This window comes from Callithrix jacchus, chromosome 2, assembly GCF_049354715.1.
Source record: "Callithrix jacchus isolate 240 chromosome 2, calJac240_pri, whole genome shotgun sequence".
NCBI lineage: Eukaryota > Metazoa > Chordata > Mammalia > Primates > Cebidae > Callithrix > Callithrix jacchus.
Genome location: NC_133503.1, coordinates 32,846,361 through 33,056,709, shown reverse-complemented (window position 1 = coordinate 33,056,709; position 210,349 = coordinate 32,846,361). Strand labels below are relative to the sequence as shown.

Genomic DNA, 210,349 nt, shown 5'->3' with positions numbered 1-210,349 from the left:
TTTTTTTTTTTTTTTTTTTTTTTTTTGAGGCAGAGTCTCACTCTGTTGCCCAGGCTGGAGGGCAGTGGTGCATTCATGCAGCTCACTGCTGCCTCAACCTCCTTGGTTCAAGCAATCCTCCAGCCTCACCCTCCTGAGTAGCTGTGATGGTATGTGCCATTATGCCTGGTTAGTTTTTTTTTTGGGGAGGAGGGGGTGGTAAAGAGAAGGTCTCACGAGAGATCCTCCTGCCTCATTCTTCCAAAATGAGAATACAGGTTTGAGCAACCATGCCCAGTTAAAATCTTCTTTAAGATGAAGATGATGCTTTTGGTTAAATTGTTTCCAGTTAAGGGCCACTATAACAAAATCCCAAATTATAGATCCAAGAACACTTTAAAATTGCACAGACACAAGCCTCTCAATGTTTTGAAGAGGAATTAGAGCTCAGAGAGAAACGACCTTTCTGAGGTCAGACAAAATCAGGGTCACTCTTCAAAGAGGCAAATACCTGATCTCAAACATGCATTAACTCTCTTTTTATGCAACTCATTTGGAATGATCTCGATTTGTTTTGACACAGTGGTTTGATGTGCTTAAATCAAGCTTTCTTTGAACCTTGTGCTATTTAAGCAATATCTGTGTGTTCAGATTTTTTTTTGAGACGAGTCTTGCTCTGTCGCCAGGCTGGAGTGCAGTGGCCCAATCTTGGCTCACTGCAACCTCCACTTCCCAGGTTCAAGCAATTCTCCTGCCTTAGCCTCCCAAGTAGCTAGGACTACTGGCACCCGCCACCATGCCCAGCTAATTTTTGTATTTTTAGTAGAGACAGGGTTTTACCATGTTAACCAGGCTGGTCTTTTTTTTTTTTAACTGGCCTCCAGCCCTCTCCTCCCACTGGGACCTCCACGTGGAGAGAAGAGGCAGAGGCCCAGACTGATCAAACTCCTGACTTCAGGTGATCCACCCACCTCGGCCTCCCAAAGTGCTGGGATTACAGGCGTGAGCCACTGCACCCAGCCCCAGAGACTTTAAATGTAGTCTAGTTGTTTAAATCAGGTTAAATCAACATAAATAATTTAGTAAAAGTAAACAATGCTTTTCCTAAAATTTGTTCCACCTCTAAGTTGCTGTGTTACTATTTGTGTCCTCAAAACAATGATTATTTCTTTCTTTTTTTTATTTTTTCAGCCCCACCCCCTCCAACAATGATTATTTCAAATGTTTTTTACACTTTCAGTGTAATCAGCACTACAGTATTGAGAGCTGGGCATGGTAACTCATGCCTATAATCCCAGGACTTTGGCAGGCTGAGGCAAGTGGATCCCCTAAGCCCAGGAGTTGGAGAACCGTCTGAACAATATGGCAAAACCCCATCTCTACAAAAACATATTAAAGAATTAGCTGGGCATGGTGATGCATACCTGTAGTCCCAGCTACTCAGGAGACAGGTGGGAGGATCGCTTGCACCTGGGAGGTTGAGGCTGCAGTAAGCCGTGATTGTGCCACTGAACTCTAGCCTAGGCAAGACCCTGTCTCAGAATACATATACATATATATATAGAGAGAGGAGAAAAACAGCATTTGTCATCTGCCTAAACTTTGGGATAGTAGGAAGGTAAGTTTATGAAATTGAGATGGGACAACATATTTTAAAAGTTAAGTAGTTTTCATATTAAGTATTTTCCACACAATATCAAATCCTTTGATGACATCTTAAAGTGTGGCCACAGAAATATGAAAATATTGTTTATTTCTTTTTTTTTTTTTGAGATGGAGTGTCGCTCTTGTTACCCAGACTGGAGTGCAATGGCACGATCTCGGCTCACCGCAACCTCCGCCTCCTGGGTTCAAGCAATTCTCCTGCCTCAGCCTCCCGAGTAGCTGGGACTACATGCACGCACCACCATGCCCAGCTAATTTTTGTATCTTTAGTAGAGACGGGGTTTCACCTCGTTGACCAGGATGGTCTCGATCTCTTGACCTCATGATCCACCTGCCTCAGCCTCCCAAAGTGCTGGGATTATAGGCGTGAGCCACCGCGCCCGGCCTGTTTATTTCTTTTTTTTTTTTTTTTTTTTGTAAGATGGGGTTTCACAATGACGGCCAGGCTGGTCTTGAACTCCTGACCACTGGTGATCCACCCACCTTGGCCTCCCAAAGTGCTAGTATTACAGGCGTGAGCCACCACACCCGGCCTTTTTTTTTTTTTTTTAAAGACAGGGTTTCACCATGTTGGTCAGGCTGGTCTTGAACTCCCGACCTCAGGTGATCCACCCACCTTGGCCTCCAAACTGCTTGAATTAACAGGTGTGAGCCACCACTCCCAGCCTGAAAAAATTATTGGCAATAGCAATTATAACAATTGCTCTTGGCCAGGTACAGTGGCTCACACCTATATTCCCAGCACTTTGGGAGACCAAGGTGGGTGAATCACTTGAGGTCAGACATTGGAGAGCAGGCTGGCCAACATGATGAAACTCTGTCTCGACTAAAAACACAAAAATTAAGGCTGGGCACAGTGGCTCATGCCTGTAATCCTAGCACTTTGGGAGGCCGAGGTGGGTGGATCGCCTGAGGTCAGGAGTTCAAGACCAGCCTGGCCAGCATGGTGAAACCCCATCTCTAAAAAATAAAAATAAAAACACGAAAATTAGCGAGGTGTGGTGGTGGGTGCCTGCAATCCCAGCTACTCCAGAGGGTGAGACAGGAGAATCACTTGAACCTGGTAGGCAGCGGTCACAGTGATCTTGCCACTGCAATCCAGCCTGGGGCACAAAGCCAGACCCTGTCTCAAAAAAAAATTGCTCTTACCAATTGTTATGGATATTTCTTTGTTCAGATACCTGTATTTACTCTACACTGCCATACACTTTTCTAAACTGATGTCAGTAATATGTTCTACTTTTTTATCTATAGCCCGGACGTGGTGGCTTAGGCCTGTAATACCAGTGCTCTGGGAGGCCTAGGCAGGCAGATCACTAGGTCAATTCAAGACCAGCCTGGCAACATGGTGAAATCCGATCTCTACAAAAAATACAAAAAATTAGCTAGGCGTGGTGGCAGGCACCTGTAATCCCAGCTACTCAGGAGGCTGAGGCAGGAGAATCACTTGAACCTAGGAGGTGGAGGTTCCAGTGAGCTGAGACCATGCCACTATACTCCAACCTGCACAACAGAGCAAGACTCCGTCTCAAAAAAAAAAAAAAAAAAAATTGGCCGGGCGCGGTGGCTCACACCTATAATCCCAGCACTTTGGGAGGCCGAGGCAGGTGGATCATGAGGTCAACAGATTGAGACCATCCTGGTCAACATGGTGAAACCCCGTCTCTACTAAAAATACAAAAAATTAGCTGGGCATGGTGGCACGTGCCTGTAATCCCAGCTACTCAGGAGGCTGAGGCAGGAGAATTGCCTGAACCCAGGAGGCAGAGGTTGCAGTGAGCCAAGATCGCGCCATTGCACTCCAGCCTGGGTAACAAGAGCAAAACTCCGCCTCAAAAAAAAAAAAAAAAAAAACCACACACAAAAATTAGCTGGGCATGGTGGTGCGTGCCTGCAGTCCCAGCTACTCGGGAGGCTGAGGCAGGAGAATTGCTTGAACACAGAAGGTGGAGGTTGAGGTGAGCTGAGATGGTGCCATTGCACTCCAGTCTGGGTAACAACAGCGAAACTCCATCTCAAAAAAAAAAAAAAAAAATTGTAAACCAAAAAATTAGTGACAAGAAACTGTTTCGGTAAGGATATAAACACTATCCTAAGAATATTCCATTATATTTGATTATTTAGACTCAAAACTAGGAGACAAGCATTTCTAATAAAATTTGCTGATATGCAGACGTGGACTTGGGCTCACATGAGCTCCTTTGCCTGCGTGCTCATGACTGTTGCATTTTCAGGTGATAAGTAGGATCAATTTGGTTTACTTCTCAGGAAGGGGGAAATCATTTTGGGTCCTTTAATTATTAAAAATAAAGACTGTTTCACTTCTATTTCAAACAAAGAATAGTTTCAATTACAAAAGGTTTAGAAGAACAACTGTTGTGTTTACTGAAACTCTCTGTGGATCCGTTTCCTGAACAGTTCCTTTGGCTTCCTTTGCTTCTGGCAGGACATCTGTTTGTATCTGAAGTCAGCAGCTCTGAAGCTTTATTACAAGTACATTCATCCCACACCAAGCCTGAAAATCCCATTGCTTTCTTTGAAAATTTTTCATTTTTATGTAGCTCTTACCATTCTTGCTGCCCATTCTGGTTAGTTTTCATCATCTTGCACTTGAACTATTGGAATGAATAGCCTTCTGGATTGCCTCTCTCTAATCTATTCCACATGTTGAATTGAGTTTCTGAAATATTGATTTCATTTTTACTTTCCTGTACTCCCAGATCTGTGATTACTCCCTTTGCTTGCTTTATCAAGTTAACATTTTTGGCCGGGCGCGGTGGCTCACACCTATAATCCCAGCACTTTGGGAGGCCGAGGTGGGTGGATCACGAGGTCAAGAGATCGATACCATCCTGGTCAACATGGTGAAACCCCGTCTCTACTAAAAATGTGAAAATTAGCTGGGCATGGTGGCGCACGCCTGTAGTCCCAGCTACTTGGGACCCTGAGGCAGGAGAATTGCTTGAACCCAGGAGGCAGAGGTTGCGGTGAGCCGAGATCGCACCATTGCACTCCAGCCTGGGTAACAAGAGCGAAACTCCGTCTCAAAAAAAAAAAAAAAGTTAACATTTTTATGCATGACTTTTCTAACCTCAAGCTAAGTAAAGTCCAGAGTGCTACCCATACCCTTCGAGGCCCCACATGACCTGGCCTCGCTACCTCTTTGACTTCCACACTGTTTCCCACTCACTCCATTCCAGACACATTTGCTATTTCTCTAGCTATCCAACACAAGCCTGCCATTACACTTATTTCCGTTACTTGGGATGCTCTTCCCCAAGACATCCAGGGAGCTCAATCTCTCACTCCTTTAGGCCTTTGTTCAAATGTTACTTTAATTGAAAAGGGCATCTCTAAATATCCTATGTAACACAGCTCACTCTGTCCCTCTTACTCGGCTTATGTTTTTTCATTACACTTACTATTGTTATATATTTGTGTCTTTTTTTATTATTTTATAGAGATGAGGTCTCACCATGTTGCCCCAGGCTGGTCCCAAACTGCAGGCCTCACGTGATTCTCCTGCCTCAGCCTCCCAAAGTGCTGTGGTTATAGGCAGAAGTGACGCTCCCAGCCCTATTTGTGTCTATGTTTATCTTTTTTCCACTGGAATATAAGTCCATACATATCCTGTCAATTCCAAGGTTACCATGTCTGTTTCCCTGTTAGACCATCAGTGAATAGAGACCAAGGACTGTGTCTTGTTCACCTGGGTATTCTCAGCACTTGGCTTGGAGCCTCACACTTAACAGGTACAATATTCAGTAAACTTTTTTTTTTTTGAGACAGTTTCCCTCTTGTTACCCAGGCTGGAGTGCAATGGAGCGATCTCGGCTCACTACAACCTCCACCTTCTGGGTTCAGGTAATTTTCCTGCCTCAGCCTCCTGAGTAGCTGGGACTACAGGCACACGCCACCATGCCCAGCTAATTTTTTGTATTTTTGTAGAGACGGGGTTTCACCATGTTGACCAGGATGGTCTCGATCTCTTGACCTCGTGATCCACCCGCCTTGGCCTCCCAAAGTGCTGGGATTACAGGCTTGAGCCACTCAACCCAGCTCAGTAAACATTTTTGATGGAATAAATTTAAAGAGTCTTTTCTTCCAGGCTTCTGACTATTCTATTTTCTTCTTTTTTCTTTTTAGAAACTTTGACCATATGTAGAGAACCAAGAAAAAAAATAGAAACATGGTCTCACTATGTCACCCAGGCTAGAGTGCAGTGGTGTGGTCATAGCTCACTGCAGCCTTAAGGTCCCAGGCTCAGCCAGCATGGTGGCTCACACCTGTAATCCTAGCACTTTGGGAGACTGAGGCAGGTGCATCATGAGGTCAGGAGTTTGAGAACAGCCTGACCAACATTGTGAAACCCTGTCTCTACTAATAATACAAAAATTAGCTGGACATGGTGGCACATGCCTGTAGTCCCAGCTACTCAGGAGGCTGAGGCAGGAGAATCACTTGAACCCGGGAGGCAGAGGTTGCAGTGAGCTGAGATAGAGCCACTGCACTCCAGCTTGGGCAACAGAGCAAGACTCCATCTCAAAATAAGAACAAACAAACAAACAAAACAGAAAAACACATCTTCCAGGCTCAAGTGATCCTCCCACCTCAGCCTCCTGAGTAGCTGGTACTACAAGGCTCACATCACCACAACCACTAATTTTTGTATTTTTTGTAGAGACAGGGTTTTGCCTTGTTGCCCAGGCTGGTCTCAAACTCCTGGACTGAAGCCATCAGCCTGCCTCGGCCTCTCAAAGTGCTGGGATTATAGGCTTGAACCACTGCCCCAGGCCTATTCTATTTTGACCCTCATTAGTTCAGTACTGTAAGTTACTATTATACTTATAGCCTAAACCACATCACTAGCACTTGTTTCTAAACTATGTTGGTTTCAAGTTCTTTTTTTTTTTTTTTTTTTAACTTGAGTGCTTAGTAATGAGAGGTCTCAAGTTCTTTTAGGTTCTGGACTATTACGTTATATTGTGTTAAGGCCTAATACTGTAGTTGAAGGAGTACTAGCCTCTGCTCAGCCCAGCTCATCTGAGCAAGGCTAGAGGTACAGTATCAAATGCCAACTCTTTTTTCTTTTATTTTTTTGAGACTGAGTCTCACTCTGTTACCGAGGCTGGAGTGCAGTGGCACGATTTTTGCTCACTGCAATCTCAGTCTCCCAGGTTCAAGTGATTCTCCTGCCTCAGCCTCCCGAGTAGCTGGGATTACAGGCACCTGCCAATATGCCCAGCTAATTTTTTGTAGTTTTAGTAGAGATAGCATTTCACCATATTGGCCAGGTTGGTCTTGAACTCCTGACCACAGGTGATCCACCCACCTTGGCCTCCCAAAGTGTCTTTTTCCTCTTCTAATCCCAACTATTTGTCTACAGATACCCTGACACCACAGTATTAGAGATGTGTACCTTCCGCTCTAAACTTACCTTTTCCTCATGACACTTTCTCATAAATAACTTCACCAGCTCCTTCCTTCATTTATTCATAAATTTTTTTTTTTTGCAAGAGTCTCACTCTGTTACCCAGACTGGAGTGGAATGGTGTGATCATAGCTCACTGCATCCTCCACCTCCCGGGTTCAAGCTATTCTCCCATCACAGCCTCCTGAGTAAGCAGGACTACAGGCATGTGCCATCACACTTAGCTAATTTTTTTAATTTTGTGTACAGACAGGGTCTCACTACATTGCCCAAGTTGAAAAAAGTATTTATTTATTTATTTATTTATTTTTTGAGACAGAGTTTTTTACTCTTGTTGCCCAGGCTGGACTGCCATGTCACAGTCTCAGCTCACTGCAATGTCTGCCTCCAGGGTTCAGGTGATTCTCCTGCCTCAGTCTTTCAAGTAGCTGGGATTACAGGCACCTGCCACCACGCCTGGCTAATGTATGTATTTTTAGTAGAGATGGGGTTTCACCATGTTGGCCAAGCTGGTCTCCAGTTGCTGAACTCTGGTGATCCTCCTGCCTCAGCCTCCCAAAATGCTGGGATTACAGGCTTGAGCCACAGTGCCCGTCAGAAAATACATTTATTAAATACCTTTTATGTGCCAGGCACCAAGTAAAAAGGAACAGGACAGATAAGCTCTCTTCTTTCTGTGGAGTTTATAGTTGAAAGAAATGAAAATGTATATATATGTATATATATATATATATATATATATATTTTTTTTTTTTTTTAGACGAAGTTTCGCTCTTGTTACCCAGGCTGGAGTGCAATGGCGCGATCTCGGCTCACCGCAACATCTGCCTCCTGGGTTCAGGCAATTCTCCTATCTCAGCCTCCCGAGTAGCTGGGACTACAGGCACGCGCCACCATGCCCAGCTAATTTTTTGTATCTTTAGTAGAGACGGGGTTTCACCATTTTGACCAGGATGGTCTCGATCTCTTGACCTCGTGATCCACCCGCCTCGGCCTCCCAAAGTGTTGGGATTACAGGCTTGAGCCACCGCGCCCGACCAATACATATGTATTTTTAAGTTTTAAATTGGTAAGTGCTATTGAGGAATCAGTGCTAAGGCAGAAAATAGCAAGGAAGGACCTGGTTTAGATAGCATGGTTAGGATGAGAGATGACATTTGAGCTATGATCCAAAGGACAAGAAAGCTAACTAGCAAAAAGAGGAGATGGGTTGCAGGGCGAGGTAGCGCATGCCTGCGGTCCCAGTTACTCGGGAGGCTGAGGTGGGAGGATTGCTTGAGCCCAGGAATTCTGGGCTGCAGTGTGCTATGCTGATTGCGTGTCTGCACTAAGTTCGGCATCAATATGGTGACCTCCTGGGAGCAGAGAACCACCAGGTTGCCAAAGGTGGGGTGAAACCAGCCCAGGTCGAAAACGGAGCAGGTCAAAACTCCTGTGCTGATCAGTGGTGGGATCATGCCTGTAAATAGCCACTGCACTCCAGCCTGGGCAACATAGTGAGACCCGGTCTCTTAAAAAAAAAAAAAAAAAAAAAAGGAGATAGGTTAGTGAAAGGGCTCCAGTCAGGAAGAACATCTAGAAAAGCCCAGAGGCAGGAATCAGCTTGCTGCACTGGGCAAGGCAGAATGGGGTGAGATGAGATTGGAGTAGTAGAGGGGACAAAGCCATAAGAAACTTATAAGCCATTTTCAGGAGTTTAGAGGTTTGGGGAAGCAATTGAAGAATTCTAAATAGAAGAATAACTTGGTCCAATTCATGATTTAAGATGAATCCATTAACAAAAAATCAGGCCAGGCAAGGTGGCTCATGGCTGTAATCCCAGCACTTTGGGAGGCCAAGGCAGGAGGATAGCTTGAGCCCAGGACCTTGAGACCAGCCTGAGCAACATAGGGAGACTCCATCTCAACAAAAATTTTAACAAATTAGCTGGGCATGGTGGTGCTTGTCTGTAGTCCCAGCTGCTTGGGAGGCTAAAGTGGGAGGATCACTTGGGAGGTTGAGGCTGCAGTTAACCATGATCATACCACTGCACTCCAGCCTGGGCAACAAAGACTCCCATCTCAAAACAAAAACAAAAACAAAACCAGTGGGGCACGGTGGCTCACACCTGTAATCCCGGCATTTTGAGAGGCCTAGGTGGGCGGATCACGAGGTCAGGAGTTTGAAACCAGCCTGGCCAATATGGTGAAACCCGGTCTCTCCTAAAAATACAAAAATGAGCCGGGCATGGTGGTATGCACCTGTAGTTCCAACTACTCTGGAGGCTGAGGCAGACGAATCGCTTGAACCCAGGAGGCGGAGGTTGCAATGAGCTGAGATTGCACCACTGCACTCCAGCCTGGGTGACAGAGTGAGACTCCGTCTCAAAAAAAAAAAAAATCTTTAGCTGGGCATGGTGGCGCGTGCCTGTAATCCCAGCTACTCGGGAGGCTGAGGCAGGAGAATGGCTTGAACCCGGGAGGCGGAGGTTGCGGTGAGCGGAGATTGTGCCATTGCACTCCAGCCTGGGTAATGAGCGAAACTCCGTCTCAAAAAAAAAAAAAAAATCTATCCAACCACTGTGAGAATAATTTATTGGAGAGCAAATAATGGAGTTGTTGCTGTAACTGGGGTCAGAGCTGATGGTGGCCTGCCGGAAGGTGGTTGTACTCGAGATAGAGAGAAGTGGACTTACTAATTCAAGTAAAACTTTGGACTTTGCTACCTCTTTTGCTTTTGCTAGCCACATGCATTTTTTTTTTTTTTTTAGACAGAGTCTTGCTCTGTCACCCAGGTTAGAGTACAGTGGCACGATCTCAGCTCAGTGTAACCTCTGCCTCCCAAGTTCAAGGGATTCTCCTGCCTCAGCCTCCTGAGTAGCTAAGATTACAGGTGCACACCACCACACTCAGCTATGTTAGCCAGGGTTTTACCATCTTGGCCAGGTTTGTCTCAAACTCCTGACCTTGTGATCCACCCAGCTCGGCCTCCCAAAGTGCTTGGATTACAGCTGTGAGCCACTGTGCCCAACCATGAAATCTTATCGATTCCAACCTTTACAGTTTCTCATAGAATTCCCTCTTTCTCTGTTCTTACTGACTCACCCAGGCCCTTGTTACCTCTCACCTGCGTAATTGCAGCAGCCTCTTTACTTGTCTCAGCTTTCAGTCTTGACTTTTTCCAGTAAAACCCACATACTTCTGCCAGAGGAAACATTTAAAAACACAATTCTGACCATGTTCCTATTCTGCTCAAAACCCCCAAAAGTTTCTACAGTTTGGAAGTCAAGGCCTCCCCAGTAGTCTAGGCCAAATCAATTCAGTTAAACTATAATACTTGCCTGGTGCTTTTCCCCTATCTATTCCTTTATGTATGTTATTTTCCCATGATATCATTCCTTCTAGATATTAGTCCCCATTTTACAGATGCAGGAACTGAAACTTTGAGTGGCTAATGTCGGAATCAGTCTTTAACCTGTAGTCTGGGTCTGGGCGCGGTGGCTCACGCCTGTAATCCCAGCACTTTGGGAGGCCAATGCGGGTGGATCACGAGGTCAAGATATCAAGACCATCCTGGTCAACATGGTGAAACCCCATCTCTACTAAAAAAATACAAAAAAATTATCTGGGCATGGTGGCACGTGCCTGCAATCCCAGCTACTCAGGAGGCTGAGGCAGGAGAATTGTCTGAACCCAGGAGGTGGAGGTTGTGGTGAGCCGAGATTGTGCCATTGCACTCCAGCCTGGGTAACAAGAGTGAAACTCCGTCTCAAAAAAAAAATCCTGTAGTCTGCAGCTACATTAAGTTTTTCACTTTAAGTGTGTTACAAAAGTGTATAGCATGTTATAGTTATAATATATATATTTTTAAGATACAGGAGGGTCTCGCTCTGTCACCCAGGCTGGAGTGCACTGGAGCATTTTACTTCATCTTTGAACTCCTGGGCTCATGCAACCCTCCTGTCTCAGCTTCCCAAGTAGCTGGGACTTCACAGGCATACCACCACACCCAGCTAATAAAAACAATTTTTTTTTTCAGAGATAGGGTCTCATTTTGTTGTCCAGGCTGGTCTCCAACTCCTAGCCTCAAGCAGTCCTCGCACATCAGCTTTCCAAAGTGCTGGGATTATAGGTGTGAGTCAGGGAGCTAGCTCTACCTCAGATTTTTAAAAGGCTGACCAAAATGCCAGGGATATCAGGAAAGAAAACCTATCTGGGATAATAGCTATAACCTTGAGGAGCCTTGTGAATTGCCTCAGGCCACTTTAGTGTTTATTAAACCAAACTGAATTCAAGATTAGATGAGTACAGAGAGGGTAGAGGGGAACCCGGACTGGAACAACAACAGGCTCTTCCACCTCAGATTAATGAACTTCAAAGAAACCCTTTGGCCGGGTACATTGGCTTACTCCTCTTATCTCAGCACTTTGGGAGGCCAAGACAGGTGGATCACTTGAGGTCAGGCATTTGAGACCAGCCTGGCCAACATAGTGAAACCCCTTCTCTACTAAAAATACCAAAAAAAATTAGCCAGGCGTGGTGGTACATGCCTGTAGTCCTAGCTACTTGGGAAGCTGAGGCATGAGCATCGCTTGAATTGGGCGAGCAGAGGTTACAGTGAGGCAAGATCCAGTGAGGCAGGATCCACCACTGCACTCTAGCCTGGGTGACAGAATGAGATTGTCTCTCAAAAAAAAAAAAGCCAGGCTCGGTGGCTCACACCTGTAATCCCAGCACTTTGGGAGGCCAAGGCGGGTGGATCATGAGGTTAGGAGCTCAAGACCAGCCTGGCCAAGATAATGAAATCCTGTCTCTACTTAAAATACAAAAATTAGCTGGGCATGGTGGCTGTTGCCTGTAATCTCAGCTACTCAGGAGGCTGAGGCAGGAGAATCGCTTGAACCTGAGCGGCAGAGGTTGCAGTGAGTGGAGATCGAACCACTGCACTCCAGCCTGGGAAACAGGGATGCCAACTCAAAAAACAACAGGCCAGGTGCAATGGCTCACGCCTGTAATCCCAGCACTTTGGGAGGCTGAGATGGACAGATCGCAAGGTCAAGAGATTGAAACCATCCTGGCCAACATGGTGAAACCCTGTCTCTACTAAAAATACAAAAATTAGCCAGGTGTGGTGGTGTGCATCTGTAATCCCAGCTATTCGGAAGGCTGAGGCAGGAGAATCGCTTGAACCCAGGTGGTAGAGGTTGCAGTGAGCAGAGATCATGCCTCTGCACTCCAGCCTGGCAACAGAGCAAAAATAATTTTAAGTATTTATTTATTAGATATTTAGTACATATTTATTAAGTACCTATTTTGTGCCAGGCCCTGAAAATAGGTTCAGGAGGGAAAAAAGTATATAGGGGCATAATCTGAAGAAGCTTATATAATGTCTGTTGGTGGTGTGATTATTTAAACAAATAATTTTATATATACAGTTGTATAACTTCAGTGATTAAATTGTAGGCCAGGCACTGTGGCTCATGCCTATAATCCCAGCACTCTGGGAGGCCAAGGTGGACGGATCACCTGAGGTCAGGAATTTGAGACCAGTCTGGCCAACATTATGAAATCAACCTAGTCTCTACTAAAACCACAAAATTAGCAAGGACTGGTGGGGCACGCCTGTAATCTCAGCTACTTGGGAGGCTGAGGAAGGAGAATCGCTTGAACCCGGGAGGCAGGGATTGCAGGAGCCAAAATCTTGCCATTGTACTCCAGCCTGGGCAACAAGAGAAAACTCTGTCTAAAAAAATAAAAAAGTAAGTTGTAAAGTTGCTGAGGAAGCTTGTTACCCAACCAAACTGAAGTCTGCTTCCCAATGCAGTAAGGCCTGACATCCATATCCAGGCTTTACATGAGGGTATTTACTTACAGGGCACCAAACAAAAAGAATCTGGTAGCTCACACTTAAGACCTGACCTCCCCAATGGCTTACAAGCAAGAGTTTTTTGTTTGTTTGTTTTGACACAGAGTCTTGCCCTGTTGCCCAGCCTGGAGTGCAACGGCATGATCTGGGCTCACTGCAACCTCCGCCTCTTGGGTTTAAGTGATTCTCCTGCTTCAGCCTCCTGAGTAGCTGGGATTACAGACACACACCACCACATCCAGCTGATTTTTTGCATCTTTAGTAGAGATGGGGTTTCACTATGTTGGCCAGGCTGGTCTCAAACTCCTGACCTCGTGATCCACCCACCTCAGCCTCCCAAAGTGCTGGGATTACAGGTGTGAGCCACCATGCCTGGCTGTTTTTAATTTTTTTTAATTTTTTTTTTTTTTTGAGACGGAGTTTTGCCCTTGTTGCCCAGGCTGGAGTGCAATGGCGCATTCTCGGCTCACCACAACCTCCGCCTTCTGGGTTCAAACGATTCTCCTGTCTCAGCCTCCCAAGTAGCTGGGATTACAGGCATGTGCCACCATGCCTGGCTAATTTTTTGTATTTAGTAGAGACAGGGTTTCACCATGTTTGCCAGGATTTTTAAAAATTTTTATTTAGTCTTATTCTTTTACCCAGACTGGAGAGCGGTGGTGCTATCTTGGCTCACTGCAATCTCTGCCTCCCAGGATCAAGCATTTCTCCGCCTCAACCTCCCAAGTTGCTAGGATTACAGGCGTACACCACCATACCGGGCTAATTTTTTTATTTTAAAGGAGATGGAGTTTTACCATGTTGGCCAGGCTGATCTTGAACTCTGGACCGAAGGTGATCCACCCACCTGGGCTTCCCAAAGTACTGGAATTACGGATGTGAGCCACTGTGCCCAGCGCAGGCAATTTTTAAAGGCAGGGGTAAATTTTAGAAAAGTGGAAGTTACAGGAAAAATTGTGTATCAGTACATGAGGTTATACATTGGTTTGGCCTAAAAATATGGAATATCTTTTTTTGGGGGGTTGGGAAGACAAGGTTTCACTTTTGCAGTGGTAGGATCATAGCTCACTGCAGCCTGGATCTCCCAGACGTAAGCGATCCTGCCACTTCAGCCTCACAAGTAGCTGGGACTACAGGCACACCACCATGCCCAGCTAAATTAAAAAAAAATTTTTTTTTTTAAGATGGGGTTTCACCATGATGGCCAGGCTGGTCTTGAACTCCTGACCTCAGGTGATCCACCCACCTCAGCCTCCCAAAGTGCTAGGATTACAGGCATGAGCCACTGCACCCGGCCCAGATTTTTAAATTTTTTAATGGAGATGAGCTCTCACTATATCGCCTAGGCTGGTTTGAACTCCTGGGCTCAATGGATCCTCCTGCCTCAGTCTCCCAAAGTGTAAAGGCATGAGTCACCACACCAAGATCCAGTGTATTCATTTGATACTGGTCTGGGTTTCTGAAAAACTCAGGGACACATGTTAAGATGTTATTTTTAGGAGGTTTTGGGGGGGGGGGAAGATGTTATCTTTAATTTTTATTTTTCTCTTATTTATTTTATTATTTTTTTTGAGATGGAGTTTTGCTCTTGTTGCCCAGTCTGGAGTGCAATGGCGGGATCTTGGCTCACCGAAACCTCCCCCTCTCGGGTTCAAGCGACTCTCCTGCCTCAGCCTCCGGGAGTAGCTGGGACTAGAGGCGTGCGCCACCATGTCCAACTAATTTTTGTATTTTTGGAAGAGACAGGACTTCACCATGTTGCCCAGGATGTTCATCTCTTGACCTCGAGATCCAACCACCTGGGCCTTCCAAAGTGTTGGGATTACAACCGTGAGTCACAGCAGCTGGCATCGGTAGTTTTTATAAACAACCAAACATCTAAGGACTCAAACTTCTTAGGCTATTGTTTTGAGCTACTATTACCTTCTTGCTTATCAAGTTCCTCAAAGCTAGCTAGGTGTGGAGAATTTCCCCTGAAGGAACTCGAAATTTTCCTTTATTTCCATTCTTGGTGGGGAGGGCCAGGCAGGCCCCTGAGTGTAGACATGAGCTACCACACCCAGATCCATCTCAAAGTCTGTAACAGAGGACTTAACCAAATCTGGGAGGAAGGCCTTGATGAGTGGAAGACCTGAAGAGTTGAGACCTGAAGAGCGTGTAGGAGTTAGCTGGGTGAAATTGAGAGGTGGGTAGAAGCTTTTCTGGCGGGGGTTTCGTCAAGGGAAAGTGCATGGGGTGAATGAGGTGGGAGCAGAAAGAAGAGGAAATCCAGCAGAGCAAATGATAGGCTTTGCTGAGAGTCCCCAAACAGCTCTTGAAGCATTTAAAGAAGGCAACACTAATCCATTAGAAAAGAACATTGATGGCCGGGCGCGGTGGCTCAAGCCTGTAATCCCAGCACTTTGGGAGGCCGAGGCGGGTGGATCACGAGGTCAGCATATCGGGACCATCCTGGTCAACATGGTGAAACCCCGTCTCTACTAAAAATACAAAAAATTAGCTGGGCACGGTGGTGCGTGCCTGTAATCCCAGCTACTCGGGAGGCTGAGGCAGGAGAATTGCCTGAACCCAGGAGGCGGAGGTTGCGGTGAGCCGAGATCGCGCCATTGCACTCCAGCCTGGGTAACAAGAGCGAAACTCCGTCTCAAAAAAAAAAAAAAAAAAAAAAGAAAAGAACATTGATGCTGGACACAGTGGCTCACCCCTACAATCCCAGCACTTTGGGAGGCCGAGGTGGGCGGATTATGTGAGGTCAGGAGTGCGAGACTAGGCTAACCAACATGGTAAAACCCTGTCTCTACTCAAAAAACAAAACAAAACAACAAAATTAGCCAGACGTGGTGGCGGGCACCTGTAATCCCAGCTACGCGGGAGGCTGAGGCAGGAGAATCGCTTGAACCCAGGAGGCGGAGGTTGCAGTGAGCCGAGATAGCACCACTGCACTCAAGCCTGGGTGACAGAGGGAGACTCTGTCTCAAAAGAAAAAAAAAAAAATGAAAGAAAAAGGAAAGAAAAGAACATTGTTGTCAAAACAGTCTTGTTTAAAGCTGAATACCTGTGTGCTCACTTGGACAGCACATACACTAAAATTGGAACGATACAGAGATTAGCCAGGCTCCTGCACAAGGATGACATACAAATTCGTGAACGATTCCATAGTAAAACGAACATGCAGAAAAGGTTACTTCGGCTGAGCGCGGTGGCTCACACCGCAATCTTAGCACTTGAGAAGCCGAGGAGGGCGGATTGCCTGAGCTCTGGAGTTCGAGACCAGCCTGGGCAACACAGTGAAACTCCGTCTCTACTAAAATACAAACAAATTAGCCGGGCGTGGCAGCGTGTGTCTGTAGTCCCAGCTATTCCAAAGGCTGAGGCACGAGAATTGCTTGAACCCGGGAAGTGGAGGTTGCAGTGAGCCAAGCTCACGTCACTGCACTCCAGTCTGGGCCACAGAGGGAGACTCCATCTCCATAAAATAAATAAATAAATAAATTCCAGCCTGGACTGAAGTATTGGATGCGAGATTGAAATAATCAACCAAGACAAAAGTATGCCAAATTGCAGGGTCTTTATTGCTGGCAACCACGGAGGACGCACGTCTCTCCAACCCATGGCCCCGAACTCAGGGGGAGCAGGGTATTTAAGCTGAAAAACCACATATTGAGTGGACGCAGGGCAAACAACTTTACAGATGCTTATTTTGGTAACTACTGATAAGCAAAGGCCAGACAGTTCATTCTTTAGAGCAAGCTAGCAGTTTTGTTTACAGAAGCCAAGGTCAGCAGTTATTGCAAGGAGAATGGGACAGTACAACTTATTTTTGGAAAAAACAGCTTTGTCTTACAAAATGGCATTGCTCTGGTTTTAACTCTAGGCCTGCTATAGCACATTCCCCCGTTTTTTTAACATGTATTAAATCTTTAATAGTTTTCCTCTTTTTGGATCCCTTTTCAATTAAGGAATTAACATACCCTCCAGTGGATCTTTTAGTAAGGACCCACTGGTAATAGGTGGGAGTCAAGAGGGGGTCCTCTCTGAGGGTCTACACTAGGAAACAGGGGGGCAAGGAAGATTACTGAGAGGAGCGCGAAAGTCTCAGCTTTAGGTGGTCTGCTGAAGCTGAGGTCACTCTCCATTGTGCGTGGGGGTGGGGGGCAGTCTTAACATGTGAGTGGTGGATTCAGGCAGTCAGTCCATCCACCTTGATTGCCATGGGGGTGACCAGGATCATGGTGTAGGGTCCTTTCTAGCGAGGAGTTAGGCTAGAGGCGGTGAATCTCTTTACCAGGACTTTGTCCCCGGGCTGGAAGGGGTGTACCGGCTGGTCAGTGAGGTCCACTGGGGTAGGTCGAATTCTGCTGATGAGCCGGTGCACCTGGGACTGAACAGACTGGAGCGTCTGCAAGGACTTAAGGAGTGTATGGTTATGGACTTCAGCATGTATGGTGTCTGCAAGTTTGGGGAGTAAGGGAGGGGGCCTTCCAAACATAATTTCAAAAGGAGTGAAGCCTTTCTTATAGGGAGTACACTGGGTACAGAGGAGAGCAAAGGGAAGCAGGTTGACCCAGTTTTCACTGGTCTCTAGAATGAATTCTGTCAACGTTTCCTTTATGGTCCAGTTCATCCTTTCAACCTGTCCTGAACTCTGGGGGCGATAGGCACAATGTAGTTTCCAGGATATGCCCAGGGCCTTGGCCAGGCCCTGAGAAACCTGTGCAAGGCCATTATCTGATCCCAGTGTCAGGGGCAAGCCGAACCGAGGAACCAGGTCCTGTAACAGTCTTTTTGTTACTGCCAGTGCAGTTTCTGACCTAGCAGGAAAAGCCTCGACCCATCCAGAGAAAGTGTCTACAAACACAAGGAGGTATTTATAGCTGCATGCTGGGGGCTTTATTTCAGTAAAATCTACCTCCCAGTGTTCCACTGGGCTAGTACCCCTGAGTCTTATCCCTGCCTGACTAGACCTGCTGCCTCCTGGATTTACCCTGGCACTACATCACATCGAGTAGTAGTTTCCCTAACAATTTCATGTAAATGTGGAATGTAGTATCTGGCCCTCAGTAGCTCAGTGAGTTTCGTTTGTCCTAAGTGCGTGGCCTGGTGTGTGTCCTTAACTAGAGTCTGCTCTAGAGCCTCGGGGAGCACAATCCTCGTGTCCGGTAGGGTCCACCACCCTGTGGAATCTTGTCGTCCCCCCTGTTGTTTAGCAAAGTTTTCTTCATCAGGTGAGTACATAGGGGTAGGGGGCAGGGTTGGGGCCGGCAGAGTTACAAGAAGAGTCAGAGGTTTTACTGGCCCCAAGGCTGCCTGTCTGGCTTGCAGATCAGCTGCCCTATTTCCCCTTGCCTCTGGTGAATTTCCCTTCTGGTGTCCTTTGCAGTGTATCAATGCCACTGCCTTGGGTTTCCATATAGCTTTTAGTAGAGCTAGAATTTCTTCTTTGTTTTTGATGATTTTTCCCTCTGAGGTAAGCAACCCTCTTTTTAAATAAATGGCTCCATGTACACGAGCTGTAGCAAAGGCATATCGGCTATCAGTGTAGATGTTGACAGTTTTTCCCTCCACCCAGTCCAAGGCCTTTATTAGAGTGATGAGTTCTGCCTTTTGGGCTGAGGTTCCGTGTGGAAGAGCCTGGGCCCAGATAACCCGCTCTAGGATGACCACAGCTGCCCCAGCATACCTGACTCTGTCGACCATGAAACTGCTGCCATCTGAATACAGTACCTCTTCTGGGTTCTGCAGGGGGACGTCGGTGAGATCCAGTTGTGCAGCATGGAGGACATCTATTGTCTGTTGGCAGTCATGTACGGGCTCTTCTGGCTCACTGTCAGGCAGCAATGTGGCTGGGTTTAAAACTGTGGTTTTTGAAAATTTTATGCGGGGCTGGTCCAAAAGTAAGGCCTTGTATTGGACTATGCGGGCATTAGACATCCATTTTCCCAGTGCTCCATGGAGTATCGACTCCACTGAGTGGGGTGCCATTAAGTTTAACTCTTATCCAGCCAAACTAAGCTTCACAACTGAAGGAAAAATAAAATCTTTTATGAACAAGCAAGAACTCAGAGATTTTATTACCACCAGGCCTGCTTTACAAGAGTTTCTGAAAGAAGCATTACACACAGAAAGAAACAACCGGTATTAGCCTTTCTAAAAATACACCAAAAAGTAAAGAGCACCAACATAAAGAAGAATTTACACCAACAAATGGATAAAACAGCCAGTCAACATCAAATGGCAGTAACCCTAAATTTAAATTGACTGAATTCCCAATCAAAAGACACAGCCAAAACCCAACGGCATGTTACATCCAGACCTGTTTCACATGCAAGGATACACAAAGACTCAAAACAAAGGGATGGAGAAAGATTTACCAACCAAATGGAGAGCAAAAATAAATAATAAATAAATAAAAAGCAGGAGTTGCAATTCTTGTATTGGATAAAATAGATTTTAAAGCAACAAAGATATAGTGGTAAAAGGATCAATGCAACAAGAGCTAACGATCCTAACACCCAGATAGGAGACATAGATTCAATGAGACAGAAAATTAATAAGGATATCAAGGACTTGAACTAAGATCCGGAACAAGTAAACTTAATAAATATTTATAGAGCTCTCCACTTCAAATACACAAAATATACATTCTTGTCAATACCACATCACACCTACCCATTAGTTTAAATGAAACATTGATTGGCCATTATTAATACCCAATTTTTTTCAAAATAAAGCAATATTTCCATTTACTCTCCCTCTTTCTCTTCCTCTTTCTTCCTCTCCTTTACTTATTTTTTTTTTTCTTTCCTTCTCTCAAAAAAAAAGAAATCAACTTGTAAACCTCTAGATCCAGGTCGGCAATGTCTCTTTCATTGCTTGATTTTCTTTCTTCCCTTCCCTCCCTCCCCGCTTCCTCCCTTCCTTCCTTCCTTCATCCCTTCCTTAAAAAAAAAAAAAAAAAGTTTAACTCTTGCGCCAAGGTTAGTTTGTCCGCCTCCTTGACTAACAGGGCTGTAGCTGCCACTGACCTCAAACAAGCCGGCCGCCCAGAGGCTACGGGATCAAGTCTTTTTGAAAGGTAGGCAACTGGCCGGGACCATGGTCCCAATGTCTGGGTGAGCACCCCCTTAGCGACTCCCTGTTTTTCATGTACGATTGAAGGGCTTAGAGATGTCGGGCTTAGAGATGTCGGGCAAGGCCAAGGCCAGGGCCGTGGTCAAGGCTTCTTTTAGCCTGTCAAAAGCCTGCTGTTCCGTTACTGTCCAAGTCAACGGCTGGTCCCGGTGAGTTAACTCGGGGTTTCCTGGAGTGTTGTTATCACTGCCTTAGTAATTCTCTTACCTTGCTTGGCCTCTAAGGTGTCTCTATTGTTAAAGACTTTTTGGGCAATCTCCAACAACTGAGTTAAATTCATTTCCTGGAACCCCTCTAATTCTTGCAATTTTCTTTTTATGTCTGGAGCAGACTGGGAAACAAAAGCCAGATTTATGGCCTGCTGATTCTGCGGGGCCTCAGGGTCAATAGGGATGTAGGTGCGGTCGGCCTCCTGTAGGAGCTCAAGGAAAGCGACTGTGGACCCTGGGTCACGGTCCCTACCTTGGAGAGGTTGGTGGATTTTCGGGCTGCCCCCCAACCCCCTCTAACAAGTACTGGTGAAAATTGTTCAAAGCCTGCATGCCCCCTGGGGTGTTTGGGTCCCATTGGGGCCTGGTGGAAGGGAAAATTGCATTAATTTGTTCCTGGCGATCTTCTACTGATCCTCCCCCTGTCCCAAGTATTGCTTTATGGGCTTCTTGTCTAATTTTACTTTTCTCCTCTGTGGTGAACAACACCAGGAGTAGCTGCTGGCAATCGTCCCAGTTTGGACAGTGGGTTTGTAAAACCGACTCCAGGAGCCCTGTGAGTGCCTGGGGCTTTTGGGAAAACGGAGGATGTTGAGCCTTCCCGTTATACAAATCACTAGAGGAAAAAGGGATATGAACAAAAAAAAGGGCGCCCCGGCTGCCGCCATCTGCGGAAGGTGCCTCCCGGAGGGGCAGTAGCTTTGGCAGGTGTGGGGCCCCACTTCGAGTGTGGAGGGGAACAAGGGCTGATTATTACTATTGTCGGGAGAGGGGTGTCGGGACCCCGTTCCCAAGGGCCGAGAATACGGTGGGGGATACTCTTGGTCCTTGGCAGGGGCTGGAAGAACAGCCGGTACCGAGGGGCTTTTCTTTAAGCCTGCCAGCATAACCTGAAGTCCAGCCTGCTTTATGCATTTTTCCAGCCAAGGAGGAGGGTGCTGGATCAATTTCAGCCATTGATCAATGTATGGAAATTGATCGGCGTGGCCTGGGGACCCTGTCACCTTGCTCCAGACAGCCTCAGTGCCTGTAATACCAGCTACTCAGGATGCTGAGGCAGGAGAATAACTTGAACCCAGGAGGCAGAGGTTGCAGTGAGCCGAGATCGCGCCACTGCACTCCAGTCTGGGCGACAGAGTAAGACTCCTTCCCCCACCCCCCCCAAAAATGCCAAAAGTAATTTTCCCTAAGTAGGGGCCGTGTGTTCCTTTCTAGGGACGCAGGGCCCTAAAATCCCTTCGGGCGGGCGGGCGTGGGGAAACTAGGAGGCTCCGAGACACAGGCGGTGTCGCGGGGCGGGGCGGTGGTTGAGAGCAAGCTGGCTCAGCTGAGGAATTGGCCGTGGGACCGCAGAGAGGCGGAACTGAGAGCGCGCTGCGAAGCGGACCTGCGGACTGTAGCTAGTGAGGCACCCGCCGGCCCGGAAGGGGCTGATGAGAACTAGGGCCACGGCAGCCATCGCGCTTTGCAGTTCTCTCCGGGTGTACGGCCACCGCCAAGCAGGGGATTGCGTTCTCTCCGGTTGCAGGTAAGTGACAGCCCCTCCTTCTGGGAGGACCGGCGGGCAGCAGTTGTGGATACCCTAGAAGGCGCACTTTTAGGGCAAAGACCTGCTCAGGGCCCCTGCCTGTAGCATTGCGTGAAGGGGCACCTTGTTTTTCACCCCGGGATTAGGCAGCGCGAGGGAGGACAGGTCTCATCCATGCTCCGCGGGGCAGTCTGATAGCCCTCGGGGTAGAACACTGCTGCTGTCAGACGCTTGGTCATTTCAGGAAAGAACGAGATGGCCGCAGGCAAGCCCCTTCCTTCCCCTGGGCCTCAGTTTTCTTACCTGGTAAGGTGAAGGTGGCGGGTCTCATTGACAACCAAAGACGCTATGACGCGGCCTGGTGTTTTCAACCCTCCCAGTTAATGTAGAGGCAAACTGAGCTTCCTTGCTAGTGCTGGTTAACGTTTTTTGTAGCCCAAAGTCCCATTTAAGTGGGAAAAACGATACACTGTTGAGAAAACTGTACTGATTTTTATTTTTTATATTTTTGTTATTGTTTTGAAACGGAGTTTCGCTCTTGTAGCCCAGGCTGGTGTGTAGTGGTGCGATCTCGGCTCACTGCAGTCTCTGCCTCCTGGATTTAAGAGATTCTCCTGTCTCAGCTTCCTGAGGGATTACAGGCGCGTGCCACTACGCCTGTCTAATTTTTATATTTTTAGTAGAGGTGGGATTTCGGCATGTTGGCCAGTTTGGTCTCAAACTCCTGACCCCAGGTGATCTTCCCTGCATCAGCCTCCCAAAGGGGTTGGGATTAAAGGCGTGAGCCACCTCGTCCAGCCACTGTACTGATTTTTAAGGTGTCGAAGCTTTTCCAAGAAGATAAAAATTTGTTTTAAAACAGCTAAAACTTGTTAGCTGAAAGAACCAGATTCATCAGGAATTTAAGGTGTTTGATACATTGGACAAATGAAGTGAGGAAGTCCTTTTAACTTGAAAAATTAAACCTAGTATTGTTTAGGTTTAGTATTTGTTCTTATATGAGCCTCTATATTACCAAGTATCTTTGATGAAGTCAGTAAAATATCAGTGAGTAGTAAGTTGCATTGAAACAATGAAAAAAGGAAAGAAAAGGAACATTTATTGATTATCTACTATGTGTAAGGCACTAGCTGTCATTTTACAGATGACAAATAATTAGTGATGCCAGTATAGCAAAGCAACATGAATATCTACTATTGTACCTTTCAGTAGACTTGTGACTGTCACCAAAATGTTTTAAACCTAAAAAATTTTAAGATTGTTCATTGGCATTTTCTGAGTTTGTAGATAAGGAAGGTGTCTTCATTTTAGAAATGTCAGAGATGCATTGTCAGTAAGTATAAAGATTAGCAGTTTAAATGAGGTACATTTTAACCTTCCTTTGCCTTACATTATTGTGCTGGAATAGAAATTCAAACAATAATTAAGACAAAAGATGAGTCTAACAGAAATGAAAATCGGTCTGGGCAACATAGCAAGACTCAGTCTCTACATTTAGAGTAAAAAAATTAGTTGAGTGTAGGGCCCTGGCCGGTAGGCTGATAGTCCCAACTACTTGCCACTAAGGTGGGAGGATTGCTTGAGGTCAGGTCAAGACTACAGTGACCTGTGATCATGCCACAACACTCCAGCCTGGGTGACAGAAAAACATGCTCACTAAAAAGAAAGTAAAAAAGAAAGAAAGAGAAAAAGAAATGAAAATCATTTCCACATCATTTGAAGCTTGCAAGTTTGAATGCTAAAATGCCATAGTATTTTTTTTTTCTTTTTTTTTTGAGACGAGAGTCTCTCTTTATTGCCCAGGCTGTAGTGCAGTGGCACAATCTTGGCTCACTGCAACCTCTGTCTTGGGTTCAAGTGATTCTCCTGCCTCAGCCTCCCAAGCAGCTAGAATTACAGGTGTGCAGCACCACACATGGCTAATTTTTGTATTTTGAGTAGAGACAGGATTTCACGATGTTGGCCAGGCTGGTCTCAAACTCCTGACCTCAAGTGATCTGCCCGCCTCAGCCTCCCAAAGTGCTGGGATTACAGGTGTGAGCCACCATGCTCTGCTACAGTAGTATTTCTATGCTCACTTTTTTTCTTTTTGAGACAGAGTTTTGCTCTTGTTGCCCAGGCTGGAGTGCAATGGCATGATCTCAGCTCACCACAACCTCCGCCTCCCGGGTTCGAGTGCTGCTCCTGCCTTAGCCTCCCAAGTAGCTGGGATTACATGCATATACCACCATGCCTGGCTAATTTCATATTTTTAGTAAAGATGGGGTTTCTCCAAGTTGGTCAGGCTGGTGTTGAACTCCTGACCTCAGATGATCCGCTCACCTTGGGATCCATCCCAAAGTGCTAGAATTACAGGCGTGAGCTATCATGCCTGGCTTATCCTTCTTCTTCTTCTTCTTCTTCTTCTTTTTATTTTTTAAAAAAAGACAGGGCTCTCACTTTGTTGCCCAGGCTGGTGGAATGCAGTGGTGTTATTATAGCTCACTGCCTTGAATTCTTGGGCTCAAGCAATCCTATAGCTTCAGCCTCCTGAGTAGCTGGGACTGCAGTTGCGTGCTCATACCCAGGTAATTTTTAAAATTTTTTGTAGCCAGGCATGGTGGCTCTGCAGTCCCAGATCTTTGGGAGGCCAAGGCGGGTGGATCATGAGGTCAGGAGTTCAAGACCAACCTGGCCAAGATGGTGAAACCCTGTTTCTACTAAAAATACAAAAAAATTAGCCTGGCGTGGTGGCGGGTCCTATAATCCCAGCTATTTAGGAGGCTGAGGCAGAGAATTGCTTGAACCTGGGAGGTGGAGGTTGCAGTGAGCTGAGATTACACCACTGTGATCCATCCTGGGCAACAGAGCAAGACTCTGTCTCAAAAAATATATATATATATATTTTTTTGTAGAGATGTGGTCTTGCCATGTTGCTCAGACTGCTCTTGAACTCCTGGTCTCAAGTGATCCTCCTGCCTTGACCTCCCAAAGTACTAGCATTACAGACATGAGGCACTGTGTTCAGCCTGGATATTTGTATTCTACGACAGTTAACTACATCCATTTCACCACAGCATTACCATGCTTTGCATCTCAAAGTTATTAATGCATTGATTCTACAGTTATACTCTGATGTCATATTTGCCTCTTTAGATTATCATGTCTTTCATTTTCTCCCAACGGTATTTTTTGGGTATTTGTATTTTGTAATTTTATGTGTATTTTTTTTAAGGACCACTGAGAACTAATGTGTATTTTTTTTTTTTTAATTGGAGATGGGGTTTCACCATATTGGCCAGGCTGGTCTCGAACTCCTGACCTTAGATGATCCACCCACCTCAGCCTCCCAAAGTGCTGGGATTACAGGCATGAGCCACCGTACCCGGCTGTATTTTTAATTATTATTTTATTATTATTTTTTTTTTTTTTTCTTTTTTTTTTTTTTTGAGACGGAGTTTCGCTCTTGTTACCCAGGCTGGAGTGCAATGGCGCGATCTCGGCTCACCGCAACCTCCGCCTCCTGGGTTCAGGCAATTCTCCTGCCTCAGCCTCCTGAGTAGCTGGGACTACAGGTACGCGCCACCATGCCCGGCTAATTTTTTGTATTTTTAGTAGAGACGGGGTTTCACCATGTTGACCAGGATGGTCTCGATCTGTTGACCTTGTGATCCACCCGCCTCGGCCTCCCAAAGTGCTGGGATTACAGGCTTGAGCCACCACGCCCGGACTTTTTATTTTATTATTATTATTTTTCTGAGATAGGGTCTCACTGTCACCAAGTGCATGCTATCACGTCTGGCTAATTTTTGTAATTTTCGTAGAAATGGGGCTTTTCCATGTTGCCAAGCCTAGTCAAAAATTTTTAAATTATTTTTTGAGATGGAGTTTTGCTCTCTTTGTTGCCCAGGCTGGAGTGCAGTGGCGTGATCTCGGTTCACCTCAACCACTGCCTCCTTGGTTCAAGTGATTCTCCTGTCTTAGCCATGAGCCACCGTGCCTGGCCTTAATACATATTTTTAAAAAGTAAATGAGGCCAGGCGCGGTGGCTCATGCCTGTCATCCCAGCACTTTGGGAGGCTGAGGTGGGTGGATCTCAAGGTCAAGTGTTCAAGACCAGCCTGGCCAAAATGGTGAAACCCCATATCTACTAACAATACAAAATTTAGCCAGGCATGGTGGTAGGCACCTGTAGTCCCAGCTACTTAGGAGGCTTGAGGCAGCAGAATCGCTTGAACCCAGGATGTGGAGGTTGCAATGTGCAAAGATCATGCCACTGCACTCCAGTCTGGGCAACAGAGAGCGAAACTCTATCTCAGAAAAGGGAAAAAAAAAAAGGTAAATGAGCTGGACATGGTAGCCTGTGCCTGTAGTCCAGTTACTCAAGAGGCTGAGATGGGAGGATTGCTTGAATCCCAGAGATTGAGGCTGCAGTGGCCGAGATCACGCTCTTGCCCTCTAGCCTGGGTAAGAGTGAGAGACCCTGTGTCAAAAAAAATAAAATGCAAATGGTTCTGTGTAATTACTAACGTATATGAGTTTTAGATATTAAATGCCATACAAGCTTTCCAAAATTTGCTTTAAAAATTTTTCCATTATAGCTTTTTTGAGAAACAGTTGATATACCATAAAATTGACCTTTTAAAATTATACAATTAAGTGTTTTTAGTAGAGTCACAATGTTGTGTAAACATCACCACTAATTCCAGAACACGTGATCATCCCAAAAAACTCAGTACCCCTTAGCAATCACTCCCCGTTTTTCCTTTCCTCAGTCTGAAAACCACTAATATACTTACTCTATGCATTTATCTATCCAGGATATTTCATATAAATGAGCCATCCATATAAGTTTAATTGAATAAGGCTTTAAGAAGTTACTTGTAATCTGAGATTCTGTTCCATTACATCCTTTGCACTGATTTTCATGTTACTTGAGTAGATCACTTTTCTAATCTGCATAGGGACTTTTCCTGTTTGGTATTGGTGCAATAAATAAATCTGCTGATGGGTGTATGTTTCCTTGTTCTTGACCTTTGCTCTTCACATGTCTTAATAGTGTGTTCATGGTGTTGTGTAACCTGTTTTCTGGGCTCAGGTATCTGTTTGTAGCTAAGTAACTTTTATTCTTAGTTGGGCATTTTTACCTCTACTTAACAACAATAAAAAAATATAGTTAATTCTGTTTCTGATTACTCCTAGCTTGTTTTAAAGTTCCTAGAAACCACAATTTTTATTTTATTTATTTATTGTGAGACAGAGTCTTGCTCTGTCGCCCAGCCTGGAATGCAGTGGCATGATCTTGGCTCATTGCAACGTCTGCCTCCCGGGTTCAAGCAATTCTCCTGCCGCAGCTTCCTGGGTAGCTGGGATTACAGGTGCGCCCTACCACACCTGGCCTTTATTTTTGTATGTTTAGTAGAGATGGGGTTTTGCCATGTTGGCCAGGCTGGTCTTGAACTCCTGACCTCAGGTGATCCACCTGCCTCAGCCTCCCAAAATTCTGGGATTACAGATGTGAGCCACTGTGCCTGACTGAAATCACAATTTTAAAGAAATATATATATGATTACCTTTCAAAGCAGAGTTTCTCTGTGTCTTATTAGATTATCTCTCTTGGGACAAATTTTACAACAGCAAGTTGGTACCATCCTTATGCAAAAAGTCCTTTTTCTTTCAAGGGTTTTCACTATTCCTTAGCTCTCACCTCCCAACAGTCATCTTCAGTGAGGACTTTGCCACTTGATTCAGTCTTGCTTTCTATATCCAAACTTCCGGGTGACTACACTGCCTGTCAATGTGGACAATGTACCCTCTAGCCTGGCTTCCGGTATCTTTCACCTCCAGTTTTTTAATCTGTCTATGTCAGAGCCAGGCCTTGGAGTTTGCCACCACCCAACTCTGAGCTTCTCTTGAATTCTTATACCTCCTATATTCTCTTCTACTTTACTGTCACAATTCTGGCCCACTTTCACCTCTCTTATCCTTTTCTGTTTTTGGCTTACAGACTTTTTTCTACCTGATTTTCCCGGTTCTGTTCTGTGAGAAGCCTGCCTTTGATCACCGCTCCATCTCTATATACTACCTTTCTATATACTTCTTACTACCTTTGTCCACTCAACTTGAACTTATCAGATCCCTGCAGTCCCTCTCATTTGTACTCTCAAAATCTTGTTCCCCTTGTCCTTTTTTGTTTCTATCCTTGATGTTCCTAATCTCTGGTCACTCCATGTTGAGCATTGCTGGTGGGGGGTGGGAGGCTGGAAATCAGCACAGATTAGCACTACTGTGAATGTTTGAGTTTCAGTTCCAACTGAGTCCTTGGCTTTTTTCTGCACTCTTTTAACTTGATTCATTCCCCACAGTAGCTATTGTAATGCTTGCTCAGCTCCTCAAAAATTCTCTATACCCCTTCACTTTGGAAATTTTTTGGCTATTCTTCCTTCTAATCTTAGACAGAAAGATGTGCTCTCAGTCCAAGCTCCTCCTGGGACTTTGTCCCTTTTGGTTAATTCCTTCCTTCTCTTTCTTTTATATTTTTAACTTCTGTTCCACTAGCTCCTTTTCTTCAGTTTATCATCATACTCAAGCCTCACCCTTCTTTGAGAAGAAGAAAATCTCACTTCCAGGCCTGCCATAGTGGCTCACACCTGTAATCCCAGCACTTTTAGAGGCCACAGCAGGCAGATCACTTGAGGTCAGGGGTTCGAGACCAGCCTGGCCAATATGGTGAAACCCGGCCTCTACTGAAAATACAAAAATTAGCCAGGTGCGGTGGTGTACACCTGTGATTCTAGCTGCTCGGGAGGCTGAGGCAAGAGAATCCCTTGAACCTGGGAGGTGAAGGTTGCAGTGAGCGGAGATTGAGCCACTGCGCTCCAGCCTGGGCGACTAGAGTGAAATTCCATCTAAAAAAAAAAAAAAATCTCACTTCCCTTATCCCATTTCCAACTTTTCTTTTTTTTTAATGATTTTAGTTTTTTACCATTTCAATTTTTTTTTCAAACAGGAATCTCTCACTTGCCTTACCTATTAACCTCTTATCCCATTTACTGTCACCCTGGCTGGAGTACAGTGGTGCCATCTTGGTTCACTACAGTCTCCACCTCCCAAGCTCAAGCAGTTGTCCCACCTCAGCCTGCTGAGTAGGTAGAACTACAGGTGTGCACCACCATGCCTAGCTAAATTTTTTTCCTTTTCTTTCTTTTTTTTTTTTTTAGATACAGGCTTTCACCTTGTTGGTCAGGGTGGTTTTGGACTCCTGATCTCAGGTGATCCACCCACCTCGGCCTCCCAAAGTGTTGGGATTACAGGCGTGAGCCACCATGCCCAGCCATTCATTTTCTTTTTTTTTTTTTTGAGGTGGAATCTTACTTGGTCACCCAGGCTGGAGTGCAGTAGTGCAGTCTCCACTCACTGCAACCTCTGCCTCCTGAGTTTCAGCAATTCTCCCACCTCAGCCTCCCGAATAACTGGGATTACAGGTGCTCACCGCCACAACTGACTAATTATTATATTTTTAGCAAAGATGGGTTTGCACCACGTTGGCCAGGCTGGTGTTGAACTCCTGAGCTAAAGGATCCTCCCTCCTCAGCCTCCCAAAGTGCTGTCATTACAGGCATGAGCCACTGCACCTGGCGTTAGTTTTTTTTTTTTTTGAAACAGTGTTGCTCTGTCACCAGGCTGGATTCCAGTGGTGCGATCTTGGCTTACTGCCACCTCTGCCTCCTGGGTTTAAGTGATTCTCCTGCCTCAGCCTCCTGCATAGCTGGGATTACAGGCATGTGCTACTATGCCCAGCTAATTTTTGTATTTTTAGTAGAAACAAAGTTTCACCATGTTGGCCAGGCTGGTCTTGATCTCTTGACCTCCTGATTCACCCACCTTGGCCACCCAAAATGCTGGGATTACAGGTATGAGCCACCACACCTGGCTGCCTCACTTCCTAATAGTAACAACAACCAACCTTATTTTGTTCATTTTACCTCATTTGATCTTTATACACCCTAAGAGATTTTTCAGGAGAAATTTATAACTTGTCCAAGGTCACACAGTTTATGAATCCTGGAGCTAGGCTTTGCTCTGCCCTAGGCACCAAAGTGCTGGGATTATAGCCATAAGGGTAAAGGTTTTTGTTTGTATGTTTTTTTGAGACAGTCTTGCTCTGTCACCAGGATGGAGTGCAGTGGCCTGATCTCAGCTCACTTGTAATCTCTGCCTGCCTGGTTTGAGTGATTCCCCTGCTCTCAGCCTCCTGAGTAGCTGAAACCTTCGCCTCCTGGCTTCAAGTGATTTCTCCTGCCTCAGCCTCCCCAGTAGCTGGGACTATAGGCGCGTACCACCATGCCTGCCTAATTTTTTATTTTAGTAGAGATGGGGGTTTCATCATATTGGCCAGGATAGTCTTGATCTTCTGGCGACATGATTTGCCTACCTCAGTCTCCCAAGGTGCTGTGATTACAGGGTTGAGCCACTGTGCCCCACCGCAAAGGTTTTAAGATGACAAAGTATGGGTTACCCACAATTAATGGCAAGCAGTTTACTTTGACCTAGGGAAAGCTGCAAGTAAGAAAGTAATACGTGTTAAATTTGGAAAGGGAGCTACGGGGTAGATAATAGAAGTTCTGGGCTACTAAATGGACTAGGAGTTAATAGAATCATTTCTAGCTTAAAAACCTCTGGTGGTTCTCCATCCACATGTATAGGGTGGCCAAATAATCTGTCACTTAAACCAGGACCCTTTTCAGAGAAAGGAAGCACTATTAATTATGACACTGAGATAGGCAGAAGCTGAGAGTATCCCCAGCAAAATGAGAGTTACAGTCACCTTGACTGTAAGTCAAGTCCAAGATGATATTTTGGCAAAGCTGCTCTGGAGGCACTGTACAAGATAGGTAGAGGTGGGCCAGGTGCGGTGGCTCATGCCTGTAATCCCAGCATTTTGGGAGGCTGAGGCAGGTGGATCACGAGGTCAGGAGTTCAAAACCAGTCTGACCAACATGAAAAAACCCCATCTCTACTAAAAATACAAAAATTAGCTGGGCATGGTGTGGGTGCCTGTAGTCGCAGCTACCTGGGAGGCTGAGGCAGGCGAATCACTTAAAGCCAGGAGGCAGAGGTCAGTGAGCCGAGATCACACCACTGCACTCTAGCCTGGGCGACAGAGCAAGACTCTGTCTCGAAAAAACCAAGGTGGGTAGAGATAACTTTTGAGGTTAAGATGGTTGTTTAGGAATGTGACATAAGATTCTTCACTAGGTGGTTCCTGTGAGAACTAAAGAAAGGGTGAGTCTTCACTGCAAGAAATTAATAGGACTAGGGATGACTGGGTGTAGGTTATGAGGGAGGTAAAGGAATTACTTGAGTCATGAGCTGGAGTGATTTTATTTTTAGTTTTTGAGATGGGGTCTCACTCCATTGCCCAGAATGGAATGCAGTGGTACAATCTCGGCTTACCACAACCTCTGCCTCCCAGGAGATCCTCTTGCCTCAGCCTCCTGAGTAGCTGGGACTACAGGTGCATGCCAGTATGCCTGGCAGATTTTTTATTTTTTTTGTAAAGATGGTCTTGCTTTGTTGTCCAGGCTGGTCTTGAACTCCTGGCCTCAAGTGATCCTCTCACCTTGGCCTCCTGAGTAGCTAGGATAACTGGCATAAGCCACTATGCCCAGACCTGAAAGATTGTGTGTGTGTGTGTGTGTGTGTGTGTGTGTGTGTGTGTGTGTGTTTGAGACAGAGTCTCACTGTGTTGCCCAGGCTGGAGTGTAGTGGCTGGATTTCAGCTCACTACTGCAGCCTCTGCCTCCTGGGCTCAAGCAATTCTTGTGCCTTAGCCATCCGAGAAGCTAGGATTATACGCATGCACCACCACTCTTAGCTAATTTTTGTATTATTAGTATTAGGGTTCTGCCATGTTGGCCATGACTGGTCTTGAACTCCTGGCCTGAAGTGATCCACCTGCCTTGGCCTCCAGAAATCCTGCGATTACCGGCGTGAGCCACCACGCCTGGTTGAAAGTATCTTTCTTTCTTTCTTTTGAGATGGAATCTCATTCGATTCCCCAGGCTGGAGTACAGTGGCGCTATCTGGGCTCACTGCAACCTCCTCCCCCTGGGTTCAAGCAATTCTCCTGCCTCAGCCTCCCTAGTAGCTGGAATTACATGTGTACACTAGCATGCTTGGCTAATTTTTTATTTTTAGTAGAGATGGGGTTTTTACCATATTGGCCGGGCTGTGATGTGATCTTTCTTAAGAGGCTTTCTTCCCTCTTATTTTCCATATTACCCTATTGGTTTATCAAGGGATATATCAAGTAAATACTGAATTTTCTACTGTGATTTAAAAGATTTTTTGTACCATTCAGTAATGGCCAGACATGGTGGCTCATGCCTGTAATCCCCAGCACTTTGGGAGGCACAGGTGGGAGGATGGCTTGAGCCCAGGAGTTTGAGACCAACCTGGACAACATAGTGAGGCCCCTGTCTCTAAAAAACAAAAAAATTGATAATGTGATTACAATTTGAAATATACAGAAAGATAATACCCAGAAATTTACCACCTGGAACCAATTGCTAAAAAGACCAAAATAAAGAGAAAAAAGGTTTTTATTCTATACAGGTATAATTGGACTTGGAAACTTTATTAAAATAACCTTTCTTCTTTTCTTTCTTTTCTCTCTACTTTTCTTCCTCCCTCTCCCCAAACCCCCAGTAAGTTTTGATAAATACCTCATAGGCCATATATAATTTTGTTATTTTTGTGGTTTTTGACATAGAATGTTGCTCTGTTGCCCAGGCTGAAGTGTGGTGGTACAATCATGACTCACTGCAGTCTTGACTTCCCAGGCTCAAGGGACCCTCCCAACTCAGCATCCTGAATAGCTGGGACTACAAGGGTGTGCCACCATGCTAGGCTAATTTTTTTTTTCATTTTTTGTAGAGACAGGGTCTCACTATGTTGCGCAGGATGGTCTTGAACATCCTCCTGCCTGTGCCTCCCCAAGTGCTGGGATTACAGATGCTAGCCACCATTCCCAGCCTAAAATTTTTCTTAAGTGACACTTGTGATACACGTTTTTGTACATAAAACTTGAAACTTTTCTATATTTAGAATAATTTCCTTTTTTTTTTCAGACAGTTTCACTCTGTCACCCAGGCTGGAGTGCAGTGGTGCAATCTCGGCTCTCTGCAACCTCCTACTCCCTGGTTCGAGTGATTCTAATGCCTCAGTGTCCCTAGTAGCTATGAGTACAGGCACCAGGCACCACCAATGGCTAATTTTTGTTGTTGTTGTGGAAAGGAAGTTTAACTCTATCACCCAGGCTGGAGTGCAGTGGTTCAGGCTTAGCTGACTGCAACGTCCACCTCCTGGGTTCAAGTGATTCTGCCTTAGCCTACCGAGTAGCTGGGATTACAAGCACCCACTGCCACACTTGGCTAATTTTCATGTTTTTAGTAGAGACCAGGTTTCACCACATTGGCCAGGGTGGTCTTGACCTCCTGACTTCTGGTAATCAGCCTGCCTCTGTCTAAAAAGTTACTGGGATTACAGGCCTGAGCCACTGTGCCTGGCCTCTTTATTAAGGATAATTTCTTTTTTGTTTTTGTTTTTTGAGTTGAGTCTCGCTCTGTCACACAGGCAGTGGTGCGATCTCAGCTCAGTGCAACCTCCGCCACCCAGGCTCAAGCAATTCTCATGCTTCAACCTCAGGAGTAGCTGGAACTATAGTTGCGCACCACCACGCCCAGCTAATTTTGGTATTTTTAGTAGAGACAGGGTTTCACCATGTTGGCCAGGCTGGTTTCAAACTCCTGAACTCAAGTGATCCACCTGCTTCAGCCACCCAAATTGCTAGTATTACAGGTGTGAGCCACTGTGCCTGGCCTATATTTAAGATAATTTCTTTTTTTTTTTTGGTCTTCTTTTTTTTTTTAAAGACGGGGTTGCACCATGTTGGTAGGGCTGGTCTTGAACTCCCGACCTCAGGTGATCCACCTGCCTTGGCCTCCAAAGTGCTTGGATTACAGGCATGAGCCACCATGCCTGGCCTTTTTTTTTTTTTTTTGGTCTTCTTAAAGCTAAGCCTTTAAGTGTAAGATAATTTCTAAAAGTAGAATTCTTGGGTCTAATGATAGTAACAGATATATTTTTGCCTAATTGATTTTGTGCTAGTTTATACTGCCACCAAATGTGCCTCTTTTACCACATCCTTTTTGTTCCTGGCTGTTAAAATTCTTTTTCATTTTGCTACTTTAGTTGACAAAGAATGGTTTCTACTTGGTATTTTAATGTCTTTTTTTTTTTGAGATGGATTCTCACTATGTAGCCCAGGCTGGAGTTTAGTGGCGTGATCTTGGCTCACTGCAACCTCTACCTTCTGGTTTCAAGTGATTCTCCTGCCTCAGCTTCCAGAGTAGCTGGGATTAGAGGTGCCTGCCATCACACCTAGCTGATTTTTTTTTTTTTTAGTAAAGACAGGTTTTCACCATGTTGGCCAGGCTGGTCTCAAACTCCTGACCTTGTGATCTACCCGCCTCAGCCTCCTAAAATGCTGGGATTACAGGTGTGGGCTACCACGCCTGGCCTTGTTTTGTTGTTAAGACAGAGTTTCACTCTGGCACCCAGGCTGGGGTGCAGTGGTATGATCAGGGCTTACAGCAGCCTCAACCTCCTGGGCTCAAGTGATCCTCCCACCTCAGCCTCCTAAATTGCTGGGACCACAAGTGCATTCTACCATGCCTGGCTAATTTTTAAATTTTTTTAGAAATGGGGTTTTGCCATGTGCCCAGGCTGGTCTTAAACTCCTAAGCTCAAGTGATCCTCCTGTCTAGGCCTCCCAAAATGCTAGAATGTCAAGCATGAGCCACTACATCACTATAGATCATGTTAGACCAGCCTGGATAAGAGTGTGTAATTCTTTGCAGTAAGGTTGCTATAGGATTATCTACTCAGAGTTGGTGTTTAACAGTATTGGTGTTTAGTGTATATTGGTGTTTAATATTGACTACTAAATTCAAAACTCCTTTTTTCAGACCCTATCAGATTTGGATATGTCCTTCATATTTGATTGGATTTACAGTGGTTTCAGCAGTGTGCTACAGTTTCTAGGTATTGTTGGTTCTTTGTTCTTTATAGTTATCCTCTTTGGTCTTATTTGTTTAATAGTGCCTATCTGTGTCAAGTCTCTTTATATATAAGCCAGTAGTTAAGAATAGTTAAGAATATAGTCTTTGAAATCATATAAATATGTTCAATTATTTGTTATATCCCTTTTAAATTAAGTAATCTTTGGCAAATTACTTTTTTTCACCTTAACCTGCGTTTCCTTATCTGTAAAATGGTAATAATAATTCCTGGCTGTTAAGGTGTTAGGAATATTACGAACAGAAATATCTACCATTTATTAGCTAGTTTACCTATGTGCTTTAATGCTTTATGTCATTTAATCCTTAGAGGAATTCAGTATGTTATTTTTATTATTAAAATGCATGTTCCATAAAGTACCTTGTATACCATAAATAGCAGTTAATAATCTGCTAAATAAGATGTATTTACCCAGGAATTTTTTTTTAATTTTATAGGGATGGGGTCTTGCTATGTTGCCCAAGCTGTTTTTTTGTTTCTTTGTTTTTGAGGCAGAGTCTTGCTCTATCACCCAGGCTGGAGTTCAGTGGCGTGATCTCTCACTGTAATGTCCGCCTCCCAGGTTCAAGCCATTCTTCTGCCTCAATCTCTCGAGTAGCTGGGACTACAGGTGTGTGCCACCATACCAGCTAATTTTTGTATTTTTCGTAGAGATGGGGCTTCACCTTGTTGGCCAGGCTGGTCTTGAATCCACCTGCCTCAGCCTCCCAAAGTGCTAAGATTACAGGCGTGAGCCATTGTGCCCAGCCTTGCTACAGTTTTTTTTTTGTTGTTGTTGTTGGGGCAGAGGGTCACTGAGTCTCACTCTGTCACCCAGGCTGGAGTGCAGTAGCGCGATCTCAGCTCACTGTACCCTCCGCCTCCCAGGTTCAAGCAATTCTCCTGCCTCAGCCTCCCAAGTAACTGGGACTATAGGCGTGTACCACCCGGCCCGACTACTTTTTGTATTTTAGTAGAGATGGGGTTTCACCACGTTGGCCAGACTGGTCTTGAACTCCTGACCTCAAATGATCCACCTACCTCGGCCTCCCAAATTGCTGGGACTACAGGCATGAGCCACTGCACTCAGTCTCCTTGGTACAGTTTTTAGGTAACATGGGTCCTTTGCTCTCTTAGTTATCGTCTTTTATCTTATTTATATATTAGGGTTTATTTGTGTCGAGCCTCTTTCTATATGAGGCAATAGTTAAGAATATGGGCTTTGTAATGTTACAAATATGTTCAATTACTCATTGCATCTTTTCCTCTTTTTTTTGAGATGAAGTCTCGCTCTTGTCCCCCAGGCTGGAATGCAATGGCACTATCTCGGCTAACTCCAACTTCCGCTTCCTGGGTTCAAGTGATTCTCCTGCCTCAGCCTCCTGAGTAGCTGGGATTATAAGCGTCTGGCCAATGTTTGTATTTTTAGTAGAAACGAGGTTTCACCATGTTGGCCAGGCTGGTCTCGAACTCCTGACCTTGTGATTGGCCTGCCTGGGCCTCCCAAAATGCTGGGATTACAGGCATGAGCCACCACACCTGGCCATATTGCTTTTAAATTATGTAATCTTGGGCAAATTGCTTTTTCATGACACTCATAGAAGTAGTGACAGTCAAACAAGTAGATTCTTTAATGATAAAAAATATATATAGTTCTCCCCCCAAAAATAAAAAATTAGGACATCAAAGAGTATATTTCTTGGTCTTAAGCATGGATAAAGACTAAGTGTTATTTTAGTATGAATTTATTAGAAAACAAATGGCCTAAGTATAGTTGCCTAATGTCTTTAAATGTTTATTTCAAATACCAACTTGAACCAGAAAAAAGTTTATTTATTGATTAAATATTTTTTCAACTGCTACTAAAAGTTAAGACTAGTCTTCTCTCATGTAATTCTGTGGCGGTTAGACAATTAAACACGTAAAAAATGAAGTTTGGATGGCTGGGCATGGTGGCTCACGCCTGTAATCCCAGCACTTTGGAAGGCCAAGGCAGGCGGATCACAAGGTCAGGAGATTGAGACCATCCTGGCTAACAAACATGGTGAAACCCCATCTCTGCCGAAGATATAAAAAATTAGCCGGACGTGGTAGCATGCACCTGTAGTCTCAGCTACTCAGGAGACTGAGGCAGAATCACTTGAACCTGGGAGGCAGAGGGTGCAGTGAGCCAAGATTGTGCCATTGCACTTTAGCCTGGGCAACAGAGCGAGACTCTGTCTCAAAATAAATAAATAAATAAATAAAATAAAAAGGTTTGGCTGGGCATGTGGCTCACGATTGTAATCCCAGCACTTTGGGAGGCCAAGGTGGGCAGTTCACTTGAGGCCAAGAGTTCAAGACCAGACTGGCTAACATGGTAAAACCCCATCTCTACCAAAAAATACAAAATTTAGCTGGGTGTAGTGGTACACACCTGTGGTCTCAGCTACTCAGGAAGCTGGGGTGGGAGGATTGCTTGAGCCCAGGAAGTTGAGGCTGCAGCAAGCTGTAATAATGCTGTTGCACTTCAGCCTAGGCAAGAGTGAGAACCTGCCTCTAAATAAATTAAGTAAGTTCAATATGAAATTTAGCAGTTCAATTCCAGTCTAAATTGGTCAATGCTGCCTTTTTTCTATTTATCAATTTATCGATCAATTCCTGGTTGATACTTCTAAAATTAAAGTAATCAGCATTTTGGCATTATGGATATGTTAAGGCAACACACCTATTGACTGAGTCGAAGTTTGGTTTTATAATTATTTGAAGTCCCAAATCATGAATAGATTTATTTATTTATTTATGAGATAGAGTCTCACTCTGTTGCCTACGCTGGAGTGCAATGGCATGATCTCAGCTCACTGCAACCTCCACCTCCTGGGTTCCAGTGATTCTCCTGCCTCAGCTTCCCGAGTAGCTGGGATTACAGGCATATACCACCACACCTGGCTAATTTTTGTATTTTTAGTAGAGTCGAGGTTTTGCCATGTTGGTTAGGCTGTTCTTGAACTCCTGACCTCAGATGATTGGCCTGCCTCAGCCTCCCAAAGTGCTGGGATTACATTGTGAGCCACTGTGCCCAGCCATGAATAGATTTAATATAGCTCTTTTAAAATCGAAAATAGGTTTACAACTCCAACCTTAATCGGGTCAAATTTAAATTCATTTGGATAATCTGTGTCAGATATCACTTTGACCAATCATAGCTCTTACTTTGCAGGATTATATAAGAAGACAGGTAAATTGGTATTTCTTGGATTGGATAATGCAGGAAAAACAACACTGCTACACATGCTAAAAGATGACAGACTTGGACAACATGTCCCAACATTACATCCCAGTAAGTATATTCCTACATACAGTGTGATACTTGATCAAGTGATGCTAAATCACACACACTAACCAAAACTGTTTTGTTTTGTCTTGCTCTGTTGCCCAGGCTGCATGCAGTGCAGTAGTATGATCACAGTTCACTGCTACCTCTGCCTTCCTGGCTTAAGCCATCCTCTTGACTAGGCCTCCCAAGTAGCTGGGACCACAGGCATATGCCACCACACACTTAATTTTTATATTTTTTCAGAGACCAGGTTTCAGTATGTTGTCCAGGCTGGTGTCGAACTCCTTAGCTCAAGTGATCAGCCTGTCTTGGCCTCCCAAAGTATTGGGATCATAGGCATGAGCCACCACACATGGGCAAGTTTTTCATTTTGGGAGCGTTTTCTGGTAGATAAATTATGATCAGGCGACTTGACCTGTTCCTAAAATAATATAGTAAATTATATGTGACCTGGCTCCCAGGGAGTATATTTAGATCTTAAAGTAGTACTCATATATTTTGTTTTTTTTGAGACAGAGTCTCACTCTGTTGCCCAGGCTGGAGTGCAGTCTCATGATCTCAGCTCACTGCAACCTCTGCCTCCCAGGTTCAAGCAATTCTCCTGCCTCAGCCTCCCTAGTAGCTGGGATTACAGGCACGTGCTACCACACCCAGCTAATTTTTGTAGTTTCAGTAGGTAAGGGGTTTCAGCATGTTAGCCAGTCTGGTCTTAAACTCATGACCTCAGGCAATCCGCCTGCCTCAGCCTCCTAAAGTGCTGGGATTACAGATGTGAGCCACCACACCCAGCCAAAAATTCAATTTTTTTTTTGAGATGGGGTTTCACCCCATCTCAGTGCTGTGGTGCCATCTCAGCTCACTGTAACCTCTGCCTCCCAGGTTCAAGCAATTCTTCTGCCTCAGCCTCCTGAGTAGCTGGGATTACAGGCATGCGCCACCACTCCCTGCTAATTTTTTATTTTTAGTAAAAAAATTTTTTCTCCACTTGGGTCAGGCTGGTTTCTATTTCCTGACCTCAAATGATCGGCCTGCCTTGGCTTCCCAAAGTGCTGGGGTTACAGGGGTGAGCCATTGTGCCTGGCCAAAAATGGAAAGTTTTAAAACAATTTTTAAAATAATTTGTGTGTTCTTGTTCTTTTAGAAAGACCACCTGGGCCAGGTGTGGTTGCTCATGCCTGTAATCTCAGCACTTAGGGAGGCACAGGTGGGAGGATATCTTGTTTTAACAAGATAAAGTACTCTGGGCTAAAGTAGTTACACTAAAACTTGGGTTGTTGGCCAGGCTCGGTGGCTCACACCTGTAATCCCAGCACTTTGGGAGGCCAAGGTGGATGGATCACTTGAGGTCAGGCATTCGAGACCAGCCTGGCCAGCATGGCGAAACCTCGTTTCTACTAAAAATAGAAAAAAATTAGCTAGGTGTGGTAGCGTGCACCTGTAATCCTAGCTACTGGGGAGGCTGAAGCAGGAGAATCACTTGAACCCTGGAGGCAGAGGTTGCAGTGAGCAGAGATCATGCCACTGCACTCCAGCCTGGGAGACAGAATGAGACTGTCTAAAAAACAAACAAACAATAAACTTATGTTGTCATTATGGGGCACTTATGCTTTTGACCTTAAGGAATTACTGGGTCTGGAATTACCCTCCCACTGTATGCACTAGAAAACTGGACAAAAAATATACTACAACAGTTTTCAGACATTGGCCAACAGCTAGCACAGAACTGTGATTCCTGAAAGAAAGGAAACAACTCTTCTTTATTTTAGTTTTATGGCAAGAGATAATTTTCAGACCATGGTGCAAGGAAAGGACATCCCAACATAGTCCAATAATCTTGCTGAGTTGAGGAGATGTAGAAAGGCCAACAGGACTAGAATTTTTTGCTAGGCCAGAGAGGAGGGACCTCTGGACAGAAAGGACTAGAAATTTACATCGGGCCAGGCACGGTGGCTCAAGCCTATAATCCCAGCACTTTGGGAGGCCGAGGTGGGTGGATCACGAGGTCAAGAGATCGAGACCATCCTGGTCAACATGGTGAAACCCCGTCTCTACTAAAAATACAAAAAATTAGCTGGGCATGGTGGTGCGTGCCTGTAATCCCGGCTACTCAGGAGGCTGAGGCAGGAGAATTGCCTGAACCCAGGAGGCGGAGGTTGCGGTGAGCCGAGATCGCGCCATTGCACTCCAGCCTGGGTAACAAGAGTGAAAGACCATGCCTGGGATCTGTACAGGCATGAGTTACCATGCCCAGCCTGAAATGAAAATTTCACTGGCTAGGATTAACAGTAAATTAGATAGTGCCAGTACTGTAGAAGGAAAGCCCAGTAAACAATGCAATAGAAACTATCCAAAATGAAGCACAGAAAGAAAAATGACTGAAAGCAAAATAAACAGAGCCTCAATGACTGGTGGGACAATATCAGACAGTCTAACAAATCTGCAAAAATTAGCCAGGCATGGTGGTGCGTGCCTGTAGTCCCAGCTACTCAGGAGGCTGAGGCAGGAGAATCGCTTGAACCCAGAAGGCAGAGGTTGCACTGAGCCAAGATCACACCTCTGAATGGAATTCCAGCCTGGCGATAGAACAAAACACTGTCTCAAAAAAATAAAAGAAAGAAAAGAATAGAGAAGGAAAAATAAATGTTGGATTTATGGTGGGTAATGAATACCAGAAGTGAATATTACAATTATTTGTCATAATGTCAATATGAATTGGTGTATATCTAATTACAAAAAGTATTATTGTACCAGTTCCTAAATGATTGATTTGACCTTATTTACAATAAAAGTAAATCAAACATTAAGTAGTAATATAAGCTATTAATGGGTTTGTAAAAATATTTTAAATTCTTATTTAGCTTCAGAAGAACTGACCATTGCTGGCATGACGTTTACAACTTTTGATCTGGGTGGACATGTTCAAGGTAAGATTCATTTTATTTTTTGAGACAGGATCTCACTCTGTCTCCCACGCTGGAGTGCGGTGGTGCAATCTCAGCTCACTGTGACCTCTGCCTTCTGGGTTCAAGTGATCCTCATGCCTTAGTCTCCCCAGTAACTGGGATTACAGGCATGTGCCACCACGCCCGGCTAATTTTTGTATTTTTAGTAGAGATGGGGTTTCGCCATGTTCAAGGTAAGATTCTATTACTCTTATAGTCACTTTGTCTTCTTTTCTTTTTTTTTTTCTGGAATTAGAAAACCTGAAGTAACACTTTGTTTTATTTTAACTTAACAAAAATGTGGCCATTAGTTCCAGTATATGAAATCTCGTTCTATTCACTTAAGGCCAGAGTAGATTTAAAATGTAGGGATTATTACTCCCTGTTAAATGCTTTAAAAGTGAAGGGTGTTAAAAAAAAGAAAAGAAAACCAGTAAAATAAAAAATAAAGAAAAGCAAAGGGTGATTTTCATGATACTTCTGGTCAGTTCAAATTGGAATTGCTTTTGGTGGCTAAGTGTTTGAGTAAAATTTAGCTTCCATTCTCTCTAGTTCAGTCTGCTTGCTATTGTTATAATCATGTTATGAACATGTTAATGCTCTTTAAAAAAAAAAAAAAAAAACCTTAAATGGCTAACTCATTACCTACAAAACATGCCAGACTTATTAACCTGGCATTCAGGATCTCTATGATCTGGTCCCAGTTTACTTTTCTGGGTTTTAAAATGTATTATTTTATAGAGACAGGGTCTCACTCACTAAGTTGCCCAGGCTGGTCTCCAACTCTTGGGCTCAAGCAATCCTCCCACCTCAGCCTCCCAAAAGTATTGGGATTATAGGTGTGAGCCAACACCTGACCTACTTTTCTAGTCTTTATTTCCCGCTATTCCCCTTCCCATTCTTTTTACTTTAACCAAATCAGACCTTCTTGGTGTTTTTCTACCTCTGTGCTTTTGCTCATGCCATCCCCATCCACACATGAGTGACCCCTTCAGGGCCCAGTGCTGTTCCCTCCCTTGGGAATCCATTCTCAGTTGGAGTGCTCTCAGCTGTACTTCATAGCACTTAGTGCATTTGTGTACATGTCTATAACAAATTTAGAAAGACTTCTTTATGTCCTGTATTAAACTTGCAGGTACTAAAATCCTATTTGTTTGTTTTTTTTTTAATTAAAAAGAATGCTTTTAGAGATGGGGTCTCACTATCTTGCCCAGGCTGATTTTGAAGTCCTGGCCTCAAGCAGTCCTCTTACCTCAGTTTCCTAAAGTTCTGGGATTATAGGTGTGAGCCCCCACACCTGGCCTGTTCATTTTTTATATCCCCAAAAGTATTTGGCAACATTTAGCTCATAGTAAGTCATAACCGAGTTGGCAGGCATTCTAAAGACCTGATATGACATATAGTTGAAAAGACTGTAAGCAGTTCTTGCTAGTGAAAGCACATTTGTGACCTATAATTGCCTGGTATATATGCAAAATAATTTCTAGAATATGATTATTAGAATTGCAATCTAATGGAATTGTGTGAGACTTCATTTCTATATTGTTTTTGGGATATGTCATAGTGGCTGGGAATTACAGGGGACTCAGGCCTGTAATTCCAGTGCTTTGAGAGGCTGAGGTGGGAGGATCACTTGAAGCCAGGAGTTCCAGACCAGCTGTGCAACATAGCAAGAGCCTGTCTCTACACAGAATTTAAAAAAATTAATGGGGCATGATGATAGACACTGATAGTCCCAGCTACTCAGGAGGCTGAGATAGGAAGATGGCTTGAGCTCAAGAGATTGAGGCTGCAGTGAACTAGCCTGGATAACAGAGTGAGACCCTGTCTCTTAAAAAAAAAAAAAAAAAAAAGAGCGAAAGAGGTATGTCATAAAACTAAAGTCAGTGAAGAAAGTTATGGGAAAAAATTGCTCTTATGATTTCATAGACTTTAATTATCAACATTTGATCTTTTCTGTTATGAGTAAAACAGTTTGCTTTTTTATTTTTATTTTTATTTATTTATTTTTTGAGACAGAGTTTCGCTGTTGTTACCCAGACTGGAGTGCAATGGCAGGATCTCGGCTCACCACAACCTCCGCCTTCTGGGTTCAAGCAATTCACCTGCCTCAGCCTCCCGAGTAGCTGGGACTACAGGCGTGCACCACCATGCCCAGCTAATTTTTTATATTTTTAGTAGAGACGGGGTTTCACCTTGTTGACCAGGATGGTCTCTATCTCTTGACCACGTGATCCACCCGCCTCGGCCTCCCAAAATGCTGGGATTATAGGCATAAGCCACCGTGCCTGGCCAACAGTTTGCTTTTTTAAAAAAATTTTTATTTATTAACTTATTTTGAGACAGAGTCTGGCTCTGTCGCCCAGACTGGAAGTGCAGTGGTGTGATCTTAGCTCACTGCAAACTCTGCTTCCTGTGCTCCATCCTCCCACCTCAGCCTCCCAAGTAGCTGGGTAGGTACATGCCACCACACTTGGCTAATTTTTTTTTTTTTTTTGAGATGGAGTCTCGCTGTGTCACCCAGGCCGGAGTGCAGTGGTGCGATCACAGCTCACAGTAACCTCTGCCTCCCAGGTTCAAGCAAATCTCTTGCCTCAAACTCCTAAGTAGCTGGGATCACTGGCACATGCCACCATTCCCGGCTAATTTTTGTGTTTTTAATAGAGACAGGGTTTCGCCATGTTGGCCAGGCTGGTCTCAAACGCCTGACCTCCAGTGATCCACCCATCTCAGCATCCTAAAGTGCTGGGATTACAGGCATGAGCCACTTCGCCTGGCCTTGGCTAATTTTTTGTATTTTTTATAGAGATGAGGTTTCACCATGTTGTGCAGGCTGGTCTGAACTCCTGAGCTCAAGCAATCCACCCGCCTTGGCCTTCCAAAGTGTTGGGATTACAGGCGTGAGCCACAACACCTGGCCTTATTATTCTAATTTAACACGCTTACACCTAGTATTAATTTCCTTTTGTCACTCATTCCAAAGTTACCGTGGCAAAAAAAAAAAAAAAAAATCTGATAACCAGAAATGTCAAAAAATGAATACTGCATATATGTGTAATATAAATACACACTTTATTTATATGTAATTACATATACATGTAGGTTTTTTACGGCTTATATTTTAGATTTATATTGTAGCAGTCCTCCAATGAATTTAACATGTATCATTATGCACTAGTGGCAAATATTCTACTTTTTTAATTTTTATTCTTTTAAATATTCTACTTCTTACATACAATAATTGGGAAGAGACTAAAGTATTTGACTTGCCCACAATCAAGGAAAGCCTGAAATTTCCTCTTTGGTGTTCTCAGAAGAAATTGGCACCATTGGGTAAAAGATTGACATGAATATATTGTGAAGTAGCAGCAGCTAAGGGATTACTGCCCTTGATATCTTGTTGGACTCTTTGCTTAAACCATCAGCTGGGTTTGACCAGCAAATAAACTCTAACTCCTGATTGTTTTTATTAGCTCGAAGAGTGTGGAAAAACTACCTTCCTGCTATCAATGGCATTGTCTTTCTGGTGGATTGTGCAGACCATGAAAGGCTGTTAGAATCAAAAGAAGAACTTGATGTAAGTTAAATAATTGAAACTAAATATAGTCAAATCACTGTAGTAAGTCTGAAGAAGTCTGAAGAAGTAGGTTGGAGATAATGGTTATTAGAGTGCTGCTTTTCTGGAGTCTTTGATGAAACTCTTAGCAATTTGTTGAGCTAAATGATTGCTTTAAATGGTGATTACTCAGAGTGCAGAAGGGCCGGGCTTGATGGCTCATGCCTGTAATCCCAGCCCTTGGGGAGGCCGTGGTGGGTGGATCACTAGATCAAGAGATCGAGACCATCCTGACCAACATGGTGAAACCCCATCTCTACTAAAATATAAAAATTAGCTGGGCATGGTGGTGCGTGCCTGTAGTGTCAGCGACTCTGGAGGCTGAGGCAGGAGACTCACTTGAACCAGGAAGGTGGAGGTTGCAGTGAGCTGAGATCATGCCATTGCACTCCATCCTGGTGACAGAGTGAGACTCCATCTCAAAAAAAAAAAAAAAATGCAGAGGGAGTAACTTTGAGTAACTGTAGCTATTGAGGAAGTACCAACACAGACATCCTTTATGAAGACTTAAGAAGCTCACCCTGTACAGAATATACCTTTTTAGTATATTTCATGTCTGCTATCTTCCTGGAGTGGGTTGATCTTGAGTCCCTGGTCATGCTTGGATGCTATTTCATAAGCCACAACCTGAAATGATAGGACATGCCATCTTTGACACTACTCCCAGGAGTGAGCAGAGGCATATGTAGCTAACTCCTTTCCAGTATCCCAGGTCACATACTTTGTAAAGGGGCCCAACAGCCACAGACAAGGTCAACACTAGATCTGGGGCCACAGAGTAAGCAGGTCCATGATCTGATTGAAGGTTGATCCTACCATGCCTCTGCCCAGAGCAGGCAAACAAATACTTGTACATGTGGAAAAGTCCAGGTAGGTTCTATGGTTATAAAATAAGGATAAAGAATGCCTGAATTCCTACTTTGCTCCAGAGACTGTGTATGTTATTTCATTAAATTCTCAATTTCATAGGGTAGATACTACTGTTCCTAATTCTCTCTAGAGCTTCAGTCAGGCTAACTTGCCCAAAGTCACATCTCAGAAGCAGTAGAGGCTGGGCCTGGTGGCTCATGCCTGTAATTCTGGCACTTTGGGAGGCTGAGGGGGGCGGACTGTGAGGTCAGAGGTTTGAGACCAGTCTGGCCAACATGGTGAAACCCCGTCTCTGCTAAAAATACAAAAATTAGCTGGATGTGGTGGTGCATGTCTGTAATCCCAGCTACTCAGGAGGCTGGGGCAGGAGAATCGCTTGAACCCAGGAGGTGGAGGTTGCAGGGAGCTGAGGTTACACCATTGTACTCCAGCCTGGGCAACAGGGCATGACTCCATCTCAAAAAAAAAAAAAGCAGCAGTAGAACCAGAAGTGAAACCAGATCTGTCCACCTCTAAGGTGTTGGCTCTATACACTCTATGTCACTGCTTTACAAGGTGAACAGAGTACACATTTACAGGAAGAGGCCTAGGAAGACAGAAGAATTGAGCTTATGGTTTCATTGAGGTCACTTTAAAATGTGGGGAAAGTTTGCCAAAGAAAACTGGTATGACATGATATCATAGAAAATAGTCCTTCACTGTTTTATCATATCAAAATAAGCTCTTTGGATGGTTTCATATCAACTCTTGTTTTTTTACAGTCACTAATGACAGATGAAACCATTGCTAATGTGCCTATACTGATTCTTGGGAATAAGATCGACAGACCTGAAGCCATCAGTGAAGAGAGGTTACGAGAGATGTTTGGTTTATATGGTCAGACAACAGGAAAGGTAAAAAAAAAAAAAAAAAATTATGATGGGTGTGAATGTTTAATTCTATGATACAAATGTCTTCTTAAATTACTATTGTCCAACTATATAAGCCCATTATCATTCTTTTTTCTTAAAGAAAACTGTCATTTATACTTGTGGGTCTTCTTAGTGTCTTCATTTTTTTCTACCATGGAATGAAACCTTTTCTTGTTGACAATAAAAATGTCAAGGATCAGTTATGCCTAAAGCTTGTGCTTATGGGAAACTAAATTAAAGCTTTCAAAGTTATTTATCATGCACTTTGAGAATTAGCCACCAAACAATGTATTTGAGTGTTTAAGCATGGCAGTAGTGTGTTTAGGCCCCCGAGTTCACCAGAGATAAATAAGACATAAACCTGGTCATGGGAATATTTTAGGGTTTTCTGAACATACACTTTATAGTAAGCTTTAAGATGCATTGTTTTGGTATTCACTTTTCTTAGGATTTATTTTGGGGGAAACATCAGCATTGAAAAATTCCAGATTGGCCAGGCATGGTGGCTTATGCCTGTAATCCAAGCACGTTGGAGGCCAAGGCGGGCAGATCACCTGTGGTCGGGAGTTCAAGACCAGCCTGACCAACATGGTGAAACCCCGTCTTAAAAAAAAAGGAAAGAAAAATTCCAGATAAACAATGGAAGAACCCCAGAGGTTCACAAAATTTTCTTGGTTTACATATACTATTTCAGGGTGGAGAAATACTGCAGCATATAGCAGGAGGCTCTCATGTTAGACAAAGTAGACTCTGGTCTGTTTTTTGTCTTTTTTATAAATTTGCTCCACATTAATTTTAGGAAATGCCTTGTTTGGTCACAAACCTTCTCAGGGAATGTTTGTGTTTAATATTAGTGAAGTCAGTTGGGTTTTTTCTAAGTCAGATTATTTTCATCCTTGGGTATCTCACAAGCTCACCTCTTTCCCACTGAGTGGCCATCCTGTCCTAAGATAGCATGAGGAAGGAGGCTTCTTGTGATGTTTAGGGGACCTGGATGCCAAGCAGCCATGACTTTAACACAGACATGGATTTATCACAGTCACTTTTTTGTTCTAAAATGGAACCTATACTTCTGCTGGGATGTGGGGCTTTATTAATTTCATAAAACTCCAACAAAATGTCTCTCTTCTATTCTAGGGGAGTGTATCTCTGAAAGAACTGAATGCCCGACCCTTAGAAGTTTTCATGTGTAGTGTGCTCAAAAGACAAGGTTACGGAGAAGGCTTCCGCTGGATGGCACAGTACATTGATTAACACAGACCCACCGTGGTCCAGGTCTCAACGTTCAGGCTTACTTAGAGATTTGATTGCTCAACATGCATAACTTGAATTTAATAGACTTTTGCTGGTTATAAAACATGTTTTTTAGATTATTAGTATTATATCAACTTAATTGGAGTGAGAATTGAAAACTGATTCAAGTAAGTTTGAATATCACAATGTTAGCTTTCTAATTCTGTAAAAGTAATTGGTTTTTACAGTTTATAATCTGACATCACCCCAGCGCCATTTATAAAGAGCAACTTTCCAGCAGTACATTTGAAACACTTTTTAACAACATGAAATTATAAATATAAACCATATTTAAAAGCTCACCATGTTAAATTTTTTATGTACTTTTTTGGAACTAGTTTTTAAATTTTAGATTATATGTCCACTTAAGTGTACAGTTAATAATTAGCTTATTCAATGATTGCATGATGCCTTACAGTTTTCAGTAACATTTTTTCTTATGCAAACGTCATGCAATAAAACAAACTCAATGTTTGGCATCCTTGTTGGGCAAATGTTTCATTTAAATGTGTCTTATCTAGTTAGTATACTCTGAAAATTTTAGTATTTAATATTAGACATATGAGGTGATTGTTGGGAAAGGAGATTCCTTCAGAATATTTAGATAGCATTTAAGCCTCTCAAGGCTTTTATATTTACCATGAGACGGTTGTGGTCAGTTGCACCTGATACCACGTATCACTGAATCATGTGTATTTTTATTAGCGATGTGGCCACTACCATTGCTGATGGGGTCTGTGTCCTAGTCCCTGTGGGATTGGCCTTCTGAAGAAAAGCACATTTATGGTACACAAGGTTGATTATCAGTTTGGTAGGCCCTATAGTTCCATCCCAGTTGTCTGATTCTGAAGTGCTCCAGTCTTATTGGTGCCCAGTTGGGTAATCTGTGCCTCTTCCCCAAAAGTAATGACAGGCCCCAGTCTCTCCACATTTAGATGTACTCCCGGTCTCTTTACATTTAACGGTACTCCCTGGGGCAAGCAACAAGTAGGCTCTTGTGTGCAGTTTCACTGCAGAGACCTGCATATCTGAGGACTAAAACAGCTTGTTCTGCATCAGTCTGAGATATGCGGAGATTTTGTTCCTATCCTATAGCTCTTTTCTATTCTTTGGCATATTTTATTTTCTGATAGAAGAAAACAAGTGCTGGTTTCTAATTTTCTTTTTTCTTATTTGCTCTCAGGTAGTTCTTACTTTATAGAACAAAGACTTTTTGTTTGGCTTTTTTTGTTTTGTTTTGTTTTAGAGACAGTGTTTCACCATGTTGACCAGGCGGTGTCAAACACCTGACCTCAAGTGATCTGCCCGCCGTGGCCTCCCAAAGTGCTGGGATTACAGGTGTGAGCTACCATTGCCTGGCCTGACTTTTGTTTTTAGATATTATGCTTGTCATGTGATAGGGCCTGCAAACCTCATTGCCAGGCTTACTAAGAAAAATTTAGTTCTTCAAAAGCATTATAGTTTCCTAAGAAATTGAATTTTTTTTATGTTTGAGATTCCATCATTAGTAAGATAAGATGAAAGGTAACTGCCAAAAATGTATTTTTTAAAGACTCTCAAGTTTAAGATTTCTCTTCTGATTATAAGCCAAGTTTTATAATGTATTGAACCAATTCCATCATGAATAATTTTAATATCAAAAATTAGTGTTTTCTGTAGCCGTTGTCCACGTTACAGTTACAGTCCTTTTTGTCATCGATAATATAACCTATCAAGCAGATAAGGATTGAGGAATATGACTGGAAGGAATTACTAGTTAGCTAAACTGACAGGGTCTCTTCTTAAGATGACGTTTGATTTCAGTACTCTGACTTTTCTGATTCACTTTCATCTTCTTTCTAAATGAAAATGAAAGAGCTCCCTCCCTTCCTAGAAACGTCAGTAACACTAAGGGAAAAGTAGTGACATTGCAGCCCATTTATTTCTTCTTCCAGGTAGGTTTCAAGTGCTTACTCCTTCAGTGCTGACTAAATAGAACTAAGCCTTATGAAAAGTAACTGCCTCTTGTTCCTATTATCTGTCTTCAGTACCTTCAGGGACATGCCTTTCTTCAAGTATTTTCTAGAGTATCCATTGTGATACCGAAGAAGTTAATTATTTGTGTTGTAAATTGGTATGAAGGAAACAATGTCCTGGTTTCTCTAGCCAGGAAAAATGCTTCCTGGTATATTATCTCTCTCAGTCCAGAACCCTCATTCTAATTGTAACACTAAGATCAAAGAAACAAATAGTCACTTTGTAGACCACAGCTAAACTCTGGATATTTTCCCAAAGATGGAAGATTTTTATGGCTCCAGCCTCTAGAAAGGAAGCTATGTTTAGCAGCAACCAGCTTTCCTTCCAGCTCCAAGAGGCAGAGTTCCTGAGCCAGTGGACTTAACGTCTAGCTCTGAGAACCTCTCTGTAGTATATGCACTGGGTACTGCTCTTTTTCAAAAGAGCCAAATTAAGAAGATGGCAAGAAACAGTAGAAGCACAGAAGGAAGACAACTCTGTATGTGCCTATGTGGATATGTGCAACTGGGGAGTATTTTCCAGGTACATACTAGTACTAGGGACATATGCTAATTTTGTGTCCCACACCGTAAAATGTTAGGGTGTGGTTGTTAACACAGTGGTATACAAGTTCAGACTGGATTCAGGCACTCTCCAAAAGATTTTTTTTAAATCTAAAGTCTGAAATGTAAAAATATAAGGTCTCAACCCACTTTTACACTTTTAAAGAGATTCTTACCCACACCTGTTTCACTGACTGCTGTTAATTACAGTTTTGGATCATAGGTGGTTAAATTGACACACTTCAGTTTATCTCAGTGAATTTTTGGAATGGACATTATAGCATTTTTTAAAATTGGGGAATAGACATTTCCTAAAGTATGTGAAAAAAAATACTCACTGTTGGCTTGGTTAAACCAGTATCTTTGTATGAGTGCCAAAGATGTGTGAATGCAGATACTGCCTGTGTAGACCTAAATTTTAGTTTGGTGTGCCTGCATCCATATACAATTTTTTTGTGGTTTATAGCATAAAAGCAGAACATTGTTTTTTTTTCTTAGTTTTCAACCGGCTCATACTACTTTATAGTGCTTTCCAAGTATATAAACTACTTGTAAATCATTAAAATAAGGGATAACTGTGATAATAGTGTTTCTTGCCTTCTAGAAAATGATTTTATTAGCTACATTCAAAACCAAGCATCTTCACAGGTTCCATCATTAGAAACAGTATAGTTCTAGTTAACATGATTAGAGAGTTTCAGGGAAAAGGCTTATATTTTCTGAAACTGTATTTGGTATGTGACTCAATGTGGTATTTTGGTCTTGTTAGTCACTTATATGATTGAAGTTTGCAAGGATTTATTGCCAAGTAAAGTTTGACCAGAGTGTACTGAGAATAGCTACATAAAGGGAAATCTCTCAAAATTCCTTCTGTTCATTTAATTTGGAGCATATTATTTCAATAGTTTTAAACATGTAAAAAGTTGGTGAAGCATCAAAAAATCTTCAAGAAACAAAGAAAAAATAGAAATTAGCTAACAAATTCCTTAATGCAAAATTAATAGGTCATAAAATGTAGTCTATATTAAAAGCCAGAGGCTCTGCTATAAATGTAAGAGTTTAGAAAAACAGTGTACTTCAATTAAGGACTAAATTATCAAAATGGCATGTTTGGTTTTCTTTTCTTTTTTTTTTTTTGAGACGAAGTCTTGCTCTCTTGCCCAGGCTAGAGTGCAGTGGCATGATTCTTTGCTCACTGCAACTTCTAACTCCCAGGTTCAAGCAATTCTCATGCCTCACCACCCCGAGTAGCTGGGATTACAGGTGCACCCCACCATACCCACCTAATTTTTAAATTTTTAGTAGAGATGGGGTTTCACCATTTGGGCAGGCTGGTCTTGAATACCTGACCTCAATTGATCTGCCCACCTCAACCTCCCAGAGTGCTGGGGTTATACTCGTGAGCCACTGTGCTGGCCTAAAACTACATGTTTATGCTTCTGGTCATTTCTATTATTATCCTTCTTTTGAAATTTAAGTTAGTGCTTTTTAACCAAATAAAAGAAGAACCACCTCTTTGAATATATGACTCTGCCTCTGTGTAAAGTGACTGGGATTTTGTTAAAACCGTGTTTCTACTTCTAAACCCTGTAACCATTCCCCCTCAGAAATCCCCTCCCAACACCTGGATTTTAAAGATCCTCCAGTGTTAAGGGAAGCTACAGAGTCTATTAAAGATGCAGCTCTGAACCAATTAATTTTTGTCCTTAAAATGTAAAGCATTAAGTAGCTAATATATTTAATGCCACTAATTGTTGTTCAGGGCTTTCAGCATACTATTAAACAGAATCCAAAGTAATCAAAAGAAAGTAAGTGAATTTATCCAAAGCCAACTTTGTTTCTGGTGTGTTCCCTGCCCCAAATAGATTTTAGGGCAGAAGTAGAAAACTGAATTTACACAGAAGTATTTTTGGAAAAACTGCAGCACTACGAAGTAGATGGATTCTTCTTCAGTATACTTTTTTTTTTTTTGAGATGGAGTCTTGTTCTGTCATCCAGGCTGGAGTACAGTGGTGTGATCTCCACTCACTATCACCTCCACCTCCCAGGTTCAAGTGACTCTCCTGCCTCAGCATCCTAAGTAGCTGGGATTACAGGTGCCCACCACCACAGCTGGCTAATTTTTGTGTTTTGAGTAGAGACAGGGTTTCACTGTGTTGTCCAGGCTTGTCGAACTTCTGACCTCATGTGATCTGCCTGCCTTGGCATCCCAAAGTGAGTGCTAGTATTACAGGTGTGAACCACTGCACCTGGCCAGCATGCAGTTTAAATAGTGGCTTAGATTTAGTTTAAAATATTTGGGGGTGAAAGGCAGGAATAGTTCTGTTTTTGACAATACAGGTTTTCTTTGGGATTGTTTTCATTTTTGAGTATAGATTCATGTCAGAATGGCCAATTAACATGGGTTTCTGTATTCCCTGGTGTTGCTCCCAACCTGAACTCACAATCAGTTGCCATACTGAGGCAAGAACACTCAGGGTGAATGTAGTCAGGTTACTTTAAAAGTGACAAAGTATTTTTCCATGGTGAGGCCTTTAGTATTTGGCTGAATGTAAAGTATGCTGAAGTGGTAAATCGAGGGTAAGTTGTTAATCACTAACCTTGTTTGCACTTTTGTCCACTGCTGCTTGCACTAGGATCTTGGTGTGAATGTTCAGTTGTTTTACAGTGTATACAGATTATTAAGCATAATTTATATAAAGATGTTTCTGTTTACCTTTGTGTGTTTTACAACAAAGAGCTATAATAGATGGTTAAATGTTTTTGAATTGTGTTTATATGTTATTTTGATTATGTTCTATTATGTTTTCACCTATGAATTTGAGTGTCAGGAAGGGAAAAATAAAATGCTAATCTGGTCTTGAAGAACTCTAGTGTCAAGTTCCATTTTTATTATCCAACCATAATTTTTATTTTGTTCATTAGAAATGTCTTGGACTTTGAAAATTACAAAGATTGTAGAACTTTCCCTTTGTGCAAGGATCCTGAGGAAACTTTACTCAAGTAACAAGGCCTAATTTGCTTGGTAAAACTGAAAACAATTTATGGACAAACTGAAGTAGAATACAATGTCTACTCAGCTGAAATGTGAAAAATAAGATGACCATTTTATCTACATCACGTTTCTCTAGTATGCACAGAATCTCCTGGAGAGCTTTAAAATACAACATTCTCTCCCCTCCCCTCCCCTCCCCTCCCCTCCCCTCCCCCTCTGTCTCTCAAAATTCCTATTGTGATTCAGTAGATCTGGGGGTGAAAGTGGGAGGCAGAAAAAACAAGCTTCTCAGTTTTTTCTTTTTATACACACTCTCTTTTTTCTTTCTCCTCCCTCCGTCTTTTTTTTTTTTTTTGAGACAGAGTTTCACTCTTGTTGCCCAAGGTGGAGTGCAGTGGAGCAATCTCAGCTCACTGCAACGTCTGCCTCCCAGGTTCAAGTGATTCTCCTGTCTCAGCCTCCTGAGTAGTTGGGATTACAGGTACATGCCACCACACTCAGCTAATTTTTTGTATTTTTAGTAGAAACAGGGTTTTACCATGTTGGCCATGCTGGCCTCAAACTCCTGACTTTGGCCTCCCAAAGTGCTGGGATTACAGGTGTGAGCCACTCTGCCCCCTCCCCTTCCCTCCCTTCCTTCTTTCCTTTTTTTTTTTTTTTTGGTGGGGACAGGGTCTCACTATGTTGCTCAGGCTGGTCTTGAACTCCTGACTGAAGGTATCCTCCTGCCTTAGCCTCCCAAAGTGCTGGGATTGTAGGCATCAGCCACCATGCCTGGCCTCTCAGCTTTTTCTAATGTTGAAGTCTAAATTTTTCATTTAGGAGAAATATTGCTCTAACAATATTGCTAATAATAAATGATTCTTAGCCAATCAGTGAAACAAAAAAGAAGTAATCATTTTGGTAAGGATTATCAAGTTAGAGATTTAAATCCAAATATAAAACCTTTCTATAGCCACCTCTTTAACCTTCCCACTAACAATATACAGCAGTAACAAGCTTTGTGCTAGCTCTCAACATAATCTATCACAACTATTACAGTTGGGCCCATCAGAATAAAGATTTACTTATGGACCCTTAAATTATTTGTTGAATTGAAACTAACAAGTAGAGGCTGGGAGCAATGTAATCCTAGCACTTTGGGAGGCCGAAGCAGGAAGATTGCTTGAGGCCAGGAGTTCAAGACCTGGGCAACATAGCAAGACCCTGCTTCTACAAAAACATTTAGCTGGGTACAGTGGCACATACCTGTAGTCCTAGCTATTCAGAAGGCTGAGGTGGGAGGATTGCATGAGCCCAGGAATTCAAGGCTGTAGTAAGCTGTGATTGTGCCCCTGCACTGCAGCCAGGGCAACACAGTAAGACCCTGTCTCAGAAGAAAAGAACAAAAGAAACTAATAAGTAGATAGATAAAGTGAATGCAGTGCTTACTTCGGCAACATATATACTAAAATTGGAGATAGTAAATGCACCGAAGGGACCAATGCTTAAAAAAGTCTCAGGGGCTGGGTGTGCTAGCTCACGCCTGTAATCCCAGCACTTTGGGAGACCGAGGTGGGTGGATCACCTGAAGTAGGGAGTTCGAGACCAGCCTGGCTAACGTGATGAAACCCCACCTCTACTAAAAATAAAAAAATTAGGCCAGGCGCAGTGGCTCATGCCTGTAATCCCAGCACTTTGGGAGGCTGGGGTGGGCAAATCACCTGAGGTCAGGTGTTCGAGACTAGCCTGGCCAACATGGTGAAACCCCATCTCTAATCTCTACTAAAAATACCAAAAATTAGCCAGATGTAGTGATAGGAGCCTATAATCCCAGCTACTCAGGAGACTGAGACAGGAGAATCACTCAAACCCGGTGGGTGGAGGTTGCAATGAGCCGAGATTGCACCATTGCATGCCAGGCTGGGCAACAAGAGTGAAACTCTGTCTCAAAACAAACAAAAAAATTAGTGTGGTGGTGGGTGCCTATAATCCCAGCTACTCAGGAGGCTGAGGCAGGAGAATCACTTGAACTCCAGGGGTGCAGAGATTGCAGTGAGCCCAGATAACACCACTGCACTCCAGCCTGGGTGACAGAGCAAAACTCCATCTCAAAAAAAAAAAAGTTGTGGGCATGGTGGCTCACACCTGTGATCCCAGCACGTTTGGGAGGCCAAGGCAGGTGGATCTTTGCTTGAGCCCAAGAGTTTGAGACTAGCCCGGGCAGCATAACAAGATCCCATGTCTACAAAATACAAAAATTAGCCAGGCACGGTAACACGTACCTGTACTCTTAGCTACTCAGGAGTCTGAGGTGGGAGGATCACCTGAGCCCAGGGAGGTCAAAGTCACAATGAGCCGTGATCATGCCTTTGTACTCCAGCCCAGGAGACAGTAAGACCCTCTCTCAAAAAATTAAAATAAAATAAAATAAGGTCTGGTTTATTTATTGAATTTAGCTACATACATAATTTCAGCTAGACTATCTGATGTTTGTACCTGCTAGACTGACACATATGACCAATGGTGTACAAGTAATGTGTCGTAGCTCCCAGCAGAGTTGAAAGGCACTTTATTGGGAATAGGGAAAATTCCTAGGAAACAATGGAAATGAAGCCCTCTGCGTGGTGACCACCATCCTCCTACTTGAAAGGGAACAAAATTTAGTAGCCTGTTGTTGAAAAACAAAGGTCCTAAAATAGGCTCTATTTCTGCAGAGTCCCTTATGCAAGGTTCAACTGGGAGTTTAGTTAATTGACAAAAGTCAAGGCCTATGTTTATAAAGCCTCTTAATTTATTTAAACTTAGGCACCAAGGCTTTGGTGTCTAATACTTTTCTTGCTACTACTTAGTAAACAAATTAAGTCTTGCCTTGGAATGTGGATTTTTACTCTGGGGCATTATGGAGAACAATTTGAGATTTTTTTTTTTCTTTTTTTTCAGGACAGAGTCTCTGTCATCCTGGCTGGGGTGCAGCTGTGATCATAGCTAACTGTAGCCTCAACCTCCTGGGGTAAAAGCATCTGGCTACCTCAGCCTCCTAAGTAGCTGGGACTACAGGCACACATCACCACATCTGGGTAATATTTTTTTTTGTTGTTGAGACAGGGTCTCGCTGTGTTGCCCAGGCTAGTCTCAAACTCCTAGCCTCAAGCAGTCTGCCTGCCTCAGCCTCCCAAAGTGCTAGAATTACAGCATGAGCCTTGGCATCTGGTCTAAGATATATATTAAGGTCATTGTGACTTCAGTGATGGCAATATGCTACTACAAACAAGCTGATAATGTTATAAAAAGAAACTGAAGAGTTTTTTTTTTGCTTGATTGTATTGAAGAGGTTTAGGATAATGGGTAACAGATTCCTTTAGTCAACAAACTTTTCATGAAGCATGTTATATGGATAACATGGGCAAAGATCATTGGAGGTTAGATACAGATGGAAGAGAAAGAAGCACTTGCAGGCGAATGGGGGAGGGGAATGGCGTAAAATAGAGATTTTACTTCCCTGTTTTTTTTTTAGACAGAGTCTCACTCTGTTGCCCAGGCTGTAGTACAGTGATGGGATCTCGACTCCCCTCACCTCTGCCTCTCAGGCTCAAGGGATCCTCCTGCCTCAGCCTCTTGAGTAACTTGGACTATAGGCGTACACCACTATGCCTGGCTAATTTTTGTATTTGTAGTAGAGATGGGGTTTTGCCCTGTTGGCCAGCCTGGTCTTAAACTCCTGACCTTAGGTGATCTGCTTGCCTTGGCATCCCAGAGTGCTGGTATTACAGGTGTGAGCCACTGTGCCTGGCCTATTCCCTGGTTCCTTGAGCTAAAAGGAACTTATTTATTCATTTTTTGAGACAGAGTCTCTCTGTTACCCAGGCTGGAGTGCAGTGGTGTGATCTTGGCTGCTGCATCCTTTATCTCCTGGGTTCAAGAGATTCTTGTGTCCCAGCCTCCCAAGTAGCTGGGACTACAGGTGTGCAATACCACAACTGGATAATTTTTAATATTTTTTTTTTAGTAGAGAAAGGGTTTCACCATATTGGCCAGGCTGGTCTTGAACTTCTGACCTCAAGTGATCCACCCGCCTCAGCCTCCCAGAATCCTGGGATTACAGGTGTGAGCCACCACATCCAGCCAGTTCCCTGGTTTTTTGAGTTAAAAGGAATTTAATGTGACATTTGGTGGTTTTATAGTCTTGTTTCATGTGGGATCAGTAACATCTCAGAAACTAGAGAGAAGCTAAACATTACAAAATAACAGCACCATTCTTAGGGTTCTCTCCAAGCCCCTGGGTTTGAGTTGAAGTCACTAGACCCACCTCCTGATTTACTAATCAGAAACCAACCCAGACTGATACAGTCTGGAGAGAAGCAAGTTGACTTTCTTCCATTCTAGGGACTTCAGTTTTGAGAACTGAGAGCCCAGGAGCCCCTCTTTGGGTAATGGACAGATCAGGAGAGCTCCAGCCCTATTCTGCGTCCTAGAGAGGGAAAGTAGGTGGGAGCTTGTTTGTGACTAGGGGCTCCATTGTATGAGAACACAACTCTTACCGCTCCTGAAGGAAATCATGTAATGATGCTTTCTTTCCTAACTGCCTGGCAGCAGATGGCAAGGGCATGAAGCTATTTCGAGAACACTCTTGAGTTTTTTTCCACACCAGCTTCTATTTAGGGCCAGGCTCAGAATCATCAATCCCTTGAGTCCTCTGGCAGTCGGGTGGCAGTGGAGCCCCTCTTGAATTTACTCAATCTGTCTTCCTCCTTGGAAAGGTGGTACCTTGACCCTTCTGAAGACCTGGGACTGGGTGGCCATTTTGCCCACTCTTTGTGCCAGTGCTGGGCTGGGCAAAATAAGGGGCAAGGTCTCTACTCACCAAATTGTCTCTTTTCTCTCTTTCTCTCACACACAAAACCTTACATAAGGGAAACGATTAGGTATCACCAGGGACTTAACCAATTGTGCTGAAGTGTTAGATTCTGTCTTGGGTGCTTGGTCTCACTTTCTGTTTGCCTGCCTTTTAGTCAGCCATTAGCAGGCACTTCCTGAACACCTGCTGCCTGCTGGGGGCTGGCATGGCATAAAGAAAATGCACAGAGATCTGCCCAAGACAGAAGGGAAGGCAAAAGGAGAAGGCTTCCATACATTATGGAGGAGGTTTATAGAAAGGGACACCAGGGCTGAATCTCAGGGTGCATATTGGTTTAGTGGAGAAGGGGCAACAGGGGATATTGCAAGCAGAGAAAGCAGCAAAGACAAAGGTGTGGAGGCAGGAAAGGGCACGCAGTGATCTGGGAGCTGGTAGACCTCAACGCTTGAAGAGGCGTCGCATGGAATGTCCTAGAAGGAGGTGAGAGTGGAGGGTAAGACCAGAGAGCCTGAGGCCTGACCTGTCTAACACTGATTCTAACACCAACAATTTTATGACATATGGCCACGTTTTCCAAACCAAGGTAGAAGCCAGTGATCCCCCAGGATAGTCTGCACATGGGGCCATCAGATCAGGACAGACTATTTCAAGTTGAGACCATCTGGACAGACATGTGTCCTTAAAATGCCAAACTGACTGTCGAGCATGTGTGCCAAAATGTGTGGTACTGACGATGGGGAAGATTAAACACAAGATGAAGCTGTTGAAACAGCAGGCACTGCTGCCTACGCACAAAAAGCCTGGCTGGGCCCTGGGGGTGGAGATGGGGACTCACTGTAGAGACAGCAAGGAGGCAGGAGCCAAGACACCACCTCTCTCCTCTCTGACACTTCTCTGACACTCTGACCTTTGCCAGGTGCAGTGGCTCATTCCTGTATTCCCGGTACTTTAGGAGGCCGAGGCAGGAGGATTGCTTGAGTCCATGAGGTCAAGGCTGTGGTGAGTTATGATTGCACCACTGTACTCCAGCCTGGACAAAACAGTGAGATCAATCTCAAAAAAAAAAAAAAAAAAAAAGGCAGCTGGGTAGGTGGCTCACGCCTGTAATCCCAGCACTCTGGGAGGCCAAGGCGGGCAGATCACTTGAGGTCAGGAGTTCAAGACCAGCTTGGCCAACATGGTGAAACCCCATCTCTACTAAAAATACAAAAATTAGCCAGGTGTGGTGGCACATGCCTGTAGTCCCAGCTACTTGGGAGGCTGAGGCAGGAGAATAGCTTGAACCCAGGAGGCAGAGATTACAGTGAGCTGAGATTGTGCCATTACACTCCAGCCTGGGTGACAGAGCAAGACTCTATCTCAAAAAAAAAAAAAAAAAGGAAGTAGGCTAGGTGCAGTGGCTCACACCAGTAACCCCAGCCCTTTGGGAGGCCAAAGTTAGGGGAGCACTTGAAGTTCAAGACCAACCTGGGCAACATAGAAAGACCTCATCTCTACCAAAAAATAAAAATAAATTTAAAAAGCTAGCTGTAGTGGTGCACACCTGTGGTCCCAGCTACTGAGGTAGGAGGATTACTTAAGCCTGAGAGGTAGAGGCTGCAGTGAGCCACAATCATGCCACTTCACTCCAGCCTGGGCAACAAAGCAGGACCCTGTCTCAAAGAAACAGAAAACAAAACAAAAAAAAAAACATCTGTTGGTTGATTCTTTACTATAAAAAAGTGAAAAAAAAAAAAAAAAAAAAGTCTGACCTGGGACTGTCTTTGCCTAAACAGTGGAGCGGTATGGTCATTTCATCCATTAAGCAGAAGTGTAATGGGTGGAGGAAGGAGAATACCCTGTGTTCTAATCCCCTAGGAAAGTACTGAACTTGAAAAATCAGGTGGGCAGAGTAGCTGAACTGTCATGAAACAGTGCAAAGACTACCCAGTGAAAGTGAATTGGACTTCATCTATGACTCCAGGACTCAAGAGGACCTGTGAATAGAAATGTCAAGTGTCAAAGAGACATTACAATTGGATTTAAGAAAGACCTTTTTAACACAGCTGTGGGGTGCCTTTCAAATGACAGGATGTCATTGGAATTCAAACGGTCTCTCCTAGAGAAGGGAACTCCATGGGATGGTGCTTGGATGAAATGGGCTCTCATACTCGCCCTAAACTCAGAGGTTCTAGTATCCACATGAGGCTTTTCAGGTGAGGGCCATGCAGGAGTTAAAATTGATGGGGAAGTGAGTGCCAATCCCATACCCTTTCTTGACTGGAAGGAAGTATTCCTGGAGGGGAGAGGAGTCCCTAAGATTTGCCCTCTTGTTGAGAGTCCCCTCTAATTCCTGATGCCTCTACAGAGGCATGATACTCCTCCTTTGACAATGGCTCACTTGAGACTTATTTTTTTGAGACAGGGTCTCACTCTGCCACCCAGGCTGGGGTACAGTGGTGTGATTACAGCTCACTGCAATCCCTGGACTCAAGCAATCCTCCCATCTCAGCCTCCCAAGTAGCTGGGATTACAGATGCATTGCCACCACACCTGGCTAACTTTTTGTATCTTTTTGTAGAGATGGGGTTTCCGCCAGGTTGCCCAGTCTTCACCTGTGACTCTTACCTGGATGTGGCAGAGATCAGGCCCGTCCATCAGACCTTCCTCCCAAGCCTCCTAGGATGCTACCTCAGTAAGGAATGGGCATGAATATTCCAGCTGGCATTTAGGGAGAATGCTTTGATACCAAGCAATAGACACTAGAACCAGGCAGGCTCCCAGAATCCCAAAATAGCAGCTCAGAGTACCCACAGGTGAAAGTTTATTTTGCTGAGTCACCTTTCCTCCTTGGCTTCTGCAAACCCTTGGCTGTTCTTCTGAGTTTCATGTTGATCACAACATTCAATCCCTAGCAATGGAATGCTCCTTTTTTGCAAAAGGGGTGAGGTGAGGGTGCAGGAGGGATGACCTATTCGACTACCTCCAGCCTCTCAGGTTATGAGAATAACCACAGAGCTGACAAGGGGCCTGAGTAACCCACAAGGCTGGGGAGCTGGGGAGTTTTTGGCCCAGGCAGCTGACTGTCAGATATGTCACTGGAGCTGCTTCTCTGACCATCAGCTGTTTGCAACCAGCCCCATCTAGGGGCTGCACCTGGCCAGTCCCAGCCCTGACCCCAGACTGCAGTTGTCTTATTTGGACTTAGGGAGGCCCATGAAAACTTGTACACAAATAGGGCTTACCGGCTCAGATTCTGGAAAGTGAGAGTTGGTAAACAAATCCCCCTGGCCTCCTTGCCTCTGGTCAGTCAGCAAGTGTGTGAGTGTTTTCCTGTACCCCTGCGTCCTGCCCTCCTCTAATGCCTTTTGTGGCTCCTCATTTTGTCCACTTCATACCCATCTCCCCTTTGAGTCTCTCAGTCACCATGCATGGTGGGCCCAGCAGGAACTCTCATCCTCATTTAACAAATGAGGAGGGCCGGGCGCGGTGGCTCAAGCCTGTAATTCCAGCACTTTGGGAGGCCGAGGCGGGTGGATCACGAGGTCAAGAGATCGAGACCATCCTGGTCAATTTGGTGAAACCCCGTCTCTACTAAAAATGCAAAAAATTAGCTGGGCATGGTGGCGCGTGTCTGTAATCCCAGCTACTCAGGAGGCTGAGGCAGGAGAATTGCCTGAACCCAGGAGGCGGAGGTTGCGGTGAGCCGAGATGGCGCCATTGCACTCCAGCATGGGTAACAAGAGTGAAACTCCGTCTCAAAAAAAAAAAAAAAAAAAAAACAAATGAGGAAACTAAGGCCCAGAAAGGGCCAGAATGCAGGTCAATAATTCTCCATTACCCCAAGACCCACAATATTCAATTTCTGGCAGCTTCCTCCTTCGTGGTGCATTCATGGACAAATTCTCCAGACTTGAATGGCCACATGTTGCTTAAAGCTCAAAGAGAATGGAGGGAAGTGGTCAGGTGCAGTTGCTTAAGCCTGTAATCCCAGCACTTTGGGAGGCCAAGGTGGGCGGATCACCTGAGGTCAGGAGTTCAAGAATGGAGGGAAGAATGAGGGGGACCACCCACGGAATACAAACCTCTAGATTCGAGGCAACCCACTTGAGCATTATTCCAAAGACAAAGGCCTCCATCCCTACCAGGGAGGCCTAGGCCCCCTTCCAAGCCTGAGGACAGAGGCCTTCTCTTCTCTTCTAGTACCTCTAGGCCCTGCTCCATGCTTCATCCTGTCACTGTCCCAGCCCAAGCTGGCATCTCACCCCATGACCATACCCATGACTAATCCTGTGCTCCTAATGGCACCCTTACCTGGTGACAGATGAATCAGCAGCCACAATGTTGTTCTGACTGTGTGAAGGTCCTAAGCTGAGTAATAAAGCTGCTTCCATCTCTCTCTGCCCAAGTCTAGTCTGGAGGCTCATCCAGCCCCACCTCACCCAGCTGGCCTGAAGTTAAAGGGCTGTGATGAGACAGGAGAATAAGGATTTAGGATAACTGATTAAGGCATAAGCAAAAGAACAGCAGGTGCAGCCAGTTCTAGGCAAGATTAGGCAGCATACAGGCCACATCCTCACTCCTGTGATAACAAGACAGGAATTTCCACTTCAGCCTCTGATTAACTGCTGAACAACCTTCATAGGGTATAATCAACTGGAGGCCTCTAAAGGGCACCTAGGGGTGTCACCAAATTCTTTTTTCATTTTTGAGACGGAATCTTGCTCTGTCACCCAGGCTGGACTGCAGTGGCTCGATCTCCACTCACTGCAAACTCTGCCTCCTGGGTTCAATCAATCCTTCCATCTCAGCCTCCAGAGTAGCTGGGACCACAGGTGCAGAGCACCATGCACAGCTAATTTTTTTTTTTTTAGTAGAGACAGGGTTTCACCATGTTGGCTAGACTGATCTCAAACTCCTGGCCTCAAGTGATCCACAATCCTGGGCCTCCCAAAGTGCTGGGATCATAGGCGTGAGCTATAATCCACAAGCCACCAAATTCTTTTAGCTTAATAAAAACCCTAAAGAACATTGCAATGGGGCTTTGGAGCCACTTGCTCCAGCCTGCTCCCACTCTATAGAGTGTACTTCCGCTTCAATAAATCGATTTTATTACTTCTTTTGTTGCTTTGTTTATGTGTTTTGTTCAATTATTTGTTCAACGCTCCAGGAACCTGGACAACTCACAGTCAAGACCTTCCATCCGGTAACACTGGAAAGCTTTCCCTTGCCCTCTGACCACGGCCCCTCCCCACAGGAGATGGACTTCAGAGGTCACAGATATCCCCCAACCTCTTCTCCCATTGTACAGATACAGAAACAGGTCCATCAGGTCAGTGGTAGAGAGAAGACTTCTTACTCCGGGGTCAGCCATAATTTCCTAGAGCAGTATACAAAAAGCCTTTTAGAGAAGGGAGTTGATTATAATTTCAAAAGAGTCTTGAGTTTGAGTTGGGGGACTTAGGGGACTCACACATGGTGCTCTAGGAAATGCAGAGGTCCAACATGAACTCTTTAAAAAAAAAAAAATCTGCTTTAAAATGGTTTCTTTTGATGGCCAGGCACAGTGGCTCACACCTGTAATCCTAGCACTTTGGGAGGATAAGGCAGGTGAACCACTTGAGGCCAAGAGTTTGAGATCAGCTTGGCTAACATGGCAAAACGCTATCTCTACTAAAAGACAAAAATTAGCTGGTTGTGAGTGCCATAATGCCGACTACTTGGGGGGGCTGAGGCACGAGAATTGCTTGAACCCAGGAGATGGAGAATACAGTGACCCAAGATCATGCCACTGCACTCTAGCCTGAGTGACAGATTGAAACTATCTTAACAAAAACAAAAACAGCCCAAAAGTAAAATAAAATGGTTTCTTTTACTTTACATTATGTTTGTTGTGGCAGCAAAATAGTTGTGTTGGTATTGCATGAAGCAGGGTTTTTTCTTTTTCAATTTAGTGTTATTTTTTTCTTAAACCGCAGCATAAAATAAACAAACAAAAAATTCACTCTCCCAGGCCAGGCACCTGTAATCCAGCACTTTGGGAGGCCAAGGTGGGTAGATTGCTCAAGCTTAGGAGTTTGAGACCAGCCTAGGCAACAGGGCAGGACCCTGTCTCTACTAAACAAAATACAAAAAAAAAAAAAAAAAATTGCTGGGCATGGTAGTGTATGCCTGTGGTCCTAGCTATTCTGGAGGCTGAGATGGGAGGAATGCTTGAGCCTGGTGGGGGGTGGGAGAGGTGGGCAGAGGTTGCAGTAAACCCAGATTGTGCCACTGTACTCCAGCCTGGGTGATGGTGTGAGACCCTGTCTCAAAAATAAAAAAATAAAAACAAAATTCACCCTCCCAACAATTTTCAAGTGTCAAGTACAATATTGTCAACCACATGCCAATAATGGGGAGCAGAGTTGGGAAACCACCCTCCCATCCTGCCTCTGTGCCTGCTAATCAACTCTCTTCCTCCTCCCCACCAGCCCCCAGCAACCACCTTTCTACTTTCTGCTCTATGATTTTGACTGCTCTAAGTACTTCACATAAGTGGAATCACACAGTATTTGTCTTTTTGTGACTGGCTTATTTCACTTAGCATAATGTCCTGTAGGTTCACCCATGCTGTAGCACAGGACAGGATTTCCTTCTCTTTTAAGTCTGAATAACATTCTATTGTATGTGCATACATTTTCATTATCCATTCATCTGTCAATGGACATTTAGGCTGCTCCCACCTCTTGGCTATCATGAACAGTGCTGCCACCCATCTGAACTCTGAATGTTGAGCTGAGACAGCAAATGAATGGGCTTGTGAGCTCTGGGGAGCAGAGCCCCTTCAAGGACACTGTGGAGCTTCTGTTCAACCTTGGACTGGGATGTCAGATACAAGGGAGGCTGTGGCTGAGATAAAACAGGCCCAGTTGTGTCCTGGGTCACTGGCGGCAGCCCCTTTTCCATTGCTCTCACACTGTATGTGTGACCATGTTGGAGTTGTCAGGATAGTTTAGGATTTGCCACAGTGTGTAAAACACGGAAAATCATGCACCAGTCTCGGCCCCCCTGTCGGGGACACAGTGGAATGAGGGACCTGAGGCTTCCCACTAGGAATGCCAGGGAAAATACAGGATGCAACATTTGGAAAAAGTACTGAAAAACTACTCTCTGAAATTTGAATGTAACCACATGTTGTGTATTATTTTTATTTGCTAAATCTGACAGCCTCCTTCCTACCCACTGAAAGTCTCTCTGGCCAGCAAGCAGGGTATCCCTACCCACATTTCCTCAGAATGGGCTGGTGTGGACGCTTCTGAGCTCAGGCCTGGCTTGGAGTCCTGGGGGCCAAGCAACACTCTGCTATGCTGAGCTTGCCCTTAAACCACCTGCTTGACTGAACCCCCATCCTTTCTTCCCTCCCTTTGACTCTTGGCAGGGAGTCCCCCTGAACCCCAAAAGGCTGCCCTGAAGTCCATATTTTATTATCTCTTTTTAAAATTTTTCTTCAGGTAGGTGTGGTGGCTCATGCCTGTAATCCCAGCACTTTGGGAAGCTGAGGGCTGACGTGGGAGGATCACTTGAGCCTAGGAGTTCAAGGCTACAGTGAGCTGTGATTGCACCACTGCACTCTAGCCTGGGTGGCGCAGTGAGACCTGTCTCAAAGAGTGAGACCCTGTCTCTCTCTCTCTCTCTCTCTCTCTCTCTCTAATTTTTTTCTTTTAGTAGAGATGAGGTCTCACTATATTGCTCAGGCTGGTCCTGAACTCATGAGCTCAAGTAATCTTCCAGCTTCAGTTTCCCAAAGCACTGGATTATAGATATGAGGCACCGCTCCTGGCAGGCTGAAGTGCAGAGGCACAATCTCCATTCACTGCAACCTGCACCTCCCGGGTTCAAACGATTCTCCTGCCTCAGCCTCCCGAGTAGCTGGGATTATAGGCATGTACCACCACACCTGACTGGCGTTTATATTCTTAGTAGAGATGAGGTTTCATCATGTTGGCCAGGCTGGTCTCGAACTCTTGACTTCATGATCTGCCCACCTCCAACTCCCAAAGTGCTGGGATTACAAGTGTGAGCCACCGTGCTCGGCCCCTTTTTCTTTTTTTAGAGATGGAGTTTCACCATTGTTGCCCAGGCTGGAGAGTAGTGGTGCAATCTTGGCTCACTGCAACCTCTGTCTCCCGGGTTCAAGCAATTTTCCTGCCTCAGGCTCCCGAGTAGCTGGGATTACAGGTGGCTGCCACCATACCAGGCTTATTTTTTGTATTTTTAGTAGGAATGGGGTTTTGCCATGTTGGCCAGGCTGGTCTGGAACTCCTGACCTCAGGTGATCCACCCGCCTTGGCCTCCCAGAGTGCTGGGATTACATGCATGAGACACCATGGCTGACCCTCTTCTTTTTTATTCATTATTTTAAATTTTTTAGGGGGTGGGGACAGGGTAGTTGCGGGTCCACTATGAGCAACCTGCATTTTTCCAGCACTGGCCAGAGGGGCCTCTGTGACTTCTGAAGCCTTCATCTCCAAGAAAAGGCGCCTTTGCTGCCGCCTCTGGCCACTCTGAGCACCATCAGAGGCAGCAGTGAGGACTGAGGCCAGCTCTGGAAGGATCATGTGCTCTCTCTCTCTCTCCATTCTGCTGTGAACTTCCTTCCTTTCTTTGGCAGGGCCTGGGTCTCCTGGGCCCCCTATCCAACCCAGGACTGGGCACCCAGCGGACCTCAGCCAGTGCTTTATTCTCCCAAGAGGCATCTCGTCCTTTGACAACCTCCCTGTCACTGAAGCCTGATAGAGAAGACTCTTCTCTGCCCTGGCTGGCAAGGGTACAAGGAGCGGTGCTGGTGTGCAGGAGCCTCAGCAAGGGTAGAGGAGGGGGAGGCTGGAGCTCTGCAACCTGGAAGTGCGGGGTTGGCCTTGGCCCTGTGGGCCTTGGGACTCCTCGCGGGAGGCGCCGGGGCTAGGGCCTGGCGGGCAGCAGGGGGCGCCCCAGACCCTACGTTGCAGAAGTTTGGCGCAACTAAGGAAATCAGAGAGCAAAGGAGACCTTCCTCACCCCACAGATGAATACTCTTCCATTAGCAGCACAGTCTCAGTGTGTCATTGCACACTGATTTGCGATTATCTAATTGAAGTCTGTCTCCATTCTGGTCTGGTCTCTGGAAGGGGCGTGTTGTCCCCGTGGTGTCCTCAGGACCCTGCAGCAGACGCTCATTGAGTGCTGAATCAGTATTTCAATGGCTGCACGAATGAAAGATGGTCCCCAAGACCACCCGCCAGCCTCCCATCATATCCCTGCGCCATCAGCTGTAAGTCCTGGCTGGAAGAGGACTGGCCCAGCATGACGGAGCTTCGACCAGGTCAGCTCCCTCCGGGTACTCTCAGAGGGCAGGGACAGCCAACCCCAGGGGAGAAGCCTAGGAGTGCCAATCATATGTGAGACTGCTGCCCTCACGCAGCCACGTAGGCTGGTGCAGAGAGAGTCCCAGCAGGACCAGAGCTGGGAATGCCGGACCAGGGCTGGGAATGCCGGGCCAGGTCTGCTCCTCAGCCTTCCCAGGGGAAGGCTCCCCAGGGGAAGGGGGTCAGGGGTTCCTCATAGCTGTCTGTCTCTCACTCCATGGGAGCCTGGGCAATTCAAGGGAAGGCTGAGGGTCTTGAGGGCTCTGCTGCTCAATAGGGTAGCTATTAGCCACTTATGGCTTTGAGCACTTGAAATGTGCTAGTCTAAGTTGAGATGTGCTGTAAGTGTAAAATACACTCTGTATTGTGAAAAGAATGCAAAATCTTTCATGAATCGTTATTTTACATTGATTACATATTTAAGACATTTGGATTTAATGGGTATATATATATATATATATTTTTTTTTTTTTTGAGACGGAGTTTCGCTGTTGTTACCCAGACTGGAGTGCAATGGCACAATCTCGGCTCACCGCAACCTCCGCCTTCTGGGTTCAAGCAATTCTCCTGCCTCACCCTCCCGAGTAGCTGGGATTACAGGTGCGCGCCACCACGCCCAGCTAATTTTTGTATTTTTAGTAGAGACGGGGTTTCACCTCATTGACCAGGATGGTCTCGATCTCTTGACCTCGTGATCCACCCGCCTCGGCCTCCCAAAGTGCTGCGATTATAGGCGTGAGCCACTGCACCCGGCCAAATAAAATATATTTTTAAAATTCACATTATCTGTTTTTGTTTGTTTTTTGAAACAGGATCTCACTCTATTGCTCAGGCAAGAGTGTAGTGGCGCCATCACGGTTCACTCCAGCCTTGAACTACCAAACTCAAGCAATCCTCCCACCTCAGCCACTTGAGTACACAGGACTAAAAGCATGTACTAAAAGCATGGTGGCACACATGGCGGCACACCATGTGTGCCATCATGCCCAGCTAATAAAAAAATTTTTTTTGTAGAGATGGGGTCTTGCCATGTTGCCCAGGCTGGTCTCGAACTCCTGGGCTCAATCAGTCCTCCTGCCTCGGCCTCAAAGTGTTGGGATTACAGGCATTAGTCACCATACCTTGCCGTTTTGCACTTTTAAAAAATATGGCTGCTAGAATTACAAATGTGACTTGCACTATATTTCTAAACAGTGTTGCCTCAGACCAACATGTACCCTGAGCCCTCCTGCCCTACATTTATCCACTGGGTTAGAGTCACAGGTGTCATTTTATTTACTTATTTATATTGTTTGTTTTTGTTTTTTGAGATGGAGTGTTGCTCTGTTGCCCATGCTGGAGTACAGTGGCTCCACTCGTACTCACTGCAACTTCTGCCACCCAAGTTCAAGCAGCTGGGATTACAGACACACGCAACCACACCCAGCTAATTTTTTGTATTTTTGGTACAGATGAGGTTTCACCATGTTAGTCAGGCTAGTCTCGAACTCCTGACCTTAGGTGATCCACCTGCCTCGGTCTCCCAAGATGCTAGGATTACAGGCATGAGCCACTGTGCCTGGCCTGTTTCTTTGTTTGCTTATTTTTTTAAAGACAAGAGTGTTGCTCTGTCGCCCAGGCTATAGTGCAGTGGCACGATCTCAGGTCACTGCAACCTCCGCCTCCTGGGTTCGAGCGATTCTCCTGCCTCAACCTCCCAAGTACCTGGAATTACAGGTATGCATCCCCATATCCGCTTAATTTTTTTTGTATTTTTAATGTAGATGGGGTTTCACTAGGTTTGCCAGGATGGTCTCAAACTCCTGACCTCAGATGATCCACCCGCCTTGGCCTCCCAAAGTGCTGGGATTACAGGCGTGAGCCACCACGCCCAGCCTATTTTTTCATTAGGTCTCCATTGCCTGGAGGTCCTAGGGGGACAGGAGCCTGGTGACATGCACAGTATACAACCCAGCACACTGGTAGTGAGGTGTCCGGTCAAGACTACTTGTTGAATGAATGAATCAGTGAATGAATGGTGTCACTTCCTCAGAGAAACCCTTCCTGAACTCTCCCAGCCCTAGATCAGCCCAGGCCTTCATGAAAACTCCCAATTCCCTCACTGCCTGTAAGAGCCATCCCAAGCAAGGATAGCAGCCACATTCCCCACACTCTTTTCAGAGCCTGGCTCAGGGTAGGTGCTCAGTAAATCATGAATGAAAAACAAATCCAAGCAAAAATCTTCACTGACCTAGGGACACACCGGGAGCCTCCGCCCACACTTTCCCACAGTCCCAGGCAGGTGGTTGTAGAGGGTGGGGAGAGCAGAAGTCCTGCCTTGGATGGAACTTTACCTCTTAGCACACCTTTGACTTTGGGTCTATTCCTCATCCTCTCAATCCCAGGGGAACACTGAAGATCAAATGAAATACTGCCCTGCGGCTGGGTGCGATGGCTCATGCCTGTAGTCCCAGAACTTTGGAATACTGAGGCGGATGGATCACTTGGGCCCAGGAGTTTGAGACCAGCCTGGGCAAAATGGTGAAATCCTGTCTCTACAAAAATTATCAAAATCAGCCGGGAATGGTGGCACGTACCTGTAGTCCCAGCTACTTGGCAGGCTGAGGTGAGAGGATTGCTGGAGCACAGGATGTCGAGGCTGCAGTGAGTCAAGATCATGCCACCGCACTCCAGCATGGGCGACAGAGGGAAACCCTATCTCAAAAAATAATAATAATGAAATTATAGCCCCTGGGGTGCACTGAGCGTCTTATCATTCCTGAGAAGGTGGCAGCAGGTCCCTCGGAAAACTCGGGGACCTTGTGCTGTTTGGCTGAACCCATTGTCAGGTGTGTGTGTGGGACACCCAGGGTTCCCGACCGCATCCAATGCAATGGAGCCTCACACCAGCCAGCACAGAAAACATTGCTTTATTAACTGCGTTTGCCAACACACAAGGAGTGCAAAGGGCTCCCTATGACACAAGCCTGGTGGGGCCGGGGTCTGGAAGCCCCCATGAGTGAGCAGGACAGGATGGGGCTGGGAACTATGCAGCAGCGGCAACACAGAATCATGCAGGGCACAGCGGGCACTGGCCACACCCAGGTGGCCATACATTCTATTGCTCGTTAAGGGTGCGAACATGGACAATGTACAAAAAGGAGAAATAGGTCTTTGCGTTAATGAAAAATACATTTTTCTCTACAAAGGAATCTTTTCTAATACAAGAAAATAAATATTGCAACATAAGCCAAAAATAATTTAAAATTGCTCTTTTCAATATATTTTCAATATTTCTCTTGTATATTAACAAATGGCACATCACTTTCTTTGAAACAAAGACAGAAGGTGTCTCCTCCTGTGACATTCATATCATCCCCCCCACCGGCCCCTCAAACTGACGTGGAACACGAAGTGTTTGTGCCTCTGAGGGAGAAAGTGGCAGGAAGTGCCTTAAAGAACAACCAAAGGTCTCAGACTCCAGCCCCGGCTCGTTGGCCAATATGGCCAGCCAGGCCAAGGGCATGGGAGACTGCCCTCCCTAAGGGCCTTGCTACAGAAATCCAGATCATTTTTCAGAGCTTTGCACGTGGGCAGAGGTTGGCCACATCTGGCAGTTAGCAAGGAAATGACACATTCAGCTGCTGCCAATGTTTGTTAGAATTGGGCAGTTGAATGTCTAGGAAATGCCCAAGCAAGTCCCATGGTGTGCCCACACACAGTGCACACAGGCATGCATGCATGCAGACACATGGGACGTGGCCTGGCACACCCCCCCACAAACAATTCAGCATCCATGTCTGGAAACCTGGGGTGGCTTCTCCGAGGAAGCTGAGGCCCTTACATTGCAAATGCTCACACACTGTCACAAAGTCAGGCTCATTTAATAAAATAAACCCTTCTACCTCTCTTCTTCCCATTTGTTTCAAAATACATTTACGATACATAAAAATACTTTTCTTGCACATTATCCTTTGTCATGTGATGAGGGGGAAGGAGGTGGTGGGCGGTCAGGTCAGTGAGAAGGGGAAGGATAGCCAGAACAAGTTACAGAGCAGCTTCTCCCTCCCTGCGGAGGAGCAGTGCGAGTGGGCAGACGTGGTCGAGAAAGATCCACCTCTGCCTCTGGTCTGGAAAGGGAACCTGCCTTGGTCTCAGGGGCAGCAAATCCCTCTACTGTGGACAGTAGACTGGAAAGAGTGAAGCGGCTGTGTCTAATGGGGGAAAGGCTGAGAACTGGGGGAGGATGGGCAGCTGGCATCCTTCTCCTTACAGACTGGTGGATATCCTGAAGGTGGAGACAGCTGCCTGGTGAAGACTGCTCCAGGGCTTGGCCTGGGAGTGAAAGGCCTCCCCCGCCCACCCCAGCAGCCAGCCAGCCTAACAGACATCTGGGTTCTACAGGGCACGGGTTCAGGGACAGTCCAGTCCAAAGCAATGGCCAATGGAGAAGGGCTAGAATCCAGAGGCCAACAACGTGAGCAGAGGCTCTTGGAAGAAACACCAGCCACCCGGAGGCAAGGGGCCAGACTCGCTGCACCCTCTCCCTAATTCTTCGCCCACTCCTGCCATCAGGGAGGCCCAGCCCCTGCCCCAGGATGCGAGGGGCAAGGGGCCAGGTGCTGAGACTGCTGAACCCTGGGCTTTCCTGGCACCCTGACCCCTGGCAGAGTTTGGTTGTTCTTTAAGCTCACCTCTTTGCTTCCTGCAGGGTCGGACCAGGCAATCTGCCACAGACAGGGTTGCAGCCCGAGGTGACCCAAAGCATGGGGAAGGAAGAAGTTCTGTTGGAAGGCAGTAAACAGAGACTGGGGTTGGGACGCTGATGCTGACACTGACTGATCACTACTACCAAGGCGGGCAGGCAGACTAAACTCTACGGGGTAGCTCATGCCATCCCAACTCCCAGAATCTTTGAAGCCCACCCCACTCCCTCCGAGTCCACCCAGACTAGACACATTTGTCCGATCCTCTGAACTGAGTCCTATCTTTGTTTCCTGTTTTGCTGAAATTCACATGAAATTGAGTGTTGATGACAATGCCACTGTCGTACCTTGATAGTTTTGGAGTCAGGGGTGGATGAAGGTCAAGCTGTTCCCCATCTTGCTTATTTGCTTTATGTATTTGGGGAGGGGGGAACCACATGGTAAAGACGTTTTCCATGCTGGTTTCACTGTCAGTATCTTTCCCCTCTGTGAGTCTCAGAGTTTAGGAAAGCTCACAGTGGGCTCAGCCCAGGATCTGAAATCCAACACCCAGGTACAGCTCAGCAGCAGAAAAGCATCCTCTTCCAAGCTTGGGCTCTTCTCCTTGGGTGTGTGCAATGAACGTTTCTATACTTTGTTGCTAAAGAACTCCATTTAAAAAAAAGTCCAAGTTGTCAGGTCCAGGCTGTGCTGTATTATGGTCAAAATATTCTTTGGCATCCACAGAATGATTCGACTGATTCACTGGACTTTTTGCAAGGTTCTTGTTGGAGAAGTTCTGGCTTTACCAGTGGTGGAAGTGACGCAGGAGTAATTCATCAAACAAAAAAAAAGTTTTCACGGAATTCCTTTTTTGTTGGTTCCCTGAGCTATCACCCTAGGGCCACTCTACTGAAACTCTTCAGAGCAACTACCTGGGACCTAAGGGTGGGGTGGGGAAGGCAGGATGGGGGAGGGGGAAAGGCTGGGAGAGGGGTTAAGGCTCAGGAACACGGGAACATCCAGCAAGACTTACAACAGCCCCAGCGGCCAACACTGGCCCACCCTGGGCCCCGGGATCCCACTGCTTGTTGGAAGGAGTTTCCAAAAGGAAACCACAGAAGCAGCTCATCTCTTAGCAGGACTAGGAATCTTGAAAAGGCAAGAGGTCTGGTCTGGTCAGCTCTGTCTGACTGACCGGACTTCGGCCAAGACTGGCCCCGAAGGAAGGAAGGTGGAGCCCCAGAGTGATTCTCTACAGTGGGCTGGTCTGAGCCCCATGACCCTGTCTGGGCACTGGCCCTCCCTTGCAGCCCTCCACCTGCACTGGCGGCTGGCTGTTTGGGAGTCCCCTGAGTAAATGGCACAGCTCCGGAGGGATTCTGCGAACCCCTTCCTAAAGCCGCTGGGCTGGGCACTGGCAGGGGCAGAGCAGCAAGGGAGGGGAGGGTGGCAGGGCGGGCAGGCAGGCCTCAGATGATAGGGGCCGATCAGGAACAGCTCTTGGTTCCCCTGGAACCAGTGCGCCCTCTGCACCCCCTCAGTGCTTTCTCATATAAACTCGTTGTGCTTGTGACAGTGAGTAGACTCTGGCTGGGTATCACTTATTATACTTCCTTGGGGATCGGTGGAGTGCAGCAGGACCCCTCGAATGGACCCCAGTGGGATCTGGGGTCAAGGTGGGGTAGGCCCTGGACTGGTCCATCTGCCATGAAATAATGCCCAAACGACAGTCTGTCACCCGGTGGCAGCGGGCTGCAGTCCTGAGCTCTTCTCCACCTTGCCTGCCTCTAGCCAGGAGCCCAGCAATACCATGTGGGCAGGACAGGGATGGTGCCTGGGACCTGGCAGGGTCCTGGTGGCCGGAGCTGTGGAAGGAATCCTAATGTCCTAGGCCAGCACAGAGGAAAGACAACAGTGTAGAATTCAAAACTCTCCCTATATTAAAAAAACCACGATGGAGTGGCAGCCTCGAGGGACTGGGACACTCAGCAGACTGGAAATGGCAGTTGTGACTGGGCTGAGGCCTTGTGGGGGGACCAGGGCAGGGCCTGGGACAGGGAAGGGGGTAAGTTAGGAGGCCAGTACTCCCATGCGGACCACCTCCTCTGCCCCTGCCTCCCGGGGACCCCGCTGCACCCCACCATCCTCGGCTTCTACATCTGAGTCGCTCATCTCCCCATCAGAGAAGTAGCCATCAGTCTCAGTGTCAAAATGCAGGGTGACCTTGGGCCTCTCAGCCACAGCCAAAGGTGGTCCCGTCCCAGCATCCGGCCTGGAACCCGACAATCTCCGGGTTACCTTGCTCTCGCGGGGCGGCCGGAGCCGGCCCAAAGGCTTGGGGCTTGCCGCAGGGCCAGGCACTTGGACATCCGAGTCAGCAGCTACTGAGGCTGCCTCGTCTGGGGTCTCGGGGGCCAGTGGCGGGGGGCTTTCAGGGGCAGCTAGGATGGGACAGTCCCCGGCTGCAGGGCTGGATGGCAAGTGAGAAGACGTCCGCCGTGGTGGCTTCCTGGTAGGGGGCCCTTGACCCCCCTTGCCGCTGCCTGCGTCCTGGCCCCAGGTCTTCTTGGGGGCTTTGTCTGGAGTGGTCCGTGAACCAGGCCCGTCCTGTGGCGGTGGTGGTGGTGGCGGTTTCTTCTTGGCCGGCAGCCGGGTGCGGCCTCGGGCCTTCCTAGCAGGGTCGCCAGGTCGCAGCGAGGGGTCTCGCATGAAGCTGAGCAGAGTCTCCTCGTCCTGCAGCAGCTCCTCTGACAGCAGCCCCGGAGCAGGGTCCTCGCGGTGCCCATTGTTCAGCGGCCACTCACTCATGGCCATGTTCTCTGCTGTGATCTGCACAGACTGTGCCAGCCAGCTGTTGAAGAAGGTGCCGTCGATGGGGAATGAGGTGGACAGGCCTGCCGAGGGGAGAGAGGAGGCAGGTGAGATGCAGCAGACCTGTGTCCCCCCTCCCTTTCAGGAAGCCCGCTGACACTCCCAGCATACCACCATGCACCGCGTTCTCTCTGTCCCCCTTTGTGCCAGACCCAGGTGAGCTACTTTGTTTTCTCCACCCCTCCTGCCAACACCACCAGAGTAGGGACTGCTGACACCTTTCTCTCTAGAAGGACGTGCAGCCCTCAAGACGGGCTTCATAATTTGTGGGATCGAGTACAAAATGAAAATATAGGCTCCTTGTTCAAATATTATTAAGAATGTCAAGGCAGAGTGTTATACCTCTTTTAGTTTGTCTAGCAGGTTTCTGGATTTTACCAGAAAGTCTGCCATGGATGGGGGAAAAAACTTCAAGGCGGCAGCAGCAGAGCACTGAACCAAGAACAAGGACCCTGTGCAGCTTCAGAGATTGCTATCCACAAAGTTGGCCCTGTCCATCAATCACCCCTATTCTGGTGGGGTTGTGGAAGGAGGAATCTGGAGGAAAGTGCTCTTAAGGCCACCAGGGGGCGCTCGGTCTTTGTAAGTGTTGGCTTCCAGAGCTTGCAGCAAAGAGCTGGGATAAAGGGATCAGGCAAGAATAGGCGTAGCAAGTGGTATCCAGGCCCTCCTGGATGTCAGGGGAGAGAGGAGGCAAGTGAAACACCAGCAGATGGGAGGCAGAACCTTCCTCCTTTACTGAGGTTGGGTGTGGGGAGCTGGTGAGACGTGAGACTGGATTTCCTGTTAGACACCCCCAAATTATCCCCTTTTTTTGTGGGAGAGGCATAGAATGAAGGAACTTGGTCTTGCTCTGTCACCCAGGCTGGAGTGCAGTGGCACGATCATGCTGCACTGCAGCCTCAACCTCCGGAGCAGCTGAGATTACAGGCATGCACCACCAGGCCTGCCTTGTCCCCTTCTTGAGACAGAGGGACATAAAGGACGACCTGGGGCTTCTGTGCCAGAGGTGAGGTCTGGAAGGGGACTCCATGCCGCTCCCTGAGAGCTCTGGAGGAAGTACATGAGGTCCTAGGAGTCATACTGCTCCCATTAGGCTGCTCTGTCTAACAGGAGGCCTGGGACAGTGGAGGTGGTAGGCAGGGCCAGGGCTTGCAGCCACTCCTCTGGGTATCTCTGGGTAGTCTGATGCTGTTGAGGGGAGGGCCCATTTAGAGGATTCTGGGAGAGTAGGACAAGGATGGGGATTTCTGGCAGATCCTCCCCTCCCAGTATGGGGCTGTCCTGGGGGCCTCTGGGAAAATCCAGCATCCAGGACCTCAGCTAGGGTAATGAGTGGACAGTTCCTGAGTGGGCGTGGCCCAGCCTCCATCCAGGTCTACAGAAGGGGCATTTCCCAGGTTGTCACACGGGGCTCTCTGAGATCCGTCTCCTCTGTAGGTGGAAGGTGTGAGCATCTGGGCAAGCAAGGGCCTAGTTACCCCTCGTGGGCCTTGGTCTCCTACTCTGTGCAGCTGGCTTCCACAGGGCAGACAGAGCCGCGAGCACAGTGATGGTCAAGCCTGCCCATGTCTGCGGGCCAGCATGGCCCCCACTCACCCAGCTGCCCCAGGACTGAGTCAGGCCCCGCCTTCACTTTCTCTTTCTTCTCAGGGCTGTCCTTGGAGCCCTCGCAGCCTTTCCTCTTTGAGTCACTCTTCTTGCCCTTTGCTCTCCTCCCAGACCGCTCTGTGTCAGGGAAAGTGAGAGGAGGGAGATGGTTACCCTGAGGGGCCTCAGTCAGCACCAAGATCCCTGGGTGGCAGGCCGGGAGTCCTCCATCAGCCAGTGCTCACCCCCCACAGCAAAAAGGTTGGAGCCAGGGGATGGCTGGCGTGGTGCGGTGAGCCAATTGTCCACTGCAGCCTGTGGGGGACTTGGGGTGGGCACAGGGCCACAAGGAGAGGCCCTTGCAGGACCTGGACTTCAGGTGACCTGCATGACCTGCAGCCTTGGGAGAGAGTACGGGTGCTGGGAAGAATGGCTGGAGGGGAGTCTGGACAGGGCAAGGCCTTGAATGCTGGGCTGAGGGGCTAGACATGACGGCGGAAAGAACACTATCTGAGGGGTCAAGAGGCTTGGGTTCCATTCCTGACACCCGGGTCAGCTCCCCTGAACAAGTCTCCTGTCCTGGTCTCTCTGGCTTTCGAAGTCAGGCAGCAAAGTAGATGGGAGATTCAGGGTGCACCTCTGGGCCCTCGTATCCTTTCAGTTCAGGCCAGGTCTCAGTCTCATGTGTTTTGTTTTGTTTTGAGACAGGGTCTTACGCTGTTGATTGTGAGGGACAGCAGTAGTACAATCATAGTTCACTGCAGCCTTGACCTCCCAGACTCAATTGATCCTCCAGCCTCAGCCTCCCGAGTAGCTGGGACCACATGTGCATGCCACCAACCTGGCTAATTTTCAAATATTGTAGACAGAGTCTTGCTATGTTGCCCAGGTTGGTCTTGAACTCTTGCATCCAGTGATCCTTCCACCTTGGGCTCCCAAAGTGCTGGGATTACAGGTGTGAGCCACCATGCCCAGCCACATCTGTTTGTTTATTTTTAAGGGACAGAGTCTGGCTCTATTACCTAGGCTGGAGTGCAGTGGTGTGATCATAGCTCGCTTGCAGCCTCAAACTTCTTGAGGAGTGCTCAAGCAATCCTCCCACTTCTGCTCCCCATGCAGCTTGGAATACAGGCATGTGTTACCAAGCTCAGCTAATTTTTGTAGAGACAAGCTCGTCTGGAACTCCTGGCTTCAAGCGATCCTCCCACTGTGGTCTCCCAAAGTGCTGGGATTTCAGGCATAAGCCACTGTGCCTGGGCAATCTCCTCTGTAACATGGGACCAATGCCTAGATACTTTGGAGGCAGGCTCCTGAGGCTCCCCATTCTCTCAGAACAGTCTAAGCTCCTCCCCCAGGCTACAAGAAGACCTTGCACACATGACCCCGGTTACCCGTCATCACTTTAGGAGTCTTTCTTCTACCTGGTGGAGGCATTGCAGCCTCCTTCCAGTTTCTCTGCCAAGACATACTCTGGCCATTAAGTCTCCAAATATGCTGTTTTCTTGTCCTATCCTTCACCCAATTCAGCTCACAGCCCACATATCATCTCCATTAGGAGGCTTTTTCCAGCCGCCAGGCCAGACAGCCTCGCCAATATACATACAACCCATGTACCACCCCAGGCATCAAGGGTCACAACAGTGTGAGCAGCAGCTTTGGACAGGGCAAGCTGGTTGTCTCCAAATGCCCTGCCTGGCTCTGAACAAGGAGCTGTGTATTGTTGACACTCAAGGCAAGGAGGCGAAATGTCCCCAGAACCAATGTGGGGATGTGGACCCTCCAGGCTCTTGACCATGTTTCTGAAATCCTGTGCTCGAGGGCACTGCTTGTGGCTTGCCACCTTCTGCTTCCTCAACTGTGTGTGCCTTGCGTGGGCTTCTCCTGCAGCTGATGTGTGGCCACAGCCAAGTGCTAAGAGGCCTGAGGTGTTTGAGCATCACTGCTTCTGGGAACACATCCCTGATACTTCTATCCCTTACTGGCAGCAACTGTCGCCTCTGCGGTAACACGTTCCTTTGTCTCTCCAGATGGTGGGTTCCACGAGGGCAGGAACCCTATCCAGTCCATGCTCAGTTAATGCTGGCTGAATGAATAAACAGAAGACAGGGGGCCTAGAAAGTTCCAGCAGCCGGGAAGCTGCCACAGTCTCTGGGTACGTGGTAAGCTCTGCATGGCCATAACCTGCCCCGACCAGGCACCTGAAGTTGGCAAGGCCAGATGCCAGAGCCAGAGTGGGTGGTGATACCACAGCATAAGCAGGTCAGCTCAGCTCTTGGGCACAAGTGGGGGCAGCAGAGGTCCTCAGTCATTTGCTCCAGTGGTGGCTCAGCAGCTCTCCTCCCTCCTCTTCTCTCCAGTTCCAGCCAATCCCGAGGCTGAAGTGGCAGTGGCAGATCCTAGCTCAAAATCTCTCTCCATCCAGCTATTTCTGCTGCATATAAATGCAACACAGGGACACCATTTCGGGGGCTAAGTGTTGCCCTTCTTAACATGCATACACTCCAGGAAGGACCCTTTTTCTGGCAATATCCACAATTAGCACGTAAGATCAATGTCAGAGCTTCCTTCAGCCTTTGATTTCCAGATCCATTAAACACATGTGACACCGAGAAGAAGAAAACAGCAAAAAACACTGCGGATGCCGGGCATGAATCCTGTTAGGGTCAGAGAGAAGCAACTCCCAGGTCCTGTCGCATCTGTGGCGCAGGGTCTCACCAGGTCACCAACTTCATCCCTCTGCCTCCTGTCCAAAGCCTTTCCTTCCCACCAAAGAAATTCTTCAGACACAAACTGCATGGCAGTAACACCTGTCCTGAGCCACGAACGGCCCCGGCACTTGGAGCCAGAGAGAGCACCAGCAGACTTCTTCAGAACTGACTCCCAGGCACACCCGGGTTCAGGGAAGCTCACAAGCTTTTGGTCCTTCCTGCCTCAGCACCAGCAGAGAGCCACCAGGACTTCTACTCTGAACCTGTTCACATGGAAGCAGCTCCTGAACTGCTATGGCCCAGTGAACCAGAAAGCTCCCTGAGGGCAGGCCTGATGGCTGCATTCCAACCTCTGGCTCTTTGCCTAGTGACGCCCAGCCCAGCCCCTGTCAGGCCCCCATTTGGGCCTACTGACTGGACGGTGAAAGGTAGGGGCGGGGGCCAGTGGCCCCTGGCTCCACGCACACACTCCACCAGGCTCCAAAGACACACCCTCCTTGAAACCCAGCCCCGCAAGAGAGGGCACACAGAGGCGGCGGTGGCAGGTGGGGAAGGCGCCTACCTCGACACAGATCCTGTTCAATAAGTTTCATCTGCAGGTGGAATATCTGCTCCTGGAGTTTGCAGATGGCGTGTTTCGTTCTCTCGCGCCTTGTCACCATGTAGCACAGATTTCTAACCTGAGAAAACAAGAGAGATTTTCCACCTTACTCAGGGGCAACCACCCCAGACCTCCCATCTCTGGGGACCTTGCTACGGGTGGAGGCATTGCTGGGGGCACAGGCTACCACCACAGCCTATCCTGTCCAGAACATCTGCAAACCAATTCCCAAGACCCTGAGCGCACCCTCAGCCCTGTGCTGCATGTCTCTGATCCAAAACCTAAGGCCAAACACAGCCTCGGCCCTGTGGTTGCTGACTGAGCCACAGCGGCCAGGGGAGAGCCTCTGGTTAGATCAGCCCGGCACGTCCACCTTCCTCCTCTGAGTCTTACCTTCCTGTCAAGGTCAGCCACGCTGCCTCCCAAGGCCCTGCCAACATGGTTGCTCTCCTCTATAACCACAGTACCCCCAGGCTCATCAGGGTTTCACCAAGTCACCAACTGTATCCCTCTGCCTCCTGTCCAAAGCCTTTCCTTCCCACCAAAGAAATTCTTCAGACACAAACTGCATGGCAGTAACACCTGTCCTGAGCCACGAATGGCCCCGGCACTTGGAGCCAGAGAGAGCACCAGCAGAATAGTTTTGAGCAGACAGGAAGTCCTAACCCACCTGTGCCCAGCTTGCAGCCAACTCATGTCTACCTGCTGCAATGGGACCTGAGCCAGGCTCATGACAGGCTGGCCATGGCTCCCACATCCACACAGCCACCTTCACTCTGCCACAGTCACAGAACTCCTCAGCAGAGAAGGCAGAGACCTCTCTGACTGCCTCAAGGGAAGAGCCCCTTGGACGTTCAGACGCTAGCTTGCTAAGCCCATGGGACATGAATCCATTCTACAGGTGGTCCCAGAGGAAGCACCTGCAGGATAGACCATGCTGCTGCCTGCCCACCTGGCACCTTACCCCACTAGGCCATCCCGTCTTGGCTGCTCTCAGGGCAGGCCACACTTCTGGAGCCAAGACCAGGGCCCCTCCCTTGAGACACTTTCTTGGTCTTTAGCACAGGATGGAGATTCCATTATCAGGGACAGTTGGCCAAAGCTGCTCAGCTTGGATCCTGGCTCCCACCAGGATCTTTCCAGCTGGGACCAGGCTCTGTTTCCCATTACGTTCCATCTTCTAGGCTGAGTTCAGTCTTCATGTTCTTAAGCTGGGATGAGATCTGGTTCCAGACCCCGTCTGTTGGCATGACCGTCATTTCTCCCAGTTCAAGGGCAGCCATGATCAGACCTCTCTTCTGGGTATGGGCATCTTCCTTTCTTTCCTGAGCCCAGCCATGAAGGATATACCACAAAGTTGGCTCCAGCCTCAGGCCTCCACGCGACTCGCTCTGCATGGACTCTCCCTGCACGGACTCTCCATGGCCTTCCACGCTGGTGTGTGTGCCCACAGCGTAGACTGTGAGCACCAGGCCACCCGTTTCTGAGCCTCAGCTCTACATATCCCTATGGCCAGGACCTCCCCAGGGGCCACCCTGGGCTGCAACCACCTAGCCCCAGCCTGTGGGCCCTGTCTGTAGCCTATCTGCATGACCCACCCTCCTGTCAAAACCTGGACCTCCTGAAAACAAGCCTCTAACCAGCCTCCTTCTCCCACACCCCTAAGCACTGGCTACAGCTCTGTGGACCTGCGCTGTGTGGGGCCCTGGGCTCAAGTGAGCAATGCCACTGGGGCCACTTTTGTCTCAGAGAGGCAGGTGCTGACCAGCTACTGACAGGACCAGGCGCCTCCAACCCACATCTGGGGGGATGCTGGGCAAAGCGTCTTGGACACATGAACAACTAGTGGGAGTGGGTGTTGATCACATGGTGGGGGACAGAAATGCAAGCCAGTCCAGGCTGGGGAAGGCACAGCAGAGCCTCACAGCAGGAGACCAAAGGGGGCAGTGAAGGGGCTGGATTTTCAGAGTGAGGAGACGCTTCCCTTTTCCCCTTAAAACCTCCAGTGGAGGCCAGGTGCGGTGGCTCATGCCTGTAATCTCAGCACTTTGGGAGGCCGAGGAGGGCAGATCACGAGGTCAAGAGATAGAGACCATCCTGGCCAACATGATGAAACCCTGTTTCTACTAATAATACAAAAATTTAGCTGGGCGTGGTAGTGCACACCTGTAGTTCCAGCTACTTGGGAAGCTGAGGCAGGAGAATCGCTTGAACCTGGGAGGCGGAGGTTGCAGTGAGCCAAGATCATACCACTGCACTCCAGCCTGGGGGACAGAGACTCCATCTCGAAAAACAAAAACAAAACAAAAAAAACCCTCGAGTGGCTTCTGTACTGGATTGAATAGTGTTCCCCTAAAATTCATTTCATTTTTACTGGGACCCTTGCAATGTGACCTTATTTGGAAATAGGGTCGCTGCAGATATAAATGGTTAAGATGACATCATACAACATTAGGGGGCTTGAGTGAGTCCTGACACAGGGACCTACAGGGAGAAGGGCATGTGTCCTTGAAGAGGCAGAGACTAAAGAGATGTCTGCAGGCCAAGGAACAGCAAAGATTCCTGGCAACCACCAGAAACTGGCAGCAGGGAAGACACTCTCCCGCAGAGCCCCGGAAGGAACTAATCCTGCTGACACCTCAGCCTTGGGCTTCCAGCCTCCAACTGTGAGGATGATTCTCACAGTTGGGCAGGCCTAGCAAACTAACAGGGATGCTGGGCATGAGATGCTGGTGGCCTTTAGAAGGGACTTGGTGTGGAGCTCAAGGAGGGGCAGCTGGCACCCTCACGCGGGGCAAAGCAGTGGGCAGCTGTGAAAGACAGTGGAGTCTGAGGCCTCCAGCCCTGGGAAAGAGGTGGGTGACCAATGAGGCCAAGGAGCAGCCAGAGAGGGAGGAGGTAACCCGGGACCTCAGGGGGGCCAAAGCATCGCAGGAAAATGACTCCAAGACCAAGGGCAGGTCTGACCGTGGCAGCTGCTGCTGAGAGGGTCGGGGGATGCAGAGGTGGGCGGGGGAGGCTGCCGGCGGCGAGTGGCAGGCTCTGGGAAGTGGTGGAAACTCGGCCAGAGTGGGAAGCAAGGATGCAAATACCAGGACGGATGACAGGAAAGGAGAGATGGGGTGGGAGTGGAAGAACCCACGACTAGAGGAAAACAGGGAGGGAGGATTTGCTTTTGAAGATGAGAAAGAGTTGAACAGATTCAAATGTTGGTGGAAAATGACCTGCAGAGAGGATGAAAAAAAGACAGACTCAGGCTGGGCGTGGTGGCTCACCCCTGTAATCCCAGCACTTTGGGAGGCTGAGGCAGGTGGATCACCAGGTCAGGAGTTCGAGACCAGCCTGACCAACATGGTAAAACCCTGTCTCTACCAAAAATACAAAATTTAGCTAGGCATGGTGGTGTGCGCCTATAATCCCAGTTACACAGGAGGCTGAGGCAGGAGAATCACTTGAACTCGGGAGGCAGAGGTTGCAGTGAGCTGAGATCAAACCACTACACTCCAGCCTGGGTGACAGAGCAAGACTCTGTCTCAAGAAAAAAAAAGACTTGTGAGCTGCAGGTGTAGGCTGGAAAAGTGACCGCTGTGGGGGAAAAAGACAGAAGGGAAGGGAAGAGAATAGACCCAGAGGCTCTGCTGGCAGGAAATTAGAGGCCCTGGTGTGAGGACAGGGGAGGCTGTCTGGTAAGAGCAAGAGGGCGCCCTGAGGGAGGCGGAGCCCAGCATGTGGGCAGCAGGTAGGAGGTGGGGAGTGCAGCAGGGACTGAGCTGCTTGGTGCTGTGGCGTTTCCCCTGGTGGAGGGAGTGGCTCCTACTGGGTGAGGCTGAGAGGGGTAAGGGCAGGGGCATGGGCAGATCAGTACCAAACAGGAAGTGAGTGAAGAAAGCAGGACAGAAAAGGGTGGAACACCTGGGAGACAAATGAGCAGAGAGAGCAGGAGCCTTTGGGCAGGGAGGAGGATGTGGCGATTTCTGGGCTATCGACCTGGGAGCAGCTGGAGGTGGTTGACTGGGCTTGGGGGAGGCAGGGGCACGAATGGGTTCGGGGAACTTCAGAGATGGGAGGTTCTGGGGCAAAGGAGCCAGAGGTCTGGAGGCTGGAGCTGCCCAGGACAAGGTTGGCTTTGGGGAAAGGCCGAGGGGACAACCATCCAGGCATTGAGGCCAGGACCTGCTTCCCACTGAGCCTCTCCCTCCTTGGGATGTTGTCCCAGGTCATCCTCGGGGCAGGTGTGTGTCTCAGAGCTGCGTCTACCCTCTCAGCCTCCTTCTAAGGCTCTCAAAGAAACTCCTGGTGACCAGAGCCAGAGCCACAAGCAGCAAGTCCCTGCACAGCCTGCCCGTCAGCACGGTTGCTAGGGGACACCGGCTGGCACTTGTCGGGCTGATCAACAGTGCTGCAGTTTTTTTTTTGTCAGCCATAAATAACTCTGGGAGGCTGCAGTGGCCATGCCTTCAGAGTGTCCAGCAGGGCCGAGGCCCATGGTTGAAATTTTAGGAAAGCACATCTGGCTGACCATAAAATGGAATTTCATGCTGGCGGCAGCCCTGGCTCCTATTTCTCTCAGCAAAACCCTGGCCTGGCCATGGAGGAACGAATCAATCTGGGAGGATGCTGGCTTCTCAGGACCTAGCACTGGGCCTGCCCTTTTGGTCCTCTGTGGAGCTGACCCAAGAGCACAAGGGCTGGTTTCCTTTTTTTTTTGAGACAGAGTCTTGCTCTTGTTGCCCAGGCTTCAGTACAATAGTGCAATCTCTGTGCACCACAACCTCTGCTTCCCGGGTTCGAGGGATTCTCCTGCCTCAGCCTCCCAAGTAGCTGGGATTACAGGCATGGACCACCATGCCTGGCTAATTTTGCGTTCTTAGTAGAGACGGGGTTTCTCCATGTTGGCCAAGCTGGTCTTGAACTCCTAACTTCAGGTGATTTGCCCACCTCGGCCTCCCAAAGTGCTGAGATTATAGGAGTGAGCCACCACGCCCACCCTGGCCTCCCCGCCCTTTTTTTTTGAGAAAGTCTCACTGTGTCTCGCAGGCTGGAGTGCTGTGATGCAATCCCGGCTCACTGCAACTTCTGCCTCCTCGGTTCAAGCGATTCTGCCTCAGCCTCAAGAGTAGCTGGGACTACAGGCGCCCACCACCATGCCCGGATACTTTTTTGTAATTTTAGTAGAGATGGGTTTCACTGTGTTAGCCAAGATGGTCTTGATCTCCTGACCTTGTGATCTGCCCACCTTGGCCTCCCAAAGTGCTGGGATTACAGGTGAACCACTGTGGCCTCCCTTCTTCTCAGAGCCAAATGCTGAGGGGACAGGACAGTAACAACAATCATGGCCCACAATGGTGGGCACTCTGTCCCATGTGCTACAACCCCAAGGTCAGTTTGATCCTTATTCCCATTTTACAGACAAAAAAACGGAAACTTAGAGAAGTAAAAACTGAAACAAAGGCACAGAGCTGGGAGTGCGGGAACTGGATGCAAAGCCAGGCTACCAAGGCCTTGACCTCAAGCCTTCTCCATCTTCTGAGGATTCCCACCCAGGCTGGCTTTGTGCCCAGTTACAGGCTGGATCCTCCCGGCTGCTGGCAATGAGCCACGGTCTGAGACTGGGCCTGCTGGTCAGGCCACCAACCACCTCGGGGCCTCTGCAGAAAGCCTCCCCTGAGGCAGAGTTCTTGTCGCTGTTCATTCACCCAAGTTGCAAATGTGTAACCTGGAAAAGCCTTGAGGCTGGGTCTCCGATGGGGGTCAACATGGCTCAAGGCTGTCCTTCCTTGGCCCTGCCAGGCTGTGCATGCCCTTGCTCTTATCGAAGCTAGTGTCCACCAGCCCAGCTTGGTGGCTGCTCAGGAAGCAGCATTTCACAGGGCCCCCTGAGCCTAAGAGGCTGCATATACTTCAAAATTTGTCCTGCTTTCTCTTCCCAGAGGAGGGGGATGGTTCACACCTGACTCTGGAGTACTCTGGCCCCCATCGGAGGGGTCTGGGCAGCAACTCTCCTTCCACAGAACCCCAGAGCCTGCCAACCTCAGCCCCAGGCCCCATCTGAACCACTGACACTGGGGTGGGATGGTTAGGGGACTGATAAGGGGATGCTTTTGCCCAGGAAATTTACAGAATAGTGAATCAGCCAACAACTCCTTTTCTGCCCCCAACTGAGGTCCAAATTCAAGCTCAAAACCCTTGGAATGGAGTTCCTCTAAGGCTTCCTGTTATTCCTCTCTCTGAGCCCCTGTTTCCTCATCTGCTCAGCAGGGCTGGGAGGATCTTCCTCAAGGCTCTTTTTCTAGGATAATGACTACATAAGTGAGTCAGCCCCCAACCTCGGCCAGACATGTGGGCTGACCAGCACAGAACAGGGAGGTCAGTTCTGAGAGGTTGTTTGGGAAACAGCAGGAGTGAAAGTAGGTGTTTCTGCTGGTGGTCTGCCGAGTGGAGATATGGTGGTCTGGAGATGATTTTGGAAGCAGGTTTGGTCTCAGAAGGGCTTATACCTGATGCCCCTGCCACATGTGACAGGAGGCTGGGCTGGCCAGGAGGTGGTGGCTGCAATGTAGGTGGCCTTGCCCTCTGTCCTGGCTGGAGCCAGGGACATCTGGTTCCTCCCACCTCCACCTCTTCCTTCTGGCCTGGTGGCAGGCTGGCTGCCAGGCAGTGAGTGCTCTCCAGGGCCAACAGGTCAGGTTCCCTCTTGAGCAGGCTCCAGGGAAGATGAGTGGGAAGGAGGGGAGTGGGGAAGCGGGGTCCAGTGCCCCTTCCCTGATAGTACAACAGCCTCAGAGATGTTCTACCCATTTTACAGCCTTGCCCACTGAGATGCGGATAAAAAAAGCAGCTTCCTCGGGCCACACAAAACTCCCTGCATGCTCCTGCCCAGGGCTGTTTCCTGACAGGTCCCAGGGAGAGGGTGAGCATGTGTGTCTGAACCCAGGGGAGACACTGTGACACAGTCCCACATACTCTGGGACCCTAGAAATGTCCCAGAGAGGAGAGGCTGGAACAGCCTGTGGGGTTCAGAGAACTGGACAAGGACCCATCCCTCCTGCTTCATTTCACTCAGCACCCTGGACCAAGCCGTCATGTTTCCCAGCACACAGCTGAGGGGAGGGGAGCGGTGGGGTTCCAGCCAAGCCACCCGTTCCAGACTCTGGGACTTCTCCTCCAGGGAGTATTGGGTGGAAGTCCCAGCAACAGTGGGGCAGTCCTCAGTGCTTCTGCAGCTTCCAGACACACTGTGACCCACCAGCCCAGCCTTCTGCAATCCACCTGCCACTTTCACCTCCTCCTTCCACCCCACTGTTCCATGAGCTCACCCTGTCGGCTTCCTGCCTCTGTTTTTTGCCCAGCACCCCAGAGAGCTGCGTTCACCCCTGTCCACCCTGCCCTGGCCCGGCACGTGCTTGTTTGGCTGCTCCTGGGTCTTGATGTCCTGGGCTCTCAGCATGGGTGACAGGGACAGTTTGGGAAGCCCCAGTTCCTCCTGTCTCAGATTCTCTATGCAAGCTTATGTGTCAGCACCAGGCAGTGACCACAGAGGCAAGTGCCGGAAGTCTGGGTTCTCGCCCTAGCTCTGGTGCTTCCCAGCCTCACATGACCTTGGCAGGGCCCCCACCATTCACCAGGCCTGTGATAGAGCTGGGACAAGAGGTCTCGGAGACACAAGAACTGGACCCTTCTCTGTTCTGTAAAGTGTCAGTCAACCCCAAACTCTCTAGGACCTGGATGCTCTCATCTGGGCTGGCCAGGAGATGGTGGCTGCACGGTAGTGGGAAGGAGGGGAGTAGGGAAGCTGGGTCCATGGCCCTTGGCAGGTCCCTGAAGCAGGGCCCGTCCACCAGACTCACAGTTTGAGTCCTGGTGAGTCCTGGCTGCTCCAGGGCAATGACTGTGGCATAGAAAGGCCGCCTGGACTCACTGGGCAGGTGGATGGGCAGGCGGCAGGGGAACTCACCCTCTCTAGGTCCTGCCGCAGATGTGTGAAGAGCTTCAGGCGGCGGTAGAGGACGTCCTGCTCCTGCTGGGCCAGGTTGTCCACCTCATCGGTCTTGGGGGTCAGCAGCGGCTGGTTGGCATTGGCTTTCCTCTTCAGCTTCCAGTACTGGTAGATGAAGTCGACCAGTGCCTCAGCCAGGTCCAGCCTCTCAGCCACCTCGGCTGGCTCCACCAGCTCATAGAAGTCCTCCTCGAGCTGCTGCAGTCGCTGCTTGCGCAGGGTCACCTTTTCCAGGTCCTCACCAGCCTGGCTGGGCTCCGCAGGCTCAGATGTGGGCTCATTACGTGGGCCCCCGTCACTGTGCTCCTGGCAGAATGACTTGAACTTGACCTCATCATTGTCTGCTAATATAGTCCGCATCTCCAGGCTGTGGTCAAAGGCGCAAGTGACATGGAATGCCGTGACGCAGGAAGGCATGGAACACTGTGGGGAGAGGAAGGGCAGCATCAGACACTGAGGGAACCTGGTGGAGGGAGAGAAGATAGAGGGGCTTCCCCCAGGGCTCTACTGAAAATGCACAATGCTGACAAGAACCTGAACAGAATGGCATGGGCTCCCGACCTCCTGTGCAGGATGGGAGTTATGGCAGGGGAGGAGGAGGAGCTCTGGGGCACCTGGAAAGGTAACCCATTCAACACCATTTGCACTGGGGGAGTCAATCAGAAGGCAGCTGAGAGCTGCATTTTTTTTTTTTTTTTTGAAACAGAGTCTCACTCTGTTGCTCTGTTGCCCAGGCTGGAGTGCAGTGGCTCGATCTTGATCTCAGCTCAATGAAACCTCCGCCTCTCAGGTTCAAGCAATTCTTTTGCCTCAGCCTCCCAAGTAGCTGGGACTACAGGCATGTACCTAGTTTTGGTGTTTTTAGTACAAATGGGGTTTTGCCATGTTGGCCATGCTGGTCTTGAACTCCTGACCTCAAATGATCCACCTGCCTCAGCCTTCCGAAAGTGCTGGAATTACAGGAGTGAGCCGCCACACCTGGCCTCAAGCTGCATTTGTGTGTGGGTAAAATGAATCTGGGATCACGGAGCATCAAAAGAAAGGCTGATGATGGGTCACTGACTCATCTAAGATGGGAACTGTGGTCTCCCTTTTGTCCTCTGGGAGGAGGGGCTGGACTTAGACCCCTTCCCTCTCCTTTTGCTCAGACAGCCTGAGGCCTGACCCTGTCTCTTAGCCTTGGATGATGGCTGTGGGCAGCTGATAACTGTGTCAGCAATCACATACCCGACTACTATGAATGCTTATGCTGTACTCACAAATCCTTTTGAAGGTCCATAGATGAGTGGAAGACCAACTAATGTTTATAATGACAACTGTGTTCTTAAAATTTGAGGGGGACAAGGGCTGACCCCCACTGGCATTCCCAAACTATAGACGGAGACATCAACATCACGTGGGAGCCTCTGAGAAATGCAAATTCTCAGCCTCACTCGAGACCTGCTGAGTCAGAGCCTCTCAGGAGTAGGCCCAGTGGTTTATGTTTACCAAGCCCTCCAGGTAACTCTAATGCACGCAAGCCTTGGGAATAGACTTTGCTAAAGACAGACTGGTACAGCCCTTCCAGTGTCAGGAGAGTCTATTAGCTTAGCCAGAGGAGAAGTTTGATTCCTAAACCGACAACATGTCAAGTTCAATGTCAGAAGCGAGGCTAAATATATTCATCAAGCCCCAAGACACTGCGTTCAGGGAGAGCCGGAGTTCTTAGCACTCCAAATGGGGTGGTGAGCCTTGGTTCCCTGGGTCTGTTCCACTCCCTAGAAGACCTGGGGGTGGAGGAACGTTCCCCATCAGGTGCGATTCTGACTCTGGGCCCCATCAGTTTGCAGCCCCATGGAGGGGAGAGGATGGTGGCAGCTGCTGTCTGAGGCCCCAGGCATGCCTCTCTCTCAGCTGGCTCCTGGCAGGAGGAGGGTGAAGTAGGCCACATACCTGGATGCAGGTGCCTGTGCATTCCTTACAGAGGCTGCAGGACAGAGCCCAGCGGCTGGCTGGGATATGCGAGATCTTGGTGATGGGCTCCATCTTCTCTGGGCAGCCGATGCTGACCTGGGCAGGACACAGGGAGTTGCATCATCTCTCTCGTCCCCAGCCTGCCCCCGGTTCACCACCCCATGAATTAGACATGCTACTGTTTTCCTTTCTCCACAATGGGGGAGGGGTGCTATCTGCTGAAACTACGTGGTGGGGAGACAGGGCAGTGGCTGAGCCCCTGAATCCCAAATCCCTCCTGACACCGAACACACATGGCTCAAAGGCTGGAATTCCTCCTAACTCTTGCAGGCTGACCACTGGATGTGTGTGTTAGTGTGTGCTCATCTGAAACTAATCTTAAATTATCTGTGAATGTGTGCGTGCCATCAGTGTGTGTGCTTGCAATGGTGTGGGCCTTGACAGAGAGGTGCTTTGGTGTGTGTATGGGTACATGCAAGATTCCCCTCCTTTCTGCACTCAGGCCTTTGTTAATAACATCTTCAGAGTTGTTGTTCTAATTTGTTTTTATATTATTTCTTTCTTTCTTTGGAGACGGAGTCTTACTCTGTCACCAGGCTGGAGTGCAGTGGCATGATCTCAGCTCACTGGCACCTCCACCTCCCAGGTTCAAGCAATTTTCCTGCCTCAGCCTCCTGGGTAGCTGGGACTACCATCGTGCGCCACCATGCCCAGCTAGTTTTTGTATGTTTACTAGAGATGGGGTTTTACCATGTTCACCAGCATGGTCTCGATCTCTTGACCTCATGATCCACCTGCTTTGGCTCCCAAAGTGCTGGAATTACAGACGTGAGCCACCGCGCCTGGCCTTGTATTTATATTATTTTTCTTTTCTTTTTTTATTTTTAGCCTAGTCTGTTCTTATTTCAATATTTATATTACTTTTCTAGGCACCAAGAAAAAGCCTCATGGTGGCATTTCCTCTTAAAGTTCTTTTCTTTTTTTTTTTTTCTTGAGATGAAGTCTTGCTCTGTGGCCCAACTGGAGTGCAGTGGCACAATCTCGGCTCACTGCAACCTCCGCCTCCTGGGTTCAAGCGATTCTCCTGCCTCAGCCTCCTGAATAGCTGGGATTACAGGCATGCACCATCACACCCAGCTAATCTTTGTATTTTTAGTAGAGACGGGGGTTTCACCATATTGGCCAGGCTGGTCTCAAACTCCCGACCTCGAGATCCGCCCACCTCGGCCTCCCAAAGTGCTAGGATTACAGGCATGAGCTGCTGTGCCCAGCTTCCTGAAGGTCTTCAGGGCTCTCCCGGGGATGTGCCTTCACTTAGCCCTTTCTGTGAGAACAGACCTACAACTATGCCCAAGTCTCTGGGCAGAGACCACCCTGCAGCCCAGAGGCAGGGCACATTTGTCTCCCCACTGCCAATGACTGAGAATGGAAAAAGGAATTCTCTCCAAAGGTCCTGAGCCAAAGGGTCTTCATGATGGAGCCCCTGTTGGTTCTGTCTCTGCTATGCCCAGCCCAGGGTATACTCAGAGGTGGTCCCAGTCTTCAATATGCTGACCTGCAAGCAAGTGCCCACTGCTGACACAAACAACTATTATCGCAGAAGCCTGCAATGCGGGCTTCAGACTGTCAGCCCAGGAAGGAAAGGGCCACTTATGGACAGGGCCACCTGGCTCGCTTCGGGGCACCAGCAGCACTGGAGTGGGCCTCAATCTGAGCCAGTCCACACAGCAGGGCTGGGCCTGAAACTCTGGTGCATTTCACATTTCAAATAAAATGAGTGGCCTTCCAGGCACCCAGGACCTCTGCTAACTCACTCACTCTAGACCCAGCCTATTGCCCATGATACTCCCACTTGGACTCAGACACACGCCCACACCTCCATGCCAGCCGCAGCCATAGCAGCAGGCCTGCTAGCCAGCTTCCCATTAGACTTACAGTCTGATTCTCTCTCTCTCTCTTTCTCTCTCTCTCTCTCTCTCTCTCTCTCTCTCTCTCTCTCTCTTTTGAGACAGAGTCTTGTTCTGCTGTCCAGGCAGGAGTGCAGTGGTGCAATCTTGGCTCACTGCAACCTCTGCCTCTCAGGTTCAAACGATTCTCGTGCCTCAGCCACCTAAGTAGCTGGGATTACAGGCATGTGCCACCAACCAAGCCCAGCTAATTTTTTTTTTGGTATTTTTAGTAGAGATAGGGTTTTCACCATGCTGGCCAGACTGGTCTTAAACTCCTGACCTCAAGTGATCCACCCGCCTTGGCCTGTTGACTGATTCTCTTTTACGTCAGTTGGCTTCTCTTTGTTTTGAACACGTGGCTTGACTTTGGATGGAATCACTGCCTAGGTTTAGATGGAACCCAGAAGCTGCTTTCCCCTATAGTCAGCTGCCTGATTTCTGTCAGACCTCATACCTACCTTCTGAACCCCCTAGTGGTCCATAACCCCATTTTCTCATAGAAGTCACCACTTGAGTTCTGTCCCAGTCTAAAGGCAAAGCTCCTTATGGGCTACGGCCTGGATTCTTTGCTGGCCCACCACCTGATATCCCAGTGCCTTTTTTTTTTTTTTTGAGATGGAGTCTTCTCTGTCACCCAGGCTGGAGTGGAGTGGTACAATCTTGGCTCACTGCAACCTTCGCCTCCTGTGTTCAAATGATTCTCCTGCCTCTGCCTCCTGAGCGGCTGGGACTACAGGTGCCTGCCACCACACCCTGCTAATTTTTTACTATGTTGGCCAGGCTGGTTTCAAACTCCTGAACTCAGGTGATCCACCTGCTTTGGTCTCCCAAGTAAGCCACTGAGCTCAGCCTGATTCTAGTGTTTTTTTTTGTTTTTTAAATCTTTATTTCATTTTATTATTTTTTTTGAGATGAACTTTTGCTTTTGTTGTCCAGGCTGGAGTGCAATGGTGTGATCTCTGCTCACTGCAACCTCTACCTCCTGTGTTCAAGCGATTCTCTGCGTTAGCCTCCCAAGTAGCTGGGATTACAGGCATGTGTCACCATGCCTGGCTAATTTTTTTGTATTTTTAGTACAGACAGGGTTTCCCCACGTTGGTCAGGCTCGAACTCCCAACCTCAGGTGATCCGCCCGCCTCGGCCTCCCTAAGTGCTGGGATTACAGGTGTTAGCCACTGCGCCCGGCCCTATGATCCCAGTGTTTCAATTGAGTCCATCACCTTCTTTTCCCACTGCTCTGCTACCTGAGTCCCACGCAGACCTACTTCCCCATGGCTGTTCCTTGGACTGCCTCACCTCCACGCCCACCCACCTCAGGAATCCATAGGGCGCAGCTGACGTGCACCCATTTGGTCCCACTTCTGGTGGGCTTCAAGGCTCCTCCTCGCTTGGGGCAGAGCAGGCACTTTGGCTGGACACCCAGGGCACACGTCCGGCACAGCCAGCTGCCCGTGGGCACCTTGAGGATTCCATAGCATGCCTAGGAGAGAGCAGAGTGGTCATGCATCAGCGGCATTGGCCAATCTGTCTGGTCAGCAGTCAGCTGCATTTGGTCCAATGTCAGCCCCATGCTACACTGCCACACAGCCACCAGCCTCTGGCAGGTACACCTCCTAAGGAGTTACAATGCAAGGAAGGAAGAGCTCCTGGAAAGCCTTCCTTGGCCTGCTTGTATGCCTGAACTGTCACTATTTCAGTCCTCTGTGAAAAGGGTTGAGGTCTGCCCTCTGCTGGGAGGAGAGTCACTTTAGCCAGCCGTTCCCAAGCAGCAACAGACTTCAGGAGGTTCCAGGAATCCCCTTCGGTTGGGTGTGTACTTCCTGGAATCAAGTCCCAGAGCCCTCCTATTTCTTACCCAGGGACCCATGAAGAGGGTTTCCCCCACCCATAGGCATGACTAGGGGAAACCTTCATGGGTCCCTGGGTAAGAAATAGGAGGGCTCTGGGACTTGGGTGAGACACATGAACCTGAGAGCTGCTGGTTAGAAGGGATGTGTCTGTTTATATGAAACATGCACTGCCCACCCACCAGCTAGCCCAGCGAAGCCCCTGCCTCTGAGCTCCCCAGGGGCTATTCCAGCAATGGTGGGAAAGGGCAGCCTTTAAGTGAGGGCCAGAGTGGGTCCACTAGGTCTTAGTCAGGTCTGCAGACAAGGCCCAGAGATACTCAAGACCTTGAGCCTTGGGCCCCAAACCAAGGGGAGCCTGGCTAGGCTGCACTGGGACGTAATGCCAGTGATGGTGACAAATAGGTAGATTCCTTACTAGACGGTTCTAAACAAAGACCCATAGTACACAATTTAATCCATACAACCAGTCTTATTTATGCATAATTGAGAAAACACAGGCCCAGAGAGGTTATAAAACTTGTCCAAAGTTACACAGCTTGTGAAGGGCAGAGCCACGATTTGAACAAGGCAGTTTTGCTCTCGGTGACAGCAGTGGGCTGCCTTTTGGTAAATTCAGGAAATGAGGAGCAGAGGAGGAGGGGCAGGGACAGGGTGCAAGGTAGGGATGGTCTGAGGGAGGCTGATGGGAGAGGACAGAAAGACCAGCCAACTGGTACTGGCTTGAGTCTGGCTGGCAGGCCTAAGCCAAGGGGCCCTGGGTGCATATGGCACCATGAAGCACGCTCACCATTTCCTTCCTGCTCCTTCCTTCTTTTTTTTTTTTTTGAGATGGAGTTTCGCTCTTGTTACCCAGGCTGGAGTGCAATGGAGCGATCTTGGCTCACCGCAACCTCCGCCTCCTGGGTTCAGGCAATTCTCCTGCCTCAGCCTCCTGAGTAGCTGGGATTACAGGCGCGTGCCACCATGCCCAGCTAATTTTTTGTATTTTTAGTAGAGATGGGGTTTCACCATGTTGACCAGGATGGTCTCGATCTCTTGATGATCCACCCGCCTCGGCCTCCCAAAGTGCTGGGATTATAGGCGTGAGCCACCGCGCCCAGCCCTTGCACCTTCCTTAAGGGCCTCTGCCCGTGGTGCCCCTGGAGAGCCAAGCGGGGGTCTGCCAGGCAGCATGCGTGAACATGGCATGAATGAGGGTGACTAGGGCGTCTGCCCACCTGATGCACACAGACGTTGCACTTGTCACAGAAGACCATCTCGTTGCCATCCTCGCCCTCAGGAGAGCGGCACACATCACAGACGACATCCTCATCATACTCGATGCCCAGCCCCTCCTGCGTCTCGATGGCTCTGGCCATATTCTGGTGGCACAGGGTCTCCAGCTCCTCCAGCACACGTTCCAGTGTCAGCTCATCCAGCTCCGGCCTCTCTGTGAGGAGGACAGCAGGATGTGGTGGGGTTAGGGGCCCAGGCTCCAGTGAGCTTTGAAGAGGATTTGGCTCCTGGGGCTGCAGGATTTCAGGGCTGATGTCTGAGAGGGTTTCCATCTATCCACTGTGTGGCCTGGGGAGAAGCTGCCACTGCCTTGTGACTTAGCTCCATCGTCTGAAAACGGGATGATCTGGACCATCCCATCTCAAAGGCCCCCGACCTGTGCTGGTGTTCTGACTTCAGACAGCCTGCCTATGACCACGAGGATACATGTGTACGATGAACATGAGGGTCTCCGGGATGTGTCCAGCTCCACGGAGAAGGCACTGCTTGTGCTGTGTGCATGAGGGGACCTCTGCAGGTGGCTGAATATGGTCGAGTTAGCCCTTCCTGGGACACATTAGTGGGCTCCAGCCAGGTAGCCCACACCTTCTGACCCCAGCCCCATTGGCCATCATAGACTCCCTTGCGTGCTCACTGACTCTTTATGTAACATTCGTGCTTACCACAACTGTCCCCAAATCCCTGTAACTGATGTGCTATTACTGCCCCCACCTGACCGATGCAGAAACTTCAGGAGGCATGGAGACACTAACCAGTCAGGTCACCATTCAGTAATGCAGTATGGACATTCCCCACAGATCCATGCTGTACCATGGCTCTGCCCAGGCCACTGCCCCTCTCAGGATGAAAGAAAACCCTCCCTGCTCTGCCCTGATCCCATTTTTTTTTTTTTTTTTGAGATCAGAGTTTCGTTCTTGTTGCCCAGGCTGGAGTGCAATGGGGCGATCTCGGTTCACAGCAATCTCTGCCTCCCGGTTTCAAGTGATTCTCCTGCCTCAGCCTCCCAAGTAGCTGACATGCACCACCATGCCTGGCTAATTTTGTATTTTTTTTAGTAGAGATGGGGTTTCTCCATGTTAGTCAGGCTGGTCTCCAACTCCTGACCTCAGGTGATCCGCCCACTGCAGCCTCCCAAAGCACTGGGATTACAGGCCACTGCATCTGGCTCCTGATCCCATTCTTAATGCAGTGGTCACCTACCCATCTCCTTAAGTTCCGAGTTGATGAGCTCCAGCCAGTAGGCGTCAATCTCGTCTAGGTCATAGCGGCTGCCTCCTGGCCAATCAGGCTGGGAGCCCTCACCAAGCGTGGTGCTGCTCGGGGATGCCTGGGCAGGGGGGCCTTCCAGTGATGGGAGGATCCTAGGAAATCAAGACAGGATGTCATGAAGGGAGGGGCCCTCAGCCAGCCGCCCTAGGGGCTCCAGGGAATTGGCCAGTCCCGCTCAGGAGCTGGTGGACAAGTGCGCTTTGATGCCACACAGGGCCCACCTCCTTCTACCCCCTCCTTCACTTCCTCCTCCACCATCTGCCCACCCTGCTGAGACTCAGATGACTGTGGGTGAACAGGCAGCACACAGAAGACCCAAAGGACAGTAGGGCACAGTGGAGGATGGGAGTCAAGGCTGATCCATAGCCCTGCTCACCCCATGAACATCCACCTGTCCAGAGCTCACCCCACTTCCTCCCACCAAGGTAGCTGGGCCTTAGCTAAAGCCCTGCGGTCTGGATCTAACCCAGTTAGGGCCTGTATCCTAAGTCCCGTCATGGGCAATGCTCTGTCAGCAACTTTGGGACAAGTGAGGTACTGCCAGCTGGACTCTGGGTCCTTCAGTATATCCCTTAAGGCTGAGGTCAGGCCAGGCCCCCTTTACTCTCACAAGCCCAAGCTCTCTTTTCACCAAGACAAAGGCCAAATCCCTCGAATACAAAGATGTGCTTGCTGCAGTCCCAGGATCAGTCCCCGCTCAGCTGTCCTTTGGGGCCACAGTTCTGCCACTGAGGCAGCTTGGAAGGGCCTGGCCACAGGGCGTGGACTCAAAGCCCAGCTTCACCATTTACTGTGTGACTCTGGGGAAGCCACTCAACTTCTCTGGGCCCCAGTGTCTCCATTCCCCAAAACAGGTTAATAATGGTATTACCAGGCCAGGCGTGGCAACAAGAGTGAAACTCTACCTCAAAAAAAAGGCCGGGCGCGGTGGCTCACGCCTATAATCCCAGCACTTTGGGAGGCCGAGGCGGGTAGATCACAAGGTCAAGAAATCGAGACCATCCTGATCAACATGGTGAAACCCCGTCTCTACTAAAAATACAAAAAATTAGCTGGGCATGGTGGCCTGCGCCTGTAATCCCAGCTACTCAGGAGGCTGAGGCAGGAGAATCGCTCGAACCCAGGAGGCGGAGGCTGTGGTGAGCCGAGATCGCTCCATTGCACTCCAGCCTGGGTAACAAGAGTGAAACTCCGTCTCAAATAATAATAATAGTAATAACAACAATAATAATAGTACCACCTACCTTATAGAGCATTAAATGGATTAATGTTTACAAAACTCTTAGGAAAGTGCCTGGCACACAGTAACGTGTGTGTGTGCGCGCGCGCGTGTTTTGTGTGATGTGTGTGGGGTGTATGTTTTGTGTGATGTGTGATGTGTGGTGTGTGTGTGTGTGTGTGTGTGTGTGGTGTATGCGGGGGGGTGTGTACGAGGTGTGGGGTGTATGTGTTGTGTGATGTGTGAGGGTTGTGTGTATATGCGTGTTTATGATGTTACCTCTCTCCTGAAATGGAATATAGGGGGTATTTTGCCTTGGGAGGGCATGGTTTACCCTTGGCTCAGCTGTGTGCTGCCCCAGTTCAAAAAGCCAGCTCTTCCCACTCCGTACTGGTTGCCATGGTTGTTGCTTTGGAGCCTGGCCTCCATCTGGCCAGCTCTGCCAGGGTGGAGAGGCCCCTTACTTGAGAGGCATCCTGGGGTCAGGGGCAAGACTGCTAGAAGTTGTGCTGATGGGGGGGAGGGGCAGGGCTTTAGATGGCACAGAGACATGGCAGAGCTGTGGTGAGGGCTCCTGGGCTTCCCCACCACCACACCCAGTGTCAGCAAAAAGGGCAGGAAGGATGAAGGAGACGGGGAGGCAGGGCCCCAGGCCAGGAAAGAGAATGGCCTCCAAGCCAGGAGGAAGGCCTATATAAGGTCGAGGGGGCATGGAGAAGGGGAAGAGGCTTGGCACCACCTTTTCCCACATGAAGGAAGGTCCTAGGTCATGATCGTAGTATGACCGCACCCCACACGAACAGGTGTTTCCAAATGGAAGCAACACTAATACCCTCAATCCAACAAAATTCTGCCTTTCTCTATGAAACTGTTATTTCAATAAACACACTCTTTTAAAAATGCAGCCTGTAATTTTGTTGTGAACCAGCTTTGATTGTGCCCTAAGCACATGCTAAGTGGGGGTGTCTGGATGCCCACCACTCCCTGGCGTAACTACACACATCTGCTTGCCTGGTCAGCTGCTACCTGGCCAAGCCTCCTGAGGTCAAGATCGCTGTCGTCCCTCTGAAGAGCCGGGTGAAGGGACTCACACCAGAAGGTATCTGCTGTGCTTCCTGGGTCTCTCATCTTCATCTGTTTGCCCCTTCTGGCTCTGGCTCTGGCTCTGAAGGAAGCTCTCCTACCAGGTCTGGACTGAGCCAACCCTAGGCCAAGGCCTCACCCTCAGCTATAGCCGGCAGGATGGAGGTCAGCTGGGAGGGAGGACGGCATCAGCTGGCTGGGATCTATGGGAGGGGATGGGTCTTTCCCCAGAAGACCAGACATACATCAGAGGTTGGTTCTGCCCTAGCTGAGACTTCTGGCCATACTGAGGGCAGGACAGGCCCTCACTCAATTCAGTCTGGAGAGGGGCAAGACAAGTGCTTGTAGTTCAGACAGATTTCAGACCATGAGGTGGCCAGACCCACCCAAAGGCCAGGGACAGAGGGTGCCTGGGGCGGCAGCTGGGGGAGGGCAGCCAGAGCAGCATTGCTGGGATGACCAGGGCACAGGGCTCTCTCTCTGGGCCTCACTGGGGCAGCCCAGAGCTTGTTCCCGGGGCCTCTGATTTCCTGGCCCAGCCCACTAGGCCCCGGTGGCCATGCAGGGAATTCCCCAGAATTTCCCGACTTCCTCATCTATAAATGGGGACAGTTATATGTACTTTGTAAAGCTAATACAATTGCTAAATGAGGAGATGAACACAGGCTCAGTACAGCAAGTCCTCAAGGAGAAGGGTTTCTCTAATAATTCTGACCCTGGTGTCTAGCAGGCACGCTTCCAGAGGAGGGCTGTGCAGTGGGAGGTGCCCAGGAGGATGGAGTGGCTGGGCTGGAGGGAGACAGCAGCAGAAGAGGTGCAGAGATGTCTCTAAGAAAGCATCTCCCCACCCCCAGTCCATCCTCTCCAAAGGTGCTCCATGACAGGCCGGGAGCACCTGGCTCATGTCAGCTTACCACAGCCATGCCTATGTTGGGAACGCACCTTGTAAAGCCAAAGCAGCCGGGAACACATGCTCTCCTCTCGATGTCAACAGATAAAGCACCCTACAGGCAGAATGAAGCCAAGCTACTGGTGTGGAAGCATCTGCAATTAATTACCCAGGCCAGTAGATGTTTCCGGAACCAACTGACACTGACATCAAGTAGAGAGGACAGACTGCCGGGCCAAGCCTAATCAAGACTGACCTTGCTCTGTCCACCTGGTGGCCTGCCCTGGCCCCCGTCACCCTGGGCACTGGCACGTGTGGCGGTGACTTGGCATGCATATTCTCACTTAATCTTCACCAGGCACTGCCAGGCAGACGCTGGTATTATCCTCATTCTACAGAGGAGGAAACAGGCTCAGACAGGGTCAAGTAACAGTTCCTCATCTTGCAGAGGAGAGTCGGGGAGGAGCTCGACCCATGTTTCCAGCTCTGGGCAGGGGATTTGGGGAATAAAATCATGCTTTAAATTCTGCATATACTCCCAAGGCTCCCCCAGGCCTTCTGGAGAGGCCTGGGGCACCCCTGGTTAACAGAAGGCCCCAGACAAGTGTTAATAAGCACTCGGCCGTCAGGAGTCACTGGGAAAGGGTTGCCTGCCCCTCCCTTTCCAATCCCACAGAGCACCCAAGTGGAGCTTCAAGTCTGCTATGCCTGTGATCAAATCACAGGTGCAGCTGCCAGGAAGTGAGGGTGCCAACGTCAAGGGAAGCAACAGCTGTGATCTTTGCCCCAGGCCTGGTCTACAAGGGATCAAGCAAGAGCCACAAGGTTGCCAAGGCCAGGAGCAGAGAGCCAAACACCCAAGCTGCCCAGACCAGGCAGACTGGTGGGTGGGGGAGGCCAGGACGCAAGGCCCCTCTGCCCCGAGACATGACTTGGAGGGTTTCCCAGGCTGCATAAAGAAGTACTTGGCTGAACTCAGTAGCTGGAGGCAAGACCCAGGGCCATGTGGCTACCTTCTGACAAGAGCGGACAGGGGTCTCTCTGCCTCATGAGACCAGAAGGGTATAAAGCCCACATGACTCATCTCTGAACCAGCCCTGGCAGGGGAACCTCCCCAGAGGCCGGTAATAGGAATGGCTTCCTGAGCATCTGCTGTATGCCAGGCACTTGACTGCCCCTCTAAGAACTCCCTTAAAAGGTTCAAAAAGTCAAAAGCATGGCTTGTCCCTCTCTTAAAGACTAGTGAAAAGTCTGGAGATTTCCCTGATCAGAACTGCTCTGGGATCATGCATGGTGGCTCATGCCTGTAATCCCAGCATTTTGGGAGGCTGAAACAGGACTGCTTGAGCCCAGGAGTTCCAGACTAGCCTGAGCAACACAGCAAGACCTTGTCTCTACTAACAATCAAAAAAATTAGCCACATGTGGTGGCATGTGCCTATGGTGGGAGGATCACTTGAGGCTGGATGAGGCTGCAGTGAGCTGAGATTGCACCACTGCACATGCACTCCAGCCTGGGTAGGTAACAGTGAGGCCTTGTCTCAAAAAAAAAAAAAAAAAGCCAGCCGGGCCTCATGCCTATCTATATACAATCCCAGGACTTTGGGAGGCCAGCCAAGGTGTTGGGCAGACTGCTTGAGCCAAGGAGTTTAAGACCAGCCTGGACAACATGGCAAAACTCCATCTCTACAAAAAACATGAAAATTGGGTGGGCACGGTGGCATGAGCCTGTAGTCCCAGCTACTTGGGGGGCTGAGGTGGGAGGACTGCTTGAGCCTGGGAGGTCAAGGCTGTAATGAGCCAAGATTGCACCACTGCACTCCAGCCTGGATGACAGCGTGAGACCCTGACTCTAAAAAAGATAAAAAAGAGAGAAACAAAAAGAACTGCTTCGGGGCCGAGTTTGGATCAACATTACAGAGTGCCTGCTGTGTGCCAGGCCTGGTGCCAAGTGCTTTCCATGCGTCATTTCACTCCATTATCTCAACATTACAACTGCATGAGTAGGTGAGTTATTATTATCATTCTAATTTCAGAGATAAGGAAACTGAGGCCCAGAGAGATGACATTTCTGGTCCAAGGCTACACTGAACATGAGTGGTAATGTGAACGAAAGCATTCTTGCTCTAGAGCCAGGGCCGAGCCCAACCCCTTAGCCTCTCAGGTAAACTGCTATTATTTCTGGAAGATTTCAATGGTTTGTTGGACGAGGAATGGAATACAGAATAAAAATGGGCTAGAGAGGAATGCCAGCACTGGCAGGAAAGCAGCCTCCCCTTCTTCCCTTTACGCAGTGGTCCCCTAGCCTGGGCTACCTGGCTCACCTCACCACGGGCTCTGGGATGGCCTCTGCCCCAGCGGGCACCTGCACACCTTTCTCCCATTCCTGTCGCCATGGGTCTGCCAGGATGTAGTAGTCATCCGGGCTGAGCTGGTATGAGTCCGGGATCTTCATGGCTGTGATCAAATCTGTCCGGAAAACCTGTGAAGGGCAAGAGGAAAGAGAGTGACTTCAGATTGCCTCAGGGAAGTCTGCCCCACAGGCCAGAGGAAGAGGCAGATACATGCAACTCAAGTGAGCATTCTGCCTGTGCACTTACAAGTAAGACGACATAAAGGCAATTGGCACGATGAGTAAACACAGCTCTGAACCCAGCACATGCTCTGCACACAAGTGCACGTTCTATAAAAGTGATAAACTGGGCCAGGCGCGGTGGCTCACGCCTGTAATCCCAGCACTTTGGGAGGCTGAGGCGGGTGAATCATGAGGTCAAGAGATCAAGACCAGCCTGGCCAACATAGTGAAATCCCGTCTCTACTAAAAATACAAAACTTAGCTGGGCTTGGTGACATGCACTTGTAATCCCAACTACTTGGGAGGCTGCAATGAGCTGAGATCTCACCACTGCACTCCAGCCTGGGTAACAGAGCAAAACTCTGTCTCAAAAAAAAAAAAAGGTGATGAACTGAATTCACATTGCTCTGACCTATAAAAAGAGAATTTGATGGGAGTGAATGTACAAGAGAGAGAAAGACTGGCAGAGAAAGGCAAAAATCAAAATACAAAGAAGAAAAACTCAGAGGACAGAAAGGCTAATGTGAAAGCAGTACTGATGGCTGGGTGTGGCGGCTCATGCCTGTAATCCCAACACTTTGGGAGGCTGAGGTGGGAGGACTGCTTGAGGCCAGGAGTTCAAGACAGCCTGGGCCACACAGCAACATTTTGTCTCTACAAAAAATTAAAAAAAAAACGGCAAGAGGGCCAGGTAAGGTGGTTCACACTTGTAATCCCCACATTGTGGGAGGCTGAGGAGGGAAGACTGTTTGAACCCAGGATTTTGAGACAAGCCAAAATCAGGCAACATGGTGAATCCTGATCTTTACAAAAAATAAAAAAAATAGCTGGGTGTGGTGGCACGTGCCTGGAGTCCCAGCTACTCCAGAGGTTGAGGTGGAAGGATTGCTTAAGCCCAGGAGATTAAGCCTTTAGTGAGCTATGATTGTACCACTGCACTCCGGCCTGAGTGACAGTGAGTCCTTGTCGCAAAAGACAAACACAAAATAAATAAAAAAAATGAAAAATACTGCCCTTATGTGACTGTTCAAGATATTTCCACTGGAGGGTTACAATGATGTTATCTATCTGCACCCACAGGCACAAGCAGAGGTATAAAACAGCACAGGGCGCCAACCCCAGGAAAGGCCAGGACCTTATGCTAACAGCCGGGGGATGGTCTGAGCCTGGGGCAGCCTAGAGTGGCTTCATGTGAGCTGGGACTTCCAAGGTCCCTGAAGAACAAGGACACTGTCTCCTAACTGGACAGGGGCTTTGTGTGTCGGGGGTAGGAAGACAGGAAGGACAGCATTGTCTTCCTTCTTAATCAGGCCCATCTAAATCCCTCAGAGCAAAGCAATGAGTGATCACACTCCGAGCACCTCCTCACTTGGGGCAAACTGCTCTTCCCAGAGTTTCATCTGTTGCTCTCACCTCCACCCCCACTTCCACCTTAGAACAAGCCCCAAATTCTGCTCCGGCTGGCACTGGCAATGCCTCCTGCCCCAGTCACCTGATCCTGCTGTGATCCCCCCCAACAAAGCACTATTGTGGAATGTGGTGGCACCTCTAGACACCATGTGACTTGCTCAGGTACCAACTTTCCCAGTGATCATCGTCACTTGAGAATCACAAGTTAAAGATGAACTCACATCACTGAGATATGAGAAACCACTTCAAGGATTACTACAGGCCTCAGACCAAACTCCAACCCCACACTCCTCCCCAGAAAAGTCAGCATCCACTGCTGTTCCGGGGCTAAGTCAGCTCACTTGCCCTTCTGAAGGCTCATGACAGACAGATTCAGTGGTAACCTCTGCCTGCTATGTGTGCCTCATTTGAATCTAGGTCCATAACTACAAGGAAAACACTGAAGTGGGTGCACTGAGGGGCCTGGAGGCAGCGTCCTGCAGAATCTAATTAACATCTACATCTAGCTGGAGACGGCCCTGGCTTGAAAAAGGTCAAGTTTCTTGAAGACTCTACTTGCCAATATAATTTAATTGTTAGGAATAACACCCTAACATTTAATTAGGGTGCCAGTGTGAAAAAAATTAAAATCAGATTACAATTAAATGCTAATTAAACAGAAGATGGAATGTGGCTAAGATTTCACAGCCCTGATAATTTGCATATCTTATTAGCAAGTAGTAAGATAGCTAATGCAAGAGGGTACACTCAGGCACTGCGTGCTTTCAGGGGGCCCTTCAGTAGAGGCCTCTGCCAGCCAAGGCCTGTGGAGACTCTACCAAGCTTAGCACAGGACCTGGCAAGAAAGAACTGACCCCACGGTGATTCATATTGCCTCAACGTTCTCCCCACCCAAGCAAGCCAATGGTGCATCACCCCAAGCCCTGTTGCTCTGAAGCCATGGAGAACCACACACTTGAGACAGTGCATCATTCTGTCCCAGAAATCAATCCTACGATAGCCCAGTGTCACTATGTGCCCTCCAAAGAGTCATGGGTGGGTTAGAAACCTTTTGCTGTTCTCTCATCCTGGGTAAATTTTTTTTTTTTTTTTTTAGACAGAGTCTTGCTCTGTCCCTAGGCTGTAGTACAGTGGCATGATCTTGGTTCACTGCAACCTTGGCCTCCTGTGTTCAAACGATTTTTCGGCCTCAGCCTCCCAAGTAGCTGGGATTATAGGTGCCTGCCCCCTCACCTGGCTAATTTTTGTATTTTTAATAGAGACCGGGTTTCATCATGTTGGCCAGGCTGGTCTCGAACTCCTGACCTCAAGTGATCCACCTGCCTCGGCCTCCCAAAGTGCTGAGAGTTCGAGACCAGCCTGGCCAACCTGGTGAAACCCCATCTCTATTCAAAAAAAGAAAAAAAAAAAAGGGCTGTTCCTGAACTAATCTATTATTAGCCCCTCCACCCACTCTGCGAGGTAAGTACTACCATCATTCCTATTTTACAGTTGAGAATCCCGGGACTTGGGTTAGTTAAATCACTCACCCAAGGTCTATGCTGTGGAAGTGGCAAAGGAACCCAAGCCAACACAACTCCCAAGCCATCCAGCCCTCCCTGTCCCTTTTGGCCAGGTGCTCACTGCCTAATGCCCCTGAGTTAACTTGAAGCCAAATCAGGTTACTTCCCCAGGGGTTGAAATATGCAAATCCAACTGTGGTCTTTGCAAATTCCGAGGCCTCCAGTGGCTTTCCACTGTCCTCCCACTGAGCCCAGACTCAACAGCAGAGCCAGCAAGGCCCTGTGACCACACAGATCCACTTGCAGTCTCCCAAGCACTTTTAACCCTCTGCACACAGGAGAATGCTGTCTGGGACAGTTCCCTTGCCAGAGTGGAGCTGGCACGCTTCATCCTTAAGGTCTCAGTGCAGCTTACATCTGCTCTAGGAAGCCTTCCCCAATCCTAGGCTGGGTTGTGGGCTTTGTCTGAAGTTCCACAGCCCCTGTATTAGACTCTCCTGGTTTTTTGCCATGTCTTCCCCACTAGAAGGGGAGTTCAGTGAGGTCTGGCTGAGCCGCAGGGCTGGAGCCCAGCAGTGCAAACAGGGCCTGGCACATGCTAGGTGCTGAGAAATGTTGAATGACTCAAGATCCTTCCATGGGCCAGCCACCTCCTTCTTTGGTTGCTGTCCAAGACTACAGCTGGGTACTCCGTGCCTTCCAAAGGAGCCTCTGTGCATTTATGTAAAAACTGCCCACAAATACGGCAGCCAATTGTAACCTAAACATCATTTTGTGTTGAATTTCCAGGAGGTAGACTTGGAAAAGGTTTAATTACCCCCTTAAAACTCCTTTGAATGATTTATGAAAACTAAATAAAGGATAAAATGGACACTGATGAACGAGAAGCCTTACTGTGACAAGAAAGTTGGAAGCTGAAAAACAAGCAATTTTCTTAGAATGTGAGTGTTTACTATTTTTCTCTCTTTTGGCAGAAATTGACAAATTGTCTTTAAAGGTTTGCTGCCTAGCAACCAAGTTCTGCTGAGCTGCCTGGGAGATGTTAATTGTAGCTTCTTCAAACAGTATGAAGAAATGTTTAAAGGCCTCAAACTCTAATTGAATAACCAATCTGAGTGCTAGGGGTGCCAATGTAGCCCTGGAGGGAGCTAAACAGTCTGCTCTGCCCAGATGTAGGGACACTGCTCCGGAAACACATCACATGGCCTTGCCCTCATGTCTTTTTCTGAGACTGCAGATCACAGCCATTCAAAAGGCTGGCTTTCTGCACCTATTTCCCTAGGAAGAACTAAGCAAGAAAGCAGAGAGTGAGTGACCTTCAAAAGCAAATAAACATGATGACAAAAGGCAAATTTCACTGTGCACTAACCACCCGGCTACAAGGTTTAATATACGATCAAGATTTGTAGCTATGATTTGAACACTTCATCCTGGGACCTTGGTTCTCTGCTTCCTTTTCTCAAGGGATGAATTACTGTATTACACAGTATTTCAAACTAAGAGGTACAAAGAGGAAATTTAGTTACTTAAGAGAAAAGCGCTGGGCGCAGTGGCTCACACCGGTAACCCCAGCACTTTGGGAGGCCGAGGCGGGTGGATCACGAGGTCAAGAGATCGACCATCCTGGTCAACAAGGTGAAACCCTGTCTCTACTAAAAATACAAAAATTAGCTGGGCATGGTGGTGTGCGCCTGTAGTCCCAGCTATTTGGGAGGCTGAGGCAGGAGAACTGCTTGAACCCAGAAGGCAGAGGTTGCGGTGAGCCGAGATCGTGCCATTGCACTCCAGCCTGGGTAACAACAGCGAAACTCCGTCTCAAAAAAAACAAAAAAACAAAAAAAACCAGAAAAGCTCCAGCAGCTATTGCACAACTACAAAATATAATTACTTGTGTAATTGTATCTATCTATCATCTATCAATCCATCTATCTATCTACTGTACTTTTTTTAGAGGGAGTCTTGCTATCTACTTATCTATAGTACTCTGTCACCCAGACTGGAGTGCAGTGGTGTGATCTCAGTTCACTGCAACCTCTGCCTTCCAGGTTAAGAGATTCCCTTGCCTCAGCCTCCCAAGTATCTGGAATACCTGCTGTGTGCCAAACACTGTGCCAAAAGCAGGCACAATGATAAACAGGACACATGCAGTTACCCTCTGACCAGTCATGTTTCAAGCTACCACTAGGCTAAGTTCGTAAGACACTTTAAAAAAATGGAATCCTCCTTCTCCCCTGGGTGAAGGGTAAAGACGGGGGTGGCCAGATTGTGTTGGGCCTCCAAACAACAGGATAAATAAGATGCCTTCCTGAGAAGCAGAGGTGTTATCCAGATGTTTGAAATACAGGCACCTGCCACCACACCCAGCTAATTTTTATATTTTTAGTAGAGATGGGGTTTCACCATGTTGGCCAGGCTGGTACCAAACTCCTGACCTCAAGTGATCCGCCCACCTCAGCCTCCCAAAATGCTGGGATTACAGGTGTGAGCCACCACACCCAGCCTATTTGTGTAATTATATATATTTTTATTTTTTTTTGTAATTATATTTTTAATATTGAGCCCAGGAGGTGGAGGTTGCTGTGAGCTGAGATCTCACCACTACACTCCAGCCTGGGTGACAGAGTGAGACTCTGTCTTAAAAAAAAAAAAAAAAAAAAAAAGAAGCTCATGGAAAGAGTCAATGAATGAATGAATGAATCCCAGGATTTTTCTGATATATGACTAAACTCTAAAACTTCCTGCCCTGTCTTAGCAGGGAGAGAGGAGGCTAGCCCGAATAATTCTGCCAAGTGAAACAGAAACTGGTCTTGGTCACTGTCCCAAAGCCAATTAAAATGGCTTTGGTCAGGACTCTCTCTCCTGAACATCTGTCCAGAGAAAAACTCCCAATGTGGAGCTAAAAGTGGTCCCTTCCTCCTCACCTCTCAAGGAATGTTTTAAGGTCTGTATTTAAAGAGCCAACCTCATCATAATTGTTTTCTGAGCACCTCATCTCATTATAAACATCTAGGCTGGGAACGGTGGCTTACACCTGTGATATCAGCATTTTGGGAAGCCAAGGTGGGCGGATCACGAGGTCAGGAGTTCGAGACTGGACTGACCAACATGGTGAAACCCCATCTCTATTAAAAATACAAAAATTAGCAGGGTGCGATGGCGTGGGCCTGTAATTCCAGCTACTCAGGATGTTGAGGCAGGAGAATAGCTTGAATCCGGAGACAGAAATTGCAATGAGCTGAGATCGTGCCACTGCACTCTAGCCTAGGTAACAGAGCAAGACTCTGTCACGAAAAAAAAAAAAACAACAGCTAATAGTAAAAGGTGGTAATTGCCCTGTTAAGGCATGTTAGGTATTATGTTAAAGTTTTACATGCATTGTGGCACCTAATTCATATTACCCTCGTTTTCCAAATGTGGAGACTGAGATTCAGAAAGCTTAAACCACCTGTGTGAAGTCTCCACTAGCCTTTTACCACAGCAAAACTGCCTGCAAGACACAGAGAGCTCTTCTTTTAAAAAATCTTTCCGGGGTTGGAACCTGATGAAGAGTGTCCCAGCCAAGAGCAAACTTATGCAGTTAAAATTCAGTATAAATCATGAGAGAAGGGCTATAAAAATAGCTACCCTCTGCCCAGTCATGTTTCAAGCTACCACTAGGCTAAGTTCGTAAGACACTTTAAAAAAAACCCACTCAACATCTCTTTCTTTTATTTTCATGAGGATAACAGCACTTCCTGCTCTTAAAGAGAATTTATTACACACATTTCTTTTGCAAGACAAGTCCCAGAGGCCAGGAGGCCCTTCCAGCTGGCGGGAGACGCAATGTTTCCAACTATATAAGTAGATCCTGCCCCCCACTCCAGAGGAAGGCAGTGTGAGTCTCAGAAAGCAGGCGCTCAGCCCAGCGGAAGGACTCCCCACAACCCGCCTGCCTCATAGGGTAGCAAAGGAACTGCTGGTGGGCTGGAAACTTGGCTCAAAACCACAAGGGCAAGCACAAAACCTTTTTTGGATTCTCCTGTTTTATCTCTCAAATTGTGGGCATTTTGCATTTTACGGTACCATACCATACGCCTTCAATGTTTTACTATAAAATGGCATTTCAAACATCTGGATAACACCTCTGCTTCTCAGGAAGGCATCTTATTTATCCTGTGGTTTGGAGCCCCAACACAATCTGGCCACCCCCGTCTTTACCCTTCACCCAGGGTAGAAGGAGGATTCCATTTTTAAAAGCATGGGTTAAGCTGAAAATCTGCATCTCCACTCGCTGCGTTTTCTTGGAGGAGTAGGGGGTGGCACTCCTTATAGAGGAACTTTCAAGGACACTGGGTCTGGGGGACACCCCTTACTGGTAGCAGAGGCTTCTTCTAGGCCCCATCCCCACAGACTATGCTTTGGTAAAGGGCCTCACTGGTATGTGCAACTAGAGATGTACTAATTTGTCACCAGAGCCTACACAGGAGCTGACAGGCTTCCAGCTCAGGGTGGCCTACTTTACCCGACACTCCCCACCGCCTGCCCCACTCACCTCTGGGACTCCCTTCACTCCCCAGAGCTCCATGAGTCTTGGGAAGGAGTCACATCTGCAGGTCAACTCCCTGGAAGGGCCCAGGGCAGAGCTCTAAGTTCATTCGCATGGGGTCACAGATGTCCTCGGGCAGAGCCTGGGCGTTTTTGACAAAGCCAGGCTGCACTTCCCACAACAGACACCTTCCTGTGTAGCACCTGCATCCTGCTGACACAAGCTCTCCAGGGACAAGCCTGTGCTTTCTGTCCCCAGCACGGAGCTAGGCCCACTAGCTACTCTTGAGTACTCGCTGATTTTGATCAGCATTGGCAGCTCCCAGTCCAGAGACCCAGGCCTTTACCCCGGCTGACTTCTGGGGACTCTGACTTCCTGAAAACGCAGGTTTCTACCTCAAGACAGCCTGCCTGGGGAAATCCCCACCGCCTGGCCTGCCCTTCTGCCTGTGTCTCTCTGCCCAGGCCAGAGGGGTATGCCACCTCAAACAGTAGCCCCTGAAAACACAGGGCTGGCCTCCAGGTCTCTCTCAGAATGTCCTTCACATCTCCAACAGGTTCGGGGCTGGAAAGAAATTTGTTAGTCCCCCAGCCCCTGTGGGAAGGAGACGGAGTGGTGGACTGCCCCCACCCACGCTCCCTGACGTTGCTTAACTCTTTGAACCAGGCTGGAGAGCCTCCCTCTCTCTCCTTCAACCTAGCCACAGCTTCCACTCCCCACCCCCTCAAAAATACCCAAACAAGCTTCCAGGGAACAACCGAGCCAGGAACTCCTGTCTTAGGCAAAGGGAAGGGAAAAGTCTATGGCAGTTGTTCTTTTTGTTCGTCCGTTCTACTTTTTTATTTTTGTTTTCGAGACAAGAGTCTCATTTTGTCACCCAGGCTGGAGTGCAGTGGCGCAATCTTGGCTCACTGCAGGCTCTGCCTCCCAGGCTCATGTGATCCTCCTGCCTCAGCCTCTAGAGTAGCTGGGATTACAGGTGTACACTACCACACCGAGATAATTTTATGTACTTTTTTAGTAGAGACAGGGTTTCACCATGTTGGCCAGGCTGGTCTTAAACTTCTGACCTAGGGTGATCTGCCCACCTTGGCTTCCCAAAGTGCTGGGATTATAGGCATCAGCCACTGCACGGGGCACCTGTTTCTTTTCTGGCAGCTGTTCTGTTTTTTTGAGATGGAGTCTCGCTCTGTTGCCCAGGCTGGAGTGCAGTGGTACCATCTTGGCTCATCTATGGCAGTTGTTCTTAACCCTGGCTCCCAACAGGTCTTGTTAAAAAGTACAGGTACTGGGGAGCGTGGTGGCTCACACCTGTAATCCCAGCACTTTGGGAGGCTGAGGCAGGCAGATCACAAGGTCAGGAGTTCAAGACCAGAGTGACAAACGTGATGAAACCCTGTCTCTACTAAAAATACAAAAAAGAGCCCATCGTGGTGGCACACACCTGAAATCCCAACTACTCAGGAGGCTGAGTCAGGAAAATTGCTTTAACCTGGGAGGTGAAGGTTGCAGTGAGCCAAGATTGTGCCACTGCACTACAGCCTGGGTGACAGAGCAAGACTCTGTCTCAAGAAAAGGTACTGGCCAGGTGCAGTGACTCACGCCTGTAATCTCAGCACTTCCCGAAGCAGGTGGATTTCGTGAGGTCAGGAGTATGACACCAGTCTGGCCAACATGGCGAAACCCCGTCTCTACTAAAACTACAAAAATTAGCCTGGCGTGGTGGCAAGCGCCTGTAGTTCCAGCTACTCAGAAGGCTGAGGCAAGAGATCTCTTCAACCCGGGAGGTGGAGGCTGCAGTGAGCTGAGATTGCACCACTGCACTCCAGCCTGGGCAACCGAGTGAAACTCCATCACACACACACACACAAAAGTAAAAAGTACAGGTATCTAGGGTGCTACTCCAGACCATGTAAATCAGAATACCTGGGGTGGGGTGGTATTAAAACAATAATCTCTGCTCTGTGACTTCCATCAAATTCTCAGAGATGTGTCCCACAAAGGGTTAAGCAGGAACAATGGCTACACCATTTGGTGAGCCAGGCAAAGCCAGAAACTCATTGTGTAAATAATAATTTACACAATAATACCAGCTCCCTAGGCCAGGCTCAGGACTTCAGGGCCCAAGGACAGGCGTGGCAGCGGAAGGCAGCAGGCTGAATTCTCAGGGGCAGCTCCACCTTTTCCTTCTACTGCCTTAAGGAGCTCCCAGGGAAGACTTCAGGCTTTGCGCACTTCCACTAAAAATCCTACCGAAGCCTCCCAGGAATCCCAGGGCCCCATGCCTTCAGCTCTAAGTTCAGAGGCCGGCACTTACTCCCCTTTCACTCTGGCTCAGGGAGGGGACAGCCACTGGGCAAGGGCCAGATGGGAAGCTGGGCCTCCAGGCCTTAGCCCTGTCCAGGGTCCTGACTCCTGGTCAAGTGCTTTCTTCGGCCCAAAGGCACCTCACTTGGTGTAGAGTGCCCCTTGACTTGCGCCCTTCGGGTGCACTGGGAAAGGGCAGCTCCTGAGAGGTGATCACAGGGCATCCCTGTCTATCTCATCCAAACCCAACCCCACCCCTTTCATAGCTGTTGGATTCACTGTGCCCACTGCCCGTGCTATGCTAAACACTCCTGGTCCTCAAGCCCCTCATGCCATCACTGTCCACATTTAGAGATGAGGAGACATGTGAACCACAGGCTTCCATAGCTCTGCAGCCACTAAGGAAGGGGTTTCCACAGCGCACTTATCACTCTGTAAGTGTTCCTGCTGGGGACTCCTGCCACACAAACCATGTGACCAGCCTGACAGCCACTCCACAGGCTTCATACTCCAGGGGACTGAGCAGATAAGGCTCCCAGAACCCCCTTCACCAGAGTATCCAAAGCCCAGGCTCAGCAGACCATAAAGTCCCCACCCTAGTTATTCACAGAAAGAGCAGCCCATGAGGAGATTTAGTGCCAACATTCTCTGCCGCCAAATCCTCACTTTCATCTCCACCCTCTCATGAGCCAAATAATTTGGAAGCTTTCATTGATGGTTTCCTCTCTGCCCCAAGACAACTTGAAATTTATGCCAGCGATGGCTCAACCTTCTCACTTAGGGACCAGGAAAACCTCTCAGGCTGCTCTCCAGCCTACTCTGGGGGGAAAAGCTTGTGCCGGGCAACAGTTCAAGGCTTCTGGGCGGGGAGGACTTCACTGGCTCCCCTGGAGCCCAGGACTTGAGGTGGGGCAGTGCCCCCCAGGCCGACCTCAGAGCCTGCAGAGGCTCCTGAGCTTGGACCCAAGGTCATGTGGCGCCAGTCCCCGGCAGGGTTGGGCATTGATACTTGTACCATGGGTTTGACTATTTTTAGGTGTGGAAAGGTACAAAGGCTCTGGGCTGGAAAACCCAAGAGGCAGGGGAATTTTCTGCCCCATGCAAATTGCTCTTTCTTCTCAGCCTCTGCTGACACCTGTTTCCTCCCAGGCAGCCTGATCCTGGGTGCAGATGGCAGCCTTGTGCCTGGAGGTGGCCCCTCCTCCCACTAAAGATTGGAGGAAGCAGAGAAAGGGTGGGAGACTGGTTTAAGCTCCGCCTGGACTCAAGGGGATCCAGTCCTAGGAGCTCCCCAAAACTTCCCCAACCCACTTGAACAGCAACGGTAAACAGGAGACAGGTGGGATTCCCTGAAAGGCAGGTTCCTCCTCATGTCTGAAATGGGCAGGACAATTCCTGCCTCCCAGGACCAAGAAGGCACATAAAAGTAGCTACTACTTTACTACTTCAACCACAGCAACTGGGGAGTCCCTGTAGTTCTCAAGACTGGGGTGAGGCTGAGCGTGGTGGCTCGTGCCTGTAATCCTAACACTTTGGGAGTCCAAGGTGGGAGGATCACCTGAACTCAGGAGTTTGAGACCTTGTTTTTAGTAGAGACTAAAAAAAAAAAAAAAAAAAGAAAAGAAAATATTAGCCAGGCATAGTGTGTGCATCTGTAGTTCTAGCTACTTGGGAAGCTGAGATGGGAGGATCACTTGAGCCTGAAAGTTTGAGGCTGCAGTGAGTCATGACTGCACCACTGCACTCTAGCCTAGGTGACAGAGGGAGACCTTGTCTCAAAAGAAAAAAGAAAAAAAAGACAGAAAGTGGGGGAAGGTCCCAACCAACAGCCAGCAGGGCTCCCCAAGGCCCCACCTGTCTTTTGCTTCCTTGGCTGCATTTAAGCACATCCCATCCTCCTACCAAGCAGGGCTACCCTAGGAGAGCACTAAGAGCCTCAAACCTGTCCTACCCCTACCCACCTCCCATCACCACATTCGCCTCCCTTAACAGCATTCCCAGAGAAAACACTGTCTATACCCTACCCACCATGGGGCCATGGAAGGACCTCAGCCTTGGGGGATGGGGCACCAGGTCTCAACGGATCCTGCTCCACCTCCCCATGGGAGAGTCCTAAGGGAGGACAGCTCCTGGAGACGGCAAGGCAGGAGTCCTTTTTCAGATGCAAGGCTCTGCGGAAGCCTCGCTCCAATGGCTGGCTAAAGACAGTGGAACCTGGATTGCACCTGCAGTGAGGGAGCATAAAGGAGGGGGGCCAGCAAGGAGCAAGGACACCCTCCCCTACCTGTGCCAAGGGCCCTGCCATGGAACTCTGGGGCTTTCTGCCCTTGGCACTGTGAGCTGAGCCCCAATGATTTAAGGTCTTGGCTAAATGACCCTGGGATCCTCACTTTCCTTATCTACAACAGAACTGAGAAATTCTGGGCTAGTTTTAATGATTAAAAAGGAGCATCCAGCCCCAGTGCCTGGCTATTCCACAGGCTGTAGTACAGTGTCCTACTTAAGAGCCAGGATTAAGACCCTCCATCTCTCCATGCTCCTGCAGCCCCGTCTGTGCCAAAGGCTTCTTCTGTGGTCAGTGCAATGAATGCCTCGTGGCATTAACACTGAAGACCTAAAAGAAGGAGCAATCAGGCCCTAGGGTGGGAGTTTTCAGGGACCCCAGGAAGGAGGGCCCCGGTGTCCAGGAGTCTACCCACTCCCGGGGTCTTCTCAGTTCCAGAGGCCATAAACCTCTACCTGCTATAAGAAACACCCCAGGTCAAAATAAGGAAGGCTTCAAATGCAGATGCCTATGAAATGGGCACAAGGAACCTATGACGAATTTGATGGCTCTGAGGCCCCACCCCTTACCCTGCACCAGCAAATCCTTATCACTGTTGGCTCAGCCTCCAAAGTGTCATAAACCTACTGCTTCTCACTCTACTGCTAACACCCAGCTCTAAGCCACCTGTTTTCCTGGATGACTGCAACTGGTGTCCCTTCTCTCACAGCAGCCAGGAGGACCTTTCACTGAAACATCGGGCTGTGTCATTACCCCATTTGATATCCCTGAAAGGTTTCTCCTCTTGCTCAGGTCATTGGAACATCTTCACAACAACCTGCAAGGCTGAAGGAAACTGGCCCGCCTCCCTGCGTTCGTTCCATTTGGCTGCGCTGGCCTCCCTCTGCACTGCCCTCACCCTCTGCCAGGAATGCTCTGCCCCAATCTCCGCAGGGCGGCTCTCTCTCACTCCCCACGGATCTCTGGGAAGCTCATCACTACCCACCTCTGAGGGCTTCTTTTCGTTCTGTCGGGGCCAGCCCGACTTGGTGCTGCTGGGCAGTTTGGAGCATCTTGATGCGGATGTAGATGTCGTGTGACCTTGAGAGAGAGAGAGAGAGAGACACACACACAGAGAGAGCAGTCCATTAGGGGTCCTGGAGGGCCAGGAGTACCACCCACTCATACCCAAGAATAGGAAGCCTCTAAGCAAAGCAAAGCTAGAGTGTTCAGGAGGGAGACACCTCTGTGAGCACCTAGCCGACTGTCCCTGTTCTGGGCCTCAGTCTCTCCACTGATGAATGGGGACATGAAGGCTCCTCTACTCTCCAACCAGGAGGGCTGGGGAAATCAAAGGCCATTACTGGGGCTCAGTATCAGTTTAATGTGTGACCCCAGATAAGTCCCTGGCCCTCTATGTGCCTCTGCTCAAGGAGAGCTGGAATAAGTCTTTCATGCCCACTCTCCACCCTGCTCCAGCTTAGGTACTGTCCCAATACTCCACGATCATGGCCAGTGGGTATTCACAGGCAGAGCAGGGCAATGGGAAGAGAGATGCTCTGAAGCAGATCCAGGCCTCCAGCCTGAACCCCTACCCAGCCACTTACTAGCTTGTCACCTGAGGCAAATGACTCAATCTCTCTGAGCCTTGGTTTTTTCTTCTGTAAAACGGGGGCAAGAGAATAACTGTCTTCAAAGGGCTGTTGTGAGGAATAAGTGGTATCATGCCTATAAAGTCTTAGCACAGTCCCAGCCACACAGTGATTCCTTAATAAACATTAACTATAATGATGAGGGTCTAAGGCCCTTGCTGGATCACAGGACTGTGGTCTTCACCCCTATGAATCAAAGGAGCAGCAAGATACAGGGAGACACTAAGGCTTTGGCTGAATCGGAATAGCAGCCACCGGTGGACGCTGTGGAGGGGGCCGCTGGGGAGCCTTGCAGGTATCTGGCCCTCTCAAAGGGTTCCTCTGCCTGCAATAAAGTTAGAAATGGAGGATGTGGTTTTTGATTCTACGGAGCCAGGCCACAGGCAGCATGTTGTAGCCACAAAAGGCCAGATGCTGTGATCTCCTGCTGAAGGGTGGAAGGGCTGGCCAGGTTGGATACCAGAGCCGAACTGGGCAAACAGAGCCCAAAGGACAACAAATGAGACCTGGAGGAAGGGATGGGGCTGAGACCTGCTTGGCCATGCTGGTGTATCTACCCTTAGGCTTTTGCGGGGCTGGAACTGTGGGAGCTAGGACGGGCCTTGGCGATCCCCCCCTCACTTGCTCGTAAGTGTGAACAAACAGGTCTCGAGTTGCACAGCTCCAAGCCCAGCTTCCTTGGCAGAGCAGCCTCTTCCTTAGCCTGGGCCTCCAGCTAGGCAATCATTGCTAGGTGAGATCTTCCTGGCAGCATAACCCTCCTGCCCCCAGCAGATGGAACTCCTTACCCCAACAGGCACAGGCAGGCCTGTGAAGAGCTGCCTTATGACCTAGTACCAGAGCCCTTGCTTCACATAAACCTACCTTCTCTTCTCCAAATTTCAGGGGAGGCTCCCTAAACTTCTGGTGCTCGATAATGCACTCCATGCACCCCTCCCAACAACTACCACATCCAAATGACATGCCAATCCATACACAAGTCTATCTCTGGGAGTCTACTAACAAGATTCTATTAAGGTTGGGCATCTTCATTGATTTGCTCAGCAAACATTTACTGAGCACCTACTACACGCCAGACCATAGCTGGGGATATAGCAGTAAGCAAGACGAGACCTCTCAGCAAGGAGCTTACCACTGGTTAGGAAATGGTACTTATCCGGGAGTTATTATAAAGGTGACTGGTTTTGTATCTATTGTATACGGACTTTCTATAAGAGCCTTGACTTAATATATGCAGAAGCCCAGAGGGGAGCTGATCTCTTCCAACCCGAGCAAAACAAATGGGGCTGAGACCTAGAGGGGAAGTGGGAGGACAGCTGGGAAAACAAGGCCCTGGAGACCATGGAAGGTTCAGGGACTTTTTCAGAAGTGGAGGAGCAGGAGTGGAAAAACCTGACTTGATTTATGCTTTCATCAACATGCCTCTTGGTGAAATTAAGACCACAGGGCAGCCTCCTCCCACCTGGGCCTGTGGGCCTGATCACTATTCAAATGCTTTCCCTGTAGGAGCCCAAATTGTAAGGCCTTACTGTCAGTGGTGTCAGAGTTGTCACTGCTGATGGAGTATTTTCGCCTCTTCTCTTCCATCTGCAACAAAAGGCAAGCCTGTTATAATCATGGATGGCTTGGGAAATCCTCACTCTCTCAGTCACCCCATAACCTACCTCCCCACACTTACTCCACTGCAGAAAGATCAGGATCAAACCCAGCCTTCTCTGCCAGCTCCACCCTCTCCCACCCACCCAGAGGCCCTGGGATTCTTAAAGGGTGCGTCTCCCACCTCCTGAGCCCAGAGCCCTTGGTTGAGCAGGGGTCTGACCAAAGCTGACACAGAGGGAGAGGACGTGGGGGCATCTGCAAGCCCAAACTGAATAATGACCATGACCTGCCCAGTCCCAGCTGCCACTCAAAGACACTCAGGCCCACCACTGCAAAGGCCTCCTGAGCCACATGTCCTCTAGGGAGGTAGGAGGGTAGAGGACAGGAAACAAGACTGATTCTTCCAGGAGGACTATGCTGTCAGAAGTTATGGACAAGCCAGCACAGACAACACTGAGGGCCCTGGCCGAGGGTGACTGGTCCTGGGCTGGGTTACCCTGTCTCCTACTCCCCACCGAACTTCCCAGATAAAAGTACAAAATAAACTCCCCCTCAACTGTAACATCTAACGTCACAGTATTAAGGACAACTCTCACATAGGGGCCTCATACTGAGCTCACTCAGAGGCTTCCTTTATCCACACCATCTCCTGTTCCTAACCAGGTGAGCTGTGAGCTCCATTTACAGGTGAGGCCAGCGCTTTGTCCTGCTAGTAAGTGGCTGAGATGGGACTGATTCCATGAGGTCTGATCCCCACGCACATGCTGAGCTGCCTTTGTGCCCTCCATCAGCTCCTGGCTGCTGGAAATGTTTTCCCATCTCTGTTTCCTCTAATCCTCAGGAGTCCTGGGTGGCAGAGCCTGCTCTCATCCCCTTGGAGGGGAGCACAGCAGGTGCTGGGTTAACCTGTTCTGGGTCTTACAGCTTGCCTGTGACTGAGTCCTAATGTGGGAACACATTGGGGGCTCAGGGTTCAGAGCCTGCTCCTCTATGTTCCCTGACTGACTGCCCACGGCAAAGGACAGGGAGGGAGTCCGTGTCAGTACAGAGAAAGCTTCACTGCCCAGCCCATCTGCACTAACTCCCGCTGCCCCCAACCCAGTCCATTTCCTGCTGAGCCCTGGGATGCCACCACCTTACTGCAGCCCTTTGAGACCAGGGAGCATCTGCTCTCTAAGGTGGGTGTGAACACCCAGATCTCTCAGCTGACCAGGATGGCCCTCCTGCCTTGGACTTGATCTCAGCCGGGAGCTTCTCTCTGCCCCAGTGCCCACTGGCAGCAAGATCAGCACGGCAGGAAGGCTCACTGAGGCTGCCTGCCACCCAGCTTCAAAGGTGCCGGTAAAGTGCTCTCCAGAGGCTGAGGTTCCGAGGGACATAGGTGGTGCAAGCAGCACAGAGGCAGGAACAAGGATGGCTAAGACTGCTAAGCACTCATGGCTGTTGTGGGGTTGGGGGGTTCCCTGGTCCACAGAGACCTCAGCGAGTCCTTAGAACAGCCCTTTGTTACCGGCATGTATCACGGCTACTTCCCTTTCAGAGAGGAATCTTAAGCTCAGAGGTGAAGTGACTTGCCCAAGTTGCTGGTGACTGTATTTGATTCAGGAGACCATGCTCTTGATCTTCTGACTTCTCTGCCTCTGTGCAGCAGAGTACAAACAGCCCAGCCACCTACAGCTGCCACCCTCCCTGCCTTCCAGAGACTGTGTGTCAAGAGTGTGACACACCTGTAATCCCAGCGCTTCGGGAGGCCAGGGCTGGAGCATTTCTTGAGCCCAGGTGATCAAGACCAGCCTGGGCAATGCAGTGGGACGCATCTCTACAAAAAATTAAAAAATTAGCCAGTTGTGGTGGCACGTGCCTGAGGTCATAGCTATGTAGGAGGCTGAGGGGAGAGGATAGCTTGAGTCAGGGAGGTCAAGGCTGCAGTGAGCCATGATCTGATTGTGTCACTGTGCTCCAGCCCTGGCGACAGAGTGAGACCCTATCTCAAAAAAAAAAAAGAAAGCCAAAAAAAAAAAAAAAAAAAAAAACGCCAGGCGTGGTGGTTCACGCCTGTAATCCCAACACTTTGGGAGGCTGAGGCAGGAGTTCGAGACCAGTCTGACCAACATGGTGAAACCCTGTCTCTACTAAAAATACAAAAATTAGCCAGGTGTGGTGGTGCATGCCTGTAATTCCAGCTACTCAGGAGGCTGAGGCAGGACAATTGCTTAAACCCCAGAGGCGGAGGTTGCAGTGAGCCAAGATCAAAACACTACACTCCAGCCTGACAGACAGAACAAGACTGTCCTAAAAAAAAAAAAAGAAAGAAAAGAAAAAAGAGTGTGACAAAGGCTGAGTGACGGAACCCTGACTCCTGATTCTAGCCTACGTCTTCCTTAGCTCAGCCCAGCCCAGTGCAACCCAGCTTTGTCCTGACATGGGTGGGTGGAGTAGGGGGAGAGGTGCTAAAAAGTGCACCCACCCATTTTCTCCTGTAATCCTGTATGTGAATTCCATTTCTCTCTTCATTTCCTGCAAAGAAGGCACTTTGGAGCCAGCACCTCCCACAGCATTAAAAGCAGGAGCTGTGGATTCAAGGGTGATGGGTTCAAATCTTAGCTCCTCTCCTCATAGAGCAGGGATCTTGGGAAAGACATACCTCTCAGAGGACATAAACTGGAACTGGCTTTTTACATAAATGTCCTGAATTTAAAATGTTGGCAACTGAGTCAGAATTTTTACAACACTTTGAAAGGGCCAAACTAAACACATCTGTGGGCCAGAATCAGCTGGTGAGAATAAATAAGAATGGTGTAAAGCCCTCAGCACAGCGGCTGGAGATCCATATGGTTGCCAGTTAGTAATACCATGCAAACTTGGACCAGTCGGAGAGTCCCAGAGGAGGGGCTCCTAAAAAAGAGGCAGGAAGGAAGGCGCCCTAGAAAGGACTCTCGACTGCCCAGGGACCAACAGGTGACTGTCAGCATGCGGACCTACACCCCACACCGAGTCCATTCCCCATCCAACCTTGTCCTCCACGAACCACCCAGAGTGCCTGGGGACTGTTCTGCGTAGGGGCTGTCCCATGGGGGGCCCTTACTAAGGGAGCAGGTAACTAGGCTTGAGAGGGAAGCCACTGTTTTGTGAGTGCAGCTTCTTTCCTTTAAACTAAGTCTTCCAAAGGCCTCCTTGCTCCAGTGAGCCCCCCGCCGTCACTGTGGTTAATGAGGCCTGGGGCCGCACCATGTCAGCTTTTTGTCCCATGGATCACTCTCTTTACAAACTCAGCAAGAGGGACAGGAAAGACTCCTTTCCCAAAGCTGAAATCCAAGACTGCAAACGTATGTGGGGGGTGGAGGTGCTTAGCTGTAACCTTGGCTTCTGGTTTTTCTTCTCCTCAGGGTTCCCCAATCTCCCCCAAAGCAAGGTCTGCTCTGGAAAAAAGATTTCAGTGTGACAAGGCACTTGCTTTCGAGGACAGAAAGTGCTCCTGAAATCCTACCTATAAAGGACACTCTAGGAAAGAAAGGGTCTCCTTTTCCTTCCATTTGCACCAGCCCACTGGCATCTCTCATGCAACCCCAGGATAGGGACACAGGTAGGAAGCTCTCCTTCAAAGTGTGGGTGTTGTAGAGTCCCCTCAATGAAGCAGAAGCCTCTCTGTGTATCCTCGGCCCCAACAAGTCCACTAGGCTCTGCCTCCAGAACACACCCACTTTCTTCCTATTGTCATCACCCTGGTCCAAGCCAATCTCATCTCTTGCCTGAACCCCTTGTTCATCTCCCAGCTTCCACTGTCACTCCAGCCATGTCCAGGCTCCACCCAACTGCCAGGGTGATGTTTAAAAAGCATAAATCAGTCCAGGCGTGGTGGCCCATGCCTGTAATTCCAGCACTTAGGGAGGCCAAAGCAGGTAGATGACTTGAGCCTAGAAGTGCAAGATTACCTGGGCAACATGGCAAATCCCCGATTCTACAAAAAATACAAAAATTAGTCAGGAATGGTGGCGTGTGCCTGTGGTCCCGGCTACTGAAGAGGCTGAAGAGGGAGCCCAGGAGGTTAAGGCTGCAGTGAGCCGTGATTACTCTATTACACTCCAGCCCGGATGACAGAGTGAGACCCTGTCTCCAAAAAAAACCCCAAAAAGGGCCAGTACAGTGGCTCATGCTTATAATCCCAGCACTTTGGGAGACCCAAGTGGGCAGTCACTTGAGAGGTCAGGAGTTCGAGACCAGCCTGGCCAATGTGGTAAAACCCCATCTCTACTAAAAATACAAAAATTAGCCAGGCATAGTGGCGGGCACCTGTAATCCCAGCTACTCTGGAGGCTGAGGCAAGAGAACTGCTTGAACCCGGGAGACAGAGGTTGCAGTGAACCGAGATCCTGAGCAACAGAATGGGACTCGTCTCCAAAAAAAAAAAAAAAAGTTGTAAATCAGAAGCTGGGCATGGTGATGTGCACCTATGTCCCAGTTATTTGGAAGGTGAAGGCAGGAGGATCACTTGGGCCCAGGAGTTGAAGGCCAGACTGGGCAACACAGTAAGACCCCATCTCTAAAAAAAAAAAAATCAAAACAAAATTTTTCTTTTTTTTTTTTTTTGAGATGGAGTCTCACTCTTGTTTCCCAGGCTGGAGTGCAATGGTGCAATCTTGGCTTACTGTAACCTCCGCCTTCCAGGTTCAAGGGGTTCTCCTGACTCAGCCTCCCGATTAGCTGGGATTACAGGTGCCTGCCACCACACCCTGCTAATTTTTGTATTTTTAGTAGAGACAGGGGTTTCACTATGTTGATCAGGCTAGTCTCGAACTCCTGATCTCAGGTGATCCACCCACTTCAGCCTCCCAAAGTGCTAGGATTACAGGCGTGAGCCACCAAGCCCAGCCCAAAATAAAAATTTTAAAAGGCATAAATCAGATCACATCATGCCCCTACTGAAAATCTTCAAAGGCTTCATAGATCAAAGGACAAATCTTAAGCTCCTAACCACAAGACCCTATGGAATCTGGCCCCTGCCACCTGGACAAGTTCATATTGACCACTATCCCCCTTCCTCACCACCTTCTAGCCATGCTGGGCTCCTTTTGTTCCCTTGAACAAGCCAAAGACTCCATGCTTCAAGACCTGTGCACAGGCTGTACTCCACTCTGACTATAATATTACTCTATGCCATCTATGCATGTCTGACTCTTCAATCTTCAGATTTAAGCTTAAATGTGGCCTATGTCAGTCTATGCTCTTTGCCCTATCTGAAGAAATTCACCACCCAGTGTCCACAGAATACCCATCCCAGCTGTGCTTAGTGAGCTACTTGTTGCATGTCCTTTTCCTTGGAATGTGTTCCACAAAGAGTAAGGAGCATTCCATCTAGACTCCGGCCAGGACCCCAGTGACCCCTCCCGTGACACCCAGCACAAACTAGGGAATGCTGAGTGTGCTCTTGCTCCCTGCCCGAGAAGTGTTGGGACCACACAGTCCAGCTGGCCTGCCTGTGGCTTGCTGGAACAAACACCCCGGCCCAAGATTTTGCCCTTGTTTTCACAGCCTGCCTTCCCCGTCTTAACCTCACACATTTTCCAGGAGGCTTTATTTGGTTGGGCTCCTGGCTAATGATCAATGTCAACTCAGTAATAGGGCAGCAATTTGGTGGCAGATGTTTTCTTGGCAGCACTAGTGATTGGTCTTAGTAGGTGCCTCAGGTCTGGACTTAACACACCAATGCCCAATGCCAGCCCCCTTTAAAGACCTCTCTGCAAATAAACTCAAATAAACACCCTGGGCCTCCATTAACGCCCTTCCAGCTGACCCTGGGAACAGTGGGTCTTTCAGGCCTGCTACTGCAGCCACTCCCTGGGCAGTTAAAACACCCCAACCTGGCCTCCGGCCTCTCCTCCCCAGGGGCCACCAGGCCTGGCCTGCCCGCCACCACACAGCAGGATTTCGTCCTCCTCCTTAAAAAGAGGGGAAAAAAGGGCTTTCAAGCAGGCAATTTACCATTCCAGACACAATCTTTCAAAGAGAAACAAAAACTCTCCCTGTCTGAGGCAGACCGCGAAGGCGTGTGTGTAATAAGATGCTAATACAATTTAATGATATTTCGGCTGGAAAACCTGTCCTCAGAGCCTCCTTGTGTTGGGAAGGCCAGACATTCAGAAAACAAGAGCTGCACACTCTTAAACTGCTTTAAACAGGGGTCACAGCCCCACTCTTTCCTATCTCTCATTAACTTTAATGCCTTCTCAGGGATAGTAATTGCAGTTACAAAAATGATTTTGTACACAGAGTAGAGGGCTGCTGCCTAGGATCCTCCAATGGGCTTCCCAGACCTGCTTCTTTAAGCCTAGAGGAGCCCGAACCCTGCTCCAACACCCACCACCGCCTGTCTGCAACTTCAAGTGTCCCAGAGGGGACCCAGCTCCCCTTGAAGACACTGCCCACACCCACCCTCCAGACCAGTTCTGGGGAAATACCAAGGGGGTGCTGGGAGAATGAAAAGGCTCTGTCTACTTTGTTCTTCAGAACCTTCTCACCCTACTTTCGTCCCAGAGAAGGCAGAGCTCAGTCCACTGGCTCCCACATCGGCTGCCCATTGGCACCTGCAGCATCCTTCTGATCCCTTCTGCAGAGAAGGGAGCTGGCTCTCTGGCCTAGCTTAAAGGTGAGAGATCAAAGGTCAAAGCTGCATTGAGGCACTCTCCAGGTAGAGTAAGGATGACTAGTACTAATCAAGTGCTTATCACATGCCTGGCTTTGGGCTTGGTCTTTTTTTATGCTATCACTTATTCTGTACATGAGATAGGTACTGTTATTAATCCTATCTGCGGAAAATGCTCCTTATAACATATGAACTGAGGTAGTTGGTAACTGCACAGCCAGGATTCAAACCTAGGCTGCTGTCTGACTCCAGAAGGTATATACCATCCCCAGTGGACTAAAGTGTACAGGCCTGCAAGTTCCAGGGTGTGGGTGTGGGTATTCCAGATTCCTATGGGCTGAGAAGAGCTCTGAGCTGGGACCTACAATTGTAAGCATTTGAGCCACATGGTAAAGGTCCTATCTGGAGGACAGGGTGAGCCAAAGGTATCCTGCTCCCCAATTCTGAGCTGGCCTCCCCATCAGAGAACCTCAGAGGAGAACTGAGAGGCCCCAAAGAGCCTGCTGCAAGCGCTATGAAGAATGTGGACTAGAAGTCTCTTACCTGTGTCATGAGCATAAGACAACTGCCTTCCTGTTAAAAGGAACACAGGGTTACAGCCAGAATACCCTGTCCCCCAACCCTAATGATGTGGGAGTCAGGGTCCAAGGCCTAACTTCAAGAGTCTGTGGTGCCTCTAGGGCCTGGGGACCGGCAGTCCCACCTCACCAGTCAATGAAAGCTAAGTGGAGATTTCTTGGACCACTTTTACTGGCTCTTTAGCCAGGCAATTTAGGGAAAGGAAAAGCATTTTGGATGGGAAAACATTCTGGAAACATTTGCTGCATCCTGAGCCCAAACAACTCTATCCTTAAACACTTCATCTCCAAAAGTGCTGGGGAGACCCTTGGCCAAACAGTTCCAAAACCAACGTTCTCTGCAAGTCCTGCTGCCTGGGGCGAGGACTTCCCTCTGTGAGGCATTTGCTGCAGAACCAAATGCTCTTCTCCTCAAAACAACAGCCAACAGCACTTGGGACAACCTAGAGGGCTCCAGATCAAACAAACATCCCTTTTTTCCCCTACCATGCAAACTTTCTCAATAAATTATTCGCCCACTTCGGATCAAAGCCTGTTTTTGCAGCCTGTGACCTAAAAAGCAAATAGCATCTCTTAAACATGAAAGCCCTCCTCCCTGCCTGGGTCAGCTTTATTACTCATTCCTTCCCCCTTACAGTTATTCTGTTGTTATTTTCCTCCTCTGCTTGCTAGATGGCTCTGCGAGTCCCAACCCGTCCAGGGAAGATGGGACAGGACGGATGGTGTGTTCATCTGGGGCCCTGGGGTGAGAGAGAAAGTCAGGGTAGGGGAGAAGCCCTGGGAACCCAGGAAATAAAGCCAGGCCCGGTTGGCAGCTCCCTGCCCAGCCCTTTTGCCAAATGTCCTACTGGGAATTTTACCAGTGAAGGCAGGGAGTTAATGCCACTCCGAGAGAAGGGGCCAGGCGGCCCTATACCTCCCAGGCGCAGGACTCAGTTTGCAGGACATAAATGCTAAGGGGGCGTCCTGACAGCCTGTCTGGGATCAGAGCTCAGGGGTCCTCCTTCCAACAAAGGCAAGGCACGTCCCACCCAGCCCCTTCCTAGCCGCTTTGGAACCGCTCTGAATGGAAATGTGACACCTCTCGATGACCCCCTACAAACTCTGACCCAGGATAAAACTTTGTGCCTCGAAATCCTGCAGAAGATGAGCCGGGGGTGCTAGAAGCAGTGGCGAGGTTTGGAAATCTGCAGAGACCAGAATCACCGAACGCAGTGTGCCTTTGACATAGGGTAAAGACACCTGGTGACCCTTCACTTGCCCCAGCCTCCAGCAAGAGGCCAGCGGCCAAGCTGGTTAAAAAGTGCCCAGGCCAGCGGCTGTGGCCGAGGGGACTGGGAGGGGAGTTGCGCGCGTCTCCAGCCCGCCCCTGGAGGCAGTCCGCGGGACCGCAGGCTGGAGGCGCGCCGGCGTGATTCCGACAGCGGGAGCCGGGAGGAGGAGCCGGAGGAGGCTGCGGGGGGCTCCGGCCCAGGCGAAGGAAGGGCAAGAGGCTGTGCGGACCAGGGGCGGCGCCGGGAGGTGGGTGGGCTTGACGCTCCGGTCGGGGGAAGGGTTTAAGAGACGCCGGGAAGAGCAGCCGAGCCTCGGGGCGGGAGGAGGGGGGTGGGTAGCGTGTGCAGTAGGGGACAGGGCTGGGCCTCTGGAAGCTACAGTGAAGCCTTCCTGGCTGTCTCGCAGGCATTCCCATCCTCCGGCAGAACAGCTGAGAATCGCCAAGTTGACCCCTCTCATCCATTGGCCGAGAAGAGAGGGTGTCTCAGGACCCAGGGATGGGCGGGAAGAAACCATGGGGAGCCACAACTCTGCACCCAGGCAGGGAGGAGGCGGGCGGGCCCCGCTCCGCAGGCGCAGGCGAGTGGGTGGGAAGAAGGGAGGGAGAGGGAGGAAGGAGGTGAGGCCGGGAAGATGCCACTGCCGGGGGCGGGGCGGGGCCGGGGATCCGGCACAGGGACTGCAGCAGTGCTTGGTGGGGGCGGAGGCTGCAATGTCACTCATTTGAGTCAGGTGTGTGCGTCCCAAATAGGGTCCGTCACAAGCCTGCATCTTCCTAGTAACACCCAGGGCGCAGGGGCAGAGGGCAGGGGACTGCGGATCCGTCCCTGAAGCGGGACGCGAACCGGCAGAGTTGGGAGAAGGTAAACAAGGGCCACGCCCCCTGCCGTCGCCCCGCGGGCGCGCACCCGCCACTCCGGCCGCCGCCGGTACATTTCCACTCTCCCAGCGCCTCTCCCCCGCCGGACTCCCGCGCGGCCCGGGAGGTGGGGGCTGTTCCCGACCCCAGTCCGCGCCCCTGGCGCCGAGGCTCCGCACCCTCCATACTCACCTGGAAAGGGTGGCCCCCGCCCCTCCAAAAAACTGTCTAATTTGTGCAGAGCCTCCAAGCCCAGGAGCCGAGCATGCTGCCCCCGCGTGCAGCGCCCGCGTGCACCGGGCCGGGAGAGGGGGCGACAGGGCGGAGGCGGTGGCCCCCGGAAGGTGTCTGGGACCGGACCGGCTGCACGTGAGCCCAGCGCGAGGTCATGTGCACCGGCTCAGCCCGGTTCGGCGCCCAGACGTGCTGCGTATCAACAAAATGAAACTCGGGGAGACAGGAGAACAGATAGCTCCCGGTTCTCAGAGCCCCCGCCCTGGCCACTCAACCTCCCCACCGTACCCATCTCCCGCCGCAGCCCCTACGCCCGGCCGGAGCCCGCGGGGCAAGTTGCAGCCCAGGCGCGCCCCCGCCCGCCCGCGCCCCCTCCGGCCCGGGGGCGCTTTGCCGCAGTCATTAATAAAGAAGGTCGCCAAGCTCACCCTTCCAAAAGTTGTTGCTGCATGCGCCCCTCTCAGCCTCCCCGCACTGTACTCTTTAAAACACGACTGACCAACATGCGCAATCTCTCTCCCCTGTGCTGTGCATTCCCCCCCCTCCGCGCTGGCTTCCTAGAACAGGCAGCCAGCAGGAGAGAGAGGGAGCGAGCGAGCAAGAGAGCGAGGGAGCGAGGAGCGCTGGCAGATCTGTTGCAAAAACACCAAATAATGTCGTGGAGATGCGCAGGGCCCATCCGCCGGGGGCTGGATCTTACCTTGCTCCGCGGTACCCCCCTGAGGGGCGCTGCCCGCGGCTACGCGCCGCTGCAGGGACCGGCGCGGGAAGGATGCTCCCGAAGCCGGGAGCTCCTGGGGCCGGCGCGGGAGGGCGGGGGGCGCTCATCCATCCGGGGTCGCGGCGAGGGAGGCGGTGGGGCCCGTGGCGTCCCCGGCCCCACGCCCCCCGCCGGGGACAGTCAGCCCGCCAGACCTGAGCGGGTACCACTAGGAGTGGGCGCAAAGTAACTCCATAGACGCTACTCACCCCCCCAAAAAATAGCCTCCAACTGCGATGGCCGCAGTCGGCACCATTCACCAACCCCCTGTGTATGTTTCTGTTTCTTTTTAAACCAAGACTTCCTTGTGATCTCTTTAGAAAAAAAAAATGTGTTGGGGTGGGGGTGGGGTGGGGGCGGGCAGAGGAGCGAGGGAGGGGGAGTAGCCACTTTTTTCTTATTCACTCTGATCTCCGCTCCCGACACCCCCGTCGCCGCTCCCCCCCCCCCAGTTGTTTGGCTCGGGCGGGCAGTCCAGGTAGCGTTGCGGGCCCGGTGGGGGGGAGGGTGCCCTGCCTCGCCGCGCCCCCACCACGCCTGCCGGCACCCTGGGCCCGGACTCCCCATGGACTCTGGGGCGCCCCTAGCCCGCCCCGTCCCCAGGGCCGGGCCCGAGCGGCGGCTGCGCCCATGCAAGTCCCATCAGGTCTGCTCACACTTCACACACTCACACACATACCCCGCCCCTCCACTCTTTCACTCACACTTTCTGCTCACACCCCGCCCCCTACGCGCCCCAGACCCGGGCGGCGCCCCCCGCAACCTTAAAAAAAAAAAAAAGCAAGCTTATACTTAAAAAAATCTTTTGGCGCCATATTAATGACGTACTTAAAATTTGCCATTTCTCCCTGCGTCAAAAAGACGTTTCTTTGCAAATAACAGCCTGGAGGCGACACTCGCGGAGGGAACGAGGTTTGCACTGAGCACCCCGCCCCCCGGGGCTCCAGCGCTGGAAGACCCTCGCCCTAGGCCCTGCTTTTGAATCGCTGGTTTTAAAATGTGAATCGAATAAATCGCGTGGCGTTTCGCAGCGCCTGAAGTGAGCAGAAAGTGCTGGCAGGAGGGGAGGGGATGGGCGCACGAGAGTCTTGAGGAGGGGGCGCGGCCCTCCTCCCCGCACCCACTCCAAATGTAAAACTAACATTCCGGGCGGGGGAAACTTGAAATTGTAGGCGACCTCAAGAAAAGAGGGGCGGTCCGTAGAGAGGGTCCCCTTGGGGCTCGTCGCCCCCTCCCCCTTCCCGGGTGCCTCCTGGCGCCTAGCGCTGCCCCGCATTTCCGGGGGGTGGAGAAGCCAGTGAAGGGTGGGTAGGTGGCTGGCTGCACATCCTGGCCCCAGTAGGATTTTGCCCCGGGGCGACCCCTTCCCCCTTGCTCTTTCTTCCCATTACCCCGAAAGGGTTAAAAACCGAGGGGTAACTTCCAAAGGCTGGCACATGGCGAGGAAGCAGGGCGCCCCTCTCCCCACCCTTCGCCTCCTCGCCCCTCCTCCTCCGGCTCCACTTCCCGACTTGACCTTGTGGTGCACAAACAGTGCGCTCGGATCCTCGCAGTTTCTGGAAGAAGAGCCTGCGCTCGCCAGGCGGGCGGGCTGTCGGGCTGCTAGCCGGCGGTGGCGGGGCCTTGGGTCTGTTCCCGGAGCCGCGGGCCACACCCACCCAACCCGCTGCGCCCGCCGAGCTCACCTTCTCTCGAGGAAGGGGAAGGACTGGCCTCCTGGTTGGGGAGGGATGGGGGGTCAAGCTTCAACCTCTTCGGAATGCCTCTGGCTTGGGAGGGGGTGGTCTGCCCTCCGGAGCAGATTGTGGGGAGCCTGGCCCAACATCCCCAAAGCACAGTGGCCAACTTTTTATTCCCCCTCATGCTCGACTGCCCCTCAAAGGTGATCCAATAATTTTTCAGCTCACCTTTGGCATTGAAGGCACGTGGGTGAGTTGTGAATGGACACAGGAGTAGCCTTCCCTCTCCAAGACTGAAGGTTGTTTATTCTTCTTTCCCCTCCACCCCCTTCCATGGGAAGACAAATATTCAATTTACATAAGATGACATTTATGTGACAATTAAGAAGATTCCCCGATGGAGTGTTGTGAACACATTTGCTTATAGGAGAAATAAATCTAATAATAAACAAACTCATAATAACAGCACAAATCCTCCGACAGGGCGGATTGTCTACCCAACAAAGAGGGAGATGATGGATGCTGAAATAAGCAGTTTTTGCAACAAGAAAGAAATATGGGCTCAAAGGGAGTCACTGCAACATTTCTTCTTCCTTGGCCTTCATTCACAAAGTCTGAGGAGAATTGTCTGGCAAGAGGATGGTCTGGGAATTACCACCCAGTTAGACCTGGCTGTGGCTCTCAGTGGTCAATTGGTGGGATTTTTCCCTAGCCAAGCTCAGAGTCTGGAAACAGGTGTTGCAGACTTGGAGTGCGTAACAAAACAGTTAAATACTTAGGTTCTAATCCTGGCTTTGCAGTTCAGAAGCTGTGTGATGCGGGCAAGTGAATTCATCTCCTTTGGACTCTTTTTCCTCTTGGGTAGAATGGGGTGGTTGGAGGGTTCCTGAGGCCATGTGTGCACACGTGCATATATGTATGTATGTGCATATACATGTGGTATGTGTAAAGCAGCACCTGGCTTAGGGTGCACAGTGCCCATTAGCACTTTGCCAACTACCTAAGTGGGTTTCTTTAGGAAGGGTAAAATTGTTCTTCGAAGCTTGATGGTCAAGGTCCAGATGACTGTCGGCCACATATCTGGGGGTGGGAGTGAGGGCACCAGTTTACAGTGGCACAGTCTAAAGAGATGATCTCCAGAGATGGAGGAGGGAGGGGTGACCATTTAAAGTACACCTGCTCTGTACTGGTCACTTTGGGAGCCATTCCATCTCCTTCTCCCCTAACCCCCTTCTTACCTGTTCAGAAAGGTTTAGTAACTTAACCACAGCCACACAGCTAGTAAGTGCTGGCAGAGTTGGCTCCTAGATCTAGCTGACCTTAAGACCTAATGTGGTTTCTATTTTACCACACTGCCAGAAAGAAAAAGTATTACTAATATTGCTTTGATTAGGGATGGGGGTCTGATTGCTGTCTTGGCAAGAAAGAAGTTTATGAGCAGCACTTTGCCTCTGAGGTGGTTCACTGACTTGGGGTGAGACCCAGGTCTTCTAATGAGCGCTTGAAAATACCGCTTGCATAGGACTGGAAGTCCTGTGAAAATCCTTGGATTCCCACAGCTCTCTGCTGCTGTTTAAGGTTAACCTTGGAAGCTTTAACAGAATGATAACGATAAAGCTAATTGTAACTCCTTAATCTTTATTAAAAGTCTCACAAATCATTCATTAACTTTTTTTTTTCCTTTTTCCACAATCCCTACTTTGGATATAATCATTCATTAACTTTTTACAGGAAAGAAATGAGAAGAAACAGAGTTCTTGGAGATGTAATCATTCGTTTTTTTCCACAGGCCTCCCATATGGCAGGCACCATTCTTGGTGTTGGGGACGAAGCACACACAAACACAAATACAGAAAAAATAAGCAAATGAGGGGCGGGACAGGGAGAGCATCAGGAAGAATAGCTAGTGGATGCTGGGCTTAATGCCTAGGTGTTGGGATGATCTGTGCAACAAACCACCGCGGCACACGTTTACCTGTGTGACAAACCTGTACATCCTTCACATGTACCCTGGAGCCTAAACAAAAAAGGGTAAAAATGTTAGCTGCTAGAGTGAGCAGGTTAAGACTGGACATGATTTTATTCTAAATTCCAAAAAATAAATATGTATTATGTTTGAAAGTGATTAAGTGCTGTCGAGAAACTCTTAAGTAGGAAAGGGTGATACACAACGTGGGAGTGCAGTTTTAAATAAAATAGTCAGGGAAGGGCTCACCGAGAAGGCAGTATTTGAGAAAAGGAGGTAAAGGAGCGAACTGTGTATATGAGTATGTGTGTATGTACATGGGGGAAGGGAAGCCAGCTGTTCTTAACCTGGAGACGACAGACTCTCCTCTCCATGGGTCTGTGGATAGAATTCAGAGGATCTTGACCTTAGATGAGGAAAAAATTACACCTTTATTTTCACTAATTAAAATGTAGCATGTTCTTCAATTATGAATACAGATAACAAATCAGTGATATTTACAGCACCTGTGATATTATTGTTGGTAGAAATCAGATATTTTGATATTAGTAGAGTTGTTGCAAATATCTTAAAATATCATTACACTTCACAAGTAATTTATTGAAAAAATATCATTTTACTCATCACTACTTCAAAATCATGCTGCTAGCTCTTGTAATTTTTTTTTTTTTTGAGACAAAGTCTCACTCTGTTATCAGGCTGGAGTACACTGGCTTGATCTCGGTTCACTGCAAACTCTGACTCCCTGGTTCAAGAAATTCTTCTGCCTCAGCCTCCCGAGCAGCTGGGATTACAGGCACGCGCAGGCACGTGCCACCATGCCCAGATAATTTTTGTATTTTTAGTAGAGATAGGGTTTCACCATGTTGGCCAGGATGGTCTCGATCTCCTGACCTCATGACCCACCCGCCTCCTTATCTCTTGTAATTTAATGAATTAATAAAGAAGCACATATAGTATATATTTTAAAATATTTTGAGAGTTGTATTTCAATACAATTGGTTTTCTTTATAATTTATGGAACTTATTTTATGGCTTTAAAGATACTGTACTCAGGAGTCCACAGGTGTCACAGACTGCGAAAACAGTCCGTGGCACATGCACAAAAAAGGTTAAGAACCAACTAGAGGCCAGCAAGTCCAATGCCTCCAAGGCAGGAATGTGTTTAATATGTAAATGAAAGAGATTATATAGGGCCTTGTAGGTCATTGTTAGGAATTTGGCTTTTGCTGGAGTGATAAGGAGGGTTTTGAGCAGATGACCGACATGATCTGACCCTGGGTTTTACGGGTCACTCGGGTGTTACGTGGGGAACAGATTAAAGAGGCAAAGCAGAAGCAGGAAGCCCAGTTAGGAGACCACCTGAATAAAGGAGGTGAGAGATGACTGGACCAGAGCGGTAGCAATGGAAGTAGTGAAAAGCGGTCATCTGTGTTTTGAAGGTAGCTCTGACAGGATTTGCTGGTGGAGAACAAGAAAAAGAAAGAAATCAAGGACAACGATAAGCATTTTACTTGAACTAATGGAGAGATACAGTTGAGATGGGAGAAGCTGGAAGGAGTAGGTTTTAGGGGATTAGGAGCTCAGGGTTGGGCATATGAAGCTTAAGATGCCTATTGGACATCCAAGTGCAGCCACTGGCAGGCAGCAAGGCATGACAGCCTCAGCTCAGAGGCGAGGTCTGGGCTAAAGATAATATTTGAGAATGGTCAGCGAACAGATGGGTGGCATTTAAATTTGAGATGATCAACTAAGTGAATATAGGAAGAGAAGGGGCTTGGCCGGGCTCGGTGGCTCACACCTGAAATGCCAGCACTTTGGGAGACTGAGGCAGGCAGATCATGAGGTCAGGAGATCGAGACCATCCTGGCCAACATGGTGAAACCCAGTCTCTACTACAAATACAAAAATTAATTGGGCATGGTGGTGTGTGCTTGTAATCCCAGCTACTCGGGAGGCTGACAGAGGAGAACCACTTGAACTCCGGAGGTGGTGGTTGCAATGAGCTGAAATTGCACCACTGCACTCCAGCCGGGGGGATAGAGCAAGACTCTGTCTCAAAAAAAAAAAAAAAAAAGCAAAGAGAAGGAGCTCAAGGACAGTACCCTTGGGCACTGCAAGGTGAAGAGGTCTGGAAGATGAAGAGAAACCAGCACAAGTGTTAATGTTGTTAAAAAAAAAATTAATCGGCTGGGCGCGGTGGCTCACGCCTATAATCCCAGCACTTTGGGAGACCGAGGAGGGTGGATCACGAGGTCAAGGGATCGAGACCATCCTGATCAACAAGGTAAAACCCTGTTTCTACTAAAAATACAAAAATTAGCTGGGCATGGTGTTGCGTACCTGTAGTCCCAGCTACTTGGGAGGCTGAGGCAGGAGAATTGCTTGAACCCAGGAGGCGGAGGTTGCGGTGAGCCGAGATCGTGCCATTGCACTCCAGTCTGGGTAACAACAGCGAAACTCTGTCTCAAAAAAAAAAAAAATCAATCAATCAATCAATAAAAAAAATTATTCAAAGAGATAGAAGGAATATCCTAGAAGCCAAAAGAAGTGAGAGAGAGCTTCAGGAGGGAGGAAAGCCCTAAGTCCAAAGCTGTGGAGGGGTCAGACAAGCCGGAGGTTGAGAATTAATCATTGGGTTCATCAACGTTGAGGTTACTGGTGACCTTGACGTTATTGGTGACCTTGACAAGAGCCATGTCAATGGAGTAATGTCAGCAAAAGCTTGATTGAAATAGTTCAGGAGAGAGTGGGAAGGTTTCTAGTTGTCACAACTTGTTCTCAGATGCTAATTGAGAATGAGATGTACTCTGTATATGTTTATCTGTGAATGTGTATAGAGGTGGATAACTATACATCTGTAGAAATTTAATTAAAACAACTTTTCTTGAGGATCTTCTAGGTACTAGGCATAGTAATGGATACTACAAATACTGAGGGAAATAAAACACATCAATTGCCTTCCTAGAGTTCACAGTCTAGCAAACTTTGTTGGCACGTGAAATACACGCAAAGCAATATACATGACTAAATACACGCAGTAAGTCCGGACATCAGTTTTTCTAGTGTAATAGACAATATGTTTAAAACTGTGGATTCCAGAGTCAGGCAGTCCTTTGAGTCCTGTCTCCACCATTCTCTAGCTCTGTTACTTTGCACAAGTCAATTAACCTCTCTGTGCCTCGTTATCTTCTGTCAACTCGGGATGCAATCATTTCCAAACTTTAGTATGTATGGAGTGCATGGGATGCATGTTAAAAATGCAGATTTTTTTTTTTTTTTTTTTGAGACAGAATCTCACTCTGTGGCCCAGGCCGGGGTGCTGTGGTGTGATCTTGGCTCATTGCAACCTCTGCCTCCCAGGTTCAAGTGATTCTCCTGCCTCAGCCTCCCGAGCAGCTGGGATTACAGGTGCGCACCAGATGCCTGATTAATTTTTGTATTTTTAGTAGAGATGGATTTTACCATGTTGGTCAGGCTGGTCTTGAACTCCTGATCTTGTAATCTGCCTACCTTCGTCTCCCAAAGTGCTGGGATTACAGGTGTGAGCCACCATGCCCAGACTAAAAATCCTGTTAAATAACTTGCAGTATATGCCCAAATGCTGAAGTACAGCATACCCTAAAAACCCTAAATTGAGAGAATAGTGTAAGATTGGTTCAACATTCATTCACTGAATATTTATTGCCTGCTATGTTTTGACCTGGGTTGGTTCACCCCCTGCTTAGGCAACCTGGTAGTCCCCTGCTCCTGGGAGGTCACCATATTGATTCTGAACTTATTTCAGACACCCAATCCACATAATGAACTACAGCACAGAGTTCCTGGGCTCAAGTGGTCCTCCTGCCTCAGCCTCCAGAATAGCTTGGACTACAGGCACGTGCCACCACGCCTGGCACTTGCTGTTTTGAAGGTGGTATACAAGGGTTGCAAAGAGACAGAAAATATCTGACTCAACAATTTGTCTGAGTCATCAAAGTAGGCAGAAGCCTCAGATGTAGTTAGCCATACTCCCCAGCAGCCCACCTCTGTGCCAGGTGTGCCAAGTCCTCATTTGAGTTCTAGACCTGTATTCACACACTCACTGCTTAGGGTAATGCTCGTCCAACTACACTATGCACACAAATCACCTGGGATCTTGTTCAGATGCAAATTCTGATTCATTAAGTCTGCAAGAGCTAAGAGTCTGCATTTTATTTTATTTATTTTTTATGTTTTTATTTTTTGAGGCAGAGTCTTGCTCTGCCACCCTGGCTGGAATGCAATGGTGTGATCTTGGCTCACTGCAACCTCTGCCTCCTGAGTTCAAGCAATTCTCCTGTCTCAGCCTCCCGAGTAGCTGGGATTACAGGAGCACGCTGCCACACTTGGCTAATTTTTTGTATTTGAGTAGAGATGGGGTTTCACTGTGTTGCCCAGGCTAGTCTCAAACTCCTGAGCTCAGGCAATCTGCCCTCCTCGGTCTCCCAAAGTGCTAGGATTTACAGGCATGAACCACTGCGCTTGGCCCCCTCTTTTTTTTTTTGAGACAGGGTCTCACTCTGCCACCCAGGCTGGAGTGCAATGGTACCATCACAGTTCACTGCAATCTCGACCTACCTCCTAGGCTCAAGAGATCCTCCTGTCTTAGCCTCCAAAGTAGCTAGGTCAGCAGGCATATGCCACCATGCCTGGCTAATTTTTGAAAGTTTTAGGGGATCTCACTGTGTTGCCTAGGCTGATCTTGAAATCCTGACCTGAAGTGATCCTCCCATCTGTGCCTCCCAAAGTGCTGGGTTTACAGGTGTAAGCCATTGCACCCAGCCAAGAATCTGTATCATTATTATTATTCAAGTGATTCTCCTGCCTCAGCTTCCTGACTAACTGGGATTACAGGCAACTGCTACCATGCCCGGCTATTTTTTTTGTATTTTTAGTAGAGACAGGGTTTTGCCATGTTGGCCAGGGTTGTCTTGAACTCCTGACCTCAGGTGATCCACCTGCTTCGGCCTCTCTAAGTGCTGGGATTACAGACATGAGCCACCGCGCTCCGCCAAGTCTGCATATTTAACAAGCTTCAAGATGATGCTTATGTTACTGGTCCACAGATAACACTTGAAGTAGTGTAGGTTTGGAGATTAGAAAAATTGGGTTACAACACCTGCCCTGTAACCTTAGGGTTCCTGGAGAATGCCTGGGAATCCTGAAGGGGTAAAATGGAGTCTGGGAAGGCTTGCCGATGGCACGGATCCAAGTAAGGTTTGCTCACACTTCCTTCTGTTTCTTGTGTTTCTGTTACCCTGCCACATGTATCCAGTGGCACAAAGTGGCCTCCTCTAACGGAGGATGAGCATTCCTTCTGTTGGTCATTCAGTAAGTATTTCCTAAATGCCTACTATGTGCCAAGCTCTGTGCAAAACATAGTATTTGGCATTCAGGAGAGGACAAAACTAGCGGCTTCTGCCTCCTGGGCTCCAGGCAGAAACTATAGCCTGGGTTTGGAACAGAAGGAAAGGCTACCCAGGTCAGTGTCCATGGCTGGACACTGCCCTGGAAAGATCTAGACTTGGCTCTTACTGGGGTGTCCTACAAATGCATGCCTGGGAGAGGCAGCCCTCTGGAGCCTTAGCCAGCCATTTTGGAGACAGTACTGCCCAGTCCCAGGAGATGTCTGGATAATGTGCCAGCCAGGCCACCTGTCCCTCTTAGACTCTCAGATCCAGCCCAGTGGCCACAGATGGCAAAAGGAAATGAAGATCCCTGGGGCCTCCAAACACTTCCCCAGAAACTGGCAGCAGCCAATAACTCCAGCCAAGTCAAGGGCCAGCCCAACGAGAGTCAAAGTGTGAGAAGCCGCATTCCGAGCTGAGGGGCCTGGCCCAATCCAAGGGCCACCAAGAACCAAAGGTGCTGGCTCCAGGTTGAGCAGTGTAAGCAAAACCCTTTATTTCACCTTTCCCAGGGTTTCTGACCAATCAAAGCAAATCTCCCCACACCTGATAGTCTTACAAAGACCTTTTCCTTGTATTTACTGATTTATTTTTATTATTTATTTATTTTTTAGACACAGGGTCTCACTCTGTCATCTAAGATGGAATGTAGGGGCACAATCGATCATAGCTCACTGTGGTCTCAAACTTATCTTGGATTCAAGTGATCCTCTGACCTCAGCCACCTCAGTAGCTGGGACTGCAGGCGTGTCCAGGTGTGAGCCACCATGTCCAACTAATCTTTTATTTTTTACAGAGACGGGGTCTCACTATGTTGTTCAGTCTGGTCCTGACCTCCTGGTCTCAAGTGATCTTCCTACCTCAGCCTCCCAAGGTACTGAGATTACAGGTGTGAGCCACCATACCTGGCCCCATGTATTTACTGATTCACAGTCACCCTGGAGGTACCATGGCTTATATTAGAAATAGCATACATTGGCTGGGCATGGCGGCTCACGCCTGTAATCTCAGCACTTTGGGAGGCTCTGGTGGGTGGATCACAAGGTCAGGAGTTTGAGACCAGCCTGGCCAATATGGTGAGCCCCGTCTCTACTAAAAATACAAAAATTAGCCAGGTGTGGTGGTGTGTGCCTGTAGTTCCAGCCACTTGGGAGGCTGAGATAGAAGAATTGCTCGAACCTGGGAGGCGGAGGTTGCAGTGAGCCAAGATTGCACCACGGTACTCCAGCCTGGGTGACAGAGTGAGACTCTGTTTCAAAAAATAAAAATATAAATAAATAAGAAATAGCACATATTGGGGCAGAGCATGGTGGCTCATGCCTGTAATTCCAATGGGTTGGGAGGCTGACGCAGGAGGATTGCATGAGCCCAGGAATTCGAGGCTGCAGTGAGCTACAATTGCTCTACTGCACTCCAGCCTGGGTGACAGAGTAATACCCCGTCTCTAATAAAAAAATAAAAGAAAGGAAAGTAGCATACATTCACAAACACTTACATGATCAAGGCTCTATGCTGAGGCAGTGAGTTTTAGGTACAGATCTCCCTTCATTGGATTTAGGCCCATTTAGGAAGACAGATCCTTAAGCATATGCAGGATGGTCAAGATACAGCAAGCCATCTGAGGACCCTGGAGGTTCAAATGGGCAAGACAGTTTCTTGAGAAAGGCCTGGAGGTGGACCTGCATAGTAACAGTGATTCATATGAGATGGGGTTGGGGGTGGGAGACAGGTGGAGGTGGGAGGATGTTGGGGAAATCAAAGATACCAGATGTATAATGTTCGCCTGGTGTATAGCATGCAGTGGGGCACGGAGCATGATGCTAACCCTTGGGGGCTCCCTGTGTTCCAGAATCTATATTTGTGAGCTGCTTGAAGTGAAGGTGAGACTATGTGGTTGCCCCACACTGGAAGGAGGAGATGAGAGTGTGCAGGGCCGGGTGCAGTGGATCACCTGAGGTCAAGAGTTTGAGACCAGCCTAGCCAACATGGTGAAACCTCATCTCTACTAAAAATACAAGAGTTAGCCAGCACTTTGGTGCATGCTGCTGGGTGCCTGTAATCTCAGCTACTCAAGAAGCTGAGGCAGGAGAATCACTTGAACCTAGGAGGTGGAGGATGCAGGTAGCCATTCCACTCCAGCCTTAGCAACAGAGCAAAAACTCCATCTCAAGAAAACAAACAAAAACAAGAGAGAGCGTACAGCTCTAAGTCCAGGAATCTCCTCAGTGAAAACCTGGAAACAGCCTGAATGTCCATTCACTAAAGGACTAACTAAATAATACACAGTGCAAATAGAACAAAGCAGCTAGCAGGGCGTGGTGGCTCACGTGTGTAATGCCAGCATTTAGGAGGCCGAGGCAATGGATCACTTGAGCCCAGGAGTTTGAGACCAGCCTGGGCAACGTAGTGAAACCCCGGCTCTATAAAAAAACACAAAAATTAGGCTGGGTGCAGTGGCTCACGCCTGTAATCCCAGCACTTTGGGGGGTCGAGGTGGCTGGATAACCTGAGGTCAGGGGTTAGTGACCAGCCTGCCCAACATGGTAAAACTCCATCTCTTCTAAAAATACAAAATTAGCCAGGTGTAGTGGCACATGCCTGTAATCCCAGCTACTTGGGAGGCTGAGGCAGGAGAATTGTTTGAACCTGGGAGGTGGAAGTTGCAGTAAGCTGAGATTGTGCCATTACACTCCAGCCTGGGCAACAAGAGCAAAACTCCTCAAAAAAAAAAACAAAACAAAAATGATGTCGGCATGGTGGTGTGTACCTGTAGTCCTAGCTACTTGGGAGGCTGAGGTGGGAGAACTACTTGAGCCCAAGACTGCAGTGAGCTGTGATTGAAACATTGCATTCTGGCCTGGGCAATACAGTGAGACCCTGTCTCAATAAATAAATAAATAAGAAAAGAAAAGAAAAAAAAACAAGACAGCCAAAGAAGTGGCATCGTGCAGTTTTGTATGCTTGGTGTAAAATGAACCTTAAGAAAAGTGTTGGCCGGACGCGGTGGCTCACGCCTGTAATCCCAGCACTTTGGGAGGCTGAGGCGGGTGGATCACGAGGTCAAGAGATCGAGACCATTCTGGTCAACATGGTGAAACCCAGTCTCTACTAAAAATACAAAAAATTAGCTGGGCATGGTGGTGCGTACCTGTAATCCTGGCTACTTAGGAGGCTGAGGCAGGAGAATTGCCTGAACCCAGGAGGCGGAGGTTGCGGTGAGCCGAGATCGCACCAATACACTCCAGCGCCTGGGTAACAAGAGCGAAACTCCGTCTCAAAAAAAAAAAAAAAAAAGGAAAGTGTTAAGTGACAGACAACCTTCATGGTAATATGTGCAGTGTAATCCCATTCACAGTAAAAAGAGAAAACAAAAACCCAAAGCAAACAAAACCAAGAAAACCCTACAAAACAAAAGTCTACGTTTTTATCTGAACACACACAGAGACACAAGCATATGCACTTTTGCAGAGGAAAGAAATCTGGAAAGGTATGTACCGAATTCATGACTTTGCTTGCACTGGGGTGTGTAGGGAGCAAGACTGGGAAGGGGTGAAGGGCAGGGCGGGAGCTGTGGAGATGGAGGGAGGAGTCGACTTTGTGGTCTTTGGGTAAGCCCCCAGAGGCCCTCTGCATTTGGGCAGTGCTGGCTGCCTGCAGGTGCTTGTAATCCTCCCAGGGACAGAAACATCATTGGTGTGGGGAGGGCACGCTCCTCCGGGCAGGAAGGGGCAAGAAACCTGCCCGCTGCACTAGCCTCAGAGGTGTCCTCTGTGTGGCTTGGGGCCTGTTTGGCCCTCTCTGGGTCCCAGGATTAAGGTTTCTCTGGGCTGTTTCAGCTGGGCCAGTCTCAGATCCTAAATGTATTCCAGAGCCTTCTCATGGACATTGGGTTCCAGCAGGGGCACAGAAAAGCCTCGCTTGGCCTTTGGCCTGCTCAGACCTGGGTGGGTGGCCTGGGGTTGGGAAGCTGTGTGAGAAGAAAGTTTCTGAGCATTGTGGCCTCCAGGAGGTGCTCCCTCCTCCAGCAGGTGGAGTGCCCTTTCTCCCCAACGAATTCAGTCTGAGAATACCTGGCTTGGCCTGGCTCCTGAGACAGCAGAGGGGGCACAATTCATTACCTGGTGGACCCTAAACAGTTCATGAGAACTCACTGAGTTGGGGCTCTGGGCTGGCCTCAAGGGAAGTGGAGGCTGCCGGAGACCAGGGCTTGGGCTCTAGGCCTGCAGGGAAGCTGGTGCAAGCGGTGGTCAGGGGCAGATCTGTGCTCCACACACAGTAGCTTTTGGCCAAGTGCTGGGCTGGCTTCAGGCTACAGAGATGTGTTACATGAGGTCCCTGCCCTGAGCATACCACAGGATGGGAGGGGGGCAGACACTGGATTCTAACCCCAGTATATGTGGACAGATCAGGGCTCAGTGTGGGGCAAGAAGCAGCAAGGCCACCTGGCCCTGAGACGCCTCACCCCAGTCAAGGTTTCATTAATGGTGTCCTGGCCTTGATCAGCCTCCCACTGCTTGGAATGTCTCCAGAGTACAAGGTGGCTGCATTGGGAGGGAGCCTTCTTCAGGCACTAGTAAGCAAGCTATTCCTCCCTCAGGGCCTTGGACACAGTGACTTGTGAGGCTGGGGTGGCCCTGGGCACCATGACTGCTGGATAGTCTGGGACCTGTGGCTCTGGCACACAGTGAGCTGCCTCCAAATGTGCTGGATCTCCATCCCCGGCACTGGGGAGAGGCTTGGACACAAATTGGCACTGGTTGCCCCTGTAAGGGAGATGCTTGGAAATGAGAATTCTTGTTGAGTTAAACTAGGTGAGCTCTAGACAGCTAGGCCAGCTCTAGGCAGATTATCTACCTAACACAGCTCCTCTAGGAGAGTGCTACAAAAAGAGGAAACCTATGTTACCTGCCATCCTGGTTGGCCAGGAGAGGTAGACTCCTGGGGGACAAAGGGGACTGTGTTGGGCTGTAAGGGCTGCCCTGGAGAGCATCTACCGCTGGGCGTCTAGCTCCCTTGCCTCCCTGATCCTCAACTGCCCTCAGAGCTCAAGAAAGGGCAATCAGCTCCTAGGAGTCCAGTCCTCCCAGGCTAGCAGGGCATACCTAAGGAGAAGCAGACACCATCTTTGCCCCAGAAGACCTCACAGCCCAGGTGGGGAGGTGAGATTCCTAAGCTGGAAACACGATGAGGTAGGACATGACTCAGTGCTGAAGTGTTTGCTTTGGCCCTTTGTGTGAGTGAGGGGCGGAGGAAGCCAGGAAGGAGCTGCTAGTGTGGGGGCAGAAGGAAGAGAGAAGGTGTATTTGTGCGTACCCACATGCGTGTGTGTTTGTGTGGGATGTCATGTGTCTGCATGTGTCACATCTGAGGTCATATCTCCGGAGTCCCCCACCTTCTGTGCTATTTGCCCAGACAACCTAAAAATAATTTTCATTTAACTTTAGGATTTGTTATTTGATGCACAAGATGCTTGCCCAGCAGATATACTTTTCCACCCACACTTTATGTAAGATCAACATCAAGTTAAAATGAGTCTGCATTATTTATGCATACTCAAGGAGGCTAGTAGGCAAAAGGCAGACTAGAGCAGCTGGGATTTCACTAGAAAGTTTATATAAAAATGGTCCTTGGCCAGGGCCAGTGGCTCATGCCTGTAATCCTAACACTTTGGGAGGCCGAGGCAGGAGGATTGCTTGAGTCTAGGTGTTTGAGACCAACCTGGGCAACATAGTGAGACCCTGTATCTTAAAAAATACAAAAATTAGGCCAGACGTGGTGGTTCACGCCTGTAATCCCAGCACTTTGGGAGGCTGGGGCAGGCAGATCGCCTGAGGTCTGGAGTTCCAGACCAGCCTGACCAACATGGAGAAACCCTGTCTCTACTAAAAATACAAAAGTAGCTGAGTGTGGTGGTGCATGCCTGTAATCCCAGCTACTCGGGAGGTTGAGGCAGGAGAATGGCTTGAACCTGAGAGGCTGAAGTTGCAGTGAGCCAAGATTGTGTCACTACACTTCAGTCTGGGCAACAAGAGCAAGACTCCGTCTCAAAAAAAAAAAAATTAGTTGGGCATGGTGGCATTCACTTATAGTCCCAGGTACTCTGGAAGCTGGGGTGGGAGAATCACTTGAGCCTGGGAGGTTGATGCTGCAGTGAGCAATGATCACACTACTGCACTCCAGCCTGCATGACAGAGCAAGACCCCATCTGAAGAAAAAAAAAAAGTTCCAATGTGGATGACAAAATTGGACAGTGTGCATGGACTGGTGATCATAGCATTGATGGGGATGATGATCAGATGAAAAAGGACCCTCTATGGCTACTGGGGGTGTCATAAGCCCCTTATTTCACCCACGCATGACATAGCAATGGGCACATGGCCAGAACTCAGTGCATATTTATTGAACTTCTACTATTGATCCTCTAAATAGACATTCAGAAAAAATGTCCATATATGTAACACATGTGCAAAGTGAAGCTAAATTGATAATTCATCATGGACAGAGGACAACTAAATGAGAGACTGAGTTTAAAGTTTAGTTTATTAGATAGATGGCCGAGGGGCGATGCTGTTATCACAGTAAAAGATCAAAGCCACAGAGGAATGATAGATTGATAAATAACGTATTGAAACTTGACAAAGTGGGAGGAGGAGAGAGAAATTGTGGTCAATAGATCCATGGTCAGCTTCAGATAAAGAGGTAGATAGGTAAATAGAAATGTAGCAATAGAGCAAGAGAGACAGACAAGAGGGTGAGAGAGATTCTGCAGTAGGCACAGTGATGCCCATCCCTGAAGATGTCTACGCTGCACTCCCAGAGCCTGTGAATATGTTCCCTGACATGGCAGAAGGCACTTTGCAGCTATGATTAAATTAAGGGCCTTGAGAGGGAGGGATTATCCTGGATTGTCCAGTGGGCCCAGTCTAATCGCATGTCCTATCACTGACCTCTCTCTCACTGTGCTGCAGCCTCCTCTTTGCTCTTTTCAGTTCTCGATCATGCCAAACTGGTTCCTGCCTCAGGGCCTTTGTACTCGCTGTTTTCTCTGTCTGCTCCTTTCACTACTCCAATCTCAGTTCGTCTTCTTGCTTCCAGATTTTTGTCCAGGTACACCCTGTTCCTGGGGACTCGGGTGGGGTAACGGGATGTCCAGGCTCCTCGCCTGTACTGGCTGGCACTGTCCCCAGCCCCAAGTCCTGCCCAAGGTTGTGGGATGGAGCAGTGTGCATGACTCATCAAGCCACAGACACAGTCCCCTTGTTGGAAGGACCTGAGCAATTATGTTGTGGTTGACTCCAAGGGCCAATGGCTCAATTGAAAGGGAAGGTTAGGAATTTCCCCAAGTTCCTCAGACTCACATGGCACCAAGAGGGAGCTAGAGAGTGGTGGAGCTGGGAATGGCCTGTGTGGAAGATGCTGTTACCTCTCTGAGCACTGCCATGTCCCTAGCCCGAACTCGGCCAGGCTGTGAAGGAGTAGATGGCATATCCCAGTCTCATAGGGGCCCACTGCCCTTTGAGCATTCCTTTCACCCCACATCAGGCATCGTGCTGCCCTAGCACAGGTCAGGCCTGTCCTGAAGGAGCCTGTAGTCTAGACAGGGAGACAGGCTGGCCAGCAAACCTTACAGGTCTACTGAAAAGTGCCCAGAATTGGGGCACACAGAAGAGGGCCCCAAGCAGGTGATGGGGCTTGAAGGCAGTAAGAAACCAGCTGGAGGAGTGAAGGAAGGGCACACTGGGCAGCAGGAGCAGCCTGGCTGGGTCAGGTTTCTGGGGCTGCTGTAACAAAGTGCCACAGGGAGGGGGGCTTACAGAGCAGACACTTATTCCCACTGTTCCAGAGAATAGAAGCCCCAAATAGAACTGTGGCGAAGGCCGTGCTCCCTCCAAGGCCTTTAAGGGAGGATCCTGCTTTGCCTCTTCCAGCTTCTGGTAGTCCCTGGCATTCCTTGGCTTTTGGATGCATAACTCTGGTCTCTACCTTCATTTTCACCTGGTCATCTTCCCTATAGGGTCTTGCTTGTGGTCCAGGCTCGAGTGTGCTGGAATGATCATGGCTCACTGCAGCCTTGCCCTTCTGGGCTCAAGTTGCCCAGCCTCTCAAGGAGCTGGGACTACAGGCACAGGCACCATGCCCAGCTAATGTTTTTACACGTTTTTGTAGAGATAGGGTCTCACTATGTTGCCCAGGCTGGTCTTGAACTCCTGGCTTAAGCCATCCTCGTGCCTCAGCCTCCCAAAGTGCTGGAATTATAGGTGTGAGCCACTGTACTTGGCCCTCTTTTTTAAAAAATAAAAATGTTTTATTGCTACATAATAGTACTTATTTTGGGGGTCCAGGTGATATGTGGACACAGGTCTACAATGTATAATACCAAATCAGGATAATTGGGATATCTATCATCTCAACAACTTTTTCTCTTCTTTTTTTTTTTTTAACTAGGCAAAGAATTGTATTAATCTTGGTTTCAGACTTGATTCCCAGGCTTCTTTGGCTTAATTAGCTGCAAAGAATGAATTGTGTGTAAGCAAAAAACTGAAAAGAGCTAGTGTCCAAGGGGTTTGGGGTTAAAAATATTAGAGATCTAGATTTTATCAGATCCATAAACAAAAATTTCTTAAAAAGCAGTCATAATATAAAATAGCAGCTCCCAGTAACTTCTTCAAGTTTGATCTTCAGAAGTTGACTCAATTCAGTTTGCCTCATTCTCGGAAGCCTCATCAAAATTCTCCACAAGATCTGGAACTTCATCCTCCTCCTCCTCTCCAGTAGCAAGTGGTGCTTTTCCATCCACAGATTCTTGGGCAGAGCTTCAGCCAGTCTCCTGAAACTAGGCAGACTGTCTGTCCCGAGCTGGTTTCAGATGCTGGGTAGCATTTCTGTCCGATGCTTTGTCTCAGCATGGCCCGTAACGGTGAAAGTGTTCACTGCCAGAGATGCCTGAGCTTTAGGGTTGTGAAAGTGGATCACTGTTCCTTGGTTTGTCAACATATTCACCTCTTCGATACCAGAGGTATTGTTTACCCCAAACTTCTTTAAGGAGAACTGAAGTTTTTATCATCTGCTGTGGCTGTTCTATGAACCACCTTCTTTCTGCGAGCAGTTCCTTTCCCACCAATGCGCACTTGTGCCTGCAGTTTGGCGAGTTTTTCCTGGTTCATGGTTGTTTCTTTCATCTTGTCGGAGCTGATAAGGGGCCGCGAGGGAGACTAGGGTTGGTGCTCGGGGGAGTCTCAGGTGGACCAGCTGAGATTAGGCACACACACACACAGGGGCGCAAGATGGCAGCTAAAGGGGACTTCTTTTTTTGTTTCTTTGTTTTTGAGACGGAGTTTTGCTCTTGTTGCCCAGGCTGGAGTGCAATAGTGTGATCTCAGCTCACTGTAAACTCTGCCTCCTGGGTTCAAATGATTCTTTATCCTCAGCCTTCCGAGTCGCTGGGATTACAGGCATGTACCACCACTAATTTTGTATTTTTAGTAGAGACGGGATTTCTCCATGTTGGTCAGGCTGGTCTAGAACTTCCAACCTCAGATGATCTGCAGGCCTAGATGCTGGGATTACAGTTGAGCCACGCTCCCAGCAACAACTTTCCCTCTTCTTATAAGGACAGCAATCATATCACGGTAGGGCCCACTCTGATGACCTTATTTTAACACTATTAAATCTGCAAAGACCCTGTTTCCAAATACGGTCACCTTTACAGGTAAAAGAGGTTAGGATTTCAGTGTATATCTTTGTGTATGTGGCATGAAGTCACAGTTCAACCATAAGCATGGGCAAAGACTTGGAAGGGCATGGAGCTCAGGGCAGAGCTCTCCACCATTTGCCACCTCATCACCCACAGCCTTTCTACACATTTCCCCGGTGATTCACCAGTCCTTACACCTGCCCTCATGCTCACACTTTCAGATTCTTGCTCCCACAGTCCCCTTGTCTGTCTCAACTGCTTTCTTCTGCAATTACCAGGCCCATCTCTTCAGGGAGCTCTCTCTGACTTGGAAGTGCCAGTCCTTTGGTCTCTTTCTGTCACTCAGGCTGGAGTGCATTGGTGTGATCATGGCTCACTGCAGTCTTGACCTCCTGGGTGTAAGCGATCCTCCCACCTCAGCCTCCCAAAGTGCTAGGATTACAGGTGCAAGCCACCAGACCAGGCCTCCTTCTCTGATTTCTGAGACTTTTTCTGATTTTCTGAGACTCATTTAATCTACAACACAGTGCCCAGGTGGGCATCTTTTTACCTGTTCCCTTCAGCCTCCTCCCTGTTCCATGCCAAGCCCAGGATCAGGGAACAAGAGACCAAGAGTCCAGCTGGGTGCCATGGCTCACACCTGTAATCCCAGCACTTTGGGAGGCTGAAGTGGGTGATCACTTGAACTCAGTTCAAGCCCAGGAGACCTTGAGTCCAGCCAGCCTCTCAGCCATTTCCAAATTTCCTCTTCACCCTCCCTGCCCAAGTTTCTCACCTGTGCATGGATGTCCCCATGCCAGGGGCATCTGGGCCGCACTGTGTCTCCCAGGACCTCTCTCCCTCCATTTGGAGCCCCATGGAGTCCACTTGGCCTCCCAGTTACCGTGGCTGCAGAGGAGCATAAGCCACAGCTGGGGCCGGGTGAGGGACTTGCAAATGGCTCCCTGGCATAAGGGTCTCCTTTACCCACCTGCCACATGCCAGAAATTCCACCATAAGCAAGTCTGACAGCATCCACCCTTGATAAGGACAGATGCCCCAAGGAGAGACTCTGCGGTGAGTGGAGTGGTAGTCGCTGGGCCAGGACTTACTGCCAAGAGCCTGACAGCCTGTCGCTTGTTGACATCTCACTCAAGTCCTTCAGGAGACTTGTACCCTAAAGGCAGGAGGGGGCTGAAGGAGACAGGTCTCTGCGAGCTTAGTCCTGAGGCTGCAGGCTGAGAGGTGGGGGAATCTAAGGCAGCCCCAATGGCCCCGCCCTGCCCAGGGGGTGGCTCCTAGGTCCCAGAAGCTCAGCCTCTTCCTCTCTCCCCACACTCGCTTTAGTCCTGCACCTCCTTGGCTGGAGAACCGCCCCCTCCACACACTCCCAGCTGCTGGGCTGTTAGTGACCTTTGGACTGGGGAAGCACTGGAGCCTCCTGGGCTCCACACCCAGGCTGGCACTCACAGGGAGCAGGGAGAGGCCCAGAACTGTCACTCTCAGGCAGGCCCAGTTCCCGGTGTCCTCAACTAGCCAGTCCTGTTCTGCTCTTTCTTCTATGGGGAGGAGCTGGGGCAGGGAAGAGGGCTGGGTCAGTCCCAGCCAGAGGCACTGGGCTGCCACTTGTCCTCAGCCCCACAGGTGCCCCTGGAGTCTGTGCAGAGACTCTGGGCAGAAGTGCTGGGGTGTTCCTACTTTCCTGCCAGAAGGACTGGAGGATAGGATGAGGAAGTGTGCTCAGTGCCAGACCCTGAGGTCCCAACAAGACTCATCTGGGAGGGTGAGCTAGCCCTGTCTGATAAGGAACTATTTCAGGTTTGCAGTAATCAAGTCTAGCTTCGGGCTACCCCAAATAGTTCAGATAATGGAAGCCAAATGTCTGAGAGCATGATCTGGCTCCTGGCCTGGCTGCCCAGTACAGACCCAGTGAGGGCCTAGCCTCAGCCCTCCCGCAGCTTCCAGGCCCCTCCTCCTCCTGAAAACATCAGTGCAGGCCTGGCCCTAGCAGGTCCTCTGGATAATAAAACCTCCTGTAGCCCACAGCACTAGTTCTGGTCAGGGCCCACATAGCAGACAGAACAAGAGGCTTTTTTTTTGTTTTGAAACCAAGTTTCACTCTGTCACCCAGGCTGGAGTGCAGTGGCACAATATCAGCTCACTGCAACCTCCACCTCTAGGGGTCAAGCGATTCTCCTGCGTCAGCCTCTCAAGTAGCTGGGATTACAGTTGCCCGCCACCACACCTGGCTAATTTTTTGTTTTTGTTTTTTTATGTATTTTTAGTAGAGATGGAGTTTCACCATGTTGGCCAGGCTGGTCTCAAACTCCTGACCTCAGGTGATTCACCTGCTTTGGCAGATTAGAGGCATGAGCCACTGACCATGCCCGGCACAAAATGCTTTTTAAATTAAGGGCTTTATGGAGAATTTCATAGTTTCCCAGAGAGGGTAGGAAATGTCTAGAGTTTACCTAAGCCTGGCTTTGAACCTGATGCTAATAGGAGAGAAGGCATCTTTTTTTTTTGAGACGGAGTATCGCTCTTGTTACCCAGGCTGAGTGCAATGGCATGATCTCAGCTCACTGCAACCTCCGCCTCGTGGGTTCAGGCAATTCTCCTGCCTCAGCCTCCTGAGTAGCTGGGATTACAGGCACGCGCCACCATGCCCAGCTAATTTTTTGTATTTTTAGTAGAGACGGGGTTTCACCATGTTGACTAGGATGGTCTCGATCTCTTGACCTTGTGAACCACCCACCTCAGCCTCCCAAAGTGCTGGGATTACAGGCGTGAGCCACTGCGCCTGGCTGAGAAGGCATCTTTAGACCTGACCTGAGCCTAAGTTAGGGGTCCAGTCAGTTGCCGGGGCAGCTAGGTCGACCTCTTTCCTCAGAGATGTCTACCAGCTGTGTTACTGAGGACAGCAAGTTGGAGGTTGCCCCCACTCCAGGAGCACAGCCCATCAGTGGCCCTATTGGCCCTTCATGGGTTTTCTTGCATGGAGGAGGGGGCATCTCCCTGCAGAGGGCCAGCCCGAATGGGACAAGGCCCTGCCACAAACGGCAAGGACAAGGCTGATGTGGTCCTCTGCTAAGGGTGGTCAAACTCTGCCAAGCTCCCATTGTCCCCTCCCTCAAAGGGGAAGAGGGACACTATGCTTTGGTGCAGCATGGGGCTTGTGATCCCCTGTCTGAACCTTGAGTATGGCACCCATGCTGGGTTGGGGAGGGGTGTACAAAGACACCCAGAGCATCCTTGGAGCAGGGCTGTCTTTGCTCAGAGAGTAAATGCTCTCAGTTCTGCTCTGTAGCAAAATCCTGCTATGTATCCAATTTCCTCCTCAAGCCCTCGACAGATTCTCCAAATGGTCTCGAGGGGTTCAGGGTTCAGTCTGGGGTTTGTGTCCTCATGATCCCTGGTTCTGGAACATGGTCTCCAAGCCCAGCAAACCCCAGACTTCTTAACGTTCTCTGGATGTCCCTATGCAGCACCAGGAGGAAAGAACACTTTCTTCCCCCACCCTACTCTAGGCTTCTCTGGGCTCATTTGGTCTACAACACAGTGCCCAGGGGGGCATCTTTTTACCTGTCCCCTTCATTCCTCCCATCCTTCCCCTGCTACCTGTGAGCTTCCTGAGCCCTCAACCCTCAAAATCACAGTCTAACATAGTTAGAGTTAATGCCAACTGTACCACATGGTAGCTTGGTTCAGTCATGGAGCTTGGGCACACATGTAGCTTGGGCAAGGTACTTATCCTCTCTGGGCTTCATTTGCCTTACTTATACAATGGAAATGATGATAATCCTTAGTCATTGTGAGGCTCAAATGAGATCATTCATGGGCTGGCACATCCTGAGTGCTTAACAGATAACAGGTGGTATGCTTATTATTGTTATCTGTGGGTAACCATCTTTAACCTGGACCTCCTTTTCTGCCCCTCTCCTCTGTCTCTCTAAATCCAGACTTGTCACCTTCCTAAAGACCCTGAGGCCAGAACTGGGGAGGCTAGTCAGGTCCTTCTCCCAGGCAAGCAGGAGGCAGGGATGTGTGTCTGAGCAACCTGCATCTGTGGTAGTGAAGCTAAAATGAGTCGTCCGGAACCCGGTGTTCCCACTTTGGTCGTCATTCATACTCTTAATTTAAGAGGATTTCAAGAATCAGCATTTCTGTGGTAAAAGCCAAAGCCAAAATACAAAGAGTCACTGAAGGCCACAAAGCAAGACCAGGACAGAGCTGGGTGAGAGTCTTGGTCAACCTGACATCCAGCTCTCCTCCTCATCTGACTCAACAGCTCTCATTTCTCTAGAAGCCTCCTTCTGGAGCTTTCCTCCTCAGAGAAAGCAGCAAACAAAGCACAGAGCCAGGTCCCTGGGCCTGGAGCCCCGAGCTCCCCGGGCAGACCCACAGGCTGACGGAGACGTTACCGGAGTTGATGATTCAACTTCCTGCCTTTTGAGAGCTCCCAGACCACAGAGGTTTTCTTGCATGGAGGAGGGGGCATCTCCCTGCAGAGGGCCAGCCCAAATGGGACAAGGCCCTGCCACAAACCACAAGGACAAGGCAGTGCCTGGAGCACGCCCTGGGGGGCCACACTTGAACCCTGGCCAGCTGGCTCCTGAAGCCTGGCCCTCTCTGGGTTAAAGATTACTACCTAGGATGACCAACTGTCCTGTTCTGGTTTGCTTGGGACTGTCCTGGTTTTAGCACCAAAAAACCTAAATCCTAGGAAACCCTCATTCCTAAGCAAACCAGAACAGTTCACCATTCATGACACCTATATGGTAGGACAGGACTTACAGCCCCAGTGACTCTGGGGAGTCTGAGCCCCAGGATGGCACATTCTAGAACAAGGAATTTGCCAACTGTGGCCTGAAGGCCAGCTCCCACTACCCATTTTTGTACAGGCTATGAGCTAAGAATAGTTTTTCCTTTTTTTTTTAGATAGAGTCTCACTCTATTGACCAGGCTGGAGTGCAGTGGTGTGATCTCGGCTCACTGCAAGCTCTGCCTCCCAGGTTCAAGTGATTCTCCTGCCTCAGCCTCCCCAGTAGCTGGCATTACAAGCATGGGCCACTATGCCCAGCTAATTTTTGTATTTTTAGTAGAGGTGGGGTTTCACCATGTTGGCCAGGTTGGTCTCCAACTCCTGACTTCAAGTGATCCTCCTGCCTCAGCCTCCCAAAATGCTGGGATTATGGGCATGAACCACCACGCCCGGCCAGATGTGTAAAATTATGTGAAATTCAAATTTCAACATCCATAAATAAAGGAATACAGCCATGCCTGTTTATTTACATGTTTCCTGTGGCAGCTTTCACACTGCAAGGCAGAGCTGAGGAGCTGCAGCAGAAAATCTATGGGCCTATGGACTTCAAAGCCAAAAGGATCTACCATCTGACCCTTTACAGAAATAGTTTGCTGACCCCTATTCTAGAGGCAGGCAAAATGCGTGGATGTGAGTAGGCAGTGATGCTTCTGTGAAGAAACTCAGGACTGGGGAAGGAGAGGGAGATTAGAGGAGTGGGTATGATAGTACAGCACTAATCCAAGATTCAACAGATTAGCTGTGAGGCAGGGACTAGCCATCCATTTCTTCTAAGACTCAATTTGCCCATCTGTACGTGGGGAGAAGGTAGGGCAACAGGAAGGTATCTGCTTCTCTCCGACTTCACTGACTAGTTTTTCAAGCTGCCACCATCCTCTCCAAAAACTCAGCCACCACCAGGGACTTCTGTGTGGCCTAAGGCAGGTTCTGCTTTCTCTGGGCCTAACCTTGAGGCTTCTGCAGCCCACAGAGTAGGTGCTTATCTGGCTTTAAGGCAAACCCAAGACTGCAAACTTTATTCCATTTAGATTTTCAACAAGCGTGAGGAGGCACCTGCTGTGCGCAAGGCACTCTTAGGGCCTCCTGGCATTGAAGGGTCTGATGAATCCCTCTTCTTTCATCCAGACATTTGGGTGGGGAGCTCTCCTCCCTTAGACATGGTGCAGGTGGGGCCATTCACTCCTGCCTTCCCACCCCGCTCAGGTGAACATCACTGGAAACTTCTCAAGTGCCAAGCCATGCCCTGAGTGTTGCTAAGCTTGGCCAGCAGGGAGCTGACAATCGGGGAGAGCTCAAACAATGTAGAAAGACTGGTGAAACTGGGACTCAATGCCCAGTCTAATGTGGGCCCAATTCAGCCTCTACACCCAGCCCTGCCCTAACCTACAGTAAGATGCTCTCTCCGTTTTATTCTAGAGGGCTCAGGACGGGGTTTATCTGAGCAGATCAAGGTTCTTGGAAGGCTTGTTGGGAGCCGACCTCAGCTCAGCACAGACAGTGGTCTGTCTGGTCTGCTCAGGCAGGGCCAGGGCCAGCCCTTTGCAGGCTTCCTGTGTGCCCAGTGACACTAAGCCACCTCCCTCTTTTCCTGTGTCCCCACAGCTCTGGTTGCTGACATCAGCTTTTAGGACTTTGGAAAACCTAGTAACTAAGGATCCTCAGAAGATACCACAGAGGTGCTCAGTTTCTGGGCTCTCCCTGGAACTCTCTTATGCAGTAGGGTCAGAGGGGCCATTTATTTATTTACTTATTAGACCGAGTCTCACTCTGTGGCCCAGGCTGGAGTGCCATGGCATGATCTTGGCTCACTGCAACCTCCGCTTCCTGGGTTCAAGCAATTCTCCTGCCTCAGCCTTCTGAGTATCTGGGATTACAGGTACCTGCCACCATGCCTGGCTAATTTTTTCCTATTTTTAGAAGAGATGAGGTTTCACCATGTTGGCCAGGTTGGCCTCGAACTCCTGACCTCAGGTGATTTGCCTACCTCGGCCTCCCAAAGTGCTGTGATTATAGACATGAGCCACTTCACCCAGGCGCTATTTATTTTTTTAAGGAAACCTTTGTATTGAAATATAATATACAGTCAGGTACTGCATAATGACATTGCAGTCAACAACGGACTAGATTATAATGAAATTGAAAAATTTATCTTGTCTAGTGACATCATAGCTGTTGTAATGTCACAGTGCAACACATTACTCACATAGTTGTAGTGATGCTGGTCTAAAGAAACCTACACTGCCAGTCCTGTAAAGTATAGCACATACAACCATGTATGGTACATAATACTTGATAATAAGTGACATTACTGGTTTATGTATTTGATGTACTATAATTGTTATCACTATTTTAGAGTGTACTCCTACTTACTAAAAAAGTTAACTGTAAAACGGCCTCAGGCATGTCCTGGAGGAGGGATTCCAGAAGAAGGCCTTGTTATCATGGGAGATGACGGCTCTGTGTGTGTTGTTGTCCCTGAAGACCTTCCAGTGAGATGAGTTGTGGAGGCGGAAGATGATGATAGTGACAATCCTGACCTCGTGTATGCCTAGGCTAACATGTATTTGTGTTTCAGTTTTTAACAAAAAAAAATTTTAGCTAAAATATAAAAAATTTGGCAGGCACGGTGGCTCACGCCTATAATCCCAGCACTTTGGGAGGCCGAGGTGGGTGGATCACGAGGTCAAGAGATTGAGACCATCCTGGTCAACAAGACGAAACACCGTCTCTACCAAAAACACAAAAATTAGCTGGGCATGGTGGTGCACGCCTGTAGTCCCAGCTACTCCGGAGGCTGAGGCAGGAGAAATGCTTGAAACCAGGAGGCGGAGGTTGCGGTGAGCAGAGATCCTGCCATTGCACTCCAGCCTGGGTAACAAGAGAGAAACTCCATCTCAAAAAAAAAAAAAAATTTTTAGCCGGGCACGCTGGCTCATGCCTGTAATCCCAGCACTTTGGGAGGCTGAGGCGGGTGGATTGCTTGAGGTCAGGAGTTTGAGACCAGCCTGGCCAACATGGTGAAACCCCATCTCTATTAAAAAAAAAATATATATATACATATATATATATATATATATATATGTATACATGTATACATATATATATACACACACACACACACACACACACATATAAAAAATTTAACAAATAACTGGGCTTGGTGGCTCACACCTGTAATCCCAGCATTTTGGGAGGCTGAAGCAGGTGTATTACCTGAGGTCAGGAGTTCAAGACCAGCCTGGCCAACATGGTAAAACCCCATCTCTATTAAAAAAAAAAAAATATATATATATATATATATATATATATATATATATATATATATAATGTGTGTGTGTGTGTGTGTGTGTGTATACACACACACACATATAAAAAAATTTAAAAATAGCTGGGCTTGGTGGCTCACACCTGTAATCCCAGCATTTTGGGAGGCTGAGGCGGGTGTATTACCTGAGGTCAGGAGTTTGAGACCAGCCTGACCAACATGGAGAAACCCCGTCTCTACTAAAAATACAAGTTTAGCCTGGCGTGGCAGCGTGCCTAATCCCAGCTACTCGGGAGGCTGAGACAGGAGAATCGCTTGAGGTGGAGGTTGTGGTGAGCTGAGATGGCGCCATTGCATTCTATCCTGGGCAACAAGAGCAAAACTCTGTCTCAAAAAAAAATTTTTTTTTAAATACATAAAAGCTTATAGAATAAGAGAGAGAGAAAGAAAATTGCTGGGCATGGTGACTCACATCTGTAATCCAGCAGATTGCTTGAGACCATGTGTTTGAGACCAGCCTGGGCAACGTGGTGAAACCCTGTCTCTACAAAAAATACAAAAATTATCCGGGCATGGTGGCATGTGCCTGTGGTTTCAGGTACTTAAGAGGCTGAGGTGAAGGGATCTCTTGAGCCTGGGAAGTTAAGGCTACAGTAAGCTATGAAGTAAGCCGAGATTGTGACACTTTGGGAGACAGAGTGAGCTGTCTAAAAAAAAGAAAAGGAAAAGGAAAAGAAAATATTTTTGTTCAGCTGTACAATGTGTGTTTTAAAATAAGTGTTTTTACAAAAGTCAAAAAATTAAAGTCCTCACTTCAGCAGCACATTTACTAAAATTGAAGCAATACAGAGAAAATTAGCATGGACCCTGTGCAAGGATGACACACAAATTCATGAAGCATTCCATATTTTTCTAAATGCCCATCAGTGATAGACTAGATAAAGAAAATGTGGTATGTATACACCATGGAATACTATGCAGCCATAAAAAAAGGATCATGCCCTTAGCAGGGGCATGGGTGGTATGGGAAGCCATTATCCTCAGCAAATGAACGCAGGAACAGAAAGCCAAACACTGCATGTTCTCACTTACAAGTGGGAGCTGAATGATGAGAACACGTGGACATATGGAGCAGGGAACAACACACACTGGGGCCTGTCGGGGGGTGGTGGAGGGAGGGAGAGCATCAGGAAGAATAGCTAGTGGATGCTGGGCTTAATATCTAGGCGATAGGATGATGTGTACAGTAAACCACTACGGCACGTTTACCTATGCAGCAAAACTGCACATCCTGCAGCTATACCCCTGAACTTACAATTAAGTTGAAGAAGAAAAAAAAGTTGAAACAGTTTAAAGGTTATAGTAAGCTAAAGTTAATTTATTATTGAAGAAAGAAAAATATGTTTTTTGGGACATGGTCTGTCTCTGCTGCCTATGCTGGCACAATTGTTGCTCACTGCACCCTCAAACTCCTGGGCTCAAGCAATCTTCCCGCTTCAGTCTCCCAACTCAGCCTCCCGAGTAGCGGAGCACACTGAGCTATTATTTTTTTAAATTTTTTGTAGTGACGGCATCTTGCTATGTTTCCCAGGCTGGTCTTGAACCCCTGGCCTCAACTGATCCTCCTACCTGGATCTTCCAAAGTGCTGGGATTTACAGATGTGAATCACTGCCCCCAACCTGAAAGAAAAATGTATTTTATTTTGATTTTTTATTGAGTGTGTGTTTTTTGTTTGTTTGTTTTTGAGACAGGGTCTCACTTTGTTGCCCAGGCTGGAGTGCAGTGGTGCAATCACAGCTCGCTGCAGCCTCAACCTCCCAGGCTCAATCCTCCCACCTCCCAGCAATCCTCCCACCTCAGCCTCCTGAGTAGCTGGGACTACAGGCGTGCACCATCAGGCCTGAATAATTTTGGTATTTTTTGTAGAAACAGGGTTTCCTTATGTTGCCTACACTGATCTCAAACTCATGGGCCCAAGCAGTCCTCCTGCCTCAGCCTCCTAAAGTGCTAGGATTACATAGTAAGCCACCACACTCAGTCTAAGAAAAAATTTTGAAATAAATTTAGTGTAGCCTAAGTGTACAGTATTTATAAAGTCCATGGTAGAGTATAGCAATGTCCTAGGCCTTCACACTCACTCACTGCTCCCTCGCTGACTCACCCAGAGCAACCTGCAGTCCTGCATGGTGAATGCCCTATATCTTTTACACTGTTGTGTAGTATGTGTGTGCGTGTGTGTGTGTGTGTGTGTTTGAGATGGAGTCTCACTCTGTTACCCAGGCTGGAGTGCATTGGTGTGATCTTGGCTCACTGCAACCTCCGCCTCCGGGGTTTAAGTTATTCTCCTGCCTTAACCTTCTGAGTAGATGGGACTACAGGTACCTGTCATCATGCCCAGCTAATTTTTGTATTTTTGTAGAGATGGGGCTTTACCATGTTGGCCAGTTTGGTCTTGAACTCCTGACCTCAGGTGATCCACCTGCCTTGGCCTCCCAGAGTGCTGAGATTACAGGTGTGAGCCACCATGCCTGGCCTACCACTGTATTTTTATAGTACCTTTCCTATGTTTATATATATATATATATATATATACACAGACACACACACACACATGCACACATATATATACACAAAAAATATATGTGTATATATACATATATACACACACGCACACACATATATATACATACAAAAAATATATGTATATGTATATATATACATATATACACACACATATATATATATATTTTGTTTGTTTGTTTTTGAGAGGGAGTCTTGCTCTGTTGCCTAGGCTGAAGTTCAGTGGTGCAACCTCGGCTCACTGCAACCTCCGTCTCTTGGGTTCAAGTGCTTCTCCTGCCTCAGCCTCCCAAGTAGCTGGGACTACAGGCGAACACCACCATGCCCAGTTAGTGTTTTTTTTTTTGTATTTTTAGTAGAGATGGGGTTTCATCATTTTAGCCAGGGTGGTCTTGATCTCCTGACCTCGTGAACAGCCTGCCTTGGCCTCCCAAAGTGCTGGGATTACAGGCATGAGCCAGATACACAAATATTTACCATTGTGTTACAATTACCTACAGTATTCAGTATAGTAACATGCTACACAAGTTTGTAGTCTAGTCTAGGAGCAATAGGCCATACTTTACAACCTGGGTGCATAGTAGGCTGTACCACTGAGGGTTGTGTGAGTATACCCTATGATGGTTCTACAATGATAAAATCACCTAACAATACATTTCTCAGAATGTATCCCCATCATTGAGCAATGTAAGGACTGTACTTATAGAAAAGTGCACCAATCATTAGTTAAATTGGTGATCACACCTGAGTAACCATCATCTGTGTCACCAGAAACAGAACATCAAAGCCCCTTTTGCCCTCTCCAAGTCACTGCCCCCCGAGATAACCAGTATTGTGGCCTCTAACATCATAGATTAATTTTGCCTTTTTGTGAACTTTATGTCAATGGAATCAGATAGTATGTACTATTTTTATGTCTGGCTTCTGTTGCTCAATGAGATTTATCTCAATACTTTTCTCAGTCTCAGAGCTATATTTCATGACTATATCACAATTTATTCATTCCACTGTTGATAGAATTGTGGGTTGTCGGTGGCTCACGCCTGTAATCTGAGCACTTTGGGAGGCTGAGGCAGGTGGATCACGAGGTCAAGAGATCGAGACCATCCTGGTCAACATGGTGAAACCCAGTCTCTACTAAAAATACAAAAAATTAGCTGGGCGCGGTGGCACGTGCCTGTAATCCCAGCTACTCAGGAGGAGGCTGAGGCAGAAGAATTATTGCCTGAACCCAGGAGGCGGAGGTTGCAGTGAGCCGAGATCGTGCCATTGCACTCCAGCTTGGGTAACGAGAGCTAAACTCCGTCTAAAAAAAAAAAAGAAATGTGGGTTGTTTCCAGCTTTGACTATTACAAATTGTGCATGCCTTTTGGGACACATATGTATGCCTTTCTGCTGAGAATATATATTTAAGAATGGAATTGTTAGGCCATACGGTATGCCTATGTTTAACTTTAGAGGCTACTGCTGGACGGTTTTCAGGTGATTTTACCAGGGGGTTAACTTTTTTTTAACAGCACAGGCTGAAACTTCAGGTGATGTTTCTAGAACTACTTATACTGGTGGTGAAAGGCGATATCTCCACCTATTTCTCAGGTTGCAAATACTGCCAACTCTAAAAGAGGTTCAGAAATGCTGCTCATGGAGCTCTTATGAGCTCTATTCGTTTTCTTTTTTTTTTGAGACAGAGTCTCTCTCTGTCACCCAGACTGGAGTGCAACAGTGCCATCTCTGCTGATTGCAATCTCTGCCTCCTGGGCTCAAATGATTCTCCTGCCTCAGCCTCCTAAGGATCTGGGATTACGGGCATGTGCCACCATTCCCAGCTAATTTTTTTTTTTTTTGTATTTCTAGTAGAGACAGGATTTCACCATGTTGGCCAGGCTGATCTCGAACTCCTGACCTCAGGTGATCCACCCGCCTCAGCCTCCCAAAGTACTGGGATAACAGGTGTGAGCCACCACGGCCAGCTCTGAGCTCTATTCTTAACCTGCTCACCAGCTCCGCTGAGCTTTGGCTTGTTGAGGATGTGTGTGGGGCCTGCAGAGCACATGCAATACCAGATCCTAAGCCTGAGAGGCAACACTGTCCTCAGTGGGACCTGTGATTTCACAACTCAAATCCAAACATGGAGTCTGACAACTGAGCAGGGTATTTGAAGCTGGGACTATCATCGGAAGCTGATTTTTCTCATTTTGTTTTCTTTTCTCTTTCTTTCTCTCTCCCTCCCTCCCTTTCTTTCTTTCTCTTTCTTTCTTTCTTTCTTTTTCTTTCTTTCTCTTTCTCTCTTTTTCTTCTTTCTTTCTTTTTTCTTTCTTTCTTTCTTTCTCTCTCTCTCCCTCCCCCTCCCTCCCTCCCTTCCTCCCTCTTTCTTTTTCTTTCTCTTTCTCTCTTTCTTTCTTCTTTTCAAGACAGACTCTCACTCTGTAGCACAGGCTGGAGCGCAGTGGTACAATCTTGGCTCACTGCAGCCTCCACCTCCTGGGCTCAAGTGATCTTGCCTCAGCCTCCCAAATAGTTGGGACTGGTTAAGCTAGTCTTGAACTTCTGAACTTAAGCCTGCCTCAGCCTCCTAAGGTGCTGGAATTATAGGCATGAGTCACTTCACCTGGCCAGAAAGCCTCTTTTTTTTTTTTTTGTTTGAGACAAAGCCTCACTCTGCCACCTAGGCTGGAGTGCAATGGAATAGTCTTGGCTCACTGCAACCTTCGCCTCCCAGATTCAAGCAATCCTGCTGTTTTAGCCTCCCGAGTAGCTGGGATTACAGGCGTGAGCCACTAAAGCTGGCTAATTTTTTGTATTTTTTTTTTTGTAGAGATGGGGTTTCACCACATTGCCCAGGCTGGTCTTGAACTCTTGGGCTCAGGCGATCTGCTCACATCAGCCTCCCAAAGTGCTGAGATTACAGACATGAGCCACTTCACCTGGTCGGAAAGCCTATTTTTCTAATAATGGATGAGAACAGTGAGGCTCCAATATGATGCTAACATTATTACATGGTGCTGTAGGTATAACCAGTGCTTGGGTAAGCACAGGCACAGAGAAAACAGCAACAACAACATAACCAGGGCCCCTGTGCCTGAACAGATCTCTGCTGGTGCCAGATCCATTCCACCTGTGTAACTGACTTAGCTCAGAACTGCTGGGGGATTGACAGGCTGTTTTCAGGAAGTGGCAGGGAAAATCCCCATCTGATCCCTTTCTGAGATGCTTCTAATTCATGGGACCTCATGTCAGTCTCCCTGGCCTAGGTCTTCAACCCATAGAAGGGATGGAGCTGTCTGCATCTGTAATAGAAACTCGCCTCTGTATTTTCCTTGGAAAAAAGAGTGGCTCCCTTAAGGTTTGGGTAATTCTTTGCATCAATGTGAAGGGCTGTACATTAAGGGCAAGCACCGCGGTTAGCTTACTATTCACTGGTGCGAGTGATGAAGCTCAACCAGTACCCGTGGCCCCCTTTGGTTCTGGATCATGGTTATGAGGGACTGGTGTCCCTGGAGACTGTTTTAGAGGAGTCCTGGGCCAAGAATGGCCAGGGGCTCTCAGCTTGAGTATTACCATGATGCCAGGAAATAATAATAATTTTTTTTCTAGCCCTATGCTTACTCCAGAAATATTTCATAATAGACCCAGGTTAGTTTCTTCAGCTCCACATAGACAATAAATGTACTTGGCCAGATATCCCTATCAACCATTGCCCCCGCCATATGATCAGATTGTTTCCAGGCTGTACCTCCCCAGACTGGCTTCTGCGGGCTTATTCCTGAGCTTTGGTAAGGCTGGGGTGCCAGAGTTTCTTCATCCAGAGATTTGGTCTCTAGATTGCTGCTGAATAGCCCTGGCCATTGGTCAGTTGACCCTCTGTCTTCTCATTTGTATAGTGGGAGGATGGTGGGGGACTTGCCTTACTGTGGGGCTCTGAAGAACTACTGGACCAGCAAGAAGACCCCCTGGTGATTTCACTGTGGACATTCCCAAGGACTTGGCTCTGGGCTGGTGCTTTGACAGGGTGTGTGGGTGAAAACCAGTTAGAACCTTTTTAGCTGCAAGTGATATAAAATTCATCCAAGTGACAGAGCAAGACTCTGTCTCAAAAAAAAAGAAAAAGCACAAAACAAACAAAAAAAACTCATCCAAATTGTTTTAAGCAAAAGAGACCTATTTATTTGTTGGTTGGTTTTGTTTATATACTGGAAATATTCGGGGACTTCAGCTATAGTTTGATCAGGGGCTCAAAAATGTCATTGGACCAGGCCATTTTTCACTTTTGCTTTCTTTAGAGTTGGCCCTGTTCTCAGACTCTGGTGGCAAGACAGCTGCTGGCAGCTGCTGATGCTGTCACATCTCCCAGTCCAGGAAAAGAAGAGCATCTTTTTCTGTCCACTTGAATATCCGATATTAGCTCTGACTGGACCTCCTCATGGCTTGGCTTGGGTCCCATGCTATCCCTAAACCAACCACTATGCAACTGTGCATGGTGCATAATGCAGTACACAGCTCTGATTGGCCAGGCTACATTCACCTGGGACTCTCACTCCAGGGACTTAATTCCACCTGAAGTACATGAACTGAAAATCACAAGAGTAGTTCCCCAGGTGAAATTAGGGCGTTATTACCAGAAGAGAAGTGGATACTAAGCAGGGAAACGACAATAGCTATCAACAGGGAACAGTCATGTATGGACAGGATTCTTCTGGCCTGGGTCTATATAAGACATGAGTGTACTGACGCACAGGATACAGAGAGCATTTGACATACCACCCAACTCCAAGAAAATGTTGGGCTGTCCCAGAAGCCTCCAGATACTGCCCACCCTCTGAGACCTGGCGTTTCGTAGTTAATCACCATGTAATCTGGGCACTCCGAATCCACAAAGGTCATCACTCTCTGCCTGAAACAGCGGTCATCTGACCCATGTCTTCTTACTCCCTGAATGTTCTCTGTTTTCTTGGAGGGCAAGGACAACATCTTTGTCCTCTCCACATCTGCGGAAATACTTATGAATGAATAAGAATAATCTTTGGCCAGACGCAGTGGCTCATGCTGGAGTGCAATGGCACGATCTCTGCTCTCCGCAACTTCCGCCTCCTGGGTTCAGGCAATTCTCCTGCCTCAGCCTCCTGAGTAGCCAGGATTACAGGCACACGACACCATGCCCAGCTAATTTTTTTGTATTTTTAGTAGAGACAGGGTTTCACCATGTTGACCAGGATGGTCTCGATCTCTTGACCTCGTGATCCACCCACCTCGGCCTCCCAAAGTGCTGGTATTACAGGCTTGAGCCACCGTGCCCGGCCTCTTTTTCTTTCTTTCTTTCTCATTTGTTTGGTTTTTTAGAGACAGGATCTTGCTCTGTTGCCCAGCCTGGAGTGCAGTGGCATGATCAAAGCTCACTGCAACCTCCAATTCCTTGCCTCAAGTGATCCTCCTGCCTTGGCCTCCCAAAGTGCAGTGATTACAGATGTGAGCCACGGCATCCAGCTCCCAAGCTTAATATATTTTTAAACCTCTTTAACGCTTATATCTTACTTGATTCTTTGTTCTTTCTTTTGGCTACCCAGGATCTGAGCCCTCTTCCTGTGTTGGGAAATTACCCAATGGTAATCTCTGAGACAGAGCCCATTTCCCTCTGTAGATGCTGAAAGTACCATGTGTACTCCTTTGCCAGCCTCCCAGTGGCTGGGTAAGGGCACAAGACCTAGGCTTTCACAATCAACCATACAGGCTCCAGACTAACCCAGGAGCTAGTGATCCCAGGAAGCAGAGAACACGGAGAACTCTCCTTGATAGTTAATGTGGGCGTAGCAGGCTGGTGTCCTCAGGATGGTAGAGGTGGTGGTGCCTGAGGGCACAGACAGGGTGCCTGCAGCCTAGCCTGCAGTCCGGAGCATGGTGTCGGTGATGATCGTGATGGCAGCAAGGCCCTGACTAAACCAGTTCTGCAATGTGATCTGGGGCCTTGCTCATTGCTGTGTAGTCCCTGGTTCTGCTTTTCTGCTCTGTCCAGAGATTCTCTGAGCTGCCCAATAGCTTTATTATTTTTCTGCTTAAGTCAATTAGTTAATCTACTTAAGAGCCATTTTCTGTTACTTGCAGTTAGAAATCCTTGAGGTAGGACAACTAGATAATCTCCTTTTTTCAGATGGATAAACTGAGGCTTAGAGACTGGCCCAGGCTCTTGCAATGTGATGATTTCTGAGTTAAGACCAGAACCCTAGACTAAGTGGGACAGACCTACAACAGGCAAGTGAGAGCCCAGGCAAGGAAGAACTTTCTCTTTTCTTTTTTTTTTTTTTTTGAGACAGAGTCTCACCCTGTTGCCCAGGCTGGAGTGCAATGGCACAATCTTGGCTCACTGCAACCTCCACCTCCTGGGTTCAAGCGATTCTCCAGCTTCAGCCTCCCAAGTAGCTGGGATTACAGGCATGTGCCACCATGCCTGGCTACCTTTTGTATCTTTAGGAGAAACGGGGTTTCACCATGTTGGCAAGGCTGGTCTTGAACTCCTGACCTCATGATCCGCCAGCCTTGGCCTCCCAAAGTGCTGAGATAACAGGCATGAGCCACTGCACCTGGCTGAGGAAGAACTTTCTCACAAGGGGAGCTGCCTCACCAGGTGGGAAGCCTCCTGTTACTGGAAATGTGCCAGCAGGATCTGGGGAGATTTAAGGGAAAGGCCGCACAGGGTAACTCCAGTTCTCTTCTTCCTCATGGATTACACATGTCACCATTTGCCCAACCCAGATGACTCTTGGTGAACACAGGGCTGTAAAGACAACAACACAAGGCCGGGCGCGGTGGCTCACACCTATAATCCCAGAGCTTTGGGAGGCTGAGGCGGGTGGATCGAGACCATCCTGGTCAGCAAGGTGAAACCCGTCTCTACTAACAATACAAAAATTAGCTGGGCATGGTGGTGCGTGCCTGTAGTCCCAGCTACTCGGGAGGCTGAGGCAGGAGAATTGCTTGAACCCAGAAGGCAGAGGTTGCGGTGAGCCGAGATCGTGCCATTGCACTCCAGTCTGGGTAACAACAGCGAAACTCCGTCTCAAAAAAAAAGACAACAACACAACTCTTGGTGCTGCAACTTCAAGTTCCCACAATCTCTTTGCCAGCTGTCCTGTCCCTGGCCCATGACACAACTGCTGCGAGTCCTATGTCCCAGAGTAAAGTCATGGTGTTTATGGGCCTCCGTCACTTTAATGAAAAAGCCCCTACACAAAACAAATACAAGCAAAGACATTTGCAACTAATTATGGTATTGCTGATCAGTCAAATTTCATTGCAAATTGCATGTTGAAATTGATAGTGGGCGAGTCATGAATAAACTGGTTGTCTGGAAAAGTGACACGGGCACACAGGACTAGATTAATAATTCAATTTTGACTCAGCCAGACACTGAAGAAGAGGAAAAAGCAGATTAACATTGCCCCAAGATTGCTTGTTTACCTGGGTACCTCCTGCCAATATGCCTGGCTTCTAAGGGAAGCCCGTCCCGTTTTAGGATCCTCCCACTCTGGGAGACCGCAGGACACTGAGTATTCCAGGCTTTAATTCTTGGTTTGTAAAATTGCAGCTTTGAATGGTGTGGGGAGGGGAAGACTGCCCTACGTTCGTTCCCGTCCACTGCTGAGAAGCCCACTCAGAAGACTTCTTGGAGGCTGGGCGCAGTAGCTCAAGTTTGTAATCCCAGCACTTTGGGAGGCCGAGGTGGGCGGATCGCGAGGTCAAGAGACCAAGACCATCCTGGCCAACATGGTGAAACCCCATCTCTACTAAGAATACAAAAATTAGCTGGGTGTGGTGGCATGTGCCTGTAGTCCCAGCTACTCGGGAGGCTGAGGCAGGAGAATTGCTCGAACCCGGGAGGCGGAGGTTGCAGTGAGCCGAGATTGTGCCACTGAACTCCAGCCTGGTGCCAGAGTGAGACTCTGTCTCAAAAAAGAAAAAAAAAGAAGACTTCTTGAAGCACAGACACCACCAGCTGCGGTACATAGCACTCCTGGCCTCCTATTTGTAGTTCCTGGGCATGGGGAATGTAACCCACCTTAAAAGCCCAGGTGGGTTGCTTAGGTCAGCTATGGCTTCAGAAGAATAAGCCTGGAAAAGGTGGGTGAGGAGCCAGAGTGGCCTTACAAAGCTCTCCACTTGGCCTTTCTCTCCAGCGCAGTCTCAGAAGGCTATGAAGTCCAGAAGAGAGAGAATCCCAGCTTGGTGCGGAGGCTCCAAGATGGATGGGCAGTGTCCTCATGATTGGGCCATCAGCGATGTTCTCCTGGAATGCGCTACTGTGCCACTTCACCTGTGGGGGAAGGCAGGAAGACACAGGGCAGGAAGACTACATAGGTGCCAAGGGGCAGGCACTCACACACTTGTGAGGTGTGGAGATGACCACACCAAGATGGCTCAGCCTGCCCAGAGTGGAGAGTGAACCCCCTAGCCCACAGTCTCCACCGAGCCACTGCCCTCACTCCATAGGCCTGTACAGAAGGTCTTAAGTTTTACCTTCTAGATTGGGGGTCAGAATTCAAATGTCTACCTGAAAGTGGGGCAGTTATGGACAGCGGGGAATTGACCAGGTGAAACTGATTGGAAGCAGGCCGCCATGAGTCAGCTTCAAGACACTGGCTAGAAACAGTAGGAGTTGGAATTTAGAAAAAGGTTCAGGCCAGGGATACACAGGTGGAAGTTGCCAGCAACTAAATGGCCTTTAAGGCCAGGACACTGCAGAGATAATCAAGGTAGTGAGTGTAGATGAGAGACAAGAGGAGGTCCAAGGATTGAGCCTTGGGGGTGAGGTGTCAGCGAGGAGACAGAAAAAAGGCAACTAGAGAGGTAGGAAGGATGCCTGGAGGCAGAGACATGAGCCTGATGCCGGGAAGGAGAGGCCCAAGGAAGGTGAGGCCTGAGAATTGCCTGCTGCATCTAACATAGAGAGTCCTTGCAAAGGCAGTTCTGCTGTAGTGGTGGGGGCCCTGATGGAAGTCCGGGAGAAAAAGGAAGGAAGGGAGGAGAGGAGTTGAAGGCAGCACAGAGTGAATTCTTTCTAGGAGTTATGCCGTAAAGAGGAGAGAAGAAATAGGGTCAAGAGGAGGGCTTTCTTTGAGAAGAATTGCACCTTTTTTGTGTGCTGACGAAAATGGTCCTGGAGGGAGGGAAATGTGACGCTGTGGGTGAGAAGGGGGCTAGGTGTTGGCGTGGTCTTTGAGTAGGCGCGAGGGGATGGCATCTGGTGCAGGAAGAGGGGCTGCCCTGAAATAGGAGCATGGACGGCTCGCCCGTGTCAGTGGGATGGCAGGCAGAGTGGAGGGCACAGATGCGGGTGGGCGGGGGAGGAGCAGTGGGGCCTGTGGAACTTCTCTTCTGAGAGCTTCTATTTTCTTAGCAAAATCGGAAGGGGTTGTCAGCTGAGAATGAGGTGGAAGAGGAGGTGTGAAGCAGTCGTCTAGGAGAGGGGGTGTGATAGGCTTGGAGATATAGTAGGATTGCTGGGCAGCTGCTGGGGCTCAGGGAGGGTTGTGGTCATTAATTTCAAGCGAGATGGGTCAGCCCAGTTATGAGATTTTCTTTAGTCCTGATCAGCCTGGAGGTGCACAGGAGGAGGGGGCAGAGGAATGAATTTAACTGGGGTTGTGAGTTTGCCAGGTGACTACTGTGGCCAGGGGGAGAGTATATAGTATTGGATCATGAATTCTAAGCTGGGTAAGGAGGGAAGGGGGCATTATGGGGATGAGGGATGATGAATATTTGCTTGGAGCAGCAGGTTCCAGGAGGAATTGCTGGACTTGGGATTCTGGGGGAGTGAGCTGGAGAGCAAGGCAGTGTTTATTGGAGAGTGAGATGCATGAAATTGAGATGATGAAGGGATTGTATTGACAGATAATAACAAGTTCAAAATCTGGCTATGGGAGCAAGAGACTGAGGTACTAGGGAAGTCAAGGTAGTGGAGAGGAGGTCAAGGGCCTGAGAGGTGGGTTCATCTATAGGAATGCTGACATCAAAAACTGTGGCAGGAGTGGGGTGGGAGAGGGCGACTGGGAGCCAGAAGAAACCATCCCCAGGAATGAGGGAAGTGACCCAGGGCTTTGTAAATTACTACAAAAAGGAGGAGTAACAGTGGACTTGTCTGACAGCATAATGTTCAAATGTGGGTGTTTCTTTCTTTTTTTTTTTTTGAGACAGAGTCTCACTCTGTCACCCAAGCTGGAGTGCAGCGTTGCGATCTCAGCTCACTGCAACCTCCGCCTCCCGGGTTCAAGCGATTCACCTGCCTCAGCTTCCCGAGTAGCTGGGATTACAGGCTCACGCTACCATGGCCAGCTAATTTTTGTATTTTTAGTAGAGACAGGATTTCACTATGTTGGCCAGGATAGTCTCGATCTCTTGACCTTGTCATCCACCCACTTTGGCCTCCAAAAGTGCTAGGATTACAGGCGTGAGCTACTACACCCAGCCAAATGTGGGTGTTTCTAAAGAGGACAGCAAACTGTCTAGAAATGGCACTGAGGAGCAAAGTGGGCACCTCCCCTCTCCTAGACCTAAGACTACAAGGGCCACAGAGGGAAAACTGACACCTCTTAAGAGGCTGCAGAGAGAGCAGAATCCATACAGGAGAGGCAGTATCCATTACAGCAAGAAAGTGAAGGGGGACATTCAGAAATGAGGCTGAGAATATGGGGCCATGCTGCTGAGTTTCAGAGTGTCCTGTGAAAGGATTTCTGGATATGGGGTAGGGAGATGAGTTCAGAAAAGGAAAACACAGCATCTTGTGGGGCTTCGACTCCTGGACGCGGGCTGCCTAGTGTTCTGGGCCTCCTGTGGGCACTGATGTGAGCAGGGATAAAGGGCCTGAGGGGAGGGGTCCTGAGGAGCCCAAGGCTGGGCTTTTGGCAGATGGAGGGTTTTTCACTCCTGCTGATGATGGTTGCCGTGAAGGTCTGAGAAGGGGCAGTCTTTTCAGAGCACGTGGGGCTCTGGCTCCCTCCTTATTCCCAGGTAGGAATATTAATCAAAACTCTCAAGTCAGGCTCAGTGGCTCATGCCTGTAATCCCAACACTTTGGGAGGCCGAGGTGGGCAGATCACCTGAGGTGAGGAGTTCAAGAATAGCCTGGCCCACATGGCGAAACCCTGTCTCTTCTAAAAATGCACAAATTAGCCAGGCATGGTGGCACATGACTGTAATCCCAGTTCTTGGGAGGCTGAGGCATGAGAATCACTAGGACCCTGGAGGTGGAGGCTGCAGTGAGCCAAGATTACGCTGCTGCACGCCAGCCTGGGCGACAGAGCAAGACTTTGACCCCTGCCCCCACCAAAAAAAAAAAAGAGCTCTCCTCACAGAACTGATACTAAGCCACAGACATATCAATGAAAAAGAATTGCCCAGAAATAGACTCATATATGGCATAATAAATCTGTATGTAGTAGACTTGGATCTCAAAACAGTAGGGATATAAGAAGCATGATTTTTAAAAACACTTTTTTCAGGGACAATTGGTTAACTACTTGGGACAAAATAAGTCCGGATCTTTACTTCAGATCTCATACTAAATGAATTCCTGCGAATTAAAAAGTGTAAAAATGTGGTGTTGGTGTAAAGATAGGACACGCATATACATGGTCAATTAATTTTCAGCAAATGCTGCCAACGCAGTTCAATGGGGAGTGAACAATCTTTCCCCAACAAACAGTGCTGGAACAATTGTATAGCCACATGCAACATAATGAACCTTAACTCTTACTCATGCCAGATACAAAACACTAACTTTATATGGGTCATAGGCCTATATGTATGAGCTGAAATTATCAAACTTCTAGAAAAAAACAGCAGAAAATCTTAGTGATCTTTGGTTTGGCAGAGACTTCTTTTTTTTTTTTTTAATCTTCCCATCTTCCATATTTATTTAAGTTCCCCAGATTGATAATCATTTATTGTCATATTGGTGCCCAAAAATGTGTCAGATTTGGCCAGGAGATGAGATTCCCTTCAAGCTGGCTTTTGTGCCCTTTTTTTTTTTTTTTTTTTTTAAGATGGGGTCTCCCTGTCGCCCAGGCTGATCTCGGCTCACTGCAACCTCCACCTCCCAGGTTCAAACGATTCTTCTGCCTCACCCTCCTGAGTACCTGGGATTATGCAGGCATGCTACCACACCAGGCTCATTTTTGTATTTTCAGTAGAGAAAGGGTTTCTCCATGTTGGTCAGGGTGGTCTCGAACTCCCCATCTCAGGTGATCCGCCCGCCTCGGCCTCCCAAAGTGCTCGGATTATAGGCGTGAGCCACCACGTGCAGCAGCAGAGACTTCTTAAATAGGCTACAAAGAGCACAGACTATAAAAATTGATAAACTGGGCACCATCAAAATTAAGAGCTATTATGAAAGGCAATCCACAGATTGGAAAAAAATATTTGCAAAACATATATCTTAAAACTCAATAAAAAGATAAACAACCCAATTAAAAAATGGGGAAAAGACTAGAATATACACCGCATCAATGAAATATAGTTAGATAACAAATAAATACATGAAAAAATGCTCAACACAGTTTGTCATTAGGAAACTATAAATTAAAACTGCATGCCTTCTAGAAGGGCTAGAATTTATAATAACTGACCAGGCCAGGCACCATGGCTCACGCCTGTAATCCCAGCACTTTGGAAGGCTGAGGTGGGAGGATCACCTGAGGTCAGGAGTTTGAGACCAGCCTGGCCAATATGGTGAAACCTCGTCTTTACTAAAAATACAAAAAATTAGCAGGATGTGGTGGCGGGTGCCTATAATCCCAGCTACTTGGGATACTGAGGTGGGAGAATTGCTTGAACCTGGGAGGCAGAGGTTGCAGTAAGCTGAGATCATGCCACTGCACTCCAGCCTGGGTGACAGGGCAAGACTGTCTCAAAACAAAAAACAAACAATAAAATAAAATAACTGACCAAATCAAGTACTGGCAAAGATGGAATCCAGGAAGGGTACAGCAGGAACTCTCTCATATACTGCTGATGGGAATGCAAAATGGAACAACCACTTTGGAAAACACTTAGATCATTTCTTAAAAAGATAAATATATACCTATCATATTACCCAGCCATTCCATGTCTAGGTACTTACCAAAGAGAAATGAAAGCATATGTCCACACAAAGATTTGTACGCAATGTTCATAGTAGCTTTATTTATAACAGCCCCAAACTGGGAATGATCCAAATGTGCATTAACAAGTTAGCCGAAAAACAAATTACCATATATTCATACAATAGAATACTGCTCAACAGCCAGGCGCGGTGGCTCAAGCCTGTAATCCCAGCACTTTGGGAGGCCGAGGCGGGTGGATCACGAGGTCAACAGATCGAGACCATTCTGGTCAACATGGTGAAACCCCTTCTCTACTAAAAATACAAAAAATTAGTTGGGCATGGTGGTGCGTGCCTGTAATCCCAGCTACTCAGGAGGCTGAAGCAGGAGAATTGTCTGAACCCAGGAGGCGGAGGTTGCGGTGAGTCGAGATCGCGCCATTGCACTCCAGCCTGGGTAACAAGAGCAAAACTCCGTCTCAAAAAAAAAAAAAAAAAAAAAAATAGAATACTGCTCAACAATAAAAAAGAATGAACTGTTACATACGACAACATAAATGAGCCTCAAAATAATTAGTGCGTACTATATAGTTTCATTAATATATGATTCTAGAAAAAAGCAGACCAACCTATAGTGACTGATCAGGGGCACAAGGAGACACTAGGGGATTATATTGTATAAACGCAGCAGAGTTTTACCTTTCTTCACTTGATAGACATTTATGTTGTTTCCACTTTGGGCCCTGTGGTAGACAGAGATGTGTCACCCAGATCCCTCTTCAAGGGAGGATTTTCTGTCCAGTTGTAGGGGGTGTGATCAGCCGAAACCTCCAGCTGACAGCTTCTTTGGGGTCCACCTAAGCTGCAGAGACCTGCCTTGCCCAAGGTCATATCCTTCCCAGAGCACTTTGCATCTAGTAACTAAGGAAAGCAAGTGAATGGAGGCTGGGACATTTTCATCCAACACAGGACAACTCAGATGCATAATACTTGCACTAGAGTTCCCTGCCAGCTTGGCTTAGGCTTTATTAGGCCTGAATCACAGTTTTCAACTGCTGCCCAATTCTGCTTTTTCTCCCTTTCTTTCATAGATGTTTGTATTAGTCTATTAAGATATACCTGAGACTGGGTGAATAAGAGGTGGAGAGAGAGGAAAAGGAAAAAAAGTAGGCTTATTTGGATCACCATTCTGCAGGCTGTACATGAAGCATGATACTGCCAACATCTGCTTTATGGGAGGACCTCAGGAACCTTCCACTCATGGTGAAAGGCAAAGTGGGAGCAGGTGTGTCACATGACAAGAGACAGAGCAAGAGAGGAGGAGGTAACAGACTCCTTTAAACAACTGGCTCTCGTGTGAACTCATTACCATTCATTACTGCAGTGAGGGCACCAAACCATTCATGAGGGATCAGCCCCATGACCCAACACCACCCACTGGCCCACCTCCAGCATTGGGGGTCACATTTTAACATGAAATTTGAAGGAAACAAATATCTAAACCACATCAATGTTGATCCTTAATATCTTGTACCCTAGACTCTATCACAGCATGTTTCATGAGAACCTGACCTATGACAGGACTAGTGTAAACAATGCTTCTATGAACATTCGTGTCCATGTTTTCTATGCAGGTAAGCTCACTTTTCTGTAGGATATTTATCTAACAGCGGAACTGCTGGGCGATAGTGTACATTATTTTCAGCTTAATTGGATAATGCTGAACTATATTCTTTTTTTAAAACTTAATTTAATTTTTATTATTTTTTAATTGCATTTGAGGTTTTGGGGTACATGTGAAGAACATGTAAGATAGTTGCAAAGGTACACATGTGGCAGTGTGATTTGCTGCCTTCCTCCCCTTCACCTATATCTGGCATTTCTCCCCATGCTATCTCTCCCCAACTCCCCACCTCCCTGCTGTCCCTCCCCTATTCCCCACAACCAACCCCAGTGTGTGGTGCTCCCCTTCCTGTGTCCATGTGTTCTCATTGTTCAACACCCGCCTATGAGTGAGAACATGCGGTATTTCATTCTCTGTTCTTGTGTCAGTTTGCTGAGAATGATGTTCTCCAGGTTCATCCATGTCCCTACAAACGACACAAATTCACCGTTTTTTTAATTGCTGCATAATATTTCATGGTGTATATGTGCCACATTTTCCCTGTCCAGTCTATCATCGATGGGCATTTGGGTTGATTCCAGGTCTTTGCTATTGTAAACAGTGCTGCAATGAACATTCGTTTGCGTGTCCTTATAGTAGAACAATTTATAATCCTTTGGATATATAACCAGTAATAGGATTGCTGGGTCAAATGGAATTTCTATTTCTAGGTCCTTGAGGAATCGCCATACTGCTTCCACAATGGTTGAACTAATTTACACTCCCACCAGCAGTGTGAAAGTGTTCCTATTTCTCCACATCCTCTCCTGCATCTGTTGTCTCCAGATTTTTTAATGATCGCCATTGTAACTGGTGTGAGATGGTATCTCAATGTAGTTTTGATTTGCATCTCTCTAATGACCAGTGATAATGAGCATTTTCTCATATGTTTGTTGGCCTCATGTATGTCTTCTTTTGTAAAGTGTCTGTTCATATCCTTTGCCCACTTATGAATGGGCTTGTTTTCTTCTTGTAAATCTGTTTTACTTCTTTGTAAATTCTGGATATCAATGCTGAACTATATTCTAAAGTGGTTGTTGTATAAATTTACATGACTGAGTGTTTTTGCTAAAACTTGGAATTGTCAGAATTTTAAATTTTGGTCAGTTTGGTAAGTATGTAGTAGTATTTCATTATTCTTTTATTTTGCCTTTCCCACATTACTAAAGAAGTTTTTCACATTTTCATGTTACTGACTTTTGGATTTCATTTTTGCAAAGTTCCTATCTTTTGCCCATTTTTCTGTTGGATTGCTTGTCTTTTATCGTTAATTGATATGAATTCTGTATATATTCTAGCAACAAGCCTTTTGTCAGTTTTCTCTGTTGCAATTATCTTCTACTACTCTGAAGCTGGCCTTTCACTCACTTAATGTTGTCTTTTGATGAATAGATATTCTTAATTTTGCCCATCTTTCCTTTGTGATATTACTTTTTATACCTCAAGAAAACTTTTAAAATTGAAGACTATGCAGATGTTCTTCTACGTTATTACTTTAAAGCTTTGTGATTTTGTCTTTTTAGGGCCACATGACACTGGAGTTGACTTTGAGGTATGGTGTGAGGTAGGGGTCCAGTTTTATTCTTTTCACATATGGGTACCCAGAGGTACCAGTAAAGTTTCTCGAATGTCTTTTTGCCACTGCTATATAGTGGCATTTCCGTCATACATCAAGTGTCTAAATATGTGTAAATCTATTTCTGTGATCTCATCTCTTTTCCATTGGGCTTATTGCTCATCCCTAAATCAATATCATTCTCTCTTAATTACAACAGCTTTATAGGAATTTGGTAGAGCAATTTCTTTTCTTTTCTTTCTTTCTTTTCCTTGAGACAGAGTTTCACTCTTAGGCTGGATTGCAATCGTGCAGTCTCATCTCACTGCAACCTCTACCTCCTGGGTTCAAGCTATTCTCCTGTCTCAGCCTCCTGAGTAGCTGGGATTGCAGATGCCCAGCACTGCACCTGGCTAATTTTTGGTATTTTTAGTGGAGATGAGGTTTCACCATGTTGGCCAGGCCGGTCTTGAAGTCCTGACCTCAGATGATCTGCCTGCCTTGGCCTTTCAAAGTGCTTGGATGGACCACTGTGCCTGGCCTGGTAGAGCAATTTCTTTCTTTTTTTAGACAGAGTCTTGCTCTGTCGCCAGGCTAGAGTGCAGTGGCATAATCTCATCTAAGTGCAACCTCTGCCTTCCAGGTTCAAGCAATTCTCCTGCCTCAACCTCCCGAGTAGCCGGGACTACAGGCATGTGCTACCATGCCCAGCTAATTTTTGTATTATTAGTAGAGATGGAATTTCACCATGTTGGCCAGGATGGTCTCAATCTCTTGACCTCATGATTTGCCTGCCTTGGCCTCCCAAAGTGCTAGGATTACAGGCGTGAGCCACTGCACCCAGCCAGAGCAATTTCTTTCAATTCATTCTTCCTCTATAGTCACCTAGCTATTCTCAGCCTTTTACATGTCCATGTAAATGTAAAAATTATCTTACCAAGGTTCACAAAAAAATCTAGATGGGTTTTTTGGTTTTGTTTTGAGACAGGATCTCACTCTGTCACCCAGGCTGGAGTGCAGTGGCGTGATCATAGCTCATTGCAGCCTTGAACTCTTGGCTCAGGTGATCCTTCTACTTCATCCTCCTGAGTAGTTGGGACTACAGGTGTGTGCCACCATGCCCGTCTATGTTTGTATAGTAGAGATGTGGTTTAGTCATGTTGCCCAGGCTGGTCTTGAACTCCTGGGCTTAAGCAAGTCTCCCACCTCCACCTCCCAAAGTGCTGGGATTACAGACTCATGTGAACCTCTGCACCTGGCTAGATGGGTTTTTATTAGAAATTACATTGAGTCTGTATGTCACTTTGGGAAGAACTGACAATCTTTATAATATTGAGTTTTCAAATCCATGAAAATAATGTATCACCCCATTTACTGAGATCTTTGGTTTCTGTCAATAATACTATATATTTTTCTGCATTAGAGACTTATTCAACTTTTACTAAATTTATTCCTAATAATTGGGTATTTTAAAATTACATTATGAAGGCCATCCTTTTAAAATATAATTTTCCCTTTGTTGTTTTTAAATACATTAATTTTTGTATATTGATTTTTTTGAAGTCTAGGAAACTTGATAAATTATAGTTTAATTCTAATTATCTATAGATTAAAAATTCCTTCTGTATACAATCATAACATCTATAATTTTTGTTTTGTTTCTTTCTTTTACAATCCTTATTCCCTTTATTTATTTATTTATTTTTTGAGACAGAGTCTCACTCTGTCACCCAGGTTGGAGTGCAGTGGTATAATCCCAGCTCACTACCAACTTCTGCCTCCCAGGTTCAAGTGATTCTCCTGCTTCAGCCTCCCAGGTAGCTGGGATTACAGGAACCCACCACCATGCCTGAATAGTTTTTGTATTTTTAGTAGAGGCAGGGTTTCCCCATTTTAGCCAGGCTTGTCTCAAACTCCTGGCCTCAAGTGATCCACCTGCCTTGGCCTCCCAAAGTGCTGGGATTACAGGCATGAGACACTCTGCCCAGCCTAAAGACCTTTTTGAAATATAATAATTCATAATGTTGCTCAAACTATGAGAAAAAAACTGGCAGTATGCTTGAAGAATCTTATAAATGTTGGCCCCTCCCCTTTTGATGCAAGGCAGACAAGCCCCCAAATTGGGGCTTAGCCTGGAAGGGTTCTTGGCTTTGCCCAGGAAAAAAAATCAAGGGCAAGCTGGGGGTGTTAGCAACTTTTATTGAAGGGTGAGCTGGAGGTGTTAGCCAGCCACTCGTATTGAAATGGCAGTATCCAGCAGCAGCAGAGGTACTACTTCTTGTGGAGCAGGGATACCCCATAGGCACTTTGCTCAGAGTAGCAGCTCAAAGGCAGATCTGCAGTTTTATTTATATCAGTTTTTATTAAATGCAAACTAAGAAGCAGATTATGCAGAAATTTCTAGGAAAGGGATGGTAACTTCCAGGTCATTGGGTCATTGCCATGGAAAGGGGCAGTAACTTCTGAGTGTTGCCATGGCAGTGGTAAACTGACATGGCACACTGGCAGGGCATGTCTTATGAAGGCTGCTTCCACCCAGTCGTGATTTTAGTTAGTCCTCAATTTACTTCAGTGTCGGAATCCCACCTCTGGAGTTGAGTCCTGCCTCCTGCCTTGCTTTGACCCAATTACTCATTTTCTAGGAATCAATCCTAAGAAAATTATTCTCAGGTCAGGCATGATAGCTCACACCTGTAATCCAAGCACTTTTGGAGGTCAAAGCAGCCAGATCATTTGAGGTTAGGACTTCCAGACCAGCCTGGCCAACAGGGTGAAACCCCACCTCTACTAAAAATATAAAAATTAGCCGGGTGTGGTGGCAGCAAACACCTGTAACTCCAGCTATTTAGGAGGCTGAGGCAGGAGAATAGCTTGAACTTGGAAGAAGGAGGTTGTAGTGAGCTGAGATCCTGCCACAGTCTAGCTTGAGAGACAGTGAGACTCTGTCTCAAAAAAAAAATGAAAGAAAATGATTCTCAGTAAATAATAATTACTTCTAAGAAACAATCATAAGGACATTCATTAAACCACAGTATATAATGATAAAAAATTTTAGATGAGTTATGATGAGTTATATAGTAAAATAAGGCATATCTATAATGAAATATTTTATAGCTATTGAGAACTTATTATGGGATTCTGAGATTGCACGTAATCCTTAACTATTATTTCACTTCATCACAAGTATGTACATACTGTAATTTAAAAAGCAAATAAGATTTTTTTTCTTTTTGAGACAGAATCTTGCTCTTGTTGCCCAGGTTGGAGTGCAGTGGTGCAATCTCAACTCACTGCAAACTCCACCTCCTGAGTTCAAGTGATTCTCCTGTCTCATCCTCCTGAGTAGCTGAGATTACAGGCATGTGCCACCATACCTGCCTAATTTTGCATTTTTTTTTTTTTAAGATGGAGTTTCGCTGTTGTTACCCAGACTGGAGTGCAATGGCATAATCTCGGCTCACCGCAACCTTCGCCTTCTGGGTTCAAGCAATTCTCCTGCCTCAGCCTCCCGAGTAGCTGGGACTACAGGTGCACACCACCATGCCCAGCTAATTTTTGTATTTTTAGTAGAGACGGGGTTTCACCGTTTTGATCAGGATGGTCTCGATCTCTTGACCTCGTGATCCACCCGCCTCGGCCTCCCAAAGTGCTGGGATTATAGGCGTGAGCCACCGCGCCCGGCTGCTAATTTTGTGTTTTTAGTAGACAGGATTTCTCCATGTTGATCAAGCTAGTCTTGAACTCCCAACCTCAGGTGATCTGCCTGCCTCGCCCTCCCAAAGTGGTGGGATTGCAGCTGTGATCCACTGTGCCTGGCCCAGATAAGATATTTTAAAGTCACACTTCTAAAGAGCTTTAAATCAATGGTACAATCTTGGCTCACTGCAACCTCCCAGGCTCAAGGATCCTCCCACTCAGCCTCCTGAGTAGCTTGGACTACAGATATAGGCTGCCATGCCTGGCTAATTTTTGTATATTTTGTAGAGACAAATTCAGTCTTGAACTCCTGGAGGCTCAAGGGATCCTCCTGCTTCGGTCTCCTAAAGTGCTGGGATTACAGGCGTAAACCACTGCACCTGGCCTGTAGTTTTCTTTTCCTGTGATATCCTTGTCTGGTGTTGATAGCAGGGTAACCCTGACTTTCAAATACAAACTTTAAAGTTAACAATTCAGTATCCTTTAGTACATTCACAATGTTATGCACCTACAACCTCTATCTGGTTCCAAACATTATCATCACAGCAAAAGGAAACCCTGTACCCATTAAGCACTTGCTCTCAATTCCACTTCCTCCCACACATACTATCCAGCCCCTGGCAGCCACCGACCTGCATTCCGTCTCTATAGATTTACCTATGATGGATATTTCACATAAATGGAATCATATAAAACATTTTGTGTCTGGCTTTATCACTTAGCCCGTTGTTTTTGAGGTTCATCCATGTAGAATGTAGCAGTATTTCATTCCTTTTTTATGGATGATTACTGTTCAATTGTTGCTCACAAGTGTAATTTTAACATTAAAAAAAAAACAGCATACCAACCTCCATATAGAACATGATGTCAGTTTACATTTTAACATGTATATAAGTATTTAAAAATGGGAAAAAATATGCCTAAATATTAACAGTGTAGCCCGGCGTGGTGGCACATGCCTGAATCCCATCTACTAGGGAGCTTGAGGCATGATAATTGCTTAAACCTGGGAGGTGGAGGTTGCAGTGAGCCAAGATTGCACCACTGCACCCCGCAGCCTGGGTGACAGAGCAAGACTCTGTTTCAAAAAAATTAATTAATTAATTAACAGTGGTTAACTCTACATAGCAGGATTATATGTTACTTTAATTTTAGTTATACTTTTCTATATTTTCTTGTTTTATGATATGAAAAAATAAGTCATTTAAAGGGATAAAAAGGAGGGAACGATTCCCAACTTACTCTATAAAGTCAAGTATTAACCTGGGATCAAAAGTAGATAAGGATATCACAAAAGAATAAAACTGCAGACTAGTATCTCTTACAAATACAGACATTAAAATCCTCATCAAAACGCTGGCTAATGAAATCCAGTCACCTCTTAAAAGCTTCATACACTATAACCAAGTGGATTTGTTCCAGGAATACAAGGTTGGTTTAACATCAAAAAATCAATTAATGTGATACCCCATATCAGCAGAATAAAGGACAAAACCCACATGACAATTTCAATAACATTTGACAAAATTCAACAACTCTTTACGATAAAAGCACTCAATGAATTAAGATTAGAAAGAAACTTTCTCAGCATCTTGTAGATAAAGGGCATCTCCAAGAACTCTAACATCCTATTTAATGAGAGATTAACTGCTTTCCTCCTAAGATCAGGAACAAGAGAATGTCTGCTCTTACCACAAATACTCAACATTGTAGTGGGAATTCTAGTCAGGGCAATTAGGCAAGAAAAAGAAATGAAGGGCATCCAGACCACAAAGAAAGAAATAAAACCATCTCTATTCCCAGATGGCATAATCCTGTATGTAGAAAATTCTATGGAATCTACCAAACAACTACTAGAATTAATAAACAAGTTCAGCAAGGTCGTAGTATAAAACATCAATATATGAAAATCAATTTATTTCTATATACCAGCAATATAATCCAACAACAAATTAAGGGAACAATTCAAAAAAACAAAATATTTAGGAATAAACTTAACCAAGAAAGTATAAGACTTATATATTGAAAACTATAAGACATTTCTGAAATAAAGAAGATCTAAATAAATGGAAAGACATGTTCATGGATCAGAAGATTTAATGTTGTTGAGATGGCAATATTCACTAAACTGATCTACAGATACAATGTAATATCCATCGAATTCCAACCAGTTTCTTTGCAGAAATTGACAGGCTAACCCTAAAGTTCGTATGGAAATGCAAGGGACCCAGAATTGCCAAATAATCTAAAAAGGCAGTTGCCGGACTGCCACTTCCCACTTCTAAAACTTACAGCAGAGCAATAGTAATTAAGATTTTGTGGTACTGGTGAAGGATTAGACACATAGATCAATAGCATACAACCAAGTATACAGAAATAGTCCCTTACATTTAAGGTCAACTGATTTTATTTTTTTTTGAGACAGAGTTTTGCTCTTGTTGCCCAGGCTGGAGTGTAGTGGTGCAATCCTAGCTCACTGCAATCTCTGCCTCCCAGATTCAAGCAATTCTCCTGCCTCAGCCTCCCAAGTAGCTGAGATTATAGGTGTGCACCACCATGTTTTTGATGCAGCACCAAAAACTGGCTAATTCTTGTATTTTTAGTAGAGACGGGGTTTCACCATGTTGGCCAGGCTGGTCTTGAACTCCTGACTTCAGGTGATCTACCTGCCTTGGCCTCCCAAAGTGCTGGGATTACAGGGGTGAACCAACCGCACCTGGCCAGGTGAACTGATTTTTGACAAAGCTGTCAAGATATTTCAATGGGGGAAGGAATAATCTTTCCAATGAATGGTGCAGAGACAATTCACATGTAAAAGAATGAATCTGGACTGCTGTCTCATACAATAAGCATAAAATAACTCAAAATGAATCGAAGACTTAAATGTAAGAGCTAAAACTCTATAACTCTGATATTATTTGTCTGTGTCCCCACCCAAATCTCATCTTGAATTCCCACATGTTGTGGGAGAGACCTGGTGGGAGGTAATTAAATCATGGGGGCAGGTCTTTCCCATGCTGTTCTTGTGATTGAATGTCAGGAGATCTGATGAGTTTATAAGGCGGAGTTTCCCTGAACAAACTCTCTTTTTTCCACATAAGTTGTGACTTGCTACTCCTTCCTTCTGCCATGATTGTGAGGCCTTCCCAGCCATGTGGAACTGTAAGTCCAATAAATCTCTTTCTTTTGTAAATTGCCCAGTCTTGGGTATGTCTTTATCAGCAGCGTAAAAATTGACTAATACAAATACTTAGAAGAAAACATATGGTTTCTAAGCTATGAAACCAAAAGCACAAGCAAAGAAAAAATAGATAGGTTGAATATGGTGGCTCACACCTGTAACCCTAGCACTTTGGGAAGGTAAGTTGGGGATTGCTTGAGCTCAAAAGTTCGAGACCAGTCTGGGCAACATGGTGAAGCCCTTTCTCTACAAAAAAAAACAAAAACAAGGCCGGGCGCGGTGGCTCAAGCCTGTAATCCCAGCACTTTGGGAGGCTGAGGCGGGTGGATCACAAGGTCAAGAGATTGAGACCATCCTGGTCAACATGGTGAAACCCCATCTCTACTAAAAATACAAAAAATTCGCTGGGCATGGTGGCGCGTGCCTGTAATCCCAGCTACTCAGGAGGCTGAGGCAGGAGAATTGCCTGAACCCAGGAGGCGGAGGTTGCAGTGAGCCGAGATCGCGCCATTGCACTCCAGCCTGGGTAACAAGAGCGAAAGTGCGTCAAAAAAAAAAAAAAATTAACTAGGTGTGGTGGCCCAGGCCTGTAGTCCCAGCTACTTGGAGGGCTGAGGTGGGAGGATTGTTTGAGCCCAAGAGGTTAAGGCTGCAGTGAGCTGAGATTGTGCTACTGTACTACAGCCTGTGTGACAAAGTGAGACCCTGTCTTGAAAAAAAAAAGTTAAATTGGATTTCATCAAAATTAAAAATTTGATGCAGCAAAGGACATCACTAAGAACATGTAAGAGAGACAAGGTTTCACCAGGTTGGCCAGGATGGTGTCAATCTCCTGACCTCATGGTCCACCTGCCTCAGCCTCGCAAAGTGCTGGTATTACAGGCATGAGCCACTGCGTCTGGCCTAGGAAAGTCTTATAAATCATGTATCTGACAAGAGACTTGTATCTAGAATATGTAAAAAACTCTTATAACTCAATAATGAAAAGACAACCCAGTTTTTAAAAATGGGCAAATGATCTGAACAGGCGTTTCTCCAAAGAAGATATACAACTGGCTAATGAAAATATACTTGAGGGCTGGGCACAGTGGCTCACGCCTGTAATCCCAGCACTTTGGGAGGCTGAGGTGGGCCGATCACCAGAGGTTGTGAGTTCAAGACAAAACCGACCAACACGGAGAAACCCCATCTCTACTAAAAATACAAAATTAACTGGGCGTGGTGGTGCACACCTGTAATCCCAGCTACTCAGAAGGCTGAGGCAGAAGAATCACTTGAATCTGGGAGGCGGAGGTTGTGGGTGAGCCAAGATTGTGCCATTGGACTCCAGCCTGGGCAAAATAAAAAAGAAAGAAAATGTCCAGAATAGGCAAATCCAAGACAGAAAGTAGATTAGTAGTTACTTAGGGCTATAGGTGGGGCATGAGGGGGAAAGTGGAATACCTGCTAATTGGTATAGTTTTTTTTGTTTTTTTTTTAGATGGAGCCTTGTTCTGTCACACAGGCTGGAGTGCAATGGCATGATCCTGGCTCACTGCAACCTCTGTCTCCCAGGTTCAAGTGATTCTCCTGCCTCAGCCTCCCGAGTAGCTGGGGTTACAGGCACCTGAAATCACACCCAGCTAATTTTTGTGTTTCAGTAGAGCTGGTGTTTCACCATGTTGGCCAGACTGGTCTCAAACTCCTAACCTAAAGTGATCCACCCACCTTGGCCTCCCAAAGTGCTGAGATTACAGGCATGAGCCACTGTGCTTGGCCTGAGTATAGTTTTTTTTGGCGGGGTGGGAGTGATGAAATGTTCTAACATTGATTGTGGTAATGGTTGCACACTCTGAATATTTTTAAAAACCCATTGAATTGTACACTTTGGGTGGATAATATGGCATGTGAATTATATCTCAATCAAACTGTTACTTGAAAAAAAAAATCAATGGATCTGAAAGCCAAGAGGTGTCTGGTGACACCAGCCATAGCCATTTCGGTGTGATGCAGAGGCAGCAGAGGCTGAGGAATACACTGGAGCAAGGAAGAAAGGCAGATACAGGAAGACTCAGGAGGCTCAGCTGGCCATGGAGGCAGAAGTGGGGCTTGATGGAAGGGAGGGCCTAAGGGTTTGTATCCTGCAGGCCCCCGGAAGATACCATTACATATTCCTTACCCTGAGATCCAGTGCCTCATAGAAGTTGGAAAAGCTGACTCCATGGGCCTCTCCAGCCTTCTCTCTGGATACTGGCCAGATTGGCCAGGCCAGTCCTCTTGTCTGTTCCACTAAAACTTGGTCACCTGCAAAGGCTTACCACACCCCATCTCATCTTGGAGCCCTTTCCTGGAGATGCCAGCTCCCACTGACCTCTCCCGTCTCAGCCTGCTTTCACACTGCAACGAGCAGTGATGCCCCATGCCATATTTTACAGTTTCTATGTGTAACTCGCAAGTATGCAGAGGATGCAGGCATACACACGTTGCTTTCCCAGACTGTGAGGGCAGAGGGACCCAGGCATGGTTCTAGCCTATATGTCCCTGACTCTTACTCCACCTACTCAAGCAGGGACTCTGCAGCCCCTTACATGTTACCCCAAGAATTTTTTGAGAGCCCCAAGGAATGCTGCAGGTGACTTTTTTCTTTTCTTTCTTTCTTTTTTTTTTTTTTGAGACAGAGTCTCACTCTGTCACCCAGATTGGACTGCAATGATGCAATCTTGGCTCATTGAAATCTCGGCCTCCCAGGTTCAAGCGATTCTCCTGTCTCAGCCTCCTGAGTAGCTGGGATTATAGGCACCTGTCACGACGCCTGGCTAATTTTTATGTTTTTCACTACTTTTGGTCTGGCTGGTCTTGAACTCCTGACCTCAGGCGATCCTCTCACCTTGGCATCCCAAAGTGCTAGGATTACAGGTATGAGGCACTGCTCCTAGCCACAACTTTTGGCCATGGTTGGGGAATCACATGGTCTCTGCAGAGAACATACTGATCAGAGGTTGTAGACTGTGGCAAGTCCAAGACGGACTGTGTCTCCAGCCTCTTTCTTCTGCCTCACTTCTGGTCATCTCTGCCTCCTGCTGAGGTGCAGAACCTGCTGATGCTAGATGCATTTTGTCAGAAGGGTCGCTGAGCAGCTCAGCTTGGATGCTACTGCTTTGCCAACTTAGTAATGAGAAAGCCCATGTTTGGGGGACAGCTTTGTTCTTGTGCTTTTTGTAGAGTCAGATATGAGGCAACATAGGTCTCAGCTCAGGGTTTGGCCTAGTGTAGGAACCATACTGAATACAGCCTCAAGCTGCAGCCCCTGCCACAGTCTACAACCCCTGAACATACTGATCAGTATGTTCTCTGCAGAGTCCGTGGGATTCCCCAACCATGGCCAGGGATCTTGGACTCGAGGCTGAGATGAGAATCTTGTTTGGGGAGCATGAGATTCCCTGGGGTCTGGGACCCAGAACCTTGAGAAGTCTGCCAGACTTAATTCATTTAACATGCTCTTATACCATTGCCCTTTATCCAGGTGTGTGCGGGCTGGCCTCCTTTGGAGGAAAGGATAATTGAATCTGGCTCTCTAGGAAGAGCCATGTTTTCTTTGGTGTCTACTTGTATCCACTCATTCCACCTGCGTTAGAGCCAACTAGCAAAAAGCACTTATTAATCCTTGGGTTCCAATGTTTTCAGAAGAGCACAAATCCCACGAGGCTGGGGTTAAGGTGTGAGGAGGCCTTCTGAATACTCTGTCCCTCTATTAAGTAGCTCATTAATTAGCATATGAAATAAAATCTTTGATAAAGCCTGCAGGATGTGGCATTTAGCTTAGCTTTTTTCTTTTCTTTTGGAGACGGGGTCTCACTCTGTGAGCTGAAGTACAGTGGCACAATCATAGTTCACTGCAACCTCAACCTCCCAGGCTCAAGTGAGCCTCCTGCCTCGGCTCCTGAGTAGCTGCAACTACAGATGTGTGCCACCAAATGCAGCTAATTTTTAAAATTTTTGCGCCGGGCGCGGTGGCTCACGCCTGTAATCCCAGCACTTTGGGAGGCCGCGGGTGGATCATGAGGTCAAGAGATCAAGACCAACCTGGTCAACATGGTGAAACTCCGTCTCTACTAAAAATACAAAAAATTACCTGGGTACTCAGGAGGCTGAGGCAGAAGTGCCTGAACCCAGGAGGCGGAGGTTGCAGTGAGCCGAGATCGCGCCATTGCACTCCAGCCTGGGTAACAAGAGCGAAACTCCGTCTCAAAAAAAAAAAAAAAATTTTGTAGAGATGGGGTCTCACCATGTTGTCCAGGCTGGTCTCAAACTCCTGCTGCCTTGGCCTCCCAAGATGCTGGGATTACAGGCATGAGCCACTGCACATGGACTAGCTTTCTTGAACAGTGTTTACCACATACTTTTGTCCACAGGACATTTTTTTGTTCACCCCACCCACTATCATTCAGGAACACATTTTGGGAAATGCTCACCCCTACAATAAAATCCAGAATCTGTAGCTGGCACTCTGGCCCCAGCCTAAGAGTCTCAGCCAGCCTGTCTCCTCTCCTGCCACAGAAACTCCTCTCCATATCTTACAAGGCATAGCCCACAGCTGCCTCCACCTGCTGGGGTGCCAGTGTCCCTGGGCCACCTGTGTCCTCTCCCCCACCTTGTAACCACAGCCTCCTGCTTCTGACACTGAGTATCCTTGAGTATCCCTGGATGCCTGTCCTCCCCCACCCGCTTTTGAAGGCATTCCTGCACCTCTGAATTGCCCTTGTGAGGCCATGGGCATGGGACACCACATTTGGCAACAAGCCAAGGGGTCAGGCCTGGCCCATGAAAGAGCTCTCAGAACCTGAGGCCCCACTCTCAGCTTCCCTACCCCACAGGGACTCTGCCTCGGGCAGCAGAAGAGCAAGGGGCAGGATAGGAGGTGGAGATGGGGGTGGGGCGACAATCTGGCACCGGCACCTCCTACAGGCGGGGACCAGAAGCTGCCCTCATCCCCGAGCCGGGCACTGGCTGAATGAATGATCGATGACGGATCTCAGAAGCCCCTTCCTTTACTACGCTCCCCAGCCCCAGTCCCAGGCACATTCCCCACTAGGGAATTGGCCACATCTCAAAAGTCAGACACATCCTGGCTAGAGCTGGCTCTGGGCCGGGCACCCCCGGGGCAGCCGGGCAGGGCGGGGTGTCCTGGAGAGCCGCGGATGGGCCTCACACCCAGGCTGGGCCAGGACACCCCGTCCTTGGCCGAGGTCCAAACCGGCTCTGTTTACAGAATCTGTCAGCTCCGTTTCCCCCTCCCCCACCCACCACTTCCCCTAGAGTCCTGGGGGCTGGGAGAGGTACAGGCGGGGCCTGAGGGAGCTTAGGCGGCTGCCAAATCCCTGCGGCCCCATCAGCCCCCCTCCCCGTCTTGGCTTCTAGGACCTATCCGCCCCAGTTCTCCAGTCTTCTGGTTTCCTCTTCAAAGCATTGGGTGGCACTCCACCCCTGGGGAACGTGCATTTTAAGAGAGATCTGCAGAAACAATGCTTGCCCCCAAAGAAAACTTAGATAACGGCGGAAAGATAGGCACTGTGCCGCCTGGGGCCCACGAGCTCGGGGCTTTCTGGAACTGCTCCAGCCAGCCAGGAAGGAGACCCCCGCCTTCCTCGGGACCCCAAACCGACGGGTCCCTGGGAGTATGTCCAGAACGCAAATTAGGTGTAGCCTGGCGGGCAGGCTGGGGGCCTTCGGGAGCAGCGACGTCCTGAGATAAGGCCAACCGCCTGCAGGGCCGCTGTGACTCAGCTCGGGCCGGCCGCAAGAAAGCTCCGCGGCCCGCTCGGAGCGGGACGGGGAGGAGGCGATGGGCAAAGGCGGAGCCTGGACGTCTCGTCCGCCACTCCGGGAAGGACGACCCACCACCCCCACCTTCCCAGAGGCTTGCGGATTTCCCTCGGGTTTCCCCGCTTGCTTTACTTAATAACAAAGGCTGGCACTTTCTGAGCGCTCACTCTATGCTGGGCACTTCACAGGTCTCTTGTTCATTATCCCCCACAAGCCTCAGAGGCAGGTGCCACTATGACTCCATTGAGAGACAAGGAAACAGGCTCTGAGAGGCCAAGGGACTTGCACAAGGTCACACAGCTACTGAGTGATAGGGCCTGCAGCTTCCAAGCCCTTCCCAGCCCCATGTCCCGCTTTGCCAGGTGCCAGTGGGTCCCCTGGTGGTACCTTACTGGGCAAAGCCAAGAACCTGGACATCTCCTGGCCCCAGGGTAACTCACGGCAGGTATGTGTCATTTGGAGGCAAGTCCAGTGGTGGAGGCTGAGCGCCTGCTGAACTCGCAGTCTGGTTTTCAGTGATGGCAAAGTTCCCGGCTCTAAGTTTCCCTTGACCTCCACTCTGAAGGAAACTCTTGGGCACAAGGATGGCCCCCTACCCCTCCTCCAGAATACTGCCCACACCAACACCCAGCCCTGCCCTCTGGAGAGATGAGTCTTCATCCAGAAAGCCCCTGGCTTGCTCACAAGTTGGCCCCTGAAACCTGCAGACTTGACAAGTTAGCAGCAGCAGGCCCACATCACTTCCACTGCCCCTGCCTGTAGGTCAGAGCCAGGACAGTGCTACAGAGAGCCAGCCTGAGCCCCAGGAAGGGTCATGGAGCAAAGAGCAACTGCACCCTGGGGCTGCCCTGCCAGGTAGTGTGGTCTCTGTTGTCTGGGGTGGGGGGGCACCTGTGAAAGAAACAATTCAAAAAGAGGGGAGGAGGAGAAGGCAATATCCAAGTGAGTGGCTTATCTGACAGCTGCTTAAATGGAAACTTTCCACTTTGGGAGGCCAAGGTGAGAGCGTCCCTGGAAGCCAGGAGTTTGAAACCAGCCTGGGCAACAAAGCGAGACCCTGTCTCTACCAAAAATTTAAAAATTAGCCAAGGCTGGGCACGGTGGCTCACACCTGTAATCCCACCACTTTGGGAGGCCGAGGTGGGTGGATCACCTGAGGTCAGGAGTTTGAGACCAGCCTGACCAACATGGAGAAACCCAGTCTCTACTAAAGACACAAAATTAGCTGGGCATGATGGCACATGCCTATAATCCCAGCTATTCAGGAGGCTGAGGAAGGAGAATCAGGTGAATCCGAGAGGTGGAGGTTGCGGTGAGCGGAGATTGCACCATTGCACTCCAGTCTGGGCAACAAGAGCAAAACTCCATCTCAAAAAAAAAAAAAACAACAAAAAAAGGCCGGGCGCATGATGGCTCAAGCCTGTAATCTCAGCAATTCAGCAGGCTGAGGCAGGCGGATCACCTGAGATCAGGAGTTCGAGACCAGCCTGACCAACATGGTGAAACCCCGTCTCTACTAAAAATACAAAAATTAGCTGGGCATGGTGGCATGCACTGGTAGTCCCAGCTATTCAGGATGATGATGCAGGAGGGTTACTTGAGCCCAAAAGTTTGAAGCTTCAGTGAGCTGTGGGAGCACCACTGTACTCCAGCCTGGGCAACAGAGTAAGACCCTGTCTCTAAAAATAAATTAGAAAAAAAAAAAAAAAAATGGAGACTCTCCCACTTCCTTCCCCTTTGACCTCTTTCTGCTGGGCCCTGTGAACTTCCTTCTGGAGACTCAAAAATCACTGGGAATAAGGGCACTCCCACATGCCCTGCCTCTGTTTGCCACTCTGTCTCAGTAACCAGTGCATGGGCTCTGGGAGGCTCTGATTCATGGGAAGGAAGGAAGGGAGGGATGGAGGGAGGAGGAAATCTTGAGATGAGACACTGCTCTGTGACTGAGTTGGTCTGACCTAGGCCTCGGTCCTAGCTCCAACCTCTTTTTCCAAATGTATGACTTTGAAAAATACCACTTCACTCCCAGGGCCTCCACAAAACGAGAGAACTGAAATATCAACCACCTTTCCTGTGAGAGTTGTTGGTAACCACCCGTGACCATTGTGGGCAAATGGCCAGATAAGTGACAGTGCCCAGCGGGCAGCCCAGCTCTATGTAGACATCATCCTTGGCAGCTCTGTGTAGAGGAGGTGAGTCCCCAAGGACAGGTAAGTTTGGGTGGGAGAGAAGGGAGAAAGGGAGCTGAGGGGGGCTGCAGAAGACGGATCTTTTGCAGAGGGAAGGGCTGTGGTCTGGGAACTGGGGACATGTGTCCTAAAGATATACTGACCACTGCTTCTGTGTACAAGGCATGGCATGAGGTGCTTCACACACATTGTCACATTTTGTTCTGTCTGTGAGGCAGGTACTGTTATTACCCCTGCTTTACAGATGCACAAATCAAGGCTTGGAGAAGTTAAGAGACTTGCCAGTGGAGGAGCCAGGCAGGCTGATTCTGGGGCCCTGTCCTGCCCAGGTCCTGGTTTTGGTCCCTTGCCCATGTCCTATCTCCTTCCCCCACCGCTGTCTTGGAGGCTAGTACCCGATGGCCAGGCCAATTGTGCCCAGTCCTCCAAGATCTGTGTCCTTGCCTCTGTCTCCCACACCCTCTGTCTCCCTCTTGTAGCTGCCCTGTCCAGCCAGAGTAGCTTTGGTTGTGTTGGGTCTTGTGCAGAGAGACCAGGGTTAACAGGGACTAGGATCAAGGCCCCAGCTTATAGGAGACAGGATGTAGGAGACGCCCCGTGGCTGGTGCTGGATCTTTCACAGCAAAGGAAGACTGGGAGGGCAGGCAGCCTTCTCCCCACCCTCACCCCCAAACCAAGTAAGAAGTGACCACAGTTACCCTGTTAACGGAACCAGATCTGGTGTCAGAAAGGTTGAGGAAGGTTTTAGACAGTTTTTCAGGGAAGCTGTAATGCTAAGGCTGCCCCAACTATAAGATGATACTGGGGGATGCTAAGGCCTTCTCAGGACCTCCACATTCTCGTGTCAGAGCCTTGGCCTGGCCTGAGGCATCTCCTGGACAATGCACTGCATTGCAATCCACCGGGCCTCAGTGCAGCAGTACTGAGATCCCAGAGAGGGGCCCCTCCCCTTGGGTTTGAAGAGCTCCCTCCCTGCCCTTTCACCTCTACTCCCAGTCAACTCTTCATCTTTCCTTGGAAACAAATCACTCCCAACTTCAAAGCATCATAATTCCCCCCAAAGAGCAATCTCGAGAATGTCAAGGGGAAATTATTGAATTATCCTGGTTGGCAGAAAAATCTAATTTATAGCAAAGCATTTCTCCTGAAGTTTTAATAGATTTTTTTCCTCTGATGGATTTTAATGCGCAATTGTTTCCCAAGCTTGGAAATCTAGTTTGAAGTACTGACATCACTTCTCAGTCCTTGATTTATGGGCAGCTCTCTGCTTCTGAGCCTAATAGAAAACCCAACATCCCATTTTCTCTTGAACTTGAGAGTACTGCACTCTCTGGTCAGCCTGCTTGACCAGACATCTGATGGCACAGCCATCTCATTAAGGTTGTAAAGGGATTACTGGAGACCTGGCTGAACCCCCTACCATCTGCCCTCCTTACCCGGCTCCCCAGGGCAAGCCCCCTCCTTGAGGATTTTACTGGCGAGGAACCTCAGGGCCATGTCTATACGGATGCTGCTGGCCTGTGGGGACCCTCGGGAGCAATGATATGGCTAACCCTCCCCTGCTCACTCCCTGTCTCCCGGTGTCTGCTATCAAAGTGCCTGCTGCACAGTTAAGGGCTTAGCAAACAGGTGTCAGATAAAATGGGGATGGCATAGCTGAGTGTCAGTGTCCCTGGTTGGGCCAATGACAGCTCAGGCTCCTGTTATCAATGGGCTGTGTTCGTTGACATCTTTGCCTGGGCTCCAGTCCAATAGGGTGGAATCATCTGGCACAGCACTGGGGACAGCAGGCAAGGGTGCTGCCTGGGGGGGTCTCAACTTATGGGGCAGGGCCAGCTCAGGGGAAAGGGATTGCAGGGACTGTGGCATCAGAGAAATGCATCCCTCCATGACAGATGAGAAACTCATTGTTTTTCTAGCTACCTTTCAAGTGTATCTGACTAGGACAATGCTTAACCAAAGCTTGTATAGGAGGGAAGTGGGTTTTTGGAATGAATAACAGAGAGAGAAGGGAGATATTTGGGAATAAAATAGTATTCTCATTAGCCCTTGAAATGACAACACCCATTTTATAGATGAAGAAACTGAGGCTCAGAGAGGGGCAGAGACTCTCAAAGTTTTGGCAAGTTGCCAAAGTGACACTGCAACCCAGGTGTTCAACTCCCTGGAGGAATCTTCTGAAAGTAGCTCGGGAGGCTGCACCCAAAGCAGGGCCAAGCAAAGATCAGGCTCCTTTGGGACAGTGAGGGTCTCCCAGGCCCCAGAGGAGGCTGCCCATCATCTAATTTTAGAAAAAGCTGGCAGGCCCCTGGGATCTCCTTCCTAAAGATCACGATGGTCCCAGCTATTCTCAGTTATCTTTTCTTTTTTTTTGAGACAGGGTCTTGCTCTGTGGCCCATGCCAAAGTGCAGTGGCATGATCACAGCTTATTGCAGCCTTGACTTCCTGGGCTCAGGTGATCCTCTTGCCTCAGCCTCTTAAGTAGCTGGGACCACAGGTACATGCCACCACACCAGGCAAACTTTTTGATTTTTTTGTAGAGTTGGGATTTTGCCATGTTGCCCAGGCTGATCTTGAACTCTTGAGCTCAAGCAATCGGCCCACCTCAGCCTCCCAAAGTGCTGGGATTACAGGCATGAGCCACTGTGCCCCCTCTGGGGTTTTCTTCTAGCAGTTATCCCATTCCTGAATTCATCTGCCTGGACATTTCAGGCTCTTTCTTCACAGAAACCTCTGCTATGGTGCCAGGTGGGAGACCTGCCTGGCCAGAGAGGGTGGTGGGCACTGGCATGGGGGAAAGGGGCTGTACCCTTCCACTTACTAGCTCCCTCTATAGCCTGCCCTTCCTCGTTCCTCCCTGACTGCCTGACCCTCAGTCCTCAGGGAACTTGGGCTTCCTGTCACAGCACCAGGAACAGAGAGGCAAATGGCTGGACCCCTGGGCAGCCCTAAGTAGCTCCCTGGGAGCAGAGGGCTCCCCCTGGCCAGAGGCCCTATCTTGATACGGAAGTCGAAGGGACCAGTACACCCCCAGGAGAGCCATGGCCCATGGCCCTCTGGGCAGAAGGGGCAGGGTGAGTCGCTTGCTGTTTGCCCTGGAGTGGGGTGGACAGTGGGGATGGGCCAGGACGTGGGGTGGAAGGATGGTGGAAGGGAGGGACAGCACTGGCTTGTGTGGCTCGCTAGTTGACTCATCCTCAGGAGTCTGCTGCTCTTGGCAATGGCTGAGAATGGAGACGAAGGTAACTGACCGGGGGGAACCTTTGGAGCCATCTTAGAGAGCTCCCTATGTCTGCAACAGAGGTGATGGCTTGGGGACAGCACTGTGCTGAATCTCAAGCAGGTAGCTTGCCTTACTGATTGCCCTCAGCCGCTCTCTCAGCACCAGGCCTTGCCCCACAACCTGCCTCAGCAGCCTCACAGCCCCTATTTCTTTCTTTTTCTTTTTTTTTGGGGGGAGGGCAGGGTCTCACTCTGTGGCCCAGGCTGGAGGGCAGTGGTGCGATCTCAGCTCACCACAGCCTCGACCTTCCTGAGCCTAAGCGGTCCTCTCACCTGTCTCCTAAGCAGCCCGCATTTCTGCATTTGGCCAGGCCTAGCCCCTGCTTGAAGTGGACACTGGACACTTTGTGTGACCCCTCCCACCCCATCCAGCCCTCTGGTGCAAATCCATGACTCAGCCAGGAGGGAGTGGTTTGAGGGGTACTCACGGGCTGTTGGGTAGGGGATCAGGGAGGAGTTTCTGTGTGACTGCAGGGGCAGAGCCAGGCCTGGGATGGAGGATCCTGGTGGTCTTAGTCTCTAAGGAAGGGGTCCTCACTGCTCAAGGGGCAGAAACACAGGATAGGAGGTGTCATGGGGAGAGAGCTCCCTGCCACAGTGCTGTTCCTCTAGAGGCCTACTTCTCAAGGCTACACAAACTCCGCGTACGAGTGAGGAGGAGTGACCAGCCGTGTGAATCCACCCTGCTCCTCCAGATTTCATGATTGCCCAAAATGCCACTGCATGGGACAACTGCCTCGCCTCCCGCTCCCGCCGAGGCTCTGTCCCAGCCAGCTGTAACCCATGTCACCTGATGCCCTTTCTAGTGCCCTTCCCACCACCCTCTGGCTAGCACATGACTGTGCCACACCTGGCTATGAGCCAAGCCCAGGAAAGCTGAGCAGCAGGCTAGGGGACAGGGGCTCTTGTCTTTTTGGAGTAAATGGAGATGGAAACCTGAGACTGCTGGTCATCAGATCCCAGCTCCCGGGGATGGGGAGCTCAGGAGCAGCCAGGGACGAGACACTCCCCCTCTTTGGGGTGAGGGAGAAGGCTCCAGGATGGGGCCAGTACAGCCCGACCTGACCGTCTCCAGAAAGGCAAGACGGGGATTGCGATCAGGAAGCAGCCAGTGGGACCCCAGAGACATGACAAGTTAGTCTTGGCTAGGTCCGAGGGCTTCAAGGATCCCAGATTGATCAGCTAAAGGGTCAGTTTCTAGGGGAGCCTCTGCCCATGGGTCCTCAGTCCCCACCTGCAGTTTGGTAAGATGAGGCATAGGACAGCCCAGCCCTGGAAGGAACTGTACCTAGGCAGGGCCCTGACTGGCCTCATCCCTGGAAGCTCCAACCTGGAAGACCCCAATGAGCTGCTGGCCAGCTATTCTGATCAGACTGTGGGGTCAGGGCCTCTTTCCTGGGCTTCTGAAGCCTTGCCCTCTGGTGAATAATTTCTTAGGGTTTGTGTCTGGCATCCAGATCAGAGGTTCTGCCCTCCACCTCCCACCTCTGTCAGAATCACAAGGAAGAACCCATCTGGGGGCCCTGGGGGAGGCTTCTGATCTGGGAGAGGGCTCCAAAGGCAGGACGGGGGGACGTGTTTGGACCTGAAGCACTTAGAGCAAGAGGCTCCTGTACCGCGTCCGCAACCCACGCACCCTGGCATGGGCTCACAGGGTCTGAGTCTGACAGGCACCAGAGGCTGGCTTGCTTGATAGCGGTCATGCGAGAAGCATGCCTGCCACCCAGACCTTGGCCCCATGCCCATCCCTCAGTCCCAGGGCTTCTCATCACCAAACAGACTCAACGAAGGCAGTGTGAAGTGGCCTGAGCTCACACTGCAGCTGGGAGGAGAGGGTTAGACTCAAAGAACATTCTGAATATGACGGCTATGAATGTGTAATTGGGAGGGAGGAGAGAAGGAGAGCTAATCACACAGTTTTCAATAACCATGTGCCCGTGTTGTCCTTTCAACCTGTTCTTCCACTGGTCAGATCTTAGGAAATAGTAATGCCAACCACCCACCCACCCATGCACTCTGGGTAGCGAGTCCCTCAGCCCCATGGCTTATCTGGCACAGGCCTTGGCATATCTTCTTCCAAAACACCTCTACAACCTGTCCATAACTCCCCACCTCCACCCCCACCTCTCTGGACTCCAGCAGTAGCCTCTTCACTGGCTGTCTCCTCCTACCCATGCCCTCTGCTGCCCACTCTCCACCCAAAGCCGAAGTGAGTGCCTCAAAATGCAAGTCAGATGGTCTCTCCCTGTTGAAAAGTCTCCAGAGTGGCTATGGTCCACCTTGGGTAAATGTCCTGCCCCATCTGGCTCTAGCCCCAGCTCTTGCCACCTCAACCATGTCACTTAGCCACCGCGACCTCTTCCTGTGCCCCTAGCTTCTGCATTGGGACTTGCCCATCTCTCTGGCCTCTTGACTGTAGCTCCTTTTTTTTTTTTTTTTTTTTTTCTTTTTTGAGACCAGGTCTCTCTGTGTTACCCAGGAGTGCAGTGGTGCCATCTAGGCTCACTGCAACCTCTGCCTCCAGGGTTCTAGTGATTCTCCTGCGTCAGCCTCCCAAGTAGCTAAGATTACAGGCACCCACTATCATGCCTGGCTAATTTTTGTATTTTTAATAGAGATGGGGTTTCACCATGTTGGCCAGGCTGGTATCAAACTCCTGACCTCAGGTGATCCAGCTGCCTTGGCCTCCCAAATTGCTGTGATTACAGGTGTGAGCCACCACACCCAGCCATTACTCATCTGTTAAGATGAGGAAGAATGTCCTGATTTATCCCCTCTAAGGCTCTGAAAAGCCCCTCTGAACCTGAATTCAGCCCCCTAGCACCTGCCACCTCTTACTACCGGTTTCTTTAAGTCTTCCCACTAGGCTGACAGTCACAATCAAGACAATACACATAGAACAGACAAGTGAAATGACCACAGCCCATCATCACTGTCATCACCATCATCATCATCATCCTAACTCTTAGCACGTTTTATATGCCTGGCTCTCTTCTAAGTATTTCGTGTGGTTTAAATTATTTAATCTTCATAACAACCCAATGAGGTCAGATTTTTCTTAAATTCTAAGATGCTCCTTAGGGGTTCAGTGGAGCTTGAAGTGGACAAGAAAGCTTTGTGGTGGGGTAGGAGTGGAGCTGGGGCACGAGGGATAAGGAGCCTCTAGCTTCCAGGCTGGAGTGATCCTCCCACCTCAGCCTCCCAAATAGCTGAGACTACAGTCATGCACCACCATGTCCAGCTAATTTTTTTTTTTTAACATTTTTTGCAGGGATGGGGTTTCCCTTTGTAGCCCAGGCTGGTCTCAAACTCCTAGGTTCAAGCTCTCCACCCGTCTTGGTCTCACAAAATGCTGGGATTACAAGCCCATAAGCCACTGCACCTGGCTAACAGCCCTGTCTTAAAGACAAGGAGATGCCTATAGTCCCAGCCACTATAGTCCCAGGCACAAAAATTGCTTGAACCCAGGAGGTAGAGGTTGCAATGAGCAGAGATCGTACCACAGCACCCCAGCCTGGGTGACAGAGAGAGACTCCATCTCAAAAAAAAAAAAAAAAAGAGGCTGAGCGCGGTGGCTCACACCTGTAATCCTAGCACTTTGGGAGGCCGAGGTGGGTAGATCACCTGAGGTCAGGAGTTCAAGACCAGCCTGGCCATCATGGTGAAATCCCATCTTTATAAAATAAAAAAGACAAGGAGATTGAGCATTGACTTTTGGCCTCTGTAAGGCTGGTGAGAAGCAGAAACTGATCTTGGAGTCAGAAGAAACTAACCCCAGAGAGGCTTCACTCCCAGGAGCAAAGAGCCCGGAGTGAGGAGAGCAGGACTGTTGGGGCAGGGAGTGGACATCTGGACATTCTCTGAGGAAAAGCAGTGAGGGGTGGAGGTCCCATCCTGGAAGAAGTGGGAGAGGACCAGAGCGGGGCTTTGAAGGATGAGCAGGAGTTAGAGAGAGAAAAAGAAGTGGTGGTTGGTATTTTGGGGAGGTGGATAATCCCAGAACTGTTGGTGGCCCCTGCTTCTCCCCAAAGGCCTGAGTAGGCTTCCTCTGAAGAACATTTATGGATTGGAGCTCCTCATTCCATGTAAGTTTTTATGTGGGGGAAAATATGCACAACAGAAAACATACCCTTTAATCATTTTTAAAGGTACAGTTTACTCACATCAAGAGCATTTGCATCATTGTGCAACCATCTCCACCATCCAACTCCACAGCTTTTTTTTTTTTTGAGACAGTCTCCCTTTGTCGCCCAGACTGGAGTGCAGTGGCATGATCTGGGCTCACTGCAACCTCTGCCCCCCGGGTTCAAGCAATTCTCTTGCCTCAGCCTCCGTAGTAGCTGGGACTACAGGCTTATGCCACCACGCCTGGCTAATTTTTTGTATTTTTAGTAGAGAAGGGGTTTCACCTTCTTGGTCAGGCTGGTCTCGAACTCCTGACCTCACATGATCTGCCCGTCTCAGCCTCCCAAAGTGCTGGGATGACAGGCGTGAGCCACCATGCCTGGCCTTCTCCACAACTTTTTCACCATCCCAAATGGAAACTCTAGCCATTAACCACTAATTCCTTATTCTCTTCTTCCCCTACTCTCTGGTAACCATCCTTCTACTTTCTGTCTCTATAAATTCGACTACTGTAGGTGCTGGCAAATAATACTCCATTGCATACATTTTGTTTATCCATTTATCCACTGATGGACATTTGGGTTGTTTCCTCCTTTTGGTCGTTGTGACTAATGCTGCTATGAACATGGGCTTACAAATACCTGTTTGAGACACTGCTTTCAATTCTTGTAGCTATATAGCCGGAAGTGGAATTGCTGGGTCCCTTTATGTTTAATTGTTTTGAGGACCCACCATACTCTTTTCCACAGTGGCTGCACTGTGCATTCTACATTCCTATCAGCAATGCATAAGGGTTCCAGTTTCCCCACATCAATGCCAACATGTATGTTTTCTCCTGTTCTCTCTCTTTTACTAATAGCCACTTTGATGGATGTGCAGTAGTATCTCATTGTGGTTTTGATTTACATTTCTCTAATAATTAGTGATGGTGAGCATCTTTTGCTTCATTTATTGGCCATCCAAACTGGATGTGGTGGCTCACCCCTATAACCCTAGCACTTTGGGAGGTCAAGGTGAGAGGATTGCTTGAGGGCAGGAGTTCAAGACCAGCCTGGATGACATAGCAAGACCCCATCTCTACAAAATAAAACTTCAGATTAAAATAAAAAAAAAATTAAAAATGTTGGCCATCTGCACACATACTTTGGAAAAATGTCTATTTAAGTCCTTGCCCATTTTAAAATCCAGTTGTTTTTTTGTTGTTGTTGAGTTGTAGGAATTCTTTATATATTCTGGATGTTAATCTCTTATCAGATTTGCTGCTGGGTGTGGTGGCTCATGCCTGTAATCCCAGTACTTTGGGAGGCCAAGGCAGGCAGATCACCTGAAGTTAGGAGTTTGAGACCAGCCTGGCCAACATGGTGAAACCTCGTGTCTACTAAAAATACCAAAGAATTAGCCGTGCCTGTTGTCCCAGACGCTTGGGAGGCTGAGGCAGAGGAATTGCTTGAACCAGAGAGGCAGACGATGCCCTGAGCTGAGATTGTGCCACTGCTCTCCAGTCTGGGTGACAGAGCAACTCTGTTTCAAAAAAAAAAAGATTTGCAAATATTTTCTCTCATTCCACAGGTTGCCTTTTTACTCTGCTGGTAGTGTCCTTCAATGTACAAATGTTTTTCATTTTGATGAAGCCAAATTTATTTATTTTTCTTTTGTTGCCTGTGCTTTTTGGCCTCCCAAAGTGCTAGGATTACAGGCGTGAGCCACTGCACCTGGGCCACCCTTCTTCAGAAGACCGAAAGCTTTGGCTCTTCCCAGGCTTCCTCCAGCAGAGGGAGGTCCTCAGGGGCAGGAGTTTACCCACTTGTATAATTGGCATTGTATTCTTTTTCTTTTTTTAGAAAGAAAGGAAGAAAAAGAAAGAAAAGAAGAAAGAAAAAGAGAGAGAAAGAAAAAAAAGAATAAAAGAGAGAAAGAAAGAGGAAGAAAAAGAGGGAGAGAGAACGGGAATCTTGCTCTATTGCCCAGGCTAGAATGCAATCTAAAAATGGGTATTAAAAACCTATTTTATGCCAATAAATGTGCTTAACAATGGAGACAGGAAGAAATAAGGGAGGAAAATAACAAACAAGCAGCCAATCAATACTTCATTTAAACCTGTGAAATGCTATGCAATTGCTGAGGAGTGATCTACTTCCAATTATGTGGTCACTTTTAGAATAGATGTGATGTGGTGCTGAGAAAAATGTATGTTTTGTGGATTTGGGGTGGAGAGTTCTGTAAACGTCTATTAGGTTTGCTTGTTCCAGGTCTGAGTTCAGGTCCTGGATATCCTTGTTAATTTTCTGTCTGGTTTATCTGTCTAATATTGACAATGTAGTGTTAAAGTCTCCCACTATTATTATGTGGGAGTCTAAGTCTCTTTGTAAGTCATTAAGAACTTGCCTTATGTATCTGGGTGCTCCTGTATTGAGTATGTGTGTATATACATATATATATATATATATATATTTTTTTTTTTTAAATAAATGAGAGGTTCTTATGTTGCCCAGGTTGGCCTTGAACTCGTAGCCTCGCCTCCTCAAGTGCCAGGACAACTGGCCTGAGCCACCGCGGCTCCCGAGTACGTATATCATTAGCTCTTCTTGTTGCATAGATCCTTTTACCATTATGTAGTGTCCTTCTTTGTCTCTTTTGGTCTTTGTTGCTTTAAAGTCTATTTTATCAGAGACAAGAATTGCAACTCCTGCTTTTTTTTTTCTTGCTCTCCGACATTGTATTCTTAAGCCACTAAAAAGATTTTTCCTTTCTCTCATTCAGATTTTTCAGCTCTTTTATGCTCCTTGTTGATCTGTTAGGACAATAGCTCCATATGTGGCTCTTAGGAACATTGGCACTATTTCTGATGTGGCTGGGCACTCTGTCTCACCCTAGCCCCTAACCAGGTTGTCCTCTAGTCAGCCAGCTGTCCTTTGCAGGAAGAGCATGTTTCTCAAGACTAAGGGAAATAGGAATGAGCAGTTCTGAGCCCCCAGGGAGGGTTGGCTGGGCAGAGTCATTTGGTGAAGATTGTACACAGAGGATCTCCTGGTCGCAGTGCATCTTACAGCAGACCCAGGCCTCAGTAGATGAGGTCTACCTGCCGCAGCGAAAGCAAGGGTGGCCACCAGCAGCCTTCTCGTGCAGCCTAGAATCTAGGAAGATGACTCACTGGGCCCTAAGCCAGACCTCTGGCTCTGCCTCAGAAAAATCCTTCACTATGCCTATCACTGAAGACAGACAGATGAGCAGAGTTCTCTGGGTCCCTCAAGGGCAAAATTCCTGATTCTTAGCTGTGATACTCACCCATCCTCCTTGCCTGGCCACAGGAAAATAGAAGGATCTTTATTTTCTTGACAGAAGAGGGCACAGCCAAGTCTTCTGGAAACTCATTCTCCCCTGGAGGGTGTTGTTTGACTCTAGCTCTGACAGTAGGGCCGGTGGTTTCCGGCACTGCCTGAATTTCTGTCCCAAGGTTCACATTTGTGTGATCAGAGTCAGAAGGTAAGGTTCTTGAGCCAAGCAAGAGTCTTTATCCAAGTTGTTTTTCTGGCTTTGGGGTTTCTTTTTTTTTTAGACAGGGTCTCACTCTGTCACCCAGGTGGGGAGTACAGTGGCACAATCATATCTCACTCACTACAGCCTTCAACTCCTGGGTTCAAGCCAACCTCCCACCTCAACCTCCAGAGTAGCTGGGACTACAGGCATGCACCACCGCACTTAGCTAAACTTCATGGTCTCAGACAGCACCCAGCCCCTCCTGGATCCTCACTGCACTCCTGCATGCATTCCCAGATGCAGTGGGTGACTCAGGCGGGGCTGAAGTGCAAACCACAGAGTGCAGAATATCCAAATTATGCAAAGAACATATAGGGTGTGTCTGACTTTGTTGAAGCCCCTTCAGGGCCCAATGGCAGGTGGGAACCTCTGGCATGTGTTAAAACAGGGTCACTTGAGCCCCAGAATTCAAGACCAGCCTGGGCAACATAGCGAGACTCCATTGCTATTAACAAAGAAGAAGGAGAAGGAAAAAAAAAGGACCAGGGGCCAAAGATTGAGAATAAAAAAAGTTTTACTGCCAAACAGGGGAACTATTCGATCACAGAGTCTAGCCTCAAGCGTTGGGGGTACCAGGGGAAGACATGGAGTTGGTCATGAGTTATTTCTGTTCTGTATTCAAAAGGCGAAGTTTCTGTGGGTTGCTGATGGTCTGTGGACATGGGGCTGTGGGTCAGGTGAGTGCCGGGTTGGCTGGAGGTGGTCAGCTATGTACCTGGGCCATTGTGCCAGAATCAAGGTATCAAGCAGTCTCCTGGTCAAATCAAGATTTGGGTGCCCAGTCAAGTCTTTACTGATGTCAGCAGGCTAAATGACAGGTCAGGGCTTCTCACTTGCTACTGGCCTTTAATTTTTCACCTGTGAAACAATGTGGGAGCCCCCAGTTCCCCACTCCCTGCGCCCAAACCAGTTAGCAACTGTTTGCTAAATGCAGCCGTGGGCCTGGGAGTTACATCCCCATCAACAAAGCCAGGGTCGCCTTCTTCTCCCTCACCTCCCCCTCATGCTGTGTTGAATTCTACTTCTCCTCTATATTCTGCTATGTCTGCCCTAGCCCAGGCCACCATACTGCTCACCCAAAGACATTTACTTCCTCTAAAGTTATCACCTCCAGCTCGCGGTCTATGTGGCAATCACAGTCTGTCTAAAATGTCACCCCTCTGCTTAACCCTTCCTTGACTCTGCTTGGCCATGGGGATAAACCCTGGCCTTCTGGACTGATGGAGAAGGGTCGGCACACCCAGGCAGTTGACTTCTCCAGCCACTGCCCACTACATCCCCCTTACACACTAGGCTCGCCACAGTGAAGTTTCAGTTTATCCAGAGTAATGCTTGCTCTCACTTTCAGACCTTTGCCAATGGTGTTTCCTCTGCAAGGAATGCTTTACCTGATCATTTCTTTTCTTTTTTTTTGAGAAGGAGTTTCACTCTTGTTGCCCAGGCTGGAGCGCAGTGGTGCAATCTCGGCTCACTGCAACCTCTGCCTCCCAAGTTCAAGCGATTCTCTTGCCTCAGCCTCCTGAGTAGCTGAAATTACAGGTGTCCACCACCACACCCAGCTAATTTTTTGTATTTTCAGTAGAGGCAGAGTTTCATCATGTTGGCCAGGCTGGTCTTGAACTCCTGATCTCAGGTGATCCACCCACCTCGGCCTCCCAAAATGCTGGCATTATAGGTATGAGCCACCGTGCCTGGCCTTAACCTGACCACTTCTTACTTATCTCTTTTTTTTTTTTAAGATGGAGTCTCACTTTGTTGCCCAGGTTGGAGTGCAGTGGTGCAATCTTGGCTCACTGGAAGCTCCATCTCTAGGGTTCAAGCAATTCTCCTGCCTCCGCTTCTTGAGTACCTGGGACTACGGGTGTGTGCCACCACGTCTGGCTAATTTTTGTATTTTTAGTAGAGACGGGGTTTCACCATGTTGGCCGGGCTGATCTCACACTCCTGACCTCAGGTGATCCTCCTGCCTTGGCCTCCCAAAGTGCCGGGATTACAGGTGTGAGATATCATGCCTGGCTTTGCTTATCTTCCAAGTTTAGATACTGACACCTTGGGAGAGCCATCCATCACATCTCCAAGTTGGGATTAGGTGTTCCCAACTTGGAGTACTCCAGTCCCTTCTCTCCCCTCAATAAATATTTGACTTGGAGTATGGAAGAGGGATGTGGTCCCTGAGGTTATCTGGGGAAGGCATATGTCCCCTGCCCCTCACACTCCTTAGTAACATGTGCTGGAGTCACTCAGGAAGGAGATGCCCACACAGCTCTGCTCTTCACTCAGATCCTATTCTAAGGAGGGCAGGGCCATTTCTTTCTGAAGGTGGACTCTTCTCCGGGCCACACTGTAAAGAGAATCACTCTGTTGCCAGCAGGGCATGCAGGGGTCTCTGTTGTTTGGGTAGGGGTACTCCAGGATGACCAGCCAGAACATAGGGACCCACAGGGGACAGGCAAGGGCCCAGGTTGGAGAAGAAAACGCCTAGATTCCAGCACTGCCTCTCTCCGTCTGAGTGAGTGACCACCCCATTAAGACTGCTAGACTTCAGCTTCATCTGGGCTTGTAGTGACAGGCTGTGCTAGGGCAAGGGAATTCTTTAGAGACCTGGTTGCCTTTTGAACTTGAGTTTCTAGCTCTTGGGAGAAGAGAATGAATATCCCCACACAACCAGGAATGGCTCCCTGGGGCTCTGTTCTTTGAACTGACTTGTAAAAGAAATTAGGGGGTCCAACAGAACAACCTTGAGAATTTCCTTTCAACCCAGGTCTTCACTCTCCAAAACCTTCACCAAGTCTGTGCATCCCCACTGCTACCCTGCTACCACTAGCTTAAGTAGTTATGGAAGGTCCCTAAGAGCCCCTCCCATGCTGGTAAAACAAGGATCTATGTGCAGGCTTAGCTGTTAACTGTAGTGAGTTCTAGGGAATGGAGAGTTGGGATGACACTCATTTTACTGTGTATGCTTCTGTAATGTGGGAATGTTTTTACAAGCATGTATCACTCTATAATTAAATATGCAAATCTAGTAAAAAGCTCCATCCCTTAGGCCATAGGTTCAGAGAGCAGAGAATGACAAGGAAGACTTGATAGGTGAGACAGTGTTGAAGTGGGGCCTGATCAGGTGGGCCAGGTGTCACAGCAAATGCCCCCATAAGGGGGCTTTTGGACCAGGTAAAGGCAAGATCCAGGAACTGAAGTTGGGAGAGCTTTGTAGGGAGAGTATAAAAAGAATGGGCACATACATACACAGCTGGGGGAGGATGATCTGGAAGACTGGTGAGAGGTGAATTGGTACCATAGTGGGTGAAGCCTTAAATGCCAGCCTGAGGAGTTTGTAATTAAAGGATATCTGAGTCAGAGGGATGTGACCTCAGCGAGGCCTTCGGACTGGAACTGGCAGAAGGAAGAGAGAGACCAAGGCTGCCAGGAGGCAATTTGCACATCCCAGTGCGAACAGCAACAACCAGGAGAAAGACATTCCCGGGCGAAAGAGATGGGCTGTCCAGGGACTAGAGACCAAGGGCAGGTCCCATTCTCCATCTACACTGTAAATACTCCTGTAGCCTTTCTGGGCACTGGCAACTCCATACGTGAGGTTCCTGGGCCACCTGTAGCTAGAGACAGGGTGCCATCCCAGCATGGCTCTGGCTCGGGCCCACCTGCCCACTGTGACCCAGGGTGGGGCCTGCTGGACCACTTAGGACGTGCGATTTTTTCTACCTTCATAAAAGAGCTCCGGAGCTGCTGTTTGTTTTAGATTTGCATGGTGATTTATTTGCATTTCACATTTTCCTGGGGCCTGAAGGAAAGAAAGACAAGTTTGCACACCACAAAAAGTGTGACTGGGGCACACATGATGTGCCAGCATGAGCCACATCAGTCTTTTCATGCTGTAAGGCTGGCTGCAAGAGGCAAGGTGGGTGCTTTGGTGGTGCTGGGGGTTCCCCTGGGTTCTGGAGAGGCCCTGAGACCTCAGGGGACTGGGTCTAACAGTGGAGAGAGTTGCAGAGTGCCCCACCCGGTGTACCTCCCAGCCCTGCCTCCTGCCCCATCCGAGGCTGCTGGGGACAATCAGGCCTAAGGGCCCATCCAGAATCACTGGGGAACCTACATGGAAAAGGAATGGTGGGCTTGGACAGATTCTCCAAGATCAAACAAATTTCACCTTTTTTTCTTTTTCTTTTTTTTTGAGACAGGGTCTTGCTCTGTCACCCAGGCTGGTGTGCATTGGTGCAGTCACAGCTCTTTGCAACCTTGAATTCCTGGGCTCAAGCTATTCTCCAGCGTCAGCCTCCTAAGTAGTTAGGACTAGGTGGGTACCACCACGCCTAGCTGTTTTTTTTTTGTTTTTTTTTCATTGTTTGTAGAGACAGGGTCTTGTTATGTTGCCTGCACTGATCCGTAATCCTCCCGGCTTAAGCTCCCTAAAGAGCTGGGATTACAGGCATGAGCCATCTCGCCTGGACCCTCTTCTTTCTTAATTTACAGTAACTTCACCATCACGGTCAGGTACCGAAGACCCAAAGATAAAAGGAAATGCAACAAATCCTGCAGAGGAAGCATCTCCTCCCCTCCCCTGACTCTTCTGAGTTGCTTAGTGAAGAGAGATCAAGGCCACATTCCACCCTGAAGGAGCCCAGAAACTTCAGAGCACAGTCAACACATCAGGTGAGGAGATTCCCTTACCTCCACCCCAGGCAGTGGCCCAGCTCAGAACTCAGGGCCTGCCCTTCCCTCTGCCTGGGTTGCCCCTCCACCTCCTGTTCCTTTTGGCAGGTGTCATCTCCTCTGTGAAGCTCCCCTGTACTACTCTGCCAGCACACTCCCCTCCCACATTCTTTCTGGACCTTGTACTCAACCCATCACTGCATCTTGCACCCTCTGGTGCTTCGCTTTATTGATGTGTCTGGGGTGATGTTATAGGAGCCTTCCCCTCTGTGTCCCAAGGATATAGCCCACTGTCTTCCCCAGTGAGCTGCTGCTCAATACACATTGCTGCAACAGAGCCATGAAGCATAATTCCAGGTTGCCTGACCAATTCCACGCCCTTCCAGCTGCTTTCCCCTCCTTATTACTCCTTGCATCCTCCTCTGCCCAAGGTGGGGCCTGACCTCAGCCATGCCTGGAGGTGTCTTTCACGAAAGGGCCCTCAAACTAGGAGTCTGAAGAGGTCCTCTAAGGCCTTATTGGTGAACTTGAGACTCAGGCCAAGGCACAGTGGGAAGGCTGGGAGTTTCGGTGATCCTCTCACTACACTGGAAGACCCTTGCACAGCAGGAGTGCAGTGATGACTGACGACCCACATACAGTAAGGAGCATAGGTCATGTCCTGAGTGAATGAGCATGCTGGCTGCCCAGGTGTCCTGACAGTCCCATCTGGAGATGACCAAGTAGGGATGCAGGACCCAGGACTTCATCCAGCTTGGGCCAATACCCCCAACCATGGGCAGAGAGTGCGGGACTGGCCAGGCAGGTGGGAGGTCCCCAGCCACCCTCCATGCCGAACGTACCACTGAGTCCTCAGTCCACATCCAGCTCAAGATAAGGTTCCACTGTTCAGACAGAATGTGGCAGCAAGGAGAAAGCCAACCCCTGCCATAAGGAACTTGGCAGTACCTGCTGTCCTTTTGGGTGCCCTAGCCCAGGGTTCTTGCTCCAGACTTTGCATTCCTCTAGGATCACAGTACCTGAGTCACTGGCCAGTTGACCAAGCCAGAGCCTTTTTTTCCTTCTGCCAGGGCAGCTTTCCTTTCTGTGGACTTTTCTCACCTTAGAGTTCTCTAGCTGACTGATGGCTCATCTTCTACTCAGCTAGGCCTCCGCTGCCCAATACAACGCCCTCCTTACCCCCATCCCTAGCTTGAGTCAGCACTCAGCTGGCTGCTCAAGATTTGGCTCTGCTTTCTGAGAGGTCTCTGGGCAAATCCTCAGCTCAGCTCTAAATACTTCTGCATTCAGTCTCTGGTTCATTGATCAGGAATCATATGATCTTTTAAAAACACAGCTGGCAGAGTCGCCCATCTGTGTTTCTGCATTTGGCTCAGTAAATCAGGCTGCCTGGAATTTATTTAAACCTGCAGGTCTGGGGATAGAATGAGGCTGCCCTCACTATGCCTCCTGTGATGATCTTTCATTTTCTGGAGCTTCTTAATTTTTAAGAGCACCCTTGGCCGGGCTTCTAGGACTGGGTCTGTTGTTTATGCTTATTTATCTCCTGAGTTCCTCTAAGGATATTTTCTTTTTACAGTGAGATTCACTAATTATGGGGTGAAGCACAGTTTGCACTCCTCCCCATCCCCGTCACACACACACACACACACACACACACACAATTATTTCCCAGAAAAAATGGGTTGTAAGTCCTTTGCCAGGTCAGTAACTCAAGGTAGTAATGTTGTCTGTGCTTCCTCCCTCACCTCATCCTGTGTGATACACACAGGAATATTGCTAATGTGGCAGAGACGCCAGTTATCCCCAATATCTGGTCTAGCTGAACACATGGCCACCCAAAATAAATACTACATTTCCTAGCCCCCTTTGCAGGTATCAGTATACTACTAAGCTCTGACCAGCGAGACAGAAATAGAATGGCACATCCAACTTTGGGAAATCACACACTGCTTCCTTTCCTCCTTCTTCCCACTAGCTGCAATGCACTGTCTGTGATGCGATAGTCAGAGTTCAAGCAGCCATCTTTGAACATGAGGATGAAGCCACATGCTTTGAGGATGGCAGATGTGGCAGCCAGTTTCCAAGATGGCCCCTAGTGATTCATGTCCTTATTCAGTTCTCTCCTGCATGCAGTAGAGCTGACCTGTGTAACCAACAGGATATTGCAGAAGTGATAGTAAGTGACTTCTGGGACAACATCCTAAAAGACATTGCAATGTATGCCTTACCCTCGCTGCGTCACTTGTTCTAGGCTAGCAGAAGCCCACTCAAGCAAGCCAGTGGAGGATTACGGGCAGTGAGGGAACCGAGACTTGCTGCAAACAGCCAGGGTTAACTTGCCAGCAATGTGGCACTCCAGTGAAGCCTTCAGATGACCACAGCTCCATCTGACATTCCAGTTGCAACCTCATGAGACAGTTTGAGCCAGAACCACCCAGCCAAGTCACTCTCGAATCCCGACCACAGAAAGTGCAAGATAATAAATGTTTATAGTTGTTTTAAGCCGCTGCATTTTGAATTAACTTGTTACTCAACAACAGAGGAGAGCAATGAAACAGAAGGAACCTTGGCCTTCTGAAACTGTGGAAGGCCTAGCAACCCTTGACACCTTCCTCCAACCTCATCTGCTTTTTTTTTGAAATAGACTCCTCTTGTTTTCATAACTATTATTTTGGGTTTTCTGACACTCCTATTCCTATTCCTGGTTTGGCAGCATTCATTCAGAAACTCTTCTGAGAGTCGCCAGCTGGATGCCTTTTGGAGGCTGTCTCAGTTGTCCCTGCTGCCAATGGCACGTTGAAGCCCAAATCTTCCTAGGATGATGGGCAGTTTATGTCAGAAATGTCTGCAAAAGGAATTTTATAATGAGACCCACAGACCAAGGATCAGGAGACCCTGACTCCACCCTCTCCTGTGTGGTCTCTCTTAGGTGACCTTACCAGGCGCAGGGAGATGTCACTCTCTTCTGGGTTTCCCTGGAATGTCCATGAGGCCCAGACACATTTGTGAATAAGGTACTTTGGGAAGTGCCATGGCGCTTTACCAGCTGAAGGCAGTGCTCTGCTGTGGGTCTGGCTGTTTCTGGATGGAGCTGGCCTACATCAGCATTTGCAGGTGATGCTTCAGGAACCAGCCTTCAGGTAAGCATCTCAGATGGTCTCCTGAGCAATTCGTATACTCCCTGCTCAGATCCACTCAGCCATGGCAGCTAACAGACTGAGTGATGGCAATCCTGCTAGCCCATGCCTTTCACTAAAGCAGTTCTTCCCAGGTTCCTGATTGCAGGTCCCTGAACAATGGCCAGCTCCTCTGAGGCTTCCTCTCCTCCTCACATTCTGCTTCATCACAGACTCCAACATCCCTGTGAACTAACCAGCTGACACAATTCCTGATCTCACTCACAATTCCAAGCCCTGCCTAATGTTGCCCACCTTCTCGCATTTGGCCTTGCCACAGTGGGATAGCTTCTCTCTGAAATCTTAGTTGCTTGCATTTTGCCAGAGGCCCTGACATATGCTATCTGATTTTTCCATTCCTCCCACCACTTCTGCTCTTCAGCCTTACCAAGACCTTCTGACCCTAGAGGCCTTGAGTGTTTCCCCAGCCCCGATCTCTCTGAGCCACCTGAACAACCATCCATTTTCTTAAACCCTAGATTAGTGAGGGTAATGCTCAATGCTGTAACAAGCAATCCCAAAATGTATATTGGCTCCTACAATATAGTTGATTTCTTGCTAACAAAAAACAAAATGCGTGTTCCTGATCAGTGGTGTTTGTCCTCCAAGTGATGATTCAGGAATCCAGAATCTTCTCACACTGTGGCTTCTCCATCTCCAATATGTGGTTTCCAAGGCTGTCTTAGTCAATTCTGGCAGGTATAACAAATATCATCCGTTGGGTGGCTCATGAACAACGGAAATGTATTTTTCTTTTTCTTTCTTTCTTTTTTTTTTTGTTTTGAGGTGGAGTTTTGCTCTTGTTGCCCAGGCTGGAGTGCAATGGTGCAATCTCAGCTCACCACAACCTCCGCCTCCCGGGTTCAAGCAATTTTCCTTCCCTAGCCCCCAAGTAGCTGGCATTACAGGCATGTGCCACCATGCCTGGCTAATTTTGGTATTTTTAGTAGAGACTGGGTTTCTCCATGTTGGTCAGGCTGATCTCGAACTCCTGACCTCAGGTGATCCGCCCACCTTGGCCTCCCAAAGTGCTGGGATTACAGGTGTGAGCCACTGTGCCCGGCCTTAGGAGTGTATTTTTCACAGTTCTGGGTGCTAAAAGTCTGAGATCAGGATACCAACACACTCAAGCTGTGGTGAGGGTCTTCTTCTGGGCTGCAGACTGCTGACTTTCTCACATGGTAGAAAACAAACAAGCTAGTTCTATGGCCTTTTCTTTTTTTTTTGAGACAGAGTCTTGCTCTTGTCACCCAAGGTGGAGTGCAATGGCACGATCTTGGCTCACTGCAACCTCTGCTTCCCATGTTCAAGTGATTCTCCTGCCTCAGCCTCCTGAGTAGCTGGGACTACAGGCATGTGCCACCATGCCCAGCTAATTTTGTATGTTTAGTAAAGACGGGGTTTCTCCATGTTGGTCAGGCTCATCTCGAACTCCCAACCTCAGGTGATCCTCCCACCTTAGCCTCCCAAAATGGTGGGATTACAGGCATGATGAGGCCCTGTGCCGGGCCTTTTCCCTCCCTCCCTCCCTCCCTCCCTCCCTCCCTCCCTCCCTCCCTCCCTCCCTCCCTCCCTCCCTCCCTCCCTTCCTTCCTTCCTTCCTTCCTTCCTTCCTTCCTTCCCTCTCTCCCTCCTTCCCTCCCTCCCTCCTTCCTTTCTTCCTTCTTTCCTTCTCCCCCCTTTCTTTCTTTCTTCATTTCCTTTTTTGACAGGGTCTCACTCACTTGCAGTGTCCACTCACTGCAACCTTCACCTTCCCAGATTCAAGCGATCCTCCTGCCTCAGCCTCCCGAGTGGCTGGGACTGCAGGCATGCACCACCACACCTGGCTAATTTTTATATTTTTAGTAGAGATGGTGTTTTACCATGTTGGCCAAGCTGGTATTAAACTCCTGAGTTCAAGTAATCCAGCCACCTCAGCCTCCCAAAGTGCTGGGATTACAGGTGTGAGCCATCATGTCTAGCCACTGGCCTCTTATTATACAAGCACTAATCCCATCCTGAGGGCTCCACCTCAAAAAATCTAATCACCTCCGAAAGGCCCCACCTCCAAATACCATCACACTGGGGATTCCGGTTCAACATATGAATTTTGGGAGGTGACACAAACATTCACTCTATAACAAAGGGGCATCGAACTGAGAGAAGGGGCAAGGAAGGGTGGAGAAGCCACATCTACTTCTGAGCTCTCTTGGGCTGGAAGTGACATGTCATCCCTGATCAACATTCCATTGGCAAGAACTAGTCCCCTGACTCCTCTTAGATGTCACAGGTGTGCCTGGGTTTGTTTTGTGCCTGTTTCCGATAATAAATGTTCTAAACACTCCCTTCCTGGCCCCAGCCCCTCCCTTCACTCTTACTCTCAGCAAGTGAGGATTTTAGGGTCAAGAGGCATGACCTTCCTGCACTTTTCCCCTCTTGCCTCCTCCCCAACCATATAAACTTGTTCACAGCACATTCACTCCAGCCTCCTCTCTCCAGCCTTGCGGCCCAAACCTTCCCTCCGTTTCAGACCTGTGTATCTCCTTGCCTGCCACGTGCTTCCTCCTGGATGCCTGCAGCTCTTTCACACTAAGTCTTAAACAGCTCATCATCTCCCAGCCCACCCGCTGGTTCTGGGTTCTTCCTCCTATGATGGCGACACTCTAACCACATGATGGATCTGACTGAAAACCTGAGGGTTCTCTTTGTCTTATTTTCAGGTGAAATTCTGGCCCAGCATTTCTTGAGTTGGTTCTTTCATCCCTTTCCTCAGGCCAGGTGATCGCTTCTGGCTTGGATGCCTGCCGCTGCCTCCTGAGGGGTCCTTATACCTCCTGTGCGTTGTCCGTCCTGCCTGTTCTCCACTGACAGCCAGAGTGACTGTTCTAAAGTACAGATCTGACCACAGCATTCATTTTCTTAAACCCCATCCTCAAGTGAAGCACTGATTCCCCTCTGAGGTCCCCAGGACCCCACTTAACTGGCCTCACTGCCCCCTTCAACTCACCTCCCCTGACTCTCAAGAAACACCAGGCTTTTGGCTGGGCCCGGTGGCTCACACCTGTAAGTAATTCCAGCATTTTGAGAGGCTGAGGTGGGTGGATCACCTAAGATCAGGAGTTCGAGAACAGCCTGGCCAACATAGTGAGACTCCATCTCTACTAAAAATACAAAAAAAAAAAAAAAAAAATAGCTGGGTGTGGTAGCACTCCCCTGTAATTCCAGCTATTCCGGAGGCTGAGGTAGGAGAATTGCTTGAACCCAGGAGGCGGAGGCTGCAGTGCCTGAGATGACACCACTGCACTCCAGCCTGGGCAACAGA

At 48.3% G+C, this 210,349-nt stretch overlaps 3 protein-coding genes, 3 non-coding genes and 1 pseudogene across 24 annotated transcripts; 5 read left to right on the top strand and 2 right to left on the bottom strand.

Moving 5' to 3' along the window:
- The first annotated feature begins 15,978 nt into the window (after window positions 1-15,978).
- LOC118151864 (U6 spliceosomal RNA) lies at window positions 15,979-16,082 on the top strand. Its single transcript, XR_004740269.1, has one exon. It is a non-coding gene; the product is annotated as a U6 spliceosomal RNA (small nuclear RNA).
- Window positions 16,083-21,673: 5,591 nt separating this feature from the next.
- On the top strand, window positions 21,674-53,262 carry SAR1B (secretion associated Ras related GTPase 1B). 2 transcript variants are annotated; one of them, XM_002744161.6, is made up of 7 exons: window positions 21,674-21,787; window positions 34,798-34,873; window positions 38,088-38,207; window positions 41,063-41,128; window positions 44,620-44,723; window positions 46,394-46,525; window positions 47,681-53,262. In XM_002744161.6, the coding sequence occupies exons 2-7, from the start codon at window positions 34,816-34,818 to the stop codon at window positions 47,795-47,797; spliced, it is 597 nt and encodes a 198-aa protein (XP_002744207.1). In that variant the 5' UTR covers window positions 21,674-21,787; window positions 34,798-34,815; the 3' UTR covers window positions 47,798-53,262. The 2 variants fall into 2 exon arrangements, with proteins under 2 accessions (XP_002744207.1, XP_017823147.1); XM_017967658.5 differs by lacking the exon at window positions 34,798-34,873.
- Window positions 53,263-70,484: 17,222 nt separating this feature from the next.
- Window positions 70,485-129,560, bottom strand: JADE2 (jade family PHD finger 2). Of its 18 annotated transcripts, none has more exons than XM_078359428.1 (14): window positions 129,206-129,320; window positions 125,197-125,301; window positions 124,527-124,556; window positions 117,274-117,331; window positions 115,099-115,193; window positions 101,835-101,992; window positions 96,252-96,412; window positions 94,994-95,205; window positions 93,239-93,406; window positions 89,957-90,073; window positions 87,983-88,447; window positions 79,990-80,107; window positions 76,729-76,857; window positions 70,485-75,152 (listed from the first exon to the last, which is right to left on the bottom strand). In XM_078359428.1, exons 3-14 carry the CDS (start codon window positions 124,539-124,541, stop codon window positions 74,329-74,331), a joined length of 2,520 nt encoding a protein of 839 aa, XP_078215554.1. In that variant the 5' UTR covers window positions 124,542-124,556; window positions 125,197-125,301; window positions 129,206-129,320; the 3' UTR covers window positions 70,485-74,328. The 18 variants fall into 18 exon arrangements, with proteins under 18 accessions (XP_078215554.1, XP_035140702.1, XP_078215578.1 ...); XM_035284811.3 differs by lacking the exon at window positions 129,206-129,320 and adding an exon at window positions 127,630-127,970; XM_078359452.1 differs by lacking the exon at window positions 124,527-124,556.
- Window positions 75,461-75,519, top strand: LOC118151920 (U7 small nuclear RNA). Its single transcript, XR_004740313.1, has one exon. It is a non-coding gene; the product is annotated as a U7 small nuclear RNA (small nuclear RNA).
- On the top strand, window positions 125,141-127,427 carry LOC103789122 (uncharacterized). The gene is made up of 5 exons (XM_035278948.3): window positions 125,141-125,164; window positions 125,828-126,082; window positions 126,242-126,415; window positions 126,588-126,699; window positions 126,937-127,427. The coding sequence occupies exons 1-5, from the start codon at window positions 125,141-125,143 to the stop codon at window positions 127,425-127,427; spliced, it is 1,056 nt and encodes a 351-aa protein (XP_035134839.2).
- A 9,887-nt stretch (window positions 129,561-139,447) lies between the features above and the next one.
- Window positions 139,448-147,698, bottom strand: LOC144580743 (transcription factor BTF3 pseudogene; annotated as a pseudogene).
- Window positions 147,699-155,328: 7,630 nt separating this feature from the next.
- LOC118151824 (U6 spliceosomal RNA) lies at window positions 155,329-155,435 on the top strand. Its single transcript, XR_004740230.1, has one exon. It is a non-coding gene; the product is annotated as a U6 spliceosomal RNA (small nuclear RNA).
- Window positions 155,436-210,349: the final 54,914 nt, after the last annotated feature.

Bases quoted from the DNA above. Each gene is read 5' to 3' on its own strand.
- JADE2 (XM_078359422.1), bottom strand. From the start codon at position 119,160: ATGCGTCCCACTGCATTGCCCAGGCTGGTCTTGATCACCTGGGCTCAA. The intron at 88,448-89,956 runs GTATGTGGCCTA...CTCTCCCCACAG, and splicing joins GCACAGGCACCTGCATCCAG to TGTTCCATGCCTTCCTGCGT. The intron at 75,153-76,728 runs GTGAGTGGGGGC...TCCCCTCGGCAG, and splicing joins CTCAGTCCTGGGGCAGCTGG to GCCTGTCCACCTCATTCCCC.
- SAR1B (XM_002744161.6), top strand. From the start codon at position 34,816: ATGTCCTTCATATTTGATTGGATTTACAGTGGTTTCAGCAGTGTGCTA. The intron at 38,208-41,062 runs GTAAGTATATTC...ATTCTTATTTAG, and splicing joins TGTCCCAACATTACATCCCA to CTTCAGAAGAACTGACCATT. The intron at 46,526-47,680 runs GTAAAAAAAAAA...CTTCTATTCTAG, and splicing joins ATGGTCAGACAACAGGAAAG to GGGAGTGTATCTCTGAAAGA.
- LOC103789122 (XM_035278948.3), top strand. From the start codon at position 125,141: ATGAAAGCCCTCCTCCCTGCCTGG. The intron at 125,165-125,827 runs GTCAGCTTTATT...CACTTGCCCCAG, and splicing joins AAGCCCTCCTCCCTGCCTGG to CCTCCAGCAAGAGGCCAGCG. The intron at 126,416-126,587 runs GCGAGTGGGTGG...CGTCCCAAATAG, and splicing joins GCCCCGCTCCGCAGGCGCAG to GGTCCGTCACAAGCCTGCAT.